Source organism: Ceratotherium simum, chromosome 29, assembly GCF_057802395.1.
Source record: "Ceratotherium simum simum isolate JZ-2026a chromosome 29, ASM5780239v1, whole genome shotgun sequence".
Taxonomy (NCBI): domain Eukaryota; kingdom Metazoa; phylum Chordata; class Mammalia; order Perissodactyla; family Rhinocerotidae; genus Ceratotherium; species Ceratotherium simum.
Window position 1 is genome coordinate 27,798,451 of NC_141928.1, and position 288,358 is coordinate 28,086,808.

The 288,358-nt window shown below is 42.0% G+C and overlaps 1 protein-coding gene and 1 long non-coding RNA gene across 13 annotated transcripts; one reads left to right on the plus strand and one right to left on the minus strand.

Moving 5' to 3' along the window:
• Positions 1 to 7,239: 7,239 nt before the first annotated feature.
• LOC147913240 (uncharacterized) lies at positions 7,240 to 19,799 on the plus strand. Its single transcript, XR_015549028.1, has 4 exons — positions 7,240 to 7,495; positions 7,850 to 8,059; positions 10,300 to 10,355; positions 19,601 to 19,799. It is a non-coding gene; the product is annotated as an uncharacterized LOC147913240 (long non-coding RNA).
• Positions 19,800 to 101,987: 82,188 nt separating this feature from the next.
• On the minus strand, positions 101,988 to 239,590 carry ZNF462 (zinc finger protein 462). 12 transcript variants are annotated; one of them, XR_015548965.1, is made up of 14 exons: positions 233,643 to 235,588; positions 184,396 to 184,645; positions 178,246 to 183,845; positions 177,319 to 177,483; positions 175,479 to 175,765; positions 172,066 to 172,184; positions 167,771 to 167,962; positions 137,576 to 137,843; positions 134,843 to 134,979; positions 125,341 to 125,564; positions 111,129 to 111,261; positions 106,121 to 106,244; positions 103,773 to 104,790; positions 101,988 to 102,686 (listed from the first exon to the last, which is right to left on the minus strand). XR_015548965.1 is itself a non-coding variant. In XM_087419345.1 (14 exons), the coding sequence occupies exons 3-14, from the start codon at positions 184,613 to 184,615 to the stop codon at positions 104,583 to 104,585; spliced, it is 7,677 nt and encodes a 2,558-aa protein (XP_087275471.1). In that variant the 5' UTR covers positions 184,616 to 184,645; positions 215,593 to 215,678; positions 236,457 to 236,681; the 3' UTR covers positions 103,962 to 104,582. The 12 variants fall into 12 exon arrangements, 10 of the variants coding, with proteins under 10 accessions (XP_087275471.1, XP_087275469.1, XP_087275473.1 ...); XM_087419345.1 differs by lacking the exons at positions 101,988 to 102,686; positions 233,643 to 235,588 and adding exons at positions 215,593 to 215,678; positions 236,457 to 236,681 and having other exon boundaries at positions 103,962 to 104,790; XM_087419343.1 differs by lacking the exon at positions 101,988 to 102,686 and adding an exon at positions 215,593 to 215,678 and having other exon boundaries at positions 103,962 to 104,790.
• Positions 239,591 to 288,358: the final 48,768 nt, after the last annotated feature.

Consider the following 288,358-nt stretch of genomic DNA (forward strand, 5'->3'; position numbering starts at 1 on the left):
GGAAGTAATGATAAAAACAATGGTGTGCTGGTAAACTGGATCTCCAGATAAAAGAAGCAGCCCTGATGTGTGGCAATTGCCAATTTTTATGGTGTAAAGGATAACACCATGGATGACTTCAGGTTACTAATGGTTTAACCACCAGCTGGCAAGATTTTTGAATATTTAACAATTGGCTTCGTGAGCCTACTGGCTCCAGCATACATGTGTACTGTTCAGTAAGGGCCTTGTATGTATCAGTCTTCACGTATATTTCATTTCATCTTCACAGCTGGCCCTTTAGGTAGTTATAATTAACCCCAGTTTACAGATGAAGAAATTGAGGTTCTGAGATATGAAGTGGTTTGTACAGGGTCTCATGTTAAGTGACAGAAGTAGGATTTGAACCCATAATTTTAGAATCTATGCTCATTCCTCTATGCCACGTTAGCTAAGTGTGGCAATACATGGGCACGTGCAGCAGAATCTGAAACATCTTACAAACCTGAAGTAAATTACTCCCTTATCTAAGATGTGATAGGATAGAGTCTCACCTCTTGAGTCTTCTAGGGTTTACCCTGGGCCTTTCAGTCTCATAAGGAAGGTGGACCTACCTAGTTTCTCTCCCCTGGCCAACAAACCTTCAGATGGAAGAAGGGCATCTGCTTCTACTTCTCTGCTGGGAACCCTCACACATTTTTGTCAAAGAAGCATAGTATGAAAATCTTTCTGGGAGACCATTAAAATTAATCCTAGGAGATGAGGCAAGCCAGGATTTGGCCAAATTCCAGTGTAATGTGCTATCCTCCAAAGAGGAAAAAGAACATTCCTTCTGAGGTGGTGCTCATCTTTGAACATTTGGGCCTCGTCCAACTAATGTAGAGCAGAACTCCACAGAGAACTCTGTGTTCACTCTCCCTTACAGCTTTTTTCTTTTGCTAGCCAGCCCTTCATGCCCTACTTACGGATCCAGCCAGCTACCTGCATGCCTCAATCCTATGGTACTCACTGACTGGATTATAATTGTTTGTTTGCCTGCTAGATGCTCTGCTCTCAGAGCTTGAGAAACCAACTGTGATCACTGCCAGCCCCACATTTCTCCCAGCTGGAAGCCATCCTCCAATACAGGAGCCATGCTTCTTCACAAGGACTTTGCCCACAAGAAGGGCGTGCTCATGTTGACCGCCAAGGTCAGTTTTACTCTCTGTCCCAGTGACATCCACATCCTGGTGCACTCTTCTCTTCTCCTAGAGAGCCCAGCCTTCTTGACTTGGGCAGCTGACCACGGCGGAGTGACTCGCCAAGTCACCAACTCCTGGACTGAGATTCTACAGCTCCGTGCTCAGCAGTTACCAAAAGCAGAGTTTCCAATGTGTAGGTGGCAACCAGCATGGATCCTGGGCAGTGGCGAGGTGTGGCCACCAGCCAGGGAGGCAGGTGCTGGAAGCAGAGGGGTACACAGGGCAGAGGGGGATGCCCAGCTTGGTCTCTGCAGCTCACAGTGCTAGCCTGTGAGCTCACAGTAGGCTCTACAAAATAGGCGGTGGGCTGGATCTGGCCTATGGACTGTAGTTGCTGGCCTCTGCTCTAGACAATCAACAAAACAATAAATCAAGCCCTGATTTGCAGTGTTTGCCAATTTATGTGGTACAAATACCCCCACCATGGAGGATTTCAAGCTACCAATGTGACATCACTGAATGTTGGGTTGGGAAGAGGTGTGCTATAGCACACCATTAGATAGTATTTCCACCGTAAAGATACAATAGACATAAATAACTCAAGAACATAGGTAAGAGTAAAATGCTATAAAATAATTAGGAAGTGATGATTTTTTGAGTATTTATTCCCTTTGTTTTTAATATGACTTATTTACTTGTACATTTATATAATTTAATATTTATTAATGGCTGTTTGACAACCAGCTTGCAGAATTCCTGAAAATTTAGCAGTTGGCTTGGCTCTAGCACGCTGCTGCCCTTGGTCCATCTGACTACACCAGCCATATGGAGGGAAGAGAGAAAAGCCACTAACAACGAGAGATCTGAGAATCAGCTCTTGACATAGAAGCATTAACCTCTTCCATTCCTTCCCCTGAAGACTTCATCCCCTAGTGTGATATCCTACTATGTTCTTAGTCTAATAAATATTAGAGTTTCTTCTCCTTGAGGGTGGAGTGAAGGAGGCTCTTGAGTGGAATGGTTAGAGTGTGGCCAATGTGAAATTCACATCCTGTGTTCCTTTGTGCTCCGCTCCTACTAAATGCTGTTGGTTGTGTGCCTGCTGTATGCCAGGTATGCTATGGGGAACATTCTATACATTATCTTGCCTAATCTTTATAACAACCTTGCAAGTAAGCATTATTGTCCAAATTTTACAGATGAAGAAATTGAGGCTCAGAAAGGTTAAGCAACTAGCCCGAGGTCACACAGCTAGGACACATCAGAGTTAGCATTCAAATCTCAAATTTGGCTGTCTCCCAACCTTTATGTTGGCTTTTGTTCCTTTTCCTTTGACACCTTTAATTTCAGGCCCACAGCCATCTCAGAAACAGGGCGGAGACTGAGTGACAGGCACCCTGGATGCTATGGCCTTTGCTTTCCTCTTCTGTTTCTTAGTTAAATAGACAGTGGCTCTGTAGAACTCAGGCATGGGAAATAAAAGCCAGAAAAGATCATTTAGAAGAACAAATGAAACTTTCACATTTCAGAGATTCAGGAATAAACTAGGTAAGGAGAGAGATTCAGTATGACCAAGGCAGGCCTTCCAGCCTCTGGAGGCTGTGCTCTGATCACCGTGCTGTAGTGCACAACCCTGCTCTCATAATTTCCCCATCAGGGTAGGCTTTGACTTACAACATCGTTCTGCCATTCTGTCCCACCTCATGGGCAAGTTGGGGAATGTCCCTGAGACCGTGGCCCTGTCAGATAGGAAAGCTTTCTGGAGCAGACTAAAGGGGGTGGTGGTGTATTAGCTTCCTACTGCTGCTATAACAAATTACCGCAAACTTTGTGAATTAAAACAACACGGATTATTCCTCCATTTGAGAGGAAGTAATAAGTGAGCTGGATGTTGAAGGACAAGGTCCATCACACCTTGGGGAGAATTCATGCAAAGGCTAAAGGAGGCTAGTGTGTTTGAGGGAGGCAGGAAATGCTGGTGGCTGGACAGAGGGTTCAGTGGTGGAACCAGAAAGAGATGCGTGTGAAGGACAGCAGGGGCCAGGTGGTGCCTGATTTCTGTGCCACCCTAAGGAATTTGGACTTGACCCTGTAGGCAATGGGAAGGAATGCTTAAGGGTTTTAAGCATGGGTAAGACATGATCAGCCAGCCCTGGTGGTCTGGTGGTTAAGCTTCAGTGTTCTCACCACCGCCCAGGGCCCAGGTTCATTTCCTGGTCAGGAAACCACACCACTTGCCTATCAGTTGTCATACTGTGGCAGCTGTGTGTTGCTGTGATGCTGAAAGCTATGCCACTGGGATTTCAAATACCAGCAGCGTCACCCATGGTGGACAGGTTTCAGTGGAGCTTCCAGACTAAGACAGACTAGGAAGAAGGACATGGCCACCCACTTCTGAAAAAATTGGCCATGAAAACCCTGTGAATAGCAGCAGAGCATTGTCTGATATAGCTCAGGAAGGTGAGAGGATGGCACAAAAAGACCAGGGAGGGTTCTGCTCTGCTGTACACAAGTCGCTAGGAGTTGGAATCGACTCTACAGCGCTAACAGCAAGACATGAGCAACTCTGTATTGTAGAAAGATAGCTCTGACTGAAGGGTTGGGAGTTGATTGGAGGGGCCAATCCTGAAAGCAGAGAGACCAGTTAAAGTAGACAGGTGATGAGAGCCTGACGGAGGAATGTGACAGGAGAATGATGACACGAGACACTTCCTGAGAAGGATCAGGTCGTGCAGAGTATTGCAAAAACAATAGGGCAAACTGGGTGCCTACCGCTCTCAAGTGTCCTTTCTCTCTTCCCCTCTGGTCATCCCATGTTCCTTGATCCTAATTGTTGTAGACTCTTCTTATTTTGACCCCAACCCCAAAGAGATGTCCTCTCTGACCCAGGATCTAGTGACTGGGTGCTCTTGCTGGGCTCCTTGGCAGCTTCTGAAATATCTTTTACTGCTTCTAGGGGGATGGCTTTTGAGCACCTGTCCAAGCGCTCTTAATCTCTTTTTTCCCAGCCCTGGGACTGACCTTCTGGCTCAGTTTCAGCTTCCTGTCTATTTCCTGCCTTCAGAGGGTTGGAGTTGAGCCACCCACACCTGGATTTCTCCATGGTCATCACCTGTCCCTCACTCCAGAACAGTAGTTCTTGAAGGGTGGTCTGCGAACCTCTGGGGGTCATTGAGACCCTTTCAGGGAATCCTCTAGGTCAAAACTATTTTCATAGTAATGCTCAGATATTATTTGTCTTTTTCCTTTCTCATTCTCTCTTGAGTATACAGTGAGGTTTTCCAGAGGCGATTATAATGAAATGTGTCAACATCTGGAAGATCTGTATAACTCAGTGAACCAATATTTTCCAAATGACCAATGCACAATATTATAAAACATGCACGTGTGAAAGAACCATTCAAAACACAAGATAGACCAATGGATTTTAATGTAACTGAATATGAAAAGTGCACTGATATGCTTTCAGATTCCACATTGCAACTCCTCTTTAAGAAGCTCCCATGTACTGAGTTTTGGTGTAGTAGCAATGAAGAATAATCACAATTATCTGAAAAAACTCTTAAACTATTTCTCCCTTTCCCAGCTACATATCTGTGTGAGGCTGTATTTTCTCTATATACTTCAACTGAAACAACGTATCGCAACAGATTGAATGCAGAAGCAGAAGTGGGAATCCAGCTCTTGTCTAAGCCAGATATTAAAGTGATTTGCAAAAATGTGAAACAAGGCTATTCTTCTCACTAAATTCTTTTGTTTTAGAAAATATAGTTATTTTTATAAACATATGTTATTTGTTAACTGGTCATGGATTTTTGTTTTTAAATAAACTAACAAACATTTAAAAGACTTCTTAGTTTTAATTTCTAATGCAGTAAGTATCAATAGATATAATCTATGTAAACAGGAGTCCTTAATTTTTTTTGACTTTATTGAGGAATAATTAGACAAATAGAACTGTATATGTTTAAAGTGTACAACACGATAATTTGATGTACGTATATATTGTAGAATGATTACCAAGATCCAGATAATTAACACATCTATCATCTCACATAGTTAACATAGCTAACGTGTGTGTGTTTGCGTGTGTGTGTGTGTGTGTGGGTGTGGTGACTCAGTCATTTTTGAGTGTTAAAGGGGTCCTGAAACCAAAAAATTTGAGAACCAGACTCCAGAGTGTCAGCTGCTGACTGGATTCTAACTTTCCAGATCCCTCCGGTGGAGACTCCTCCGTTCTAGGACAGTGACTGGGTCATCCGTGCCTCTGAGATGCTCAGGAAAATCCTGAGCCCCCCGCCTTTCAAAGCCGGCCGGGCTATACAGACCTGACTTCGACTCCCAGGTCAAGATGACTTTGGGAAAATTACTTTTTATTCTATGAGCCTCAGTTTCCCTGTTTAGAAAATGGGAGGTTAATACTTAGGAGGCCCGTCTCCTGCCCCAGCTGGGAGAGCAGGCCTGGCTCCATGTTCTGCTCAAGGGATTGGTTGTGTTTTGCCGTCAGATTGCTGTCTTGCAGTCACAGGACTGGCATATTTGAGGCCCTTGAGAGCATCCAGAATAAATTTTTGTCTCTGTGGACACTGAGAGCAGGACAGGGAAAAATCTGGCACTTGAATCACTTGCTGGCATGTGGGCCATTAGCACAGAGGTGCTGAGCACGCAGATGTTGGGTCAGAACCACATGAGTGTTCCCATAACCCTACCTGATGCGTTCTTCACACTCTGATCATAACCCTGTGGCACTTTACATGAGGGCAGTGCTGTTGGAGGATGCCTGTGCCACAGGCAGATGATCAGGGTCTCTGAAATCTGCAGGAAGGTGCTCCTGGGATGTCACCCTGAGGACAGGGACCCTCTGGTCCTATTCACCTTTGGAACCCCAGTACCCAGAATGATGCGTGGCACACGGGAGAAGCTCAATAAATGCATATGGAATGATACATGTAAAACATAAGTGCATAGAGAAAAAAGCCAGGATGTGAATATAGCACTCATGTTTGGATGTTGGGACCTTTATTTTCTTTTTCTATGTCTTTGGATTTTCCCAGTTTCTATAATAAACAGTTATTACAGTTTTAATGGGGACATGTGAAATAAGCTTCTAAACAGCTTGAGTTCAAATTGTGGCCTGGCCACTTGCTGGCTGTGTGACATTGAGTAAGTTGCTTCGCCTCTCCATGCCTCAGTTTCCCCATTAATAATAGTAATGAGACCTCATTTGATTGTTAAGAGGATTCAATGAGATAATGCCCGTACATAGGCGAAGTCCAGTGCTAGGGACATAGGAAGCAGTTGATCAACGTGAGACTGTTATTTTGTCGTCGTCTTTGTGTACTGATCATGCTTTGACATTTCAGTGGATACCATGAAACTTGAAGGCTTCAAGGGAAGAGTTGGTTGGGGGTGGGAAAAGACCTGGGTTGGCATGAGCTCACCTGCCATTCATTGGCCAAGTGACCTCATGCAGGGGCACTGACTTCTCTGAGCCACTGTCCTTTCTGCCTCACAGAGACTTTTGTGTGAATCAAAATGACGTGATGATGCAAGGTGCCATCCAGGTGTGACTCATTATTTTTATTACCTGGGAAGTCAAAAAAAAAGGGGGACTCTCCATGCCTTTCTCGTCTCCTTTATAGGGTTACTGCTCTCCTTCGTCTGGAACAGAGAGTTCCTTGTCCCTGAAAGCCACCAGGGTCTGGTCACAGGGCAGATCCTGCAGCCAAGGGTGGCTTTTCTGCCAGGACCAGCGAGGCTCCTGCCTCCAGATAACCCTGGTCCTCCCCTTCTCCTGCCCCAGCGCTTCCCACACAGCTGTGGCCTCATTATCCAGGGTGACTGTGAGCAGCTGAAAGGAGCTTAACCAGGGGTAGGCTTTCAAGTGCTCATAATAAAGCTTCAAAGTTCACACCTTCATTAAGATGTGAAGAGTCAGGTCCTCCCCCCACTTCTCCCGGGGCTATTGTTCCCTTCCCATCCGGCTGCAGATTCAGAAGACAAGAGGGATTGGTTTTCTTTGTCCAGACAGCTCTCCTAACCAGAAAGGCTAGACCTGTTTGTTAAGAAGAGAAAGCTTCTATCCCGCAGCCTCCTTCAGACCTGCTGTGAAGGTTTCACAGACGCTGGGGCATTTGGGCATTTCTCAGGGCTGGAAGGGCTGTCTCTCTGGGAAGCAGGACTGGACTTGTTCTGTGGGGTCTCGAGGGAGTGGACCCAGAACCAGTGGGTGGAAGAAAAGCGGACAGATTTCAGAACACTAGAAGGAAGGGCTCTCTAACAGGCAGAGATGTGCAAAGGTGGACCTCCGTGTTTGGGGCAGCGATGCGCTCCACGTAAGTGAGGGATCCAAGGGCAGGAGGGCCCGACTCTTGGCTGGGAAGCTGCAGAAGATGCGCGAGCTTTGGCTGTGAAGTTAGACTGGCAGACCTTTCAGGCCCCTTCCAGCCACGTCCTGCTGGGGCCTCGTGACTCCAAGACCTCTGCTTCTGCATATTTGGCCACTTCCTAGCTCTTTCCTTTATACTACCCTTGTTCCTAGACCCCCAACTGTGGGTGTCTTCATGGATGCAGGTTTGGCCCCTTGCCTTTCCTGTTTTTCTTTTAGCCATTTGAGCAAAGCTATCAAGACATCTTGGAGCCTCCTTTGTTACTGAGAAAGTGTTTGCTTCCTTTGGCTACACCCACAGGTTCTGTGGATCAGCACCCTCTCCAGGACCAGGCAGAGCTCCGAGAACCCCAGGCACCAGGTGAAGCTGGGACAGTTGTGAATGGCTTCTCCTGGGTAGGAGACAGCCTCACAAAAGAACCTTTCTCCTTCCTCCTGGGAAAGGACACACGCCCTCTGGATGGTCCTCTTGGTTTCATGATGAGCAATAAAGCAGGAGGCTGCTTTTTAGGTGAGAAAACCAATGACTCGGAGTGAATGATTGTAGGTCAGCGAGTTTCAGAAACAAATTTTTCTTCTTTTGAGCAGAGAAAGGAGAGAGAGAAGAAAAACCCGTGGTTTGTTGGCAAGGTGATGGGCCTTGTAAATGGGCTTGGTGTGGGTCACAGCTCTGCCACTCAATAGTTGGGGGACTTTGGGCGTGCCACGTCAACTCTCTGAGCCTCCGTATCCTCAAGTTTCATGGGGCAGGCATAATACCCATCCTGCAGAGTGGTTGTAACGTTACCACACCAGGTCCGTTTTTGCCTGCTGCCCAGAAAGCCAATCACCGAGACGACAAGATTGCAGAGAGAGAGAGGGTTTAATCACAAGGCAGCCAAGTGAGGAAAACGGGAGAACAAGTCTCAAATCCGCCTCCCTGAAAATAGGGACTCAGGGGTATTTATGGGGAAGGGGGCAAGGTGGTCTGAAATGATTGGAGGTGAGGAGAGATGAGGTAATTGATGATCTGCGCAAGCATAGTCAGGCTTCATGTTTCTCCATGGGACGCATGTTCACAGAATGGCGGCATTACCATGCCGTGAGGATGGAGTTCCAACCTCTTGCAGTCAAAAGGGCCCAGTTGATGGGTTGGTGGTCTCAATCCAGCCTGAAGTGGACAAGGGGTTCAGTTCCCGAAAAAAAAAATAGCTCAAACACCCAGTACCATGGTAACCCAGGCTCCAGGGAGATGTCATCTATAGGAACCTAGTGGGAGTCAGATAGCATATTGCCCAAACAGCACAGTTAACAATGAGTAAGTTTATCACGCAGATTTAAGTCCTCACCTCCCATTCTGATAAGTTTCTAGGTGAGACCATCCCCGCCTTCTTCCTGGTGCAGGGAAGAAGGTGCCTTTACAAATGGAGGTTTTCTTTGCAAATGTAAATGTCTCTCATAGGGTAACTAGAACTAAGAATGGGCTTAGCACAACCCACCCAGGTACCCGGAGATATCTATAGTAATGGCCGTTTCTGGGGGCAGGCCTCCCATCCCAAACTCCTTTGGTCAGTTAGTGGGGGTGGGTGTCAAAATGTCATTCAAGCAGAATTGGCAAATGAATGTCATTCAATTTGAGTTCGCAAATTCCAATCCCCCATAGTTACTAGCTGTTTAATCATCAATGGCTGTTTGCCGGTTTCAGTAAGATTTAATGGGAGATATCCAGGGAGAGTTCCAGAGGCCGTTATTAAGTGTTAATTCCCTCTCCCCATCATTATATTTTATATTCAGTCTTTGGGAAATTGTGTTATTGGTCTCTTAATAAAAGATTATTCTATAGTATAATTATTTCCATTTTTAAATGTTTATGCGTGTTGTTGACTGAGACCGTCTTTTTGTCTGTTATGCATCTCTTCTATAGAAATATATGAGTGTTCTATGTTGTATGTACAGGGATGTTTGTTGTACTGATGTTTGTAATAGCCAAAAGTGGGAGCTGGCCTGTATGTTCCACAGAGCATCAAATAAAGTACGATTATATCTGTACTAGGGAATACTAGGCAGCCACTAAAAAGGATGCAGATGGTCTTGATGAGCTGACATGGAAAGATCCATAAGATGTATTGCTAAGTAAAAGAGGAAATTGCAACATAACGCACAGTATGATGCCATTTTTAAAAAGGGAGATTTAGGTATGTGTAGTTATGTGTGTGTGTAATGCATAGAAAAGGTCCTGAAGGAAACACATCAGACCGTGGACAATAGTTTCTGGTGGGGGATGTGGAGAGGGATTGGAAGAGTGTGGGTAAAAGGAAGACGCTTTTATTACTTACCATCTCTATAACTGTGTTGTTGGAATGTTTTACGACGAGAATGTATCCACTTCTCAGTGGGAGGGAGGGATGAATAGGTGGATCACAGGGTTTTTAGGGCAGTGAAACTACTCTATATGATACCATATGGTGGATACATGTCATTATACATTTGTCCAAACTCATAGAATGTACAACACCGAGAGTGAACCCTAATGTAAACTATGGACTTTGGGTGATAATGATGTGTCAATGTAGGTTCATCAACTATAACAAATGTACCACTCCTTTCAATTTTGCTGTGAACCTAAAACGGCTCTAAAAAATAAAGTCCTAAAAAAAAGATAATAAGTAAAATATTGCACCTTTTGCTGCCACTCAAAAGATTAAACCGATACTGGTGAAAACAGTTCCATGGATCAAATTAAGCAACTTGCGCTTTCTCTTCCCTTTCAAGGAGTCAAGATTGCCAGGATCAGGGGCTTAGCGGAAGCCATCTACTTGGATGTGGAGGTGGGTTGTGTGAAGTGGGCTGGACAGAATTCAGGACACTGCTGACCTAGACACATGTGGGAAGAACATTCATTCATTCTTTCATTCAACAGATATTTATTAAGGACCTATCACCTGTCAGGCAATATTCTAGGTGTTGAGGATAACAAGACAGAGAAAAGCCCTTGTTGCAACAAAATTTACAATCGACTGGGAGGAATAGTTAATAAACAAACGAACACGAGTTCAGTGCTCTGCAAAGACAGATCCACCAGGATAAAGGGATAAAGAATGAAAGAGCTGGGGGCGGGGCTGGGTGCTGGGCCTCGGGAGCTCTTTGAAACAGAATAGTTAGGAAGACCTCTCTGGGGAGGTGCTGTTTGAGCAAAGACTCGAATCAGATAAGGGAGTGAGTCACACATGAGAACAGAAGCCTCGGAGTGGGAACAAGTGTGGTGTGGTCAGGGAGCACAAGAAGCCTCTGGACAATGGGGGGCAGGTCATGGGCAGCCTCACAGGGCGTGGCAGGGACTCTGGATTTTTTTCTACACACAATGAGAAGCCATTGGAGTGTTTTGAGGGAAGGATGACATGATCTGGCTACATTTTGAAAAAGGCCATTCTGGCTGCTTTGAGAGAAGGGAGACAGTGGGAATGTAGGCGTGTAAGGCCTAAGACCAACGGCACAGCTCTTGCAATTTTCCAAGAGATCAGTGATGCCAGTCTGGGCTACAAAGACAGCAGCAGAGGTGGGGAGAAACGGTTGGATTTGTGGTACAGCCGATGGGACTTTTGATGCTTTGGATGTGGACTGTGAGAGAAAGTGAGGAGCTGAGGATGAAATGCTTGACAAACTCTAGGCAAATGTGCATTTCCAGGATCAGAAAATTGTTAATAATGAACCCTCATGGAAAGCTTTGCAATTTTCCCTGAGGTTTAACATCCAGTTTCTGATTTGATCCTCACATCTGCCCTCTAGAGTAAGAACTGTTGTCATTTGATGGATGAAGAAACTGAGACTCAGATGTTTCTGGCTGAAGGTCACAAAGTTGCTACTTAGAGGAACCATGTTTTTTTTCTTTTTTGGGGGGTTTTTTGGTGAGGAAGATTGGCCCCGAGCTAACATCTGTTGCCAATCTTCCTCTTTTTGCTTGAGGAAGATTGTTGCTGAGCTAACATCCATGCCAATCTTCGTCCATTTTGCATATGGGACGCTGCCACAGCATGGCTTTGTTGAGTGGTGTGTAGGTCCATGCCCGTGGTTCCGAACCTGCGAACCCCGGGCCGCTGAAGCAGAGCATGTGAACCTAACAACTATGCCACTGGGCCGGCCCCAAGGAACCATGTTTTGATGCCCTTAAATCTTGTGCTCATCTGCATCCTGTCGATGGTCATCACTGGGTAGGGCTTCTGTTTAGCACGCTGTGGGCGTGGTCTCCAGGAGCTCATGGTGGAAGGGATTTGTGTGCCAGGTGAGTGAAGGAGGAAGCTTTGAAGTAGATGGGATTTCAGCACCTGTTGTTCGGTTCCTTTCAAATGCTGGAGAAACCGGCTCATGCTACAGCAGCCTGGCTGGGCCATCAGAAACAGGTGGTGGCTGCTGAACTCTCCACAGGTCAGGCAGAGAGCCTCTCCCCACCACAGGGGCCAGGCACAATGGGTTAGTTTTTAGGGAGTTGGCTCAGGTAACCTCAAGCCATTCTTCTCAAAAGGGTCACTCCTCCCACTGCCTCCTTTTCCTCACCTCCTCCTCATCCCTGAACCCCCCGCAGGCTGGTCCCCACCCCAGCTGTTCCACTGAAAAGACACTCTCTGACTCTGTGCTGTCCAGTTCCAGGGACATATTTCTACTCTATCCTTGCCCCTCTGACCTCCCTGCAGTGTTTAATGCTGGTGACCCTTCCTCCTTCTTGTCACTTTCTCTTTCCCTCTGCTCTGTGTTGCTTCCCTTTTCTGCTTCCTCCTTCACACCAAAGTCTTTTTATTCATCTTCTGTCTTGGAGCTTCCTCCTTTAGCTCACAGTCCCACCCCAACATAAGTCTTCCTGAAATTCCCCTCCCTCCCTTCCTCTCACTTCTCTTTCCCTCTTCTCCTCTTCCCTTCTCTTCTCCACCTACACTATCTACTCCCAGCTCCAGGTTTTCAGTTCTTACTTCTATAGAGATATTCCCAGGATATATCTCCAGCTGGGATCTCCTGAGCTCCCTCATCTCCATTGGCTGCCTGGACCTCTGTGCTGTCAGGCACAGATAACAGTCTTGAAAGCAGCTGGAACATCCAGGGAATGGAGAGAAGGTCAGCTCGACCTGAACTGGAGATAATAAGACTAAAAAGGGTAGGTTGAGACCAGATTGTGAGGGGTCCCAAAAACCATGCCAAAAGGGCTTCTTGCGTCTTGGATTCAGGATTAAAAACAGAGGTTTCTGGGCCCAGAGTAATGACATAATTGTGTTTTTGGAAAGATCACTAAGAAGCTTTGTAGAAGGTGGACTGGACTGGATTTTACTAGTCTAAGAGAGAGGGGAAGAGGCCCGGGAGTGGCCAGCTTTGGAAAACATAAACAAACAATCTTCTGAGTAGTGGATTGGGTTTGAGGGAGTGGAAAGCGAGTACAGGAGGAAGGAGGGAGCCTTCAAGCTTGTCTTAGAGCAGACTCGGCCACTACTGTGTTGTTCTCTCTCCCTAGGGCAGGATGTATATTTTGCTTAATTTTTTTCTTCCTGATTTTAATTTTTATGGTTCTGAATGGGAAAAAATATTTTTCTGAGAGGCTGAATCAGCATGTTTTCCAGTTTGTTTCCAGGCCAGCCCATTGCTTTATAGTCTACATCATACTTTAACTAGCGTAATTGTATTTGATTCTCACAGTCAGGCAGTCAAGCAGGTATTGTGACTGCCATCTGGCAGATGAAGAAACTGGGGGTCAGAGAGAAGTGACATATCCAGGGTCAGACAGCTATCAGTGGCAGAGTCGGGCCTTGAACCCATGTCTTCTGAATCCTTGGCCAGTGTGTCTATCAGGCCATGGTTACTGACTGATTAAACCCATCAGGATGTCTGAAATTTCCAGCACCGATCACAAAGAAGCTTTGTAGTAGACATGAGCTATTTTTGCCTGCTCAGTTTACAAATCCCCCTTTTTTGATGTTTGCATCTCTTTTAGTTAAGATTATGTGAGCAGCTATAACAAACAAATCCCCCAATGCATAATGTTTCAAACATGATAGGATATCCGTAATGGGTGTTCCCCTTTGGTGGGCAGCTTTCCTCCAAGCAGTAAAGATTTAGGAACCCAGCCTCCTTCCGTTTTGTGTGTTCACCATCTTCTATTCATAGCTTCCAAAGTGCACTGGGAGGTTTTGATGGGTCTAGAAGCAATATGTATTACTTCTTCTCCTCTTCCGTTAGCTAGAACTCAGCCACATGGTGACATCCAACTGTTAACAAGGCTGAAAACTATGATTAGAAGGTGTATCTAGGGCCGGCCCCGTGGCTTAGTGGTTAAGTGTGCGTGCTCTGCTGCCGGCGGCCCGGGTTCGGATCCTGGGCGCGCACCGACGCACCGCTCCTCTGGCCATGCTGAGGCCGCATCCCACATACAGCAACTAGAAGGATGTGCAGCTATGACAGACAACTATCCACTGGGGCTTTGGGGGAAAAATAAATAAATAAAATCTTTAAAAAAAAAAAAAAAAGAAGGTGTATCTAGAAGAAGAGAAAGCAGATTTGGGAAAGAGTGAGCCAGACACTGCCATAGCACTGTGAACCATTGCTCCCTATCTCTCAGCCTACCAGGCCCAAATGGAGTCACCTGCGTCCTACCCTCCATCTCCCTCATCTGAGATCCAGGATGATTCAACCTGGGTAATAATAATAAGTGAAATCAGCTTATTTCACTCCCTGCACATGATGATTGGTTGAGGTATTGACACATGACCCATGTTGGTGTAATGAGACTCAATCCTAGGACTTCACTGGAACTTTTGGCAGAGAGCCTTTCTTTCCATTAAGGTTGCTGAGCTGTAAAGATATGAACCAGGACAACCCTTTTGTCAGCATGATGGGAGAGCCTCCTTGAGAATGAAGCCAACAAATAAGAAAGCAGAGCTGAGAGATAGAAAGAGACACCTTTCAATGATGTTCTTTGAGTATCTATATTCAGGCATGTCTGATCCGTCCTACCCCTGACTTTTTCAACTAAGATATCTGATAAATCCTTTAAAAGTTATTTTTCTTGAACCCAGTTTGAATTGATTTTCTGTCACTTATAAGCAAGAGGCGTAATAGAGGCCCATTGCAAGACTCTGGGACAGCCTGTTGCCCCTCGCCTCCATCCGCAATCCACTGACCTGGACACACCGCTCTGCTCTCCATTACAGCACTCCCTCTGGTGGTGAGTAAGGGGGCCCTCCTAGATGAGGCTGCCTTTGAGTCATCTCATCTCCATATGGCTAGACTGCTCATTTTCTCACTTTTTTTTTTTTTTTAAACACAGGAATTGTTTTGAATCAAATGCAACATTTGTTGCCTTCTAAAGAGGTCAGAATTATCTAGAATCACTCTGTTTTTTTTTTGTACCCTACAGAAGTGATACCAGAAAAACACTTTTAAAAGAATGCAAACTCAGTGTAGGCACGATGTCTTGCTCTCACATTGGTTCCCCATATGAATAGACCAGTTTTGAATTCTATAAGGAAAAATTCTTCCAAAAATCACTTATAGGTGTTTTAAAAGTCAGAATATGGTATCTCTTCACAAAGTTTTAATTGGTACAAAATCATGGCAAAAATTTGGTAGAGTTTAGTGGGCGTGTGGCATCTACACATGTACACACAAACATTTTAAGAAATTGAGAAAGATAGTAGCGTTACTGCTCAAGAAGTTCAAAGCAAATGTGTTGGAGTTTTCTGAGAAGTTCCAAGGCCGTTGAGTGTTTTGTTAGAGAGGTGGTAGGAGCTAGAAGACTGCTCAGTTTAGATTTCCACTGCTGAAGAGCATTGTAGAGAGCCCAGAGGGAATTTGGAGGCCAACTTGTCTCCCTGTTTCACAGCAGGCTCCAGCCACTGTATCGTCAGCAATTCTCACACATTCCACTCTCTCAAAGCTCCTTCAATTTGCTCGTAGAAGGTACTTTCTGTACTTCTTCACTCAAAAAATATTATTTAAGATGCCTTAAACAGTACCATTTCTGTGAAGCCTTCTGGGGAAGAGTTAATCACCCTCTTCTCTGTGCCCCATAGAGCTTTGCACATATCTCCATGTTGGAATTTTTCACACAGTACATTTTCATGGACAGCTTCCCTCTTTGTCTCCCTGGCTTAACTGTGAGTTTCTTGACAGCAGAGAATATGGCTCAGCCATCTTTGTAGTTCCTGTAATTTTAGGCATATAATGGATGTGTAAAAAAAATGTCAAATAAATGGAAAACTATACCACGAATTTTATGAAATTGAACAACAAGATTTATGGGGGAGAGAAAAAAGTTTGCTTACCTCTGAGAAGAAGACTGATAACAGAACTGACAATTGAAAGAGATGATGCCAAACGGTCCTTCTGGACAAGCCAAATAAACCTTGTGCATACTTCAGTCTGTGACTGAATTATTTTTTCTTGATCATGTGGAGGACAACTGAGACAACGTAGATGAAGACTTTGAAATTAAATGACCTGATTTTTCCACTTGCTCCATGTAGGCTGGTCATTATCTGGTTGATACTAGGGTGCCCATTCTATCTGGGAGAGCTCAAGTTTGCACCTGTTGTCCCTGCTGACTATTTATAGTGCCCCAGTTAAGTCTTGAAAGTGTCCCCATGTGGATGTACATTCTCTGGCCACCTTATTAATGGAGATCTCTGCTGGCCTGAGATATCAAAGCTGGAATTGGACTAAGAGACAGTTTCTCCTAAGTTGGAGAGGGCTTTGATTGTAGCTGTTCTCCATGTCTTAACAGTTAAAGAGGGGAAATTTCATTCCTGGTGCCCTTCTGTTGCTTTCTGCATGGGAAGAGGGGAATTTACTCTCTTTCTCTATCAATTTGTGGCCAAAAAACTGAAAGCTGGTGTTATCTATGATCATTTTAGTCTTTACAACAACCCGGCAGTAGATATTAATAAAGTATTGTACAAATAAAGAGGCTGGGGCTCAGAGAAGTAAATTGCTCAAGAGCACACAACAAATAAGGGTCAACGCCAACATTCACCTCATTTTGTCTGCCTCCATCTCATGCCTTGTTCACTTTGCAACATTGTTTATGATTTAGAAACTGCTTTTGCAGGCAAATTCCCTTATTTTGGAACTCATTTTCCCCTATCTGAATTATTAAGTAATGATGTAATCTCATCTTACCTAAGAAGACCCTGCATGACATCTGTTTGTTGTAAAAGATCATTCTGGTCTGTGAAGATCAGTCTGTAGATTAATGTGTTGTTTCTCTTTTTTTTTGTGAGGAAGATCAGCCCTGAGCTAACATCCATGCTAATCCTCCTCTTTTTGCTGAGGAAGACCAGCCCTGAGCTAACATCTATTGCCAATCCTCCTCCTTTTTTTCCCCCAAAGCCCCAGTAGATAGTTGTATGTCATAGTTGCACATCCTTCTAGTTGCTGCATGTGGGACGCAGCCTCAGCATGGCCGGAGAAGCAGTGTGTCGGTGCGCGCCCGGGATCCGAACCCAGGCCGCCAGTAGCGGACCGCACGCGCTTAACTGCTAAGCCACGGGGCAGGCCCATAATGTGTTGTTTCTGATATGAAATAAGGATTGGGTTTTTGTGAACAACTGTCTCTGTTGTAATTAATCTCAGCAAAAGATCTCTATCTTTTGACTTAGGAATCATTAATATATAATTAGGTGGGTTTACCTGGGAAAGATTTTAATTATTTATAATAGGGACAAGCAAGGAATTCAGGAGTGGGGACAGGAATTAGACAACAGAGCTAATAAAGCTTTGCCTTGTGATTATTTCAGCATTGAGGATCACAGTGTGCTTATAATAGCAAGGAACTGGAAACCACCTATAGTCCAACCTATATCCATACAGTGGAATATTATGCAGTTATTGTAGTAACTGGTTATAGATACTTACTGATGTGGGAAGATAGATTCAAAACATAGGTAAGGGCAAAAAGCAGATTATAAAGCAGTATACGTTATGATATTTAAAAAAAAAATAATGCAGGCCGGCCCGGTGACATAGCAGTTAAGTTTGTGTGCTCCACTTTTGCGGCCCTGGGTTCACAGGTTTGGATCCCGGGCACAGACCAACGCACCGCTTGTCAAGCCATGCTGTGGTGGCATCCCATATAAAGTAGAAGAAGATGGGCACGAATGTTAGCCCAGGGCCAATCTTCCTCAGCAAAAAGAGGAGGATTGGCAATAGATGTTATCTCAGGGCTAATCTTTCTCACACACAAAAAAAGCACACCTAGAAAAATGTCTGGAAAGTTATCTAAGTGTCTCTGCTGTCAAAATTATGGATGGTTTTCTTTTTTCCCCTTTTTGGGTTTATTTAAATTTTCTACATTTTCTAGTAAACATAAATTATATGTACAATTTTAAGTTAAAATTATTAAATATGTGAGAAAAGAAAATGCTAATTTCTCTCTCATGACTATCAAAAGGCTGTATGTTATTCAGCATCAAAAAAAGAAGGAAATGCTACCATATTCGAAACATGGATGAAATAAGCCAGTCACAGAAAGATGAATACTGCATGATACCACTTATATGAGGTACATAAAATAGTCGAACATACAGAAACAGAAAGTAGGATGGTGGTTGCCAGGTGCTGGGGGGAGGAGGAAATGACGAGTTGTTATTCAGTGAGCACAAAGTTTCAGTTATGCAAGATGATCAAATTCTAGAGGTCTGCTGTATAACACTGTGCCTATAGTTCACATGACTGTAACTGTGCACCTAAAAAACTGTTGAGGGTAGATCTCATATAAATGTTCTTGCCACAATTAAAAAATAATAACGGTAAAAAAAAAAAAAAGCCCATGTGTGTCCCACAGAACAATTTCCCACAGCTGAGCCCTTCACCATTATCTACAGGGTACTTGCCCCAGCCTCTCTTCGGAGGCAGTGAGACTCGAATTGCTCAGTTGTGAAATGCCTGTTACATGCCAGGAACTGTGTGACAGGTTTTCTTCTATGGGATTTTCTTTAATCCTCCTATAAACCCTGTAAAGTGGAAATTAGCATTCCCATTTTGCAGGTGAGGAACTGATTTTGAGAATCCTGAGATTCATGTGGAACCTCTATTCTAAAAGAAGTTCTGCTCTTTTAGAAGAACAGGTCAACATCAAGTCCAGAGCTCTTTAGGAGAATAGCAATGAGTAATGGGAATAAAGTGTAAGCATGAATTTAAGCATGGGAGAGGAAAGCAAGCTGACAAAATGTCCCCTTGCCTCTGAGGTTGGAACTATGGTCTCACTGTGACAAGAGGCCATTTATACAGTTAGGTCTCGGAGAAAGCATTTGTTGGACAAATAATCTATTGCACCTAAAATGAATGGCTGCTTTGGGCTATCACATTTATTAGCTACTATTTACCAAGTACTTCCGATGTGCCAGACCCCACACTGAGTGCTTTGCAGGCATCATCTCATTTAATCCTTATAACCACCCTATGAGGTAGGTACTTCCATCCTCATTTTTGCACATGAGGAAATTGAAGCTTTCGGAGGTGAAGTATGTTGGTCAAGGTCACACAGCTTGTGAGTGGCAGAGCTCCAGAGATCTATGCTCTTAACCACAGTGCTACTTTGCCTTCAGAATTCAAAGAAAAAAGAAATTGAAGGGGAGGTCAGAGGGACAAACAGAAGACCTGGAGACCTGGTGAGGACCGTGGACCAGCTAGAACTTTGTGTCCCTCCCAGTAATTCTTGTCCATGCTTCTTGTCCATCCACAGCCAGAGCCTTTAGATTTGTTAGTGGGAAAGTAATAGGATGTGTTATGGTGTGGTAGGATAGAAAAATCATGTGTTTTGGATCCATACTGATATCAAATTCCATCAGTGCCACCCTCGAACTAGATGAGCTTAGGTAATCTACATGACCTTTCCAAGCCCTCTGTTTACCATGGGCTCATTGCGATGACTCCATGAGGAAAATCCATGTGAAAGTGCCTGACACTGGCTTTGGCAGGGATATTAGTCAAGCTAAGCTATGCTGAGGTAACAAATCCCCAATTAATTTTCATAATAAAAACCCATTTCTCTACTCACATGAAGTCCCATCCTGATCAGACAACCCTCCTCATCTTGTAGCTCTGTTGTTCGTCGTCTCCAAGTCACCTCGGGGGGGAATAGCAACCTGAAGAAGGCACCCCAGCTCCAAGCTGCCTCGGCCCAGATGTGGGACATGTCACATCTGTTCACAGTCCATTGGCCAAAACTAGACACACAAGGCCACCGGGAAGGCTGGGAGAGAGGGGAGCACGTGGATGTTTGGTGCAGAGGATTGTTCCATGAGGTGAGTGTTTCCATCTCTCTTGCTTCCAAATGTATTTTTCAGAACTGAAATTCATACACAAGTCTAGAGCTGTTAGTCAGAAAGCTCTTTTGGTTCTAGGAGAGTGAATGCAAGTGTCTTTCATTGCTTTCTTTCTACCTTGTACATGAGGAGAAAATATAAGTGAATTATTCTGATCATTTGACACATTTATATTGTCAATAGAAAAAATTCAGAATTAAATCAATAACATCACATTTGGGGAAGGTAATTAAGTGGACTGAATGTTTCTTGAAAAAAAGTATCTTAATCTGGTGTGTGTACATATATTTTATTTTTGTATTGTATCACAGATAATTAGAACTGAAATTACCCCAACAATTGTTTGCTTGGGCATTCTTATCTCATCTTGTTCCACAAGGCTTGGGAGCAGTACCTTACAAATTACAGAACACTGCAACAGTCTGTTCTTCCTGCTTCCTGTCTCCCACCACCAATCAGTCTCCATCCTGGCACCTAAGAGATCTTTTTAAATGCAAAGCTGATCAAGCCTCTTCTACTTAAAAATAAAACAAAGATTTTCTAAGACTTGACTCCGTCCCCCCAAATCCTTGGCCTGGCAGCACAGTCTGCTGAGATCTACCTTTCCAGCCTGTGAGGGCTGTGCTTCGTGTCAGTCTAGCTAGGCTGCAACTATGCTTCCGAGAATTCCTTTCCCTGGAATTAACTCTTAACTCTGGGTTAACGTTCGCCACAGATAAATTTGCTGCAAAGGAGACTAAGATGGGACTCATGATATTAGAAGATTTGTAATTAAAAACTATAAGATGGGAGACCAAGAACATGTCAGATGTCCACATGTATAGAGTGTGTACTATGCATCAGGTATTTGTCCCAAACCCTTACATGTACTAACTCATTTATTCCTGGCAGTGATCCATTGAGTTAGGTCCTATTGTTATTCCTATTCTACAGATGCAGAAACTGAGATTAAGCCTCTTGCCTCAAATCACCCAGGATACGAGAGAGTCAGGATTTAGACTCAGACTGTGTGACTCCACCATAGCCCATGTTTTTCATTATTATTATATGTTACAGAAAGCCAGCCCTGGTGGTCTAATAGATTAAGATTCGGCACTCCCACCACTGAGGCCCGGGTTCGTTTCCTGGTTAGGAAACCACACCACCTGTCTGCTGGTTGTCACGCTGTGGCAGCTGCATGTTGCTGTGATGCTGAAAGCTATGCCATTGGTATTTCAAATACCAGCAGGGTCACCCACGGTGGACAGCTTTCAGCGGAGCTTCCAGACTAAGACAGACTGGGAAGAAGGACCTGGCCACCCACTTCTGAAAAAATTGGCCACGAAAACCCTATGAATAGCAGTAGAGCATTGTCTGATACAGTGCTGTAAGATGAGCGGATGGCACAAAAAGACCAGTCAGGGTTCCACTCTGCTGTACACAGGATCTCTAGGAGTCATAATTGACTCGACAGTACTAACAACAAATGCTATAGAAGCTTCAACAGAGCTTCTGGGAAATTTTCATTCTCTATGAAAGAGACATGGAAAGAGATGACTTTTTCTTGTGTGGATATGATAACTGGAATTTTCAGCCATCTCTTTATGAGCTGAATTCCACAGAGGACAGAGCTGATAAAAACTCAAAAAAATTATTTATACTCCATTGGTGCTTGTGTATGTGAGCAACTAGCATTTGTCTGGCACTCTCCAGTTAGCTAGAGGTTTTCCTGAAATCAAAGGATCCCATCTGGTGTGTCATGGCATGATCAGGATGGGAGAAGTTTTGCTACAGTAACAAATAACCCCCAAATCTCTTAAAACAAAAGAAGTTCATTCCTTGCTCATGCTATATGGCCATTGTGAATTGGCTGTGGCTCTGCTCCACAGTCTTCACTCTGGGATCCAGGATGATCTGGAACATTGCTGATCACTGTAGTAGAGGGAAAGAACAATGCAGAGTATACACTGACTCTTAAAGATTCTGCCTGGAAGTGGCATGTCACTTCTGCTCACATCTCATTGGCCAAAGCAAGACTTATGGCCATGTATGGGGCTACAGGGTGAGGAAGTGTAATCTTCTCGCTGGGAAGTCTACTCATTTGGGTGAGCAGTCAGTCAGTTTACCATGAGACATTGATCTCTTAGCCACAGGGTGGATGAACAGAGGCTGGGGTGGTCAAAACCCTCTAGAGGTCATTGGCCACAAGTAACCTTTCATGTTTCCCCCAGTGTGCTGAGCAAACATTATCTTTTTCTGTACCATGAAGTAAAAACAATTGGGAATCTTGACTTTGTCTCACTTAATTCTCACAAGAATTAGAGCACTAGGGCACTGTTAGTTTGAGCCCAAATCCAGTAGTAACACAAAGGCAGGACTGGAATTTGGGATTTTAGTCTCCATATCCAAGGTTCTGTTGGCTCTAATAAGGGACACTCCGAGAAGTCAGCTCTAATAAGGGACACTCCACACCTGAGGAACCAGAGCACCAGCCCTTCCACCACCTTGGCATCTGCACACCTCTCCTCTTGGCTTGAACTGGCCTGTTGACAGGGTTAGCAGTGACCACACAGGCTCAGTGATAACCAGGGAGAGTGTTGAGCACATATATGCTACAGACTGTATTTTTCCTTCTTATTAAGGCTCTGGAGACAAGAACATGACAACATTTTGGCAGCTGGGACTGTAGCCATGTGTGAGGAGAAAGTGATTTGCATGAGCAATGCAAAACCACCTGGTTTATTGCAATTGACTCAGAACAAGTTAAATGAATCAAATTCCCAGTTGGATACCAGAAGAAACTGACTTTCACACACACACACACAAGCCCTGCAAAAAAAAAAGAAAAGAAAAAGAAAACCCAACACTCACCTTCTATACAAATAAACTACTAAGGAACTTGCCCACTTGCGCTCACAGTGATTTTCCTGGTGAGCTTGTATGAATCCTCTTACCCTGGCAGCTTTACTGCTGAGCTTCCTCTTCCCAACCCCACTCCTCCGTGGACATCCTCCGGAAGGATGTGCAAATTTCTAGTCCAGTCTACTCTCATTACTCTTCACCATGTAGACGAAGTAGGCGAGGGTCTCTTTTTCATTCATAGGCCTGTTCCTGAAGCATCAGCTAACAGTTTCTGCTGACTGGCCCCTACTGAAGCCTGGTCTGGTCTGCAACTTGTAGTGTCATTTATAGAAAGGTAAAGAAAGAAACTTCTGCCTTGTCTAAACCATGGTACTGTGGGGGTCTCTTGATTGCCACAGGTTAGCTGGTCCTCTACCTAGTACGGGAGGGCCAGCACCATCATGTGGGGTCTTGGAGGCCATGCCTTGGGGTTGGCCCTTTATTCTAACAGCAGTGGGAGAATCATTGGCGGGTTTTAAGCAGCAAAGCAAAATTATCTCATTTATTCTTTACAAAGTTCACTCTGGTTGTTCTGTGGGTCTGTGCTCTCCAAGTCTCAGGTTTCTAATTTGTAAAACAGGAGTCTGAGATAGAATTTTCCATCCTGCTTATCCCCGCAAAAGGTTCTCCTTTCCAGGCTAAACATTCCAGTTCTTTCAACCGTCCTCCACACAGTTTGGTCTCTTCTCAAGCTTGGTTTTCTCTATGAAATTTACATGTGGTCATGTCTTCTGGAACTGGTGTACTTCAGACCCAGCACAATGCTCTATCCATGGTCTGTCCAACCTGGAGTAGAGCTGGGCTGCCAACCCCTCATGAGATCAGTTTTGACATGTGTTAACAGTCATGGTTTCACTGCAAAATCTCCTTGCTGCTACCCCTGACGGTGATTATATGAAATTATTATTTGCTACTCTGGAGCTGTTCCCTCTCACCCACCATCACACATTCTCTCTGCAGTTGGCAACACCAGGACAGAAAAGACCAGGGGTCCTCTGAGGGTGTCTCCTCTGAGATGGTCTTGGGGCAAGAGATAGCCTAATTGGGATTCCAGGCATCATCTCTGCAAGAGTGGCATGTTCTTTTGAAAAGTAGCTACAGAGACAATCTTTGCATTCAAAACATTGAGGGCTTGAATCTTAGTTCCAAAGAGAATCGTCTGAGAATGACGATGTGGATGGGTCTGAAACCTGATGGGGAGTTCTCATACAAAGGATCGGTTCTGCCTGGAGTTCAGATGAAAGATCACACTAGCTAATTTAGATAGGAATGATAACGTTCCAACTGGGGTAACAGATAAGTGCTTCCAGAAACAGCTTCTTTAGGCAATGAAGCCACAAATGGCTGCCTTCAGAGAGAAGGGGGAAAGGGTGGAAGACAGAGAAGAATTTAGGTCAGCCAGAATGGGGCCCCAAAAAAGTCAAGTTCAGAAATAATTTAACAGATAGAGATCCAAAGAATATGTGGTTTGCCTGACAAATGACATTCACTTTGAAAGTGAAAATGAAATTGGAGAAAGCAAAATGGCTGCATAATGGGTCCCGGAGATTGGAGAGAAATGAAACCAGGGGAGAAAGGAGTTGTAAAGCCTTCCTAGTTAAGCACAAAATTGGAATGAGCGAATTTTGGTCCACAAAGGGTCAGGTGAAGATCGCACAGATAATGGCTTAATCTGAATCAGCTCCAAAACGACGTTCATTAGCAGCAGATCTCAAGCACTTGACAAGCATGCCTGACCAGACTCACGCTGCCTTCTCTCAAAACTGCTCGTTCTGGGTGGAATTCTTTAACAGAACAAGACCACTTAATTCGACAGTTAAGCCAAGGAAAGATGGAAAAAGACTTTTACCCTGAATGTCAAGGGGCCTCGAAAGAGCTGGGTGGTGTGGGAGGGGGAAAAGATGATGCACACTGAAACTGAAGAAGCACTGTGGGGCTGGCAGGATTTCACTCTTGCAAATAATGATCCTTGGCCACCTAGCAAAAGGTACATGGACTTCTGCCTAGGGACGTCTGGGCTTTATTCCTGGTCTAATGGATGGACTGTCTGTGAGATTGTTACATCAAACACCTCATCTCTGTGAGCCTCGTTTAATCCATTCCCAGGACAAGTATAATCATATCTGTTGATCCCTTTCTACTTCACAGAAATAAAGGTTGGCACAGTGCTTTCATCAACACTGACTTCTCATTTAACCCTCACAATAATTCCACCAGGGGCATGATTGGCTCCATTTTATGGATGAGGAAAGTGAGGCCCAGAAATGTTAAATGACTTGCCCAAGGCACAGACCTAAGTAGAAGAACCAAGACTAGAACACAAATAATCCAATGTCAAATACAGGGATCTTTCTATGACCCCTATTGAATGAGAGAGAAAATATGAGTGCTTCATCTAGGATATAGGATATTGTGGTAAAGAGTGTGGGTTTTGGAATAAGCCAACTTAGGTTCAAATTCCAGCTTTGTCACTTTCTAGTGGTATCACTTGGCCACATGAGCCTTAACACCCTTGTTTATAAAATGGGGATCAAAATGGTGCCTCAGCCATGAGATTATTGTGGATCCAATGTCTACAGAGTGTTTGGTGCATCACACAGCAAATGCTCAATGAATGGAAACTTACTGTTAGAGCCAGCCAGGGGAACATGCTGCTGAAAGCTTGATAGGAGAGTAATTAGGAGGGATGCTCTGAAGTCAGATGACATGGGTTTGAACTTTGATTCCACCATTTATTAGATAAGTGACCTTAAGAAAATTTTTTAACTTTTCTAAGCCTCAGTTTCCTCATCTATAAAATGGGATATATAACAATATGTGTCTCATATTGTTGTGAGAATTAAATGAGATACTTGAAGAATGCCTGGCATGTTGTAAGTGCAGCAGAATTATTCTCTACTATAGTGTTGTATTGTGGCAGTTTATTAATGATCAGGAAGAAGAGTGAGGGCCTTGTAAAAGTGCACAGTTCCAGAAAACCAGCACCCATATCTCCATAAAGCGAATCCAGCGTGAAACATGGGGCTATGGGGACCTGAAGAGTGTTTTTCTCAGTTCCCAGACATGGAACTGTCTTTGGAATTCAGCATTATCTTAATCTCAGTGTGTTTCTTCTCTCCATCATAGTTTGCAGTGAATGCTATCTCATCACTGTCTATAATGGCTGCTTGGGATTCTTACCATCATCTATGTGTTTTCATTTTCAACTCAATCCATTAGTTCATTCACTCATTCCTTCCCTTCCTCATACATTCATTCATTTACCCATCTATCTGTTCGTCCTTCTACTCCACAAACATTTCTTGTGTATCTCCTTGGTGTCAGGCTTTGTTTATTGAGAGTGTCAGGCCTTGTTTGTTGGGAGTGTAGCAATGAATCAGACATGGTCATGTCACTCCAGAGCCAATAGTGTACGGGAGGACTTAAGATATGTGTATAAATCCCAGAGTACAAGGGAGGATGAGTTAAGGGTCACTGTAGAGGGATGGTTAAATTGGAGAAACACAGGGAGACACAGCACACCAATGGAAATTCTGCAGTTGTGTTGACCAATGACATGAGTCTCCTGCTGGCTAAATACCAAAGATCACTTCTCAATTTCTGGTTAAATACTAGGGATCACGTCTCAATTTCTATTTCTTTCTCTCTTCAAGACCCCAGAGGTCCCTACCTCTCAGTCAGTTTCTGAGTAACAACCTCTCTTCTATCCTGGCTGAAAGCAAGTACCTCCTTGTTCAGGTTAAAGTTAACTATTTTTTTTGTGTGTGTGAGGAAGATCAGCCCTGAGCTAACATCCATGCCAATCCTCCTCTTTTTGCTGAGGAAGACTGGCCCTGAGCTAACATCCATGCCGATCTTCCTCCACTTTATGTGGGACGCCGCCACAGCATGGCCTGATAAGCGGTGCATCGGTGTGCGCCTGGGATCCGAACCCGGGCCGCCAGCAGCGGAACGTGCGCACTTAACCACTACGCCACGGGGCTGGCCCCTAAAGTTAACTATTGCAGTCAGTCCCATGGTGGGCCCAGAGCTTCCTCACCCCATCTCAGTGAGAGAAGGGAAAACACCAGACCAAACTGTGGCCTAGTCATTCACATGTGTGAGCCTCAGCTAGATGGGCGATGGGGCCACTAAGTAAGATGGAGAATTCAGGAGCAGAGTGGATATGACATGGGAAGAGACTACATGAGGTCTTGAGTGTGTTGAGGTCCTGAGAAACATCGAGGTGGAGGTCTCTGTGTATAGTTGGATATTTGAATCTGAAGCTCAAGGGAGAGGTTTTGACTGGAGATATTGATTTGGGAGTCATGATATGGGCACAGATACAGTAGAAGTCATGTAAATGGGTACCATGACCCAAGAAGAGGGTACAGAGTGAGAAGAGAAGGGGATCCAGGACAAATTTACCAGAAACATCAAAATTTAAAGAATGGACAAAGGAAAAGGATCCAGGGAAAGCTATAAGCATGGATGAATGTATAGAGAAGAAAAAAACCCAAGGTGAATGCTAGTTCCAAAGACAAAGAAGAGGGCTCTAAGAAGAAGGATGTGGTCAACCTTGTCAAATGCTTCAGATGGATCAACTAAGGTTAAGAACTAAAAGTTCACTGGGTTTGATGATTAGAAGGTAACTTTAGAGGTGGAGTGATAGAAGAAAGAGACAGGTTGCTGAAATGTGCACTATTTTAAGATGATGATAGGATGAAGGGGAGAAGGATTAGCTTTAAAAAGAAGCTTCCCTTCCTAAGGGAGCCACAAGAGAGGAAATAATAATAGATGAAAATATAGTTAATTTTAGAAGTGAATGGGAAGAGATCGGGGGGGAGTTTAATGCGGTCAACTTTCCTATGTGAACTAAGAGATGATTGGGGTAGTGGGAGAACAGGTGTAGTTCAGGACTTGTGAGGAGGGGTGATGGTTTGGATCAAGTCTGTGAAGAATGGGAGACGGGAAGGAATAAAGATTGAGGTCAGATGTATGATTTTTTTGAGGTCAAGATTTTAGAGGTGGATGTTGGCAGGCCATAAGTGTGAGTTCCTAGAATGGAAGAAAAGGCTATGGAAATAGGTAAAACAAGACTCTGGAAGATGAGATGCTGAAAGAAAACTTTAACAGATCTTGAGGGCATCTGAGATGGCAGCAGGGTTTGTGGATGGAGAGTTAAGTTGTGAACCAATGCCAACATTCAGCAAATGTTGAGTGAGTATGTACTTCATGCCAGGTACTGGATGCCATGGTCCCCAGTAAATGCAGAGGATGAATTTGAATATAGTCAATGTGTAAGAGGAGGGGGGTAGGAGACAATGGTATAGCCTAATATTTGTGACTCATGGAGACAGGAGGGTCTTTGAATCACATGGGAATGGAAATTCCTATAAATGACAGTGGGGGACTAGGAGAGTACTAACCCCCTGGGACGTGGATTATGTGTTTTAAGGATGTGGTGGTAAGGATTGTGGGCATATGAGCAGCCTCCCCTGGAGAAGGCTGCAGAGAAGCAGAATCATTAGGGACACACCATGTGCCTAGCCATGTGTTAACTGCTTGAATAACGACAGCGTTTGGCCCTGCTTGGAGGGTCCCTGGAACCTTTTTGAGCGCCCATCTGTGCTGCCAGACCTTGATGGGTTTACTGTTTCTCTCTGCTCTGTTGGCTAAGCCCTGCTCACACAGGGATAATGAAGGTCTCATTTGCCTCCAACAATATGGTGCCTTTCTGTGTAATTTACATGTTTTCTTCAAGGCTCAGACACTAAGTAATGAGGTAACAAAGTCTGGTGCAGGGTCCTGCTACTGATACATGGAAACCCAGACTCTGTACCGTTATTATTCTGTGGTATCTTCCAGCACAAGTCTGCAGCCTGGAAAGGTGTCTCTATCTTGGTCTTGGCAGGCACCCACTAAAGGGAGAATTTGGACTTCTCAGGATGACTGGCTGCATCTAAGTGCTAGCTCTATGTCTCTGTCACCTCCTGAAATTCAGCTGCAGTCAGTAGATTTATAAATGCTTCTCTAAGATTGGATTTTGTTTCCAATTTGTAAGAACATTAACGACCACTTATTGAGCACTTATGCGTGTCAGCCACGGTGCTAAGGATTTACACGAACTATTTTTTTTTTAAATATGTATAACAACCAAAGAAATAGATACTGTTTTTCTTTTTCCCTTTTTTTTTCCTTTCAAAGGAGGTAACTGAGGCTTAGGGAAAATCAGTTTTTCCCTAAAAATCCATGGACACAGCTTTTGATGGAGACACCAGAGCCTGCCCTCTTAGCCACTGCCACACCTCTTAGGTCTTCTGTTTCCTCCATCATTTGGCATCAGTGTTTTAGTGGTGTTTCAGGTCTCACACATTTATTCATCTGGCAGTCCTTCACTGAGTACCAAATCTGTGCTAGACCCCATGGGAGGGGACCTCAAGGAGTTGAGGATTGCTGGTGAGCAAAATAAGCCAAAGAGTAGGGGTCTCTGATGCAGAGATGGGAACAGGGGCCAGCTCACAAAGGGCTGTGTTGGTCACATTCAATAGTTTGGACTGTGTCCTGTAGGTGATGGGGAGACATTTGAGGATTTCCAGTAGTGAAGTGAACATGATGCAAACAAATACTCACCACTCATCTCCTGTGTATCAGTTTCAGGAGGGTGACATGTAGGGAATAGGGTGAGGCAAGCCAGGTGCCTAGAATGTAAGGATTCTAAGAGTGAGTGTTTCCTTAAATGTTGTGCCCTAGGTGCCTGGCTTACCCTAGCCTAGTCCAGATGCTGGAGGGTGCTTGGGGGAGTAAAGGATGAATACAACTTGGATCTCCACCCTTCAAGTGTGATGAACTATGGGGAGAGAAGGAGAGAAATAGAGTTACAGTTAACCACTTATACAGAGCACTGACTGAAGGAGTGAATTTAGGAGTATTAGACATTATCAGTATTCCTATTGGAGAAGATGAGAACCTAACTACGCCCATGTCTTTCTACCATCACTCGAAATTGAACTCAACATCAGATATTCCTAACAGCATTTTGCAGGTCTTCTCAAGTGAATGATGAGATTTTACTAATTCCATCTGCTTTTTCCTGTTGACTTGCTGCCAGCCTCTGGTACACCAGGCCGGAAGGCTAGTTCTGGGAATTCCTGCAATATAGGTTCCTCTTTGGTCACCAAGACTCACTGGGCTTCAAAGTCAAGCTAGATAAGAGCTTGACTGCTTTGGATGAGAGTAGGATGGCAGAGCAGCCTCTATGTTTTCCTATGTTTTAGAATCCAAGATTGGGAATCCTTCATATCTTCCCATTCTTTTGGCTGTGACTCTGTGAGTCCAAAATCTAGTTCGTTGCTCTTCAGGAATTACAATCACTTTTGCCCTAAATAAAGAGCAGCTGTCATTCCAGGCCACTTCTGCCTGCACGTTTTCAACCCTAGTAATTCTTCATGGTTTAGCCTTGTGTTATTAATATGTAGTGGGGATTAAATGGCTAAAGAGCAAAACTACATTAAGTTTCTGGAAGTGAGAGGACACTGTTGGCACAACACAGGAAATAATAGTAGAACAAAATGTGAAATACAGTCCATGCAGACCCTACTCTGTAAAGGCTGAGGCGGAGAGATGGAGAATGTTCTGCCATTATCAGCCATAGGAAGAGCCAACGATGGGGCCTCTGGGAGAATGCTCACCAGTACTGGGACATCAAATGCAGGGGGTTGGGATTCTCTTCGGAAGGGAGATGATGTCTGCTTTCAGTTTTGATTGTCCACTAGACGATGGAAAGTAGCACAGTTTGGTGGAATGGGCATTGGTCTGGGAGATGAGAGACTTGGTTGAAGTCTAGCTCTGCTGCCTCACAGGACAAGTAACTTGGCTTCTCTGGATCCTGATTTTTCTCCACTTCAAAATGACTAGATGAATGCGTGTTGCTTCCAGCTCATAGATTTCCCATTCTACAAATGCCCAGGAAAAAAGAAAACATCACCCCATCTGGCTCCTACCTTCTAGAGGATGCAGTGTGGAGCTGTAGCTCTTCAGGGACAGATGGTAGGCAGATATCAGTTTCCATACCTGGTATGATGTAAGAGGAGGAGAGAAAGAAAATAATGATGTCTGAGCCAACCTATTCAGGCAGGCCAGCTCCTCACCCAGCCTCCTTAGCCCACTGTTCAATTTGTGTTATTTGTCAGGGGACCCCTCGACGTCTGGTACCTGACCCATCCTCCTCAATCCAATTGGCTGTTTCCAGGACTATTCCTCAGGGGAGCCTAGCTGTTTGAGGAGTCTCTGTTTTTGATGATGTTTTCAACTGTTACTCTCAGTCCTCAGTCCTAGAGGTCTTTATTGAAGCCAACCAAGTGTGAAACACTTCAAAAGAAATGGTGCCACATGTAAGATATTTAATGCTGAAAATCCCCTCTCTGGGCACAGCTTCTGTCTTTCCACTCTACTCCGAGTCTGTAGCATAGAGAAATAAAAAGACTGGGGGCTTTGGAGCACAGTAGAGATGTGGGGCCCTGGGCAGTGGCTTACTGTCCAGAGCCTCCGTTTTCTTAGTACAGTGAAGGTAACAGCATACGCCTGGAGAATGGATGATAGAATTAAGAAGGGATGTAGAAGAAACACCCAAGGTCTTAGAAGGAACATGTGGGTTCCTTCTAAGTGGCCTAAGTGGCCACTTAGCTGAGTCTCCAACATCTACTCTGCCCCAGATGACATTCAGTCATGAGAATTCCTACTTTCTGCTCTGTTTGGTTTAGGCATGGGCAGGTGACCTAATTCTGGCTGATGAGACATGAGAGGAAGTCTACTGGGGGCTTTTGGGAAAGATTTCCTTTCTCCTCATAAGAGACACAAGAAAGAGACAGTCCCTGTGTTCCTCTGGATAATGTGCTCTCTGAAGGTGACCTCTGTAATTTCTGTAGCCATTTTGCTCCTCGCCAGAGGATGAAGCCAATATATAGAGAAGGGCAGAGCCCATAGGTTGTAAGAGAAGCTGAGTCAGAGCCCTCACAACCCTTGTCTGGTGATGCCCTACCTATGGATTTTTTGTTGTCTGAGTTAACTCACATATTGCCTTGTTATTTAAACTAATTTGATTGAAAGTTTTCTGTTCCTTTCAGCTGAAGGCATCCAAATTGGTAAACCTCTCATTATGGGCTCCTACTCGTAACCATCAATCCTTCATGTTCTCATGGTCCATCCCAACTTCCTCCTGACATTTCCCTTGCTTTATAGCCCATTGGAGCTCCAGAGCCAGCTGTTCCAATAGTAGGACACATCCTGCCAACCCTTATGCATTGATGTTGGGCCATTTCTACCTAAACAAGTCCTGGTGTTGTTCCTTTGCTCCTGATCTCCAGGGCTGCAAAGCACTGCTGGAGAAGTATAAAGTTACGCCCAGTGGCCATGTTGTAAGCCAATGCTTGCTTTCTTGCGGAGGCCTTAGCTGCTGCTCCAGTCCATCTAGATTCCTTGCTATTTCCACCTCCACACAATTACTCACGCTATTCCTGCCGGCTGATAGGCCTTCTCCCTCTCTCTCCCCTACAACAATCTTTCCCATCCTTCCAGGCCAATCCCAGATCCCCACAGTGACATGCAAATGCAACCTCCTTGGAACTTCTATAACATCATATGTCTCTTCAAATCCAGACCAACCTCCTAAATAGATGTTTGCCCATTCCTTTTACATTTCCTAGTAGACCCTGCTCTCCTTAGACATACTTTGTTAAATATGAAGAGCCACACAAATATAAAGTAAGAAAGAAGCAAAGGATAAAGACCAAGGGGGCAGATTTAAAATCAGCCAGACTCCAGTTTGAAGATGGGCTGTGCCACTTCATAGCTAAGGGAAATGAGGAAAATGATTAAATTCTTTGCTTCAATTTTTATCTGATGATGGAACTAATAATACCTACGTAAGGCAATTAGTAGGATTGTATGAGATAATTATATAAAAATTCTAGGCACATGGTAGGCCCTCAATATTACTTTCTTTTCTTCCTTTTCACCCTACATCTGAGAGAGTATGTCCTTGTTTCTTCTAAGCGCCAAATATGTGTGTGAGTATATATGAGTGTGTGTACACAAATCCCTTTTCCATGAATATCAAGTAATCTGTAATTTTATAAAACTAAACTCATTTTGGCAACATTCAAATAAAAATCAAGTGCTTCTATCTCCTTTGTCCATCAGATGGAGGTTGACATAAACTCAACATTCAGTGCACACCTTCTGCTGGCCAGCTCTGTGTTCCATGAAATGATATATAGATCAACTGAATATGGAACTAGACTTTTGCCCTAAGATTCCTCATCACAATTCCTTGAACATGTGGGGCACTCACAGATAGTAAATGCTTCTGTATGGTGGATTGCCTCTCTCAGATATTTACACTCTCTGCTCCCCACAGATAAAAGCAGAGGAGACTATGACACTTTAAGAGTCCTTCCTGTTACTGTACTTGAGTGGTTCTCAGACTTTCATGGGAATAGTAATGAGTTGGGGGCTTTCTATATGGGCAGATTCCTAGCCTCACCCTTAGAGATTCTGCTTAGGTGGGCATAGGTGTGGCCTAGGACTGTGCATCTTTAACAGGCATCCAATGTGATCCTGATTTAGGTGAGGAGCACTGAGTGCTGGGTTATGAACAGTGTCAGGGAAGCTGGTTCTCATGGGAGTGAGCACACTGTGACATCCTACGCAGGCATGGCTAATAACCCAGGCCTTCACTGGATCTCAACAGATGGACCTCAGAGTCCTGCAAGTAATGTGGGAACCAGGATCTTATGCCAGAGGGAGCATTCCTGGGGCATGGAAGATTCCAAAGGGAATGGGTTGAAATTAATAAGGAAGAGCTTTGCATTGATCCAAGGAACAGGATATGCTAAATCTCTGGATTGATTCTGGAAACCAGAGTGACCTGGAGTCTACCTAGAGGTGAGATGGCCAGGTGAGCTTGGTGGGGAAGAAGATGAACTCAACCACCAAGGTCTGGAACCATCGGGAACTTGGAGTATGGAAACTTGACACTTTTCTACTTCAAATAAAATATTTATTTGTTCATTTCCTTTTTGACCTCCCTTATTATTTTGTATAGTTCTTGTTGAAAATTTCAACCCAGTTTGGGAGAAAGGCCCTGGATGATGTCAGTTATCATCGAGGTGGGAACTGAACAATGACCACCATTCATTTCACTGAGTGCATTTATGGGCGGCACTTTGTATGCATCATCTCTAATTTTCACAAGCGCATGATAAGGTAGGTCTTAACAGTTTATGTTTTTTGGATGAGGATCTGAAGTTTCAGAGAGGTTAAGCAGTTTGCCTAGGACCACACAGCAAAGAAGATGAAACTCACACACACAGGGTGAGCATTCTTACTGGAGGTTCTCTTGGGGACCCCTCATGTTCTCACACTGAAGGGCTTTATCTTTCTGTGGCCAGAAAAAGGCTTCCTAGGACCCACCAATCCAGCCTTACCAGGCACCTGGCAGAGAAAGCAATTTTTGAAGCAGGAGAAAACCCAGAAAGATTGCTCAGTTCCTGTGAGCGCTGCTTCCCAGCTGGGGATGACAGTTAATCTTGAAAATCAATTCAGTGCCTGCTCTTGCTGCAGACACTCTCCAGGGCAGGCCACGGCTCCTCTCACTGCTGTTAAACAGCACAAAAAGTGGTTGCCAGCATGAGGGGGTCAGGGGCAACTGTGTGCTGGGCCTGGGGTCGTCTGCAGAGCACTCGCCATGGGGCTTGTAGATGGCACCTTCAGCCTCAGGGTCAGACAGGGGAATGGGTGGACAAGAAGTGATTCTGGCCTCTTCCGCCTGAAAAGGAGCAGAATCAGCTCACATTGGCAACCTTGGTTTCTCTAACAGCCTAGGCTCTTTGTGGCAAAGCTGTCTTTCTCTGGATACTTTCTCGACTGTAGCCTTGGGCCTTGTGAGAACTCTCCAAAAGTGGACAAGGTGACCCATGGGTGATGATCCAGCAGAGACAGCAGGGCCTTCTATGTGTGGCTGAGAGGCTTCTGACATCTCACATTCATGTCTTTTCAAGGCCACAATTACACCACACTGCTCCAAGACTAGTGGCCTATGCCAGATTATGCTAGAGCCTTCTCCCAAATTCTAGAAGGCAGGCAGGAGGTACCACTTTCTGAAAGATCAGTTCTGCTTCATGAAAACGTGAGATGGGAAGCCAGTGGCATTTCCCAATGGGACAAGTTGCAATATTACCTTATAGCACCGTGTGTTCATCTTAAAGCATTTCACCTACAAGATCACAGTTCTGAGAGAAACTATTGTCCCCATTTTACAGAAGAGGGAACTGATGTCCAGAGACTTTAACGAGGATTGCAATGGTAGAAGGCAAATTCAAATATAGGTATAACTATAAATATCTGCTTTTTATGATTACCCCCTGCTACGTGATTATGTATATCTGAAACTAAGTATCTTCTCTTTGGAGAATATTGTCTGCACGAGGTAGGGGTAATTATGGTAATAGTAATGTGTATATCGGAGGGCTGCAAGGAGTCATGGAGACAGTAGATACGAAAGCACATTGTAAAGCAACAGTGTAATGCAAGGGAATGGACTATTAATATTATTCTAATTCCTGCCACATCATCTGCTCTTCCTCTTCAAATTTATCCTCAGCAATGACTTTTCTTCTCGTCTCTTCCCTACCCAGCTTTATCATCTGAGTGGATAGAATGGGAACCAACATATGGGGGCTGGGCGGTGTGGATTACTCTCACTGTTTTACAGATGAGTATGCTGAGGCTCAGGGAAATGACTTTCCTGAGTTAATAAACCCAGCGTTTGGCAGAACCAGGATTTTCTGTGCCTCCTGCTGTGACCACACAGAGTCCCAGGACAGCAGTCGGTGGAGCTTGGACTCTAGAACACAAAGTTCATCTCCCAGGTGAGCCCTCGCTTACCACTCCACTTCACTTCTCTGTACTGGTGACCTCAGGGCCTCTCACACCCTGAATGTTCTACAGAGAAAGCCCTGTGCATACCTGAAGTATAGCCACATCTCATTTATACATATCACCATCTCCCTAGTGGACCTATGGCAGGCCGAGCAGGAATGGGGATGCATGAGGGCTGTTTCCCTGAATGGCACAGTGGGGACTGCCCAAGTGTCTTCACATATGCAGTGGGCAGCAGGGCAAGGTTGATAGAACGCTGGCGCCATGCCTCGCAAAGTCCATGGTGAGAAGGACAGTTTCTCAAAGCCCAATTCCTTGGAGGATCTCAGCCTTCTTACAGGAAAAACCATGCAGGCCTCCCTTCTCAGAATCCGGAATGGCGGAGAGAGTTGGGCACTGGGCTCAAAGCTAAGAAATCTGGATTTTAGGGTTGAGTGAAGTTTCTGGAGAGAGGCTGCATGTGGTCTGAAATTTCATAAATGTGTGATCTTGGGCAACTCACTTGATTTCTCTAACCCTCAGTTTTCTCATCTGAAAAATGGGTGTTTATTCATTAATCCAAAAAATTCATAATAAGCAGTGAGCAAGTGCTGTTCTAGGTATGGGGGATACAGTGCTGAATGAGATCGATGAGGTCTTAGGGGCTGATAATAACTCAGGGGACCACTACGACACTGAAGGAATCAGATGGCTAATAAAGAATTATACAAGAAATATTTTATATAGTGATGAGTATTATAAAGAAAAAAATAACATAATGTGGTGATTCAGGGGGCCACTTTAGATTAGGGTGGGTTAGAGATGACTTCTCTGAATAGGTGATGTGTGAATGAGGTCAGAATGACAAGAATGAGCCAAGATCTGAGGCTGGGCAGTGAGGGAATGGAAGGAGTGCTTTGGGGGATGGGGCAGCCTGGGCAAAGGCCCAGAAGTAGGCCCATGTTTGAGGAACTCGTGGTGATAGAGACCTGAAAGGTGCCCAGTGTGGCTGAGAGAAGCAAGAAATGGGGAATGTGGTAGAGGAGGTCAGAAGGCTAGCAGGGACCAGATCCTCTTGGGTCTCACAGGCCATTGGAAGGAACTTATATTTCATTGCCGTGTGATGGAGATCCAGAGGGTTTTAAGCATAAGAATGGCATGGCCTCTCTGGCAGTGGCAATATCTCTCTGACTGCCAGTGGAGAATAAATTTTGAGAGGCCAAGAGTAGAAGCAGGGAGATCAGTTTGTGGCTGTTGCAGTAGTCCGGGCAATCAATTACAGTGGCTTAGACTAGGGTGGAGATAAAGAGATGTCAGATTCAGAAGTATTTTGTGTGTAGGGCTGGTGGAATTTGATGAGGGATTAGATGAGACGGTGTGGGAAAGAGAGAATCCAGGATGGCACTGGTTTTAGGAACTACCTCATAGTCATCTCATGAGGATTGACTTGGATAATGGATGAATAGCACTTAGCACTGCGCCAGGAACTTAGTAAAGGGTCAGTGCATTTTTATCATCTTCTTTATTTCTAGTCCTGGCTCTCTGACTGATGTTCAGTTGAGCTCTGAGTAAGTGCCTCTCTGTTCCTCAGTTTCTGCATGTATACAATATGGCGGACCAGAAATTCATTCATCTATTCCACGAATATTTATTAGACATCTATGATGCACCAGGCTTTATGCTAGTACCGGAGATACAGGGTGAAGAAGACCAAACAGAATCTGCCCTTGTAGAGCTTATAGTTGAGTGGAGAAGACACTACTGACTAGAGGCTACACGTCCTTGGGAGGGTCAGGAAGGAGCCGATGGTGGGCAGGCCTTGTCCAGGGATGTGTCCAGAGAAGGCTTCCTATGTGGAGTGACATTTAAATGGAGGTCACCAGGATGAGTAGGAGTTGGCAAGGTGAGGGATGGGAATGGGCGAGGTGGGGGGTGGGGTGAGTGGGGAAAGGAGGTATCAGACAGGGGTAGCAGCATGAGTGAAGGGCTTGAGGCATGAACGAGCATGACCCTCCCAATGCCAAAGTTCTGTTTCCAAGGGCAGAACTGCCCAAACCTCTCATCTCATGTTTGAAACACCGTAGAAAGACGGGGTGCCAGGACTCATCAAATGCAGTAGGGGGGCATTTTCAAATTGGGGTGACCAAGAGTTTGTTTACATTTTTTAAAGGGTTAGCTACCAATGGTAAATGCTTCGTGGTCCTTTGGGGAGGATCTGACCTCAGTTGTGCGTTGCTTAACACTTTTGCTAAGAGAGTTTACCAGTGGTTCTTAAATGTGGCTTCACATAGGCATTACAAGGATAAACTTCAGAGAAAATGCTATTTCCAGGCCATATCCCCCAAATTCTGATTCATAGGCTGTTGCTGATGTGCATCCAGGGTTGGATACGGCTAATGATAGGAATACGCTCCTTTGGTTCTGTAACATGTTCTGAGTTCTGTCCTTGTATGCAGCTGGACCACTAAAAAGCTACTGGACCATATTACCCTTGATAATGATATTAGCTTTCTAAATGATCAGAAGATTTGGAATTATGCTTTAGTATCTTGTCCTTGGTCTTTATGGAGGACAGATACAAAGAACAGCCATCTTAAAACATTTCTGCATTTGCTATAGAACTATCTTTGAAGCTACCACAGTACTTACCATAATAAATTTCTTTTAAGAATTGGTATGCCTTCTCCTCCCAAATAGTGAAAATTAAGTAATCCAATATACTTACCTTTTTGCCTTGGGTGCCAGGAAACTCAGAGTCAAATCTGAAGGCCATCTACAGTAACTATACCAAACTGCTCAAACAGCATACCCCTTTCTCATGGTTTTAATTTCACATTTCCAGTTTAATACTATTATCAAGTAGATATGAAGAGTAGATATGAAGAGTTGACTGTTTCTAAGTCTGAATGAAAGTTCTTCAGAAGTACCAACCTGCACATTTTGCTGGAGTCCATGAATGACAGTCAAAGACCATAGACATCACTTTTGCTATCATGTGGGTGGCAGACATTCTGAAACCAAACCACTGAGTGCTTGGGAATGGAAGCCGTTTGTTGGAATCACATGCAGTTAGATCAAAGATGAAAGCATTCTTTCTCACAATCCCATCAAGAAAGGAGACTGGGTGTTCCTCATCTGAGTTAGAATTTGCCTCATGTATGTTCCTTAAAAAAAAAAAGCAAGAAACAGGTGTACACAGTGTGCAAGTCCTTTCCTTCTCTTGTGGTTATTACAGCAACCCCTCCAAAGCAGGTATTACTAGAAGCCTTTTTACAGAGGGGAAACTGAGGCTCAGAATGATCCCGTGCTGCAGGTCCAGGAGATAACAGACCTGGGATATGAGTCGGTCTTTTGGTGGCAAGTCCCCCTTTCCTTCTGGATGTATTTCTTTGTCCCTTGTAAATGAGCCTGACTGCAGCGTGCCCGCCTGTGCCAGGGCCTTGTGAAAGGTGGTCTTCTCCTTCCCCTTGGGGATTCCCCCAGGCCCCCTTCTGTCGGCTCTCTCTGATTCTTCTCACTCTCAGACCAGCAACCGCAACCACGTTTTGGTGATATGCTGTGCTTCTTTCTCTTTGTCCAGTCCTTTGGCTTGACAATCCAATTTACCTCTTGTTATTCCAATTTTTACCTTTATCTCCAGTGTATTCCTCTCAGTCTTTCTCTCCCCTCCCTCCCCATCTTCCTGTCACACCCCAACATTCTAAGTTTCACATCCAATAACGGTAGAGTAGAGGTGCCCACCGGCACAAACCGTGGGGTCCACGCCCAGCGTGGGAAAGTGTATGAGCTGCTTTGCTGCTGCTCTTGGTTGGGGCCCAGATGATTCTAGAATCCCTAATTCACTGGACTCGCAACCTTTAGAAGGGACTGTCTCTCCCTTTCTGTTTATTATTTTAATTTAATTTGTACACTTCCATGTTCCACAAACAATTTAAGGGGGCTCAGGTTCAGAAATATTTCCTCCTAAAATTGAAGCTGACATTTTGCCCCAGGACAGCCCCTATCCAGGGGCAGCTGAGACCCGGTCCACATGAAAGACCCCGAGGACCCCCTCCCACCCAGAATGCTCCTTCTGCCTGGATCCACCACCCACTCTGTTCCAATTATGCTGTCAGCAAATGTATCCATTTTTTAAATTATACCCCCATTATGGGTTATTTTTATGGGGTAGACCAAAGTGTCCATAATGCGTGTCTATAAGGCGAGCATCTTCTTACTTCTGACTACTTTCACGTAAGAGTTACCACCTGTTTCTTGGATTTGAGCCAATTTGCCATCCATTTTTAATAGATGGTGCTACTTTGGTGCTTTTAGACTGTTATCCACTTCCTTGGGTGGCACTGGTCTCTATTAGTTTCCTAGGTGTAGAAGGGTCACAGTCTCTCCTATGAATTCTAACCTACCAGGTGACCAAGACAGGTGGGCCTGTTTTCTCTTACACACATGCAAACACACACATATGAAGTTCTCTCAAAGTTTTGTAGTCTCTGATTTGGGTGGGTTCCCATGGGCTCTTCTTGCCTTAATGAAGAAAGAAGTCAAAATGTTTCATTGCTCTGGAAACATCAGTGTTTGTCTAAGAAGTCCATGGTTTCTTTGGTCCACCAGGACTTATTTCTTGCATCTAAGAAAGTGGAATGGGACTTGAATTACCTGCCTCCCACTATTCAAGTACTGCTCTCTATACTTTTCAGCTATGCAGAAATTGCCTCCAAAGAGTTTCTATTTTCCTCTGTTTTCCTTTGTATTTAGACTTGCCTCTTTGGAGCCATGTTCCTTCTCAACCGTCTTTTGTCTTGATCACTTTATCACTCTGTTTTCCAGAGAGTCTTTTTTAGGACATACCTCATAGTCTCTCATGGTTCTCTGCACCCATCCCCTTCTTTGGGAGCCTTAGTGCAAGGGAAAGCCAGTGTGAGGATGTGGTGACAGGTACTTGGTGGGTGCAGGTCCTTCCATCCCAGGGATCTGCTGACCAAGCTGAAGCATGAGCAAGTGTCTCCCGTTCCTAAGTAAAAATTACCAATGGATAGCCAAAGAATTGAGTTCAGTCAAGACCCCTTCAGAGCCTTGATTTCTTTAACTGTGAAATTAATTGGGTTGTAGTGGAGGAGTTCTTCAGCTTTTTATTTTATCTTATTATTATTTTTTGTGAGGAAGGTCAGCCCTGAGATACCATCTGATGCCAATCCTCCTCTTTTTGCTGAGGAAAGTTGGCCCTGGGCTAACATCCGTGCCCATCTTCCTCTGCTTTACATGGGATGCCGCCACAGCATGGCTTGATAAGCAGTGTGTCAGCGTGCGACCGGGATCCAAACCTGCGAACCCCGGGCCACCGCAGCGGAGCGTGTGCACTTAACTGCTGCGCTTTCGGGCTGGCCCTTCAGCTTTCTTTTTCAATTAAACTTTTCATTTTGATGTAATTGTGGTCACATGCAGTTGCAAGAAATAATACAGAAAAATCTCATGTACCTTTTATCTAGTTTCCTTCAATAGTAAAATCTTGCAAACTATAGTGGAATAGCATAACTAGGATATTGACATTAATACAATCAAGATGTGGAACATTTCCATCACCACACGGATCTCTCATGTTGCCGTTTTATAGACACACACACACCTTCCTGCATCATCCCTAACTCCTAGAAATCACTAATCTATTCTCCATTTCTGTAAGTTTGTCATTTCAAGAGTGATATATAAGTGGAATCATGCAATATGCAACCTTTCAAATTGGCTTTTTTCGCTTAGCATAATTGTCTGGAGATTCATCCAGGTTGTAGCATGTATCAGTAGGTTATTATTATTATTATTTCTGAGCAGTATTCCATGGTGTAAATATACCACAATTTATTTAACCATTCACCCATTGGAGGACATCTAGATTGTTTCCAGTTTGGGGCTATTATGAATAAAGCTGCTCTAAATATTCATGTGCAGTTTTTGTGTCAATATATGTCTTCATTTCTCTGGGATAAATGCCCACAAGCATAATCGTTGAATCATAGAGTAGTTGCAGGTTTTGTTGTTTTAAGAAACTGCCAAACTTACCCACAACGGCTGTACCACTTTACATTCCCACCAGCAATGTATATTTTTCCACATCTTGCCAGCATTTGGCATTGTCACTATTTTTAATTTTAGCCATTCTGATAGATGTGTAGTGATATCTCATTGTAGTTTTTATTTATTTTTCCCTAATGGCTAATGATGTTGAACATCTTTTCATGTGCTTATTTTGCATCTGTCTGTCCTCTTCAGTGAAATGTTTCTTCATGTATCTTGCCAATTTTCTAATTGGATTGTTTGTTCTTTTACTGTCGAGTTTTGAGTATTCTTCTAGGTACTAGTCCTTTGTCAGATATGTGGTTTGCAAATATTTTCTCCCACTCCATAGCTTGTCTTTTCATCTTAACAGGATCTTTCAGAGCACATTTTTAATTTTGATAAAGTTCAACTTATCCGCTTTCCCTTTTATGGATTGTGCTTTTGGTGTCATATCTAAGAACTTTGCCTAGCCCCAGATCATGAAAATTTTCTCTTATTTTCTTCTAAATGTTTTATATTTTTATTTATTTGTACTTTTGGTGTCAAATCCAAGAAATCATTGCCAAGACCAATATCAAGGAACTGTTCCCCTATGTTTTCTTCTAGTAGTTTTATTGTTTTGGGTCTTATGTTTAAGTCATTAATCCATTTCAAGTTAATTTTTGTGAGTGGTATAAGATAGGCATCCAATTTTATTCTTCTGCATGTGATTATCCAGTTTTCCCAACACGATTTATTGAAGAGACTATCCTTTCCCCATTGAGTATTCTTGGCTCCATTGTCAAATATTAATTGATTGTATATACGAAGGTTTATTTCTGGGCTCTTGAATCTGTTCCATTGGTCTATGTGTCTATTTTTATTCTAGTACCATACTGTTTTGATTACTATAGCTTTGTAATGTAGTTTGAAATCAAGAAGTGTGATGCCTCTGGCCTTGTTCTTCTTTCTCAAGATTGCTTTGGCTATTTGGCATCTTTTATGGTTCTATACAAATTTTAGGATTGTTTTTTCTATTTCAATGAAACATGACATTGGAGTTTTGATAGAGATTGCCCTGAATCTATGGATGGCTTTGGGCAGTATGGACGTTTTGACAATAATAATTCTTTCAAACCATGAACACAGGATATCTTTCCATTTATTTGTGTCTTCTTCAGTTTATTTCATCAACGTCTTATGGTTTCCAGTGTACAGATCTTTCACCTCCTTGGTAAAAATTTATTCCTAAGTATTTTATTGTTTTTGATGCTATTGTGAATGGAATTGTTTTCTTTATTTCTTTTTCAGACACTTCATTGTTAGTGTATAAAAATGCAACTGATTTCTGTATGCTGGTTTTTTATCCTGCAACTTTAATGAATTCATTGATTAGTTCTAACAGTTTTGGGGGGGAGTATTTAGGATTTTCTCTATATAAGATCACATCATGTGAAAACAAAAACAATTTTACTTCTTCCTTTCCTATGTGGATGCCTTTTATTTCTTTTTCTTGCCTAATTGCTCTGGCTAGGACTTCCAGTACTATGTTGAATAGGAGTGGTGCAAGTGGATACTCTTGTCTTGTTCCTGATCTTAGAGGAAAAGTTTTAATCCTTTCACCGTTAAGTATGATGTTAGCTGTGGGCTTGTCATATATAGCCTTTATTATGTTGAGGTATGTTTCTTCTTGGTAACAAGTTTCTTGAGAGTTTTATATGGAACAATGTTGTATTTTGTCAAATGCTTTTTCTGCATCTATTGAGAAGATAATGTGTTTTTTGTCTTTCATTATATTAATGTGGTGTACCACATTTATTGATTTGCATATGTTGAACCATTCTTGCATCCCAGGAATAAATCCCACTTGATCATGGTGTATGATCCTTTTAATTACTGTTAAATTAAGTTTGCTCATATTTGTTGACAATTTTTGCATCTATATTCATCAGGGATATTGGTCTACAGTTTTCTTTTCTTGTAGTGTTCTTATCTGGCTTTGGTATCAGGGTAATGCTGGCCTCCTAAAGTGTTTACAAAAGAGTGTTTCTTCTTCAATTTTTTAGAAGAATTTGAGAAATATTGGCATTGATTCTTCTTTAAATGTTTGGTAGAATTTGCCAGGGAAACCATCTGGTCCTGGGTTTTTCTTTGTTGAAAGATTTTTGATTACTGATTCAATCTCCTTATTCATTATTGGTCTATTCAGATTTTCTGTGTCTTTATGATTCAGTCTTTTTTTTTTTTTTTTTTGCAGTTTGAAATTAAGAACTTTATTGTTTTAAATAATAAAAAACATATTCAGGTATAAAAGTTCAAGTTTTAGAGGACAACTCGTGGGAAAAGAACTGCCTTGTACCTGAGAATGACAAGAATATCATACTATGTCCTATACTTTCAAAGCTATTTCAATGACAAGAAGCATCTAGAGGCTACAGACTCATTTGTCACAGCTGACGAAGGAAATGAAGAGGGAGATTCCCAGTCCACTAGACTGTGAGCTACCTGAAGGCAGACACTCTTGCATGTCTGAATCCTCAGCACCTAGGCATATCCTGTTAATATGCAAGGACATATAGAAGGTGTAAATGATTGGATTAACTCCAATTAATCCTATCTTGTTTGTTTTTCTCAACACAGAGCAGGGGTATATTAGCACATCTGATTAATGAAGCTCCCTTGTTTTTCTAGATCCTAATTATAGAATTTAGAAATCATCGAGGTACACTTGCACTGTATGATTCTGTAACCCATTGGTGACTAGGCATCTCCTGAACATGTGTGTGTGTGTGTGTGTGTGTGTATATGTTAAGTGGTAAGATCCCATTCCTACATTTACATGCTGCTCTCTGCTCTGAGATTTTTTTTTTAATTTTTTGTTTATTGCAGTAACATTGGTTTATAACATTATATAAATTTCAGGTGTACATCATTATACTTCTATTTCTGCATAGATTATATCATGTTCACCACCCAAATACTAATTACAACCCATCACCACACACATGTGCCAAATTATCCCTTTCGCCCTTCTCCCCTTCCCCCTTCCCCTCTGGTAACCACCAATCCAATCTCTGTCTCTATGTGTTTGTTTATTGTTGTTGTTATCTACTACTTAATGAAGGAAATCATATGGTATTTGACCTTCTCCCTCTGACTTATTTCACTTTGCATAATATCCTCAGTGTCCATCCATGTTGTCACAAATGGCTGGATTTCATCGTTTCTTATGGCTGAGTAGTATTCCATTGTGTATATATACCATATCTTCTTTATCCATTCGTCCCTTGATTGGCACTTAGGTTGCTTTCAAGTCTTGGCTATTGTGAATAACGCTGCAATGAACACAGGGGTGCATGTATCTTTACAAATTGGTGTTTTCAAGTTCTTTGGATAAATACCCAGCAGTGGAATAGCTGGATCATATGGTAGTTCTATCCTTGATTTTTTGAGGAATCTCCATACTGTTTTCCATAGTGGCTGCACCAGTTTGCACTCCCACCAGCAGCGTATGAGAGTTCCCTTCTCTCCACATTCTTTCCAACACATGTTGTTTCCTGTCTTGTTAATTATAGCCATTCTGACAGGCGTGAGGTGATATCTCATTGTAGTTTTGATTTGCATTTCCCTGATAGTTAATGATTTTGAAAATCTTTTCATGTGTCTGTTGGCCATCTGTATATCTTCTTTGGAGAAATGTCTGTTCAGGTCTTTTGCCCATTTTTTAATTGGGTTGTTAGTTTTTTTGTTGTTGAGATGCATGAGTTCTTTATATATTTTGGAGATTAAGCCCTTATCAGATGTATGGTTTGCAAATATCTTCTCTCAGTTGTTAGGTTGTCTTTTCATTTTGTTGATGGTTTCCTTTGCTGTGCAGAAGCTTTTTAGTTTGAAGTAGTCCCATTTGTTTATTTTTTCTATTGTTTCTCTTGCCCGGTCAGACATGGTGCTTGAAAATGTGTTGCTAAGATCGATGTCGAAGAGCGTACTGCCTATGTTTTCTTCTAGAATTTTCATAGTTTCAAGTCTTACATTCAAGTCTTTAATCCATTTGGAGTTAATTTTTCTGTATGGTGTAAGATAAGGGTAATAAAACTGTAGTTCAGTGTAATATTAAGGACGAGGACTTCAGAGTCAGACAGATTTGGGTCTTGTTCTGGTGTATCTCAAGCTAATTGAGTGACTTCAAACAAGTTACTTAGGTTCTTTGAGCCTTGGTGTCTTCATCTGAAAATGGACTAATAATATTGACCTTTGGAGTTGTTAGAGGATTAAATGCAATAAGGCGTATAACATACCTAATACAGAGCTTAGAACATAGATGTTCAGTAAATATTGGCTGTTATTATATTAATTATTAATTATGCATAGTAATTAATTATGCATTCATGGCCTCAAAAGGATCCTTGGTTTATAATGCTTGATGAGTCTAGAAAAGATCAGTGTGATGGGCTAAGAGAGAAAGTCAGTCCGAATTGGTGTCCACTGATGATCTGTGTTTGGGTACAGAAAGCTAAAGAAGTGTTAGAAACTGTAGGCTTTCAAGTAACATCAGGATTTTCCCCCAGATACCCCAAGCCATAGATACGCACAACAGCAGGAGCTCCATGAGTGATTACTGAATCAGTAAGTCACAGAGATCTGAAACTTTAATGAAAAAGAGGTGTGCCGTAGCTCCTCTCAGTCAAACGAGGTGACCCCTTTGAGATGTGACATCTTGTGATTGTGTTTTCAGGAAAGGCTCTTCTGACAGATTGGAGTGGTGAAAGGTTAAGAGAGGAGAAGGTACTGGCATGAGATACACCTTTTTCTCTTTAAAGTCTCCTACAGAAGAAGGTATTGAATTTGGAATCCCTTGAGACCCTAGATTGAATTTCAGGGGAGAAGTCATTTCCTGCACTTATTGCTGGACCCTTCTGAGTTTCTTACTGGTAGATTTCTTTACGTTTCCTTGTCTTGTCAGTGGTAATTTACATTTCAGTGTAAACCACAGAATATTGTCCCATGTCATGAACATTATCAGTAAATCCCCAAGTTCCCATGGAGCCTGGCATGTAGTAGGCACTAAGGATGTATTTGTCAAATGGATAAATAAATGAAGTGCCTTAGAGATCTAGTTCAACTAGCCTTTTTTACAGATTGGGAAACTAAGGCTTGGAGAAGAAAAATGAGTCACATAAGTTCATCAGTGACAGAGAGAGTCTACAAGCCTGAGATTTCTCCAAGCCTAGAAATTATTAGAAAGCGTCAGATTTTAATGACTAGGTAGATATAACTGTGAACACAAGGAATTCTCATTTTGAGTTGAAAATAGCCCCTGGAAGGTGTTGGCAAACTTTTACATAAAAGACCATATTTTTGGCATTCTGGGCCATGCAATATTGGTCACAACTACTCAAATCTACCATCGTAGCACAAAAACAGCCATAGGCAACACGTCAATAAATGAGCATGGCTGTGTTCTAATAAAACTTTGGTAACTATATGAGGTGAAAATAAATTTATTTATAGACATTTAAGTTTGAATTTCACATAGTTTACATGTGTCACAAAATACTATTCTTCTTTTGATTTCTTTTTCAACCATTTAAAAATATAAGAAACATTCTTAGCTCCCAGGCCATATAAAAACAGGTGGTGGGCTGGATTTGGCTGACCCTTGGTCTATGGCATTGAAAAGGAGAAAATTTTTGCAGAATTTTTGGCAGTTGTAGGAATTCCCTTAGCCCTTCTCTCACTTACACTGCAATTGGGAAGAGTTCCACAAGCTTGGAAGAATGGAGTTCCAAAGCTTACTTCAGTTGTAATCTGTTCTTTCCACTTGTTTAAGGTCTGTCTTTTTAGGATGAGGCTAATTCCTTCCAAAGTGGTTCTGTGGATTTACACAATAATGAAAACACCAAAATGACCAAAAATGAGGATTGGTTAAATAATTATTTCTGCACCCATACAATATAATAATAGGAGCCCCAGAAAAAATGATGACAGTGTTGATATCTAATGATATAGAAAAGCCATTGTTCATAATTGAGGAAAGGCAAGTTATTAAGCATGATGTCTAGTTTAATCCCATTGATATAAATGTCATGCTATATAAACGCATAGTAAAAATTATAAGCAGTATAACATTGTAAGCAAATATAACATGTTTTATTTGTGCTTTTTCTTCTCTCTATTCTTATTTTTCTATAATCTATAATAGTGAATTGTGTAATAATTTTAAAATTACATGCAACAGAACCTTAAAAAGAAAAAAAGACTCTGGTTCTAGATGAAGTCTGTAGCTGCTAATCTTGAAGCCAATCGCACAAGTGACCAGATTCCACTCAAGTAATGGCATCGGCTTAGATCCTTCCTGCTGTGCACATTTTCCCACACATCAACCCACGTTCAGAGGGCAGATGCAGCCATGCCCAAACATCTCTCCACTTGTCTTCTCTTCCTCCCTCCTCTCCTCCTCCTCCTTCTTTTAAATCTATGAACCTTTCCATTTTACAGACGAGCCTCGCTAGGTGGAAGAAGCACTAATAAAGTTGCTAATGGATAAATCAATTTCAGTGTGCAAGAGAAGAACATGGTTTGTCATTAGAGCAAGCTTCCATGCCATATTGGGGGGAGTTTCTGTAATCTTTTATCTTATGCAAATCCAACCCAGATGTTAGATGTAATTACTAAAAATTATTTCAGTGATATTATCTCTTTTGCTTACATATATTCTTAAATTGGAGGTGGAGGAAAAAAGGAAAGCAGCAAAGAAATGAATATTTGTGGACTGCCTACTAGGCGCTAGGCACTTCACCTGTCTTTCCTCCTTCGCACAACTCCATAAAGAGGTTAATAGTCTCTCTTTACAAATGAGGGATGCAAAGCTCAGAGACGTGACATAACTTCCTCAATGTTATACAGCTAGTATGGAGAGGAGCGGGATTAAAAGTACAGTTCCACCTGGCTTCAAAGATCCTGTGCTTCCTTTTTTTTTTTTTTTTAATAATTTTATTTTTTCCCCCAAAGCCCCAGTAGATAGTTGTATGCCATAGCTGCACATCCTTCTAGCTGCTGTACGTGGGACATGGCCTCAGCATGGCCAGAGAAGCGGTGCGTCGGTGCGTGCCCGGGATCCGAACCCAGGCTGCCAGCAGCGGAGCATGAGCACTCAACCGCTAAGCCACGGGGATGGCCCAAAGATCCTGTGCTTTCAATTATACAGTGGTTATTAACTCAGTTTTACAAATGTAAACAGAGCTGCATTCTGAAGTAGCTCACTAATTTTACTTTTAGGAAAAAAGTTAAGAAAAAAATTTTGTCGATGACTTTAAGTTTCAAAAACCAAACAAAAATAATATTGATTAAATATTTAACAACCATGTCTAAAAAAGACCAAAGTTTATATAGAATTAGAGCATGCATCCCAAGGAATGTAATAAAGCAATCTGAAAACTGTTCTAAGAGAGTTTGAGAGACAGGAGAGAACACGGTGATTCTGTAGTCCGACCGCCCCATGTTACAGATGAGAACACTGAGGCTCTAAGAGAGGAAATAATTTGTCTAAGTCTCCAGTGATCAGTGAGATAGCTGGGGCTACAACCCAGGTCTTCCATCTCCTGTTTCCTTCTGCTTGGTCACAGGGTTCCATATTTCTCAGTTCAGCAAATCAACCAACCAGGCTCTGTGCAAGACGTCTGCGAGGTTTTGAGAGTTCAAACTGGGGAAAGAAACAAAAATGAGTAAGGAAAGTTTCCTGCTCTCAAAGAGCCAAGTCTATTGCAGGACTATCCCTGGGAAACCAACACAGCACCTTCAGTGTTAGGACGGAAGGAGGCATAGCTTGATAAGGAGCTCAGTTGCTGGCGGGTGAATTTTGTTTTTCTTTCCCTGTGTGTGTGTATATGCATTTTCCCTAGGTGTTCTTTTAAATTCTGAATTAAATTCTGTTTTGAATAACAAAAACCAAAGCTTAAGAATGTCCCTAAATTTTACTCCTTGAGATATAAAAGTTGGATTTATAGCCAGTCAGCTCCTTAGCCCTTTTGTTGAGGTCCATGTGGCCTGAAGAAGCAACTTGAGTTCAGGCAGAAAAAAGCCAACAGTTTATAGCAGAGCATTCCCCAAGCAAAATGCAAGTGTTGAAATTCCCGCTGGCTAGCCAAACTTCTGGCAAGCAAGGAGTTTGTCAACCTGCTTGGGTCCTTGCCAGAAGCTATTGCTACACAGCCTCACAGCTCTTAATAAACCCTCTCAAGGCAGAAACTTGTGGTGTGCCTCTTGGTGCTTCTCTTCTGACAGCATCTGAGAGTCTTTACAAAGGAAAACAGCCTTTAAACAAGGAACTGGCCTCTGCTGCATCCTGGCTGTGTAATCTTGATCCAGTTTTTTTTCTTCTCTGGATTTCAGGTTCTATCTCTGTAAAAAGCAAGTATAGGACTACCTCAGGGACGGCAAATACACATCATTTATCCCAGTGATGTGCTGGAATTGGCTCAGACTGGCTCTTCAGAGCTGATTATTAAATTTTCAGGAATTTTGTGAGCCAATTCACAACTTATTGATTGCTTGAAATCAGCCATGGTGGGAATGTTCACACCACGTAAACTGGTAAATGCTACAAATCAGGACATCACCTCCCACTCCAGCCCCAACTTCAAGAATTAGTTACAAAACATTTACCAGCATGCCACTGCCTTTATGATACTTCTCTGCTGGTCTACACTTGTGGCAGACATTGCTAATCAATCACAGACTGATCCAACCCAGCCTAGACATGACTTAACAGTCTTCCTTCCTTTACTCCATTGTTCATTCCTCCCTCTCTCCCTTCCTCTGTCCCTCCTTCCCTTCTTTCCCCCTTCTCTCCCTACTTCCATCCTCCCTCCTTCCCTCCCTCCCTCCCTCTCTTCCTTCCTTCCTTCCCCACTTCCTTCTTTCCTTCCTTCCAATTCTTTATGCAGTAAATGGTCTTTGATGCCTTCATGTGCCAAGCAGTGGGGATGGAGTAATGAACAAAATCTACAAAATTCCTCTTCTCATGAAATTTACTTTCTAGTGGAGAGAAACAGATATTAAACAAGTGAAAAATGAATTAAAAATAATTTCATATGGTATAAGTGCTCTGAAGGAAGCAAACCCAAGAGGTGTGATAGTGCCTGAGGAGAGACTGGTTTAGATACCATCATCAGGGAAGACTTCTCTGAGGAAGTGGCTTTGAGCTGAGACCTGAGTGCTAAGACAGTGATGGTCCTGCCCAAAGCTAAGAGAAAGGCATTCTGAGAAGAAGGAACAGCAAGTGCCAAGGCCCCGAGGTGAAAACAAACTTGGTGTGTCTAAGAAACAAAATGGCACGGGGGCTAGTGTAGAGTAAGCAACAGTGAGGATAAAATGAGAGATGAGAGAAGTAAGCAGGTCCAGATTTGTAGAGTCTTATAACACATGGTAATGACTTTGGAATTTATTGCAAAAGAAATAGGAAGTTGTTGGAGGAGGAGAGTTCAACTACTATCAGCTGACAAGATTTTCTAAAAATGTAATTGAGGTGAAATTTTCATACAACGTAAAATTAACCATTCTAAAGTAAGCAATTCAGTGACACTTGGTACACTCACGGTGTTGTACAACCAGCACACGTATCTAGTTCTAAAACATTTTGATCACCCCAAAAGGAAACCCTGTACCCAGTAAGCTCAAATGATCCATCAGGTCATGAAGGTCAGAGCTCTGGACCTCATTGCTTCTGGATTCTTGATCTGATAGCTCTGAATAAACTCATTTACGGTTTTGTAATTCTGGAATAATTCCTCAAAATCTCCACTACCATTGAACTCTAGGAACATCTTTAAATTTCTGTAATTGGAGTGGTAGGGTCAATTGGCTAGTATATTTCTTGTGATACTTAATCCTCAGCATCATTTACTGAGATCAAACAGAACTAATAATTATCAAACAGCAATATTAGATATACTTTCCTTCAAAAGTCCAGTACGTCCAGTAACACCTTCCACCAACATGTTACCAGAAACAAGTGCATCATTCAACTAAATCAGCCCATCCAGGTAATGCATGTCGTGCTTGCTTTCTTCATCCAACATTGAAAAGTATGACAAGAAATAACAAGTGTTGGAGAGGACGTGGAGAAAAGGGACCCCTTGTACACTGCTGGTGGGAATGTAAATTGGTGCAGCCACTATGGAAAACAGTATGGAGATTCCTCAAAAAATTAAAAACAGAACTACCATGTGATCCAGCTATTCCACTTCTGGATATTTATCCAAAGAACACAAAAACACTAATTCAAAAAGATATATGCACCCCTGTGTTCATTGCAACATTATTCACAATAGCAAAGACTTGTAAATAACCTAAGTGCCCATCAATGGATGAATGGATAAAGAACATGTGGTATATACACACAATGGAATACTACTGAGCCATAAAAAGGATGAAATCTTGCCATTTGCAACGACATGGATGGATCTTGAGGGCATTATGCTAAGCAAAATAAGTCCAACAGAGAAAGCCAAATACCATATGACTTCACTCGTATGTGGAAGATAAAAAACACACACACACACAACAACAACAAACAAACACATAGATACAGAGATTAGATTCGTGGTTACCACAGGGGAAGGGAGGAGGAGGGAGGGCGAAAGGGGTAAAAGGGCATATGTGTATGGTGATGGATGGTAATTAGACTTTGGATAGTGAACACGATGTAGTCTTCACAGAAATCAAAATATAATGATGTACACCTGAAATTTATATAATGTTATAAACCAATGTTACCACAATAAAAAAACTGTAAGTAATAAGGAGTCAGATTGATAAAATCCCACAGGCTATATAAATACATTTTTTCTCTCTGTCTTCTCATTAGCCATAGATAGTTGCTAAAACCCATTAGTCAAAGTAAGAACTAAAAATCACTGGATCAGTAGGAAATAGCTCTGATAATCCTGGCTTTGGAGTATGGAATATTGATGTGTTTTATTTTTTCATAATGTGCCTATTCTTGGAATGGTAGTCTGTACACATCTCCATCTTGCCTAATTTCTGATGCACTACTGCAACGAAGAACACAACATAAAGGTCATGGGAATCAGAGATCGTGCCATTAATCTTTAATGTGTTTTTACATATCCCTGAATTTCAGACAATCTAATTCCAAAAGCATTGAGAATCTTGCCTCTCTGATTTATGTTGCTCTCCCTGCCATATCTCATTGATGGAGAGGAAAAAAATGGATGGATGTTAGTGCAGTTCACCACCAACACACACACACACACACACACACACACACACACACTCCGCACAGCATGGGATGAAGAGAAGATTTGGCAGTGGGAAATAAGTACATTTAGACGTGCTCCAGGAACATGCCAGTAAAACTTCTAAGCGAAAATGTCTTAGGCAATTGGATCTGTGATGCTAAGGTTGAGGAATGAAGTCTGTGTTGGTAACTTAAATTTTGGTGTCATCAGATTATACATGGTAATAAAGCCACAAGCTTATATAAGCTGGTCCAGAGAGACAGTGTAAAGTGACCATAAAAAAAGACCTAGGACAAAATACCAACATTTAAGAACAGACAGAGAAAGAGAAGATTTGGGATGTCTAAGAGCTTCCTGGAAAAGGGTGTACTACATTCTTCTGGGCCATATACTTTTATGAAGGAACACAATTACTCCTTCAGGCCAGGGAAAGCTGCAGAAGCACCAGATGTGACACTCTTGGGAAACAATAGCCACCAGATGTTCTCTGACCACTTCCAGCTAATTGCTCTCAAACCTTTCTTTCCAACCCAGAACTCTCCTGAACTTTAGATCTGTGTTTTCTAGTGTCTTTTTGACGACCATAAGCACCTCATCCTTGCTTGCAAAGCCAATCCCCATTGAAAAATATTTAAAAGGTAGAATACCAGGGATCAGGGACCAACTACATGAAGGAGTGAAGAAGAGGAAGGAGTTGACCAATGGAAGATTGTAGCATCCTTTTAAAAAATATATTTAAGGATACAAAAGCTGTATTTAAAAAAAGAAAAGAAAAGAAAAATGCCAGATATTTCCTGATATTGAATATCTCTATCTACTATGGACTTGAGCTCTTGCGAGCTGGGGATGTGTTATTTATTTCTGTGTCCCAGTCCTTAGAGTAGTGTCTGGCACAGATAAGAGCTATGAACAAATGTTTGCAGCGTTGATCTGAATGCACTTTCAAATGGGGCCAACAATACCTTCCCAGGAGGATTTATCACAAACATCCCCACGGGGCCCTAGTCACTTCTGCTTAGGCAATAATTTCGTCAGTCAAATGAGGGAATTGGGTCACATTCTGGGACAAGCAGTGGAAAACTCTTCTCAATTGCACCAGACTAGCTTCTTACACCTATCTATAATGGAGACTTTATCAGGACCATTGTTTTCACTTCTAATTAACGTGTGTGTGTGTGTGTGTGTGTGTGTGTGTGTGTAAAATCAAAACCTTGGGTTAGGGCAACTCAATTATCAGTCATTCATGATAAATTCCATATTTTAAAGCGCCATCATTGGGGAGGGGGATGGAGAGTTAGTGTTTAATGGGAACCGAGTTTTAGTTTTGCAAGATGAAGAGTTCTGAAGGTAGATGGTGGTGATGGTTGCACAACAACGTGAATGTACTTAATACCACTAAATTTTGTACTTAAAATTGGTTAAGATGGAAAATCTTATGTTACATATATTTTACCACAATTAAAAATAATAATTAAAAAATTAAAGCTCAATTAAAAAAAAAAAGGAATCCTTGATTCTTCTTCAAGGGTTTTGGTATCACTCTTGTCTCTGCCGGAGGGTGGAGGGTCAGAGGACTCAGCTCACCTGCAGTGCCATGAACAATGACATCATGTAACTCTCTGTGAGCAGCAACCTGTGCAGGGAGGGTTCTTGATGCTGTTCTGTGTTGAGTTGTGTCCCCCCAAAAGATAGGTTCAAGTCCTAACCCCCAGTACCTGTGAATGTGAGCTTATTTGGAAATAGGGTCTTTGCAGATGTAATCAAGTTAAGATGATTGGTTTTAATCCAATATGACCGACGTCCTTATAAAAGAGAAGAGACACAGAGGCAGGAGATACATGGGGAGAATGCCGTATGAAGGAGGGTGTTGCAGTGATGCAGCTACAAGCCAAGGAACACTAGGGTTGCTGGCACCCACCAGAAGCTAGGAAGAGGCAAGGAAGGGTTCCCCTACAGCCTTCCCCTCCTCAGAGAGAGTGTGGAGACACTTGGATTTAGGACTTTTGGCCTCCTGAACTGTGAGAGAATAAATTTCTGTTTTTTTAAGCCACTCAGTTGGTGGTAATTTGTGACAGCAGCCACAGGAAACTAACACAGGTGCCAAGGAGAAGCGGGTTCCCTCCAGCCCTTTCTGGATTGCGAAGGCATTTGCTTGGCTAAGGAGGCTGGTGTAGCTGATCTTTAGCATCCTTACGATGCACTGGTCTCATTGAGGGGTGACAGGAGAAGGAGGGGTCTCACTATTGTAACTCACAGTCCTTCTTTAATAGGTGGCAGGAGACAGAATTAAGGGCTACCTATATGTTAAAAATCAGTGACAACACCAATCCAATGCCTCCCATTTCAAGGAGACACACTACCATCAAGTGGTTTAACTGCTCTTCCCAAGGAAAGAAACAGTTTGGAGCACTGGGAAGAATGTAGTTTTGGAGTCAGAGGAGACTTGGTTCCATGCTTTGGGAAGCTTATCATTTTGAAAGGGTAATGAGATACAAATAATTAAATCTATTAAAAGACAATGATTCAACGTCAATCTGAGAGAGAGAAAATACCCCAAGAGCATGTATGATTATAGGTCTATAGGAAGCTTTCCAGAAAAGGAGGACACCGCAATGAATTTCTGGGGTATGGGGGTGGGTGCAGAGGGACATGCAGTCAGCAGGAAGACAGGAAACACAAGGAAGAGGCAAAATCTAGGATCCATTGCAGACATTGTGAAGTTTGAGGAGAGCATTCATTGTATGATGATAGGAGGCATTAAAGGCCATGCTAAAAACCTCAGGTTAGATTTTCCAGGATTGAGGAGACTTCATAGGTTTCTGAGCAGGCGAGCAATATAACCAGAACTTAGGCTTTGGGTAGACTATCATGGTAACTGTGTTTAGCATGACTTGGCAGAGGAAGAATGTGGAAGCAAGGAGAGCAATTGGAAATGTATTGTTAAATCAATTATATTTTCTAGAGTGGCAATTTGCCAATCGTCATTCAATTCTTTGCGTATTTCATTACACATGAAGTTCAGAATCTGTAAAGAAAGTTCACAGAGCAAGAGACGGTCTTCATAGATGGAGTTAGAACAAAGAAGCAAGCCCTTGCTAATTACCTCCATTACCCCTCTTCCTGTCACCCTAGATAATAATCAATAAATGTCAGAGAGGCTGGTGATTCATTTGTTTTACTATTACCTTACAGTCAACAAAATGTAGGAAGCACAATTGTTCCAAGGAATTTAGCTATGAGCCCCTGGTTCTGGCTATAACACAGAATTACTGTAGACTAATTGAGATTTATTGGCTACCTACGACCTACAAGTCCGCTCTGATAAACCTCAGTCATTTATCTCCAAAAGAGTTAAAGATAGTCTATCCCATATGAGCAACCTTTTTATTTTGCACCAGGGCCAATGGAGTGGAAAAAAGTCTATACAAAATTTCTATCAGTCAAAATGAAAAAAAATTAGCTTTATTGATTCCTGTGAAGAAATGTATATTCTAAAACCTCAAGTTACCTGCTTATAAGTAGAAAAATGCCAATGAAAAAGTGTGGCACTGCCTTTTAGTCACTAAAATGTTAATTTCTTTGCGTATTAGAGAAATTGCAACCAGGAAGCAGCTTTCTAGTTTCTAATTTCATGCTTAAATTAGATCAAAGATGATACTAGTTATCATAAACTAACACACAAATTAGATTCTCTGTGTAACTAGGTGGGCCGAGTGCATTCTTCAGGCCAGGGGTTGCTCATTGCTGATTTAGGCAAAACCTGTATTGGACACATGGGAAAATGAGTTCCGGAGAGGTGACGTGAGTTGGTTGTTGGTCATATGCCTACAAATTATTGAATTCTACCAAAGATCATTCATTTGTGATCCTGCCTATTTATTGTCTTACTGTTGTTTGTCTGTTTAACAAATATTCATTGAGCACCTACTAAGTACCAAACACCTTCAAAGTACTGGAAATACAATGGTAAAGAAGACAACGTCCCTCCCCTAAATCCTAACCAGGGAGAGAGATAGATAAATCAAACAGATAATGGTAAGTGTTAAGAAAAAAATTAGCTATTCACTTAGTGATAAATGGTATGAAACAAAATCAAGCGGGGTAAAGATAGAGGTTGCTTGTTTTTAAAACAGACATTAGGGTTGGCCCGGTGGCGTAGTGGTTAAGTTTGCGTGCTTTGCTTCCGTGGCCCAAGGTTCACAGGTTTGGATCCTGGGTGTGGACCTATGCACCACTCATCAAACCACGCTGAGGCAGTGTCCCACATAGAGCAACTAGAAGGATGTACAGCTATGACATACAACTATCTACTGGGGCTTTGGGGAGAAAAAAGGAAAAAAAGAGGAAGGTTGGCAAAAGATGTTAGGTCAGAGCCAATCTTCCTCAAAAAAAAAAATGTAAAATAGACTTTATTTTTTAGAGCAGTTTTAGATTCACAGCAAAATTGAGCAGAAGGTACAGAGATTTCCCATATACCCCCTGCCCCTAAATATGCACAGCCTCCCCCATTATCAACAGCCCCCACCAGAGAGGCACATTTGATGAACCTACATTGACACATCACTATCACCCAGAGTCTATAGTTTACATTAGGGTTCATTCTTGGTGTTGTACATTCTATGGGTTTAGACAAATTGGTTTTTTCTAACACTTTCACTATAAAATAGATCTTCCTCTTGAGTTACATAAGAAGGAATTCAGGGTCAATACTCAGCCATTCACCTCTAGAAAGCAGAACACCATTCACAACTTTTCAACTCATTTATAAGCCTGTAGATTTTGGGGCTGGTGGTCTAGTGGTTAAGCTTTGGAGCTCTCACCGCTGCGGCCCAGGTTCATTTCCCAGTCAGGGAACCACAGCGTCCATCTGTGGCTTGTTATATGGTGGCGGCTGTGTGTTGCTGTGATGCTAAAAGCTATGCCACAGGTATTTCAAATACCAGCAGGGTTACCCAGGGTGGACAGGTTTCAGCAGAGCTTCCAGGCTAAGACAGACTAGGAAGAAGGACCTGGGCACCCTGGGTAACCTTCCAAAACTTCCAAAAAAATTAGCCATGTAAACCCTATGAATAGCAGCAGAGCATTGTCTGATATAGCTTAGGAAGGTGAGAGGATGGCGCAAAAAGACCGGGCAGGGTTCAGCTTTGCTGTACACAGGGCCACTAGGAGTCAGAATCAACTAGATGGCACTGACAACAAAGATTTTGGGGCTTGGAACTGCTACTTGTACTGAGAATGTAACCAGGACATCAGTTCTTCCCTGCTCTCTTCTACGATCTCCTCTATCGAATTAACTCATACAACAGCATTTGTGAGCAATGTGGACTGAAGGTTGTGTAAGGGACAGAGAAGAGGGTTTGCGCCACACATAAACAGCGTTCACTTGGCATCCCAAGTTCAGACGTCTGCCTTTTCCTCAGTTCCTTTTCTATTGCCCCACCACAAGGGGTCCTTCTTTTCTCTCCTTTTGCACCCATGGAAAGGTCACCATCCTCTCTCTTTCCCTCAGTGCAGCTCTGCCCCAGATGCTGTCTCCAGAATGCATCCTGGTGCTCAGTGAAGGACAAGGCTGGCTAGTTCACAGACCCACCCTTAGAAGGCAAGTTAGGAATCCCCTTTTACACTCCAGCATGCCTTTTGGACTCTTGTTGCCACATATGCAGCTTGCACAACATTTTCCTACAAATTATAGACCTGCTCAATGGAAGAGAACTTCTATTTCCTAGTCATTGTGGAGGTGATGTGTGAGCAAAGAAGATGATGTACCTCATACGTGGTGAGTGAAAACATAATGTTAACATGCACAAAGGGGAGGAGGCATCAGCAGTCACTGCATTTGTGTGTACTCGTCCATGCTCAGGGTTGATTGTTTAATTAAGACCATCTGGCTCATTTAGCAGTAGCTAACACAAGGAAATACTTAAAGGACTGGTTTTCTGATGTTAAATATGACTTTTGAAACCCAAATAGTTCTTCTTATTAAGCCTGAGATCAAAGGAGAACTTAATTAGCTTTAGGAATAGACCTGTAAATAGAAAAGGCATTCGTGAACAAGCACGTTATCTTTCCTTGCAGATCAGCTTACACATCATGTGTCTCTGTATGATGATGGAAAAATAGTATGGAGTTGGGCGAAAAATATTAGCACAACACTATCAAGCGAATTTGCCTGATGTAATTGTAGTATGCATTATATACGTTTATATATGAGAAAACTTTTTTTAATAACACTTACATTACATTTCTCCATCTCTTTATTATTAATCATTTTGAAGCCCATGTCTTCGATATTTTTTTGAAGATTTTTCTCACCACCAGACATTCAAAAAATTTTCCTGAAGGATCCCTTAGTAAATTAATACTGCTATATTAAGACTCTTAAATCCTTTAATAATTCTTTGGATAATTCCTAAATTACTCTAAGAACTGTATCCCTGGAAATAAATCCTAAGAACAAAATGAACATGGTTTTGCTGGAAGGACCAGCTAAAGAAAATAGGCGTCTTAAAATGCGGTAGAAAAGTGGCAAAAGCTTTTTCGACAACCATTAGCTATCCTTGTGGAGGAATAGATTAAAATGTCTAAAAGAAATAGAAATGTTAAATGCTCTAATTTTGCATCAAGTATGTAATTTCTTTTTTGTTTTGTTTTATATCCAACCAGTTGGAACCTACAAAATAATAGAGCACAGATTTCTTTTTGTTGGTCCTATAATACTTCCCCTGGAACAATTATGCATGCGATTTGGGGACTGTCACAGCCAAACTGATGTCTTCCTTTGGGACCACGAGGAACAATTGCCCTTCCCCATGGGGTGGCTCTAAAAGCTGAGTGTAAAAGCCCAGCCCATTTGATGAATGGCGGCGGCTTTCTGGAGTGTGCCACCCTTTGTGGGTGAGGCAGGGAGGCTGCACAGTTGGGCCAAGATACTTTGTCCCAAATGGTCAACTGCAAATTGCATGCGACGGCTGCAGAGCCCTGTAATAACCAATGAGGAGAAACCATGACAATTTTTTCAAATTAGTGGAAAACATGTTTTTGGGTTTTTTTGAATCCCCTAAGGGTCTTAATTTTTGTTTAATTTTTAATTGTCCTAGTGTGTTTCAATCCTTTTCTAGGCTTTCATGTCATTAAATGAACGAGGCATGCACATTTTATTTGCAAACCAAACAACACATAATATATTTTTATGTTCCAAACCCTACACACTATAACTTCAGATAGATCCATACCATGTGTGAAAAATAAATAATTCATTAATTTGATTGTTCTCTAAATATCCATTTTTTTCTCTTTTCTGAATGCTCTCTCACTTCCCCCCTTTCTGTCTATTCCTCATAGGTTTCAAAACTTCTGGAAAATGAACCTATGGAATGTGTCGTGTGGGGGAAATGTGGGCCTTGGAGGCAGGGATTGAAATCTTGGCTTGGCTACTGACTAACTGTGATTTTTGGAAAAATTACTTAACCTCTCTGAAACTCAACTTCTTATCTATACAGTGGGGCTAGTAAAGCTCTAGAGAACCTGGGAGGATTAAGTGATAGAACATGAAATATAGTCCTAGCAGGGGCTATGTGGCATGTTGGCCAGAAGCAAGGGTGTAGGAGCCAGCAGCCTGGGGTTGACTTGCCAATGGACCACTTACTACCTCTGTCAAATTCTTTCACTTCTCTGTGCCTCATTTTTCTCATATATAAATTAGGACAAAACAGTACATACCTTGTCTGATTGTTGGAAGGCTTAAATGACTTCATCATACATGCAAAGGGCTTAGATAGTGCCTGCCACATAGTAAACACGTGACAGATGCGGCCATTATTGTAAATCAGCAGAACCTCCCTACTCTCCACCTGCCTTCTCATGTTCATGATGTGTCAGAGGTGTGTCCACTCCCTCCTCCCCAATCTCGGGGGCACTTGAGCGAACCTGTTCAGCTCCCGAGTTCAGCTTCTTTCCCACACCAAGTGGTTATGCAGTATTCCTCAGAGTTTACGAGTGTCTGGTGGTGTTGCTGGGAGGTGCCCTCAGGCAGTGACTAGATTTTTGTCTTGCAAGGTCTAGAAACACAGGTTGGGTGTTGATGGCACTCATTCAGTGGGAAGGCAAAGTTGCAAAGCTAAGTGATGACCCTACTCACACAATGGGCCGTTCTGCCCTGGCCAGTCTGTAGGGCTGTGGTCAGTGCCTTAGTCCAGCAGAGTTCTTGGTTATGACTCTCATTCCCCTTATGATGCTAAGCTAAGGTACCCAGAGACATCTGAAGGGGAACTAGTGCTGCTGCAGAGCTTGGGGGTTACACAGAAAGCACAAAAGAGCTGACCACTGAAGACGACTCCCTGACTCAGGCCCTTGCATGTGTTCAAAGTGCAGGAAATGAGTGGCCAGAGGAAGTCATGATTCCATGAAATAATTGATTGTCCGGATATCCGGTTAGGAGAAATGCCCCCAGATAGCCCAACCCAGTTGAGTTAGCCAAGCAGAAGCCAAGAGCCACTCAGCAGGAGGAACTTGAGGTATTTGCCACCTACCTCATTTAGGAGACAGGAAGGGTCCATGCACAGTCTCCACTTTGGAGTTTTATGGGACTTCTGCACTCCGGCTAGTCTAGAGCCTTCTCACAGTGAGTTACTTTCAGAATTTCTCCTTCATCTGGTGAATTCTGGCAGAGAACCCACACACTGAAAACAACCTCTCTCCTATAATCTGGGTGACTTTGGATGGTGGGATAGCTTGGCATAGTGGGCGAATCAACTGTCACCACCCTACGCATATTTCCTGCGCGTAGGTTCCTTGCTTCTGTTGGCCAATGGATGTGCAAGCAAGAGGTTGTTGATTCACTTTTTTTTTTTTTTTTTGTGAGGAAGATCAGCCCTGAGCTAACATCTGTGCTAATCCTCCTCTTGCTGAGGAAGACCGGCTCTGAGCTAACATCTATTGCCAATCCTCCTCCTTTTTTTTTCCCCCCAAAGCCCCAGTAGATAGTTGTATTTCATAGTTGCATATCCTTCTAGTTGCTGTATGTGGGACGCAGCCTCAGCATGGCCGGAGAAGCTGCGTTGGTGCGCGCCCGGGATCAGAATCCAGGCCGCCAGTAGCGGAGTACGCGCACTTAACTGCTAAGCCACCGGGCCAGCCCCACCTTTTGATGTGTGAACCAACCAACATGGTTTCCCACTTTGAACTGCCAGGCCAATGACCCTCTACACATATTCCCCAAACTTGCGAATGATTGCTTGCTTTAAGGCTGGGAGTTCTGATTTGTGAGTTGGGTACCTGTTCTCTCATACACATAGGGCTTTAATAGTGAGAGTTGTAGGCTTTCCTCTTCATTTTTGCTCTGATATAATATAACCCTAGACCCTCAAAGCTGACCTCTCTGTATAAAATACTTAGAATTTTGTGAAGGCAAAATTCTAACACCTGGTCACAGGCCTCCCATCACCAATTCTCAAAAGGTCTGAGAGGCCGGCAGTGGTGGTGGTGGGGTATCTGGGTTATTGTTTCTCCTGGAGCTTCCTCTTCCTCTTAGATGGGGCTCTGGTCTTAACCGGATAACCTCAAAATAGGTCACTAAGTGGTTTAGCAATCCAGAAATAATCCTTTACAAATGTCCTATAATACCTCTAACTTCCAGAGCCCTGCGATTCTGAGAAGGACTACCCAACTAAACGTGTCCTGTCAGCCAAGATTCTTTCCTTAACGATGGCCAGAAAGATTCTTGCTGCAGCAGAAAATAAATGAATTCTCTGCAAATCACCAAAGTAGCAAAGGGTTTGGTAGGATAACTTGCTGTAGTCACAGTATTTTACACAGATTCCATTTTATTCAAACTCTCAATCACATTCCCCACCCCAGGATATCCATTTGAAAGTTTGATATTAGAAGTTAAAATATGAGGATCTGGACTATAAGATCCTTGGGGACCTAGCAACTTGTGGTATTTCATCTACAATAAAGACTTAGTAGAATTTTGTGAAGGCAAAATTCTAATACTGTCACCCAGGAAAGTCCCTAAAACATTGGGCCTTCAGAATATTGGACAGGTTATTCTGAGGGAATTGTAGGTACTTATGATGGCTTTCTTCAGATAATTTAAAAACTTTTGAAATTGGCCAATCTCAAGTTATTTGACCCGTATTAGCTCAATTCTAAATAGAACTCATAAAACCAAAAGCTCTCAGGGTAACCTTGTCAAATCTGACCTTTGCCCTTCCTTGGTGACATAAATCTGCAGATGATTTTTACAGAACCCTAAGGAAGCCACTTTACCTGAATAAAATGTAGAGGGATGGGAGGGGCAGAGTTGAAGCAATGAAGACTCAGCATTTGAGTGACTAATTTGGTCTCATTATAGCCTAGAGCTAACAGATTAGATCTCATACCAGCACTAAAACACATTTCCTCTCCAAGGAAGTTGAGTAAGAACGTAGAACCAGAAAGACAATGGTGAAGTATGCTTACCACGACCTCAGCTGGTCAGTAGAGTCAGGTTCAAGTGGAGGGACGGTATAGAGGAAGGTTAATATAGGCAGTAAAAGTGGGTGTGGCTGCTCTAGAGGCCTGTGTTAAGTTAATCATTCTGGAGGTGGCATCCAAAAGCAGATACCTGTTTAACTCATACGCAAAATTTGTAATATCCAGCAATTGTCATCATCTTATTTAGCTACTAAGACCTCCCCATGGAAAACCTTCTGACTCAATTGCCTGACATCCATGGACATTACAACCTTAATTTGGGCCAGTCCCTGAAGAAGATGTCAACATCTTGCTTTCATTGTTTGAGGGTGATTTCATTAGATTTGACCCTGCCTTTGTTTTGATGTCGGTAGAGTGTGCTGGAACACAGACCTGGCCAAAGTTACTTCCTCTTTCAGTCTGGCTTGGCTTGGCTCCTGAGTGATTTAAGTCCTATTTTGGAGTGAATTGTGGGAGTTAGACTGATGTGGAAGTCAATGTCGGATAAATAACCATTGTCTTGAGAAGACAGGCAGAAATGGGTCTGCAGATCCACAGGGAGTGTTCTTCGTGGGTCTTGTCCTATTGGTTCTAAATGACCTGATTCATTCTCTTTGGAAGAGATAAGGAAAGTTGTTCTCTAGAATGTTCTCCCAAACCCAAGGCCCCTAGTTCATGCAGGAAGATATAAGAGACTGTGGTCTTGGAGGCTATCTCTTTCCAGGAATTCCTCATTTGGGAAAAGAGATGGTGTCAGGATCCAACTGAGATGCTTGCGTGTTGGAGTAAGCAAGTGGTACCAGGTGGGTACAGTTTTGCCGTCCCTGATGAATTGAGTCCCTTCTCCACTGCAGCCAACTGAGCCTTTATAAAACACAGATCAGATCATCTTGCTACCCTGCATAGAATCCTTTGATGGCTCGCCATTGATTATAGAATCAAGTCCTAGATCTTCCTCCTGCCATTTTAGCTCTCCATGATCAGGCAACTGCTTACCTCTCCAGCCTCTTCCCTCACCGTAGACCTCATCTATTCGTTCTTTGTGGCAAGGGCTGGCAAACTACCACCCGTGGGCCAAATCTGGTCCTCATGGATCAGACCACAAGCTAAGAGTGGTTTTTATGTTTCTAAATGGTTGCATATTAAGTGATTATACAAGTACCAACACAGTGTCTTCAATTTTGCCTCCTGGCCTGCAAAGCCTAAAATATTTACTATCTGGCCCTTTTTGGACAAGTTTGTTGTCCCCTGCTTTACATTATCATGATACTTTTTGCCATATAGGACCCCCAAATGCACCATTGTCACACGCCTTCATACCTTTGCTCAGGCTGTTCCTGCTACTTGAAATTGCCTCTCTTCCACAATTCCTAAATAGCTTCCCTGTGTCAGGTGCTTGGAATACAAAGCAAATAAACTCCTTCCCTCCAGCCTGCTACCCTCCAGGAGCTCACAGCTTACTGAGAAAGACATTCAACTATACCAATGAGTACAGAACTCGGGGGGAAGGGCTCAGTTGGGTTAAACACAGAGTGCAATGGGGACATCTACATCAGACTGGGACATCAGGGAAGGCTTCCTAGAGGAGGTGGGTGTCTGAGCTGAGTTTTGAAGAAAGAGCAGAAGTTTACAAACTAAAAAAGAGGATTCAGTTAAAGGCTTTCCAGGCAGATGAGCAGTATCCGAAGCCATACAAGTGGCAAGACCTTCGTATCTGGAGAAAGCTGTGTTGAGGCTGAGTTGAGGTCTCCTTTGTACCCTAATGGCATTCTTTAGTTCTATCAAAACATTTACTGAGTAACATTGAACTGATCTGTACTTTTATATTTTTTTCCACTTAAGTGGGGTGAACTCATTGAAAGTTGTTGTAGTGTCTAATTATTCTTTGTATCACCAGGCTCTAGCACAGTGTCCAGATGTTCAATAAATGATCATTGAGCTGAACTGAATAGAGGTGGGGCCCCTTGGGAGAGGCCCTGGTGTGGTGTGGTTGACAGAGCACCGTTTTTGTCCTCTAACAGACTTGCATTGAAATCTTTCCACTTTCTAGCTTTGTGAGCTTTGCCGTCACTTCATCTTTATATATACTTATATATTCATATATATATAAATAATACCTTTCCTGCCTATTCTCCAGGGGCGCTGTAAGAATTAAATGGAGGCAGCACGCATGGATAGTGGAAAGAGCTTGGGTTGGGAGTTTGGAAGTCAGAAGGCTGGGCTTCCAGTCCTAGCTCTGCCACAACTATATGACCTTGAGTAAATTATTCCTACTCTCTTGGCCTCAGTTTCTCCATTTATAAAGCAAGGTTGGATTAGATCATATTCCTTTCACATCTAGCATTCTATTATGTTTTATGAAACCAGACAATAGATATGTGTCATGCAAATGACAAATCCGTATGCAAATGAGAGAGAAGAGTCACTTTGCAGAGTCTGAGAAAGGCTTCAGCAGTAAACTTCACGTACAAAAAGATGGCCCCATAGTGGGTGCTGTGATGTGCCCCTCAGATCCCTGCACTCAGAGGCACTCACTCCCCAGCTGCTGAGAGTGTTGCCTGCTGACTGTCTATGGGAATTGTCCTCAGCTGAAGGGAGCTGCCTCTCCCCAGGTAGCCCCTCCCTGGGGACAGCCTCCATCTGATCACTGGTCAATGTGGGATACAATGTGGGATGCCCAGCCCTGTCTTCTCAATTTTGGGCATCTCTGAAGAGTCACCTCAGCTTCAGAGGTCCCCTGGGGTCCGTTGGAACTGCATCCCAGTTCAACTTCCCCTTCAACTCTGCCCAGCACTACTTCCTTCCCAAGAAAACATCTGCACACAAACCACCTTTTTAGAGGATTTCCTAGGGAACTTAACCTTTGACTTCTTATCCCCTGACTTCTTGTCCTCTAGGGACTTAGATCAGGCACTTCAGTGACCCCATCAAAAGGCTTGGTGGAAAGCCATGGCTCCTTCATGGCTCTTAATAACTACCGAAATGCAAATTGGGACCTTTCTCTCCGAAGATGACATCTGCTGGGTATCCCAGTGTACTTCAAAATGGCAAACAAGATTTCTCCTTGTAGTTGTAGAAAACTGTTCTAATGTCCAAAGTCAGAGATGATAGTAAGTCAGAGAAGGACTGGGTTAGTAAACCCCAAAATGGTAGCATGACAAAAAATAAAAAAGACTCTAGAAAAAGAAATCATATTTAATGAAGCTTAACTCTCTATACATCAACACCCAGAAGGAGGGGGCATAAGCTGTACTTTTCATAGGCCTTGTACCGACTGTCTGAGATCCACAGTTTGGTCATACCTCAGCTAGAAGTTTTGCTTCTGACATCTTAAGGTCTGGAATGAAGAGGCTAGGACTTCCTTCTATTGCTCACGTTCAGTGTACCACAAAGAGGCAGAGAAACATAACGAAAAGGAAAAAAGAGATAAATGATTAGTTATAATTCTTTGAATAGCTAGATAAATATTGACTAAGAGTGCCTATGAAAAAGCAGCCTTCAGATCTGCCTGGAAAAATTAGCTTCCCTCCCTCCCTTCCTCCCTCTCCCTACTGTTGAACAGCTCTGCCACCAGAATCTGGCTCCCTTATTTCTCTCAGTGGGAGCTGCCATTGTAATGACTCAGCACAGCACGTTTTCAGCAGGAGACTCTGCCTCAGGTGGCCGATCAGGCCTGGGAGAATTGAGATCTCATTTAAACTAAGTCAGAAATTTCCCAACTTGTTTTAAAGTGAAATAGATTTGTAAAAATAACAATAATAATTATTTGACAGTGCTGTTGCAGCTCCCAGATCGAAATTTAACCTTTGAAGTAGAATCCTTCCTTTTCCTTTCCCAACGAAACTAACTTTCCACTTCTCTGTCAGGCATTTCCAACCCGAGTTGAAACATTTGCCAGCTCAGATAAGCCTAATGTAAGTGAGTAAAATAGCAGCAGAATAATTTGTTTCTTTGAGTTTTTGGTCTTAAGTATTCATTATTGCTCACAAATTAGCCATTTATATACATTTTTTTAAAAGTAATTTTATCTTCTTCATGCTTTATGCCTTTAAAAAATGGGTATATAACATCAATCTCTTCATTTGGGGGAAATGGTTGATACTTCTATGTAATTTATATCATTTTTAAAATTGCCCTCATGGGCTTTTATTCCATTTTTTATAAATCGGGATATAATTTACATAGAGTGAAAGGCATTGATCCTAAAACAGGGCTCACGGTGTCCCTCAGCCCTCGGTCCACCTGATTAGCTGTCCTCCCCCATTTTCTCAAAGTCCCACCCAGGTCAGCCCTGGCCCAGTCACAAGCCATTCTACCCTTGGACCGCCTCTGCGCTGGGCCTCTGTAAGACTCCTGCCTATTCTCCAGGGTTTCCTGGTGTGTGCCCTCCTCCAGGTCACCTGAACTGAGACCTGGTTCCCCCTGACCCTGCTGCGTCCTTCACAGCCCTCTCAAGCAAAGGCTGCTCACCCTTTCACATCTTCCACCTCAGGACCAGCAGTGGGGTTGGGATCCTCCTCCGTTCCAACTCTCCTGTCCAGAAGTTTGTCTGATTCTTTCCTCTGCGACTCCTTCTTGAAGGCAATCCTGCTGCTCTTCTCCTGGCCCCAGTGATATTACTTACCAACCTCCATGCCACTTCACTTCACTCACAGAGGATTTTTTACCTTATTCACAGACCTCCTATCTTCCCACATGTCTGTCATCTTCCTCAAAGACTTAGAATATGCAAAGATGAGCTCTTCAACTGGTACCTTTATTCATCCCAAAAAGCTTATCCCACTGTCTGTGTGGCTGGTCTTCTCGATGGCCATTTCTACCCAAAACTATTATAATGTGGCCTTGCCCCATTGCTCTGGGCCTCTGAGACCTCAGCCCTGTGTCTGCCTCGCCAGCTCATAAGGTTCCTGCAAGCAGCATTTCCAGAGCTAAAGCATCTTATCTTCCTCACCATGTCTTTGGTGGTTTTCTGCTGATTTAACTGGGATCCACAAGTGCTGCTGCTCTCCTTCCAAAACCTCAGCTCTGTACTCCTAAAGCCAAATGCTCACATAATGTTTCATAATGTGGACCTTGCAGATCCATATCACGGCAACTGGCTAGCTGTTCATCAAACCTATTGACTCTTGCTCCTGCTGCGGTGACAAGACTACATTTCTTGCCTTCCTCACAGTTAGGTGGGGCCACATGACTGCGTTCTAATCCAAGGAATGTGAGTGGGGGTAAGGTATACCCCTTCAAGGCCTGGCCCACAGCAATCTCTCGTGCCTAACCCTTCATGTTCTGCCCCCTTTACAAAGTGAATGTTGATACCCAGAATGACTTTGAAGGTCACCTGATGAAGACGGCAGAGTCTGTCACCTTGAATTTCTGAATAAAACTCAAGCCCCTCTATCTTAGTCGATTTAGGCTGCTATAACAAGCCTGGGTGGCTTAAACAAAAATACCATAGCCTGGGTGGCTTAAACAACAGAAATTTACTTCTCACATTTCTGGTGGCTGGGAAGTCCAAGATCAAGGTGCCAGTGGATTTTGTTCCTGGTGAGAGCTGACTTCCTGGTGTGCAGATGGGTATCTTCTCACTGTGTCCTCACATGATGGAGACAGAGCATCTCTCGCGTGTCTCTTTTATAAGGGCACTAATCCCATTCTTGAGGGCTCCACTCTTATGACCTAATCACCTCCCAAAGGCCCACAACTTACCACCATCACATTGGGGGTTAGAGCTTCCATATATGAATTTGGGGGGGACACAAGGAAGGAGTCCATAGCACTCTCCCTCTCTGCCCCCTTCCTGCTCCCTGTGACTGAAGAAAAATATACACATAGACCGTGAATAAAAAACAAGCTTTTTACAAAGTTAAGCCTCTGAAATTTTGGAGTTCGTTTCTTATAGTGGTTTGTTTCATTCTAACTAATGCAAATATGTAAGGGGAAGGAACTCTAAAATGGATCATGTTCAAATGGAGTCATCAGGGACATAAAACTGGGTCACAGTGAAGAGAGGCAAGCCTGAGATGAGGGGATAAAGAGAATTAAAGTTCTCTCTTCTTTGTGAATGCTTTAGTGTTTCACTCTTCTGGACTTCTCTCCAGAATACTTCATTCATGGGACTGAGGCTTCTCCCGTGTCTATGTTTAATGGTAGGTAGGAATGAGGGAATGATCCAGAGGAAAGGAGGCGCTGAGCGGGGGGAGAGGAGCAAATAATGACCTCACCTCACACATCTAGCCCAGCCCCCGCCATTCTGGTGGTGGACAAAGCGCGGATGTTCTTCCGATGGTATGCCTCCATGAGGGACCTGGGGCACCAGGAAGCAGCTAACCAGGAATTTGGATTTCTGGATCCGAGTCCTCTTTCCCTCTATCACAACTGGCAACCTGAATTAGGTTGGGAAGTGGGATATAAACTGGGTTAGGCAGAAAGGTTCAGGACCAAGGCTGTGAGTAAGGTTCGGAGCCCAGGCAGTCTGTCTGATGTGGGCCTGGTGTTCGGCTCATGGCAGGAAGCGGTGGGTTCTTCCCCAGTGCCACGTGGGCCTGAGTGTCTGGACCTAAGTCCCCTAACTGGCAAGCTGGCATTTCTGCTTGTTTGCTGTAATGGATGGAGCTAGCTGTGATGCTGATGAGGGAAATTACCTAAGGAGCAAGTCTTTCCCCCCTCATTCTGTCTAGCATTTCTGCAGTCTGGCATCTCTACTTAGAAAAACTATCTCCCCAGGTCTCCCAGTCCCCGAGCAGGAGCTGCAGCATATCGCCTCAGGGAGATCAAAGTGCTTTATGGATATTATCTCATTAAATCCCTCAACCTTTCCCCCAGGAGTCAACCACTCCCCTCACCACCCCTTTCCACCAACTCACACTCCTTCTTTATTTGAACCAGATTCTGAATAATAAATATTGTGATTTATTGCAGGTCATTTGGAAGGAACTGTAAATGGACCCTCAATTTCTCCATCCATCTGAAAGGCACCATATTAATGTGTGTACAAGAGAGATGATGGCTGTTCTGACACCCACTTACCTGGGACGCCAATGATTTATGATTATTGGGAAGGGATTTCCAGGTGCCCTCTACTCCCATTGGACAAAGAAGTCCCAGAATCCTTATTCTCTCCCTGAATGTTGGCATTTCATACCTTTCCACTCCCATCACTGTCCCTGTAAATGGATAGTGCTCTGTAAATGTACCAATTTTCTTTGGCCTTTCAAAGCTTTGCATAAACTGTTCCCTCTACCAGAATGCACTCCCCTTAGACCCTCTGCTTTGTGATCTCCTGCTCATCCTTAAGAACCAGCTCACATCTCACCTCTTCTATCAGACCTTCTTTGACTTCTACAGGATGAGTTAGCTGCTCTTTCCTCCGATCTTCTGCAGCCTCAAATAGAAGCACTACCATTTGTACCAGGCTCTAGCTACGTGCTGTACATATATATTATCATTTAATTTACACAACACATCTATGAGGTTGGTGATATTATTATAACTAATTTTAATGATAAGGTAAAAAAAGGTTTGAAGAAGTTAATAACTCTCCTGATGCTATGTGGTAATTAAGTGGTAGAGCCAGATTTCAAACCCAGGTCAGACACCAAAGCGCATAATCTTGTACTCCCTAAGCTGCCTCTATTTTTTTGATCATTTTTGGTCTTTCCACTAGGCTTGAGCTTCTTAAAGCATAAGGCTATGACCTTTTATATCTATATCCTAGTACCTAGCAACGGATGTTAGCTCAGGGTCAATCTTCCTCACCAAAAAAAAAAAAAAAGGGAAAAGAAAAGCGATGCTTTCTTTTTGCTAGTTAAATATAAACCTGGCGTGACTGGTAGATAGTAAAGTCAGTAGAGAGGAAGAGAGAGCTGAGATTTTGAGGGAGCAAGAGAGAGTAGACTGAGGGCGTAATTCATGCCTCAGATACAGCCACATCTAAAGACAGCAGAAACCTGAGACTTCTCAATCAGGTAAGCCAATATATCCTCCCTCTTTTTTTTTTTTTTGCTTAAGCTATCTTAAGATGGGTTTCTTTCATTTGCAACAAAATAAGTCCTAAATAATAACAACATTGGCTTCTGGAAGTGGGGTTTTGTGAGTGACGTCCTAAAATGCAGAACTGGCTGAATCATAGGATCCCTCTATTCTTGGCTGGGAAGTTGGAAATCCCAGTCGTGTCTTACATGGCATCTGGGTTGAACTGTCACATGTACTATTTTGAGACTCAAACTATGTTCTAGAGATAGAAAATGTAATTACATTGGAGAGGACTGGCTGCTTCGTATGGCCCTCAGCCGTGTCCTGTAAGGGTGCAGCAGGCTGAGTGGAGAGGAACCGGAGCCTTCCTCAGAGAAGCCCGCCCCGTCTCGATCAGCTGTCCAGGATGGCTGAGGGAGTGCTGTGAGTCGGAAAGCTAAATTCTCCATCCCAAGTCAACTTAGCGTATGTGAGGTGAAGGGAGGCTGAAAACACAGGTGAGAAAAGACTGGAACCTGGAGGTGGGTGATATCCCCACACTTCCCCATGTCGTCTTTATTCCACAGCGTAGAAAGCCGTCCTCTGGGATGCAGGCGGGAAGAGAAAGGAATTTTAGCCTTGCTCCCCACCCCCCCAGTATATCGTTAGCAAGATGGATGGAACAGGAAGGCCTGCTCTAGGGGACAGAAACCTTCAGACAGTGGTCTAGATTCAAGGACCCCAAATTCTGACTTGGGATTTGACTGGATGCAAACCAACCAAGAGCTTATTAAGGTTTTAGAAAGTTGTAATGCCTGAAACACACAAAGCCTGACAAATGGTAACCGGCCACAAAGGGATCAACTCCCAGGGCAGTCCCCGAACCGTGAACTCATCAGAGAAAGTGAGCAGCCCTGAGAAGGGACAGCCAGCCAGTGTCCCTCTTAGCTGTGGCCCCAGGGTCAATAGACAAGGAAGTTCCTGCCAGCAGGTAGAATCAGGGGAGGCCGGGCTGGTGGGACAAGGAGCACCCTCCATCACAGGGCAGAGGCACCCTGGTTGTCCCCATCCACCATGCTGTATCCCATCCACAGGTGCTGTGAGAGAAGTGTGTGCTATACCCTTGTAATTACCATATGCCGTTCCTCTTCTCTCCTTCTCCAAGAGGGAGCTTTTAATTGTAGTTATCTTTCTCTCTTCACACTGCATGTCCTAAGTGTTGGGGGTGATTAAATATGTCATTTAACCACGACTTTCTAGACAAAGGAGACTTAACTTACGTCTGAATCACCTGCGGGGCTTGTAAAAGCACAAATGGCTGAGCCCCACTCCCAGAGTTTCTGATTCAGTTGGTCTAGGGTGGACCCTAGATTTTGCATTTCTAACGGGTTCTGAGGTGATGTGGATGCTGTCATTGTTTTGTTTTTAATTCCTCATGTAATTCTAATTTGCGCCAGGATTGAGAGCCTGAGTTTTGGACCTGCTAATCTACCAAGCATTTATGGAGCACATACTATGTGCCAGACCCTGAGCCTGGTCCAGGGCATGGATATGAGCATATATGTGAATGCATATGTATATATTTATATGTGCATGCATACATGAATAAGGCAAAGTCTCTGCTCCTGAAACACTCATCGCCTAATAGAGGGGAAATCATGTAAATTCCTAAATTTCATAGGGGGTAATGTCTCCTATAATAGAGGTGGCCTGGAGCCCAAAGGAGGAGGGCGGCAAACCCACCAGGGAGGTCAGAAAGGACTCCAGAGGGAGGAAATAGTTGATCTGAGCCTCAAAGGATGAGTAGGGCTTTCCAGGGACATGCCAGACAAAGGGAACAACACGTGCAAAAGCACTGAGGCATAGAACCAAGACCACATGAAATCACAGTCAAGAAAGTACAAGAAGCTTGATGTGGCTAAAGTATCAGGAGTGAGGTGGCAGGTATGGAATCTGAATCTGGAAAGGCAGCCCGAGATGGTCCCTATCACATGGGAAAAGCCTAAAGAGTTTTAAATAGTTCAAATAGTGTTTAGTCCACCAAGCCTTTGTGCCAAGGTGGGTCAGAATCTACCTCCCATCTCAATACTAGTGGAAGGTGGCCATGTGTGAGGGGAATCAGGCGCAAACAAATGCTCTGGCAGAAGGACAACCAGTGGCTGGAGTTTCCAGAGGGTTCCACGTATGCTCTCAGGTGTCCGTTGTCTTTGAAGGGAAAGTTCTACATCCATGTATGTATACCCACAGACACACCTGGGCTGAGGGAGCTGGCTCGACTCTCCCTAGGAATAAATACCCGCTGTCTGTCCCACCCATGCTAAGAGGCTTCCTCCTCAGCCTGTGGGCCCAACAGATAGAGGAGGCTGGCGGGGGCCGCCCTAGTCTTGCAGCCGGGGAGCCGCCGTGCCAAAACACAGCTGCTGACTTTCTTCCCCCGCTCATGTTAAGCTGGAATATTTTGCATATTTCTTCTCCAACTCTTTCAAAGCAAGTCATTTTCCTCCTCTGGAAGGATGCCCATTGTTCCTTTGACGTTAAAGATAGGTCTTCACTGTTTTCTCTTAAGGCAGCAATTGGTGAAGTTAAGCTGTATTATGCGGACTTGTCAGAAGGATACAACATTATACAAAGGAATGATGTGAAACAAAAATTGCTCTCTTCAACCTTCCCAACCTCTCCCGCATGCAGATTTCAAGCCATTTTCTGCCCTTGTGTGTTCCTGGCATAGCTTGGAATTGGGGTCATTGAAGGGAGCAATGGGGCTTGTGGTTCTCTGTCTACAGCCCTTCCGGCTGCCAGGGAAGCAACGTGGTGCTGGGGACTGTGCTGGGGACAGCGTGAGGAGGATGAACAGAGGGCAGGGCTGGGGACAGGGAGACTTTTGAGGAAAACCTTTCTCACCTTATTTTTCTTAGAAATATGGTTACTTCAGACAGACTCTCAGAGTTTTGGGATGGCTGGTTCATTTTAAACAGCTAATGGTTTTCTCTTTCCCACTGTGAATTCAGAGTTCATTTTCAGTGACTTGTCCTCAGGATCCTGTGGTTAATATTACTACTGGAATGTGGTCCTGCCTAAATTCTGAGCAGAAGCTCTAGACACTCTGCCTCCTGGAGTCACAATTTCCTCATTCACTTATTCATTCATTCACTTGGGCAGTGGGTGCTGGTCTTTAATCTGTCACCGACTAAACATGTGACCTTGGGCAAATTATTTAACATCCTCATGCCTCAGTTTCCCCATCTGTAAAATGGGAATGAGAATTAGTTACCTTCTAGGGTTGTTAAATGATAAAATGCATGTACCTAGCAGGGTGCCTGGCAGTCTAAGTCCTCAATAACTGTTTGGTGCATGTTATTATTTTATCATTATCAGTCCACAGACATTTATTAAGTGCCACTGGTACCGTCCCGGGCCCTGGAGCGAGGAAGCTGAAGGAGACGGGACGTTGCTTGTGGTGCGGTGGGATGGGCAGACCAGGCAGTGATAGTCCAGGATGGGGGGCAAGCGCTGGGAAAGAGGTCAGCACGGGCTGCCATGGCAGGTGAGGGAGGGGCACCTGCCTGGAGCCAGTGGTCAGAGAGGGCTTCTGGAGGAGGCGCGCCTTAGGGAGACTCAAAGGGTGAACGTGGAGAAGGAGACAGTCTTCCTGCCGGAGGGAAGAGCAGTTGAAAAGATATCAAATCACGTGAAGCTTTCCCAGAGCTATGCACAGGCTATCTGGTGGGGAGTTGCAGGAGACATGGCTGAAAAGGAAAGTCGGGCCCCTCCGGAAGTGCTCTTGGTGGGAGATAAAAGCTTGGATTTGATGCTGAAGGGAATGAGGAAATACTTAACGGTTTTCAGTAGGGAAGTGGCGTGGTCTGATTCATTGGCTTCTGCGTGGAGAGTGGGTTGGGTGGGTGAGAGCCTGGCCTGGAAGAGAGCAGAGTAGTGCACCAGGGCACTGAGGGGAGGACGAGCTGGGACAGTGTTCATGTAGATGGAGAGCTGGGGCTGCTTCTGAGAGATTTAGAAGCTATAATCTCTAGAACTTGGTAATAACAGGACACAGGAGGAGTTGGGGATGTAACCCCACACACCACCAGTTTTCTTCAGTCACCTTCAGTGACCCATGAGTGATCCTTTGCAGAGATGAGGCACCAGGAGGAGCAGGGGGAGATGGCGTGTTCCACTATGGACATGCCGCCATGTTTGAGGTGCCTGTGGGACAGCCATGTTGACATGCTCAGGGGGCATCTGGGCCTCCAGGGGCTTGGGGCTCTAGGAGGGCTCTGGGCAGGTGATGTGCACATCGACATAAAGGTGGTAACTGAGGCCGTGGGCTGGATGAGGTCGCCAGGGTGAGGAAGATGGCTAAAGAGGGCGGTTGAGCACAGAGTTCCATGAACAGCAAGATTAAAGGGGCAGAAGGAGTTAAGGAAGTCAATTAGAGGCCAAGAAGAAGAGGCCAGAGTGGTGGGAGGAAACCTGTGAGAAAAGAGATGTTATGGAGAGAGTTTCATGAAGGAGGAGTGGTCACTGGTGCTGGTTGCCACTGAGAGGTCGACTGGGGTGAGCACCTAAAAGTGGCCCCTGGGTTTACAATGAAGGGAGGCTGTCGGTGACAGAGGCAAGGACAGTGCCAGTTGTGGTGAGGACAGAAGTTGGGGATGGAAGATGGAAACTGACCAGTTCTCACCATTGTGACCTTGACAATTAGGGGGGCAGCAATGGGAGCATGGTGCTTCTCGAGCCTGGCCAAATGCTGGAGGCACCTGGGGCGCGTGTTATAAACACAGCCACGCAGGCACTTCCCAGATCTGCTTCTTCACCAGACTCTTCAGGAGTGGAACCTGAGAACCTGGTTTGAAAAACCTCCCTGGGTGATTCTGCAGCGAGAATTCCAACTGGCTAATGGTGTGGCATGAATACCGGGCTCAGCATCAGAAACCATGGGTCTAAATTCAGCGCCAGCCCACGTGAGCGGGAGACCACAGATGAGGTCTGGATTTGACTATATTCTACCCCCACTATCTGTGTGGCTGGGCAATGCATTAACTGCTTCCATTCCCAGCTCTCATCTGTAGGATCAGGAGTAATCACCACCTCAGGGTCATTGTGAGGTCCTGGGGAGAAAATGCACATTAAATGTTTGCCTCATTAGAAGCACTCATTGCTGCTATTATTAATGTTGCTGTTAGCTGCATGACCTTGGGCAAATTTCACAACCTTTCTAGACTCTCCTCTCCTCATTTGTAAAACAGGAGTGGTTCTTGCTCAGCAGGTGTGGAGGACCAACGTGATTGTGCACGGGGCATCCTGACGCATGGCGGGTGCTCAGTGAATATTAATTGTGTGCCTTCGTTAGTGTGGGACATTGCTCTTGGTGGTCGCTGGCTAGGAAGGCTGTCCACAGGGCAGCCCCAGACCCCTCTGCTCCCTCAGGTACTAGCAGGGTTCGTGATCATGTAGCATCCTGAGACTTCTGCAACTCCCTACTCGCCCCCACAAAGTGGGGCTGGTGGTTCTGCTCACTGGCTCTGCGGAAGCAGTAGTCAGGGCTGGGCAAATCTGTGGGCCAGTTGCCGACTATCAGTTTTCCCAATCTGGGGCCCTCCAAGGTGGCTGGGGTGGCTGTTACCCCTTCCAGAATACAGGGTAACCTCTGGTTTCCTGGGAGACAAGTAGCCCAGGGACAGGGTCTTCTCTGTGTCCTAAGCCCTTGGGAAATAAGGGGGAAAAGGCTGAGTTGAGATGTTCACACCAGCAGGAAAGAACTGGTCCAAGAGCTGCCTGCTGGCTTTTGCCCAGCTAGGGCCTCAGAGCTGCTGTAGAAAGTGGACAGCTTTGCAGCTTACTCCACCCAGGGTCTGGGAGAGATGAAGGGGACAGAGGAGGGATGGACAGCAGGACGGTGCAGGGGCCTGCTTTCTGCCTTCTGTTGCTCTGGTGACACACAGTTACCATTCCTATGCTATATCATACTGTTCTGTTTAGGGCTGAAGTCAGAAGGTTGGGCCCCTTTGGGATCTGAGCCATGAATGAGGAAATATGACAATGAGCAGTATTTGCTCAGCGCTTTACAGTTTACAAAGTACTTGCCCTCAAGCACCTTCCTTTACAGACAAGGAAGCATTGGCTTTAAGACACCTACCCAAACCTGTGTGGCAGAGTCTAGATTCGAATCTAAGAACATCTGGCTCCAAAGTCAGTGCTCTTTCCACTAGCCCAGGAGTTGCTTTAAAAATGGTAGCCCTCAACTGAGATGCAGGCCACAGCCTTGCTCTGTGGCCTGAGACAAGTCACTTACCTGCTCTGGGCTTGAGTCAACAACTCTGACAAACACAGAACTGGGAATAGAAAACCTGGAAGATCCCTTCCAACTGGACCAGCTGGCTGTCTTTTTTTTTTTTTTTTTAATTTTTATTTATTTATTTATTTTTGTGAGGAAGATCGGCCCTGAGCTAACATCCGTGCTAATCCTCCTCTTTTTGCTGAGGAGGACCGGCTCTGAGCTAACATCTATTGCCAATCCTCCCCCTTTTGTTTTGTCCCAAAGCCCCAGTAGATAGTTGTATGTCATAGTTGCACATCCTTCTAGTTGCTGTATGTGGCACACGGCCTCAGCATGGCCGGAGAAGCGGTGCGTCGGTGCGCGCCTGGGATCCGAACCCGGGTCGCCAGTAGTGGAGCGCGCGCACTTAACCGCTAAGCCACGGGACTGGCCCCAGCTGGCTGTCTTAATGCTGGAGGTGCTCTGAGCCACCAGGTGTGCCAGTGTTAACTTCTGGAGGGTTAATTATAGCCCTGGATCCTGGACTCCACCCGGAATCCCGGGGAAATATACCTAGCCAGAGAGCCCTTAACTCTTAGCTGAAAGCCGTGATGAACCATCTGTTAAGAAGAGTCTGATTCAGAGAAGAGGAAATCCACAGACACCACTGATGGCCAGCAGGGTGGCGCCATCCTCCACACCAGTTCCCTGCCTGTAGGCTGGACAGCTCTCCCAGTTGGTACTCCCTGCGCCCTCTCTGCTCCTCCTGGACCCTTCTTCTCTAGCATCTACTGAAGGTTTTAGGCTGAATAGATCTCCCTTATCCCCCTGATTTGCTGTGTGTCCCCAGGGACTGTTCCAAAGTGGGAGCTCGGCAGGAGCTCAGCACCGTTTGTGGAACGAATCAGAAACAGAATTATTCATCTCTCCATGCCTTTTACGTCCACCAGGGCTCTGCTAAGCAGGGTCTTCACTTCCCCTGGGCATCATTTCTCCCTTGGGAGACTAACTTTGGTTTCTGCAGTTTACAATCATAGAAAACTCAGAAGAAATTTTTTTAAAAAAAGAAAAGAAAAAACCCTTCTTCTCTTAGAGGTCACCTATGTCAGGCTCTTGGCTGGGTGGAAAAACAGAGGGTCACACAGGCTAACACTCTGCCCTCAGGGAGAGCACATCGGACTTTCTGGGAGCCTGATGGTCTTTCCAGCTCTGCCAAGTGGAAGGCCGGACTGCCCTGGGGGTCCATACCTTGGCCTAGAGACCACTTCCTTTTGTTTCTTTTGGTTCCTTTGACCTTTGGTTCAATATGCAGATTAAGGAGAGAGGCCTCAAGAACAAAGTCCCTCCAGTCTCCACATGGATTATTCTGGAATTAGGCCGCTGCTGTCAATTTTATTTGGTGATCCCAGTTGGATCTCCGAATTATACCTGTAATTTGGTGCACTCCATGTATTACAGTCTGTCAGAGAAATCCTATAATTATTTTTTAAGTGACAAAGTTTTAAGGAATAGCTAAATAAATGTAGCTAAATTTAGAGCACTGTCTTTGTACAATGGAATGTGGCAGGAGCTAGAGATATGAGCAGTGGCTGGTGGAAGGAGAATTTTGTTACTATCCAAAAGGTGGCAGCAAAAATTACCTCAATTAACTTAACAAGAAGCCCGTCCTCCTCTGCCAGTCCCCCAGGAGCCCTGGCACACACCTTTTCTCTTTTCTGCCAGAATTCTGTGCCTTCCTCACCAAGCTGTCCCAGGCTCCATCTGCTGCTCCCGTCTGAGGCTGATGTCCGTGCCCCAGTCACGTCCTGCCATCTCCCTGAGAACCTCCAGCTCAGTGTTCCAGAAGGAGCAGGGTCAGGAGTTCACTCCTCAAAGAAACCTCAGTGCAGATCAACGCTTAACAGGGAGTCCAGAGAGAAAAGGCAAAGGACTGTTTCTACCCTGTGCAAACGCCGTGGAAAATGAGAGAGATCTTCAACAAACCCAAAAACATAAAGTCTGGGGAGAAACTTGAAACATGCCTCCTCTATCTAATCACGCAAGCTTTTTGTTTTTGAGAATTGACTCTGTGCTGGATGATCGTGAATGACTTAGATGAATGAATGGATTCATTAAATATCTGTTTAGCTCTTACAATGTGCTACATACCCTTCTGGTTCTGGGTTTACAGCAGTGAACAAAGCAGGAGACCCTGCCAGCATGTTGCTCACATTCTAGTGGGGTAAGACAATAAATAAGATAAAGAGGGAAAAATAGGGGCCAGCCCCATGGCCTAGTGGTTAAGTTCAGTGCGCTCCACTTCGGCAGCCCAGGTTTGGTTCCCAGGTGCGGACCTACACCACCCAGCGGCGGCCATGCTGTGGTGGCGACCCACATACAAAATAGAGGAAGATTGACACAGATGTTAGCTCAGGGCAAATCTTCCTCAGCAAAAAACAAAAAAAAGAGGGAGAATTATGTGCTTGGGTAAATGGCGATAAGTGCTAAGGAGAAAGATAAAGCAGGATGAAGAGATAAGGAGTGACAGGGCCGGCCCTGTGGCTTAGCGGTTAAGTGTGCGGCTCCGCTGCTGGCGGCCCGGGTTCGGATCCCGGGCGTGCACCGACGCACCGCTTCTCCGGCCATGCTGAGGCCGCGTGCCACATACAGCAACTAGAAGGATCTGCAACTATGACATACAACTATCTACTGGGGCTTTGGGGAAGGAAAAAAGGGAGGAGGATTGGCAGTAGATGTTAGCTCAGAGCCGGTCCTCCTCAGCAAAAAGAGGAGGATTAGCACGGATGTTAGCTCAGGGCTGATCTTCCTCACAAAAAAAAAAAAAAAAAAAAAAAAAAAAGATGGCTCTGCTCCTGTGGCCTAGAGGGAGCTTGAATGGAAGAGGTTGTTGCTGTAGTCCCTGGAAGAAATAGCGGTAGCTTGGACCGAGGAGGCGACCATGGAAATGAGGGAGTGGCCCTAATAAGAAAAAAGGAATAGAAGGAGGGATTCACTGGGCTTGCTGTTTGAGTGTAGAGCATGAGGGAACGTGAGGACACGTGGACGATGAGCAGCGGTCTGCTTGTGCTACACGTGGATGGTGATGCTGTTTACTGAGTTGGGGAATGGGAGAGGATACAGCTTTTGGGGGAATGAGGGTACAGTGGGGATCATAAATTCAGTATTGAGGATGTTGAGTTGGAGATGCCTCTGGGATATTCAAAGCGATGGTGGGGGCTGTCTTGAGGTATTTGGCTGTCTCAGTCTGAAGTTCTGAGAGAGATCGGGGCTGGAGCTAGGAATCAGGGAGTCATTAACAAATGGATGGGAACTGACACCCCACAGTGGCTGAGATCACTGAGGGAGAGATCTGTTTGCTCGTGTCCTGCCCCTCATCTGGCAGGATCTCCCCAGCCTTGGGATTAAATATTGTGTAATATGCTGCCTTTTGCAAACAAACATGCACGCGCACATACACACACACACACACACACACAAACAAACAAACGCTTCAATTCCTGAAGACTCAAGTGGCGTGTGTCTGGCCCTGATTGTGCAGACAGTTTGACAGGAAGTTGCCAACACAATGAACCATCTGAAGCCTCTAATGAAGCAATTATAGTATGTGGAATGAACAATCAATCAACTGTAAACTCCGTGGTGAGAACTGTGCAGAGATCAAGGGTAGAGAACAGCTCACTGCAGTTACGTCAAAGAGTATCTTGATCCCTCACTGGAGATGAAGAATACATAATATGGGAACCACTCTGCCCCCTCCCACAACAAGCACAAAGAAAAAAGTCCCTGTAAAAAGGCTACCACCACCCACCAATCAGTGCTGCTCTCAAAAGTGTTGCCCTGGGGCCGGCCTCGTGACGTAGTGGTTAAGTTTGTGCGCTCCGCTTAGGTGGCTTGGGGTTTGGATCCCAGTTCTGGACCTACCCACCACTTATCAAGCCATGCTGTTGCAGGCGTCCCACATATAAAATAGAGAAAGATGGGTACAGGTGTTAGCTCAGAGCGAATCTTCCTCACCAAAGAAAAAGAAAAGTGTTGTCTTGGAATCATGAAGAAAATTGTTCACAGTTTGGGAAGTTGCTGTTAATAAAAACCTTTTTACCCAGGTGAGACCTCTGTAGGTAATACACTTCCCATTTGATTCTTGCATTTAAAACAGCTGTGCTAAGAGAGATGTCCACTCTATGGCAATGACTATAGTATTATTTCCGTTGCTCTATGGCAGTTCTGAAGATGTATTACCTCCAATTCTCTCAATAAACCTGCAGAATATGGTTTATTAGGCTTAATTTTGAATGAGGAAAGAGAGACTTGAAGTTTAAATAATCTGTCCTATGTCACAGAGCTCGGCTGTGGCAGAGCTGGATCAACCCAGGTCTGGCTGGCTCCGGAGTGCTACCACTTCCCATGGCCTGCCACCTTTTTCTGTGTCTGAACACCTTGAATTACCTCCTCTCCGGTCAGCCCATTCTCTTGATTGCTGGTGTTAGAATATTTTTTTTTTTTTTTGGCAGGGAAGGAGTCAACATCTGTTGCCAAAATCTGTTCCCACTGTTTCCTCTTTTTTTTTTTTTCTTTCTTTCTTTTCCCCAAAGCCTCAAGCATGGTTGTATGCAGCCCCAAGGTTGTATATCCTAGTTGTAAGTCCCTCTGGTTCTTCTATGTGAGCCACTGCCACAGCATGGCTACTGACAGATGGGTGGTGTGGTTCTGTTACTGGGAAACGAACCTGGGCCACGGAAGCAGAGAGCACGGAACTTCAACTACTAGGCCATCAGGGCTGGCTCTAGAAGATTCTTATTGAAATCTCCACCATTGTGCTAGGGTTACCTTCTAAAGCCACTCATATGAGAGACTTAGGACATTTGAAGAGAGCAACATGTCCTCTTCATTATTCTCGCCTCTGGAGAGTTTAATAATGTATATATTCTCACCTCTGGAGAATAATTCTCACCAGTTCCTTCAACCTTGTCCCACGTGACACAGAGGGGCAGCTGCTGCTGGCCACCTTCCTAACAGCCATTCCCTCTCTTCCCCGACTTCCTCGCTGGAAGCTCACTTCTCACTGTAGAAGCCGGAAGGTCCAAAAACTCACTCCCCTGGAAGCAAACACTGAGAGTGGATTTTGGAGCGAGGGTGTGAGGAAGTTGGAGAGGCAGAGAGGTAAGTGTGGTGGAAAGGGAACACCTGGGTTCCTATCCTGACTTCCACTAGCTGCAGGCACATTATTTAAACTCTCTGGGGCCTCACTTTCTTCATCTCTAAACTGCGAATGACAATACTAATCACAGGGATGTTCTGAAAACAGAATTGGGTGAAGCACATAAGCACCCAGCATAGAGCTGGACACAGAGAACGTACATAATAAATGGTTGTTATTATTTTTGTTACTATTACTAAAGATGGGGTTGTTGTTCTTCATCGAGTTTTATTTACTTTATGCAGTATAAGGCATGGGTTCATGCACATATTAGGCACAGGGGCATTAACATCTTACTGTTCATGAAGGTATATAATGTCCCCTCACCAAAAAGAAAAACCCTAAACAGTAATATTTGTGTATGTGTGTTCATTATTTATCGACTCTTCATTTGTCAGTGTCAGGGAAAAACATTATCCCAATCACAGGTGCCAGCGTTTGTCTCAGGAAAGGAATTCTGTTAAATTAGGAAGAATAATTAGATACATTAATTGTTTAGCTTTTCTTTCAAGAAGCTCACAGTCACTAAGAGCCAAAGATATAGGGTTAAATTTTTTTAGAAAGTGCATTTCCATAGGGTCGGTGTGGGGGTAACAGGTATGAGGTTTTGGAATATCTGCTTTAATGAAGGAACAAAGTTGGGAGACTCTTGAGCTGTGAACAGCTAGGTGTTCTTTAAAGCAGATGTTCTCAAATTTGTGCCTGTTGAGAATCATCTGGACTGTGAGATAAAAATGCAATTGTATCAGACATCTCAACATTTCCAAGGCAGGCCTTGTTCTTTCCTGGTGTCACCTGTGCCGTTCTCTGTTGGAGCGTCCAGCCCTCCTTCAGGTGAGAAGGCAAAGCTCACATGTGGCTTTGTCTGAACAACCGTACGTGATTCCTGTAGTATTAGTCGGGCCTCATTGAGTTGTATGTGCCTGAAACCAAAAGCAAACTAGCTTAGGCAAAAGGGGTTTATTGGCCAAAGTAGCTGAAAGTCCCAGGGAGCTTTTAGCTTATAATGCCATCAGGGGTCTCTCTCTGTCTCTCATATTCATACATATATATACGTATCTCTTTCTCACTCTCTCTGTATATATTTAAATATATACACATTTATTTATATAAAGAGATGTATATGTAGATATGCATATGTATATGTAGATATACGTATACATTTATATAAATACACACATACATTCCTGTATATTAGTTCTGCTGTCCTCCAAATATTTCTGATTATCCCCCTTCTGGGAACATGGAAGACTTACATTTCCTGAACCTGTGGTGATGGGGTGGGGTCATATGACTCGTTCTGGCCAGTGAGTTGTAGGCAGAAGAGAGGTGTGTGAACCACATGACTCCCCCCTGGACAATGGAGAGACACTGTGATTGGTCGTCCTGCTGGAATCTCAGTGATGGGGAACAGGCAGTTTTCAAACAGAGTGAGAGAGGAGGCACAGAAAATACCACAGACAGGGACAAGGATACCCGGACATAGCTGAGGGTCTTCTCTTCCTCTTCCTCTTTCCTTTCTTGCTTCCCTTCTTTCTCTCTCTCTCTTTCTGTCTCTGTCCTTTTCCAGAATTCTTTGTAAACACCTCTATTATATTGTTCACTATGTTATGTTGTCTTTGTTTCCATGTCTGACCCCTCCCCCACCCATCCAAGACAGTGAATTTCCTGGGTTCAGAAACAATGTCGGGCCGGCCCCGTGGCTTAGCGGCTAAGTGAGCGAGCTCCGCTGCTGGCGACCCAGGTTCGGATCCCAGGCGCGCACCGACACACTGCTTCTCTGGCCATGCTGAGGCCGCGTCCCACATACAGCAACTAGAAGGACGTGCAACTATGACATACAGCTATCTACTGGGGCTTTGGGGGGAAAAATAAATAAATAAAATTATAAAACAACAACAACAACAACAAAAAAAGAAACAATGTCACATCTTCCTTGGTGTCCCCAGGACCCAACACAGGGCTTGACCCCTTCATGAGAACTCAGTAATTGGGGAGTGAATAGACAAATGAAAGGAGATGTTTAAGACAAGACAGGGCCAGAATGAAGAAGTAAGTTTCATTTCTCCTGCCACTGGGAGATCAAACATCAAACAGTGTGGAGCGTATTGACATAAAACCTTCCAGAGCAGGCCAAAAAATGTTTAATTCCCATTCTCCCCTGAATTCCCCTTAACAAATGCAACCAAACACCTGGGAACAGAGACCTGCCACTGCAGCATCCATTTGACTTCAAAATGGAAACCCTAGACAGATTCCCTCGCCTGCAATTATCCAGGTGGAGCACAGACAAGTTAATATCACCAGCTCATCTCGCTGCCCACACTGTCCCCAGAACCCAGAGAAAGGTATGTTTCCCTTTAATCCTCTGTGGCAGGACAGATGGCACTTACAACCCAGCCTAGCCCCTGGGAAATGTTTTTCACGCTACCAATTAAGACGTGTTTCCTCCACTGTGTCCATCACTCGCACCTGTAGGACAGCCAGTAGTTCGCCAGGAGCATATTCCATCTGATCACTCCCTTGTCCATGGGGGGTTTTGCTGAAGTTCAAAAAGTGTTGCAAAGGAAGAAAGTGCGAGTTGCATCTGAGCTGGAAAGTTCCTGGTCCACTCATGGAGGTCCCAGGAAATTCTTTTATTTTTTCATCCAGCTGGCAGTTACTGTGAACCTACTACGTACCAGAGGGAAAATAAAAGGTAGTCAGACTCTACCCTTGAGGAACTCATAGTCTGGTGGGATAGACAGATTAGTAAACAACTGATTAAAATTCATTGTGAAAATGCTTTAAGTAGAGATATCTTGAGGTACTGACGAGCAGACAGAAAGTCTCACTAATTTTGAGGAATGGCCAAGATAAAGCTTCAGTTATAGAAAGACCATGTGTGTTAGTCCACATTTATGTAAAAATAGTAACTCACATTTTTTTAGGGCAATATGGTTTTCGAAGCATTTTCACATAATTATCTCACTATATTCCCCTACTACTTTGTGTGGAAATTACTCTTCCCTTTTTATAGTTTAAAGAATTAAGGCTCAGATAGGCTAAGAGATTTGCTCACAATGACAAAAAAATGGAGAAGCAGAACTTGAAACTAGGTTTTTTGATTTCAGAGTTTATTTTGAACTTATTCTGAATTGACCAGGGTTCTTAGCTACAAGCAAAAGTTAGTTAATAAAACAACAACAAAACAAGAAAACCAAAACACCCCTCTGGCACCAGGCTTGGAGGTTCTATAGGCAGGAATACTACCACCCACCCAGGCCCAGTGCTGGCCTGGTGAAGGGACCAGTGCAGCCATCCCTGGCCATCAGTTACCAGAGCTTGCACAGCTGAAACCATCAACATGCCTTGTGATGTCTCTTGGACTACTGCCCCAGATGCTTCTAGAAACTCAGTGGAGTTGCCTCACCCATTGGCGGGTGGATTCTCAGGATCCGTGCTTCTTGGGTCCTTAACTTCTGGTGGAGTTTGAAGTTAGTGCACTGATGGGCAGTGTCTCTATCAGGTCCCCTAAATGCAAGGAAGGCTGGAGGAGGCAAGTGCCTGGCATTTTTAGTTTCTTTTGTGGAAGTTGGACTCAACTTCACAAGTTGGTAATTCCCAAGTATGAGAAGGAGGTTCGGAAGCCAGGTGGCAACACTTTATATTCCCTTCATCATTACCTCTCAGTAGTGCTGATTTAAAAATTATATTCAGGAGCCGGCCCCGTGGCGTAGTGGTTATGTTCACACACTCGCTTTGGCAGCCTGGGGTTCACAGGTTCGAATCCTGGGCACGGACCTGAGCACCGCTTATCAAGCCATGCTGTGGCAGCATCCCACATATAAAGTAGAGGAAGATGGGCACGGATGTTAGCCCAGGGCCAATGTTCCTCAGCAAAAAAGAGGAGGATTGGCATCAGATGTTAGCTCAGGGCTAATCTTCCTCACCAAAAAAAAGACAAAAAAAATTGTATTTATTCTGTTTGGCTCAGTTTCTAACTCCCTGAAGCCCTTTTGAACCCAGCGTGAACAAGCAAAATTGCTCCTAACCGCCTCCTACATGGTGCAGCATGACCACAGCTTCATCATCACAACCGTTCCAGAAACAGCTCACTGAATTATTGATCAAACCCATTCATTTAGGTGTGTGGTTAAACCCTCTTCCCTGGACCATTGGCTAAGCCCACTCTAGAGTTTAATCACTAAGAGCCAGTGACTTTCACTTCTGATCACGGGTTGGGAAAGCAAGAACAAGGGTCCTTACTAATCTGTGACATGAAAAGTGTCGTCCTCCGCTGACAGGGAGGAGAGCTGGTCTGCTGTGAAAGAGGCTTCGTGGGGAGCGATGCGCTGGGTCAGGTCTGTAGTTCTTTTAGATCCTGATTCTCAAAGTGTGGTCTTCTGGACAGCAGCAGCAGCAGCAGCACCTGGAAACTTTTTTTTTTTTTTTTAATAATTTATTTATTTATTTCCCCCAAAGCCCCAGTAGATAGTTGTATGTCATAGTTGCACATCCTTCTAGTTGCTGTATGTGGGACGCGGCCTCAGCATGGCTGGAGAAGCAGTGCATCGGTGCGCGCCCAGGATCCGAACCCGGGCCGCCAGCAGCCGAGTGCACGCCCTTAACTGCTAAGCCACGGGGCCAGCCCCAGCACCTGGAAACTTGTTAGACGTGGAAATACTTGGACCCCACCCTGGAACTACTGAATCCGAAATTCTGGGGGTAGAGTGCAGCCATTGCTGCTCTAACAAGCCTTCCAGGTGATTCTGAGGCACGCTAAAGCTTGGGAAGCACTGCTCTGGACTCGGGAGCTGCTTCTGACATGGGTACCAAGCTTTTGTTACTTCATCAGCTCAACTATCTTTCAGTTTTCCTCACTGGATCTGCAAGGGAGCTGAAGGAACTTCATTTAAAGCAGTAAGCCTATCCCACATCATCCTTATAGATAAGTCTACTCTTAAAAAGATCAGCCTCAAAGAAACCTATGATGATTGGGCACTTCAACAAAGCAATTATGCCTAACCTTGCCCTACTTCATATCTATTATCTCATTCTGCTCACATGACAGCCCGGAAGATAAGTTGTTTTCAAGATGAGGAAACAGACCCAGGAAGATTAATTTAGTTGCCCAAGGTCATATATCCAGGAGTGGCAGAGCTAGTGACCTCTAAACTATGCCAGGGACATGGGCATGATTGGGGACAATTCAGGGTGAATTCTCCCACCACTGACCTGTGATTGTTATATCACAAACACCTCAAGTAATCATCTCTCTCTGCTAAAGAAATGTATCTCTTTGACTTGGTAAAATTCTCAACAACTGTTTTTTCTGGAGGAGCCTCTCTTTATAAATACAATTTCATACAAATCTCCCATTAGCTCTGTGGCTTTGTAACAAAAATGATCCAACAGAAGAGTGTGCAAGCTCGGCGGTCCATCCCAGGAGAGAAAGATAGAAAATATGAAAGGCAGATCAAGCAGCTACCCAAGCCAGCTTTGTCAGGTTTAGACACAAATGGAACCATTAACCGTCATGAGTTCTTGTGAAATGAGAGGCTATTTTTCAGGTCCTCCTAAGCCCTCTCTTTAATTTTATCCCAATATTTCTGATCCCATCTAAATTTCTGTTCCTTTCCTAACCTAGCCTGGATCCCATGGACAGTGTTTCAACCAAATTCAACTCCCTCATTCTGCCCCCTCCCCCCCACACACACACACTCCTCTCCCACCCGGATAAATTCATTTCTCTCTTTTCTTTGCTCCTGCTCCTCAACTATTGATCATTTCTGAACTATTGATGGCTCCCAAATTAAAGCACTTAGCCATGCTCTGAACTAACTTCATTTCAAATCCATGCCTTCACCTGCAACAGGGCTCTCTGTCCTCCCTGCCACGACTTCCACTATCCTGCCTCCTCCTTCCCATGTCCCCACTGCTCTCTTCCAAAACTATGTTCCTTTCCTCCAGCCTCCATCGTCTCTAGATCCCACTCATCATCATCATATCTTGCATCCTAGGTCAAAGAAAATAACGGCCACTAAACAGGAACTTCCTCAACTCCCTTCCCCTCTACTTCCTAACTGATCTGTATCTTTACCCATTGTTATGGACTGAATGTTTGTGTCTCCCCAAAATCCCTATGTTGAAGCCCTAATCCCCAACACGGTTGTATTTGGAGATAGGGCCTATAAGGAGGTGATTAAGGATCAATGAGGTCATAAGGGTGGGGTGCTGATCCAATAGGATTGATGTTCTTGTAATAAGAGACACCGGGGAGTTTGCTCTCTCTCTCTGCCTGCACCGACTGAAGAAAGGCCGTGTGAGGACATAGTGAGGTGTCAGCCAAGCTCTCATTGGTCTTTTACTAGTGCCTTCTTCCCCTTAAGTCAGAACTGCACGGCAGGACAGGGGCTGGGGTTCGGAGATGGGTTGGAAGGTTGCTGGGTGAGCCTGGAATTAGCACAGAGGGAGCAAGGTGAATTGAATATTTAATGGCATTAATTAGGATGTCTGATAAATTCACTTCACAGTTCAGAGGGCCTGCCCTAAAGACTTGAAGTCTGTAAGCTGCAACCTCCTTTCAGTTAGCGAAAGCTGGGTAACAAACCACCACAAAACTTAGTGGCTTAAAACAGAAAACATTATATTTGATTCATATAATTTTTTGAAATGGGCTGGACTCAGCTGGGCAATTCTTCTACTAGTCTCATTGGAGGTCACTTGTGTGGCTGTTCTTGTTGGTGAGTCAGTGGGGGCTGGGCTCAGTTGGGATGCTGGGATGGCTGGCCTCCTCTCTTCCCATGTAATCTCAGGACCTCTATCTCCATGTGGCTTACCCATAAGGTCTTTCTAGCAGTGTTGCCAGACTCCTCACATGGGGCTCAGGGCTCCTAAGAGCACAAAGTTGAAGCCAATAGGCCTTCTTAAGGCTTATGCCCAGAACTGGCACAGCATCACGTCCTCTGCAGTCTCTTGGTTAGAGCATGTCACAGGACCAGCCCAGACTCAAAGGAAGGGACTAAACAGAGTGTGGTTCTTTGAGGGCCACCACTGTAACAGAACACTACAAATGTTTGCATCCATCCTCCTACACAATAGGGAATGACTTTCCAATAAGACTGTCCACATCTGCTTCTGAGACTCTTTCTCTTGATATTGCTTAACATTTCTCATTCCATCTTCTGAACCATATATCCAGTGAGATATAATAGAGCCCTACTCTTTTGAGTGCTATGCTGTCTCCTTCAGTTGACTTTGCATATCTTCTTCAGGAGCAAATTTATTTCCAATTTCCTGATAGAACATCTTTTAGCTTTGTGTACTGACGATTATGATTTTAGAGAGCTCTCGCCCTTGCTATGGCTTCGCCTTCCATGTCTAGGTTTCAGAACCACTGCAGACTTGAGCTCCAACTGTTTGCAGTGATGTTTAGAAGGCTACAGGTATTTGGCAGATAGGCTAAGATAAGATTTCGAGTGAACCCAAGTATTTTCCATATTCCACACACACATACCTCCCCATTTCTAATACACCATGGGAACCTTCTATCATTTCAGACAGCAGCTAGGGCAGTCTAAGCTCATTGCCTCGAGGAAGGGAGGCCACAGCCCAACAAAAGAGAACAAAGGCATCAGTTCTCAATCTTGAGTTTCAAAAGAGCCTTTTCAAAGTCCTGGCAAAGAAAACAGGATGATAGAAAAGGTTTTTGAGTTTCAAAAGCTTGGCTTTTTTGTGCCAAAAGCCATATGCTATGCTATTTACAATAGACTTGGGGAGATTGCGTGATGATATATAAAAAATATATAAAATATAAAGAAATATATAAAATTAAAAAATATAAAAATATATTAAAAGTTAATGGTCTAGTTCTGTAGAGTCTGTAGAGATTCCAGGGGCTGAGAGGAGGGAGGGGGGCCCTAAGGAAAGCAAGAGAGTGGCAATGAGTATTCCTGAGAAGGGACCCTGAACATGGCTTTGCTTCACAAATGTTACAGGCTAGGTTCTCTGCAGGTAAACCATGAGATGAAGCTTGGGGTGCAAAATGCTGATTAGGAATTCACACCTATGAAAGGAAGGGAAAGAAAGCAGAATGGGGCAGAGGGAGAAGTTGAACTGGGAAACAAGCCTGACAAACCCTTGGCCAGTAGGGAACTCTGGAGCAAATATTTCTCACCAAAGTTGTTCTGTGTTGGATGGAATGACTGCACCTTTATACCTCCACCTTACTCAGTCATGGATACAAGCTGCTTTGGGAAGGGCATGACCTCGGGCCAGGTGGCTTTCTGTAGCTGGATGGAGCTGACAGCTGGAGACCATCTGTTGATTGCACTCAGTTATTGCAGCGGGCAGCAAGTTTTCCCATGTGAAGGGATCTCGGTAGCAGCGAATCTCCATGTCTAGCACACTAATCCTCTCCTCCCTGAGCTTAATCCCAGGCCAGGAGATGATAGAACACTTGGACAGGTTTGGAAAGCCTGCAGAAAGGACCTGTGCAGAAATTCCCAAGTGCAACCCAAGAAAGACAGCATGATAGACTGGAAATAGAGATGAAGTGGCCTCAGGACACATAGAGAGCTCAAGACAGCTCTTTCTGTCTTGCCTGGCCCCAGACTGCCATGGAGGAGTGTCTGAAAGTTCCCTGTACCCCAAGAGGGTCCAGCCATGGGGACAGAGGGTCAGACATGGACTGTTTGGACCAACTGACACCCGGAGTTGATGGTGGGGCAGGGACATCTCAGCTGATAAAAGTGGGATTAACCAAAGACCACAAAAACAAAGTTCTTTTTAGTAGATTCCAGTGAGGACAGATGACAGCTGTAAGCCAGATCCCTCCTCCTCTTTTTCTGTCTGGCGCTAGGATTCTATAAAGTCCCTTCCCACCCCACTACCTTCATCAGTATGGATATATCGTAGGTCATGAGCAGAAGAAAGTGTGGAGAAAATCCACATTGACTGAGTTTAAACTTGAGGTGACAGAGAAAACCTCTAAGTGATTGAGTTTATCGAGAATTAAGTAGATTGAGTTTTCTTCCACTAGACAACATGGGAGTTCCAGATAGATACTAAGTTTAATTATAAGAAAAAAATTTTTTAAGTTTTTTTTTTGATTCACTTGTGCCATAGATTGAAAATTCATACTGCTATATAGATATGAAATGATCAAAGAAGTAATCATTGCTTCAGTCAGTAGCAGAGATAGAAACGTAAACCAACAAAAAGATCCAAGCTTGCTCTTGGCCAAGAGCGTGGTACAACTGGGGATGCTATCTTACAACCCAGACACTCAGATCCTGTTAGTGCAGTCGATATTAGGAGATGATGTCTGTAAATCTATGTGGGTAGATATACATATATAATCAAGACCTTAAAATATTTATGTTTTTGCAATTCTGCTTTTAGGTATTAGGCTTAAGAAAATAACCAGATAGTATTCTGACTGCTGTACAAAGAATAGAGAAAGCAGAGACATGGGCTAAGGGACTGGTCTTACAATACTCCAAGTGACAAATATTGGCCTCTTGCACTTGGGTGATGGCAGTGGAGATGGAAGATGTGTAGGAAATCGGGAGGTGGAGTTAAGACTTGGTGATGGGCTACATGTGTGTGAATGTTAAGCTATGACTTCTAGTTTTTGGCTTAAGCAACTGGGAGGATAACAGTGGCATTTACTAATATGGGGAAGAATGGAGGAGGAAACAGTTTTGTGGGGAAAGGGTATACAGCAAGAGACTTATTGTGGCCATATTGAGTTTCTGATGCTGCTAAATATCCACGAGGCTCTGTCCCTTTGACATCTAGTCTGGAACTTGGTGGAGAGGACGGGCCTGGAGATATTAATTTGAGAATGATGAGCATAAAGACAGCATTTAAAGCTATGGGACTGGATGAGATCATTTACTGAGTTACTGAATGTAGATAGAATGAATCAAATGGATGATAGGACCAAGTGTATAATAAGATTATTATAGATTTTTATTTTCTTCTTTATTGTTTTCTATATCTTCCAAGGTGTTCACAAAGAAAATATATTACTTTTATAATCAGAAAACACATAAAATCACAATAAATCTGCTGCTGCCACTCAGAAACACAGCAACACAACGTTCCTGCTCCTTTTCTCAGAAAAAGCATTTCACCTAGGTTGGGACTTAAAAATATTAATGTGCTTATTTAATTGGGAATCTTCAAGACAGTGTTTGCATGAAAATCAACATCCCCACCTCTTCTGCAGTGCAAATGAGCCACTCGTCGGTGCGAGCTCCCACCTAGCCTGCCTCTCGCTGCTGATTGAACCTGTGCCTAATTACGTGTTGCTCCTTGAGTTCTGGAGTGTGTAATAGCAATGTTTATTTGCCACGGTTGGCAGTGATGACTAAGTCATTTTCCTCTTCATGTTTTTTTCCCCCTTTTAAAGTGAAGGAGAGAGTAACTCTGCCTGTCACTTCATGAACACGGCGAGTTGATAGGGTGGTCTCTGGTTAGTGAGTGCCGGGGCAGAAGTCCAGACATCTCAGGATATTTTGTCAGAAGTCCTAGTGAGAGTGAGTTTCTGTAAGTCAACTGAAATGACTTTAAGACAGTGGTAAAACCTCTGGATCTCTTGGTCTGAACATTTATTCCTTCAACTAACATACACTATGTCCCTTCAGTCCTCCCCACCCTAATCTGAGCGGACACAGAGATAAATACAACCCTGTGTAGGCTCTCAAGGAATGCAAAATCTAGTGATTCCATGTGAGTTCAGTTTGTTAAGAGTCGTGATGAGGGAAGTGTGGGGCAATATGGGGAGTATGGTTCAGGGGTCAAGGCTACCTAGAAAGGATCATAATTGCTAATGTTTATCAAACTGCCAGACACAGTTCTTCACACTTTTCGTGGATTAACTCATTTATTCCTCCCAAGAACCTATGAGGTAAGTACCATTATGATGCTCATTTTATGGGATAAAAAAACTGAGGCACAGAGTGGTTAAATCTGAGCTGAATATTTAAGGGCAAAGAGGAGTTAGCTAGGTTGGGAGGTGGAGGGAAATGTTTCAAGCAACTGCAGAAGCATGTGGATAGGCACGGAGAATCAATAGAGCATGAGGAATAATTGCAGGACTGCAGGGTGCTCTTTACGACTGGTGTCTGTGGTGGGTGGAGGTTTGGGGCAGGGACCTGGGAGGATGGAGCTGGAGGGTCTGAGAGGTTTTAAGAAAGAGAGGGACAGAATCAGATTTGCCTCCATTTTGGCTGCCTTGTGTAGCCTGGTTAGACTGGAGGAGACCAGTTAGGAGGTGGTCGTAGTGGTCTTAATAACTAATGAAAGTCAAGCTACAGCACCTCGAGTGAGGATGGACAGAAGCAGGTGGTTTCATGGGGTGTTATGAAGTAGATGACTGGACCTGGGGACCTACTGAGGGTGGGGAGCTAGTGGGAGGGAGGAGTCAGAGCCAGTGCCCAGGTTTCTCCTTGAGTGACTGGGTAAGTGCTAGTGTTTCCCTGAGACTGGGAGCCCCAGGGGAGGAGCAGGCCTGGTGTAGACAGATGGTGCTTGGGGTTAGTTCTTTGAGGTGCCTTGAGCCTGGGTCTCTGGGGAACAGGAGAAAACAGTGCCCAAGCAAACCAATAGAAAAACAATGAGTATATGGATGGAGACTTGAACGAGAGAACCAACCAACCAACAAGCCCCTCTTCACCTGCCTCTGACCTACAATCTGAATTATCAGCATTTTCCTGAATACTTAAAGGAGGGAGATCTTGAAAATGTTCTTACAAGCAACAGATGGTAAATAGAAATTAATTGGATAGCACTTGTTATTAGTGTTTTAATATGTGTTAAATGTCACTGACATTTTGAGTCTCTTTTTGACTCTATTTTAGGAAAAATTAAAAACATGTATTCATGAGACCTTTCATAGGTTTGCTGCGGATAGTACCCCTTCCTTCCCCCCAGTTCTCTGCAAGATCTTAATTTCCCCAAACCCAAATTCTACTCAGGCAGTTTTCAGAAGCCCGTTCTTTGAGGTAGGGGAGGCAGTGCCTTACGTATGAATGCCTTATTTCACAGAGAAGGAAAAGAAGACTCAGAGAGGGTGAGTGATTTAACAATGGTCCCATTCCAAGTCAATAGCGGAGCTGGGGTTCTAAGACAGACCCATCAGATCCCAAAGGTCCATATTACCATCTGCCCTCACCATCTCCCTGAGAAGTGGGTTGGATAGGTTATAGGACACAGGCTTGGGGAGAAGGGCTGTAGTTCTTAATTTTCTCCAGAGAGAGACTTCTGGTTCTTGAAAACCAATGAGTGCTGAAACCATAAGGAAGACAAGAGCAGCAGGTCTGCTGAGCACCTCTCTCGAGTCAAGGAAATGGTCTGAGATTGGGAGATATGGATACTACCTGCAAAACTCTGGAAAAAGTTTTCATGTGGCTGGAGAAGTTTACCATAATCTTTTCTGAACAAGAGGACGGCTGAGAAGTAGAAGCATCAGATTGGAAAGGACCCAGTTATGCCTAGATTAGTGAAAATTTCCTGAAGCCAAGGACATTCCAGTGCTGGTAGAGCCACCACAAGAGCCTCGGTCCCTCCTACTTTGTCAGTGGACTTCCCCATTGGAACAACTCCTAGGAACATCAGGCCATGCTCTCATTTTTATTATATCATTCACTCAATAATTATTCAGCATCTATGTAAGGAGTACTTGCTGGTTGCCTAGCCAGCATCTAGCCCCCCTTCCCTCCTTCCTAATTGAACCCAGATTTTTTTCCCCATCCCATTCCTATTCCAGATGGAAATCATGATTAGTCTGAGACAATCAGATGATGGTGACCACCTGGCAAAGATCCAGGGCTATATGGGTGGGCCAACTGAAGTTGACCCAATCAGATTATGAGGAAGGTTTTATAGACTATACTTGGGGGAGAGGTCCCTCTCTCTCCTGTTCTAGATGTGAAGAATAAAGTATGTAGCATTGAGGGCCATGCTGTGACCACAAGGGGAACCAGCTTTAGGGTGGAGCAGACATTGATGGTGGCAGAGCAAAGGGTCAGCACTGAACCCCTGATGACATCACTGACCCACTGATCCTACTGCTTTTGTTTCCACTGAATAGCTGGACTTCTGATTTTGTGAAATTATGCATTTCCTCCTTATTTAAACCCGTTGGAGTTTGAGTGGGATTTTCTATTACTCATAGCACAAAGCATCCTACCCGATTGACTTCCTTGGTTCCAGGCACAGTGCCAGGCACTGGGGGCACAACCAGTCAGTGAGACACAGTCCTTGCTCACCTTGGGGGGAGAGAGGCTCACAAGTGAGCAGAACGTTCCAATTCTGAGTACTCAGTGCAGTGACCTCTGCGAGCCCTGGAGGCTCTAGAGACGCCTGGGAAGGAAGCCTCGTCTAATCTTGGGGTCTAGAAGAGCACTTCCCAGAGGAGGTGACATGTCAGCCCAGACCCGAAGGATGAGTGGGAATTTGCTAGAGAGAGGTGATGTGCTTTAAGCCTGAGAGAGGCTCAGATTTAAATTTCTAGAAAGTTCCCTCTGGCCGGCTATGGAGGAGAAAATGTTTTGCCCTCAAATGCTCGTGCCTATTGGTTCCCTGAAGACTTAGGGCCAGACAGCTGAGTGTGTACTTGGTCAATAAATCCCGGGGAGAGAGAAGCCCTCTCTCTAGTCGTATACACGTTATGAGGATTAAATAAAATAATATGTGTAAAGCATTTAGCCCAGTGCATCTCCCATAGTCTGTGCTCAATTGATATTAACTGTCATCATCATTGTTGTAGTTGTTTTTTAATTAATGACTTGGAATCTTTGTTTCCAAGGGCTCTGAAAGTGTAATATAGAAGCCAATTAGGATCTTCTAGCATCTTTGCCAGGTTCCTAAGCAAGAGTCCTGCAGTACTTACGTTTAAACCAGGACAACGACTATATTTCTGTCTCTAGCCTGACTGAGTAACTGATTTAGGATAATTAATAGAAACCAGACGTCTCCTCACGCTGCTTCCACCAAAGTGTGACCATCCATCATGTGAGTTCTGGGGAAGCCTCTTTCCTGGCTGTGGCAAGTAGGAGGGTGTGGGTTCCAGAGTGACTGGCTGAGACTATAAAAGTGCCCTCTGAACACCTGTAGAGAAGCACTTAGAGTAATACTTTGGTTTCTAGAAGACTCAAAGAGAATTGCAATAAAAAAATAAAAAGACTCATCTACAAGAGTGGCACCTGCTCATCTGATACCAAAGGCTTTGAGAATGTGAGCACCAACTTGACCTAGTTGAGCTACTGGTGAAACCATGAGGTCCCCTTGGGCCACGCTTCCTTTCTGAACTGGCACTGATGTGCTCCTGCCTCATCCCTCCGTCCATGGGGCCACAAATACTTTTGAGCACCATTACAATGGGCCAGGTGTGCTGATAGGTGTAGGAATAAAACAGGAAGCCAAAGAGAGCCCCTCACTCAAGGAGCTTGCATTTCACACTCTGTGGCCCTCCTCTGGTCCAGATTATCTCATCACATTTTCACAGTGGATGCTATTATTCTCCATTTTATGAAGACACCAAGGCAGAGAAAGGCTCAATAACCTCTCCAAGGTTTCAAAGTGAATAAGAAGAGGGCCTGGCCCTCAAACCCAGCTGTGTTTGACCCCAGAGCCCATATTGTGAACTAAATATCTTCTATTGCTACACATTTTGTTTGAAGAAGCCAAGCCCTTTACATTTTGGCAGGGCCCAGCAAGAGAAAAATCCATAGATGTAGATTCAGTGGCCACGTATCAAGTGCCTACCATAGGCCAAACACATCACATTCTCCCTAATCTATTTTCTTCTTAAGCCACCTTAAGAGAGAGACTTCATTGTCCCTTTTCTACAGATGGGGAAACAAAGGTCCCAAGTCATTAAAACATTACCCCCAATGGCGAGGATGATGATAGATTATGTCAACGGGGCACATACAATGGGAGAGATAATGTGCTAAGTACTTTCCGTGTTTACATATGTAATCCTCATAACATGTGTATGACTAGGTACCTTTATCCCCAATTACACAGTTGGGGAAACTGAGGTGTAGCCAGTCATTGCCCAAGGCCACACAATAAGTGAAGGGGTCAGGATTTGAACTGAGGCAGCCTGGCTGCAGACTCCACTCTTCACCAGTGGTGCTATATTTATCCCTACAGCTACAGAATGGAATGAAAATGCAGTCATGTCCATCACATTCCAACTTCCATGCCCTACCTCCTGCCCCGCAATGCCTTAAACATTTTGGCATCTGGGTTAGCATCAGAAAGCCCATCTGGGTAGAGTATCTTCCCTGACCCGAAACAGAAAGGCCACTTGGGTGCCCATAGACCCAGCCCCACACAGTTTAGATAAAATTTTTCTCGATTTGCCCTTTGATGACCCCCCTCCTCTTCTGGCCTCGATGACCATTCCTTAAGCAGCCTCTCCCCTTCCAGAATGCCCAGCAGCCTTCAGGCTGATGCCACGGCAGGGACAGAAGGACACACAGAGGCAGGGCTTTGCAACTTGGCGGGTCTCTGGGAGCCAGAGTCCTGGGGAGTCCTGGATGGGCCCAGGCCTGTAGCTGCAGTCTTCCAAACAGCCCCCTGGAGTAGGTCCTTTCAGCTTCAGGGAAAGGTCAGAATTTCAATCTCGTGTTTTCACACATCTTAAATGGATTTCCGAGGCACTGGGCCGCCCCTGCTCTTCTCTTTAAACAATGCGGTTAAGCTGCTGTAGCGTTGCTAGAGGCTGCATTCCTCCTGCATTGTGATGTGGTTTTTGGAAGTCATGCATGCAGTTAGCTAAACCAAACTAAGCTGTTTCATTAATGGGAGCAAACTCAAGAGAGAAATTGTGAATAGAAACAAGGCAAGTTTGCTTTCCACCCCTCATTCAAAAAGCCAGATAATTAAGTAGGCGGAGAAAGGAAATGTCCCTTCTGATTCCAAGAGCTGCCTCTCTCTCTCTCTCCATTTCCTTTCTTTATGTGGTGGTGGTGGTGGTGTGGTGTGTGTGTGTGTGTGGTACTGGGGGTGGGGTGGGTGGCGGGTTGTGAGAGAAGTCCTAGCAAAAGATCGATTACCCCAACCCTCTGAGAAGGCTTTTTCTGTGATATGGAGAACATAATAATAACGAATTGCTTTTGGTTCTGTTCGGCCTTCCCTGTCCCCTCCACGCAGTTCTCTTCTACGTGGCCCTCAGCAGTGGCTCCCAATCTCAACCTCTCTGCTGACTCATCCTCTACCTCTCGCTTTGATCCCACCTCAAAGATGAGGTCCACGGGCATGAACTCAATCACTCCTGCATCTCACCCCTCCACATGCACACGTAGAGCACGTTCCCGTTCCTCTTACTTCCCATCTCATGGGAAGAAGGGTCCCTCTTCATCTGCAAAGCCAATTGCTCCACTGTACCCTGGGTCCCACTGTGAGTTTGCTCGTCAGTTACCCTGCAGCTGCCATGGCTCCTTCCTCCACTGTAACAAACATGTCCAAACCACGCGTGTTCCAAAAGACTTTTCTCATCCTGTCTCTCGAGCTGCTATCCCCACCCCTGCCTGCTTGCTTCCTCCAGCACGCATCTTCTACCCCACTTGTCACAGCCACACGTCTCCACCGCTATACCCCCCATTCTGGCTTCTGCTCCCCCCTCTCTGTGGCCGGTCACCACTGATGTCCAGTCTTCAGACCCAGTGGACCTCTGTCTCCATTTCCTAGTCACCTCTGGACGAGAGAGGAAGAGGAAGGCCAAAGTGACCTCTTGAGGGGGAGTGCTGGTGGTCGGTTCTGGTGTTTTCTCATCGCCTAGAGTTTCAGACAAAGACATTTTCCATCTACCAAGCTGCATATTTTTACTTAGATATTTAAAAAAGCAATCTCAAGCTCCGAAAGAAAATGTAACATTGATGCCAAATCAGATGAGAACGAACACTTGGTATCAACAGGAATATATTTGAATTTAAAAAGGCTAGCTGCTTCTGACAGCAATGTGTCTCAGCTACTTCAAGTCTGAGTCGGAGTGGGGGCGGGGAAGAGAAGAGGAGAGTCTTCAACAAATGTTTATTAAGACAGGGGACAGGTGATAAGTAGGGTGACCGTCTATATCAGTGACACGTAGGAAGTCAGAGAAGGCTTCACGTCAGGAGTTACATTTAAAGCTGAATCTTAAAGGGCAGGTAGTTTCCAGAAGAGAAAAGGAATTCAACACTGAAGGCAGAGGGAACAGCATGTGCAGGGTGGGGCGTTTGGAGAAGAGCTGACATTTTCAGGAAATGATAAGCACAATACTTCAAAACGTCTTATGGTCTCTATGATGGAGCGCTGTCCCCTATCTCACCCTTGGCCCTGCGATATGGATGGCTGCAAGGAAAGAACACATCCTATAGTAATTTTTCTTAAGCTTAGAGCTCAAGACCCACCAAATGTGTTTGAGTAACCAGTTTCTCATACGCCTTTCTAAATCAAACGTGTGATTTAAATGGACAGAGGAAACACCATCACAATCAAGGCCATCTTTCCCCAGGTTGCCAGCATCAACCTAGTGGGGGTAAAAGCCTTCACAACAGATATCTAATGGTCCAGCAAGCCCCAGCATCTTCAGTGGTAGTCATTTCTCCCACGTGGCATCTCTATCCATACTCTTCATGCGCTATCAGAAGACAGGTGCTGTGTCTTTGTTGTTTCACAGTGACTAGCATCAAATATTTGCTCAAAAATATTGGTTAAGTACATGGGTGATGGGACCAGCATCCTGTGCTTTCCAAAGAAGAGGGTTTCTATCTCCCACTGTTTCCAAAGGAACACTTCTATAAGTTCCTGATGTGGTGAAGGTTGCCAGCTCATGTGTCCTTCCTGGGCACGTTGGTAGACAAGACCACACTTCCCAGCCTCCTTGTGAGTAGGTGGGGCTGTGTGACCAGGTCTAGCCCATGAAGTGATACTGGGTGCTACTTCCTGGATTAGGCATTTGAGTGGGGAGACCACCTCCAAGCTCTCAGCCATGACCCTGGGATTCATGTGTTGAGATGGTAGCATCCTCAGATGGAGGAGCTTGGATTCCTGAGTCACCAGATGAAAGGGCACTCCCACGGGTTGGGAATTTGTGTAAGAATTAAACCTTTATTGTACTAAGGAGTTGCCATGTGGCGGCCCATACCATGACTAATCTATCAGTAAATTCCACTTCCTCTGCAGGAAACAAAGTGGGAGTATGGATTAGACGTGACTTCAGTAAAAACATTGTTCGTTAAATATTTGATGGAGGCCATGAGAGAACAGCTTTGTTTTGCAGTGGACAAGTCCATTACATCACTTGCTCTTCTTCAGGAAAACACACAGAAGAAACTTCTCAACCTGCAGTTCTAGAAAAGGTTGAGTATTTCTTGAGCATTATTCAAGGTTGAATAAAAAGTTACTAACAATATGACTCTTGATTGATCCTTTTTTGCCTTGCTTACCAGAAAGCTCGGAACCAAATATGTGGCTTATGTATGGCCTCGTGGAATGCATTTTTGCCAATTCTCTATTATCATCACTTTGCTACTAGGTCCTTTTTCCCTTTGGGTCTTCATTCATCTAGCTTGCTGTTTACTCTAATTGTGTTTTACACACTCTTGTAAGTCTAAAAACCTTCCTTTGTGAAGGGGATAAAGATGAGCAGGGGTGAGAATCATTTTTAGAATGAGCTCTGGACAAACGATCCATGAGCGGTTCTCCTAACACTGCGAAGGCAGACAGTATAAACCAGCTCTGAGTGTAACAATCAGGGCTGTTGATTTGAATTTACTCTTCCTCTATGTTTCATGACTATTCATTTTTCCTTTGATTTCTAACAGGGTCGCTCAAAGAATAAGGTAATGAAGATAATTACTGGCGCAGGATGCACAGCAAGATAGTTTGTGGCAGTGGTTGTGACTTGCAGTTACTTGAAGTAACTGTGCTCATAGATTCAGAGTCCCCAGATGACATTTCATCACTGGCACTTCCTCCACCTGAAGCTTCATACCCCACTGTGATTCACATTTTTGATGGAAAATATTCCCTCTATAAATTTCCCCCAGTTGGTGATAAATATTGGATGCAGAAATATTAACATTTTTAAATCCCAGCTCACACCTCATCTTAATTGCACCTTTGTTTTCCGTACCTGTGTGGATTCAATGGCTTGAAATCTCTCTCATGTACATGCATTGAAAACAATGCTATTTATTTCTACATTTCATATCTGTAGTCATATCCATAAATGATTTACAACAGATGCACATAGACACATGTGAAAAAAATTCTTTATTAATTTCTCACATTTCATTACAAAATGTATGTTGCAAACAACTTGAATAACCTACTTGTGTGTTTTTTGTCGTTTTTTAAACCCTTGGCTTCAAGAACTCAGAATCTCCCTATCTTTTATCAAGTATTGGAAAACACTGATTATTGGAGTCAATGGGTTATTTTGCTATTTATTTTCTTCTCTCAAGCTCTGAAAAAAATGTCCTCTGTATAAATTAAACAAAAAAAAAATGTTGTAAATTCTATGTCATTACAGTCAACAGAATTATAATAATGCATTCAAAATGTGCGGCCACAAAATATCAGGTATATGTTTGAAAAAAGAAAAAAATGACATTCTAGCCTTGTTAAAAGGATAATGGTCCCATATTTTTATTAACAGGTTAGCAAAACAAAATCCAATGGATTACAATATTTACATGTTATTGAAAAATAAAGTAGTGATAAAAGCATGTCACAATTATTTTCTTTTTTTTTTTTCCTTTATCTTTCTTTCTTTTTTTTCTCTTTTTTTGTTTGTTTTTTGGTAACCATTACAAACACCCAATCCAGGTATGGAACTGTTTAATACATTTGAAATGAGGCCAATTAAAAACAAATATGGACACAAAATGAATCTCTGTTTAGATAGTTCACACTTTCCCCATTTTCTGGTTTCCACATGATGGCCCCCATCCCTAAAAAAAAAAAATTAAATTAAAACAAACTCCCTACAAATAAAAAGTCTTAACAACAAGAAAATAAAAGAAGAACATGCTTTTCAAGTAAGCACTTATTCCACAAATGCAATATCTTTCCATGGATTTTATTTGAAGCTGTGTGGGACACTGTCATCATCTCAGCAATTCCCCTGCCCTTTCTTCCCTCCCCCTCCCCCAACCCTTCCAAGTAAAAAAAACAAAACATGAAAACCAAAGGACTCACACACGCACGTATCCACAGACACACACACACACACACACACACACACACACACACCCACGCACACGCGCACACAGGCTTCTAAAACCTAGGCTTCAAGGAAAGTTCTTTCTACTTTTTGGAACGAAACCCTTTGTTCACAATCAGAACATATTATAAATGTAGGCTTAGATTTAGTCTAAGCTGCTCCCTCCTGAAAAAGCTAATATGGGGAAAAAGAGCAGCTGGCAGCTAGATTAAAAAAAAAAAAAAGTAGTTCTCCAGGCTCCTTGTAGGATATAAGTATTTTTTGTCCACTCTCACCAAAGGGATGGGATTCTAGCACATCCCCTTGTCCCCCAAAATAAATGAGAACCCCCCCCAAAAAACACAATGCAAACAAAAACAGAACACAAATTTTAAAACCACACACAGAAGCCAGCCCATCCTAACAGAAATTATTTGTGTGAGACGGAGAATGTGTTAATTTGACAAGCATCAAAGGGTGGAGAGGACTTCCTCGTCTGGCCCACAAGCTGCATAGCTGTGCCGAAAAGTTTGGTTCTTTAGTTAAATAAAAAAAAAAAAAAAAAAAGTTAATTTCTTGTTATTTCCGTGTTTAAAATAAAAACATTCCTATTCACAAAAAAACGAAATATCTCCCTTGCCCCCAAATTAAAACAACAATAACAACACACACACAAAAAACAATTTATATGAAAAACTGAATTGTGCTGTGTTTGTAACACTCAAATTGATAGAAAATAAACATGTGGCAAACAAAACTCCACAGTCACCTTAAAATTAGCTCACATGAATCCACCAAATTCTAAATTATAGTTGAACACTAATAAACAGCTTACCTGGAATAAAGGATGACAATTCACAAACAGTTATCTAATAATTAAAGTCTGTTTCTTTTTTTTGTTTTGTTTTTTACTAAAATAATTAAAAAAATCACAGTATTTTAAGAAATAAAACCCACGTGGGGATTTTAAGCACAATTTGTGTTCCTTTCTTTAAAACTCTTTTTTTTTTCTCCATTCACCATCTTGCCCAGCAGTTCTCTACATTTAACCACAAGGACGGCAGGTAGTACTGACAAATGCAGAGAATTTCCCTTGGTTAAGTTTGAGGTACTAGGAAACAGGTGACTGTTTTATGCAAAGCAGTTTTTTGTTTTCTGTTTTTGTTTTTTGTTTTTTTTTTGTTTGTTTTTTCCCAAAGCGGCTGCAGTTAGGTCTTGAAAAAAGCTTAAGGTATTAAAACTAGAAAAACGCACTGAAAGTTGTGCGTCAAAAAGTTGTTCCCCTAAGAGAAGTCTTTACCGTCACGGAGCTTCCGTTTCCACACACTGTCCGAGACTGCCACAGAGCACACAGTGTGCATGGCGGGTACTTCCATATTCCGCGACAAATGACAACTTCCACGATGAAGATCCGGAAGAAAAGATGTAGTGATGGAAAAGGAGCCACATATTCCAACCATTTAAATAACTTTAATTTACATACTCACTCACACAGGTACCAGTGCTTTGAAAATAGATTGTTCAGTCCTAGAAAGCAGCTTTGTTCTGTCTTCTCTTCTCTGTCCCCCCCTTCTCAGCCCCAGCTGGCCCTCCCACTTTTACATCACGGTTCAAGTAAGGTTTGATTAAGAATTTCACCAAACGCTTATTCGTTTTTGGCCTCTGCATTCTCCAGGAGAGATTTGTCAGCAGCTACTACACAGATGGCTACTGTTTCATTCTTTAGTGAAAAGTCTATCCCGACTGCCTCGTCATCTTCCTTCTCCTCTAGAGAGGGCATCTTAATACTGTCCTCCATGCTCTCTTTCAGGTGGATTTCATCTCTGCTCACCTGCTTGGTGTCATTCAACGCCCTGCAAAAAGATTGATGGTAGAGACAGATGAGTATATATTTTTTTCTAATTAAACAAAAGAGATACACATCCTTATTTCCCTGATCCTAAAAAGGCCTTGGGGTTTTCTTTGAACAAATGCCACAGATATACGATGAAATTATGGGCAATTTATCCTTGCAATGTGTAATGTTTAGGTAGTGTATTTCTGGTATCTTTTTTTCCTCCTCCCCAAAGCCCCAGTACATGGTTGTTTATCCTAGTTGTAAGTTGTTCCAGTTCTATGTGAGCCACTGCCACAGCATGGCAACTGACAGATGGGTGGTGTGGTTCTGTGACTGGGAACTGAACCCGGGCCGCCAAAGTGGTGAGCACCGGAATTTAACCACGAGGCCATCAGGGCTGGCTCTGGTATCTTATTAAAGAACTGAATCTACAAAAATATCCATTATTATACTATGTTTTGATTATACCATGCATTGTTGCCAGATTAACATAATTGTTTTATGTTCCCTCCTCTACTGGGTCATAAGTCATAAGTGGTAATAGCAAGAATTATCTTATGCTCAAACTCACCAGCGGGAGCTGGAAGCTTGGAGATTGGCTATATTTATTAAGACTAAAAGAGCAACTCAAGTATTAATGATTTAATGAACAGGTCCAGAAACAAATCATGGGAACAAACAAAAAGCAGAAACCAGAAGACAGAACCCATGTCTTGGGAAGCTTAGTTATATTCTCTGAAGTCTAGATGCTTCAGGTTTCAGGGGCATTTTTTGCTGAAAACACCAGCTCCTAGGTTCTCTCTGTCTGATGGACTAGGAGTGCCTTGTGTAGGGGACAATCTTGTAAGTGTTCAAGGATCTTGTAAGTGTTCTACAGGTATGCTCCCACCTACCTGGGAGGCAGGCAGAGCTGGCTCTGTCCCGAGGCAGAGCATTGAAGGCACCAAGAGGTGCGTGGGCATGTTCAAGGCCACTCAGGGAATGAGTCATCACAGAGGCAGGAACAGAAGCCCGATCTTTTGACCCCGGTCCACGCTCTATCAGAGAACGTCATGCTAATGAAAGCTGAAGGGACACTGGCTGGAGAAAGCTCTAAACTACTCAAGGGCTTGAGGGGGATTTGTCATTCATAAAGATGATTTTTCCTCATTTGACTTGTGTCTGGGTGACCATTTTAAAAACCAACAGAAAAGGAGAAACCTAATTCCTGACAACTGCCTCTCCTCCCATGCCCAGAAATGTGATACAGAGGGGCCTATGTATTGTCAGGGGAACCACAAAAAGAACCCAGTCTCCCTGCCACCTCTCACTCTGGGCAAAGGCATTCTTGGGATGGCGCAACTTACATGCCGTGTCTCAGCACGTGCCTTTCCCACTCAGAGCCCTGTGAAAATGCCCGTCCGCAAAATTCACATGGAAAACGCTTCTCAGTGTTAAGAGCAGCCCCGCGGTCAGAAAATCTCATCAGATCTGTGAGGAGAGAGCAGACATGTTACCTGTGTGCTGTGGGAGTAGGCAGAAGAGATAAGTCAACAGTCATTGGAAACCTCCTCTCCCACCTTCACTTACAAAGCCATTCGTGAAAGCAATTTCCAGATTCCTCACTCTTTTCCCTACCTGGTTTTCCACCTAAGAGTATTTCTTTTTTTTTTTTCCATTTTATTTTTATTTTATTTTTGTGTGTGTGTGAGGAAAATCAGCCCTGAGCTAACATCTGCCAATCCTCCTCTTTTGCTGAGGAAGACTGGCCCTGGGCTAACATCTGGCTGATCTTCCTCCACTTTATGTGGGACACCGCCACAGCATGGCCTGACACGTGGTGGATCGGTGCGCGCCTGGGATCTGAACCCTGGGCCGCCAGCAGCGGAGCGCACGCACTTAACCGCTACGCCACGGGGCTGGACCCTCTACCTGAAGGTATTTCTTTTTTTTTTTTTTTTAATTTTATTTATTTGTTTTTTTCCCCCAAAGCCCCAGTAGATAGTTGTATGTCATAGCTGCACATCCTTCTAGTTGCTGTATGTGGGACACGGCCTCAGCATGGCCGGAGAAGCGGTGCGTCAGTGCATGCCCGGGATCCAAACCCAGGCCACCAGCAGCGGAGCGCGCGCACTTAACCGCTAAGCCACGCGGCCGGCCCTGAAGGTATTTCTTGAATAGCTCTAAAGAATTTTTCCTGGTTCCCTGGGCCCATTCCTCGTCACCTCCCCAGTTGCTTCCATCACAAATAATCTGAGTCTTTCTTGCCCAAAGAACCCCTTCTGTCCATTCCCACGGCATCTCAGCATTTTTTTTCTATCGAATCTCTCCTTTCTGTGATGCTCTATCAGTGTAGCACCTATTCATTTTCTATTTGACATGGATTTATCTTTGCTCACTGAAAAAAGAATATAGGCTACTGAAAACACTGGTCCAGGTTATGGGTAGTGGGGTCTCAGAGTTTTGACTCGCTCCAAGTAAGGCCAGGGGCTCACGACTTGTCATCTGTCACAGATATCATAATCGACACCTCACAGGGTGGCTGTGGGCACTCAATGAGATCTACAAGCAAGGAACCTAGCATGAACGTGAACCTAGACAATGGGGAGGCCAGTATGTGAGAGCGTGTCCTCAGCTAGTGAGGGATCCTGGCCAGCTGCTCGGCATCTACTCCTCAGTTGGTGACATTCATGAATGTGGGGCTGTACAGACATTTCTGGACAAGTCTGCTGTAAACATCAAATATTGACCACCGTTTTGTTTCCTCCGCGGCACTGGGCACATGTTAGGAGTCTGATCAACGTGGATTGGCTGGTTAATTGTTTACAGGCCACTCCTCCTGGCAAACTCAAAGATGAGAGCTTATATGGCCTTTGTATTATTCCAAGACCCAAGCCCATATGTCTTTCATTACACCACAGAGGGCCAAATCTTCATGTGGGTAATAAACAGCAGGACCTAGACGGTTCTACAGCCACACTGCAAAGTGAGGGCTGCGCCCAGGGAAGTGTCGATCATCTCTACATTTCTGATCACTCTGTGCCTGTACATACAAGATGTTACAGGAAGATGTCTCCTGGTTGAAATACCCCATCTAATAAAATCCTCAAGACGATGTTAACAGGATAGGTGTCTCTGTGCTGCCTTAATCTTCAGCACAAAAAGCTATGTGAATGGGGCCAGTTTTAACAAAAGATGAAACATTTTCTCACAAATTAAGAAGATCACCACACAAGCCATTAAAAATAATTGCACAGACTATCTTCCTTGATTCTTTTCATTGGAAATGAGACAGCACCATCTGCTCCGCGCATTAATTCCTTAGCAGGGATTATCTTGGGCAAGAAATCAACAGAATGCCTTCCTGACTCCTCCCAACTGCATAATGAGAGGGGGTGGGGAGGATTCTGCTTGGGTTCATTTTGATTTCTTCATGCCTGATTTCTTCTCTTTCAAATTCCCTCCGAGCTTCCTAGGCAGGACCTGCAGTGTGGCCAGCCAGTCCTCTGTCCAGTCCTGGCGCTGGGAAAGGATGTTGAGAATGGGGTGGCTACAAGGCTGTGAGCCCCCTGACCTGAGAGTCCCTGATGACAGCTATACTGCCAACGAGGGGCACGCTCCTGGCACATTTGTTCTTTTACCCTTACGAAACATGAAACCAGCCATCTATTCTTTCCAGTGGCTCATGCTGTTTCATCCTCAGAGGAAGAGGCCAATCATTACCTGTCACACATCAAATAGCTCTCCATCAGCCCTCAGAGCCACACTAAAGCCACCTCCCTTGTTACTCCTAGAAGACAGAACGTCTGGCAAAAACACCCCGAGGCTACTGTGTGCCGTTTCTTCTTGTTGGCAAGAATATACCTAGATGGTGGAAAATTGATTCAAAGGAGATGAGACAAAGGAGGCTGTTCTTTCAAGGATCGGCGAGGGGGACGGGAAGGGTTAGCCTTGTAATTCTCATTAACAATACTAGAAGTTACTCGGGTAAATCACCCACCCTCTGAGGGAGGAATGCACACTTCTCCACCCCAAGACTTTTTTCTCATGTGGTTAAGCCTCATGAATGTGGATGCGACACCTTCCAGGGAGAAGCGATCGGACACCACGAAGTTCTTTCCAGTCACACTGAGCTGGTCTGATGCCACCGTGCCCATGCGGAGGTGGCGGCCAAGCTGGGCCAGCAAGAAAATTTGCCTGGTGTGCCCCACACATCTAACTGCCATCTTTCTCCTTCTAATTTTCTACGCTTTTATTTTGGACGAGTCATAGGGGAGGGAAGGACAAAAAAGGGTTCTGGCCTCTGCAATGCTTATAAACCTCTAAAATCATGTGTGCTCAGCTTTCGAGATTAAAAAGTCATAGTATCCAATGAGGAATAGTTAGTATCCTGAGAGAAACATCAGGCCACAGAGCATCATGCCCCAAAAGGAGCCTCTGTCCCCTGTCAGAAGCGTCCTCTTCCAGAGAACTCTGGGAACAGTGCACAGACATTAAAGAATTCATCACTAAGAACATACTTGTGAAGTGTTAAAAAAAAAGAAAATTAAAACACCATACTTCTCAGATCACAGCCATTTTCCTTGTAAGAAATCATTACAGCCCCTCCTAAGAAAAGCTACAACTTTACAAGGGCAATCAACCTACATGGTGAGGATGTTTTATTTGTCCATTTATTTTTCAGGGGACCATGGGCAAGGGGTTTTGAAGAGCTGGCACATCGTAGCTGGCAGTCCCTGCTGTCATCTTGGGTGGGAGTTCAGGGACTAAACTTGACCCCCACTGTGCAAACCCGTGGTCTGCTATGGCGTCAGGGTGGGGGCAGGGGTGGAAGTGGGAGCAGGTCAGGAAAAAGAACAGGGAGAACCTCAGAGGGAAATGGCCACCACACAGGCTTGCAAACTGAGCAAGCAGGAAAAAGCAAGACATCCTGCAAAAGTGCACCTTACATGCCAGGTTCCCTTCAGTGAAGGACATCCCACTGTGGAGAGGGTTGGGGAAATAGTATGCAGCGTAAAAGAGATCTTGCCTTTGGAGCCAGAAGACCTAAATTCAACCTCTAGTGTTTTGTTATGCTTTTTATTTTTTTTTACTTTGAACAAGCTTTTAAATTTCTTGGACCTTTATTTCCCCATTTGTAAAATGACAATAATACCACCTACATTGCAGGGTTATCATTTATTAGGTGATTACTATGTTCTAGGAACTGGGCTAATGTCTTGTACATTATCTCATTTAAGCATTACACAACCCTAGACAGTAGGTGATATTATTATATTATTATTATGGATGATACACAAAGAGATAAAAGAATTTACCCAAAGTCACATAGCTAGTAAGTAGCGTACTGGGAGCCAAATCTAGGCAGGCCAACTGCAGAACTCTCTACACTGTATAAGATTAAAGAAAAAGTTATATAAAAACCACCAACACTGGGCCTGGCCCATACTGTTGCTCACTAATGGCAACCAATCCCATTCTTCTCATCACTGGGATGATATCTATAATGTTTATTTCTCATGTTTATGTTATCCATGTGCTTTTGATAAATCTGAAGTAACTAAAGTGACATATCCCAACCCATATTCTTATATGCACCGTCTTGGGATTTCCACAATATTCTATGTTGAACAACACAGAAAACCACAATATTCTATGTTGAGCAACATAGAAAACCAACTCCAGATCACGTAAATGTATGTCTACAACTAAATATACTTTTGAAAAACTTTATTTTGAAAATAATTATATAGATTGAGGGGAAGTTGGGAAAATAGTACAAAAATCCCAAGAAACCTTCCCCAGGGTCCCTGCACACACACAGTTGAATGAAAGCTGTTGGTCTCTCTCTCCCCCTTTACAAAGCAAGAACACAGCAGCAAGGGGGTTAAGAAGAGCGCCAAGCAGAGGGACTTATGGAGAGGGACTAGGGCTCAAGTCCTTTGTAGCCTCCCCCACAAGCGCAGCATGGTATGCCCCAGCAGCAGCAATTTTAAGTAAGCAGCCAATAGGAAGTTCATTTACATTCCTTGATAGCTTTACAGTGTTATCCGTCTTATTGGCTGTCTGTCCTTATTCTGAAGATTCCCTAGACACCAGTTTTCCTTAATTAAAACAAATCACCACCAGCTATTTTTAAACAAACACATATATAGCTATACTTAGAAAATGTCTGTTTTCCTTCGAGTTTCTATAGCTGGTAATAGTTTACAAAGACATGGCCCCTGACATGTTTCTTAAGCCAGTCTGTTCTGCTACTTAACTAAGAAGGATTGTTCCTTCTGTTCCTCCTACAATAACCTTCTGCCTCCCTTCTGTCTCACCACGGATGTGCTGGATGCCATCTGGGACTCAGGGGGCAGGGATGCGACTAACCTCTGTCATCAGACTTGCTGTTCATTTCTTCTTCCTTGTCCTCGTCATCACTGCTGGAGCTCTCCATCTTCTCCTTCATCTGTTCCAGCTGATCCAAGTTCACCCGTCCAACCAGCTCAAAGTTACGGCTTACCTGGAAAAAGCCCAAACAAATGATGGAATAATGAACCACAGACTGAATGGGGGTCTCCCTGGAGGAGAGACCTTTCCAACATGATTTTCCTCTGACTGTGTTTTTGGAACCAAGATGAAACAGCACAGGTACCAAGAGGTCTTTTTCTTCACTATGCCTCTTTCAAGGTGGATCCATCCTTTGCACCCACATTCCACCATTTTCAATGGAACTGTCAACATTGGACCTTCCTTACCAAACTTAGGAAAATATATGAGCGACAGTCAACAGGAAATCAAAAGTATCACGAAGCCTGAGGTATACAGTAGGTGTCCAATAGACACTTATTGAGTTGAATTGAAAGCAGGAAATTTTGTAAACTACCCAAGTTTCAAATACTTCTGGAGGTGAAGAGCTCTGTCAGTAACCTGAAAACTAGCAGTGAGAGTCACAATATTTTCCACCAGGATCCTGTCAACCTGGAGGGCTGTGGGCTATCCCAGCTTGGGCCAGATGACAACTGTTTGATTCCTAACTCCAGTTTAAATGGAAGACAATGTGGTTACTATTAGTGTTACTACTGTTTTTGAAGCTGACCACAGCCTATTTATTTACCAACGCTGGGATTATCTGAGAAAAATCTAGATGACTAACCCCTAAAAAACCCTGTAAGAGTGTCAACTACGGCTGATTTTGTATTTATATAAAATGTGGTTAGAATAATGTGGGAATCCAAACTCTCTTCAAAATATCATCCAAGGGAAATAAAAATCCACACTAAGAAAACTCTGTAATGATGTTCTGTTTGGTGTTCTCATATCAATGGTAGCACAAAATTTTTACTTTCTTCATGAATCTATTTTCAGAACCTCTTCAGTTGCACGCACAGAATTATCAGGAATAACAGGTTAGCAAGGGACTCAAGCCAACAAAATGACACAAGCCAGTCGGCAGCCAGGGGCTGCTCTTCTATGGAGGGTGCCATGCTCCCCCTGTTGGGGGCAAGGGGAGGGACCCCCAAATATGAATGAAACCCGGCTGTGGCCTCCAGAGGCTCACAGTTTAGTTGAGGAGGGAAGACAGACATCATTAATTAGATTTCAAGGCAGATTTCCATAGCTGCTACAGTAGAGATAGAGGGTCATGAAGGCACAGGAGAGGAAAGGGAGAATCTACAAGACAATTCTGAAATATTCTCTGGGACCAGCCTGGAATAAAGATTTGCTGAGCACCACCAACTCCATATGCCTGGCAGATGGGACATCATCATCAAGTGCGACAAATGCGAGAGAAAGAGACTCAGTGCAGGGCCAACGGACGGTCCTGTGACAAGGCTTAATATTGTCCCAACAATGTCCCGGAGGAGGTAGGTGGCATTTACGAGGAGGAAGAAAACTCAGGATAAAAGCTCTTTCAAAATGAGAGAAATGATACATTGATCTAACCATAATAACAAAATCCACAAAATCAGTTGACCTTAAAAAGTCAACGTGAGGCTGGAAGAGATGTCTTCATCAATCTCAATGCTAAACACTCAGGGAAGGCAAGTTCTTGCTTTGCTCGTTAAAAAAAAATTTTAAAAATTAATAGACTAAGGTGAGAAGGAGGAGGAGGAAGTCGTGTTCAGAATCTTTAGTTCTCTTTCCTCCCCTCTAAGAGTTCACGGTCACAGTCTCTGAAGGATTGTTGCTTGTAGCACCTTCCTAAGTAGGGATTGATTTACTATACCTCACGCCTACAGACCCAAGTGAATTTTTACTTATATTTTTATAACATAAAAGCAAAAAGGGAGCGCGCCAGGAGCATGAGCTTTGAAGTCAGACAGACCTGAGTTCAAGTTCAGGGTTTGCGTTAACCACGAGGCTCTGGGCAAGTTACTCAACATAAATGTCCTCAACGTCCTCACTCGTAAAACGGGGTCAGACAGGACCTGAAACACACAGTTTCCCAAAATGTAGTTTCCTTCCCCTTTCTGGGAATGTGGCCTTTTCCAATTTTGGCTTTTGGAAATCCGTATAACAAGCATTGTAAAATGCATATTTATGAAGTTATGTTTAGCCACCAAGTCTACATTTTAACCATATAGCATTTATGACAAATATTTGAATAAAAGTTTTCTAGGTTGCCAGTTTTTTCGGAAAAGGAGGCAAAATTCCAATTTGCCTCATTTTGAAATATGTGTGAAGAAACATATTTTTAAATGACCAGTGCTTGAGAGGCAGCTTTTGCTGACCATCTTCTCCCACTTCCCACCTTTAGCCAGGACAACTGTAGGTTCGTAGAAGGGGCATGATGGGTGGGCACCTGCCCAGAACCAAAAGCAATGAAACCAAGACAGACCGAAAAAGAATCCTCAAATACCTTCTTTAATCCAGTAGTTTGCCTTTGTTCATTCATTCAGCAAGGACTTCATTCATTCATTCATTCATTCATTCAACAAGGACTCCCTGAGGGCCTGCTGTGTCCAGGCCCCGTGCTAGGTATGGGGGCCCCTGCTTCTCAAGGAACTCACGGTGACAGAAGGAGATCTGTCACCAAACCAAATGTTCTTTTTCCTTTTCCTCCTGGGGTTTTTTGGGGAGGGAGGGCAGATTGTATTTGTCCATTTTCCCATCACCTTCATCCCTTCACTAGAAAACTTTGGATTCTGCACAATTTTAAAGAGTACATGACATTTTCATGGCATGACGTTCATTTGGGGCTGACGCAGGATTTACTTGTTCCGAAGATTTCTAAAATCTTTGCTGTGCAATTAAAAGATAAAAGTAAAAACTAAAATTTTTGCTATGTAATTAGAAGATTTAAAATAAAAACTCTTTATCGTGTTGGGTTCTAACTATACTTGAAATCCTCAAATCAGTAATCTGATATTAATCTTAATATAAAAGGAAGACTCTGCACTGCATTTTTGAGCCACCGTCTCTTACCTGGATTATTGCAAGCCCTCTCCCTCCCTCCTTGCTGGTTTCCCAGCGTCCATTTGTGCCCCTTCTTGCATCTGTTCTCCAGTGCAGTCTGAGCGATTTTTTAAAAAACTTAAATCTGTTCATGTCATCTCTGCATGCCCTCAGGATAAAATCCCAATTTCTTACTGTGGCTTCCGTGTCCGACTATCATCTTATCCCGGCCTACCTTCTCCAGACTGACTCCCCTTTGCTCCCACCACCCTGAACTTACTGAGGTTCCTGGGATGTGCCATGCTCTTGACTTTGTGCCTCTGCCCGCACATGCCATTTCCTCTGTCTGAAATCCCCCCAAGACTGCCTCCTGCATCATGTCTTCTAGCCTCACTTCAATGTCACAGGGGGACCTTCGCTAAACTCCTCCTCAGTTAAATGCCCCGGCTCTACGCTTCCACAGCACCCTACATTCCCCTTTAGAACTCATCACACTCAGTAATTCATTGTTCATGGCCTGCCTCCCTGCACTGAACTGCAAACTCCATGAGGAGAGACACTCTGCATCTTATTCACAGCTGGATCTCCACTGGCCAGTGCCATGTCTAGATCAGAGGGGACGCTGTTCTCACCTCCTGGCTACTGGATGTCTTCATTTTAATTTATTTTTCTTTCCTATAAACATTCACAAAGAAAAATGGGAAAATAGAAACAACTCATTTAAAGTCCAACTACCTATACATAATAATTGTTAACAAGTTATTGTATTTATGTATTCCTGTTTTCTATGCATAGATTATTTACATTGGTATAATCATATTAAAACATGAGTGTGTATCCTGTTTTTTTATGCCTGGCTCAGCATAAATATTTTTAATCACTATATGATATGTCATCAAGTGGATATATTATAGTTTACTTGACTCTTCCCATATGAGTTTACCTTCCATTATTTCTGTCTTTTCACTATTAAAAATGCAGTAATAGGGGCTGGCCCGGTGGCGTAGTGGTTAAGTTTGCACGCTCTGCTTCAGTGGCCCAGGGTTCGCAGATTCAGATCCTGGGTGCGGACCTACTGTGGCAGCATCCCATATAAAGTAGAGGAAGATGGGCATGGATGTTAGCCCAGGGCCAATCTTCCTCAGCAAAAAGAGGAGGATTGGCAACAGATGTTAACTCAGAGCTAATCTTCCTCACGCACACACACAAGATACAGTAATAAACCTTATTGCAGATAAATCTTTCTTTCATGTTTAGTTTTAATTTTATAGGCTGAATTTCCAGACATGAAATTACAGGGTCAAAGTCAAAGGGTATGGGCTTTATAAAAGTTACAATATATTTCTAAGCTGGCTTCTGAAATGATCATACCAGTAAGTTACTTTCTGGACCTAGAGACTGGTGGGTATCTGACCAATTTCTTCATGGGGCAGAGGACATATTGAGAGAAATTCACTTTTTTTCCTGGAGATGAGAAGCAGTTTATGACCTTGCTTCCCAAAAGGCCCACAACAGAGGGAGAAAGAGCAAAGCTAAGAGTTTGAGATGTGAACCTGGCTCCTTGCAGCCTTTTGAAGGCGAAAGAAGCCATTCATGGTTTTGAAGAGTGGATTGTTCAAATACATAATCACTCAGACCACAAAACTATATATGCAGATCCTTCTATCCCGTGAAAGTTATTTCTGAATGCCCACAAATCCAAAGTCCCCTGTGAAGGCCACTAACCCCGAGTCCTGGTGAAGTCAGCTGCCCAATAAGAACGTGAGATGAGTGCCAACAACCAGAAAAAGCTTTGCCCCTTAACACGGAAGTTCTGATGCTGCAAACCCTTCCATGCTCATGCTTAATGATCAAGCTTCACAACTACATTTGCCTTCTCTTGGTTGGTTTTAACCATTCAGCAAAATGGTTTAGATCTGTTTCTAGCATGGAAAAGAACTGCTGTACTTGAGGCTTATTCTAAGGGGAGAAGTATTATATCATTTACACATATTACCAGGTTGAACATGCATTTTCATACTGTCCTAGCGTGGCAAACCCAGTCCTAGGGGAAAGACTGATATAAACTTGCTTGTTCATGAAAAAATGAAATGGATACCCTGGTCTTCAGTAATAAAGCTTATTGTATATAAACCTTTCTTTCTTGCTTAGCAGACACTAAGTGGGGGAGATTGTGATGAAAAAAATCCACTTAACATTTCCAGAGTTCCCCCTCTTACTTCCTTAACATTTGTACCTTCAAAAAGGGACACCCGATCAGGATGTTCCCATCACCTAATATGGCAGGTCCATGTAAGAAGAAAGGCCAAAGTGAACTTCTTATTTCTAGAAAAAGTGACACTGGAGAACATGGAAAAACTGCCTCTTAACATCAGAAATGCCCATCTCCATTACAAACTGAGAATGTATCGTGTTGTGAAGATTTTAAAGGACTGAGAGGCACAGGCTGGTAGTTTTTTTCTGTAAAGAGCCAGAAAAGCAAGTTTTTTTTTTTTTTTTAGGCTTTCTGGACCACATAGTCTCTGTCACAACGACTCTACAGCTGGCTTGAAAGCAGCTACAGACAATATGGAAATGGATGACCGTGGCTGTGTTCCAATAAAACTGTATTTGTGGACACTGAAATTTGAATTTCATACCAGAAAATATTACTCTTCGATTTTTTTCAACCATTAAAAAATGTCAAAGCCATTCTTAGCTGGTGGGCCATATAAAAACAGGCAGTGGGCCAGATTTGGTCCATGGGTCAGTTTGCCAACCCCTGACTTAGGCTATCAGGTGGTTTACCCAGCAGATCTTCTTTGCTTGTCTTTGAAAGTCAGAATGGGAATGAGGGAAAGAAATCAGTGGGAGAAAGGTTCAGCAATGCATCATTCCTATGATTTCTTGCAGGAAGATGGTCAAAGGTGCAGGTACAAATCTTGAATTCTCTGAGAAAGCATATCAGTCAGAGCTGTAAAAGCTTCTAGAAAGGATATTCAGCTAAGTGTATTAAAGGTCTATGGAAGATGAGCTGTTACACCCTATTTGCCCTGCAGTCTGCAGCCCTCCTATTTTATGGATACCTTTACCAAGCACCTAACATGCTGGGTTGTGATTCTTTGTCTAACCTTGTCTCAACTATTTGCTTATAAACCCTTCCAGGGTAGCAACCACTCCTTATTTAGCTTTATATGCTCAGTGCAGAGTGTAAGGTCAGTCATCTAGCTGACACACAATAGATGTTATTTGAATTTAGTGGTAACATAAAAACCCACGGGAGATTATAACATATAAAGAACTTCATAATATTGCATCCGATGATATAAATTTGCTTGCTAATGAGAGAATAAAATTGGACATTTTATAAAAGATTTTGCTTCAATTCTTACCAAATATCTATTATGTGCTAAAAATTAATCCAACAGTTTTTACATGTATCCTTTAACCCTTATGACCATTCTGCAAGATATGGGTTATCTTCCATATCCGTAGATGAGGAAAACAGAACACAAAACAAGTAAGTGATAAAGCCAGGGTTAGAATTCACATCTTCAGATGACATAGCTCCAGCTTCCCCCATTATAATGCAAATCATCTGTAGAAATGCAAAATTACTTGAAAAAATATGTAAAAATTACCCACGGTATATCGGCTGAGCACAAAAAGAAGGAAGACAGAAGTATTTTGACAATAATGCTGTGTTGCAAAATTTGATGGGATGGAGCAGGAGAATCTTTTGAGAATTTTTCTTCAAAATGAAAATGCTTCTAAGAGTAAGAATAAAGGATGGTCAAGTACCCAGAAGGGTATGGAGCACAGAAGTCACGGACAATGTCTACTTTCTTTTGCAATCACTGAGTCAGAAGCAGAAAATATGCTTCTGCCAGACCTAACTTAGCAAAAGCCCAGACAAAATCAACTCATTTTGAGAATCTCTGCCTAACTCCAGTCACAGGTACTCAAGAAAGCCCAGTGAAGGCACCATTAAGAAAGTCAACGAACTACGTTGTTGGCCAACTGAGCTGTTGCCAACCTCCTGACCTCGAAATCCAGAGGCAAAGATGCTAATGACGCTGCCACATTTTGCTTATTTGAACAAACAGGATACTTAAAATTTCCTATTTGAAAAGTGATTTCATTTATTGATTTATTTAGCAAACAGCTAGTGGAGGCTTTATTATATGCAGGGCACTGTGGTTCGATTTTGGAAGAAAAGAGAGATAAATAACATGGTTTCCATTTTAAGAACTTTGCATCCAATGGCAAGACAGAGACTTGTTAAGATTGTTAAGTGCAAGTTGAGGCAACATGAAATACGTGCCTAAGAGAGGAAGATGGAAAGTCCTATGGAAGCTTGGGAGCAGGAGCAATTGATTTTGACCGGAGAGTTGGGTGGATAGTTTCAAAGGTTGCAAGCAAAGAACATCTTCAAATATCTACTTGAGAAATACTGTCAAATGTTCTGTCAGGCACGTTCTTCTGAAAAATGGTCACCCCTCTTGCTCATCTGCTTCTGATTTCTCTGTCTTCCAAAATACAGAAAAGAAATGGGTCTATGGTTGACAAATCAGGAAGCAGGACTAACATGAAGGAAAGCAGAGATGAAATGATAATCTAGAGAAACCTTCCACTTGCAGAAATCCTCATAGTCGATAAAGCTGAAGCTGCTAGGACTTAGTTCAGAAACTAAACGCGACCCAAAAACACGGCCAAAGGTATGTTTCATGACGCGAAGTGGGGGGAAGGTTCATCTTTTGTTTTATTTCTTCTCATTTCCTTTGCTGGAAGCAAATGTTCTATGTGACTTTTTTTGCCACCGTGGATGTCACTAGTCCAGAAAGCTGAACAATTTTATCAGCGTAACTAAAATGTTTATGATTCCTTCCGAGCTTAATGTTCTGCTGTTTCCCCCAAACTGGCAAAAAGTAAGAGACACGAGGTTCCTTAGAGTTCAGCTGCCTGAGGCGCCATTTGTATAAAAAATTAAAACCATTTCAAAGTAAATTCAATTAGTGAGTGTGTATTGCCTGAATAGTCTATCCTTCTAAATTTAATATACCGAACATGACAATTTTACGAGCAAACCAAGTTAGAGATAATATATTTTTATGTTCGTTAAACTAGCAGAGAGACTTCATGAACCATAAAGAACACTAACAAGGTATTGCATATACTTAAACTTTCTTCAAAAAAAAACATTTTTTTTTTAAATGTGAGAAGTGCAATGTTTGTTTTTTTTTCATGACTTCAAGGTTCCTAGAAATGTTAAGTCTTCATCTTTCACCAGCATTGCTAATAAATGGCACTACTGATAACATGATTTCATTGTGTGTGTGTGTGTGTGTGTGTATGTGTGTGAGAGAGAGAGAGCGAGAGAAAGAGAGAGGACTGGAAGGAAGGAAAGGAGAGAGGGATTGAAAGAACAATTTGCCTTCTAGAAAATCTAGTGAGATCAAAAAAAGGGAGTTGAGGGACAAAAAATAAAATTTCAAACACCCTACACTGTTTACTTTAGATTCCAAGAGATTACAAGTGATTCCTTGTTCACTGGCACAAAGATAAAGGTCTAGGTAGACAAGTGTCACCTAAAAAATGATGATGCTGATTGTCATTCCTTTGCTACTTCACCTTGGCTCCTGAGAATAAACATGGCAGCTTAAATCCAGTGCACTTGAGAATTTGGTTCTTAAATGGAATGGCATAGTTGACTTCAAGGACTCTTCCTGTGTACCAGTGTTCTGTCCAGTCCATGAACGATACAGTCTGACATCTTTAGAGACATTTCTGAAGTTTACAAGTTTTGCAGGCAGAATTCAGAAGTCTAGTTTTGAACGTCCAGCTCTGTTTAATGAAATCCTTTGACTGAAAATACATCTTACAGTATCTTATAGTTTCTTCTGTGGATTCTCTCCACCACACAAAATCACCTAAAGCTATATGTGGAAGAATGCAATGAGCAATGCACTCAACACATAGTCTTACAGGGAAAAAAAATAGTGAACCCTTGCTTAGAACCGATTGCTAAGTCTACTGCACATCTTATTTTTGGCAGTTTACGCATTAATCTGGATCTCGAGCAGCTTGCAGATCTATTTGTTCCCAGGATCAACTTTATAAGAAAAGACTGCAGAAAACTAACATTTATCGAGGACCTACTATGTGTCGGGTTGCATCTTTTAGGTATTGAGGTATACTTTCCTTACCATAAAATTTATCTATTTTAAATGAACAGTTCAATGCGTTTCAGCAAATTTATGCATTTGTGCAACACTTGCTACAATCTAGTTTGAGAATCCTTCTATTACTCTAAGAAGTTCCTTCATATGGTCTGTAATCAATTCCTGCTCCCAACTTCCAGCCCCAAGCAACCTCTGATCTGCTTTGTTTCCACAGTTTTGCTTTTTCTAGAAATTTCATATAAATGGAGTCATACCATATGCAGTCTTTTGTGTCTGGCTTCTGTCCACTTAACATGATGTTTTTAGATTTATCCATGTTGTTACATGTATTAGTAGCTCATTTATTTTTACTGATGAGTAGTATTCCAACCTGGATATAGGACATTTTGTTTATCCATTCACTATACGTGAGAGTAGACTTGCTGGATCAGATGATAAGTGTATGTTTAACTTTTAAACAAATTGCCAAAATGCTGCGAGGTGGCTATGCCATTTTATGTTCCAACCAGCACTGTATGAGATTTCCAGTCTCCACATCCTTGCCAACACTTTGGAACTATCAGTCTTCTTCATTTTAGCCACTCTAGTGGGTAGGCAGTGATATCTTAGTGTTGTTTTAATTTGCATTTCCCTAATGATGAGTCTTACTGAGCATCTTTTCATGTGATCACTTGCCATTTGTATATTCTCAGGAATAAAGCGTCTATTCAAATCTTTTTCTCATTTTTAATTGAATTATCTTATTATTGAGTTGTAAACGTTCTTTACATATTTTGGTTAAAGTCCTTTGTTAGATAATTACTTTGCCAATGTTTGTTTCCAATCTGTTGTTTGCCTTTTCATTTTCTTAACAGTGTCTTCTGAAGAGCAAAAATTTAATTTTGATGACATCTAATTTATCAGTTTTTTTTTCTTTTGATATCCATAGCTTTTGTATCATATCTAAGAAAATTCTCCCTAACCCAAGGGAAATTTTCTGCTATTTTTCTAAAAGTTTTATAGTTTTAGCTCATATGTTTAGGTTTATGATCCATTTTGATTTAATATTTGTGTTGGGAGTGATGTAAGGTCAAGGATCATTATTTTGCATATGGAAATCCAATTGTTCTAGTATTATTTATTTAAAAAATCATCCTTTCCCTATTACCTTGGCACCGTTGATAAAAATCAACTGATCACATATATGAGGGTTTATTTCTAGACTCCTCTGCACCACCAATCTATGCATCTATCCTTACGCCAATACCACACCCACTTGATTACTATAGCTTTTTTTTTTTGGCTGGGAAAGATTTGCCCTGACCTAACATTTGTTGCCAATCTTCCTCTCTTTTTTCCCCCTCCCCAAAGCCCCAGTACATAGTTGTATATTCTAGCTGTAAGTGCATCTAGTTCTTCTATGTGATCCGCTGCCACAGCATGGCAACTGACAGACGAGTGGTGTGGTTCCGGGCCCAGGAACCGAACCCAGCCCTCTGAAATGGAGTGCGTTGAACTTTAACCACTAGGCCTTCAGGGCTGGCTCAATTACTATAACTTTATAATAAGTTTTGAAATCAGGAAGGGTAAGTCCTACAATTTTGTTCTTTTTTCCATACTATTTAAGCTGTTCTGGGTTCTTTGCATTGCCATATAAATTTTAGTATGAGCATATTGATTTCTGCCAAAGAAAAAAGCCTACTGAGATTTTGATGGAGATTTTGTTAAATCTATAGATCAACTTGGGAAGAAGTACCAATAGTGAGTCTTCTAATCCATGAATATTGCACCTATTACATTAATTAGTTCTCTTATTTCTCTCAACAACATTTTGTAGTTTTCAGTGTACAGCTCTCACAGTTCTTACGTTAAATTTATGAAGTATTTTATTATTTTTGATGTTATTGTAAATAGAATTGATCTTTTTAAAATTTCATTTTCAGATTGTCCATTACTACTACATAGAAATATAAGTGATTTTTGTATATTGATCTTATATCCTGCAACCTTGCTAAACTCACTAATATTCTAGCAGCATTTTTTTTTTATAGATTCCTTAGGATTTTCTACCCACAAAGATCACACTGTCTCTGAACAAAAACAGTTTCATTTCTTCCTCTCCAATTCTTATGCCTTCAATTTCTTGTTCTTCTCTCATGGTCCCTGATTTTTGTATTTGAATTATCAGCAAACTTCTCTTTAGTACATTGTACATTGACACTCCTATGCCTCTTTCACGGATGCTGAAATCAGACTTTTGTATATCCTTCACCCCGATAAATGAACATATTTAACTAGTGCATAATGTCATCTCCTATCAGTCAAAAATTCAGTTTCAGCAGCACTGCTATCTTTGTTTATAAAATAGCGCTTGGATAATTATTTTAAAAATTCTAACTGCATTTCATACTCATCATTTCAAAAAGAAGAAATAGAAAATGGGAAAAGGAAAGTGCTGCTGTCAGAATACGCACGAGACTCAGAAACTTAACAACAATTGAGACAAAGAGGAAAATCATTAGGCATGCTGAGGGTGGCAATTCTTTAGCCCCAATTAGGCGCTCATTGGACTTCATAAGCTGGTCAACCATGACCAAGACTAAAATTAAAAAGAACAGACATGGCCCAGTGAATATATAACATCAAAGACTGTGTATAAAATGCAAGGTGTAATTAGTGATTTTATAATGTACTTTAGGTCTTCAGGAACATAATTGCCTTCATGATAGGTACAGCTGTTGTCATATTTGAGCACAGTTCAACTCACAAATAGACTGAGGAACACAGTGGGTCTCAAAGAGGGGAAACACGAGGACCTCATTCAATCTTACGAAACTTCTGAGAAAGCTATAATGGTTCCCATTTACAGATCAGAAAATAGAGAAATTTAAGGAACTTGCTCAAGTTGTACAGTAAATGGTGAAGACAAGATTCAAACTCCCGTCTGTGTGGCTCCAAGAGCTCTAAATTGGGCCCCTATTTTCCTAAGCAACCCATTTCCCTGATGCAGATCCTGAAGCCCCAGCCTTCCACCCCTGCTCCGGAAGCCTCCAGTTCCACATTTCATGGTTTCTAACCTCCCTGGACTTCCCCAGTGACTCACAAGCTACTGTGCAACAACTGGAGAAGAATCTTCTTCCTAGTTTGCTCTGTCCCCAAATTCCAACCTGCAGGCTTGAACACTATAATAAAAAGATCTGAGGTGGTTACATAAATAAGACACGTGCACAAATGTAGAAAGCTTGGTTTGAGATGGATGAGTGATTTTCCTTTGAGTTTGGGGGCAGAAATGCCCAGGAAGTTTGAATAAGAAAGGATATCAAAGTTTTTATGTGAGATAATTTAGGCTTTTCTTCTCCACTTTCATGTTTTGGGCACATTAGAAAATGAATGTCTTCCAAAGCAGAATATTTGCCATAAAACCATTAACTTGTGGCTGAGTGATAAAGCCCAGCCTTCTCTCTCAACACTCCTTAGGAAAATTCTAAGCCTTGGCTGCAGATGATTCAGATTAAAATCTTTATAACTGGGGTTTGTATGGCCAGAAAACAGGAGCTGTGTTTCCACTGAGTGGGACACAGAGCAAGGAAGAAGGAAATATTATCAGAAGTGTTTCTCATTGCGCCTTAAGTAAACACTCACTGGATGTTTGGATTTGTTGGTTAATTAGAAAGCATTTGAATAGTCTCTTTTCATGAAACAAACACAAATCCTGGCCCTACCCCCCCGCCTTCTGGGCAATACACAAACCAGAAACAATCCTCTCAATTGCTGATGTGCCAAATAATCCGATGAGAAGTGAGGAAGCCATCCTGTATGATTTCACCCTCCAATCAGTAGACCTCTAGGAGACATTTTTTTCCACAAACTCCTTATTTTATGTCCTATACTAATCTGTTCTTTATCAATCCCCCTCCCAAGTAAAACACATCTTTTACAGTTCTTATAGCGTTTAGACATGAATAGCAATGCCTTGGAAAATCTTTGTAGCTAGCAAAATGTTGGAAACAACCTACACGACTGAGGGACACAGGGGCAGAGCCATCAGACAGAATAGAGGCCAGCAACTATGGGGCCACAGCCTGTAGCCTATTTCTGTAAATAAAGTTTTATTGGAACACAATCACGCCCACTCATTTATGTCTTGTCTATCGCTGCTTTCTTTTTGGAAGGGCAGAATTGAGCAGTTGCCACAGAGACCGTCTGGTCCCCAAAGCCTGAAATATTTACTATCTGGCCCTTTACAGAAAAAATTTGTCAACCCTTATGACAATACATGTAAAATAATATGGAGAAATACTCCTGTTAGGATGTTAAGTTAAAAAAAAAGGGTAGGGGGAAGATACCCTATTTCATGTATAGTATAATCACAATTAGCTAGCTCTGGTGGTCTAGTGGTTAAGATTCAGTGCTTTTACCATCGTGGCCCGGGTTTGTTTCCTGGTCAGGGAACCACACCACCCACAGCATCCGTCTATCGGTTGTCCTACTGTGGCGGCTGCGTGTTGCTGTGATGCTGAAAGCTATGCCACCAGGATTTCAAACACCAGCAGGGTCACCCATGGTTGGCAGGTTTCAGCGGAGCTTCCAGACTAAGACAGACTAGGAAGAAGGACCTGGCCACCACTTCCAAAACAATTGGCCGTGAAAACCCTAGGAATAGCAGTGGAGCACTGTCTGATATAGCTCCGGAAGGTGAGAGGATGGTGCAAAAAGACTGGGCAGGGCTTGGCTCCACTGTCCACAGAGTTGCTAGGAGTCGGAATTGACTCGACTCTACAGCACCAACAATAAAAACAATCACAATTATGTAAAACAAAGGAAACTGGGCATAGAAGAGGCCAAAAATGTTAAGCAGTTGGATTTGGGTGATTTTCCTTATCCCCATCTCTCTGTTCCAATTTCCTAAAATGACCTTATATGTCTTTTATAACAGGAAAAAACTGGTTCTCATTTTAAACATTATTTTAGTTCATGTCTGTGTCTCGCACCCAGTGGGTGTGACTGGATTCACCTCTGCCCCGCTGCGGGCCCCCCACGGGCAGGAAGTCCCAGGCCAGTACCTTATGCTCGTCCCGAAGGTGGCTGTCCAGTTCCTCCGTGTGCTTGGTCTCGTAGTAGCAGAGCTGGCACTTGTAGGGTTTCAGTTCATTGTGCTTTTCGATGTGTTGCTGGAGGCTCTCATCACTGGAGCAGGTGAAGGTACACTTATCGCAGCGGAAAACTACTCCCTGCAAGTATTTGGACAGTTTGGACCGGCACACCTCGATGGGGACAACGCGCTCCTCTGCGGAAACAAATCGGATGGAAAGATGGGAAGTTTTACTGACGGTAAGCAGACATTCCTTCTTTGGACTAGAAGACGACACTCACGCATTCCATTTTGCTGCGTCTTATGAGTTTGAGTCTGTGAACTGCATGCATGTACAGTACTGCCCCTCCTCCAACCCCAAAACATATTCCTCGGGTACAAGGAGGTGTTTTTAAGACCAAAAGCTCCTTGTGTACTTAATACCCAGAATGATCTATAACTGGGGGTGAGCAGGTTGCAAGGTGCTGGCTCATTCCTAAAGGGAGGTGATTAAAGGAGGGAAGAATTGAAATGCCTGCCATTTTTACCAACATGAATGATCATTGACAGCAACCATTAGCACTTCCTCCGTCATGAGCAGCAAGTGTCATTCAGGCTGGACTTACAGGTGTCGGTAAGGAGGAAGGAAACTGACATTCCCCGAGCACCCGTGTGCACCACTGTGCCCCTTCCTGGCAACTCTCTTAGGCTGGAATTATTCCCATTTAGTAAAGTGAGGAACCGACTTTTAAATTACTCTCCAAAGGTCACAGACATTGTAAGTGGCAAGCTGAGATCCGCATCCCTGTCTGTCGAACTGCAACTCTATTATTCCTCATCACTTCCAATTTCATTCCTGTTCCCCCTTCCAAGATGTTCTCAGCAAGACAGTTTTCCTTTTCCTGAAACCAAAGGAATCTCTAACTTCAAATCTGAAAAGGAAACCTGTACACTTTTCTTCACTAAAACTCCAACTCTGAAGAGCTCACAAATGAAATGGCCACAGGCAACCTTCAGGGGGAGATGGGGGTGGCATGGGAGATATGGAGGATTTGTGCCTTTCCACACAATCTGTAATCTGATTGTCACCAGGGAAAAATAACAGAGAGAGAGGATTCGGGTGCTTTTCCTGTTAACACACCAAATGCTGTAGGGCTGGAAATGCGTGTGCTTGTTTATTTTGCACTCTCTCACCCTTGTGTTTAACTGCTCAAATTAAATTTCACACCAGTCTGCCCAGAGTATCGGCACACGCGCCAGATATCCATAACTGGGATAAAATTAAAATCTGTGCTATTTATGCAAGGATCAAATATAGCGTGTGTGTTCATGCTGTGTCTGGATTTCATAAGACTCCGAAAGTTTACAAATGGACGCACACAACATATACTTATATTATTTATAAACAGCAATGTGTTATTAAGTCAAGAAAGGGTGATTTATTCTCAGAGTCACGGAGTAGCGATGTTTCCAGAGCGTCAGTCTTTTGTGCGCTGATGCGACTCACTGGGTGCATCCTCCCTCTGTTGTTGGCCTGTGTTGGGCCCCTGGGGACTTTTCCCCACCCACCGTCATGCCTTAGTCTCAGCCACCACATTCTCACTGCAGGACAGTACTGCCTTGGGAGTCCCTGAATGCGGCGATTAATTGGCCAGCGAAAAGCTGGGCAGAGGGAGCGTGGAAGGTGATGTCTGCAACATACTCCCTGGAGCTCTAATGCATATGTTATTTTCCCCATACAAAGAGTCAGTGGCTTATTTAGAAATATAAATATTTTTAAACCAAAGTATAGCAGACAGCTAAGAAACACATGATTATAATGTAATCCACACATTTTCTTAGAATAGCAAATGTTTAACAGTCTTCTAACCATTCAGTATAATGGTTTGGTGTAAACGGAAGAAAAAATGCTTTGGTGTAAACTGGTGAGCCTTAAGCAGCCCATACTGGGGCCGGCCCGGTGGCGCAGCGGTTAAGTGCGCACACTCCGCGTCAGCAGCCCGGGGTTCGCAGGTTCGGATCCTGGACGCGCACCGACGCACTGCTTGTCAAGCCATGCAGTGGTGGCGTCCCATATAAAGTAGAGGAAGATGGGCACAGATGTTAGCACAGGGCCGATCTTCCTCAGGAAAAAAAAAAAAAAAAAAAAAAGGAGGATTGGCAACAGATGTTAGCTCAGGGCTAATCTTCCTCACAAAAACAAAACAAAACAAAAAAAGAAGCCCATGCTACCTTGTCCTATTCCTCTAAACCAGAGTTTCTCAGTTGTAACACTACTGACATTTGGGGGCCAGGCAATTCTTTGTAGTGGGGGCTGTTCTATGCACAGTAGGATGTTTATCAGCATCCCTGGCCTCTACCCACTAGATGCCAGTAGCACCCCGTGCCCCCCGGGTTGTGACAACCAGAAATGTCTCCAACAAATGCACCCTGAGGAGGCAACATGGACCAGGTTGATCCAGCTGCTCTGGGTAAGACCCATGGACACGAACCATGCACAAGCTGGTGCCCAGGGCAAGAGATGGGGGTGCAGGCTGAACCAGGGGGACCAACCCCCACACTTTTTACACCACAGGAGCTCATGGGAAGTGCTGACTGAACTTTTCTGGCACCTTCCTTGAGACTGCGTCCCCCCTTGCTCTCTCTGTGTTTGTTCCTGATTTATAGTCTGTCATTTCTCCTGCTTCCACTTTCATTCTTTGGCTCTGGCCTGTCCCGTCTGCCCTGGTTCTGTCGACCTCAGTGGAGATGGAGAACAGCTGGGTATGATTTTCCACACAACGACGCCTCCCACACCCTGAAGACAGTCATTCAGTCACCTCCTGTCTTCACTTCTCCCCCGTAAATAATCGCTTCTTTCAAACTGGTTTTTTATAGGTCTCCTTTTCAATTCCTCTACCACTTTGGTTAGTTTTCTTTGCAGTTTCCAATTTCACTATGTGTGTCTAAGTGAATTTTACACAGTCATAGCGCTCCAAATAATACCTTGGAGTTTCAATAATAATAATGAATGTGAACCACAGCTACAATTGATTAAGTGCTCACTATGTTTTAAGCACTGTGAGGTGCTCTACCCTCACTGCCATTTTTATTCTCATAACACCCTGCAAAGTCACTTTATTATCTTCAGTTTATTGATGTGGAAACTGAGAGCCAATCTGTTAAGCTGCTTCCTCAAAGTCACTCCTCTAGTTCAGCACAAAGTTGTGACCTGGGAGCACAGGCCTCCTGCCCTTAGCCAGCATCCTGCTCCTTCACCCTTGAAAACAACTCTCAGGCAACATCCAATCGGTATGTAGTGAACTCATAAGCTTAACTAATAATTCCTAATATTTTAAAAATGCAAAAGCTCTAGATATCTAAGGCAACCATTTCTATCTGAATGTCTTCCAAATATGTTCTGGGTCTGATCATTTCCCTGCTTACTTACTCTGAAATGTAAGATTTCCCATTTCCAAACTAAGACGTTACCAACGTCCCAAGTCTCTTAGTTACGTGGATTTTTACTAAGATATTAATTGTAGAAAAAAGTTAACTTTTTCTCCTTTCGAAAAACATGGCTAACATGACCAAGATAAAAAAACAAGACAGACTTTGAAAGGCGGGCCAATGACTGACAGCATTTTCTGAATGAGGTTATTCATGGTTGAGGCAAGCGAGGGACATAAAGTTAGAGACGGGAATGTTTCCAGGTATGGCCGGAGCCCTGTCTTGGCTACAGAAGCTCAGCGCTCAGGGCTTTTTTCTATGGGGGCAGCGACAACTGTGGGTCTTTCTTGACTTCACACCTCTCAAAATTACCTTGGGTAAGAAAGCAAGGCCTGAATCACACTCATTGTGACTCACCTTCCAGCACTGGCTGCAAAAATATTATGACTTCACCAGTTCGACTGCAAGATAGATTGTCTCTCTCATCTCCTCCTACTCAAAAGATGCTTGGTTCTGCAGCCGGGCCCCAGGGTAATGCCACACTGAAGCACCTGGGCACGACGGGGCAACAAGAGCCCAGAAGCGCACGCTGTCAACTCCCGTGGTGCTCGGTGGAAAATTCTGCAGAATTACAACTCCAAAGGGGGGGTCACTTTTGCTCCAAACAGTGAAAAACCACATCACTGTGGAGTCCAGAATCTCCAAGCAAAGATCCTTCCTGAAAGGCAGACCACATGGGAAACACACATGGGTTTCCTCCTCACAATGTGCCAAGTCTAAAGGAAGCAGGGAGAGATCTGGAAGTCATTCACTCCAACAAACTTGGTAGGCAGATTATCATGCTAGAGGACTGAGACTCTCTTTGGGCCAAACCAAAGACCCACCCATTACTCTCTCTCAGCCAAACAAGTGACAAAGGCTGAGTACTAGAAAGTCATTAAGAAAACAACAATAGTTTCTAAAAAAACAATCATCCCCAAACACGACCATAAATAGACACATGTAAACACAAGCACAACAGCTCCTGGTACGAAGTTGTTAAGTTTTGATGTCAGCCAGGCCACCATCCTCAAGCCAGAGAGAGCTGGGAACCAGACCTCTAATTCCAACAGGCCAAGTGTTTGATGGGGATGAAAGGGAACCTGTAATTTCACTGAATAAAATGAAAGACTGGCCATTTCACTGTAGATTTTTTTCTCAAGACAAACGATATTGATCAGATAAATTAGGAGAGATTAGTTCCATTCTAACAAGATGCCTACCTGTGGGGTTCAGTTAAACTCAGCATTTGTCTAAGTATTGGGGTTACAGGCTGTGAAGCAGAAACTTTAAGCTGATTTGAATCACAGTATCAGTGATTACACAGCTCCATAATTATCATGTAAATATTTGGCAGAACTGTGTTTCACCCCTATAATTCCATCTGTGCCCAATTTTCCAGGTTCAGTCTAGATGCACAAGGTATATACAGGCAAAGCTATGCATGGCGCATCCGGCCTCCAAGGGCAATAAACTGAATGGAAATGTATGAAACTCATGAAACTATTTATTTCCTTGTTCATTGTCTCTCTTCCCTTTGAAGTTCAAGTTCCCAAGTTCCCTCGGGGCACAAACCTCACCTGATTCTCCACGGCTGTATCCCCAGAGCTTAAAACAATGCCGACATATAGCAGGTGTGTTCAATAAATATTTGTTGTATGAATGAAAATCCACCAAAAGTCCTACCACCAACTTTCTCCTTGAAACAAAAGTCTCAGGGCTTAATTTTTCCCTCTGTTAAACCGGTCCAATCATGGCCAACCTCTAAACATTAATCTGACCTAAGTTCACGGTTCCTCAAAGAGATGGGTCTACCAATCCTTTGCTTCAGTCTTTGAGAAATTAGTCTTCACAGGTGTCTCCTCAGTGCCCTGGCTTCCCTTCCGTCCACTGAGTAAAGTTCAAACTCCTCTGTTGCTATCCAAGCCCTCTGTAATTTGGCTGGAACGTACTTTTCCAGCCTTGCCTCCTATTTCCTTCAGGCCCTCCTCAGTCCAGTCTAACACCACTCTGTAAATACATCTTGCTTCTATTCACCTGCATCATTTGTTAAATCCCCCCACCCCATGTAGTGGGTCAAACAGTGTCCCCCAGAAATTTATGTCCACCTGGAACCTCACAATGTGACCTTGTTGGGTTCTAAGGTCTTTGCAGATGTAATTGGTCAAGGTGAGGTCATATAGGATTAGCGTGGGCCCTAAATCCAATGACCCATAAGAAGAGGAGAGGGCACACCGAGACACACACAGGGAAGAAGGCTGTGGGCCAGACGGAGGCAGAGGTTGAAATGGTGCAGCTACAAGGCAAGGAATGCCAAGGAACGTGGGGAGCCAGAAGCTAGGAAGAGCCAAGGAAGTATTCTTCTCTAGAGCCTTCAGAGGGAGCACAGCTGCTGACTCCTTGATTTCAGACTTCTGGGCTCCAAAACGGTGAGAGAATACATTTTTGCTGTTTTAAGCTACCCAGGAAACTAATATACCCCACCTTCAGTCTTCTCTGCCTGTTGAAATGTTATCAGGGCTCAGTTTGAAAGCCACTCCCCCTCCACTACCTTTCTCTACCCCAAACAGAAATATATCTGCCACTGTGACTCTCCTAGATACTTATCACTCGCTATCTTATATATACTCATGTATACCCTTCATGTCCTGGAGGAGGGCAGGTACTGGGTATTATACACCCCCTCTTACCCAAGGAACCCAGCATAGTGTGGCATGTAACAAGCAAATAATGAATGTCTGCTGCATGCACCACCAAACAGTATGCTCTCTTTTGCCACAGCAACACAAATCCATGATTATTTCCCACTCAGATTTGCCATGAGTGAAGTGGATTCTCTTTCCTTCCCTCCCTATTTAGATATATCAATTTGTCTAAACAAAAAGCGAAGGAAAACTATTCTTGCAAAGCAGTAGCTCAGTCTCAGGGCCAGTGCAGATGTTGTTTTTCTTGCCTTTCATCCCAAGTATTTTAATTAACTAAGGCCTCCGAAAGATCTCTTACTGCAGACTCTAGAGACCAAAGATGTTTATTCATCCACAGAGCAAGGAGAGCACAGGTGCAGAAAGAGCCACCTCTTGTTACTTTGAGATCAGCCCCAACTCGAAATTGCAAGGCAGACACCCAACCTTGTCTCCTGACTTGTCAAGACCAGCTTCCCACTGAGCTGCCATTTTGAGTTGAGATGGACACCAAGCCAGGTCAGGACACAGATGGCAGACATGGCTGTCCTGAAGCACCCTGCCATCTGTGGCTTGGTGGTCCTCGTCTCTGACCTCCAGCCCCACAGATAATTCTATCCTCAGACCCAGCTGCCACAGCCACTGGAATGCTCAACAGGGTGACACCAACCACATTCCTATGGGTGAGACAGTGATGCCTGATGGTTAAAGGCATGGACGGTGGGTCAGATTCCAGCTGAGTAACTTATTAGTCATTTGACCTTAGATAAGATGCTCAGTCTTTCCGAATCTGTTTTTCTCCTTGTTATCAAGGATAATGGTAATATCCCCCACTTAGGGTTCTGTGAGAATTCCATAAAATGACATATTGGAAACACTTAGTACAGCACCTGCCACCAAATAAGCACTCAGCAATAGTAACTAATGTTGTTGTGAATGCTGTCGTTATTACTACCAATCCTGAATGCTCATGTTCATTCTAGATTGTGCACTTTTGGATCCCTATAAGGACAATATTTACATACCCAGAAGCTTCTTTTAATATAAATGATTTCTATCAATAAACAGAAGAGATTGTAAGTAACCAGTGACAGGCAACATGATGGATGGGTTGGGATCAGAGGACTGGGGGTTGACCCGTAGCTTCACTGCTCACACTTGGGTGCCTTTGGTTAAACCACTTCAGCCCCCATGGGCCCTGTGGGACTTACCACTGTATTTATGGCAGGGACAATATGCACTCTATCCTACACAGTCCCCTTCAGGAGAACTCACTGGAGAAATTCCTTTTAGGTTTTTGTGTTTAGGATTCCTGAAAATTTCCTGAACAAAATCTCAAGTCTCACAAACACTCTAAATCCAACTGATTCTGTTTTCTTCTCTGCCACGGTCAGCAGGCATCTCAGAGCCACGCCTGCAGCCCACTGCTCACGAAATGCTCGGCACCTCACGGTGCACACTGAGCAGCCAGACCCTCGGTGAGCTCTTCCATACTTTCGGGTGGACATTCAACTGGCTTCTCCTTATTTTTGCATTTGCCCCTATTTCCTCATTTATTTTTAATCCTATAGTTCTGCACAAGTCTCTTTAAGATACCTTAAATCCTCTGTGAAATGACCACAAATAATTATACTAAATTAAAGAAAAAGTAGTTTTTCTCAGCTTCAAGTTTCACATACGTAAAACAGGACTATAAGTCATGGTATTATCCCCCACAGTGCTGCTGGAAGATGAGTGACTGTGTGTGTAAGGAGCGCTTCGTCAACGGTAGCGCTCCGAGGGCATCTCTCTTTGCCTCCCCCTTTCTTGAATTCTCAGCTCAGGGAAGAAAAGTCATTGAGCTCATTAGGCATCAAAGCTCCAATCCCGCCAAGCAGCAATATGGGAAGAGAGGGGGAGTCGACCGCAGAAGTGAGGTCTCACCAGTTCTGTTTGCTCGGCAGCAACACGACTCGTGGCCTCTCCCCAAGCTGTGAGGGGGCACAGAGCCACCGCGACACATGGGCCGGGGGACCAGAAGCCAGGTGACTGAGGCGGAACACCAGGTGGGACCACTCGGGCCAAGAATTCCTGCCTAAATGTTGCTACACTGCTTCTCCTAGCTTGCAGGTGGATGTCCTAGCCAGCAACAGTGTCATGTCTCATTAGAGTGCCACGGGGAGGAGGGAGATCTGAGACTGAGAAATGTTGAGCCTTCTATGGAACGTGCAGCAGATATGGGGGAAATGTCTCAAAATGCATTAGCCAAAGGCAGTGGCTCTGGGGAAATGTTGGAAACTTTAAAAATGCCCCCAAAATATCCAGCATTTCAGAGTGAGTGACATCTCAGCAGGACAGCAGAAGACACTCATTGCTTTTGAGGCACATGTGGCAAATATCGAAATGCTTTCCAAGGTTACAGGCGAAGGAAAAAAGACAGGAAGAAAGAAGAAGAAAAGGAGGGAGGGGAGGAATGAAGGAGAGATGGAAAGATCAGTAGATGGGAACAGCAGGAGACAGTGGCAGTGGGTAGTCTAGTAATCTTTTTCCATCCACCTCCAGCTTGAATCTTTTGAGGGCAAAGTCGTTTTTACATAAACATAATTCTCCTTCCATTGAAGAGAAAGCCTGTTGTTTAACAGTGTTTTAATTGGCTAACAGTAAACTCAACTCAAAGAAAAACCCAAGAGGACTTAAAAACAGTGTCCCTGTTTATCAACAGGAACCAACATTTATGGAACACCCAGCATTTATCCATTATGGAACACACTAGACACTTTACATGTTATTTCATAGGCATAATCATCATTTCTGTTTTACAGATGAGAGGTAAGACACAGGAGGCCTTAAAAACAGAATGTAAATCCAGGGTTTTCTAATATCTATCAGGCCAGTTTTATTTTTAAGAATTTTCTCTCCATACATTTCAAGGGAAATTCTACATCCTGCGTTGGAAATTATCATGTTGGTCTTCCTCCAAAGAACAGCTTACAACCATACAGCTCTTCACCTTTTACAATGAGGCTTTACCCACCCCTTCTGCTTCTCATTCACTCCTTCCTTAGCCAGATGTGAGAGCAGAGGATTCGGAATAGAAAACCCCCTCACGCTGGGAAGCCCTGAAGAGGCGCTGGCCGCAGAATCCACCACCTTTGCCTCCCTCCAGGTGGAGGAGGTCCTCTGAGCAGGAGGGTGTTTTTATCCTGTTGACCGTCCCTGGGGCTGTCACTGTGATTTCCTGCCTGGAGATAAGGTGAGGAACAAGAGACCAGGGCAAAGGTACCACTGCCACCTTGAGAGGACGTCCCTGTGATGCCACCTGTGCCACCCCCCTGCTCTCCCAGAAAGCCGAGCGAGGAAGGTTACCTCGGTGCAGCACGATGTGGTCAATCATGTTGCGTTTGTATTTGGTGTGGTAGAGGCAGAGAGGGCAGCGGAGGTCCTTGGGGCCCTCCTCGGGAACCGCTGAATGCCCCGCTTCCACGTGCATCGTGAACGCAGATCTGGGGGAGGTGGGGGAGAGAGGCGGTGAGGGGGACAAGGGATGACTCCACTCACACATCCCCCGCCGGCAGCCCCACTGCAGAGCTTCCGGGGGCGACACCCTGCCCGCGGGGCCCAAACCATAGTCCTTAATCATGTTTGCTGACCACAGGTTGCTAGGTCACTCGTCCAATAACTGAACACTGCCCTGCGGTCGTAACTTCTTCTTTTTATTTTTTTTATTTTTATTTATTTATTTTTTTTCCCCCAAAGCCCCAGTAGATAGTTGTATGTCATAGCTGCACATCCTTCTAGTTGCTGTATGTGGGACGCGGCCTCAGCATGGCCGGAGAAGCGGTGTGTCGGTGTGCGCCCGGGATGGAACCCGGGCCGCCAGCAGTGGAGCGCGCGCACTTAACTGCTAAGCCACGGGGCCGGCCCAACGGTGGTAACTTCTTTTCGGAAATTTTGCCACTTGGCTGGGTTCCGGGCTTAGTTTGAAAAGAAATGGGATTCCCCAAACACTTCATTCTTAAAAATTAGAAATTGCCTATTAAAAATATGAAAATAAGGGGCCCACCCCATGGCCGAGTGGTTAGAGTTCCAGGTGCTCCGCTTTGGTGGCCCAGGTTCACGGGTTCGGATCCCAGGCGCGGACCTACTCCACTCATCAGCCACACTGTGGTGGCATCCCACATACAAAATAGAGGAAGATGGGCAAGGATGTTCAGGGCCAATCTTCCTCAACAACAACAAAAAAATTTTTTAAAAATTTTAAAAACAAAATAAAAACATGAAAATAAAATCCCCATGAGAAGATATTTCTCATCATGCTTGGAAGGAGAGAGACGATCTTCAAGCTAGGTTGACTTACCAACTGCCTACAGCTAGTTAGGGAGTCAGGATGGTTGACAACCAGGTAAACTAAACTCAGAGCTGCTGCACCAGCCCAAAGGTAGAAGGTACTATTACTGCCCCTGCATCCTTTTCAAAACCTCACGCTTGACAAAGCCTTCGATGTCTCATAAAAATGGGTGAAACCAAGAGTTTAATGCACAAGTTCAGTGGGTTTATTAACCCAAGTGCTTCTCTCTGGGGAACACGCACACCTGCTAGTGGGCCTTGTGATCTGGGCCCTTCTACTGTCTCTCAGTTCTGTGGCCACATATATACTTATCTAAAGAACAACTGAACCGAATTAACAGTCAGAGACATAACACATTTTCCATCAAATCCCAGCAACTCAGATGTTGGTGGAAAAGAGATTTGTTCTTCTTCCAATGCATGTTTTGCCTTGGGCACGAAGCCCACCTTCGCCAGACCCTCTGTGGGGCGTGCACTGAAGTAGTGGCATGGCCTAAGGCCCAGGTCCTGACTGCAGGAGGAGCTGCCAATCACAGCCCTAGATGTGTAACACAGCATCTAGTATTGTATTATTATAACAGCTTTCCGTCTGTGATATTATAACACTCAGTAGTATCTCCTTGGTGCCAGGCACTGTACTAAGTGCGTTAGATACATTGGTTCGTTTACTCCTCACCAGAGCCCTAGGGGGGAGGTACTATTAGTGTCTTTATTTTATAAAGAACTGGAGACACAGAGAGGCTTAGGGACTTGTCCAAAGTCACTCAGCCAGTAAGTGGCAAAACTGAGGTTCACACCCACATAGCCAGGCTCCACATTCTACACTTGTAACCACTAACCTAAACGGTCTCTCACAGGATGAGATTAAATCACAGGAGTTTAGATTAAACGACAGGAAGCACTCCACTTTTTGAGTTCTCCGATGCTCTCATACACAGGAGCAAAGGGGACTTTGGATTATCCTTTTCTAGATTGGAACAAGCTCTCTGGGATTGCTCAAGTCTAGTCATCGCAGTGCTGGAGTCTTGATTCTCCATGTGTCTTTCAATAACATGATCATTTTTTTTTTCTGTGAGGAAGATCGGCCCTGAGCTAACATCTGCCAATCCTCCTCTTTTTGCTGAGGAAGACTGGCCCTGGGCTAACATCCATGCCCATCTTCCTCCACTTTATATGGGACGCCGCCACAGCACGGCTTGCCAAGTGGTGCGTCGGTGCGCGCCCAGGATCCGAACTGGCGAACCCCGGGCCGCCGCAGCGGAGTGCGCGCACTTAACCGCTTGCGTCACTGGGCCGGCCCCTCAATAACATGATCTTAAGCGATAAGAATTTTCTACAAGGGGAGCAGGGAAGTCACAACTGCTAGATGTTCTCTCTTGACTTTGCTTTTAAGAATATATTTTTTTTCAAAGACAAAAAAAGGGGAGATAGTTCTCTGAAGGGAAAACACTCATTACTTCACGCACTGGGTCAGGGGAATCCTTTGCCATGATCTCACACTGCTTGGGCTCCCATTCACTCTGATTTTTAAACTCATTTAAACTCTGATATAGCTCCTCATCCCTTCCATAAACCCCAAAGCAGTCTTCTGGAACTAGCCTCCTTTTGTGAAGACTGAACCCAACCCCTGCATCATCCCATGGGCAAGGCCTCCCCTGAACTCCAGGTCGGAGAGTGTAAGGGAAGACTGTGGTGAGGGGCGGAGCAGGCGCAGCCACCTTGTTTTTCAAGGCTGTTCTTCATGCCACTTACTTAAAGCCTGTGTAAAAGGAGCAGTCTTTACACTTGAAGAGCTTCTTCCCACCATGCTTGTCCCTGTAATGGCGCCTGATGCTCTGGATGTAGCCAGAGGAGAATTCACAGAATTCGCAGTGAAGAACAGCTTCGGTTTTCTGCTCGGCGCTCCCGGCAGCCCCAGAAAGAGGCACAGGGCTCACACGGCTGTTGTTCCTCGCCAGGGCAGCGGACTGATAGTGGTTCAACTGCTGCTGGACATCTGGAGGCTCCGAGTAGGAAGAGTCTGTGGACAAAGGGGTGAAAATGACACCGACACAGAGAACACAGTGGGGGTCTGACACTTGAAAACCCCCGACGTTGGTTTTAAGTATTTTTTTTTTTAAGGAAATAACTATGATCCCATCTTCCATCTTCATTTACATTTACAACACATATCTGGGGAAAGGCAGGTAGGGAGGAAGCGTCATTTCTTTTAATCTGACTTTGAGGGCTCAAAGCATTTAAAAATAAAATTCTGAGGTTAAAGGCTTCAAAGTGAAGGAAGAAAGTAAACTGTTTTTTAAAGGAAATTGCAGTGTGGCAACAGGCTGCCACAGAACACCCGTCCTTGTAGGTGAGATAAATAAACCCACAAAATGTACACAGGAGTCTATACAAGAAGGCAAAGGAGATAATGCAATATTTCCTCCTCTGCAGCCCAGAAGTATTCAAGCCAACCAAATAAGAAAAAAAAAAAAGGTCTTGAACAGAAACGCTCAAGCACATGGCACTCACAAATATAAAAATGGTTTATGCCTTCACAGTCAAGTGATTTAAATTTTAAAATATAAAAATCCAAGAGTGTTCTCCAGGAATGGATGTTTAAAGCTTAGTCAGCATTAAGATGGAGATTTATTCATAAATCCCATTAAAATGAAATTCCAAATAAGTTTCCCTGAAAGGTATTTTAAAGTTTGCAATTTGGAGGAAAATGTCGGAAATGGGCACGAATCTCAACTCTGAGAAGCTCTGATGGCATGTGGTAGAGAAATCTGATCTAGATGGGAGGTGGGAGAATCTCAGAGTTTCTTCTTTAAATAAATAAAAAAAAGTTGCAAAGAAAAAAAAGGGAGAGAAAGTAAAAGAAAGGTCTTGAACCTTTTCCCAACACGCTGCTTTGAATGGTGAGGTTAGGAATTCAACAACATTGTCCTGTGTAACCTACAGCTGCCTAGGAATGACACAATGAAGCCGTGAATACCACACAGATGAATTTCAGTGTAACTTTCCTTGAAAAGAAAACAAAGGGCTCTTTTCTGAAGCCTTTCAAAAAGCAGGGGAAAACGGGAGAGAAACTGTACCAGCCTCCTCCTGATTTGATGGACACTTCATTTTCCAAAGCATGACTCCCCCAGGCGGGACATGGAGGAATTCTGTAAAACCCATATTTGATGAAACTTGTACCATCCATCCCGTTGGCCTCTTCGAAAAGAACAACAAAAACAGAGCAGCTTCCCTTATTGTGGGGCTACCTCCTGTGTTCAAAATACTAAAATACCTTCCCTTCTTGCTCTCCTCCTCCCTCTCCTCAATTCGTATTCCTCAAGATTGAGAAAAACCCCGTTGGAAATTGTAAACCAACCTGCCACACACAAGAATAAAACAAAAGGAAACTTGAACAATATCTCGGAGCCTCCATGGGTTCATTACCAGGTGTAAACCAAAGACAAACAGAGAAAGCAATGACACAACTGAATTCATTCCACCCGATTCTTTTTATCTCCTTTTTCTTTATTCCTCGACCCTTGCTGATGAACTCACTCAGGATCACAATAATGCAATTGTCAACTTCTCATTCTTTCTTTCAATAGCAGGTTTGTTTACCATTTCATGGATTGTTCAAGATGTGTTCTATTTAAGCTCTCAAGGCGGGTTTCTGCTTAAAACACACGCACCAAGAAGCACAAAACACACTCCGCCTCTCTTGTTAACACAGACTTGGGCTGTGGGTTAAGCACCGCCAAGCCAGTGTCCCTGACAAGCCCCTGTCCCCTAGGCAGTGTTGGTCCTGGTGTGCACTTAGCTCTGCAGAATAGAAATTCTGTGACCCTCAGGGTCAAAGCCAGATCCTACTGCCCCTGAACTGTCCCCCATCCACAAATCTACCCGGAGGCCAAAACAAATGTCTCCAGGAACAGTGCGTTTCTCAACAATAGCCACAGCTCCCTCCCAGACACAGCAACCATCTCAGTGCGTCCCACAGGTTAGCATGGACACTGGTAGTCATCTCTGACACAAGGCACCTGACAGCTTCAATCCATTTATAGCAAAATTATAACATGGCTCCTAATCAGATGATAAGCCAGGTAAATTCGTCTCCCCATACTTCCCCCGACCCCCAACCGAACGTGCACGGATCTCTTAGGCAGACCCCCTCCAAGGGAAGGGCGTCTCCTTTAACTTACATTTTTCTTGTGTCTAGGGTCTACTGCATATTCCTCCACCCTTCTCAGAGAAGGACTTCTAAATTTTAACTCCAGTATTTATGTGTTATACGAAACTTGGAGAAATAAAAATGCAAGAAGTCGTGGGGGAAAGCATTCCAAGAAACGAGGCTCATCACCCTCTTAAATGGCAACTTAAGAGGAACAGCTGTATGGAGCCATGTCATACATTCCTTTTCTCCTGGTTAAAATCAGATGGATGGGTTTATTTACAAAAATAAGCAAATCCCACCACTTAATGATACATTTGTAATAATGCCCAGGTTACAACTTTTTGGGTCTTCTTAGAGCTTTACTTTCCTCTCTGGTGCCAAGACACTTTTTCTCTCACTTGGGAGTTTGTGAATAATGTACAAATTTAGCTCTTCGGGCATTAAAGTGACAAAGACGTGAGCGTGTATGATTCCGCCGATCTTAAAAAAGCCCACTTGCTAAGCTACATCAAATTCCAGTTAGTTCATGAGGCACAGCCTGAACAGGAGGAAGAGGGCCATTTTGTGCCCAGGTTAGAAAGGCAAAGAGATTGTTAGTAGTGAAGGGCATGTCACATAAGTTAAAAATCATCATTAGGACGATTCTCTTTCATTTCGAGCTTAAGGAAAGTAAAAAAGTGTGGTCACAGGGAAATACAGCAGTGGAAGGCACAAGAGTGTGAATCCAGTGGTGACTCTGTACCCAACCATGGGCCACACGAGTCACATCTTTATCACCTGCATGGCCAGGAATATCTACAGTGGAATCAACAGCAGAGATGAGGTTGGTCCACACTTTCTAACCCGACCCTGAGACATGCAGTCTGAGAAAGGAGTTTAATTCTCGGACTTGTGACTTTATTTATGTGCAGTTTTAGAAATTAAATGATAATTTACAATTGTAGTTATAAAATAAATTTAATTACATGTAGCTATCCATTCCATAAGTTGTCTATATCAAGAAAATAATTTTGTAACATCAGGATAAAACTGGCATTTTACCATGGATGGTCACAGCGCCTATAGGCGTGGGTTTGGAATTTAGTGAGCAGCCAGCGATTAACTCTCACAACTGTGGTGTGCAGTGTACGTTCTCACCCCAGTTTTACTGATGAGGTGGCTGACGCTGAGAATGGTTGGTCACATGGCTACTAAGAGGCAGAGGTAGGATTTGAACAGAAATCTGAGTCTTGCCTATTAGGCATCTGTACCCAGTGGTGACCTCTGGAGGCCTGTGAAGCAAGTCAGAAGACAGAGAAAGAACATCTGAGTGTTCATCAGCCATAAACACATAGCAGAGAGGAGAGAGAGAAGGTGGTAGAAAGGCTGAAATAGTTGAGAAGATAACATTAGAACAGATAGAAAGGGTAACAGATAGAACAGATGGTAAATAACATCAAACTGAATAGAAAAGAAAACACTAAAATAAGCATTTCAGAGCACGTGGGAAAAAAATAATAAAGTAAGATTCATGGGAAAGAAAAAGAATAACCAAAATTCAAAATGCTTTATAAAAAACAACAAAAAAGGGACCACACAGCAGACATTTCTACAAGTAAGCCACACAGGTTAGCATGGCGAATACCCAGAGCTGGAAATCTGCCTGCCCAAATGGCAGGCTTTACTGAGATGCTGGAGAAATTGCCCTCAAGTAATAATGCTCTAAAATTCCTCAGGCAGGATCTGGCTGGGAAAAGAAAGGCACACGATGCAAATGGGTGATGGGTGCTGTTAGGTGACGCTTGGACAGCTCAGGATTTCAAACCAGGGAAAGGGCTGAGTTCCGGACGAGACCGCCTACTCCTCTAACTAGTCATGTTTCCGGAGACATGGGACACTTCTGGCTCTAATTCTGGCTCCCCGGAATACCAGCCAAGCCCAGGTAAGTAAGTCTGAGAGTTCTGTTGTTTTTTTTTTTTCTAATTTCTCCAGAAATTAGCCGGCGCAGAAACAATCACAGGAAATTGGATTTTATAGAGACAAATGAAAAGCCAGCAAACTCTGAAAGAATAAACATGACAGAATGAAGCTTTCTTGAATATTCTGATTCTATGAACATTTAGTCAACACTCTCTTAGTGTTCAGACCATGTGCTGGCTCTAAGGATTCAAAGTCAAGGCATGAGCGGTGCCTTCTAGAAACTCAGATCTATGAGGGGAGAGAGCAGAGCTGTTATGAAAATAGAGGTCTTCTCCATGCCTAGCAAATCTACTCATCGATTGAAGGAATAAAAGAGGCAAAGAGAACAAATGAACAGGAACAGGAGAGTTGAACTATTGCAAGATTAAGGAAGACACAAGGAAGAGTAAGAATCAATTGGGCAGTAAATTGTGGGAGCCAAAGAGGACACCCCCTTATGCACTGAGTGATCCAGAAAGGAAGCTACACAGGAGGATCAATTCTCAATTTTCTGCAGCTCCGCAGAGAGGGTGTGAGCGAAGGTGAAATAGTAGCAGAAGCACCTTGGTGCTAGCAACCACATTTAATTATATCTGAGCTAGATTTTCATGCAGACTTGGGAGACAACCTCTTTGGTCAGTGTGAATCAAGTACCAGGAGAAAATAAAAGACAAAGAATTTGAGGCAAGCAAATTTTAGAGGTGGCCAGGGGACAATGATTCAATTACACCCATTCATTCAGCAAATATTTAGTGAGCATCTAAGTCAATGGGAGACCCTGCTCTGGGACAGTAGGACATGGTCCCTGCCCCCAAGCAACTCACTGTCTCAGACAAACAAGTAAATAACTGATTGTGATACCATGCAAAAAAAAGTCTTAATAGAGGCATCCATAAAGAGCTAGTGGAGAAAAGGCAAAATCAGCAGCACCTGGTGACCCACGGAATGTGAGAGTGAGGGAGACGGAGGGAGGATGTAAAGAGAAGCTTGAGTGTCCACTAATAAATGTTAACTAGTATTAGTTAGTGTGTTAATTAATGAAATCAACACTAGACATGAAGATACCTAATGTTCAATTCACCACACCTCCCCTTCAGTCATAAATAGAAATTAAACAACTACATTCTCATCACGATGAAAAAAAGGTGACTTCAGTCTTATAGGGAAAAGAAATGAAGATCAGAAGATGAGTCTCAACAGAAGAATCTGTACATCAGAGGGTGGGGTAGATTGCATAAGTGAGAATTTAAAATCTTTAAGTTCTAAAATAAGAAAGTTCAAAAGAATGCATGGATTGTAATTTTCTTCAGAAAAGCAGGCAAATTTAGCAACTAAAAGCTGGTACTATAAAGAACCAGAAGTAGATTAGAATAGAATTACCTATGGATAATTTAACCACAAATATTGTAAATATCCCAAGTGCGAGTGGGGGGAGTGGGACCCAAAGGTGCGGGAAATACAGTCCACTATTTCTAGTCGAGAAATTATAGAAAAGTTGAGAAAGCCACACTAAGAATGACAAGAAAGCAGCTAAAGACATTCTTCAGTTAACAGCCAGGGAACTTTTGGGATGGCATGCAACTCGTATTATATAACTGCTCATAAATGTAGACAAAGGATACAAATCGTGTAAGTATTCTCGTGTGTGTGACAGTGACCCAGGTGTCTGCAGGGATGAGACAGAGAATTCTGCTGTAATAGGAAACCTAGCCAGCTCTGAGATGATCTGAGTCTTCATCTTCAGCTGAACAACTCTCTTGACTCCTCAAACTCAACATGCTGAAAACCGACATTGTCTTTGCCCACCCATCTCCTTTTCCATTTTGAATGTTAGTGTTGTTCAAGCTCAGACTGTGAGCTTCCTCCTTCAGACTGTCAGACGTTTCCCGTAGCAGCACACTTAACCAGGTGCCATGTCCAGAGACACATGTCATGACTCACCTTCAATCATTTTCCTCTCCAGTCCCCTCCCTTCCCTTCCCATTGTTCACTCAGGTCCTCATATCCCATACACGCAACTAGAACAGCCTCTTATCTGGTCTCCCTTCTTCTAAGATCTATTCTAGTTGGGCCAGCATGCACATCATAGACATATCACATATGATTATAGACACAGACATAGCACTTCTATGATTATGATATGATTATGCCTCAGGGCTCAAGGATAAAGTCTCTCTTCCTTAGCTCAGTACATACAGCTCTTCACTCTGGTCCCAGCGATGTTTCCAGCCTCCCTTCCAGCTAGTTCCTGATTCCATACACATTCTACATATTTCATCACTGAGAGTCCTTGATGAGGGCTACCTGGAGCTCCTCCTCTTTTTTTTTTTTTATGGTGAGGAAGACTGGCCCTGAGCTAACATCTGTGCCAATCCTCGTCTATTTTGTATGTGGTTCATCATCACAGCACGGCTTCACAAGTGGTGTAGGTCCATGCTCGGGATCCCAACGCACCAACCCCAGGCCTCTGAAGTGGAGTGTGCCAAACTTAACGACTATGCCACCGGGCCGGCCCCATCTTCCTCTTCTTTTTGCCTGGAAAATTCCTACCCATCCTTCAAAACTCAGCTGAAATGTCACCTACTCTGTGAAGATTTTTCCCAACAACCCAGACAGAACTCCGCTTGTCTCTGTGCTTTGCCAACACACACACATTGTGATTCTCGCCCCGATCTTGTTATACCTCACATTACACTCACACATTCTCAAGCAACCTCCAGCAACAAACTTGACCAGATCAATACCTCTGACTTTAAAACATCTTGACCAAAGAAGACCTATGGCAACTGTGTCTGAGCTGGTGTTGTGGGTTGCTCTCTAACAGGCCCATCCACTTGTGCTTCCAGTGAATGCGTTAATGCTAACAAGAATCGGTTTTATTTGCTCCCAAACTTCTTTGTAACAGTTATATTTGTTACTAAGCCTATTCAATTTAATTAATATTATCTAAAATGATGAAATATGGGTATAAAGGTGCCATTTCTATGAAAGCTATGTTGAATGCTTTGAAAAGACTTGATAAAGTCAAGTTGCTAAAAAAAAATTACTGTCAAACTACGTTTTGGCAAGACCAACCATAAAAGACTGAGGAGAACATAAAAATCTAGAAGGACTCTGCTCTAAGACTGTTGCACAAATGTCTAAATTATCATTCCAGTTAAAAGAAATGGAAGTAGCACACGATGCAATGTGGGTGAGTGTGGTTTATGCGAGAGAGAAAATGGAGAACTCCAATCAAAGCACCCAAACTCAAATACATAAGCTTGACCCTGCACCACCATACTGGTGAATGAACGTATTGACATTTTAAGTGAAAATAAAATGCTTAAAGGCATAGGCATTTTATAAAGGATTCCCTGAATTAAGAAACTTTCAAATATAACTGAGAAACTCTAGGTCTTGATTGCATCAAATAAGAGAGTTTCTACTCTATCTATATGTTCACCACCCCCCCAATTTTATATTAAGTCAGAAAATACTTATTGAGAGCCTTCTATGTGCCCGGCACTGCTAAGCACTTGGGATACATCCGTAAAAAACACCAGCAAGGTTCTTGGCCCTTGTGTAGTTTATATTTCTAGATTGACAGGAACCGTACATATGTGCTTTATAGCCACGGCACTCATGGTCCTTTCATAAAGAAAAGTACTTAAGAAAATGTTTGCTGGATTGAATTTGTGGACAACTTTCTTAACTCCAGTCCTGTCTGTCTGTCTATGTATCTATTTACGTATGTATGTATGTATCAACTTTCTTAATCCCAGTCCTGTCTATCTATCAATCGTTTCAGATTATGAAAACAGTATGTAGCATAGAGCTGTCAAGATGATTCGGCCTACTTATTTGAAAAGATTTCTTAGGTTCTATCTGAATTCCTTTGAAACTTGATTTAACGCTCTTTCTCAAGATACCTGTTGTTCACTTAATGTTATTAACATGGAGCAGAATTTGGCATCCAGAAGAACATCACCAACTACAAATCACCAATGCAACTTTCCAAGTATTTCCTTTGAAGAGTCACGAAAATGTTTTCTCTCTATGGGCCATTCCAAAAGATAACTGTAAGAGAAACTAAGCTTTGGAACACAAGACATTTCAACTCCTTCTGGATAGTGTCTAAAGGGGAGCATAAATCTCTAGAGGCAGCCACGTTATTTTATTTCCTTCTTTTGATTATGCCTTGAAAATCTCCAGGCCAAGAACTCCAGCACGTCCTTGTCTCCTATGATCAGTAGAGTTCTCTGGCCTGGATGCACAAGATTATGACACAATGGCCAGGGGGACAATGGACGCTGGATGACTATATATAGGAATTCAGGGCTTGGTTGTCATGGAGGCAAATGGAAAAACAAACGCCTAATCCTGAAAATAAGGTTGAGGCCAAACTTGAAGGAAACACACACTGAAAACTTCCTGTCATTCTGATGAGTAAAAACAAAACCTTGAAATATGATCAGGGAATAGTTGAGAAAAAACAAAACAAAACAAAACAGAAAAATTAGTCTTCAAAATGACAAAAACACAGCAAAAAAAATGGGCAAGCTTCTCTTTTTGACATTAGTGTCCCATCACACTTGAGTTCACTGAAAGAGTCTCTCAAAGGCCTATTTTGCATGACGCTCCATGTTCTCGTTCTTTCTATATTATTGGGGAATCCAGGCAAGTCTGACCCAAGAAAAAGAGAATTCCTGGACTTTCCATTCGCTAGATCCTGTATTTGGGGACAAGCCCATTTGTTTCCCTGTATTTTTTTTTCCAATGGCATCACCATCCACCCAGTCAACAAAATCAGAACAAATCCGTGATCCATTTCTCTCTGTCATTCAACATGTTCAGTGAGTGAACAGCCCTGTTGCTTCAACCTCCTGAAAAGCTCTTATCTGTGGTCCGTTCACTATCCACGGTCACTGTTCTGTTCAGGCCCTGGTGGTGGTCTGCACGGACCTCCACTGCAAAATCTTCCTACCCAGCTTTCTATTCTCAAGTTTCTTCTCCCCCTAAGATTCCTTTCTTTTCTAAAAGCAAATATGATCATGTTACTCACCCCTTCTTACAGAAACAAGTCCAAACTCTGAGCCACAGTGCTCCGGCTCTCCTCATCTTCCCAGACCTATGCCCACTCCACACCCACGCTGTTCCCACACTGCGCTTATAGCCAGTACATGAAAGGTTCCTGACGTTCACTCTGTGCACTTCCTTTCACTGCATCTTTACACATTCTTGCAATGCCTTTCTTCTACTTTTCAGCCTGGCAAACTCTTACCATCTTTCACAACTGAGCTCAGTTCTAATTTACAATCACTATGAAGATCTTCTTTTATCTTTCTAGATATACTTATTCACTTCCCTCTCTGGGCTCTCCCATTAGTACTCATCACGTTGCACTGAGGTTAATTTATTTTACCTCCACCAGACTATGATCTCTTTGAAAGTAGGATATTCATCTGTCCACCCACTCATCCATCCATCCATCCATCCATCTATCCATCTGTGACTTTTTTAAAGTTCATATCTCCCAGAACTTAGCTCAGGGCTTGGACCAAAACAGGTGCTCAATAAAAGTGTTACAAGGATCCAAAGAGCTCAAAAGGAAAAAAGTGCTGTGGAAAACCCAAATTTAAAAGAAAAATCCAATTAACCAAATGTCTCTCTCTTTGGACACTGAGGTTAATAGGACCTTCCCACTGAAACACTGACCCACTTTTACTGAAACAAGCCTGGGTCTTTTTTAATTACCTGGAGAATGCCTTCTGGAACATTTGAGAATTTGAACAGCATGAAATTCATAATCCATGACCATCCCAAGAAGCCGCAGGCCTAATTTCTGGTTTTCATCCTAAATCAGCTGTAAGTCTGAACTCTCAAACAGATGATATCAGGACATCTGGGAACCACTTTAGATGATTCTATAAGCAACCCTCTCTCTCTCCTCTTTTGCACCCTTCGGTAGGCACAGATGTTTGTGAAATGCACAGGTGTAACAGGGACCACGTATTTAAATGCATCATGACTTTTCTATGGTCAACTAACTCAAGTTATGGAACTAGAGCCCTCTGCAATCCTTGAGAAGGTATTTATGGATTAATTTCAGATATTTAGCACTACATTCTCCCTGTATAAAATGTTTTACCAATTTTCCTCCATCAGGAATACAGTCTCATCCCAGATATGTAGTGTACAGACTAGTCATTTTGCAGAAAGACTTGTGGCAACTCTGAAGTGCAGAGATGGCTTTATGTCACCCAGCCAGTCAATGGAGAAATAGGAACATAACCTGGGACTCCTGTATGTCCCAGCTGAAAAAACATCTTCTTTTTCTGCCACAGTCATTAGCAAACATTGTAGGTACTCCTTTTGCACCCAATGTATTTGGAACTCAAAGTGTGTATTCTTAAAAATCCTCCTTGAGGGCCGGCCCCATGGCGAAGCGGTTAAGTGCGCGCGCTCCGCTGCTGGCGGCCTGGGTTCGGATCCCGGGCACGCACAGATGCACTGCTTGTCAGGCCACGCTGTGGCAGCGTCCCATATAAAGTGGAGGAAGATGGGCATGGATGTTAGCCCAGGGCCAGTCTTCCTCAGCAAAAAGAGGAGGATTGGCATGGATGTTAGCTCAGGGCTGATCTTCCTCACAGGAAAAAAAAAAAAATCCTCCTTGAAACAGGCTGGGAATTTATAGGGAAACAAGTGAATGTGTGGTGAAGGACCTTTCTTCTGATGTTTTTTGGAGGAAACTCCGGGTGGCATCTGCCATTGTTACTTGAGAAGCTCGTACAATACCAAATGCATAATTCACCTGTGACTCTTTTGAATTGTGTGATGAGGAAGTCATATTTCCTGCTGTTCCTTTAGATCATATAGCTGTCTTTACCACACTGAAAATCCAATGACAAACGTTGAGCACAAAAGCCTCTTTATATCAATGCCTTGGCCTCCACCGTAGAGAGCTTGCTAGCAATTTCAGATGGTATTTAGAGCTCACAGGCCATGGGTAAGGCCACGGTGCTTCCTCCTCAAGACCTGACTGGAGGGAAGATACCTACTGACTTCAAGGAGCGGGTCACGATGTACGGCCTGCTATGAACACCGTGGTGAGAGCCCTGATGGGGAACAATTGGAGAGATTTCTCAAAAGCTTAGAGAATCAGGAGGAAAGAACACATCTGAGTGTAAGCATATATATTTAGATCCTTGTGGAGCTCTGTGATGATATGGAAATCAGGTGAGAAAGGCGACGGTTGACCAAGAACAGGAACGAGCAGCCACACTTCAAAGCACAGAGTTATTCTAAAATTGTCTCCCAGCCCTGGGAGTCTCTGAACCAACAGGACCCAGTGGGTTTCTTACTCTTTTTTCTTTTCTTTTCACCTATTCCCATGCAGTGTAAGAAAATCCCGGGTCTGGGTTAAGCTCTATTTTTAATCACCAGTAAAGCAATAGGTTCTTTCCTCAGAAGAGCTAGCTCTCCCACTCACTCCAAACTCACCCACAGGGTACCACTCAGCGATGCCAGGCTCAGGTGTAGGGTGTGTGCCTCCAAGAAGCCAGAGGAATCGGGGAGTGAGACCCAGGTTCACGTTTCACTGTCTTAGCTGGCTCCACATCTAGCAACTGAGTCACGTGCTTTTCACGAGATCTCTCTCTGATCTTCACCGTGACCTCACGAAATGGGAAGTACTACTTCTCATTTTACAGATGGGGAAACCAAGGGAGCAACTGGAAAACAGGCAACTTCTAAGCTCTCCAGAGCATGCATCTGAGCCTCCTTACAACCCTGTGGAGACCCTCAATTAAGCAGACCTCTGGTTCCTAGTTTGTAAAATGAAGACGATGACCGTGGAGAGTGCAGGAGGCCAGCGTGTGAAGGACAGTGCCTGGCACAGAGGGAGTGCTTTCAGGGCCTCAGTTCCACAGCAATTAACATCTACATGGTATAATTTTGCACTGAATTATAAATTGCCGTTTAGTGTTTATGGAGTGTTCTTTATAGATGACAGAATTTGGTCTCCTTAACTGGACTACAGGATGGAGTAGAATGGGCACCTCTTACTTACTCCGCTCTAAGCAGATGTCACTAATGTTCATGCAGCTCCAGGCACATGGTAGGTGCTCGGCAGCTAGCTTTGGACTGATTCATTCCTGGCAAAGCCAACTGTACCACTACTTCCGGCATCAGCCCGCCAGCTCATTTTGTAGGTGGAGATGGCCGCAAATGGGGCGGGGACTGACAGTGGGGCCCGACGTGAACTATACCAGACTCAACGATTCACCTCCATTTTGTTGGATAACAATGCACACAGAAAGGTTTGTCAGAGCAAATTTAATTCTCAAACTTTAGAGGCTTTCCTGGCAACCATTCTGGGGTCTATTTCCTTTTAATTTTTTTTTTCAAGATCACGTCCAGCTTTGAGCAAGGTCCTTGGGTATGCAAAATTTACAGGTGTGGCAATCACCCCCATCATCAGCGATCCTCTCCAAGCCACCCCACCTGACCCTGCCGCCTTGCCCTTTTCTTTCCTTTACCTTGTTGTCTGTCTCTTGATGGCACTTCTTGCCACCTGACCTATAGCAGTTATCTACTGGTCGATTATCTGGTTCTCCCCACTACCTATCAGGGATTTTGTCTCAAACTTCTCAGCTTGCATGGATTTGGGGATTTTATTTCATGAGTGATGAGGGCATCTAAGCTTTTAGGAACTTCTGGCTCAGCTGAGCACGGGTTACCCAGTAGGTGCATCTGCCCTCACTCAATATGAGAAACCGAAGGGTCTGTGCCGAGAGGTAGCCCTGCCATCGTACGTCTATGTGTCTCGGCCTTTTAAGTGTCATGGCCAGTGTGTGGCACCACGAATATTAACACAAGGCTATATGCGTCCACTCAAATAACTCGTGTGAGTGCCTATGGCATGCAGGCTAATCTGCCATGCGCTGGGCACCCCCAAATAAAATGATGGCTCCTGCTTTCAAGAAGTTGATGGCTTTAGGGGAGATGGAAAGACAGACCATTACAACAGAGTATGATCACTGCTAGGATACTAAAGAGAGATCCAAGATCTGTAGGAGCAGAAAGGAGGTCCCTCAGCCAGCCAGGAAGAGTCAAGAAGGCATCAGGAGGAGACAAGATTCAAGTTTTCAAGGATGAGTAGGAATTAGCAAGTGAATGGAATAATGAGAATGGAGGGCAAAAATAAGTGGAGAAGGCCGTTCCAGGAGGAAGGAATAGCAAGGCCTAGATGTGAGATAGCAGGAGTCTGTAAAAACAGGACACTCAGGGGCTGGCCCAGTGGTGTAGTGGTTAAGTTGGTGTGCTCTGCTTCAGAGACCCGGGGTTCGCTGGTTCGGATCCCAGGCTCGGACCTACACACTGCTCATCAAGCCATGCTGTGGCAGCGTGCCACATACAAAATAGAGGAAGACGGGCACAGACGTTAGCTCAGGGCCAATATTCCTCACCAAAAAAACAGACAGAGCACTCAGCATGGCAGCAGCACGGTGTGCAGGAGGGAAGAAAGGGTGAGGAATGACCCCAGAGAAAAAGGTGGAGCCCAAATAACAGTTTTCCATGCCAAGCTTGGAATTTATTCTGAAGGCAAGTAGACAGCCACTGGAGGGTTTTAAGCAGGAAGGAGGTGAGACAGAGGCTTCACATTTTTACCTTATCTGTGTCTATAAATTGCACCGATAGCCCTGACCAACTATCCCTCCAATGGGAAAGACAGCTTGGTATAAATGCATCCCCACTGAGAGAAAAACCAACTCGCGGTACATTCCCCGTCGATGATGGAATATCAGCAGCAGCCTATGATTCCATACTTCATTTTGCTAAGTAGAAAACACCAATGTAATATCTCTCTTGCTCTGGATTTTACTAGCAGCTTCAAGTTGTTCACTTGAAATTCAGTTCCTACTGTTTCTATTGAATGCACTCCACTCACATCTGGAATAGATTATGGCCCTACCTATGGGAAGAAAAGATGGAAACTCAGTAGGCTACCTTTTCTGCTCCCTACCAACCCTTCATGTGCAAGAAAAAAATAATGGGGAAGCACAGGAAACCAAGTGGTATGTCCACACGCTGGCAACACCAAAAATGTGTAGGCGTCAGCCAAGATCTTGTGGTCTGTTTTTCAAACATAGGGTCTCAGCAATACTCAAAATGTTTCCAGATCTGTATTTTATTCCTTTGTTTTAACACCTATGTGTCAACCCAAAGACATAATACATATGTCTTGGATTCATTTAGACTCAACTCAATGGTCAAAATATTATTTTGTAACGTGATTCGATATTCTTCTAGATTCATTAGCTTTTTATAAATGGTTTGTTTAATCATAACAAATATTAGATCTACTGTAAGATAGGTATTTGACAGATACAAATATCATCAGAGCATGTATTTCAAGAGCTCTCGGGTTGTTAGGGGAGATTACTACAGCACACACTAAAATGAATGAGCGCTCAAAGACAGGAGCAAATGCCCACGGGCATGCCTATCTGTGTTAGCAGAGTGGCCGGAAGACAATGGGGCTCTGGAGTCAGAAAAAGATTCACATCTTGATTTACTGCTTTAAACAACTGTAATGACTATTTACAGGACACAACTAACTTTTATTTTATATTAATAGGGAAACTCCTCTAGGAAGGAAGTAGCCCTATGCCAGATGTTTAGAATATAAAAAGGGGCAGGACAAAAACCCTTTCCCTAACGAGCTTCCTTTCTGATACTATTATGGAGTTGGCAGAATGGACCACATGTCCCCAAGAGAGAGCCCCACAGCTCTGTGGGATTTCAGAGACGGGAGAGCAGACTCACATCGGGGGCATCATGAGAAACATCATGGCAGTGAAGGAAGCTGCACACGGCTTGAAGGACAAGTAGGGTCTAGACAAGTAGAGACAGAGAAGAGGAGCGGCAGCTGGGGGATGGGCACGGAGAATGCTGAGAGCGGGAATTTTTTTTTAACAGGCCATAGTAGATTTCTTAAAGATTTTTGAATAGAAGAATGATATGACTCTTAACCTTTCTTAGAGTAGACTGAAGGGGGGAGTTTGCAGGTGGGGTGGACGTGGCAATGGCTTAGGTAAGAGATGGGAATGGGAAAGAGACGGATGGACGTGAGAGGAAGTAAGGAGATAGAAACAACAGGACTGAGTTGGCAACCGAGTGGCTGATGGGACGTAGGTCCAAGACAAGCTGAAGATGCAGAGGATTCTAGCTGGGTACCATGAGCCCGGGCAGAGGGGCAAGTTTGGAAGGAAGTTAATGGGTTCCATTAGAACCTGTGAGGTCAAGGTTGAGCAAGTGAGGAGCAGACGGAAAAGAGGGTCTGGGCTTAACCTGAGAGGTCGGGACTGGAGGTGGAAATTTGGGTGGCATCGTTAGAAAAGTGAGAGTCATTCCATGTGTTTGTGAAGGGGGAGAGTGCACAGGAGAGGACCGAGGGCCAGACGGAGGTCTATGTGATGGCAGCTGGAGGAGAAGCTGTGAAAACAGGGTCAAGTTCTAGAAGGGATTATCAGAGAGGCCAGAGGAGAGCCTGAAACATACAGCAGGACCAAAACCACAGGAGGAGAATCTCCCTGGGAGGAGGGTCAGCAGTTTTAAATGCCACAGACAAAAAAAGAAGGATGAGGCAGGAGCAGAGGCCATGGACTTGTTTGTCCGGAACCACTGTCAACCCTGGTGAAAGCCATTTCGTTGAGGTGGTGGGGGCCCAAGTTACACGACAAGGGATCCCAGAGAGGGAGAGGGAGGAAGAGGAGGCGGCAGAGGGTGTAAACAAGGGAGGGATGACTCCTTCCCAGAGAAAATACCACTGGGGTTAGCCAATAGGAGGTCACTTCATGAGAGTGGGCTCACATAGCTCCCTGTTTTTAGACTTTCCAAGGGAAAAATAACACATCTGAGGACTGAGGTTTAGGGAAACAGCATGATATAGCAGACAGAGCTTTGGAGCCAGGCTGCCGGGCACCCTAACCCCAACTCTGCCAGGTGGTGACCGTGACCTTTCTTAAGACTATTTTCCTCCTTCCGAAAATAGCAGGGAGCTGGTTATGGAAGTTCCTGTTTCATGGGATTGTTGTGTGGATCAAATGCAATGAGATGATGTTTGTAAAGTACTCACTCAGCAGACATGCAATACATGATAGTTATCATTAATTAAAAATATATATTGATTAATGTCAATAATAATAATTTGAATGATGTCTAACCCTGGGACTTATCAATGCATTACATCAGCCCATTAGGACACCAAGTGCTAAGGAGTTTCTTGCATGGGTGGTTTCAATTAAGTCCCAAAGTTCAAATAAATTTAGATCAACAGGACTCCAGATTAAGCACTTCCCAAACACTGAATTATTTTAGACTCGCAAGGAACAGTTCCTGATGTAAAGAGACTTCCTTCAGCTTCCAAGGCAAGACATGAATTTTTTTTTTCCTTTTTCATTAAAAAAACAACCTCATCAATCTCCGGTTGATGACAAATTATCATAATTTGACAAGAAATTTGATTCTACTACACTACTTTAATAATATCTAATAATTCTACGGTAATTTAGAATACGAAAGCATTTCCATATGTTATCTCATTTGATCCGAACCCCATAAAGTAGGCACCATTATTAATTTACATATTAGAAATTGAGGCTCAGAGAAGGTAAATGATTTATCTTAGTGCACTCATGTGCCAAAAGTAGATCAAGATCCAAAATTCCACTGGAAAAAAATGGTTACAAGCTGGGGAAGAGGTTCCATGGACACTTGGATGCTTCCCCCGAGAGGAAGTGCCTGAGGGGAGCCTCAGCCACCAGAATCCCTGGTGCAGAACTCAGACAGGCTTGTTGTGTAATCAATGTTGCCAACCTGTTGCTGTCAACAACCTTCACTTCTCTTCCGATACCAGATGCCCAGGGGCAGGAGGAGAGCTGCTCCGCCTGGTCTGCAAGGAGAGTCTGGCCCTGTGGGGCCGGGCTGCTCTCAGCACTTCTTAAGTTTATATGGCTTCATATGGCCAGCTCAAGTAGAGTCATTTCCTTTTATTGGGATTATGATAATTAACATAAAAACAACCACCAATTTGCTCCGTACAGTCATATGTCACCTAACAACGGGGATGCATTTTGAGAAATGCATCTGTTAGGCAATTTCGTCGTTGTGCGAACATCATAGAGTGTACTTATACAAACCTAGATGGTACAGCCTACTACACACCTGGGCTATATGGTACTAATCTTATGGGACCACTGTCGTATATGTGGTCCATCATTAACAGAAACGTCATCATGCAGCACATGACTCTATGTTGTAGTTTACAAAGCTTCTTTCTCATACATTGTTTTTGCTTTCTCTCAATTTAGAAAATGGTAAATAAGTAAATTAATTAATTAATTAAAAAATCTTAAACCTGCACTTGACTTGCACAGAATCACCAGCCCTCCATCAGTAGTTCTCAAACTCTTTACTTCACTGGCAACACATAACGGGTGGACGTCTATGTACTCACCATTCCTCCCTAGGCATACTGTGATTTAGATAATATCTCAGAAAATGAGAGGAGGGAGAAATATAGTGAAACGTACCATAAACCTTTTCAAGCCTTTTGTAGAGGCACATAATAATAAAGCCGTTAAAAAAATTAATCTTTCTAATCTTTTATTTACACGTTGAACTTAATTTTTTAAAGTTATTTTTTTCAGTCTTCCATTATGTAGGTAACATAACCAAGATGCAAAAGTATATTATAGATATATTACCAAAAATGATCTTATTTTATTGTTGACATAACAATATATAGAATTTCTCGATTTTAATGTGTTAGCTGGGAATTTTACTTACACTTTACTGCCTGCCTTTGATTTAGTTATCACAATTGCTGTTTCTTCTAACAGACATGTTGGTGGCATTATTCTTGCTTGCATGCAAAGCAGACGTGGATTCTTCATCTTTCCTTCTCTGTCTTACTAATTAAAAACTTACCCATGGGCAAAATTTTAAAATACTGTAAAATCAGAGCAACAGTAAAATCACAACTCAAAGTACAATAATTCGTGATTGCCACGGCTATTAACTATATAGCTGCTCACTCCATTTATTCACTATTAGCTTTGGGGCAGGCAAGATAGACTGTAGCTGTTTGCAACTTCTAGCACATCGGTTGTAACTCCAGTCCTGTCTCTTTCACTCAAGAAAGTACCTTGGAATACTTAGAAGGAAATTGGCATTATAAAGGGATAAATCTGAATAAGCTCAAATTTATTTTTAAAAGTAAATCACATTTGTGGTTAACGAAGATAACCTTGAAAACAGATTGGAAAAACTTGAGATTAGAGCCCAGAAGACTGGCTAAAATCAGAGAAAGTGCAGAGTGAGGGTTATTCAGGGTTGGAGTCTGGGAAGTTGGAAACCAGAAGACAAGGGAGATAGAGACACAAAATGCTGGAGAAAGGCCCTCTGAAATGGGTAACCCAGGGTCTTGGGTAGAGAAGGGTTGGGTAGTAGTCAGAGAATTTTAAGAGTTTGAGATGCTGGAGGTGGAGTGGTTATGGTGAATCCAGCCACAGACGGGTGGATGGAGAACAGTCAGGAAGGAGGTAAATCTTAGCTGAAGAGATCAAGTATTTGTCAGATCATTATCATTGGGTCTAGTGTGTTAGAATTCCAGAGCATGATGGTTATGGTTGGAGTAAAAAGGAAGGCTGTGAGCCTGGCACTGAGTTTACTGAGGAAGGTGAAAGAACATTCTAGAAGGCAATAAGAAGAGAGCAGGCATTTGAAAAGGGACTGTTAAATGAAGGAAGCAGAAATATTCTCAACAAGTGGCAGAAAGGAAGGAATGCGCTCACTCCTCCTGTTAGCTACTGGGAGGAAAGGGATCAGTCACTTTGGTTGCAGAAAGTTGAAAGGGATATGGTGTTGCCATTGTGGGAAAGCCACAGTTGGTTAACTGGAGGAGGGAAGTGTGACCAAGGGAAGGGGCAGCAGTGTGGGACAGAACATCATGGTATACACACAGCCCAATTCCACTGGCTTCCTAACATCGTGGGGCACAACTCAGCTCACAGTCACTAAAATGCCAGGCTTTGTCACGTGTCAACTACTGTTTTGTCGGTTCTCCTTGTGTGGTTGATTTTGCTGCCCTCAATCAAATCGAGAAATATTTATTGAATGGCCTGCCAAGTGCCAGGGCTCTGAACAATCCTTGACCTCAGGCAGCACGCAGTTTAGCTGGGGAGACAGAGATGATAACTGGCAATTATAAGACTATTTGGCAAGTCTAGTAAAGGAAGCAAATACAAGGGTCAGAAGCTACCCAACATATTTTATATTTATCCTCTTGCAAAATCTCATTTTCAACTCATTACTCTAAATAGTCTAGACAGTCTGTAATCTCGAATTTGTCATTTAACTTATAGACCATTTGCCAATATTTCAAATCTATTAAGTCTTAAGCAGTAGGAAGAGACTTTACTTAAGTAATTTAGGAGTGAGCCTTAAAATGAAATAAACTAGTGAATTTCTGATTGGCAAAACTTCAAGGTCTTATATAATTCTGAGAAGCCATCTTAAACACATACACCACGTACACACAAAAATACATGAAGCCTCTAACACTTGATATTTATTACTTGAAGGGGAATCGTTCTTGTTTGTTTGTTTTGAGAGATGGACCCTCATGTTTGAAAACTATAGTGAGGCAAATAGTGATAGAATCTTTCAAGTGAGAGCAAAAACATGAAAAAAGTAGTTTGTATATTATGGTCCCAGTTTTGAAAAAAATTAAAATAACAGAACAGAACCTGTTTTGCATAGGACAAACATCTAGATGATTCTACAGGAAACTGTTAATAGAGATTATTTTGGGTGCAGAGAGGCTGGCATTATGGGTGACCCTCACATTTTATGTTACATATTGCCACAATGCTGTTCTTTAATCATGAGTAGGTATTACTTTTTAAATCAGAAGGAAAAATCTATGCAGGCATCTTAAAAGGGGATAATTACCACCCATGAGTATCTTGAATGCACATTCATTCCTGAAGACCTAGAGACACTAGCTTGACGCCCCTCTGGTTCAAAAGTACCCTCCGACTTCCAAAGGGGATAGGGACCTTGCTGCTGGTCTTGCTTGTTCAGCCTGTTTCTTAACAAATCTAGAGACCTCTTCCTGGAATTAAGTACCCCTGCACTCTGGTGCTCCCTCTCCCCACCTTGCCAACTGTCCTCCCACTAACCTCCCCACACACCCTCCACTCTCGCCAGACTGGTCCCCTTGGGGTCCCACGATCCCTTCTTCTGAATGTTTGCTCACTTCCGATACTCTTCCCACCTGGAATGGACTTCCTTCTGCTTGTATAAATCCTACTCACTCTTCAAGGCCCAGTCTGAGTCCCACCTCTTCCAAGAAGCCCTCTGGGACTCATCAATTCCTTCTCTTTTCCATGGCTACAGCCATCAAAATCCAAAAGCACAATTTCTCACTTGATTATATTCTGCTCGTTTAACTTAACATTATCTGTATATCTATTCACTTAAGCTTTAAATATCCATCAGTAATAAACTTGTCTTTTGTTTCCTTGGAAGATTCCAGGGCCGCCATACATAGAAGAGGTTGTGCCTTAGCTCCTGGACCACTTACGGATGTGTATTTCTGCTCTGAGTCGTCAATGACATGCCACAACGGTGAAGGTCACAGGCTTTGGATGTGGACAAGCTCCACCACATACACATTCTGTGACTTTTGGACTCATCCATTCACTCCTCATGGTCTCAGTTTCCTTCTCTATAAAACGAGGCTAACAATTTGTACCTCTGATTCCGCAGACATATTAATTCAGATGACAAATTTAAGGCAATCCGCAGAATTTAAAAAATAAAAATAATGGGGCCGGCCCGGTGGTACAGCAGTTAAGTGTGCCCACTCTGCTGCGGCGGCACGGGGTTCGAGGGTTCAGATCCCAGACGCGCACCAATGCGCCACTTGTCAAGCCATGCTGTGGTGGCGTCCGATATAAAGTAGAGGAAGATGGGCACGGATGTTAGCCCAGGGCCAGTCTTCCTCAGCAAAAAAGAGGAGGATTGGCATGGATGTTAGCTCAGGGCTGATCTTCCTCACACACACACACACACACACACAAAATAAATAAATAAAAATAATAAAAAAATAATTTAAAAGATTAATTTGATCACTTAGGAATTAAAAAAAGAGACATGCAGAACTCCTATAATAAACCAGAATGGATGATGTTCCAACTAGTCAAGGGGGAAAAACATAACCAGCAATGCTAAAACTCAAGGACAAGATTTAGGGTTGAGAAGGTTCCGAGTTGCTCAATGTGGCTATCACGGCAGCCTTGGTGGAGGGCTCACAGTGCACGAAAATAAAAGAAGACCTAAGGAGGGTGGTTTGCAAGAGTCATCTTAGAATATTTTGTGTCCCTAAAGGAGCTGAAGAACCCAGCTCTGGAATGACTTCTCGAAGAGCAGCGGACCGGTCCATAAAGCCTCAGCCGGCCCTGCACTCCCAGCCAAACACCTCCTTTGGGTTGAGCTGGATGACTCTGAAACTTCTCAAAAAGTAAAAGAGCCCGATGGCAGGAACATCTCCCTCCCTGGGCATCAACAGCAAGGGACTGAACCAGCAAAAAGCAAGCAGATCCTCCTGCATGACCCTCTCACGTCCCCACTCTGGCCATTCTTTATTTCCACTCTGGCCATTCTTTATTTATCTCGCCACTTTTATTTAACCACCACCCCTGGGATTTTCCCATAGCATATTATTTAGGATTACGAATGAGTTAACAAGAAAATTGCACATTATTTGGACATGTCTTCCTGGGCCATACCATCAAAACTCATATAATTTATTTTAAAAAATGAGTTGTTTCTAAAAGGTTATTTCTGGCATCTTCTCCTCATCTCTGCACTTTAAAAAAATTTTTATTCACATACCCTTCTTGCCCGGGACATACCCTCTGCTTCAAAGGCTGTCCCAGGATCTCTACCGCTGAGTCATGGCTCACTCAGCTAGTCCGCTCAAGTTCAATACCCTTCCTTCTGCTTGTGTGAAACCCTCTAATGCAGAACAGTATTTGAAAGAGGAGCGAGGACCAATGAATCATAAGAAGTCTCAAGAGAGTCTGAAGGATTTTATATCAAATATAATTGGGCTAAAATATCTAGCTCCACTTCCACGGGAAAGCAGATTTGAGATGGGCAATGAGAAGACAAGGAAAAATTGTGTCTTTCAAAAGAGAACCAAGATTCATCATTTTAGATGATTTGAGTAACCATGGAATATATTTTCTGCCAAAGAATAAAGTAGATTTCTTCTTTCTTTTAGATACTTCCCATGACAGAGGTTCTAGAGGACGTAAGATGAGATCTTAGCAGTTCACCAAGAGATGCAAAAGTCAGATGTGGAATTGCGAAGCAAACTCTGGTGTTGCTAGGAATGAGCTCTTAGTGAGTTTGCTAGTATATGCTCATATTTCTGATGAACAAATGTTTTTCTTGGCATGGGAAGAGGGAGATGGGTTAGTTTGACTAAGTTCCCAGGACATGGAAAGCTTACACTTAGCAGAAATGTTTTTTAAACCTTGGCACATGAAACTGTGGCTAATTCAAAAACTCACAGAAATCTCAGGTAGGTGGGTTACTTGGGAAGGGTCTATCACATGATATTCGACTTCAGAGTGGTGATAATTTTTGAGGCTTCCTATTGGCCATGGAGGCCAAGTTCTAACATTTGAACCTCTGAAGACTTCCGGGCATATAACAGAGGATGCAGAATCATCTGTACCATGTTGAACCACTGGAGTCGCAGACCTCTAAATCTTTATCATAGAAATGCCATTCTTCACAATAAGCATTAAAATAAACTCTAGATCATATTTTAATGTAGAAATTCTGAGGTCAAAAACGGAAGGTTAGTATTCTCTGGTCAGATAATTTTGAGACCAGCAGAACCTATTATAAATTATGGTCAAGCTATTAAAATTATGCCTTGTAGCCCATGTGCTATAAACGATGTAAATCTTTGTACTTCACAACTATTCACTCAAGAGCCTCTATACCATTATTGTCATTTTTAAAGAAACCACCTCTTCTTTCTTTCACCCCAGGAGAAATTTGATTGCAGTTGGAACCTGTGTGGAAGTTCTGATGCCCAGCAACTAACTGGATCCTCTTAAAGGTTGAATTTTATGTCTGACCTATTTAGAAATCTGAAAAGCTTCTCTTCGAAAAGCAGACATCTCAGATCTTAATTTTTAAGTGTCAAGTACTGCTACAGTCAATGTTAAATGAGCCAATAGTTTGATGCTGGACTCAATACTATTCTTAGAGAAGATATTCTCTTAAGCTTAAATGTAATTCACACACTAATATTTTTAAAACTTTATCTAATAACTTACATTTCATATATGAAACAAAGAATATATTTAGGTCAAGTTACATTTTAAGTGACATCTAGGAACATTCTATTAAATATAAATGTCTATAATGACATTTATTAAAGACTGGACTAATTTCATGGGTATTGCTGTAATTTTTTCCCCCCAATCATCCATGGGGGGCAGGGGTCAGTGACGTACTGCCCGTGGGCTAAACCCAGCCTCCCCTGTTTTTGTACATAAAGTTTTATTGGAACACAGCCATGTCCATTTATTGACATATTATTTATGGCTGCTTTCACTTTACAATGGCACAGTTGAGTAGTTGTAACAGACTATATGGCCCACGAAGCTGAAAATATTTTCCATCTGGCCCTTTCCAGAAAAAGTTTGCCAATCCACGATTTATAGTTTGTAGGAACTGACCAGTACAAGTCTCATAAAACGAGTCTCTTCAACCCAATACATTACGTTAAAATCCTGGTGAGTACAATTTTCAGGTAGAATAGAAAATTTTTATTAATCTACAAGTTTTATTGGTCAGTTTTACTCTATAGCTTCTCTGAATTTGGATTTAACTGTAACCACACACTGTATATTTTTTGACAACAACACAGAGAACAAGCTAGACCACTCCAGGGGCAATGATGATGTGCACCTGCTCCAAGAAGGGGCTCTGCTACCAGGTGACCACACCAGAAATGCCACCTCTCCAGCTCCACTGCACTTTCTAGCTCCTTCTGAGGGTTGAAATGACCTACACCCTGTCTCAACCTTCAGTTTCCCACCTCTACAGAAAGTCTCAATTTGCAGGGAACAATGTCCATGTCTAGAATGCTCTTTGCCAAGGAAGAGCTTCTCCTCTTGGCAGAATGAGGTGTCAGAAAATTTCTCTTAGAGCAGTCTCTAAGGTTTCATCTTCGGATTGTCTATCTTTTGAACTTGCCTCTTAAATGGAAATGAAATAAACTTACCCTCATACAATTTGGTTCTGTGGCGTTAGACCTATTAGGACACTCAGTACAATTAACTGAATTGAAAATTGTGGTGCCTCCAAGAAATCATTGGTCAGTCACAAGAAGTCAGTATTTATTAAGTACCTACCTAACTGCCCCCACTGGAAAATTAGGAGACAGAACCAACAGCGTATCCACAAGTACAAACAGAGCACTGAGAAGATCAGCGATCAAAGATTCATCAGTAGGGTTGGGGCCAGTCAAATCGGTCTTTAGAGGAAGTGACAGTCGGGGACACGTAGAGAGAAGCAGACAGGGAGGAGATCCTTGCAAGCTCCCAGCAGAGCTTATTCAAAGGCACAGGAGTGGAAATAAAGAAGTTAGATGCTGGGGGCAGCAAGCACAGAGATGGCTAGAAACATCAGTATTTGTTAGTGAGGCCACCCTGGAAGGGGGAAAATGTGACTAAATGGCAAACTTTGAATGCAATGCAGAGCACTATGATTTTGGTATGACAATAACATGTGCCTGTGGTTCTTCAGGGAGAGGTGTCTTGATAAAAATAGTGCTTATCGGTGATGCAGTGGTTAAGTTCGGCATGCTCCACTTCAGCAGCCCCGAGTTCACAGGTTCGGATCCCAGCGGGTACCTACACCGCTCATCAAGCCATGCTGTGGTGGCATCCCACATACAAAATAGAGCATGATGGGCACAGATGTTAGCTCAGGGCTGATCTTCCTCAAGCAGAAAAAAAAAAAAGAAGAAGATTGGCAACAGGTGTTAGCTCAAGGCTAACCTTCCTCACCAAAAGAAAGGGGGCTGGCCCAGTGGCGTAGTGGTTAAGTTCACGTGCTCTGCTTCAGTGGCCCGGGGTTCGCAAGTTCGATCCTGGGCGAGGACCTACACACCGCTCATCAAGCCATGCTGTGGCGGCGTCCTACATTCAAAATAGAGGAAGATGGGCACAGATGTTAGCTCAGGGCTAATCTTCCTCAGCAAAAAGAGGAAGATTGGCAATGGATGTTAGCTCAGGACCGATCTTCCTCACCGAAAAAAAAAAAAAATAGTGCTTATCAAGTATTATTCTAGAGTTTAGAACAGAAACCCCAACTGGAAAATTGTAACAGAAAATCCTTCCCTTAAAAAAAAAAAAAAAATCACAAAGCGCCTTACAAAATTACAACATTTTCCTACTAATTCATAATAGCAAAGACTTCTCCGCTGGGTGGACACTATCAAAATCTATATTATAAAGGGAAGGGTATCATTCTTGGTGTTTTCCTTCAGTTTATATTAGGGCATGGACTAAGAAACTATGTTATCCTCATTCTCCTTATTTATTGTGCACCTGGTCTTAGTGTCTGATTTTTGTTGTAAACGCATCAATAGCTACTTCCTGAAGCAGGCAATTCCATACAGCATAGCTAGATAGATAGAAGAAATAAAACAATCTATTCTTTGGGGGAAATTCAAGGGAGGAAAAAGATGGAACGTCACCATTGGTCTGACTTCTTATAAAACATATAGCCGAATTTCAAATTACATATCCACTGCCCATGCATTGTGTAGCTTCTCAGATCTAAACAAATCTGATAACTAAAGTACGCTGTTCTAGTTTCTTGTCATTTTATAAGATGTGTATTTTTCTGTACTGAACGCAGAGACTTGGAAAAAGCTTGATAAAACCCAGTCCTATATTTTTATGGCAGGAGAAGGAACCCAGTAAACAGAAACACAGCAGACCACTTCCTTTTGTTGACAACCTTATGATTTCCCCTTAATGCATTGTTTAGAATAGCAATTACGTGTCATTTCCCATTATCCTATACACAGAACCAATACCACACAGTTGCTGTTTTTCCTGCCAACAACCGATCATGAAGAATATATAAAGGATTCACGTGCTGGTGAAACATGTCAAGACTGACAGCCCGGAGCCCTAGCTCTGTTTATGTACAGAACAGGTGTGTGGCCAGGCAGCTGGGCTGAAATCTCCCCTCCACCTTCTCATTCCCGCTTTCCCGGCTTCCGTCCCTTGCAGGGCTTCCCTCTGGGCGGGGAGGGCGAGCAGCTTTGGAAGAACCTTCTTTTTCAGGCTGTTTTCCCTATGCCAGAGAAGACTGGCTCGCTCTCAAGACTGCAAGCATTTGACCACTGCAAACAGCAGTGAGTATGTCAACTCGTTTTACTCACATCCCTCACTAGGAGACCAGAAAGCCAAGGACTCGCTGGTGATTTCCCTGGTTTTATGGATCTCCACTCCCCCCAGGCCTGCAACACATTTTTGGTTCTTGTGTTCAGTGTTCTGGCATCTGCAGTGTGGGAAACCTCGACTGAGAGCCAGTAGCCCCACAGCTTCTCCCTATTAAAACGTACAACTGGATTTCACATGCGTGTTTCAAACACCATTCGAGGCGTGATTTACAGGCTACTGTCTAGCCTCACAGCTGTTTCTTCATCCCCTAGACTTAGCCGTTCCTAGGAATCCACCACTCAGCTCCCTAGCAAATAGTCTTCCCATTTTCAACCTCCTCAGTCATTCTTGGGCATCCAAAACTATGCAAGATCTGTAGTAAGGATTCAAGAAAATATTTATTGCACAAGTAAACTATAAATTATTCTTTCCAAAGCCAGGCCTGATGGGCTAGTGGTTAAAGTTTGGCTCACTCCGCTTCGGCAGCCCGGGTTCGGTTCCCAGGAGTGGAACCATACCACCCGTCTGTAAGTAGCCATGCTGTGGTGGCGGCTCACATAGAAGAACTAGAAGGACTTACAGCTAGAATATACAATCATGTACCGGGGCTTTGGGGAGGAAAAAAAAAATTCTTTCCACAGAATTATTCATTCACAAGAATAGCCCATTAATGCCTTCTTTCTGTTTACCCTACCTTCTAATTAAGTTTTTGTCATCAAATTAAATGAATCACTGCTGGCCTATTGATATGGGTTATTCATATACATTACAACAGCACAGGTCCAATGACTTTTGTATAAGCCTCACTACACAGTTGCCACCCAGGACTTTCACAGTCACTATGTTCTTTCTTTAGAAGGAAAAAAAAAAAACACTTTTCTATATTGCAAATTATTTTCCTGTGGCTGAATAAAGACACACTGTGTTATGCAGAGTTACTCAATTACCATATCATCATGTTTTTGCAACCACCAAGGTCCTAACCTAGTCCAGCTTCCAAGAATCTGAAATCACCCCCAAAACGTTAGGCCTCAGCCTGAGGGTTGTGGTTAGTTCAATACCATGCTGACAGTTTCTTCTAAACATTTGATTTTAAGCTGTTGGAGGGCCAGAATGGTACTGAAATCATTTCTGGTCCTTCTGTGCATATAGTATAGCTCTTGGCAGAGAGCACTGACTCAGTAAGCTGACTGAACTTAACTCTTCTTAGTCTATACAGAGAAAGATGATCGTGTAGTGAGTGGTCTCAGGATTCCCTTGTCCTGTCACTGAGACCCACCTTTCAAAGAAAGAACACAAAGGAAAAAGAAGGTATGACACCGAGAGAAATGTCCCAGGAAAAGCCTTTGCTGGAAATGGTGTCTGGATGAATCAATCTCACCCAAATGGCTCCACAGGTGTAGCTTCCATTTCAGATGAAAGCAATTAATTAAAAATCATGTTAACAAAGATCTTACAATTTACATCAAATTATACTTTGCCCTTTGTTGCAATATTCCAATCTTCACCAAAAAACAGACTCTCAAGGTGCCAAGGGGACATTTTTGGTATCCTTTTACACGTACTCTCCACCCCTGCCCCAGCTTTGAGACTCTAAGTTTTCCCGGAAATCACCACCACCTCCAGGCTTCCTCTTGCCTTCTCAACTACTATGCACCTGCTGGGGAGATAGTGCGCTCACTCCATTACAAGCCATAGTCACAGGAACACGCCTTCTGTGTTAAACAGAAGTCCTTGAAGACAGGAATACCAGTAAGCAGCTACTGTGTTTAACAGAGTGTTTACCGATTTGCTAAGAAAGACCACCAAATTCCCCAACTCAACAAAGGTGGCTTTTAGTTTCAGGACTTACCTTTCCTTTTCCTCCCACAGCTGTCTTCTTACAGACTTCATGTTTAATAAAGATTACTGGTTTACTCTCTTGATAATCTGATAATTAGACCATGTTGACAGGTTTGGCTGTCAGATCTTCAGATTACCTGAAGAGTCTCTCTTTTTAAACCCTTACATTAAAAATAAGTCAGAATTCATACTTGTCATCAACGGTCCCAAAAGCCAAAACTGCAGTCAAAGGATGAAAATGGCAGGAATAAAATGACCATTTATTAAATACCTACTGTGTGTCAGATGCTGTATCAGGCATTTTGTATGTGTGCCTTTTCTCACCAATCTCTCAAGGGAATCAGTTGAGGTAGTTATCATTATCCAATTTTACATGTGAGTCTGGGAAGCTAAGATTGCCCAGGAAAACACAACTGGCATTGAGAGAAGTAAGATGCAAAGCCAAGCTTTTGTTCCAAAGTTCCACGAACTTTCTTTCCAATCCACTAAGCTCCTCCCAAGAACGTAATAGGAGACCTTGGGAACAGTCTGTTCCCTGACCTGGGAAGTATTCAAGCTGGTGGTAGATAACTGGTGACTGGAGATGCTGCAGAAGGGATTCGAGCATTACAGGGGGATAGAGGAGAGCAGCTCTAAGGTCTTCTACAACTCTAAGAATCTATAGACTTCCTCTTCTCTGAAGCACCTGATTCTGCAGTCACCTGAGATGAGATGAGTAATCAAAACACTTCTGTTTCTTAGTCTGATCAAAATAATAAACCATCCCTCTGCTCACTATGCCACACTTGCGATCTCTTTCTTTCTTCCATTTCTCTTTCTTTCTTCTACAGCTTTGGTTACATTGCCAGTGAGGAGATCCCTCCAAATACAGGGTTCCTGTATTTCTTCTGAAGCTCCAAAACTGGGCAGTTAGACCCTCCCCCCAACTGTTGCTTCCTCAACATCCTTCAGCTATAAGAAATCACTACATTACCCCTAAATTATCTTGTGACCCAATCAGAAATACCTGCCCCACCCATTCACCCTTTCCATCCCTACTCTAAATTCGGTGTGGTTAACTTACATATCTGGCACCCCAAACACTCTGGCAATTTTTTTTTTTTTTTAGAACAGGACAGGATATAAATAAGTAAATAAGTAAACAAAGAAATCTGCCTGGTATTCCATCTGCTTTCTTGCTCGCAAGCACAGAGGAAGACTCCAACACTGATCCATCTCACACAACGTGCTCTTTCCAGAAGCAATGCTCACATGGTATAGACTGACATTTTTGCCATGGCACCAGACAGACGCTCAACCAAGTTCACTTCACTTTCCCACTCCAATTTCTATACTGTTTCAACCTTTCCATGTTTCTTCCTTCACTTGAACCGTCATGTTTTCTTGTAAGATTTTCCTTCGAAAGAATGATTGGCAAGGAATCCCAGCCCACCTCAACCTTAAGAGGTTAATTCTGGCTCGGAAGCCCATTTTTACCATTGGAGTCTTCCACTTCTTCGGCCGGGGTAGCTTTCTGGGAGGAGTGGTGGGCGTGTGAGGAGAGGAGACTGACAATTCGTGGCCTGGGGAGGGTCAGGGCTTTTCCGTGGACCTTGAGGGAGTGTTCCTTCAACTGGCTGATTGTCATGGTGGAAAATGAGCACCAGGAACACTTGTAGGCATGTTCACCTGGAAGGGGACGGTGGTAAGGGACAGAACAGGAAAAGGAGGGAAGAGGGTATAAGTGGGGGTGGGAAACAAAATAACACAGTCAGTTCACTCTAGAGAAGCGCTTCTCCAGCTTCATGGGCTGAAAGCCCTCACAGGCCAACTGCCTGCCCATTCCCACAGCCACAGCTCCTCTGGGATTGAAACTCTTTGATGAGCTCCATAATCCAGTGACCTCGTCACTTTTCATTTCACGCTCTACTTACAGGGATGAGGCTATGGGTTGACTCTCCAACAGGGAATGAAACCAAATGTCTATGATACCTCCTTTAGAAAGGCTTCCCAATCTCTCTTTCTCCCTCTCGATACTAGAAATGACCATGTCGGTTTTCATTCAAGGTTGCCTTTTATCATCCGCAGAAAATAATATGCTTAATTCTTATTCCAAGCGTGTATTAGTGGCTTTCCAAGCAAAAGTCACTTGGTGCACTCTATTGTGCTATTCTCATTCTCTGCTTCCTTGCTGACTACACACCTCCTCCATTCCACACATCCTGTATGTTTTGGGTTTTTTTGGACCAGTTCACAAACCTCAGCACAAAACTTCATTTCCCCAACTAATCAATAGTGCAGAAATGGGTAAAAATAATTCATTTCTTTAACTGAGAGAGTTGTATATGTATAAACATGTGTGTGTGTGTGTGAGTGTGCGTATCTCCAATATTCTTCAATAAACAGGACATTTAAGTAAAAGAGAGTATTTTTCTTTCAATTATTTTTATCCACTGAAGTACAGCACAGATCACTATGACCAAATTAAGTTAGAGTATGATTTACCTTTGTCCTAAGTCAAATTAATTGCATTTTAAGAAGCAAGGGTGTAAAATGGGCATGCTTATGTTGAGGGACAGACATACACTGCGGTGATCGACTCAGAGAGCAGTTTTGCTTTTTAGGCTTAGAATGCTCATGTCTGCAACTCAACAATTCCACTTCTGAGAGTTTATATTAAGGAACTATCCTTTAATACATAGAAAGCTTTATTTAGAAATATACAATATTTATGCCTGAAAAAGGTATGAAAGAATATAAATTTCTAACCACAAGGAGATGGGTAAGTAAATGTGGCATATCTTCTTGATGAACTATCATTCATTAAAATAAATTCTTGAAATGTTTGCAATAATACAGAAAACTATGAAAAATAAAATACTGATACCCAGAAAAATAAATAGAAAGATACAATATAGTTTAGATAAAATTATAATCACAACTATTAAAAGCAATCATAGAGGAAATGGTTGAAAGGAAATATTATCAAATGTTAACAACAGTGGTCTTTAAATAATAAGATTATGGATGACTATGTTTCTTCTTTCCTTTCCAAATTTTTCTCTAATGAACATGTAATTCTTAAAATTTATTTTTAAGGTGAATTTTAAAAACCAAAAGAGAGGAAAGAGAAGGAAATAGAGGAATAAGAGGAGAAAGGATCTTTAGTAATGAAAGTCTTGGGGACCAGTGAGAAGGAACTGCGGACAGAGCTGCATCTATGGATTAACACTAATGAAGCAGGAATGAGGAGGGGACCTCTGCCTTTGCTTTAACCCAGCTGAGATGGTTACTTTCCTGACACCCTGAAAATTACCAAACGGTTTCACATGAGCAGTGAACTCAGCATCCCAAGTTCTGCATTAAGCCTCTTTTTCAGCACTGATGATTTCCAGAGCTTGCATTTCCAAGAAAGCCTTGAACAGAACTACCGAAAACCTTGAGTGACACAACTTGCTACAGCCCAAGACAGAAGAGAAGTTCAAAGTCAGAGGACCCAAATAAGAACACCGGTCAGTTTGTCCCCCCAACCATTACCTAGGAGTTACAGGATAATGCTGGGCTGTGAACAATGGTATTTACTAATACAATAAATATATAAATATATGTTATATACAATATATTAGGGTATATTATTATATATTGTAAATATATATTACTATTATTATATGTAATACTACTGCTCTCCTTATTTCATTTTTCAATTTTTTTTTTGGGTGAGGGAGATTAACCCTGAGTTAACATCTGTGCCAATCTTCCTCTATTTTGTATGTGGGTCACTGCCTCAGCATGGCTCATGAGTGGTAGATCCATGCCTGGGGTTTGAACCCAGGAACCCAGGCCGCCAAAGCAGAGTGCCCCAAACTTAAGCACTACACCACGGGGCCCCCAATTTTTCAATTTTTTAATGCACGCCTGGCTGCATAAACCTTGCTGGGTGGTTGTGAGTAACATAACCTGAGAGAGAATCCTAATCCACATTATTTGGTTAGTCCACACTATGTTTTATCCTTTAAAATAAAATAAAATAATCCATCTAGAACAGACACGATGCCATGTCATGGACACCAAAGTTCCAAGGTGTGTAGTGAACTGAATTACACTGCTCCCACTCTCTCTTTCTGAATGCTTCCTTTTCGCCAACCAGTGAGCACAGAAGGCCAGTCTGCTTGGTCAGCTCCAAGGACAAACACTTCAGCTCAGTGCCCTGAAGTCAGTGTACAGCCTCTGGCTCTCTTTTGAAGTCCTTTCTACAGGCCAAATTGTTTACCCAACTCCCACTGGTAAAGTGCTTTTGACAAGGCTGAGGCCTATGGGAAAAGCTCACCGGGATGGTGATGGTATCCCTGCTGAATAATTTACAATATAAAGTTAGAAAAGAGTGGTTTGGATCCTGAAGGCTCTTACTCCATGGACTTTAGTAGAATTTTCTGGGAGATATAAAAATACTAACAGATAGAGAAAAGCCCATATAGCTAATCTCCAGTAGGCTTAGGGTATCTGGAAGACTTTGGTAATTCTACTCCATTAACCCAGTTCAACAGACCCAACACTGAGGAAATAGCAAAGAGACGTGGTTCTATTTCCACAGATGATGAAGAGATGGTAAAGTGAAGGACTCAAGTCCTGGGCAGTTTTTATAACCACAGAGGGGAAGCTAATAAATGAGACAGAATTCTAGTTGACTGAAAATTTTAAAACTAAAACTCAACTAGAATGCGAAATACCTTAGCTGAGGAAACTCGGAGGGGATTTGATTTCTAGAGGAATCTCTGAGGATATAGCTAGGTATTCTGAGGGCTTCATTTCCCCAGTTTCCCTTTGTGTTGATGTAAGTTCCTCAAAGGTTGTCAAAACCTCTGAGAGGGCCACAGGCTGCTTCTGAGAGTGACTGAGAACATCACAGTGAGAGCCCTGGGCCCCTCCCCACTGCCTTTCCTACATTATGCCTCTTTTCTGTCTTAGCTGAGTTCTAATGAGTTATTATTGGGCATCCTCTATCATATGCAAAGTAGAGAAGAGCAGAAAAGAGAGCAAGGCAGTATCTTGTCGGTCACAAGGATGTAGGTGTTTGTTCTAGAACCAAATCCTCAGTGAATGGGATATATGGCCTTGAGCGAGTCCCTTTATTCTGAGTCTCTGTATCTTCATCTGACACTGAGGGTGACAACAATATCTACCCTTGAGGATTGCCATGAGGATTAAATGAGATGACGAATATAACACGCTCAGTACAGAGTCTGATAGGTAAGGGATGTCCGTGAGCTGAGCACAACGAGATGGAACAAGAGAGATAGAGACCAACATAGCTCCTGGACACACACGACCCAAATCATTTCTTATCTGGTGTATGGAAATGTATCTAAGGGCATCTCATGAGAAATCTCACACCTCTTGAGCTCTCTTTCTCCCTTTGAACTTCCTCAAGATTATAATGTTATTTTAGTTGAGAATTATCTTTAGTGCATGTAACAATTCTCTGCATTCCATTGGAAAGCTAGGTAATTTAGAAATTTTTCTAAAAAACAAAACCTGTTAGTAGCATGAATCTGTTAGTAGCTACTTGTTAGTAGCATGAATCAACTGTAACATGGGTGACACTGGCTTTGTATTATTTTGGCTTTGGACAATTCTTCAAGTTTTCTTTATTAGATTAAAATAAAACTGAACACGTAACCATCTGAAGAAAAACTTATTCTCATGTGTGGGGCAAGGGACTTAGAAAATTTCACTCAATAAAGACCATTAGATTTTAAATTCGGAGAACTTGTGCATTATGAATCCCAACTCACCAGCATGAGCTTTGAGGATATGTGTTTTGAGCCGGCTGTTATAGGAGGACTTGAAGGAGCAGAGTTTGCATCGGAATGGTTTATGGTGTCCGTGGTGGGTTTGCATATGGCGATCCAAACTTGATGCAGAAGAAAAAAAAAAAAGGAAAATGACAAGATTAAAAGTTGCACACAACATTTTCTCATTGCCCTTTTCCAGGATTCCCATCTCTAAGCTGTTCAAAGTCATTCTGTTACTTTCCAATGATGGCGCTTACCAAAAAAATTTTAAATTAGCAAAAGTTGTTATACCTACTCTAAAAGAAGGGGAAGGTAAAGGAAGGAAGAGATCAAGAGCCCTCTTGGATTGGCAGATATAGCAGTGGTAACAGGTCATGGCAGACTTATTTTCCCTTCTCTAGAAGCACTGAGAATTGGAAGAAGGCATCCAAAAAGAAAAGGTAAAATATGGGTGAATTCAAGTTTTCTGCCAACTCAGTGAGAAATGCCTATCCCCAAACAGTCTTTTAACTTAAAAAAAAAAACGAGAATTAGAGAAATTTTACATGTAAAAGGGGCTGACTTTCTTTTTAAATCTTAATTCCACTTTCATTGTGAACACTTGAGTGGGCACAGGAGGTTTCAAAGTGGCTGAACTCCTTGCAAGGGACTGTTTCCAGTGTCTTTGTAAATGTGGAAGCCAAGTGCAGGTGTGTTTAAAGGAAGTCACGTGATCCAAAGGCTAGCCATCCCTTCTGATAAATAAAGCCATGTTTGCTGTATATCAGTCTTCTAGAAGCAATTTATAAGGAAGTTATTTAATTATAATGAACTCCCAGTATTTCATAATAATTACTAGTCTAAAAAAATAATAAATCTACTAAACAAGGTGTGGGAAGAAGTTCTAATTTGTTTCAGTACCCCAGAGAACTAGATTCCATTCTAAATGACTCATCTGGGAATGGTACCACTTACCATTCAGACATATAATGTTCTCCTGAGCTCCAAAGCAGCACTTCCAATCGCCTCCGGACACCTCCCTCTGGTTGTCCTTTAGCTATCTTAAACTCAACCAGCCCTAAACAAACCCATCGGGTTTTTTTCCCCAAAACAAATTATCTTCTTCATTTCCTTGTTTCTATAAAGGGCACTACCATTCTTTCAGTCAACTAGACTGAAAACCTAGGTGCCCTTTGTACTCGACTTTGTCACTCATCCCCTCCATTAAGTCGACTTTGTCACTCATCCCCTCCATTAAGTCAATTTTTCCAAGTCATGAAGATCCTACTTTCCTCAACCATTCCCAAAGTTCCATCCTAACTTCTTGGATCAGCTACTATCACTGCCTCCTAATTGGTCTCCCCCATTTTTTTTTTCCAACTCAAGCTAAGAAGTCAGACTGCCTGGGATCAAATCCCAGTTATTACCAAAAGCTCTGTGGCCTTGGGCAAGTGACATAACCCTCTAGGCCTCAATTTTCTTATCTATATAATGGAGATGAGAATGGGACCATACCTCAGAGGGCTGTTTTGAGAATAAAATGAGATGATACTTGACGGCGCTTAGCGCGGTGCCTGGCACCTGGTGAAGCAAATAAATGTTGGCGATTACGATGACTTGACTCACTTCAGAGTCTTCCTTTCACCAGTAATGTAACTTACAAAGTGCTAATTCCATGTTCAAAGACTCTAAATATGGTCTCTACTCAAGTATTCAGACTTTATCTTCCACTATTTCTCTACATATCACTTAAAGATTAGTCAAACTGGACCACCACCTGGGCCCCCATGAGCCTCACAATCTCTTCCTCAGGCTCCTGTTCTCTCATCTTTTCCTCCACACTGTATGTCCTTCCTAAAATATTCAAGTCCTATCTTTCAACTTTAAGACTTGACTCAAATGCTCCCTACTCCAGAAAACCTTCCTGACTCTTCCAGAGTGGATGTAACGTTTCCCTTCTTTGAAACTTCATACATTTTGTTGAGATATATATATATATATATATATATATATATATATATAGATATATATATATATTTTTTGGTGAGGAAGATTAGCCCTGTGCTAACATCCATTGCCAATCCTCCTCTTTCTGCTGAGGAAGACTGGCCCTGGGCTAACATCCATGCCCATCTTCCTCTACTTTATATGCGATGCAGCCACAGCATGGCTTGATAAGCGGTGCATATGTCCACGCCCAGGCTCCGAACCTGAGAACCCCGGGCCGCCATAGCGGAGTGCGCGAACTTAACCACTAGGCCACCAGGCTGGCCCCACGTTGATATATTTTTTAAAGACATGTGCTGAGTCATTTGTGTGCTTGCTCTGTTTGTAACCCAACCAGCCCCTAAGTTCCCTTAGATGACTGACCACACCCTATCCATCTTTATATTCCCCCAAAGCCTCCAGCACAGTGCCTAGCATGGGGCATATTCATTTACTCACAATGATTTACTGAGGTTCTACTGTGTGTCAGAAAGCATGACAGATGCTGTTCAATAAACACTTACTGCATTGACAAGAACTATATAAGTTTTATGCCAGTGCATGGATCTGATGACAAAGATTAGACATTAGACCCTGCATAATAATAAAGAGTTTATAACCCATCTTAACCTCTGGAGAAGCATTGCCTCCTCCTGCCTTTCAACAACCACTAACTAGCACTTTATCTTTTTTAAGAAGCAAACAGCCCCTCATTTATCTTCAATTATCATAAAAATAAACAGCATGTCAGTCTTATAATCAGTCACCTTCATCCAAGACGGTAGAACACATTATTGAACATTTATCTCTTACACAGTTGAAGAGAAAGGCAACAAAAGGTTGTTTCTTCTCAGAACCATCTCTCTTCCTATCACCCCAAAAAGCCTTACACAATACCCCAAATTTACAATTTAAGGGCTGTGATGGGCAACGGGAAGCTCCCTCTCCTCAACTGCTCTGTACTTCAAGCACCTCTTTGGCATCCATAAACTTCTTTACCTTTCAAGGTCTTTTAAAAATATCAAGAAAAGATCCCTTGGTTGCATGGGTTAACAGTCCTAATTTTACCTCTTTAGCCACTCAGTTTCCCAAATGGAACTGGACTTCCTCAAATGATGATTAGGTTCTAGATGAATGTTTGACAGATGCACCAGTAAACTCTACTCTCTGGTCTCTCCTTGTGTAAATCATAGCAATACCTCCAAAACTGTCATTTAAAAAATGCCTGGATTTGCCACATTTAATGTCAACCAAACAATCTCCTATTCTTAGCCCCATTTGACAGATGAGGTGACTGAGGCTCAAGGTAACACAGTCAACTAAACAGCAGGTTATGAACCATGAGCAGGGCCTTCTGACTCCTCCAAGCTTCTCCTGCTCTAGCTTAGCTGCCTTCTACTATTACACCTCCTCCCAGTTACCACTTGTGACCACACAATAGCACTTACTTGTGCCTGAAAGCAGAAACAAAGGAGCAATACTGGCAGCTGTACTTGTCCTCGCGGGTAAACATGGCCAGGGCCAGATGGCTCCTCTCATGAGAACGCAGCCCCTGCATGGACATCAGGACTCTGTCACATTGACTACAATGGTATCCCCCCGGCCGGGTTTCATCCTCCAACATTCCATCAAGCAAGCAGTGTTCACCATCCACCCGGTCCACCAGGGCGCCACTGGCATCTTTGGCTGCTTCCAATCCATCCAGGAACAAGTGGGAAGGGTCTTCAGCCTCCTGCTAAGAGAACCACACACACACACATGCCCCACCAACAAAATAAATATCCATCATCATTGCCACAGCTTTCCTCCTCTCCCTTCACTCTCCCAAACTCATCAGCATTTCCTGTTAAAGCGTCCTCCCCTGCCTCTCTGGCTCCCCCTAGAGGGAGGGCAAACCTGACAGCCTTTCTTCATGCAGTGGTGGTGATCTGAGGGCAACAGATGCCGACACAGGTTGCTACTGCCTGGGAAATGCGAGAGAGGAGCTCTACCACTTTGAAAACAGTTCACTCACTTATCTCCCATCTTAAATAGAAAACGCACATTGTGAGCCTAAACTGACATAAAGCAGGGTTAGGGTTATGGCTCAGGGAAAAGAAAGGAAGGAAACAAGAGAAAAAAATCATAGTAGTTTGGGCATTTAGGAGCCTTGGGCCATCCTTGGGAAATGAAGGAAAGTGAAAGATCTTGCCCTTTGCCACCCACGCTCATCCTCACCCCGCAGTGACTTCACTCCTTGACTCGAGGTTGCTCTATGATCAGTTCCAAAAATTAACGAGCAGCCTAGTTTTAAGTCACTCATGTTTTGAGGTAGCTCCTTGGATTACTGATTAAACACGAAGGGTCGCTCTGTCTCCCTCGAGGAATTCCAGGAAGCAAGCCTGGGACACACTGCAGTGGCGTGGAGGAAGCTGACACCACCACCGCCCCTGGGTGCCACTGCTCTGCCAACAGCAGGAAGCCTTCGGTCTTCATTGAGGAAAAGCAGAAGCTTTACCTCCATGCCACCCTGGCATGATCAAGATCAAGAAGAGCAGATGACAAAAATACATTCACGTATCCAGAAAGAGCAGAGCCCTGAACTAACTTCTCTGTTCAAAAATAAGCGCTTGGCAATATCCCGGAAGGCAGGATGGCAGCTTGGTTATTGAAACAGCGGCTGCTATTAGGATTACGATGTTCAAAATAGGTGGTCTAACGAAGGTGGGGGGAAGAGGGAAGGCACGTGTCAGCAACATATGGGGAGAGGGGATGGAGGAGACAAATCAGGTCAATGGGCTCTCAGGGCCACCCGGGACTTGTAGACTTTTAGTTTTAATGTTTCTTATGCTCCTCAAAGGACCCAGGATAAGAAGTAAGAGATTCTCCTGGGCTCTGTGCACCGACAGCCAAGTGAGAATAGGAAGAGGTCAGGCAAGGGAGCAGCAGCAGCAGAACACATGGGAACAGAACCTGCTTGATCCCTCTCAAGAGCTCGGGCAACACCTAATGGCACTAAACGCAGCAGTCGGGCGACCCAAGCCTCCTGTACCGAGGCCCGGATCTTCCGTTTCCACCAAACTATCCGCGTGGAAGGGAACCAGATCGAAACGCGACCAGGTCGAAACACGAAAGATGAGGGAGGTCCAACCTGCAAAGAAATCAAAACACGCCAGACCAATCCAAGCACACCCAGGAATGCCCACCTTCTGGGATGCCCTTACCTGAGCTGCTTCGAGCAACGGGGTTAACAAGGAACGCGCATCGCTCACACACGAGAACGCTCATCCAGACCTTCCCGGTTCTCACCTTCACGGCGGCTGACACGGCCGGGACACTGCCGTACTGGACGTGTTTCCGGAGGTGATTACAGATGGCTCGGAGCGTCGGGTGCACTTCCACACAGAACTTACACTTGTAGCCCACCACCTTCCTCTCCTTGATCTTTGGCACCTCTTCTAAGTGACCAAAAGGCTGGTAAAATACAGTGGTAGCCATCAGTACTCCGAGCCCTCCCTCAATTGCCGGCATTTATTCTTGTAGCTTACTAGCAGATTTTATTTTAAAGCAGATTAGCAGGTTAAAAACCAAAGGAGAGCTATGTGAGTGTTTTTACATAATGAATTCGTCAGAGTCGTGGCACACTGCCTACGAGGCAAAGTCTCTGGAACCCAAACACGTTACAACTTGTGAGTAGAGAAGATCTCTGTGTAGAAGCCTCATCGTCACTGCCACCAAGGTATCTGGTTTGCAAACCCATTTCAACTACGAAGGCGAAACGTTGCACAGCTATGCCATTAGCGAACTTCTTGACCAAAACAACATCTACTCCTTGAGATGTTAGGTTCCTGTAGCAGACACTGCAGACCAAGGCATGGCTGAGGAGCTCTAATGATACCAAGAGGCCGCCCACAGCTGCCTTAGGAAAGAGCGAGCGTTGTCGTGTAACTAGGTCTCAGACAAGGCTACTTGGCAGAAGGAAATACAGAGAAACCACCCAACCCTCCCCTGGGGAGCCTTGGGAGGAGTGAGCGGGAGGGGAACAGGACCGTGGAGAAGGGTGAGCACGGAATGGGGGATAATCAAGCTCGAAATGTGTAATTGACTTATTGAGCTCTCTGGCAAGCTAAGTCACTAGGAAGCCTGTAGCAGAGTTTGGCTGGCAACGAAGAAGTGCATGTGGGCATCAGTGATGAGAGGCCTCCTGGGGGAAGGGAAATCAAAACATATCCTTACCCTCTCTTGTTTGAAATCTGCAAAAGCACCATCTGCATATTTCTGCTTGCTCAAAAGCTGTTTCCTCCTCTCCTGACGTTTGGCACGCTTCTGGAATTCCTCATTGTGAATGTTCAAGTGTGAGGTCAGCTCGGCGGTGCTCTGCAGCCTGCTATCACAGTGCTTACACTGGTAGGCGGAGTTGTGCAAGCGAGGGCCGTTGCTCAGGATGATGAAGTCCCTCTTCAGGTCCCGACTGTGGTGGTCGGTATAATGCATGCACAGCAGCTCCGCCGTGCTGAACGAGAGCCTGAAGCATTTGATGCAGCGGAATGGGAGCCACTCGATTTCGTGAGCTTCGCCTCCCTCCACCTCGGCTTTCTCAAAGCCGCCTCTCTCCTCCTCCTCCACCAGCATCGGCTTCTCATGCTCGTCGGCGTAGACGGCGGTGAAGTAGCCCCCCAGCTTGCTGGCGTGTTGCTTCTTTGGGAACACCCCCGGGTGGCGCTTCATGTAATGGGACACGATGCCCTTCTTGCTGAAGGACTGGAAGGAGCACAGCGAGCACTTCTTCTTCTCCACTGCCCGCCGGAGTTCCTCGCTGAGCTGCGGAGAGTCGTCCTTGGGCGGCGACGGGATGATCACCTTGTTGGGTTTGTCGCTGATGGTCCTGGAGGCTGCCAGGCAGTGGGTGTAATATGCGTCGATGTCGTGGCGCTTCTGGTAGTGGGCCGCCAGCCCTTTGCGGATGGGGTTGGTGTAGGCACACAGGGCACACTTGAAGAGGTTGTTCTTGCCCTCCGGCTGGGCTCGGACGTTGTTGTGCTTGATGCGGTAGTGCCTGGCGATCCCCTTCCGCGTGGAGCAGAAGTACTTACAGAGCTGACACCGGAACACAGTGTGGGAGACCAGGTGCGAGGTAGAGAAGTGAGAAGTGGACAAGGGCTCCTCTCCCACCTCCTCCTCGGTGATGGAGACTTGGGAGGGGCTCACTTCAGTGGTTATCTCGGGCTCGAGGGAGATGGGCAGCTTCGGGGGTGACTGGGAAAAGACATCAAATTCAGGCTGATTGTGATACTTCTCATAGTGGATCTTGAGCTTCTCCAAAGTGCCATGCGTGTACGGACACAGTTTGCAGCGGTAGGCGCCGTAGCCTTGCTTGAAGATCCGGCTCGTCTCCTCCACGTCATTCTGGGCGATGTCGGCAGATTGCTCCACGTCATGCACAAAGTCCTCTGCGGTCACCTTGATGGACGGGTGTCGCTTCTGGTAGTGGGTCAGGACGCCGTGGATGCGGGTGTTGATGTACGGGCAATGCCTGCATTTGTAGACGGCACCCGGGTTGATGTCGATGTCCTGGGCAAAGTCAGCAGCCTTCACTTTCATGCCCGGGTGCTTCTTCCCATAATGGGTAAGAAGGCCATGCAAGTTGTTATACTCAGACTGGCACACCGTGCACTGGTACGGGGTGGAGGATATGGCGGGGTTGGCGGCAGCTAGCTGGATGCTTTTCTCTGGGGAAAGTCTTGCATCCTCTGGGCATTCAGCTTCCTGCTCGGGGAGGGGCGTGGGCATACTGTTCTCACAATTCAAAGGGCCCACCAACTCTTCAGCTAAAGGGAGGGGATTCTCAATAGCATCTTTCTCCTTGATGATATCCAGCAGCACCGACTCATCACCATTCATGGCCCAGGGGTGGAATGCTTGGTAGTGATTGGTGATGTCCCAGATGGAGATGGCTTCAAAAACACAGTCTCTGCATCTGTACGTTTTGGCTTCAGCTGGCATGGTGAGAGAGGGAGGGGAGGGGTCTGGCCCAGCCCAGAGCTTGGTGGCCATGTAAGTATAGTCAACGTAATGTTCTGGATGCCTCCTTTGGTAATGTAGGAGCAAACCACTGGGCTCCGTGTGGGAATAGATGCACCACTCGCAGTGGTAGCCAGCTTCTATCAAGCCATCTAGAAAGGCCCATCGCATGATGGACGTGACTGTGGCCTTCAGGGCAGGGTGGTCTTTCTTGATATGCTTCCTCAGTGCATAAAAGTAGGGGGAGGTATAGGAACACTGCCTACATTTGAGGGCTCGGAGTTTAGTCTTGTCCCGCTCCACATTAGAGGGGGGGACAAGCAAGCAACTGGCAGGCTTCTTCTGGTTACGGTCACAGAGGCTTCGGATGGTGGCCGTGTGCTGCCGGATCACGTCTGCGTTGGCCTTGAAGTCCCGGTGCTTCTTCTGATAATGAATGAGTACACCTTTGACCGTTCGGTTCCCGTAATCACAGTGCTGGCAAAAAAACATCTCATTCTCCACAGGAGGGCCATCTCTCTCAGAGCTGCTTCGGTTCAGCTGTTGCATGGGGCCGGGTGGCCGGGGGGAGCCTTGGAGCCCCTCGACCCCTCTCATCATTGCAGCTGTGGGAGGAGCCTGTCTGATATATTTGGCAGTAACCTTTATTTCTGGGTGTCTTTTCTGGTAGTGGACAAGCACTCCCACAACTGACCGATTGCTGTAGGAACAGTGCTTGCAGTAGTAGAGCTCAGTACTGAGGTCTGGTGGCGGGGGTGGTGGGGGGGGTGGGGAACCCATGTTGGACATTTTGGGAGACATTGGAGCACCCACCTCAAATGATAATTGAGAAAGGGCAGAGCCCCTGTCCACAGACACCATTCGCATGGTTTTCTGGATCCTAAAGTAGGAAGCCTTTTCTTCCGGGTGTTTCTTCTGATAATGAACCAGGACAGAATGCATATTGGGGCTCGCGAACGAGCAAACGTCACAATCGTAAACGACAACGGTGTTAACCGAGGGGTCCTTCTGGTTTTCACATTCTGGAGTAAAGGTCTTGGAAGGAGTGTTTTTATTAAACGTCGCTGGCATACCGCCACCACGAGCCACGGGAGTGGAAGTCGCCATGTTCTTGGGAGCCGAATTCAGAATCTCTCTCAGTGTCTGGGATTCTGTACTCAGTCCTTCCTGCTGCTCCACGACATAGCTTGAAAATATCATTGCGTTGTTAATCTTAACCGTGGGATGCATTCTTTGGTAATGGGGCATCAGGCTTCTAACATTCGGGCTCGTGTAGGAACAAAACCGACACCGGTAGATCAGGTCCGAATGGTCAAAGTTGAGTACATTCATGGCTTCTGGGTGGTGTTCACCATAATGCTGCTGCAGATCCTCAAAGTTAGTGTAATCGATGTAGCATTCCAGGCACCTGTACACCGCACTGTGATCGTTGGGGTCCAAGATGTACCTAAAGCTGAATTTAATGTACGGGTGCATTCGTTGGTAGTGGGTGCTGACACTCCGGGCAGATTTGTTGTTAAAGTCACAGTGTTTGCAATAGTAAAGCCTTCCAGAGTCACTAAAGTCTGTATTTTCATTATTGTGCTCAGTTCCGTAGATAGGAGCCTGGGTGTTCAGCAGAGCGGTACTGGAAACTTGGTGATCTTTCATGTTGGTTGAGGAGCCGTAATAATCCTCTTCATCTTCAGAAAGGGTGAGTTCAATCTCAGCCCCATTGGTGGCGTTGTAATCATGGGTGACGTTTCTGAAGTTGGGCTCCTTCTGGGACTCACTGGCGTCTCTGGCCCAAATCTGTTGGGCTGAAAAGGAAGTGGGCACCTCCATGACTGGCTCTGCTGGCTCTTCTTCCCTGTCCAGCTCCACCTCTATCTCCACTTCATTGTCTTCCTCTTCCTCCTCGTCATCCTCGACATTGATCACCGCATCTTCCTGCTGTTTGGTTCGGTTAATCTTGCTCTGCAGGTTACTTGCTATCTCGTCTATCCTAGTTCTCTTCTTCACGGGCGATAAATCGAGAGGAAAGTCATTAGCGAGCTTCCTAGAGGCCTTAGCTACAAAATTGTTCTTGGAGGACAACCCAAGAATTGAGGTCTGACTTTTCTTCACAGTGTTGCTGGAAGAGGGGTGGCTGTCTGTCTCACTTTCCAATGATAGGCTTGAGGGCTGCCCCTCGAATTTTGGCAAGTTGTCGCAGAACGAGTGTTTGTGCTGCTGATGGACTCTTAGCCCTTTCAGAGTCGTGGTGGAGTAATTACACATGGTGCATTTGTACGGGTGCAGGGGTGGGGCTTGCATGGGCGGCTGCGGCTGCTGCGTCGCTGGTGGCTGGGGCTGGGGTGGCACCTGATGTGGTGGCTGTAGCTGCGGCTGGGATGGAGGTGGTGGTGGTGGCGGTGGTGGCGGCGGCGGCTGTTGCTGCTGCAAGGGATCCAGCATGACACCTGCCTTCCTACCGTTGATGCTTGAGCTCTCGTAAGACACTACACCTTCATTCAGTGAGGAAGAAAGGCTTTCACTCTGGGAATTCACAGCATCCCAATCTGACGCGTTACCCGTGTGACACTGTTTGTGAGCCCCGAGTTTTAATGAGCTCTTGCAAGTAAACGGACATTCGTCACATTTGTAGACAGCTGTCTTTCCAGATAAGTGGATGTTTTCTATGTGACGGGAGATGCTACGCCGATGCATGGTGAGGAAAGGACAAAAGGGGCACTGGAACCGATTCATGAATCTTCTAAACGGAATCCCCTTGGTCTCCAATAATTTGTTGCCATCTGAGCCCATCAGCTGCTCTGCAGACAGGCCTGCTGTCTGGTGATCCATAGCATTTAAACCATTCTCACTGTCTATTTCATTTAACTCTTCATCAGAACTAGAGTCATTCAGCATGCTGTTTGTTTCCAGGTCGGCAGAAGAATTGGTCATGTCAGCTATTCCATAACGGGATCTCTCTGCCAAGTTAACAAGGCCAGAATTGTGAGGTGACTTCGGCTTCATCGGAGGGTAAGACATGGGCGAAAACTTGGAAGCTGAAGAAGAATTGGGTCTCATGATGGAGTTACTGATGGAGCCCCTGAAGTTGGAGACGTTTGCGTTGGGTATCTCCCGGCTTGCAGCATTCATGGACAGATAAGTGGAGTTGGAAGTGGGGCTGGGGGAACTCTTGTTCTGCACGTCAGGTAGATTAGTCCCTTCTTGTTGCTGTCTGAGACTGGAAAGGATCTTGACCATACTGCGGTGTTTCTTCATCATGTGGTCACACCAGCGTTCTCGGCGAGGGGTCTGGTAGCTGCACCACTCACAGCAGAAGTTGCCTCGAGACTTGGTCAAAGGCTTGACCATAGATTCTAAGATGCTGCGCTCCACGACCTCTGCTGGCAGTTCCTTGCAGGGGTCCTGTAGGGACACGGGTGGGACCACTGGGTCGGGCAGCGGAGCAGGGGCAGGCGGGGGAGCAGTGGTCTCCTTCAAATTGTTCTTGTGATACATCTTCTGATGCTTAATTATTCTTGCTCTCCTTGGTGACTTGTATGTGCAAAACTGGCAAGAGAAGACCTTTCCAAACCCCTCGTGCATCATGATATTATAATTTAAGGATCCTGGAACAGGGGGTCCTGCCGAACTCCCTTCAGCTTGAGCTCCGTGGACCTTCCTAGTGTGTTCTATGAGGAGGTTTTTTGACCTGAAGTAGCGTACACAGAACTTGCATTGAAAAAACTTGCTTGTTGGTTTGGGATTAGGGGCAATATGCTGACTGTAATATCCTGGACTGTGGCCATAGTAACTGCCAGTCCCCAATGCAGTTGCATTTTGACCTAAAGAGAAAGCATAAGGTAAGTGGGAAGAAAAAAGCAAAGCAAAAGAGAATTGAGAGATTCAATCATGCAAATCAATTTTTCTTTTCAATTATTCTTCATTAATAAACATCACATTCAAAAGGCCTAGCAGCTCAAGATGAGGCCCTGAAGAGTATTAACTAAGCATTAATGAACATACACATATTGCTTCTCACGGATGAAGATGCAGTGTACAGCTTTAGGTACAATACTCTCCTCATCTCCACAAATGTGCCATGTAGCTATAAAAACTCAAGTTTCACAAACTGCAATATTCATTCTAGAACTTTCCGAGACACTACCCTGTTCTCCAAATTAAAACAAAACTAGGAGACATAAGGAAGCTGAGAGGACAATTACCTGGGATACTCAAGAAGAGAAGAAACACAATGCCCAAACCACAAAAATGGCTCACAAAGAACAAGAAATTCTGTAGAAGCTATGTATATCAAGAACCATGACTACAGGCTAAGAATAGATTTGACAGCAATGAAATATATCAGATATGCTGAGTTTAGTATACATTTACCTGATAAATCCTCTGCAATCGCAAATTCATCTTTTATAGAAGAAAACTCCACCTCTGTCTGATTACTGGCATTCATGGACCCCGATCGTGGCTCGTTAGCGTTGTCTTCAGCAACATCAGTTGGCTGCAGAAATGCCGTGTGGACATCCTGAATGTGCGCCTTGAGATCTTCATAAGATGGGGCTCTGAAATCACAGCCATCACATTGAAGCACCTCCATGATCTGGGTCTACCCTCTCACATTAGGAACCTGTGGCAGAAGTCAGAACAAAACATCTTAAGGAACGCACTCATTGCACACCCCAAGCTGACGGGGATACAAGTCCATTAATGGAAAAAATTCCAAGATCGGCAGATTTTTCTTACTGAACACTGCCAGTTGGAACACTGGTCAAAGAAAGGCAATCAGACATAATAGGGATGATGTCCTTGACTTCATAACTTCAAAGAAGGAAAAAAACCCAGATAAACTTTTTCTGGCTTGATAGAAATATATCTTCAAATGCCATTTGTGGAGGAAATCCTTAATATTTCAAAAGTTTTAGTAGTTTCTGAATTTGACTGAATTTAAATTTCTTGGTAAGTTAATATTGACTTTGATTCTGGTTTGGACCCATTTTCTTTTCGAATTAGAACTTTCTTAGAAGTAAAGAAGATACCTCTACAGAAGAAAGGACAAATTTCAATCTTCATTACCTGTTTAATATTATAACATTAATGTTTTATCACCAAATGGTAAAATAGTATTAAATTTTAGAGTGGCAGTAGGGAGAGCTTTTATTGTACCTTTTTTAATTCCAATATCTTAAGTGATTGGGGTACATCTCTTTCCTCCTTCCCCAAAACAGTTTAGTTAGGTTTTTTTTTCATGAGCTAAATGGTGATTTGCTTTTTACTACCTACCAATTATAACCTAACAGCTTCTCCAATTTAATTAGGTCATAAAATATTTCTCACGAGATTCTCAAACAACCAACTTCAGATGACAATCCAGTTTCTAGTTTAAAGTTACACCTTGGTGCCTCAATTTACATTAAGGCAACAGAAATGTGCCGTTTTGAAGAAGGGATTCTAAGCCATGATTTAATTTTTTCCCACTTCTCTCCTTTACAAACGTCAAGTGTATACTTGGACACAACAACTGTGAACCTGTATAGCACAAAGCAAAACTTGCCCAGCTACCTTCATTCTGCTATTTACTATGTGGCTGAAATATAAAGCTAGCTTCACATTAACTCAATGGAGAGTCCCACCATTAAGAAGGTAAAAATGTATTCGAAAGTGCAGTCCTTCCTATCTTAATATCTATGCTGAGTTGAGATACCCAGTTATTATCTTAATGAGTGAGTTACTTCATTGAGCTCACCGCAAACTCTACCAAGTCATTGGAATCTAGAACCAGATGTCTAAGAACTAAAGCTGTGGCCAAATCTTTCTCTACTTTTATTGTAGAGCAACTTTCTATACTTTTATTGTAAAAGATAAATTATTTCTGCAGGAGGAACAAAGTCTAGTGATAAGTCAATGTAGTGAAAGGGACCATTGCAGGAGGATTTTCCATGAAAGAACGCTCCTGCTGATAGCCTGCTAAAATAACTTCTGGCAAGTTCAGCTCTGGACAGGCTGAGCTGGCAGAGCGAGACGCAGATATTTACCTCCTCTGCTTTCACCCAGCAATTTATCCTTTTTCAATAAACATTGAACTGTGCACCAGAGTCTTTTCAGCTAACTAAGTCTCAATATTCCAGATACACAAGCTTTTATGTCTAAGCACCAACCCAAATTGTGTGGCAGAGCTTGCTATCAGCTCTGGATCAAATTACAGCAGTCACTGAGGCCCCACCCCACTTCTCCTTTCGCACAGTCCATTAGACCTGAAAACAAATTTTTCCATGGTGCAGACGACTCCTGCATTTAGAACACTTCACAGAAAAAAGCAGATCATCCAGTGTGCACTCCCATCCCCCTAGCTTAGTCCTTTCATCTCAGCCAAACAAGCCACAGCTCTGCTGAATGTGTTTATCACACTTTCAAGAGATATGAGCTTCTGCGTCACCGAAGCTTTAAGACTCACTAAGCTGCCCTAGTCCTCTGAGCTTTAGGAGCAGCCATTTTAGCTCAGAGCTTCTCCTCCGTGCACAACATGGCTTCTCTGGGATTCTGCTAGGCTGACAATCAGAAATGAACAGTAGAAGAGCAGACTGGGCTCCTCTTATGCTCTTCTCCTCCCAACAAAGAACGAACTGTTTTCATTTCTTTCCGAAAAGCTGCACCTTTCTGCTCCTCAAATGTCATTCACCAAGATCTCCGAAGGTTCTTTTATCCCATGATTGATATGCTTGTTCCTTAGTCCCAGCACAGCACTGGTTATTGCAGGACGATCCTGGACCAGACCCTGTTCTACAGCAGGATTTGGGGGTGCGGTGGGGGGACCTCCAGAATGCCTTGGCTTCTTGGGAGTTGTCCTTCCACACACAGAAGACATACCATCCGACTCTGCTTGCCAGATTCCAAAGTCTAATGACCTTTGTTAATCACCAGCCAGTCTGTCTGCATCAGCAGACCCTGCCAACAGACACACCCTTCAACACAAAGGCTGTAGCTATTCCTTTTAAAAGAGGTTCTCTGAAAGCTCCATTGTGTAGCCGAGAGGAAAACAAAATCTCTTCCCTTCAAAACTTCAAGCCTTTAGAAATAATGCAACAAAAGCCTTTCTGCTGTGTGTCTTTTGGAAAGTTTGAGCCTGGTTTGCACAACATCAACAAAAATGATGGTTCTGCACCAGGAAAGCAGGGCACCTTCAGCATGAAGTCATCCACCCAGAGACGAAATTCACCTCTCTATGCAGTTCTCTAATATCTTGATGACTTCCGAAGCTGTTATGAAAGATTCTAACTTCTCTGGATGCAAACACAAACCAACAGTCCCCTTGTTCTGCTCCAAAGGAGATTAAAGGGTGATGAGATCAGAAAAAAAAAGCCACTGATTTGGAAAAAGAAGAGATGATGAAAGTGATTACCTAATGGGTTCTAGCTTTAATGTTGTTGCTGTCTCTACCTCAAAAATAGCTCAGAGCCTTAGAAGAGGTTAATCTCCAGGCTGCTGAGAGAACCAGCGCCAGGTACAGCTGAATGGCCTTCAATTTCACATCTGCACCAAGTACTGAAATGAGGATGTAGCCTCCTTTGAAAGCCATTTTGCCTTTGTGTACACATTTCTCCTGAAGACGCTGACAGAAGAAAACAGAAATTGCCAGCATGGCCTAAACAATCAAAGAAACAGAAACTTGATGTGTTTATGAGACTGAGGATGTACACATGTGCAAGAAGCGAAAGGAGGAGGAGAAGGGAATAGAAGAGAGACAATGAAAACTGGTCCTGAGGATGACCCGTCCATCAACCAGAGTATGTTTTCACAGCAGATGGTAATCCTCTGAGAAACCAACGACGACGAGAAAAAAGATGAGAAGTGAGCTCTGCCTGTCTGACTGCTTCATGAACCCAGAAAGAGCAGCGACCCCGAAAAGCTAACTAGACACCGATCTGCTACAAAATTATGATTTCAACTTAAAAGCCTTGATCACATATCTACTTACTCCATTTGAAAATATGGTGATAATGAGATTAGCAATATTTTTATTCTCACTGACCAAATTAGCAAAATCAAAAGCAGAAGAGGAAGCTTCTGAATTAACTAAAAAGAAATGCTATTTCGAAAGGTCATGAGATGAATCTACAAATCAAGCAAGCACCCCCTCCCACCCCCAGTGCAATATTGCCAGGCCCCTCAAGGTCAAGCAGCCGTTGGATGACTAGACTCTAAACACCAGCCATGGTGATGATGCCTGCTAGGTGAATATGGATTTGTTCTCAAATAACCTAGCTCTTAATGTGACTAGTCCTCCTCACATGAAACCCCTAGACCATTCTAACCATTCATTACTCTTCTGTACTGCTTACTGTCGGTTGTTGGTTTGCTGACTTTACATTTATAGTTTGAGGATTTCAAAATGTGGGGTTTTGATGGGAAACCCCAAACCCAATTTTCCATATCTGACAAACTCTTGAAGACATATTTAAAGAAAATCCAGAGATCTTGTTAAAGATTTGAAATATACACATGAGAATGGAGAAAGGGAAAATGGACTCAGGCTGCTCTTTCTCAATCTGAAGAATACCAATTGTAATTTATACCGTCTGCCCACCCACTTCCTGTGCTCAGAATTCCAGGGATCTTTCAGCCTCAGCTTTCCTCCTGGGAAGATACATCGTGTGTGCTTCCAACTCACTGCCCAGCCATAACAGGAGATGGGGAGGTGCCGCTGATGTTTCACAGCCTTCTCATAATCCTGCCACCATCAACCCTCACCCAGGTCAGCTTGGCAAGCAGCGTTCTTTAAGCTGGCATGGCCCAGGAGCATAAACGTGGTCTTCAGAATCCCAACTGTCTCCAGAAAGTGTCCAAATTAAAACGTGCAGGCCTTGCCTGGATCTAACCTGTTCTCTGCCTGAAGGACTGCAAACCAGCGATGAAGCTGTGAAGCAACATAGCCACGGGGATTCAACAGCAACTAATTATAACCTTCAAAGCCTGGGAGAAATAGAACCAGAAACACCATAAGGTGCTTTTCCTCTGTCCACTCCAGAAACCTACTTTCACTTCTAAGACACTGAACTCCCCAGTTCTCCTGAATCACAATACTAATAAGAAGTTTTAGTTAGCAGCTGTTGTTTATGCTTTTCTTATTGTCCTTTTCTATGGATGGAAAAACCAATGATTCGAGGACAGCTATTGGAATGCATACACTTTGGAATCGTCCAGCTAGAAAAACAGAAAAATCAGGAACCTAAAGATCATTCTGCAAATGTATTTGCAGATGGGAAACTGTTGATACGACGGGGTCAAAGAGCTATGGGGTGTGTTGGGAGGTTAACATTTCTAATTGCAAGCCCCAGAACCATGGTTTGGGAGGAAGGAAGAATTTTCATGCTTATAATGAAAAACGAGGGGAAAAAAATCATTAATCCACTTGCGAATGGGGGTTGCTCCTCTTGGCAACAAGGGGTGTTTTATGTTGCTACTTATCCTTTACTCTTTTCATGGTTGAAGTGGGAGTTCTAATAATTTAAAAATCATTTAAAGCATCTTTCCAAATAGGACTGGACTGAGAAACTGAGGTGAAATCTCCATTCAGGAACAGAGATAGTAGTTATGGAATCAAACTTACAAATGCATATATATATGAAATAATTAATTTTCTTGATTTAATTTGCATTCAGATATGAGCACGTGCCCTCCAAATTTAACAAGCTCTCTGTTAGAGTAGAATCAGTCCCCTTCTCAATAAGTACAAATGACATATGTACTATTCCCATGTAATAATTTTAAAAAAATAAACCAGCAAAATTAACCAACAAAGAACTTCCAACAACAAGCTACCTCCATCAATCCCACAACATTTGGTACTACTATAGATGCTAGCTCACCATGTGGTGTCTTCAAATGTCCTATCAAATGTTTATACTGTTTGCTACATGATCTAAGCAGTTCTGTGTACTCTTGGCAATTCACCACACTAATGAAAGGTTTAACATATCAGGGAGGATAAATAATTAAGGAATTCAGAAGGGAGACACAGCTGTTCTTCAAAACCAAATTTTCAGAAGAGAAAGGATTAATTTGCAATCACATATGTAACCCCCAATATGAGACTGAATTTAAATAGTAGCAGAGAAATACCACGAGACCTTGAGTCTTGCCAATGCATGTGGCCTCTGTTCTATGTGGTCGGCCTGGTCTATCTGTGGGACCTTGTATGTAAGCACAAAGTCTGAAGCAGGCAATCTTCAGATTAATAAACCAGGCACCTTCTGGCCAAGGATGTTAGTCTTCAGGTGATCTCTTATTTTAGTTTTGTTTTCCTCCATAAAGTTTCCAAGTTTTACAGAGCATGCTGGAGTAATATTTCATAACAGATACCTTTGGGATCATCACTAAAATGAGATGGGCATCTAGGGATATAATCCAAGGGACTAAAAGAATGTCAGATATGTAAATAAGAAGCAATTCCGGCTGAGTGACCTGTTATGAAAGCAGGTAGTGAGTGTCTAATACAGACAGAGATAGTACATACCTTCTGGAGAATTCATGCATTCCTTTGCAATGATATAAGGCTAATTGAGGCCAACAGGCCAATAGGCAGTCTGCCAGCTCCCCTGTCCTTAGAAAAGGAAGCGTGTGATTTGAACAAGGAGATAAAAGAGGAGAGAAGGGACTAGAAAAGAAAGGGAGGAAGCAGGATGGTATCTCAGCAGCTTTAGACTTCATTGTCTGCGGGGGGAACCTGAAGTTCACTAGATAATTCTAATTCTGAGAAGTGTCCTGACAACATTCTCCTTGAGAAAGAAAACAAAACAAAACGAAGACGCCTCCTCACACTAAAATTCTCAAAACGCAACCATGACAAATGAGATCGCAGCTCATCTTGTTCTTTCCGATGACGGAAAGCCATTCTTGGTGTCGAATGAATTCTTTGAAATGTCATGGGCCATCAGGAAGTTCCCTGGAAACATTGAAGCCATTCTTGCCTTAGCATTTAGAACGAGGGGTAACTGAGGTCTCTCCTCTCCAGCCAAACCTCACCCAAACGGCAGAGACGGAAAATCACGGTGTTCCTTTACAGACTCTTCAGAATGCCGGCTGGGTTTCTACAGACACTTTCACACTACAAGAACTCTCATTATAAAAATTGTAAAATTAAAGGGAAGTTGTAGATATGCTGCTGGGTCTTCATTACAGAACTGATTAAGACGCAGAGTAAGCAGAAGCTACTGGAAAAGTCATCTTCCACATCCTGAAAGACCAACCATGCCTCAAGTACCTCCGCTGTGGGTTTGAGAGCTTGACTGACCTCAGGCCTTGGGCATCTCTTCATGGCCATAACTGTTCCTGGCACAGAAGGTCTGGCCAAGCACACAAAGGCTAAATTCCACACTTTCAGTGAATGAATCCAGAAACCATTGTAACAACTTACTTTGTTCTCTATTACCATTCCAAAAAAAAAACCCAACAATGTATGGTTGTCGATTTGTGGAGAAAGAAAGTTTTGCTAGAAGAACTCCTTGTATCTGGGAAAAGCCCACAAAAATCCCAATCTAATCCCTCTGAGACCTGCTCATTGCCTTGTGCTCATGCTTTGCTCAGAAAATTCACAGACAAGTCACTTCCTTTAGACGAGAATTGTCCCGAGTCTGCCTACGGCACAGAAGGCCCTGAGCCAAGCAATGCAATGACCTTTCCAGACTAATTCTTCTATCTGATGAAACTGATTACACAAGCCTGGCACCTGGGTCTGTCTGTCTGTCCGGCTGTCTCTCTCCAAACCATGGTTTCATCTAACTCTGCTGTCAGGGTGAAAACCCTAAGCAGACTGCGTTCAGGAAAGGTAAACAATAGCTGGGTTTGTGTAGATCATGAACATCTTCAAGTCCTCCTACTCGAGGAGATTGTGATTTTTTTTTCTCCTCTTGGCCTCCACCTATAGCAGAAGCAATAGAAGGCTGTCCTTCCTCCTGATTAAACCAACCAACTGACCCATTCAGATCCATTGGTTTTCTCACCCCTGTTTCAGTAAATTACCAGAATCTTATAATAGGAAAAACACAGTATGTTTCTATGTATGGAATTGACAGATACTCAAGAATCAGGAATTTTTAAAAAAATGATAGCTAAGGAATTTCTTTTCTCTAGCAATCTCCAATCTACTTTCACCAAGTATATTTGTCCTAAAACTTGCTGCACCCCAAGAACTTCTAAGCAGAAAGTTGAGACATTTGTCTGTCGACACAACGGTAGAATCTATCACCATGTGAAAACACCAGAATGCTCAGGTATTTGGCCAAGCCCCACATTCCATAAATCCTTAATAATAAATCTCACTTTTGCCCAACAAACTTAGATTTTTCAGTTTATTCACTATTGGGCTGCTCTAAAAAAATGACAAGGATACAGAAATGCATATCCAGCAAGTAAAAGAATGTGTTCCCAGCAAGTGTGATGACTCTGCCTGCCATCTTCACCTTGAGCAAGTCTTTTGAGGCCTTTACTTGGATCATTTTGTTAAATGAAGAGATTAGATTATGATGTTCAATCTTTTTGTACAAAGGGCATGTTTTACAAGATTTCCTTCTCATATTTTGAAAGATTTTTTTCCAACTTAATTCTTTCCCTTACTTTTTATTATTATTCAGAGACAAATAAATGGCCAGTTTTGTATGGCTGACTCGTCATCATGGAAGCCTGAGCTCAGAGGTTCTCTCCTCCAAGGGGCTTTCCCTGCCAACTCCATCTAACATTTGCCCACCCTCTCCACCGCCATGAAATTGAGCCCCCATCCACAACCCTGACCACACTCAAGTTTCTCTCTACCATGTTATGCTGCTTTAATTCCTTCACTATTGACATGATACCTGTCTGCTTATGGTCTGTCTCCCTCTGCGAGAACATAAGCACCTGAGAGCAGGTCATGCATGTCAACTCACATTGGTATCTTCAGCACTGGGGACAGTTCACACACTGGGTACTCAGCAAATGTGTTGAATGAATGAAGGAATGCATGAACCAGAGCTTCTGAACGATAGGATTCCAATCAAACATAAAAAGATTGGTCATGAGAGTTAGATTCTTCTACTGACCCTATGTTATCACAGAGCAGGGGTTCCAACCAGGGGCGATTCTGACCCTCACCCTGATCCCAGCCTAGGGATATCTGACAGTATCTGGAGACATTTTTGGTTATCAAAGCTGGAGGGGGGTGCAACTGGGTGGAGGCCATGGATGCTGCTAAACAGTCTACAAGGCACAAGACCGCTCTCACAACAAAGAATGATCAGGTCCAAAATGTCAATAGTGTGGAGACTGGAAACCCTGTCACAGTGGTCTCTAGGTATTTTCAGTCTCTGCATACAAGCTACCTGCCTTTAAACGCCTTTCATGGGGTCCTGGCTGCAGAATCTCTGGACTAGATGATCAGCAAGTTGTCTCCCAGCTCAAAAATTTTACGATTCTATGGTTCTAAATGATCTCAGTAGCCTTCATGTCATACGATTTCATGAGTTTTTAGTTTTACTTTTCTGATTTGGGTATTTTACTAAAAATTCTTCAAGAAAAATCCAAGATTAAGGCATGTGACCGGTCCATCTTTCTTTAGTGAGAAGGCCCTTGCACTTTTGATGATCCTGTGGGCTTGGTGGGGCATTAAAATGGTCAAGTTCTACACTTAGCATGTGGCCTCCAACTAAAATTTCTGTGAAAAATATGATGCACATTTTTTCCTCTCCAATACATAAAATCATCTTCTCTCCAAATGATGGGGCCCCAGGCTACTCAAAATCACTCTTCAGTGCACCAGTTATGTGTTCCTTGTGATTCCTACATCCCCAGGGCCCAGCACAGGTCTGGCCCTGATGCAATTTGTGGTATGAATGAGTGTACGCATGCCTGCTTTCCAGGAGAAAATTACCCAGTGGTACCAACTCAAACTAAACGTTTAGGAACCTAAGCAATTCCAGAGAACCTCCGAGACCAGAAAAATAAACCAAAACTTAGCACTATATGACACTCCCCTCACTACCACTCGTGAAGCTCATGAAGCCACAATCTCAGTGATGAGCTGACTACTGGGATACTAGGAATTCTAAGTGCCACTTGTCCTTGATATTTGAGTAAGTGGCCATCTTCCTTTTCCTTATCATCCTTGGGGAAGGTGCCCCGGCCGCATCTTTCCACTCACATACTTATAACACTTCTAAGCTACCCTAAACTGATGTGGCATGTGGAATCATCACCTGAGGCTACCCTTGAGACTATTTGATTGCCTTCCCTCCATAAAAATCTTTTAATTCTTGTTTGCAAAGATTCTGGAAAGTCTGAGGAACAATTCTTCCCTATAGCTCAAAACCGTATAAACATTTTCAGTGGAGGGAAGTATAACAAAATTAGGTAGGAGCAGAGTTTTTTCTCTTTCCCTTCTTTGAAAAATACTGAAACAATATATTACTCGTGCCTTCTTTAAATCAAAGAGAAGAATTCAGTCTAAGAGTTAATTATCTATAGGCTCATAAATGTCCACTAGAGAGGAGATCTTAAATACAACATAGTGCAACCTGGTCCTATATCTTCATTTTTCAGACAGTGAAACTAAAGTCTTGAGGAAAAAAACCAGCCCAAGGCTTCCAGAACACAAACTCTCTGAAGCCAGAAAAATAAAATATTTTGAATTCCATAATTTGAGAAAGGAAATAAGCAGTAAAGACACTCTATAAACGTCATTCAGTTCATTAACAGCTTTTCACACTTAAAGTCCATGTCCCATATATTCTCACTAACAAGAGTCTTTCTTCACTGGGGAGGCAGATTCCAGAATAACCCCCAGTGTCTCCTCTGCTCTGAATTCTACACTCAGGAGAGTAACTGCAAAGCTACAAAATCCACTGTCTGCAGTTTGCCTGCTCAAAGATCTTCTTAGGCATGCAAGCAGTGTGTTCATACTTTGGAAACACATTTGGAAGACTGAAAGTTGCTGACAAAGGTATACACAGAAGAACAAGAGCTATAACACTGAATTATCTTTCTTCAGAATCCAACCTCATGGAATCAGAACAAGGTTATGGAGTAGCTTTATGCCTGCCAAATCTACCCCAGGAGAAACATCGTCTTGTTTCTTATGGAAAATGTGCACTGCCAACAAAGTCACTGAAGAGGCTGGCTGAATGAGCCTTAGGGGTATCTGGAAAGATCAGGGTCAGTTCATTTAAACAGAAAAGAGAAGAGCAGTCAATCCTACAAACACCTGGCAACAAGCCGGTCTTCTTGTGGCCCAGCTAGTGAATGGCTCAGAACAGTAATTCCAGAATATTGTTGATACTGAATTTCACTTCAAATTATATATTGTGTTCTGAAACCAACCACAACTTGGAATATTTTACCACAATTACTAATATATTTATTTATTTATATATTTATTTATCCTTTCTTTATCTATATTCCCAGTAGATATCTATATCCATTTGTTGGATATAAAAAAAGCTATATGTATCAGAAAGGCTGGGAATTATCTTTAACTTTTTAAATATTCTCCACCAGGATCTCTCATGAAAGGGTCCCTTATCATAATGAAGAGGATGGCTTAGAAATCAAGATGCTAGGCTCTCCATGGTGGTTCATGTTTTTCCTCTCTGTAGAAGCCTTTTACCTACATTTTGAAGGTCCAAGTAATCTCCATCCTTTAAGACATTGGTTCTTAAAGAGGGATCCCTAGACCAGCAGCATCAGCATCACCCAAGAACTCACTAGAAATGCAAATTCTCACGTTCCACTCCAGACTCCAGGAATCAGAAACTCTGGGGGTGGGGCCCAGCAATCTATATTTTAACAAGCCCTCATGGTGATTCTGATGCCGGCTCAAGTTTTAAGATCAAGCTCAAATCTTTCTTCCTATATTTAACAGTCCCCGAGACCACCAGCCGGAATGGTGAGTCCCCTTCTCCGTCACACTGGGAACCCTACTTGTAAGCGCTGTTGATTGAATGAATATGATAATAGCTATGCAGTCTTTAAAGAGCCTAGGAGAGGATTAATGTTTGCAAATATTTCACTTCTTATTTAGCAATTAATGGGAAAATACTAAGATGCAGAAGCCAGCATCAGAAGCTAATAAGAGCACACTCGTAAAAGACAGAGTTACTATCTTTGAGAGAGTGAATATTGCAGCCAATGCAATGCTAAAACTGATATTCATCTCCCTTGAAAATTTCAGAACGGTTCGTGACATGGTGTCCTTGATATTTCTAAAGCAGGAAGTGGCAATCCACAAAGGAAGGAATTGGAGTATTTTATCCAGAAAGTACCAAGAGTTGGGTAAATCCTCAGGATCCTAGACTCTTCCATGACAGGAGGCTTTTGTGATAAACAAAATCTTATTAGAAAACACCTCCAAACTCGAAGTGGTTATTTGATTATCACACTAAAGCTATAGTACAGAGCTAAATCCACAGTAAGAATCAACATATGAAAACACAGATGTGCTTGGAAACCCCTCAAAAGAAGGATATGTGCTTTAAGGTAACCGAGGGACTTCCAGAAAAAAATGGTGGCTAATTGTCTCAAACTGCAAACAAAGGCTTGGCTGAAGAAAAAGAAAGAGGAAAATATAAACAAAGCAAAAAAAAGTTTGGCCACACCAAACCAGTAGACCTATGAGGCCTTCAAATCAAAAGCAGGACTTAAAACTTAGAATCATGGGGCCAACATGGTGGTTAAGTTTGGTGCGCTCCACTTCGGTAGCCCAAGGTTCACAGGCACTGATGCCAGGCATGGACCTACACCACTCATCAAGCCATGCTGTGGCGGCAACCCACATACAAAATAGAGGAAGGTTGCCACAAATGTTAACTCAGGGCTGGTCTTCCTCAAGCGAAAAAAAAACACCTTAGAATCACAGAGTTTAGAGATAAAATTCATCAGCTGTGTCTTGCCCAGGAAAGTAACCAGGACCGTTGTAGACCGCTGAAGGGCTAGAGAAGACAAATAAGCAATCAAGACTCAAACTCAGGTTAATTAATTCTGAAAGCAGAATTAAGCAGGATTTAAGGAGGAGATTTAAAGAGACGGTACCAGCTGAAGACTACCATAAACAATTGGATAAAAGACATTTGGAGGCCAAGAGAATGTTCTGATAGTTATGTCCTAATCAAAGATAAGCTAGAAAAAAATGAACTGGGGGGAAAAAAAAGGTGAAAGAAAGAAACAAGGCATGGAAAAGACCAATGAACAATCTATTTTGAAAGAACAGGGCACAGAAGAAAATTATATACAACAATTAGCAGAAATACTATAAAAGAAGAGATCAAAGATAAGATGATAAGACATCCAAATGAGATGAAAGAGGAGCTGGCAGTTGCAGAAAGAAACCGAGGACAAAAATAATATCATTGCAGAACCAATGAATAAATTAAAGTAATAAGAGGTAAAATCCACAAACCAAAAACAAAGCTGATGATGTGGAAAACAGTCTTCAAAAAACCACACAAAATGCAGAGGAAAAGGACAAGTAGATGAAAGCGAGTGGAGAAGATGACAGATAAGAAGGTCTGAAAACAGAGATCCAACATACAGATAAAAGGTATTCTAGACGCAGACAGCAAAACAAAACAGAGCAAAACAAATAGGCTCAAATCCAGGACAGAAATAATTTCGTTGAAATAAAGGAGTATTGATGTTCCAGGAAAAAGTAACAGAGAACCATCAAAATTGAGACATCTCGGTAAAGTTATAGAATTTCAAGGATAAATACTGAATTCTACAAAATCAAGATATTTAAAAATTAATCAATTACAGGGGAAAAAGGCAGGCAGCTTCTGACTTTTTCTCAGTAACAATGACAGAAAGCAGTGAAGGGATGTGTACAGAGGCCTGAGAAAGAGAGATCAAGATCCGAGTATTTAGTTCCCAACCAAGTTACCAAACATGTATTAAAGTATTAAAAACGTATTTTCTAATGAGCATAGTCAGAGAATGCAGCACCTACTAACTCTTTTTCAGAATCTACTCATCCAACCAAGAGAAGATTCAAATTCAAGATCTCAAGAATAGGCAATTTAGTGGTAAACAGAGGATGTGAGCACTGAATCCATTCACATTTAGAACCAAGATTGAATATTTATAATAACTGCAAAACAAAATTATAATCCCTTTATGCAATAATTATAATAATAATAAATTATTTCATATAATAATAGCAATAAAATAATACAGAATTAGGAAAAAATCCTTAAACATAATAACAAAAATAAAGAGATATTGGTGAAGAGGCATTGGAGAATAAATATAAATGGGAGAATAGACTCATCTTTCAGAGCAGGACATAAATAAATTCTCAATATTGCTTCTTTCTGAAGTTAATAAATCCCCAAATGGAGGTATAAAGCACATTAAAAAATTTTAATTAGTGGTAAAAGTAAAAACAGACTATATAGCTTTTAATTTTTTTAATCAAAAGAAACACAAACTATGTAGTAAAAGAGGACAAAGAAAATTGCACAGAAATATATAAGCAAGTGCAAAAAATTAATTAGAATCAAGTATATATGTTATATCAATAATGTGAACTGGACAACTCCTCCTGTGGGAAATATCCCCGGAGGAAATTCAAAAAACAAACTCTAATTGCATTTTGTCTACAAGAGACACATAGAGCATAACGACACAGAAAGTTTGAAAGTAACAATGTGGTTGAAGATATATCAAGAAAAGGAAAGTAAGGATCATGATTAATATTATTCATGGTTCAAATCAAGATAAAAAAGCTGTAAGAAGCAGAAAATATCCACACACGTAAAGGAAAATAAATTATAATTTGAATAGTTTAAAGATGAACACTTAATAATGTAAAAAAGTACAATCCACAATGAAGATTAATCATGAACACTTATGCCTCCCCTAACATCACCAAATAGATAAAGAAAAAAAGATACCAACAGATACAAAAAAAATAGACATAAGCATTTAACAGATTAAATGGAGAAAGACGACTAAGGATAGAACTAATAGAATTAAGAGACACGTTTCAAAATCTATATCCTGGAAACAGAAAACACATTTTCATTTCAGGCAACTGTGAGACATTTACAAAGGTTTTCAAATGGCCGTGGATGTGTACAAGAGTCTATAATAATGCTGGAATTAAGAGGTAATAAATTACAAATAGCAGCCCATCATTCCCACTTACAATGCAACAAAACTAGGGGGAAAAGGAAACAAAAAATTCCAAACACTTGGAAATTTTTTTTTTAACAGTCTCCTAAACAATTTCTGGGATAACTGAAAATAAAAACTCAACTATAGAATCTGACTTTAAAAATGTTATGTATATAAAATGTGTAATTTGGTAAAAGCTGTACTTGGAGGAAATTTCATATCTCTATGAAAGTTACAAATCAAGAAATAATACTACTAAGTGAATTAAACATCTAACTCAAGTAAGAAGAAAAAGGAAAAGAAAAAGGAAGAAAAGTGGAAGAAAGGATTTAATTAAGATAAAGATAGAAAATCAGGAATGGAAAAAACAATAAAACTGACCAAGTAACCACTTATTTTTAAAAAATATAATACTGTATAAAATTAAATAAAAACCACTATCTAACCTAATAAGAAAAAAGGAGGGGGGCCGGCCCTGTGGCTTGGTGGTTAAGTGCGCGCGCTGCGATGCTGGTGGCCCGGGTTCGGATCCCGGGTGCGCATTGAGGCACCACTTCTCCGTTCATCCTGAGGCCGAGTCCCGCATACAGCAACTAGAAGGATGTGCAGCTACGACATACAACTATCCACTGGGGCTTTGGGGGGAAAAAAATAAAATAAATAAAATCTTTAAAAAAAAAAAAAAAAAAAAAAAAAAAAAAAAGGAGGGGAGGAACACAAATATAGAAAATTAAGGATAAGAAGCAGAAAATATCCACAAATGTAAAGGAAAATTAATCATAAGTTAAAAATTACTACATACAACTCATTGTAATATTCGTAAACCTAAATGGATTAGGTGATTGTTTAGAAACACAGACATTACCAAAATTAATCCAAGAAGAAACCATTCCAAAGGAAGACTGGGAAATAGTCAAAGAGCCAACCCAACTACAAAAGAGTCTTCAAAGAAGCAGTAAATCAGATGCTTTTTAAATTGGTCCAAAGCATACAAGTTTCACCAATGTATCAGCAAATACATTGCAGCGTAACGTATATACCAAAGCTTACTCCAAAACAATAAATGATGATAATAATAATAATAATAAAAGCAGACCAATGCACTTATAAATATTGAAGCAAAAATTCAAAATAAAATCCAAGTGCACATTAAAGGAATATCACTCCACGATCAAGTGGGATTAACTGAAGGAAGGTGGTATTTCAATACGAGAAACTCTATACTCCATTATATTAAGAACTCAGAGGAGAAAAAAACAATTTGATCAGTACAGAAGAGGTTGGACAGCATTTGGTGAAATTCAAGATCCATGTCTAACAAAAATGTTTTAGCAAGATAATGTATGTATAACTGTATATAATTCAGCATCATGCTTGATGATAAAACATAGAAAAATCCAAAAACCAGACAAGGATTATCATGATTACTTAGCATTGTTGTGGAAATCCCAGCCAATGCATTTATACAAGAAAATAAAGTAAGAGAAATAACAATTGGAAAAGAGATAGTTTCCAAAATTTACAAATAAGGTAAATTACCTGGGAGTGGGCCTCTGTGAACAACACTTTCACTTTCTACTTAATGATTTAAAATTTTTTCAACAAGAGTTTATTTTTAACATTTAAAACAATCATCAAATGTAACGCACTGGAGTGATCTGGCAAGGTATTGGTTATCAATGGCTTTATTACTTCACGTTACTAAGAATGTTGACTCTTCTGCTAACCCTGCCGTTCCTTTTTCTACCCTGTTTGGGACTCTTTAATGACTCCTTAAATCAATAATCTCAGATGATCCATATCCAGTGGTTTTAGGAACTCCAGACTTAAGGTCATAAAAGATAATTTTTAATTGATTATATCCAAATATAATCAATTCTCAAGCAACAAGTTGCTCTACGCATGCATTTAAAAGTCTTGTAGTTTTGTGAAAAGGAAAGCTATACTCTATCTTGTCCTTAAAGGAATTTAAGCAGGTGGAGGAAAAATTGTGAGAATGAGCCCCTGAAATCACATTATGAAGCCCACTGTCTTTCCCTCAGAACCATCTAGAAAAATCTCAACCTTGGGTCTGTCTAAATCAGTGTTTTCCTCCAACTTGTCCTTCCCCACCCTCAGACTGGTGTCCCTGCAAATTCACGGTTTCAATTCTACCCCATAGCCTGTCTTCCTTTCTTCACTGTGTCTAACTGAGAAGAGGAAGGGGTTTCCTTGTTCCGTCTGTCTTTCCCTTCCTCGTCCCCACAGGTACCCATCCTTTCCCTCTTCTCCGGCCACAATGGAAGACCTGCTCCACTCCCCGTCATCCAAGGCTGATGCCTCAACTTGGGCTCTTGATCCAATCCTTTCCTGCCTCATCTGGGAGCCCACCTGGTGTGCATTTTCAATTTCTCCCTGACTACTAGCTAAATCATTCCCATCTTAAACTCTCTCTCATCCAGGAGGAACCCCTCCCCCCAACACACACACAAGCACACCCACTCAACCCCACGTCCCTCTGGCCTATCTTCTTTCCTAGGGAAATGATATAGGTCAAGTCAAAGCCACCTGGGGTTGAGGCCCACCTCCATGATTTATGAGCTATATAAATCCTTGACAAACTATTTCAATTCTCCAAACCTCTATTTCCTCATCCTTAGAAAGAAATCCACATTTCATATGGTTGTTGTGTGGAATAATCTGGATAACATAAAATATTTGGCATAGTTTCTGGCATGTAGGAAGACAATTATAATTGCCATCATTACCATTAATTCCCCCTTTTCACAGACAAACTGCTTTCATGCTCTTTACTTCTTCAATCCCCTACATCTGGCATTTGTAACTACCATTTTGATAAAGTAAATTCAGCATGGTCAGGAACAACTTTCTTAGAACCAACGAAAGGACACTTTTACTCCCTAACTTAACCATTACTTCTGCACCATTCTCCATGATAGTCCACATTCTCCTTTAAATAACTCTTTTCCCTGGATACCTATGACTTTCTCCACCCTGACCCCCTCCCCCAGCACCACCAATTTGCATTCATTCATCCTTCAGTCTCAGTTTAGACCAGGGTCTCTCAACCTTGGCACCATTGACATTTGGGGCCAGCAGATTGTTGTTGAGGGGGCTGTCCTGGGCACTGAAGGATATTTGGCAGCATCTCTGGTCTCCACCCACTGGATGTCAGCAACATTTTCCTCCCTTGTCCCCATGGCCCCCAGCAGCAACAACCAACAGTGTTTCCCACTGGTCTCACTAGAGACATTGGAGGGAAAATTATCTCCAGTTGAGAACCACTTTCTCTAGAAAGCCCTGCCTGGCACCCCAGGGCTGGGTTGAGACCCTTCCTAGGTGTTCCTGAATCTCCCAAGCATCTTTCCCACAGCACCGTCTGCCTAATTGCCTGTCTCCCCACACCATAGTGTGAGGACTGTGTACAGCTCAACCCCAGCCCTGGCCAGTGTCTGGAACTTACCTACTCGTCTTCCTCCACTTGGAAACACATTTATTATAAGACACATTTTAATGCAGATTTTCAAGGGAAAAAAACCAATTCACACCAAATATAAACTTTGATTGTAACATGCATCCCTTTTGAGAAATGTGTAAATGTGCTAACAAGTGTGTCTTAGTACCCAGGAAATAAGGAATCAGCCTGAATGGATGGGCTATATGTGCTTGTGTGTATGCGTGCATGTGGGGGCGGGGGCGTGTTGGTGGAGGAGCTGAGGATCAGAATTAGAGAAAGGCTTTAGCTTCAGCCCCATATGGCCATGAGTTAGGGGCCTGGCTTGGTGGCTGGAGACTATTCTAAGGTAGACCAGCAGGACCCTTCTGTTGGCCTCTTTCCCACTGCATTCTCACGCACAAGTCATCTCCTTCCTAATCTCAATGCTGCCCCTATCTTAAGACTCCCTAGTTGATCTGGAATTTTTGAACCTAACAATATGCTTCTACCTTCACCCTCCTTTCCTCATATCCTTGTGCACATTACTACTCTCCTTATACTGCTCCTGCCTCTGGCAATGAAATTTCAGACAAAGAAGAGTGTCCTTACAACATACCATTTTCACTCATAAAACATTGCTGCATTCCAGAAGGCTGGTGTATTTAGGGGGATGAGAAACATCAGGATTGAAAAGAACTAACTGGCCTCCAGTTTATTTCTATGGAATTACTCAAAAAAAAAAAAAATAATAAGTCTTTAAAGACCCACATATTAAAGCAGAATGAGGTCACTGATGGCCAAGGTTCAGCATAGCAGAGGCAAAGCTCTCTTGTCACCAAAGCTAAGAACCCCAGCACGCAGCCCCTTTGCCTGCATTACAAAACCTGTGCTTCTCCTCCAGGAATTCTTAGGGGGAGCGTTCCTTGACATTTATGGATAAGTGAAAAAATAAATTGCAAAATAGAACACATAGTCTGTTGCTATTTAAATAATAATGGTAAAAATAACATACGTTAGTATATAAATATAGGAAAATAATCAGAAGATATAGTCCCTAAACCCTTAACAATGACGTTCTCTTGGGGGGTAGGGTTAAAAAGGACTTTCGCTTTCTCTGAATTCCAACTACTATGTTTGTATATTTTTTATTAGTATGTCAGTTTTACAAGCTGGAAATTATTTTTAAAGTTTAAGTGTTTTCAGAGAAATAAGTAAACAAGCTCTCTTTAAAAATCCCCAGGTCCAACAAGTCAGCCCACATTTTAGGGAACGTGTGGGTGTGTGATCACTTTGGTGTTTAAATGCTTAATATGTGCCCACACAATGACGTGGGCACGTGAACAATAGCCACACGGCCAAGACTGACCACAGAACACGAACTGCCTATTAGCAAAGGGACCAAATGTCAATGCGTTGCCAGCTCTCTTCATAAACTTCAGACAGGAGCAGGTGTGTCCCCTACGATTTGAGAAAGCAAGGTTTAGCAGGAACACACATTTGAACACAAACTTGAATGGACTGGTTGACCCCATTGACTGACCATTCCATCTGATGTTCAGTTTTATTCCAGGAGGCTCTATGGAGGACAAAGACTCTGTCCTCTAGGGATTGCACACTTGACCTTATACCCCAAAACAGAGAGATACATCTTAAATGTCCCTCCAGGAAATATTAGAAGCAGTGTAAGCCATTACCCCCTGGAGATAATGGGACATCAATCATGACCACCTCCTCCCACAACTGAGATAAGGTGGGAAATCTGAGACTCAATGAGGTAAAGTCTGGCTTAGAAGTGTCTTATCATTGCCAAGGTCCATTTCATCATACATCTAGACTGGTGAAGAGGGAGTCATTACCTGGAGCTCTCTGCCCTCATTTAAGAGAAAAATCATTTTCAATCGAGCCCAAAACACATATTTATTGATCAGCTACCATGTGCCAACACCAACCATTTATTGAACATTTGAGTGCCTACTAGGCAACTGGTATGGGTTCTAGACATGAGAGAAAAAAAAGAAATATGGGACAACAAAAGGCAGATATGAAGCATGCTCTTTCTCATGTAAGTTAAAATATGGGACAAGACTAATATAAAACAAATTAGAGAATGAAGAATTCTAAACACTCTCTAATGAAGTGTGGATTGTTATGGTACAGTTTCCAAGCACAGAGATGATGAGAACAGCTGGGAAAGGACATGGTGGGTCTGTGGGTTTGATAATGAATGTTCTTGAAAGCTAGGCAGCCAGCGTGGGTCAGCAGAACTAGCATAGGTTTTTAGCAAAGAAAGATAATAGGATCTCACCCTAGCAGTAAGGATCTAGCTTTATCGCCTACCACTCGACCTCAGGCAAGACACAGAACCACTTCCTCACCTGTATAATGGGACTAAAAATATCCATCTCATAGGGATTAAATAAGATGACATCTATGGAGTCTCAAATGTCAGATCCTTCCCTTCCTCCCTTCATTGGGAGAGCAACAGGGAACTCTTATCATCCCTAATCAGAAGAATGGGATATAATGAAAGCTGTGTCCTCTCAAGATTATTCTGGCAGCCCTACGAAGGATTTCTGAGGCGGTGGCGGGGGGGGGGGGTGAGACATAAGCTGCTAAAGCAGCTGCTGAGATGGTCCAGGGATGAGATAAAGTAGGTCTGGGCCAGGAAGATGCACTGGGGGTGAAGAGGAGGCGGTCAGACCTAAACAATATTTACAAAGGAGAAAGGACAGAAGCTAACTCTCTTGCTGTCAATTCCATCTAATCACCAGGTCACCACTTTCTGCCCATCTAGGGTAACTAATGAGAGGTGGTCTGAGCTCAATTTTTTTTAACATATGCCAAGAACAGTTAGTTCTTCAGTGATAGATGGAAAATTATACTTTTAACTGCATTTAAAAACGAACAGTTCCAATGAAGGTGTAGAATATCGCCCGAGAACTTTAAGAAGCAACAGTCCTTAGGTTGGACTACTTTAACCAGGTGGTACTCAGAGAGAGTGCATCAGCTTATGGTAATGGCACTCTTATACATTTTCTATTTAACTAGAGAGCAAGGAAATCACCTACACCAGCACTGTCAGAAAGAAATATAATGCAAGCCATGGATGCAATTTTAAATTTTCTAGCAGTCAAAAACAGATGTAATTAATTTCAATAATATAGTCGATTTAGCCTAATATATCCAAAAATATTATTTCAACATGTAATCAATATAAAAACACATCAGTGAGATATTTTACATTTTTTTCCTACTAAGTCTCAACATTCAGTATATTTTAGACTTACAGCAACACTACATTTGGATCAGGCACATTTCAAATGCTCAATAGCCCCCAGTGGCTCAGGGCTACTGTACTGGACAGTATAGACTTAGACAACCTTCAAGGACCTTTTGAACAAAGTACTTATTCAGTAGAGTTTTCAGTGGAACTCACCTTGAGGTAGTCACCTACTGCAGCTGAACATCTGGAGTGAGAGATTTAAAATGCTAATCTAATCCCATCTGTTCCCTGGTTTACAGCCCTGCAATATCTTTACGTTTTCCTTAAGATAAAGACTAACCAGTTAGGGATCTCTCCCATTCACAAAGGAGAGTCTGTCACTTAAGTTTTATGGATTATGGAAATCATATCTTGATATCTTATCTCAGTAATAATAGAGATACGAAGGTCATCCTCAAAGCACAATCTCTCTACCTACATTATCAAGCTGGTCGTTTTCATAATGCACCAATCCCAGAGTTGATCCAGCTGAAAAACATCTTCAGCCAACAAGGGCTATTTTGAACCTGGCACTTGGCCTGCCTAGCAGCACCCAGCATGGGAGTTAAGAGCATGGGCTCAGAGCCCACTTGCCTGAGTTTGAATCCAGGTTTTACCACATACTAATTATCTGATCTTGGGAAATTGTATAACCTCTCTATACCTCTGTTTTCTCACCTGAAAAAGCATTAAAAAAATGGTAGTACTGTTTCTTAGGATTATAGTAAGGATTAAATGAGGTAATACGTAAAAATTATTTGGGCACACAGTCTGTCACCAATAACTCTTGGCCATTATTTTCATGGACCTCTCTAGTCCTCCAGAAACACCAGTATCATGTGTCTCAACAATCTGGAGAGGTCCGTAGGCATTGCACAATGGAAAGAGCACAGCTGACCTGCATTCACATCCCCACATTGACACCTAACACTGAGGGGACCACGTGCTAACCTGTCTGAGCCTTCACTTTCTAATATGCTAAATAGGAATAACACTAAAATTGGATCCACTGAACACTAACACAGTGAAGATTAAATTAGACAAAAACAGAGGAGGTAATGTGGCCCTTAGAAAATACAGTGCCTGCCCTCTCTTGAGTACCATTACCATTTCTCCTTTCCCTTCTCCATCAGAGCCTGTGGCTCTCAACACATTACTTTGGGGATGAGTTGGGGTACATACCTTCCGAGTGAAGTAAAGGCAAAGGGAAACCATTATGACAGGACTGTTTACTATTTCCATGGGCATCTGTTATCTTACCAAATCCTTACCATGTCCTTCATCATCACTAAAATCCATCCTACATAAGCCATAGCAAGGCATCTTGGCCACTGGCTCCGAGAAGGACTATTCTATGAAGAGCATGGTGATTTCCTTCCATGATGATACATCCTCACAAGGCTACAGGATGTCTCCTGAATATCCCAACTTCCTTTAAAAGCCTACAAAACATTTGTCATTCATGGGTGAGTCATCCACGGTGTACTGGAAAGGGCTGGTCAGAAGACAAGGTTTGGGACTTTGTTCTGGCTTTCAACCAGCTGTGACTTTGGGGAAGTCACTTGACCTTTGTGGGTTGCAGAGAGCACATCTGCTTCATGGCGTTGTAGAGAACAAATTTACATCAATGTATACTGAAAGCTCTTGGTCTAATTTACAAAGAGCTTTGCAAATCAATGTCAAGCAGGGATTTATCTAAACCTGACTTCCACACTTTTGTGCCTTGGTAGGATATTTTGAGAATTTGCTCTGAGATACAGAATGGGACTCTTGCTTTATGTTAGCTGTGTCATCTCCTACCTTCTTCCCCAGATCCAAAGTCAGGAATTGGAGACCCAGACCTCTGACTTTGAGAGCAGGAATAGGATGAGGCAGACAAGAAGCCTGGGGCCAGGGTGACTCATGGCTGTGGAATTCATTAACGGGTGGAATGCTCTCTGCATTTCTCTTCCATGTCAAGTCTCTGAGTTAGCAAGGTACAGATGACAGATGGAGGAAACAGGCATATTTCTTTGCAGAGCAAATATTATGTATATATACATACATACACGTTTGTGTGTGTGTGTGTATGCCTCCAGATACAAATGCAAAGATGTAAGCAAATTATTCCTCTATTAGGTTGTACAAAACCAGAAACCAACGTTGTTTTGAAAAAAGGTGTGTGTTAGAAAGTATGGCTTCTCTTCTGGCTGTCTTTTTTTCTCCACTGCCTTGGAGTTTGGCAAATTAAACCCCATAAATCCTTTGATACGATTAAAATTTTTAATAAAAAATGTAAGTGAAAAGAAAAAGAACTCCTTAGAAAGGCCATTAAAATTCTTAAACATCGTGCGACTCTGAAATTGTCATGTTCTTGGGTGGGACACGGGGATGTGCAGGTCAGATGAGAAGCTTAACGATGCCCGAATTAAAAAAATAAATAAAAATAAAAAGATGGTCCAAAACCTAAAGCAAATAAAGCCTGTATCACATCCTCATGTAAAGAGCTACCTAATCTTTCGTCCAAGTTGCACTTTGGTTAAATGAACGCCAGTATTATTCTAGAACAATAGGAAAGGACCTTAAAGGGGACATTCCAAATACCTTGTGCTTGGATTTTCTCACACAGCTGTAGTTATTACAACTCTATTAAACCAGCTGCTAATAATTTTCAAATGGTCCATTAGTTCTACCAACGACCTTGGGCCACGACCAATTCCAGATCTCATCTTCATGTCTTAATCAACAGGCTGAAATGGAATCCCCTCCTCTTTCAATAGAAAAATGCATTTTGAAGAAAGATTGTTGATGGCATAGCTTCTTTGTCACTAGGGAATTTGTATAATGTGCAATTTAACCTACAAACCCCAATCTTCCTGAAAGGAAAATGATTCCTCTGAGATTTCCTTCTCTAAAGCAAGGTGAAAACGAAACTTTTTTTTTTAAATTTTTTCCTTGTTTAACAGAACAGAATGCATGGATGGGTCTCTCAGGGCTCTGGAAAACTGTCTTGAATGTGCTTGAACAACAATGGGAACTCATCCAGAGCAAAAAATGCCAGGAAAATACATCCTAAGCTTCTTCAGATAAATCTAAGAAAACGTCACCTTCTCTATAATCAAGGGTGTGGAGAGGAAAAGAAGCTTACAAAAGTGATTTCATTTTCAGATGTGACTTATTAATGGGACTGAAGATGATTCTGTAAGAAATCAACACCATGAAAACAAGAGTGCCAAGACAAAAAGGAATGTCCTTTTCTTAGGCTTGGAACCGAAAATATTTTTCTCTCTCGTGACCATCTTAACTTTAAAAGCAGAAGCAAGGAATGTCAATCCGTATGGAGCTCCGCTGGCTGCTTACTATGTTTCCATTCTTTCCACAGAGAAGGGGAAAGGCAGCCCATTGTGTGTCTCCGCCAACAGAGATGAGAAAAAAAAAATCCCTTGTTTTTAAACTTTCAGAGAACACAGATAACTCAGGGAGAATGAAAACACACAGATGAATAAAGATTATTTTGGAATTAAATGTTAGATTTTAAAAATCAAGAAAGTTGAAGAATTCAAGACATAGCAGAACTTCCAGTAACAAAAAGGCTGGGCTTCATAGTTTGTGTGCTAGGGGAATGCGTCTTTTTTTTTTTTTTGCCTCTTTTTGTTATTTCTTCAGTACTTCTGTTCCAGGAAGAACTTTTCTTCATTACTACAAATATATCAATCTCCCATTTCCTAGAAATTGATCATGTCCTTTTCCAGCCGGTGTATTCTCTGTTCCACCTTTGACTTTTTACTAATTCTCATCAAATTAGCTAAAAATCTTGATTTCCCGTACTAGCTACAATCTTTGTCCAAGAACAACAACAAAACAGCCTGCCTTACTCTTTACTCAACCAGAAAGGTACAGAGGAAACCATCAGATATTAAGAATGCCATTTAGTCCTCCAGAATAAACGTGAGAAAGTGGCTTGGGGCATCTCTTTGTTCACGATGGCTGGCAAGTTTCCAGGCAAAAGTATTCAGTAATCTCATGATAATTGGACAACACAGTCCATTATGCACTCCCTACGATGCAATATTGTTTCATGTCACAGCATGATGCAAGAGACATGAGCTTTGGCGTAGGGGACAAAGGCAGGGAATGACCTCTGGAATTCCATATCAAAGCGTATGCCCTCTGACCTAGACACATTTGGCTAACCTGAGACAGTCACTAGTACATGGAGGTAAGCCAAAGTGTGTCAGTGTGGACAAGCCTCAAATATTTCTCAGCACAAATGGTGTTTAGCCTAACTGTATAATAAAACAAATGTATAACCACGGTTATGGACATAAGGAAAGAACTAGAGAAGGTAGATATTTGACTGAGTGGTTTCACGTGCTATGTAGTATGCTAGCTTTTTATATGCCCAAAAAGGGATGCTAAAAGTGGATGAAAGAATTTTCCTAAAGACGTTTGGGAAACTCTTCCAAACCAAGAGACTAGAAGATCACTCATGCTCCTGGAAGAGGTTCTTCAGGTGTTGCTGGGTTGATGACTGGAATTTCTGAGGCACTGACATGTAAATGGCGGTGGAACATAGGCTGACAACGTATTTGAAGAATAAGGTCATCCATAGCCTCATCAAAGCCAGGAAAGCCTTATACGTAGTTTTTACTGCCTAAAGAGCTAAACATTATCACCAGATCTTACCACCTTTTAGCAGAACGTCATCCAATGACGCATAGATCAACCAGCACAGAAAAAGCCTAACCTAAGAATCCTGTAGGCACACTGGAAGGATGGCAGATGGAATATGAGATCAATGTGGAATCTAGTCTAGCACATAAAGCATTCAAAGAAATGGTTATGCCCATTAGTTGGTCTGGATATACATACACATCGATGCCACCTGCAGATTCTTAAGGACGTGATCCTGCATCCTGATCACCTGGGTACCACAATATGTCTGAAAGAATGGATGACAAGAAAGACGTCCAAATAGCTTTATTTGGGAGAGCTGATCTTCGGCAATTAGAGAGCGCACAGAAGCCAAAGAAAATGCATCATTTGAGATGCAGCAATGTGGAGATGTAAACACCAGATTATGAGCTTCTAGAAGGCAGGGTCTGGGTCTTTCATTTCTCTAATCTCCAACATTTAGCACAAGTAGCACAACATTTAGGCAAGTAGTCAAATGCTCAATAAATGTCTGAATGAATGATCAATGAATGAATAAGAGAATAAGACAAGTGAGCCTGGTGTCCAGCATCAGAAACAGGGAAACAGGTTGTCTTTTTTCAACTAACCAGGAAGAGTCTGAGCAGAGAAAGGCTGTGCTAACACCAACGGCAGCCGCAAATGAAAGAAAAGGGCAGGGGATGCACAGTCTGATAGAGTCTGCCAGCTCTGTTCCCTTTTAACCAGACTCCCCTGTACATGTACCACGTCCCATCATTGGCATCACTTGCAAATCCAAAAGACAGCAGCAGCCACAGCAACAACCTGAGCTCCTGAACGATCCCTACAGGGGAGCAAAGAGACAGGAAAGTTTTACAAGATAAATGGAAAGGCAGCAATTTCTGAGGCCTCTCTTTTAAAAGGGGTGGGCAGGAAGGGTGTGTACACAGGGAGTGGAAGTACCGACTTCCACCTAGGTGCCCCATTAGGCCAATGCTTTGCAAAACCAGGTGTGTGCAATTTGCTTATTAAAGTTCTCACCCTGGGGCAACTGACAAGACTCATCAGTCCTGGAAGACATGTGCTATGACCCCAAGGCAAGTTAAAGCATATCTGGAATATTTTAAGCTAGAAAGAGAATCTTTCTGTTAAAGTGAAAGGGGATCATTTTGCTGAAACAACTGACTGGGAGGAAAAGGAATTAAGAGTGGTCTGTTCCCAGCGTTGTGTAGAAATTATCCCTTATCTTACAAAACAAAGGCTCAAAGTTAGATGGAGGTTCCAGAAGGAGCAAGGGAAATGTTTTTATTGATGATTCTATAAGTGGCAGCACTTCAAAAGGAAATGTTCCAGCAGAGGGCAAAAGCGCCAAGGTGGGCTAGTTCGCCTACTTGCTAAGAGGTCCAGGAGTCCACACTCTTTTGAACACCAAGGTCTCTTAGAAATCTAGATAACTTTCCCTCCTCATTAGCTAATTTGGTGAAATATGTGAAGTGACCAATGGGAACAGATGACAGTGGCATTCCTTAAGAGGAGCTGCCTATAGCTGAAGATGCTAAAAAATAGGAGAGCCTCAATTCTGTTTTCCAGAGGAGCCAAGAGGAGCAAATGGATGCAACTGCATGGGAATGACAGTAGCCTTTTCTACGTTGTTATTAATGGCATTCATCTCAAATTAGACATTAACAGATTGCTCTGCCTGTGAAACATAGCTCCCTCCCCACCAAACACTGACCCTATTCAAGGCAAAGTATTATCCTATGTACTTCATTCATACATATGATAAGCATGGCAGAGCTCTGCTGGTGGGTTCTCCATATCCTGGAGGTAAACAAAGTCCCAGCTACCGAACAACTCTGATGTGCCCATACTGTTGGAGACCCTCACAAATTCACAGCACTCTTTAGATCGCCAGGCACATTTATATCCTACACGTGTCCTCCCAACAGCTTATCTTTGGAAGCAGAAAAGTTTCCAAAATTATACTTAAAACCTTGTGAGGGTCATATTACAAGCAAATTTATGACCAAAGTTTTTTCTTCTAAATTTACTACATAAACTATGAAAGGATAATCCAAAAAGTCCTCTTGAATCAGTTTCATCATTCTGACTATATGAAACCTATAGACTCTAATATGTTGCAAGGCAATCACGCCCTCTGTGAATTGTGATAAACAGTTCATTTTTTTTCATTAAAATATAGAAAAGAGAGAAAGCAAAGAAAAAAATATTCACTGTGGGTTTGGCTTTGTTCCTGAAGATCTGGGGAGTTTTTGTGTTACTTAACAACTTCGTTACCTTGGGCAAGTCCCTTAAATGTTCTTGGATTCAATTTCTCCAGCCATAAAATGAGATTAAATAAATAACCTGCAACGTTCTCTCTAGTTTCAAAACCACATGTGTTATATAACAGGTAGGAAACCTCCAAGAAAAAATCTTGGAGCAGTGATGGTCAGGATACCAGGGTTCCAGCTTGGCTCTCTTCCACAACTTCGCTGTGTAACCCTGGGTAAGTTTATGACCGCTCTGAACCATCTACAGAGGAAAGGATTTAGTAGATGGTCTAGAAGGTCCCATAGAGCAGGTAGGCAATGAAAGGCAAACTGTGGACAACATGTAAGAACACGTAAGAAGGTGGTAGTGAAACAGGGAGATGAGTGATCCCCCACCAATGTCAGGGTTAGACTGTATGAACAAGGCAGAAAGAGAGGTCTTCAGGCTAGTTGATAAAAACCATGGTGAAAACCCCATCATTGATTCAAATCGCTACTTAACAACCTAGTTACCTTGGATAAGTTACTTGGATACGCTGTTCTGAATGAGAGTCTCCTAGTGACTAAATATTCTCTTCTTTGGTTTAAAACATTTGGAAATAGGAAGTCTTCAAGAACACCAAGTGGAGAAGTGTTTGGGTAGAGAGTAAGTGTGTGATTTCCCAACACGTAACTGTAAGGGACAGCAACTGTGGGTGAGGGCCAGCGCCTGTCATTTACCCTCTCCCGCCTACTGCAGCCTTCTCCGCCTGATCTCTCCGCTCTTCTGCAACAAGCTGAGACAAGACACAGAATCCTCAAAGCAGAGCTCCAGGCAGTCTCCACCAATCAATCAAAATTGGCACAAGAAATAGAAGCTATTTGCCAACACTGCTATAGTGGAATAAGCATAGATGGCCAAGGCAGGCAACTGAAATTCCATTTCAAGCTTCCCTAACTAACTTCTTACCTTGTGGACTTTGGACAAGTCACTTTAGCCTCTCCAGAACTGCAAAATGAAGCGGTTGGGCAGGATGATTTCATAGATCCACTCTAGTCTGGGATTTCATTTCTGTGAATATATCTAATGACTTTATATTCATTGCAGATGACAGTAATTCTCTTTTTCTTTTGGACCCTACCTCCTTCTGCGTTTTGTAGTTGACACTGCTGTGGACCCATGGATCAAGACTTAGAATGTGCTCACAGACTATGTCTGGATCCTTAAGGCGGCACCCCGGCATTTTATTTATAAAACTGGGATTCAGTATCATTGCCAACATGCAGTAGCTTGAATCCTGAGAGCTGGATACCCTTGAGTCATTATCAACTTTCGAAAGAGGCGGCACATTCACTCAGTTGAACAGAAAGACATTTCAAACTTTAAAATGATTTTGAATTTACACAAACATACTGGAGTCATGGAAAGACAGAGAAAGTTTAAAGAGTGGTCTGGTGAGGTAACCATTTCAATCACCTTCCTACCACTCATCTCTCATTTTTCTTTTGTACTAAATCAGTAACGTTCAATGAGTCATCAGGCAGCTAACTCCTTTCATGCTAAGGCCAACAGACCAGGTTCTTGGGTATGAGTTACCTCTTGATTATTATTTAGTAAAATACAAACTACTCAAGTCTGTTATTTTATTCAAAATAGGCATCACACATACTTTAGGCTACCTGGAGCATATTTTACCTTTCCCTGGGGAAAATAAAGCTTCCGTCTATCTAGAAGAGGAAACGCCCAAAGAGCAAATCATTATGAGAACTCATGACTCTCTCTGGCATCCTCCCCTTCTCTCCAAGTGGTTTATGTGAGGGCAGAGGGTAGGGGTGGAGGTAGGAACTGGAAGAGCTTATGAATCAGATGGCTCCAAAACACCAAGCAGTCCTCACATCAGTCCCATGGGCAGGAGAGCCTATTCAAGTTGTCCTTGTTCTAATAAAGTCTTTGGGAGCATGAGCTCTGCACCATCTGCCTTAAGGGTGACCTAATGCTGATTTCTGCTGGGGCAGCTGGAACAGGACAGGATCATTTGCCACAGTGATCTGAGTCACTTCTCAGCAACATCTCAGGGTTAACAAGATCACATGTTCAGCTGCTACTTAAGGCCTTGGAGGCACTTCAACCTCTTAACTTGGGTAAGCATTAGAAGCCTAGTAGGTAGTGTCCAACTCCTCAAAATAACTTTGAAGAGACTCTCTTCCATTCTTGGAGCTTCTAAGCATGCCAAGGACATGACCATGAGTTCTTAGGCCATGACCACTGTTTTCTGTTACAAATAACTGTCAATGAGAGAAATTTCCTCAACCTTCTTCTTTCTACTCAATTGTTTCTTCTTTTCTACTTCTAAAGCCACATTCTTCTCACTCACTCCCTATGAGACTTTTAAAGTTTCAAGGAAGAATAGAGAAAGAACATCAAATATCCTTAACAATATTTGTCCTGTAGCCACTCTCTTTAATGTGTGCAGGGTTTTTTTGTGGTAGCAGTAGTGATAGCTGTTTGGAGGACAGACAACATGTAAAGAAAAGAAATAATTTCCCTGCATTTTCTCAGGAAGCCAAAGTGTCTGATTTGTCAAATTTTGCAACAGGGTCATTCTCCTTTTTGTTGAGATTAATGCAGAAGACATCCTAAAAAGGTTACACTGACCACACACATTGCTTTGAGGCAGAATCTTCTTTCCAAGTTACTTCTTATCTCTTGGGGGCAATATTTACTTAGCTGGTTCAGTCATTCATTCATCCACTAACCACACATTGAAGATCAACTACTTATCTATCAGGCACACTATTAGACCCCAGATGGGGGTGATCCTGTAGTTAAGGTCATTCTGATTCACAAATGGGTCAGTTACCTGTGGCCCAATATCAGAGAGAATAGCTTTAAAGCAGGCCAGGCAAGCAGTCAGATGGAGCAAGTCCTTGGTCAACAAGTGCATCTCTTCATTGTTAACATAAAAAAAGAAGAAAAAAAAAAAAAAGAAACCAGAAGCTAATTGGGTGGATCAGTAGCAATTTCCTTGTATATAGAAATCAACATAATGAAACTTCCCTTTGTTTCTGCCAAAGGTATTAATATGAAAAAACTGGATCCAATTTAACTGATGAATGACAGATATTCTGCTAACATTACCTCCATGGTGGGAGGGAGGGGCCGGGGCAGCGGGGGATGGTGGTGGTGCACAATAAGTAGCCTGCCACTAAGATGACATTTCCCAAACCTAAATCACTCGGTATACAGTGCTCTTAAGGTGCCCTGGAGGTACTGAATTTCTGGGGAAGAAAAGACGAAAGCCTATTCCACAGCTCAAATTATTAGCAGCTACAAATATCAAGTTCTGACAGCATCTCTTTTCCTCTTCCTACTTCCTGCATGTGAGACATTAAAGCACAGTGACTGTTTCTTCCTCCCTTGCCAGCCTAATGATACTGAATTCCCAAGACCAGTGGTTCCTAAATCTCACCTCTAAGAACACACATTCTAGGGTCCCACCCTAGACCTAGTGACTCCTCCTCCCATGGTAGAACCTAAAAATCTATTTTTAATAACCTTCTTCTTGTTTCCAAGTTCTCACAATGATTCTGAAGATCACCTGGTTTAGGAATCACAGCCCCATACCACAATTATGGTGATTTTAAAAAGCAAATTGAAAAGGAACTGTCCACCTCATCTCACCCCACCCCACACACTTGTGGTTCCTCAAACATTTTCTTTATGAGCAATGAAAAGAACAGAACAGCTTCCTCCCCTACCACCGAAATATCCAGCAATTAGCAGACTAGACCCACGGATGCTTCGCATTCTGAAGCTGTAAAAACAAACCCTGTGTGTCTGGTGCAAAGTTTGCTCAGCAGCCCCCATGGTTGTGTGGGCTCTCCTAGCCATCTAAACGAACAAGCCAAGGCTGCTGATTCCAGGTAAAACGATAAAGAAGTCAAAGAGCCTCAATCTCAGACTCTGGACTCCATCCAAACTTCAGACAAAAAGATTACTAATCCCTTGTTGGCAATACAAAAATAATAACACAAAAACAAAATCACCTGCCATTAGCCAAATCTAATCTAATCTTTCCTTGCGTTAATAATTTTACTCAGGGTACTTCAACATCACACTTGGCCTAGCATGCACAAGAGATGAACCAACAACGCAGGCCTTACATAGAAGGTACTTTGGGAAAATGCAACTCTTGAGAATGGGCTGGGACGAAATGTGAGGATTAAAATCAGAATCAGTAAACAGGACCATGAAGAGAAAAGTCTTCATTCTCCCTCCATACACTGTCCCGCCCTCACTGGGCCAGCATTAATATGGTCTCTGCTGCAGAAAGGCTTTGACTTTCCTGCTATTATCCTAGTCTTGCTTTAACACATACTTTATATTAGAACGCGTTCCAGGAAGCATATGGCAATAGAACTAGGTCAACCATTAACCAAATAACAGGAAACTGCTCTGCAGCGCACACCCTTCAAAAGCTTGCTTAATGAGCTGGCTCTTCAGAATATGTCCTTCAGTGAGGTTGGAACTAACAGGATCCATGGGTTTCTTTAATGCTGCAAGGTCACCTCATACCTAGAAGGCTTCTGCACATACTAGACTTTCAATGGTCTAAATCATTCCATTCAAATGTTCAAGAACTAAAGTCAAAGGTGAAGAGGCAGGTTTTCTGAACCTGTTTGACCATCTTCAGAGAACATGACTATTGTGCTGGTGCTACCGCCTTATTCTTCCAATTCTGAACTTGGTAGGAAACACTACATACTCATCTTTTCTTTTCCTAACATTTTTTTCTATATTCCTTTAAGTTTCCATACCACCAATCTACCCCATGAAATACATGCCACAATCCATTTAGATTTAATAGGTCAAATAAAGTCTTGGAAAAAGATCTGTCTTCCTTTTTCATATAAAACTACAAACAAGTTGCCTCCAGAACTGCCGGCCTTGAATCGTTGAGTATTCCTGAGTTTGAATTTTTCCTCTCCAATGTTTCAGACTCAATTCTATGAAATCTAACTTTACAATGCCCTAAAGAGTCATTCAGGATCATACTAGTAAACTGTCATCCTCAAATTAGTATCCTTCAGAAACTTCCAGTAACGAAACTCACTTTGGCTTCTTCAACCTAGATTGCAATCTAGACATTCTGACTTTCAAAATATATTTATTATGGATTGTAGAATTGGGCAGTTTCCTTTGATTTAAGAACTTACATTAACTCTCATTTTTAAATTAAACTGTCAGGGTCAAATCTCTACATACTAAAGTTGAATGCTGTATGCTAGTGATATCTAGAATAGCAATCACTGCTTAGAAGAATAGCAATCATTGCTTGGAAGAAACTAAAAGATAATGTTCAGTTTCAGAAATTTAGGTGTATTTAGGAGCTACATGACCTTTTTAAAAGAGCTAGATTTTGGTTCAAATACTTATTGACTATGGACATCTGTCCCAGGCCCTGTGCAAGGCACTGATGATAGATGAACAAGGGAGACCCTGGGCCTGCCTTTCTGCATCTTCTAGTCTAGTCCCATTTAGTAATTGATCATGAGACAGACCAGTGGTTCGCCCTCAAAGTTGATTTGGCTAAATTTTAACTAACTAAGGTCTTTTTCCCTGAAAACAGTCAACAAGGCCTCATTGAGCACCAACATAAGGAACTGGACACTGGGTTAAAGGTCAAAGAAAAGAAGCTTGTAAGAGTCATTAACATCATGCAGTCTTTGGGATTCTGGACATCTAAACATCTCCCAGTCGTGCTATTCTTCGGAAATATCAGGCTTTTCTTTGAAAGGAGTTAGTTGTGTAACCATAGTCAAGACACAAAAAACAGAACCTCATCTAAGGAATTTAATAAATAATCTATTACAGAATGTCCAAGATAGTGCAAACAGAGGTTAAGGTACTTTTCCTCCCCTTTACTAGATTTTGGAGTCACGTTTCATAGAGGAGCACATCGGCTTTTAAAAGTCACCATATAATAAAAGATATTGCTCAGCCCCTAAAGCCAAGATGGTCACTGTTTAGCAATCCCACCAGTACAAGCTTCAAAGAGCTCCCTAACAGGGATTTCATGTGGACTCAAGTGTATTCTGACTCCTAATCAGATAGTCATTGTTTAACGGTGCTCTGCCTATATTTAGTGTTTTTATGAAAACTTAAGGATGTGAGAAAAGGGAATTAGTATTTTTTAAGTGCCCACTATATGTCAGGCTCTGCACCAGTAGATTTCTGCACCATTTATTCCCCACAAGAAGCTTACAAAGTAGATTTTTTTTTCACCAGCTAATGAAATTAAGGATCAAAGATTAAACCATTCACTCAAGGTCACACAGCTACTCACTGGCTCTGAGAGGTCTATGTTCTTTCTACTACATACCATGGCCCTCACTGCCAAGGTCTTCACGGACCTCCCAACACTGTCTCGGCGCTGGAGTCAACTGTTCCTTCCCAGTATGAGAGCACGCTGCTTCTCACACAATCTCCAGGACCCTTCCTTGAAAGATGGTCTAGTGTTTCTCAGAGTGCCCAAACACTGATGATGGAACAAGGTCAGGCCAGTTTCTAAGATACGAAGCAAGATGAACTCAGTGAGTCCTCCTGCCAACTGCCCTCGTCCTTACTCATCTGCTGGAGCATGCCAAGGCCTGCCTGGAATGACGCAGGCAAGGGTCACCATGGGTGATCCTATACCCCTCTAGATTGCTACAAAATAAAAGCTCAGTGCTGACCAGGGCTGGCTCCTTGAAAACCCGTCAACATTGTTTCATAGGAATCAAACTTCTTAAAGATAACCATTTGCATCTGTCAACCTCAGCGCTCAGCCCAGGAGGTCCAGAGTAAAGCAGAGGTCTAAAGGTAAAAGGTCTAGGAACCTGTGGACCTAATCCATCTTGGAAGTCCAGGCCTTATACTGCCCGCTGCCATTCCTTTTTAATTCACAAAGGAATCAAATGGTTTATTTCCCCTATACTCAAGTTCTGGCTACAAACACATTGAAATAGAGAAATATAGACGAATATCATAGTTATGAAAGGATCAACCGACACCATTAATAAAAATGCACCCGACAACCACTCTTTCTCCTCTGGCAGCTCCACAAAACCGACCCCAGAAAGGCAGGATTGCTGAAATTTAGAGCTACTTAACATAAACAAACATCAAATCCACACACGGGTTAGGAGATGTGGCTAATTTTAGAGGACTGTTCCCTATCTGATGAAATGGAGCCTGGACTCCTTGCCGGTTTAATGCAACCCTCACACCTACTTCTAACCAACTCCACCTCCAAATTTTCTCAGCTATGGAAAACAAGTGGTCAGGTGGTTGAAAGAAGGAATTCATTCCTGTGCTGTGAGGTCTTCACAGATAAACTGTCCAGGCTGCTCCAGCCCCCAGGCCGCTGAGGCACTGCACCATGGGTCGACACAGAGAGGATTTCAGCATTTAGGAACATCTGATGACAGTCAGGCCTTGCAGGGCTTCCGCTGATCAGCATCTGAGAGTATTCATTTAAGAGAGGCTGGGAAAATCCTCCTGAGCAGGCAGCAGAAATCAAGAGGGCTCTTGGTGATCAAGCACAACTCCGTTGGTCTCATTCCGAGGAAAGCTTTGGAATACACCAGGCCTTGAATGCATACAGGATGTAATCTCAGATTTTAGAAACAAGTCAGGTATCACGTTTAACTGATAGAAGAATCCACTTTACAAAGAGTCAGTGAGTTGCTCGCGCTTTCTCTCTCTCTCTCTCTGTTTAACACAGCTGTGAAGTCCACTGAATGTCCAGCCAAGTGTACTTGTGAATTTCCTCCCCTCTCATGCCAGTGAGAGGACCTGGTTCCCACCGGTGGCTGGATGTACTTGCTCATCAGCTTTCAAGTTTAACAAGGAAAAACAATCTACCCCTCAAATTGTAGAAGCTCTCTTTCCAGGAGAACTAGACCATCCTGATGGTTCTCTCCAGTTACATAGCAATTATGTAATTGCTAAGCCTCTGCAGAATCACTGGAACCTTCTGCAAGCCTTCTACTGACTACAGCTGCAGCACAATGTTCCAAGATGATTGCAGCCTTTGAATGGATGGCTGGTCTCAAATCTGAGCACAAAGGGACGTACAATGGGATTCCATCTCAAGCACAAAGATGCTCCTGCCTAACGAAGCCCTTTCTCCTCCTCCCAGTCTGTGCAGCTCGCTCTTGCCTCTGCCCGCCCTCCATGTGTGTGGAATGTGGTTCACTGTTTACGCTGACAGGTTCCAAAAGAGGCAGAAAATCAGCTGAAGTTTTGCCATGGACCATACACAAGGTAATCATTTAACACATAATGTGAAAGCTCCAGAAGAGGACAAGACGCAAGGGGGGCGGGAAGCATCTCTCTAGGCTTCCTGCACTGGCATGAAATGAGTGCTTCCCTTCCTTCTGCCAGCTCCAATCCTTCATGTTGACATTACACATCCTGTACTGTAGATCCACCCCCATGCTGCCGCTTGCCCAGCTGAATTATCTCCTGCGTCACAGCGGTGGTAACAGAACTGCTGGCTCTGCAGACCTGAAAGCACCATTTCAATGCTTAACGCATTCAGCAAGTGGACACATTACCAGTGCGTCGGGGCTGGTTTGTGGCCCTCTCAGCAGCCATGCGATACTCGACCTAACCTTCTGCTAACCAGATGGTCTGTTTGCCTCTTGGGACCAAACCATTAAACTTGACTTTATTAAATTCTATCAAAATGTGGGGACAGTTTACAGCAGCGTGTCTGGTGCATCTCCAACAGGGTTGCTAAGATGAAAATGACCTAAAAATAACTGGAAACTCTACTTCACACCAACAGAGAACAAGATATTTTGGAGTAAATATTTAAATGATCTGCCAGATTACGTACCCCAGCAGCATTGGCTACATGGTTAGCAAATTATATTGTAAATATATACACACAAAGACGCAGAAATGCATGCCTCTAAACAGCTATCCATTTCCCATTGCCTCAAGCCACAATTCACCATCCCCTGGCTCCAGGCTATTTAAATGTGGATAAGGACATCCATCTCCATCATAATCACTCCAATTACCAAAACAAAGAGCCTAACACAACTGATTGAGAGATCCCACATCCCCTGAGTTCGACCACCTAGGCACACGGCAGGTGTGCCAGGTACTCAAAAGGCGCTCAATAAATGCTTGATGAATGAATAGATGAATGGGCACAGATTTCTTAAATATAACAGCATCTATAAAACACGTTTTGTGATAGTGAAGACACCAAATTCTTTCCAACTCTATCAGCAACCCACAACGGCTAACTAGACGTGCAAAGCCAGGCAGCAGATGAATGACAAGGAGCAAGCCGTGGGCACCAGAGGTACTGGAGGGCCACTCACTGATCATTGCAAATGAACCGCAGAGGGGGCCATTTACCAGGTACCTGGCCTGGTGCTGGGTGCTTTACATACATTATGCCTCTTAGCCTTCACCAGAGAGAGAATTCCATTATAAAGATAAACTGGAGACTAGGAGCAAATTAGGAACTTGACCCAAGTGAAGTCAATCACTTTTCTACTACTTTGTGGTCACAGATAAGTAGGGATCCTACAACTTGAAAAGAAATGAACATATGTAAAGGTGGCATTTCAAAATATATCCTTTACCTAAGTCTCAAGAAAATTGGAAAAATCTTTCCACTCCCAGAGCTTTTCAGGGATCCTAGGAAGTCCTGGTTTCAGATCCCGTCTCTCCTCGTATTTCCTATTACATTGAGAGCATTCCATATTATAATAACCACGACCATACACAGCTACACCTCCATTCCTTTACTTTTGGGGTCCACCTTTGAGACCAAAAATCTTTCATTTGAGATCATCCTAGAGATCTAAACATCAGTAAATAAATGCATGGTCTCTTTCTCTCCTCAAATATCTCCGGACACAATTTTAAAGTGGCGACGAAAGTTTTTTATAATTAAAAAATAAATTCCATTGACACCTCTGTCTCTCTGGAAATTTTCAAAGTGTAAAAATAAATAAATCTTCATGGGTACTTTGCTTTTAAAGGTGAAAAATCACTACACTGTTTTACCAAGGAATCACTCACATGTTCTTCATCTCTGCCACCAACTTCACCACCACCACGCGGCCACCAAGGACGCCACCAATGAATATTCTTCTGACTTGGAGCAAACGAGGTTAGGTAAGTTCTGTTAGGCCCTACCACATTTTGAAATATCATCTACCCTGAAGGCACTCTAAAATTAGCCTCCTTACCTCTGAGATCTCAAAGCATCTGATATTACAGTACATTAGTAAGACCAAGTAGACATGGACTATTAAAATAAACATTTGCACGGAGAAGACCAAAGCAATTCTAAGCAAGACCACAGGACAGTCCTCAGAGCTATCTACTATATGAGTGAAGCCACAGAGAGGGATCCAACCTTTACAGAAAACAGCGTAGCCGGTATTTTCATTGCAATAAGTACCAATTTCTTACACAAATCATTTTTGCCAGAATGATGCCAAACAATAGGAACAGTAATGACATCTTTTTTCCAAAAGGCTCATAGAAGTTCACATTGATTAAAAACTATTCCCCCACAACACGCCAGGGAATAGCTCTGCAAGGCTGGGATAGGCTCTGTTACCACGTAAATGTACCTTTCCAAGAGGACATGGCCTCATCCTCAGCTAGTTCACAAATCCCTACTGAACGCACACACACCAATACGGAGCCCTGCGGGGTCCACACTCAGGCAGACCAGCGGCTCACGATCTGGAAAATTCTACCTGTCAATGGGCAATAGCAATGAGGACTGCTCATCAGTTAAGGCGGAAACGGCACAAAATTAATCAGGCAGGATTCAAAAAACCGAGTTTAAAACCAAGGACAAAATAATTCCCATCTGGCAAAGTGCTGGGAGATCTTTACCTCAGTTTCTCTATCAGTGAGGAAGGAAGAAACTATCATTTTTCGAGTGCCCATTATGAATCAGGACTCATAAATATAACAGTTTTTAGTCCTTATGTCAGTTCCTCAGATTCACATTATTATCCCCATTTTATTGGGTAGGAAATCACGGGAACAGAGAGGTTAAGTGACTTATTCAAGATCACACAGCTAGGAAGGGACGGAGACAAATTTCATCCTGTGTTTCTGCAGTCCCAAGGAGTATGCCCCACCCACTACATACCACTTTCTCAAGAAGACACCTGTTCAAAGAACTGCATGTTCACACAGAAGTTCTGAGAAATTTGCACTCCTGATGTTTCAGCAAAAATAAGCAGCTTATCCCAGAGAGAATATACATATCATATATATTTACATATTTATATATACATCAGTACACATATATTTACATATTCATATATATATACACACACACACATATACACACACACATACATCCATTTATACAGTAGCCGAGTTCCTAGTTATTCTTCAGACGGTTCAACTGCGTTGAAGTTTAGCTATGGTGTGCAAATTTTAAGTGCATTATTTTCCCAGATAACTGCATGTCACAAAGGGAAGGCTGCCAAGTGACAATCTGGCCCAGTGATTCACGGTGTCACACTGACATACCCACTTCTGATACAGGTTGTTGTTTGTATTTCCTAGAAATCACTGCCTTCACTTGGGAGATAAACAGTAAACAATGTCCCCAGCAACGACATGTCCTTTTTCTACCAGAACACATTGGCGCCAAATGTCATGAATTTGGGGGAAAGGAGGAGGTAATGTAAAGCTAAAAGCTCTCGCTCTCTAGTCCTCAGAACTTAATGATCATGTTGATAATGTCGTATCTCAAACACAGATGACTCTCTTTTTCATTTTAAGACTATGCCTTATAAAGTAAAAGATATATTCAAATCAATCACGTGAAATCTACTGAACAGGTTTCATGTGCTAAAAAAAAAACAATCTAGCCAACATTGGATTTTTATGCTTCAAGATTCCCATTTGCTGATTTATTAATGCTTTTCAGTCATATTTGGCTCTCAAAAACTTAAGAATTTATTTTTCTGTAGACACCAACATAAGCTACACAATATGTGCATGGTCAAATTCAAAATAATGCCACCGTGCTTTCTACTAAAATGGGGAAAAGAGGATGCGAAGGTGGCAAGAAGAGAAGAAGGAACAGGCAAGAACACACTGGAAACATAGGGAAGTCACTGTTCGAAAGCTGCTTCCAATAAGATCGCTACCATGTACCTGTGCTGGGGTCAATTTTGATAATTGTAGTTGACGTCTAGAAATGGGGTTATGAATATAATTATCATGAAGCAGCAACTGGGCAATCAGAACCTAATTAAGCCCACTGACTAGATTATCTTGTTTTTCCCCTAATAATCACATAACATTTAACACTTGCTAATTTCAGGACCTGTGGGTGATATTAGTTTGTTATTAACAAGCTATAGCCACTGGCCAGAAAAAGGGGTGAGGTCCTCAAAGACTTGAGTCAACCAAGGGATAGCAATGAATTTCAGGGACAGCTGGACTCTATTCTTCAACGCCACTTCCCTTCTCAGCCCAAAAAATTACTAAGTAGACGCAAAACCATGGGATAAGATGAAATGAATGATGAGAACTTCCACACAAGTGGAAGGATACAATTCTGCTTTCTTAAACGCCTGCTATTTTATGTGATCTATACAATGTGCTTTTTCAAGTTACAATGGAATCTGTCTCCAAGGAGGTGATTTGCATTCTTTTTTTTTTTTTCAGTATAATAGAGGATTCCTCCACCAGGCCTAAATACATAAACTTTGTACATTTCCCTCCTTGGACATGCTCTAAGGCTCCCTCTCCTTTCTCTCCTCTCATGTTGAGTGTGTTCTCAAATTCACTGTCTTATCCCCAACTGGATGTCACTGCACCCACAAAGACACATTGACCCAATTCACCTTCACTTTCTGCAAAGCTCCCGAGGGTAGCCTGGGTAGATTTCTCTTCAAAGAATTAAGAGGAAGACTGAAGAAACACATTCAGGACCGGTCTCTGAGACAGGCTGGTCTGAAGGAGTATCTTAGATGGCTGCGTGCTATTGACTGGGGTCACAGTTTATGCCACCTAAGGCTGAGGAGAGTCCCTATTGCTCTTAAATTAGAAAATCCCCCTGGAAAACTGAATGCTGAGGTATAGTTCAACTTTACTCTCTTCAACTGTGTAGTTTCTTCTGAGCCTTTTTCCCATGAAAGGCCTTGACCTAAGAAAACAATGGTTTTGATAAGTTTGGTAGATAATGATATGGATGACAGGTAAAAATGGGTGACTCTGTGGTCTTTTCTAGTACATTTTGCCAACAGGACACATGCCGACCCTCCTACAAAGGTTTTGGGTATGAGTCTGTCTGGGGACGGGAGATCACCTGAACAGATCCACAGCAAAGTTAAAATTTTATAAAACCACCACTGGTTGCTCCAAGGTTCGAGTCTGCTCAGCAATTAATGCCCAACCGCCTGTCTTACAGAAAAGCTACGGTCCTGGATATCTTAGGGATATTTGGACCTGCTCCATCTCCCTTAGTACAGCTTATTACCCTATTAAGGACTTTTGTGGCCATCCATGAACAGCAGCCTCCTTACTGTACTATGATGTTTCAGGGAGAGGCAAATAAAACCAAAACGTTCATCATGTCTTCACGACCTAAACAGAGCACGTGGTGATCACTAAAGGACGTGGGCACACCAGTACCCATGCTTTGAAGAGCATCTGCACTATTTTCCAAAAATGGCCATTAGAGAGTGGAACTAATTTTCAAATATGTCTGTGTGGCTTTTGAAAACATTTCTTGTGCTTACAGTAACCAGAGCCAATATAGGACACTGAGACTTTCAAAAGTGACCCTAAGACGGAAAAAAGTAAGACACCTTCTCTACTTAAAACAAAAGTCAGACAGCTTATCTTTCTGCCATAACAGGTAGCTGCTCTTTTTAAATACCCATGTGTATAACTACTCTACATTACTGAGCTTGATACAGTACAGTTTTAAAATATTTATTCTCTAAATTTCCCCCTCCATGGTCTCTTGCTTTTTTTTTTCACCATCCCTCTATAACTCAGAAGAACAAAAAGAGGCTATTCTTTAGTTAAACACACTAGTCAAGCTATTACAATAAGTTATCTCTCTCATATCAACAAATATATTACAATTAATTTTCCATTATGCTCAGATTTCTTTCCAGAACACCAGGATATACTCCTGGCATAAGCAACTGAAAGAGATAAACCATCAGGAACATAAGCTATTAGCATATTAAGTAATAATCAAGGCTGGTTCCCACCAGCCCAGAGCCAGGAGGTAGTCCCCCTGCGTGTGAATCCTGGCTCCCCCACTTCGTAACTCCATGACCTTGGGTAAATTACTCTAGCTCCCCAAACCTCAGTTTTCTCTACCATATGAACAGTCCTTGGTTCATATTAAATGTTAAACAAACGTTACCTAGCATTAATATTAACTATGAGTCACTCCAGGAGGGGAAAGAGCATTCTGTTGAAGGTCTATGTGATATTCCCACTTTGTAGAGGAGTTGGCAGAATTTTTTGATAAAGCCATCATATTTATTCTCCTTATAGACAGTATTCTTACACAATATCAGAAAGGACAGTATGCAGGTGGCAGCAGAAGGGGGAGAAGTTCCTGCAGCTGAACTCTGACAATCAAATGAAAACAGTCTCTTCCATGCAGATCCCCTCCCCAGTTATCATTATTAAATACTAATTAACAGTCTTCAGAGAAGACTATTGAAGACAGAAACCATTGAAGAGAAAAGTTCCTGAGTGATAAGTACTTATTATTCACATCTTTATATATTCTTTAGCTGGTATCTATTTTTGGCATCTTCAGACAGTGTTCAGATTTTACCCCACGTGAAGGACCCCTAGATCAGGTCCAATCTGGGTTAAGTGACTGATGCTCAATTGCTGACTAATTGAGGGATGATGTAATTAAAGATTAGAATGGCTAAACTTTCTGGACCACAATGGCTTCATTTTGGATTTTAAAATGCCAGGATTGGACTGAAAGACCAGACTGTGATGCCTGGCTCAAGCAAATGGCTTAATCCCAAACTGGACACCAGGTAGTTGTCACGGTCCATTCCTTTCCTCTCTGAAATCAGCATGACTTTGTTCTTCATTTCTTCTAACACCCAGAGCGTAGGTAGAGGAGCTCTATGGAAAGCTTTAGAGAGGACTATCACATTTTCTGCCCATTAATAATGCAGCTGTTTTCTACTGTGCTCTATTCCCTACTTCTGCATTTTCCAAGAAAATCTCCACCTGGGCCTACTTAACCAGTTCCTTCAAGTTTCCAACTGCCCTTTATGGAAGGGCCGTATCTGTACGGCCCACATAAATTGTCTTCCAAGCCCAATTCTATTTTTCACAACAAGAGCTGACCAAAGAATGTGGGTCTGAGCACTGGTCTTCATATTTCACATGCAATAGGTACCAAATTACAAGGTCTTTTTCCACTTGCTTTATTGTTTTCTTAAAAGCCATGCCTTTCTTCTTCCTGAAGGTTCTTCCCAACGAACAGACCTCTTCTATTTTGACTTGTCAATCATCCCCCTGCCTCTCTTCTCCTTCCTTTCCTTCTCCCATCCAAGCAGTCTCTCCTCCCCAGCAAATTTCCACTACATAATTATGGCAATGGTTTAGCCTACTTTTCTGTTAGCTTAACAACCCTGTCTATTTTCTACTTGTGCTGATGCTACTGTTTGCTTTTCTGGCGGGCTAATCCGTGTATCCTTTCAAGGCCTAACTTCCCCTACCATGATAGCAGCTGGAGCTCTAATTCACAGGTGCCTTCCAAAGCTTTTCATTAGCAATAGAAATGAGATGGTTTAGAAACCCATTTCTTAATCTGCAGGTGAGTATTGGAACCTTAGTGCAGCAAACATCTTTCAAGTATCCCACATTGTGCCACTGCACAATTATTTTCTGAGTAATAAGTACAACGTTATAGGCACATTTGTAGTGTCAAAAGGGAGACTGTTCCCTCAGAGGAAATCAAGCTCCCACCCCCCGTCTCTGGCATTTCCCAGCTCAAGAAAGAAACACTCAGCTGACATGAGCAAAACTGAAGAATAATGACTTGACCTTCTTAAATCTGAACAGGGAGAGAAGAATTCCAAAATTTGAAGGCCTTAGCTCGTGTTCTGGTTCAACTGGCCAGACAAGGGCTTAGGGAGCGAGTTTGGCCTTCCCCAGCTGGGCTCTGTGGCAGATAAGCCTCTCCACAAATCCTGGGCTTAATTACTTCTGACACAGTTGTCTTGCCTGGGCCGCCAGCTCCTTTTGTGCTCAACCCAATCTGAATCCAAAGGTAAGTCTTTGCTTACTCATCTTGGACAAATGCTTAATTTCCTACTAAGCGATCCTACAACGTTTAATCAGGATCCATTGGTTCCTAGTAGAATCTTCCCCATCCTTCCTTGCATGGTCTTTGTTAAAAGTCTACTCGAAAGCCTGGCAAGTAACTTTCAGACTTAAGCAGTCTTCATCTTCAAGTATTTATTTTTTGAACAAATATGTACCTACCAACCTTCCCTTCACCCCCAAGAGCAGGCTGTGCTCTCTGAATGAAGTTTGGGGCAAGATGTGGCCAGGCACAGCACAAGTACTTTATTAATATCCAGAAGCCACATGCAGTGAACTGAACAAGCAAACACATGAAAGCAAGGAAATCAATACCAAAATACTCATGACCTGGCACACAAAGAAACCTTCTCTCCAAGAATAACTCAAGAAAAAATGTCTCCAGCTAGGAATTAGGCAAGAATGCTTTGAAGACACCAAGTAATCTGCTCACCAGAATTAAAAGATAATGCATCTGCAGGTGACCATACTGGTACCCTCTCAAATACCACTCTATCGCATGTCTTTCCAAGTCCTGGAAGAAACCAACTTTGTGTTGTAGCCACCCATCCAAACACTAAAAATCTGATGTATGCTTCCACTGATAAGCACATGAGCCCTTAGAAAGTAGATAAATTTTATGACAGTTATTTCCAAGCAGAAAATGTAAATCTGAAGTGCTTCCAATTGACTTTCTATTTATCAGTGAGTGCAGCTCTCCAGATACAAAGTTCAAGGGGACAAAAGATTCAAAAGAGCTTCCTTGTAAACTGCAAATACAATCTAAACTCATAAAAATCCATTTTCTCTCACTTGGAAACTTCTCCTACTGGATCTTAGAAATCCAGGAGACAGTTCAATTTAGGATTCTCTTCCCTCCAATGCCCCCCCAACCCAAACTTTTTTTCCTTCCTTCAGTACTGGCATGCAAACCATGCTGTTTTAACTTCTTTCCTGTTCTCCCAGTTCTTCTGGAACATTTTATTTTCGACAGTCAACTCATTTGGAGGAGTGCCACACTGAGGTTCAACTGTTTATAGCGTTAACTGTGTTTCTGCCAGAAGTCCACATCCAGCACTACCTTCTCCAGACTGCCTCCTGGATTAAGAATTTATGCTTTCGTTTGGAAGAAGCTTAGAAAATGTGGAAACTTCCAAACATCACTCTTCTTCTTTACAAAATTACTTTCACTTGTCCAAGAGGAATCAGACATGGAAACCCATTTCACCCTTCCTAAAGCACTGTCCCATCTCTCTCTCATGGTTAAATGTGGCTTGTGTTGTTAAAAAGTCATTTTAAGGACAACTCATGTATATTGGGGAATGGGAAATAGCCAGCCATTGGTCTGCAAGAGAGAACTGGGCTCCAAGAAGATATATGGAGGGCACATTTCTGGATGAATCCAGAACACTGGAAAATCACCAGTGATTGTTTTAGACTGGATTTCACTGTCCTGGTCATTCATCAGTATTACAAAATGGCATCTCTGAAAGAAGCCAATTTAAATCTGCACCACATTGCAAAAGAGATCCTCAGAGTCCAATTGTGGGTACTTTTGTAAGTTGCAATAGACCCAGACACACTGCCAAAGAAGGGCATTAGAAAAGGACTCCCAAGCCCTGGATGACAGAACTAGAGAGGAGAGCAGGACAATTAAAAGAAAAGCCCAGCTACAAACCCAATAGCTAAAACTTGACTGAGTCACACAAACAAAATTGGCCTCTGGAGCGTAACACTTTCTATGAAAGAAATCATGCTCAGCCGTGGGCTCCCCAACATGTTAAATTCAACTAACAAAAAATCAATACTCCTGCCCCACTAGTGTATGATTACAGAGTTTCTCAGAGAGCCTCACACCCTGGAGAGGAGAGCTGGTGTTTCACAAACCGCTACAATCCTAGGCAGTGGGGTAGTTGAAAGGGCACTGGGTTGGGAGTCAGGCGACCTGAGTTCTAGGCCAGGCTTTGTTACAACTGAACTTTCTGACCTTGTTCAAGTCACTTCACATCTCTGTGGCAGTTTTCTCTTCAGTAAAATTCAGGGGGAGGGGAGGATGTGAAATAGACAATCTCTCCAAAGCACAAAACAACTAGCTTCTCAATTAGAAGTTCTGACTGGTGAATATTAAACACTTAATATTCATCATTTATGGTGTACCTATTAGTCAACTTTTAAATGATTGTGTTTATTTCTACTTGGGAAATAATATTTTGGTCCATCACCCCAAAACCTCAGCTTAGTCTTGGTGCTCCCTGGAGTTCTTTCCTATTACAATAAATGCCTCTTTTCTTTTCCTTTCTTATTTTTTTAAGCAACCTTCCCCAAACTAAGACTTGTGCTATTAAAAGAGCTTAGAACTTCCCATTTCCTTGCTAGGGCTAAAATTAAACTGTCCATTCCTTAGGGCCCAACATAACATCTGCCAGATGTCTTGGCATATCACACAAGAAGAGGAATTTTCTTCTAGCATTATCTACTCTCCTGTTTTCTCATAATCAATTAATAGGTCACCAACACCCAGCTAATGTTTCTCTCAAAGCCACCAACTTCATAAGTATGTGAACTTCACAAGATACCTGCTTTTACACACACACACACTCACACACTCACAGAGGCTGATTTTTTTTCGGTTCACTGCATCAGCCATAGACCCTGGAAATATTTTCCCCCACTTCTTTTGAATTTCCTTAGTTTCCATATACCAATCATGCCATCATACTTTCATGTCGGATCCTTTGCAATCTGAGTTCATTATTTCTATATTGCCTAACTTGTGTGTGGCATTATGAAATAGCATCTCTGTCCTCCAGTCTTCAACTTGAAACATTCAATACAGCTTTGTCAATGCTCTGTCTCATGAGACATGAACTATAAGTCTGATAAAGGCACATACCACAAAGAAGATAAGTCAGTCAAGTTACCTTAACCAAGAAATCTCAACATCAGCAAAGAATTCAAGATAGACTAGACCCTACTAAACTCCATCACACAGAAAACGGAAATCTTTCCCAAGGCAACTTTACCATTCTTTTCTTTTAGGAAGACAGACCACAAGTACTCTAAAGTCCATTAGTAGAGTTAGATTTCTTTTCCCCTACTGTCTTCCGGAAGAGACTTATTAGGAAAGATATATATATATATATATAATATATATATATATATATTTCTGTCTAAAAGTTGTCTCCAACTCCAAAGAGTGAGGGAAAAAAACAAGTCCTCAGGAAATGTGTTCAATGAATTACATGGACATAAATCTAATATGAGATATTATGGAATGCGAAGATCCAACAAGAATCTTTTTATGGCAGTGTAAGCATCATAGCTCACATATATTTCTCCAGAATGATTTCTCTTTGTGATATATTATAGCTATGGCAAAAATTTGTATAAGAAGCTTCATCAACTTGATGTCTCAAAAACAAAAAGGATCTCTGAGCTTTGATATCAAATGAGAACGTTCAGCTTGACACTTTATTTCTCTCACAGTGGTTTATCCAAAATACTTGTCCCATTTTGAATGCCTGTGTCTAGAAAATGCAGAAACCATGGTTTTAATATTATGGTGCTTCCCATTCTGAAGGGCATCAGAGATGGATGTGTCTCGTAGGTAACCAGTTAAAACATATTCTCAAACTCTAAAACGCCTCTTAAATACCTAATTTTTTCCCTTCAGAAAAGCTCAACTTTAAGACTGTCTATAAAGACACCAAAACACTCGGTTGCAAAGTAAAAAATGTGGTGAGTCAAACTGCTGGATTGTTTGTCAGACTTTTTTCCCCCACTGAAATAAGTAATTAACCACTTGTCCTGGTATCAGTAACAACAAAAAGCTATCATGGAAGTTTGCTTCAAGATCAACATTTTATGATGTATTTATGTTTACATAAACATATATGGTTAATTAGATGCAAAATTATCTGGTAATTACTTTCCCAAACAACCCTTTTTATTCCATTGCATTTGAACTTCGAGTTTGAACATGTATCATGCATATATGCATTAGCAAATTTAAATATAACATTGACAACATTCCACTTAAGAGCAAAAGTAATGGTATCAAGATAATATTTAAAAATAAATAATAAAAGGTATGATTCCAAGTAAGATTTTTTAAAGAGCTCTTGAAGAGGCTCATGTTTTTAATAAAGCAGCAGAGATCTGAAGAGAAGTATTTTTAAATGAGCATACACATCAACTGAAAATCTTGAAAACCATACATCTTCGTCTGCAAAAACAGGGTTTTACTTCATTGACCAGGGACAATTATCAGCTAAAGAACCATGTATTTCTCCTGTCCTTTCACACTCCTCAGAAGAACAATAACCCTCAATTAATGACACAACAGTTTGGTTTGAAAAATGTGATGTTGTCATATACAGCATTGTGCATTTACTGAATGACACTGCTACCAGCTACTCAATAGAATATAATTACATGTGGAATCTAAAACCACTTCAATATGCACAAAAATACTGTAGACATAAGGAACTTTACACACAAAAAATCTGACAATGAGAAAGCAAAGCAAGAAAAAAGCTGATATAAGTCGCTCACCAATGTGTTCATTTCTCTTGAAGCTGGTACCTTTCTACATTTCTCCTTAGTTGAAAACAAGGTCCAGTCAGCCTTCTTACAATATATTAATTGGTTCTGAATCTCCTCCAAGTTTTCATTCCACCGTGGAGCCTTCCTTACCTATCCTCAATAGTCCACCTACAATTCTCCCAACATCTTCCCTCATCCTCAAGATGGCTACCTTACCTAATGGAAAAGCAACATCTTCATGGTTGGCTTTTATAAATTCTTCAAGCATTTTGGGACTTAGTTCTTTACCTGGATCAATTACACACATTCTCTAGAACTAATCTGCGAAGAACTCCAATCAATGTGTGGACTGGGTTAGGATTGGGTCCTTTCTTCACATCATCCTCACAAAATGTCCTCCTCTAAGACTAATAAATTCCTCCCAATTAAAAAGGTGAAGATACCTGGACATAAGGTTGTCTCAAATGACATAATATTTTAAAAATTTGTTTCCACAGTGACATTGTTAAGAAGACATCTGATATTTCTGAAGACTCACAGTACTTGAGAACACAGAAAAAAATAGCAGAAGGGAAGGGAAAGGGGAAAACAAAGGAACCAACAGAAGGCCTAATACACAAATAGAACCACCTGAAGAGAAATGTAGAGAAACTGGTGAAAAATGGAGAAATGCCTGGAGAAACTGGTGTTAGCCAGTCTTAGAGTTCCTCTGAGATCTTGCAGGATTTGTTGTTATTGGGTTTTGTTGGGTTTTTTTTTTTTTCTTTGCAGAAACCAACCCAAACCAGACAATAAAGTCTTGCAATGCATCAAAACATGATGACAACCAAGCTCCAGAACTCCAAAATCTCAGCTTAGGGCCACCACCATCTTCACAATGAGGAAATAACATTTCCTGGTGACTTGCAGGAGACCTGGAGCAGCTTAAAGTTGTGTGAAGACCTCAGTAGAAAATGTTTTAAGGTTTTGCTTTGCCTCTCCTGAAGGAGGTCAAAGCCCTTCAGGTCCACTCAAAACGAGAAAAAAAATTCCAAAAGTTTACTTTAAAATGGAAACAAATGCCTCCATAACTTGTGAAAGCACTCCTTTGATGGGAGAAAAATCTGAGCAGCCCTTAAAAGCCCCTCATTTCCTTGCCTAATGAATAGATAGTGAGGAACCACCAAGATTTCCCCCTGGAAAGGGAGGAGTAGGCAGGCAAGCCTCCTCCAGCCATCACCAACAGAGCTTCAAAATGGAGACATCCATAATTTTATAAACACTTCTCATCTCAGCTTTGTCTCCTGGAAACCCCGCTCTCCTCCATTTTCTGGTGGAGTTACAACATGACACGGCTTACCTGACTCAGTTCCCAGCTCTCAACCAAACTAGGTAGTCACTTCCTCCAAAAACCTGCAAACCATCTCCAGAAACAAAACCAAAGCAAACCAAACAGCCAACACAGACACTCAGACACAGCCCCGGGAGCCCTGGGAGAAAGCCCCAACTGGTTGGTCTTTTCCCATCCCAGACGCGTGCTTAAAAATGAAACTTTTTTTTTTTTTTTTGGTAGGGGAGGAATATAAAAGGAACTCCAGGCAGCCTCCCTCCCTCTCTGTAGGTTAGAAGCTACAATGAAAAGAAAATGAGGGTTCCTTCAGAAATGGTGAAAAGCCTGGAGAATGAACGTGAGAAGGAGCTTTGTGTTTTGGAGTCTGGACTGGAACCAAAGCAGACAGCTTGCAAATGGAGGACAGGGAGATAAAGAAAGGGAAAGACAGGGGCTGCTCCAATGGGGGGCGGCTGCGTCTTCCCCTCGTGCCTGGAAGGAGGGCAGACCCCTGGGAACTGCACCAGGAGTGAGACGACCCCCAGGCCCCTTCCTTCTTTTCTCCCTTCCTCAGAGGAGAGCCAAGCGTGTGTAATGGCTTCTCCTCTCCAGAAACCGTTGTCCTCCTCCACCAGACGCTTCTAAACCCCCCAGCCTGGAGACAGCTCCTCAGCTGCTCCTGAACCTGCGCCCCCCAGCCGGCCCGTGCCCCCCGCTCCTCGCCTCCCTCACCAGCAGCACCAGCAGCAGCAGCAGCCACCCCCCGACACATCCCGACCCCGCATCCCAACTTCGGGGAGAGAGAGAGAGAGAGCCAAATACCTGAGGAAGAGGGGGGTGCCAATCCGCAAGGCTTTGCCATCGGGCGGGGGACGGGCAGACAGAGAGGGGGAAAGGAAGGAGGGACAGAGAAAGAAAGAGGTCAACCCGCTCAGGTCGGGGCGGCTCGGAGCGCTCCCTCCTCTGCCCCTCGCTCGCTCCCTCTGGCTCTCGGCTCAGGTCTCCTCGCCTCCCGCCCTCCGCCCCCCTCTCTGTCCCTACTCCTGTCCCCACACTCGGAGCATCCATCCTAAGCCTCCAGCTCTCTTCTCACTCATCTTTCATTTTCTCTTCTCTCCATAGAACTACACGAAATTAATTAAGCCACAGCGCTCCGCTCCCCCCCGGCAGAAGGAGCAGCCAGCAGGAAAAGCACAGCCACCTCCACTGCCACCAACACCACCTTCTCCTCCTCCTCCTCCTCTTCCTCCTCCTCCTCTTCCTCCCTCGCTTCTCCTCCTCCTCCTCCTCTTCCTCCTCCCCTCCTCTTCTCCCTCCTCCCCCTCCTCCTCCTCTTCTCTCTTGCTTCTTCTCCTCTTCCAACAGCCAGTCCATGCAGCGGACTTCCTCTCCTCCCCGCTCCGCCAACCCTCCTTGGCCGAATGAATGAGCGCGTTTGTGCCTCCACCACCCCGCGCTCTCCTCCCCGGAGCACTCAGACCACCCCGAGGTGGTTGTTAATTGCAGTAACTTACAGAAGAAGCGTCCCGGCGCCGGGAGGTGTTTCGGGTTCTCCAGCCCCACCGCCTCCTTATCCTCTTTCTCTTTCTCCTCTTCCTGCTCGGGTTATTGTTGTGGAAGTTGTTTGGGAGTCTCATGTGCTTCTGCCGGGTCTCAGCAATGGAGGATCGCCATCTTCCCTGCCTTCCTCGGCTCCTCAGACTCGCTGCAGCTGCAGATGACCTGAGATATCCGTCTCTCTCTCCCTCTCCCTCTCCCTCTCTCTCCCTCCCTCCCTCTCCCTCTCACTCTCTCTCTCCCCTCTCTCTCTCCTCTTCTCTCTCCTCTCCTCCCTCTCCCTCGCGCGCTCTCTCTCTCCCTCCCTCTGTGTCTCTCTCTGAATAATGAGCAACCAGAGGGAGAGAGAAAGCAAGACAGAAAGAGAGAAGGAAGACAATCTTCTCCTGCCACACAAAACGCCGGAGCACCAGGGGGTGCGCGAAGCCTTTCTAATAACAACAACAACGTGCAGGAGAGAGGAAGAAAAAAGAAAGAAAGAAATGAGGAGAGGGCTGGGGGGTTTTTCCAAGGGAAGAATTATCCAAGAGCTGGAGAAGAGCAGAAGGAGAAGCTGGAGGAGATGCTGAGGCTGCGGCTGCTGTCCCCCCTCCCCCGCGCTGAACCCCAGAAGGAGGCAAGGTGGTTGCAAAGTTAAAGCTGGGACATTGTCTTTGTCACTCAGAGCAACACAGAGCCAGGCCAGTGAGATGCAAGAGGAGGAGGTGGCAGCGGCGGAGGAGGAGGTGGTGGTGGTGGTGGAGGAGGAGGAGGAAGAGGAGGAGAAGGAGGCGAAGGAGGAGGAGAAGGGGAAGAGGGAGATGAGATGAATAAAGACCTGCGGAGAAGGCGGTACGAGGAGCGCGGCGGCCGGGCTGAGGCGTGCGCGCTCGCGTCCCGGAGGCGCCCGGCCGCCCTGGCCGGTAGAGGAAGCCCCCAGTGAGGACCCTGCCCCGCCGCTCATAGCGCTCCCACCATCAGACCTGCCCGAGGCGCCAAGCCCGGGCCCCAGAGAGTCCCTCACACGCATCCATCTAGAGGCCAATCTTTGCAAAGAACGTACATGGGGAACTAGAGGTTGCAAGTCTAAACCCAGATCAACCACGTGGGGCTTTTTAATCCCTTTCCAGCTTGCGGTGTGAGTATCTCCAGTGAAAAGCTCAAATTGTCCATTACTGGCACGTATTTTGAAGTCTTCTCCCCCGAAAGAACGGCTCATTGTGCATTTTATTTCTTTTCTGATATGGAAAGGGGGGATGGGGGAGGTTAAGAGCCCGTCATTCCGAGCCTCGGAACCACCACTTTCTTTTCCCAACTTGTGAAATGTTTTGACGGCGCACCAAAAGAAAAAAAAAAAAAAAGCCTACTTAAATAACTTTACACCTTCCAGCCCCGCGTTGTTTGCACTTTCTGGCTGATCATCTAAAGGCTCGGAAAGTAACAATCAGCGCTCCTAATGATAAGGTGTCATGGTGTTGAAGACAAGAGAGCCAAGATGAAGCTTTCACACCTTGAATTTTTATTTAGTGTAATTTTTCCCCAAATCGTTCTGAACTATTTCTTTTACAAAGGAGTAGGTTTTACAACCCTCTCTCTCACCAGGTCTAATGTCTCTTAAGGCTTTAATTTGATGGAGAGGGGGGTAGCCTACAGTATAAAAAAATCAATACAGCAAGTCAGGAGCAATTGAAGTTCAAGGGCATGGGCAGGTTGTACCATTTCTATTTCTCGCATCCTCGAGCTGGACATCAACAGCCTCAGGAGAGAGAAACACGCAGCGCGCGGGGCAGAGACCTTAATTAAAGTTTCTTTTGTCCGCGTCTGAATTGGGGGATGTTGCTGGATTCCTTTGCATGGGGAGCGCGCATCCGGTGAGAAGGCGCGGTGTTGAGGATCCAGGGCAAGAGTGTCCTCTTTAATACTCATTCCCCACCCCCCAAACAACAGTCCGGGAAGATATACCCATAATCCCGTACAATAAGGGGGGAGGAGGAGACGCGCGCGCGGAGTTGGTTCCCATCGGATAGCGGGGTTTCATAAACAGATCTGAATCCTCATTTTCCAAGATTTCTCCCAATCGTTTATTCTGGGGCAGAATCTCTCACCCAGAGGCACGATTTCACCCCCTTGTAGTCAACACTTCCTGCCCTTTTCTCCTCCCACTCACACTGAAAAGCTTGGGAGCCCTAAAAGGGTGTTGATGGCGGGGGTGATAAATAAATAAATAAATGACACTCTACGCGTGCGGTGGAGAAGAAAGGAGGGAGAGGGAGAGGCAAGGCTAGGAGAGAGAAGAGAAAAAGTGGGGAGAGGAGAACCAGGAGGAGAAAGCTCAGAGGCGAAAGGGAAACGAGAGTCAGAGAAAGAAAAGAAGAAAGGAGAGAGGAGCACGGTAAGGCTGTTCAGGACTGAAATGACCCTGGCTTTGTGCAGGACGGGGAGGACTCCCCCTTCCAGGTGCCTGGAGGGACCTGGGGATGTCCTTCTGCCCCGAGCTCCTCCCCCCGGGACCCCAGGGGTGTCTGAAGCGCTGGCCGCCGCTCCCCCATAAATTCCTCGTGGCAACAAGAGGAAGCGCGCCAGGTCTCCGCCGTCCCTTCAGTGCCCCGGCTGATAATTTACCTCTTTGTCTTTAATAAAAAGCTGACTTTTTCTGTCAAGCTCTGCACCGGGAAAATAACAATCGTATTTCAGATTGAAAGCTCCTATTACTGCTGGGTTTTGGAGGCTGTGATAAAATCTTCATCGACGTGAAGGTACCTTCTGGGTTGGCTGGGGTCGGAAGTCCTAAGATGGGGGCCGCCCTTCCCCGGGGGCAGGGGCGCAGGGAACCAGGCGGTGGGGAGGGAGGAAGAAGCGACGAGGTCAGAGGAAACCCAAGGCTCCTGGGGCACCAAAGGGCTTCCCGCAGTGGCGAAATGAGCCCTGGGGAGGAGCCTTTCGCGAGAACGTGAGCGCGCCCCAACACGCCTCAGACCTCATAAACCCACTTGGCAAAGACCGGGGAAGCGGCTGGCAGACCGACTGCGGTGAACTCAAGAAATTAACCTGCGCTGCAATTAAACGGGCTGCCGCCCTTTCAGACTCACCTCGAGCGACCGAAATAGAGAGCTCCCGAACCCGCCGCGGGGGGACCTGGCTCCTCCCTCCCGTCCCAGGAGAAGAGGACAAAAAGGGGAGATGGACTTGGAGATGGCCCCGCCCTTTAAACGCTCCAATCCTTGGAAACTAAACCTCCTCTCCAAGCCTCCACGTCTAGAAGGGACAAAGGCAGCGAGGAGATCCAGAGACCGATGGGGAGATAGGTGGCTTTCGGGCTTCTCACGTGGGTGCATTGGGGGAAAGGTACAATGGCTAAGTTTCCATCCCAAATATGGGATAGTCTTTAGAAGACCATCTTCTGGTTTAGAAGCTAATTGACTTCCCAAAGCCGTGAAGTGAATTGTTACAAAACTCCCGCATAGCTCTGCTTTTTGAATGTGGGAAGGCTGACATTTCAATTAATGATGCCATACCCATTTTTTTTCGACTTTTTGGTGTCACAAGTGCCTTAACTATCCAACTAAAAGAATTGAAAGAACTTAAACATGGTGGGAAAGTGGGCTTTTTGTTTGTTTGCTTGTTTTTATTGGGGCCAGTTTTCTTTCAAATGATAGTATAAATAACAGCTGGGTCAGTCAAGGAAAGCGCTGTGGCTGAATGTTTTAGTGAAAATCTTGATAAACTTGGCACTTAAGTAACTGTAATTATGCTTTGCCATTAGCGGACCATTAAGATAAGCAGGAGAAAGTTCACACCTCCTGCTAGTTCATTCCCTAAGAATATTCACACAGATAATACAAGCCTAGTTAGTGGGTTATCTTCTCCACCAGGAGGGTTAATTTCTAAATTTTTTCATTAAAATGGAAAAGCTTAGATTTTGTACACAGCCAACAATGTGAGGGAAGTCTCATGGGGACGTGTTGACTCCGTGAAATTTGCTTTTTGTCACTGTACCCTATGCCATTTTCTCCCCGGAGTCATATGGGATTTCAAGACTTTATTAATGTTCCAGGAAATATGAATATGTTGGAAGTCTGGACTTTCTTCTCCCTTATCATGGGTGACTGGCATACAGACTCCTCATAAAGGGAAATGATGGCTCATCAAAAGAGTGCCTTTATGAGCATTAATAGAACAATAAATCTTGCAATTTTAGTTCAAGAAACAGTGGAGTCCTATAATCAGAGTGACCCATGCAAATATGATCCAGTACTTGCCCAACTCCAGCAGGACAGGGATAGTCTATAAATCATTTTGGTCTTTAAATGTTTAGGAAAGGAAGACACCCAAATCTCTCAAAGAAAAGTGTTTATGGGAGGGAAAAGGGCTACTATCACCTGCAGGAATGAATCATGGAAAGAATGAAGAGTTAGTCCAGAGGCTACATTAAAAAGATAGAATTTCAACTGAAACAAGAGCGTTCTAATGTTCTAATGTCATTGTTTCAATATTTATGTTTTATCATAGAAAAAAGGAAAAGTCCTCCTGCTTCCTGAAAACTATACGAAAAAAGAATCCAGTTTATAACCTCACTTTCTAAATTCCAGCTGGAAAACTGTTCAAGCTGATGATTTTAGCAAAACAGAGTAGATGAATAGAGAGTATGGCTTTTTCAGAAGTCTTAATTATTCCATCCTTAAACATTTGACCATATTGTGACACACTCCTTGAACTTGGTATATTCCTACCTATGTAAAACTCCTTTTCCGTGCAACTCAATAGTGTTTTTACTATTTGAGATTGTTGGTGATTTTCAATGGGTTATTTATTTTAAATTCTTGAGATCTTTTACTCTTGTTTGAATGTACTCAGTCTTTAAAATTTTTTTCTGAAAACTCTAAATTGGATAATTATATTAAATAATATAATCCCTCCAAATATCAAGAAAAGTTACTAGCACACATTCTTTTTGATCCCTTACAGAAAAATCAATATATTCTCATAAACCGATATTTAAACATATGTAACTGGTTGACTGGTGTCCACACCTGAGAGGTGACGAAAAGAAGACAAAGGTGGATGATTCATGATTCTGAACAGCTCTCAAAGGAAGAGAATTGCCATAACTTATATTAAACTTACTCTGTATAAATCTTCATATATATACCTTTGGATACCAAAGATGTTTCAATAGCAATGTTCTAAAATTCAAAAAAGTCTTTCATAGGTAGAAGTTAAATTTACAGTTCGATCAAACTACTTACTGTAATATGGAACATTCATGTGTAATATTATTCACCCATTGAATATTTATCTAGCATCTACAATAGGCCATACTCAGAACTCAATACTAGAGATACAAAGAGGAATGAGGAGATGAGTTAAAATCTTAATGCATGGTCTACTTCATGAACCATTAGCATTAAAATCACATCACTTGGTTATAGAACTTTCTATTTTTGACTTACTCAAAAGCAATACAGGAATTTGGCCAATAAGGAGACTGTGATTAATTTGAACATTTCTGTTCCTATACGGAGTTATTGAGAGGTAATATTTTGTTAAAATAAAATTTTTGGATTTCATTTTAAAGTAAATGGCTTGCCTTAACTCATAATTTACCATGAAATTCTTACTAGAGAGGATCTTTTTAGGAAAGAGAGCAACTATAGATCAACTCTGATTAGCTTAACCAAACTTCGGAAGAAAAAGACTCACCTGAAAGGTTGCCCATTTGTTGAGGCATCCCTTCTAGCAGAAAGACCAATATTTCCAGATTCCTACCACTACTTGAACTTAAATTGAAGCCCAGAGAGGGGATGTGGCTTGATCAGGAACACAGAGCTGGTCAGGGGCAGTCAGCTTTAAAAGGTAGGCCTCCATTGCAGTTTCCTAAAGTTATTATTCTCATATCGCCTTCAAGATTTCTTTTTTTCTTTACATTTTTCCATACGACTTGTACTGTTCTTTACTTATTATATATTATTTTTAATCAACTTCATCAGAAGCAATAATACCCATGAAATCACAAATCTGATGGGCTATTTATATATAGACTTTCAATACACATCAAAATAAATATATTATTATTAAAACTAAAATAATAAAAACATTTGGATTAAAAAACAGTCTGGAGGCCGGCCTGGTGGTGTAGTGGTTAAGTTTGTGCACTCCACTTCGGTGGCCTGGGGTTCATGGGTTTGGATCCTGGGTGCGGACCTATGCACTACTTATCAAGCCATGCTGTGACAGGTGTCCTACATATAAAGTAGAGGAAGATGGGCACGGATGTTAGCCTAGGGCCAATCTTCCTCAGCAAAAAGAGGAGGATTAGCAACAGATATTAGCTCAGGGCTAATCTTCCTCACCAAAACAAAAAAAGAAAACATTCTGATAGTATACATACATGCCAAACTGTTCATGGTAAGGAGTGAGAGAGATGGAAAAGAAAGTGTTTTTGCATTATTTTTGTGTGTACAAACATGAATCACTTTTATAACTAAAAAAATAAGAAAAAAACTACCTGGTCCAGTGGTGGCTAGTATACCCCCATATTAAGCCCTCTCGTTATATGTTCTTAGTAGGAATTAAAAATTAGCATGTCTTTTTAGCGTAATTTAACAATATATATTTAAAATGCTCACACTTTTTGTCCCCTTAATTCCTCCTCTTAGAATCTACCCTAAGGAAACAGTCAGAAATGTAGAAAAGATTTATACAAACAAAAGATACAGGTAAAGTAAGTAATTGAAAATAACGTGATTAAGAAGAATGGTTAAGTAAATAATATATCCCCACTATGACATATTAGGCAGTTCAGAATTGTTTATGAAGATTTTGTAATTAAATAGAAAAATGGCCTCATGCTGAATAAAAGACCTAGATACAAAAATTATGATCACTGATTATTTTTTCATAATGCACACACACACACACACACACACACACACAAATCGCCTTGAAAGGAAATATACCAGCATGTCAAGAGTAACTTGACTTCTCATTATAAAAAATTTAGAAAATGCAGAGCTTATAATCGGTTATATAATTATATATACTATATATACATATATGTATGTACGTACATACACATATGTACACACACATATACTATGGCGTCAACTGCTTTGTCTGAACTGAATTGTCAATTATCTGTTTAAGTATTTAAAAGTATTTTAAAGTTAAATGATAGAAACTACTTTAATGTGTCTGGTAGTTATAAATAGTTTCAAAGAGCTTATTAATACCACTAATAAAATAGTGGTACAGTCACTGTTTTTCACAATGATATTTTTTTTTAAACAGTTATTTTAATTTTATTTATTTATTTTTCCCCCAAAGCCCCAGTAGATAGTTGTATGTCATAGCTGCACATCCTTCTAGTTGCTATATGTGGGACGCAGCCTCAGCATAGCCAGAGAAGTGGTGCGTCTGTGCGCGCCGGGGATCCGAACCCAGGCCACCAGCAGCAGAGTGCACGCACTTAACCGCTGTAACCGCTAAGCCACAGGGCAGGCCCTCACAATGATAATTTAATTTGCTTTTCAAAGGGACAATAGGAAGATTTGAGTGGGCGTTTTGAGTACATTTTGTATACAAAAGGAAATTTAGGACCAAAGAGATTGAATGATTTAACCTAAAGCCTCCGAACACTTACAGTGTAGAGAAGACTAAAATCCAGGTCTCCTAAATTCTCTTATATCTTGAAATCTAGAATTCTACTACAAGCTCAAAAATATACCAAATATTATCAAAAGAGAATTACTAATGGCCAATATGAAAAAAGTTCAGTTTCATCAGTTATGCAAATGAAAGTTATGATACTCTTTTATACCTAAAAGTTGGCAGAAATATATATTGTATGTATGTATTTACATATATGTATATGTTTATATTTCCCAATTGTTAAAACTATATATAATTCCCAGTTGTTGAGGATATGAAAAAATACACTGTCTAGTTCTCTGTTGATGGGACTATGAAAAATTTCAGTCTTTCTGGATGTATTAAATGTCTTTAACCCAGGAATTTAACTCTTAGAAATTGACTTAAGGAAATATTCATGACTGTCATCAAAACTTAATGTACCAAGAGGTTCATTGTGGCATTAATACCCAACAACAAGTGATTGGTTAAAGAAATTATGTTCATCTGTGTAATAGAAAGCTACTTAGCTATCAAATTCTGTAGGAAATATTAAATGATATTGAAATATTTACATGATTTTTTGGTAAGAGAAAAACAGATTTCAAAACAATACATATAGCATTAGCCTATATTTGTAAATATGTGTGTGTGTGTATGTATCTAGGCATTGAAAAATTATTAGAAAAGTATAATCAAAGTGTTAATAGTATTTTTTTCCAGGTGATGTAATTTTTTCCAGGTGATGTAATTATGCGTATATTATATAATTTTTCCACTGTGTTTCTCAGATTTTTAAACATTTCTACAATGAATATATCTCTTCTGCAATTAGAATGAAAAAGTTTTAGAACTTGCAAATAAATTTTGCCAGCACAAAATTTCTCTTATGTCATAAAGACTGAGCAAACCAAATGTTTGTCTAATTTATAAAAGAAATTTTAACTGTAAGGTTTTATCAATCATTATTTTAAGACACACACACCTTGAAATCCTTGCATGTATTCATTTGATTTCCCAAACAGCCTTTAGTCAGAGTTCAGTCCAGATTTTGAGCGGTAACTGCCAGCAGCAAGTTCACTCAACTCTATATCCGCTAATCACCAGCCCTTGACTGACCCCTTGTAGAGTTCATGTTAGTTGCCTCTTCACCGCAACGTGGAATCTACACATACTCTCTCTTGTCTACTAGGTTGAGGTTTGATTTCTGGCAAGTTGCTACAGTGTTTTGTGAGAGTTACTAATTGATTATATATTTTTTTAAGTGTCTAGAATGCAGAACAAGTTTATTTTTTAGTGTGTTTCTGATGTTTATCCTGAAAATCTGCTCATTCCAAGGAGCAGGTTTTAAGTGAGTCTTAACTGATTTAATGTTTAGAATAAAGACAAAACCAAATTTAACCATGTCGACTCACTAGTTTCCAGCTCCTGCTCTAACTAGTGATGACTTTGGGCTCCATGTGTCAGTTTCCACATCTATAAAAGAAGAATTAAATACTTATAGGATTGTTATGAAGGTTTAAAAAAATGCGTATAAAGAACTCGGGAATCTATAACTGTAAGCTTTACTGTGAGGTGGCATAGATGAAGGAAGAGCTGTAAATTTGGAGTTAAGAGACAGGTATCTAGTTCGTAAAATTAAACCCAAAATATGTACCCATGACAAAAAACAATCCATTTCTATTTAAACAAATTTTAAAAATCAACAACAATTAAAAATAAAAAACGTAAGCATGATTAATTGTATCTAAGTTCTCCCATTACTATTTATTTACTGCTTGTTAGTTCACTTTGTCATTTGCTAGAACTCAGCTATCAGATGTGGCAGTAGGGCCAAAGGTTTTTTAAAAGTGAAAGAGAAAAGCTTAAAATAAAAACAATGTTGTTTATTGATATTTCCAATTGAAGAAACAGTTGTATATGCTCAGAAAAATCCATCTAGTGCTGGAAATGTTATAATAAATATAAATAACTAAACTACAGCAAAGGGTGGGCATTCTATTTCACTTTCTTTTTCTGTGACTTGCATAGAGACCACCATTGTTCCTTGGTCTAGCTTCTGGATCAGCAGTGTTCTGCTAGAGCAGAATTTGAAAACCACTGATGTATTCCAGATGAGAGAATGGTCTCAAGGAAAAGTGATTTGCCCAGGATTACATACCAAGTTATTGAAGATCCAGACCTACTCAATTCCTCTCCATGCAATTTCCACTACCTCCAATTTGCCTATCCTAGCAAAAGAGATTTCCTTTAGCTGTTGTTGAACCAAACTCAGTTTGCCTTCTTTTCTCCCTCCCTCCTTCTCTCTCTCTCCTTCCCTTCCTTCCTAAGGTTTCCCAAAAATGAGATCCTGTACTTTACATGACCAGCAATAGTTAACAGCTTAGTGAACCAATAAATAATTTTTATGCTTTCTCTAAATTATTTTGATGACTTTCAGTTCATTTCATCTTTTTTTCTAACCTCAGAGAATTAGCAGAACAGCTAATTGTGTTCTCCAAATATCAACATCCTTGGGAATGTTTAGGGTTTTTCTCCACCTTTTTCTTCTCATCTTTCAATCTAAAAGGGTTTTTATAGGCTTAGCACCAGGAAAAAAATAAGGGGCGGCATAAGGTTTTTCACCTGGAAGATTATAATTCTGTTTTATTTCACATAGAGATATAAATGGAGAAACATAGCACTATTCTGCATATCAGGGATCATATGAAAGAGAAGTTGATTGTTCTGGTCCTTTTGTGTTCCCTCTATATCATACAGCATTCGCAAACAAATTATTCCTATTATTGAAAAAAGAGGTTGGCTACTGCTCTCATTTGACTTACACAGAACACTGAATTTGAAATTAGTAGGGACCTTTTAAATTTCATGAACATGGAGTTACAGTATCAATTGGGCAATCAAATTCAAATTACTAGAACTGAATGATAAAGCATATATCACAGAAAAAGAAAAACCATTAGTGATTGTTATTACAGTTTCCTTTGATTATAGATTATACCCAGTATCCAGTGCATGCTTCTGTCCCATTCACCGAGGAGATTGCAAAATCCAAGATATCTCCACCTGTCACCTGAACGCCAACTCAGGAACAAACCGTCATCAGGTAAAGGGATATGGTGTCTGTAAGAGGAGATGCACAGACTTTGTCTGGAGGCTGGGAGAAGCCCTAATGCCCTGGATCAGGAATACAAATCTCTGACGTCTATAATTGATCTCACAAAGCATTTCCCACATGCGTTTTTAAAATCTCTTCTTCACAACAATTTATGACATGAAGATTAGTTCTTCTGTTTTATATTCGGAGAAACCAAGGCTCAAAGTAGTTCTGTGACTTGCCCAAGATCATTCAACGAGCACTAGGACCTGAACTCAGGACATCTGATTCCAGATAGCACCATCTTTCGTCGTCGTCAACTGTTAAACTCCCACTATAACATGTTTTTTTTCCATGTCTCTCTGGATGTACCTATCCATCTCTAGATATATTTCCCGGTTATAAAGGTAATATATTGTAGCCAATTTAGCAAATATAGAAAAGTTTAAAAAAAGAAAAAGAATATCTAGTTCCAGAACACAGAAATAACTATTATTATTCTCTGTATTTCTCCCTCTGTGATTTTTATGTTTTATTTTTATTTTTATATTTGTGTCCTTTGCTTGTTTTTCATTGGTATGAATGTGTATCTTTACATTGATTTGTGATGTCACTTTATAGATTAAGGCTATCAACCCTTTACAATATGTAGTAAAATATTTTTCTTAGCTTCTTATTTGCTTTTACTTTTAGTAATAATGCTTTTGGATATACAGAAATTAAAATTTTTTGTGTTTAAATTTATCAATCATTTTCTTTTTCCTTTGTAGCATCAGCAAGGCCTTCAAAACCCCTAGTAGGACAGCTATTCATCTACACGTTTTGTTTTGTTTTTACTAGTTCCAAGATTTTTATTTTCACATTTAACTCTACAATCTATGTAGAATTTATTTCAATATGTGATATGAGGTAGGGATCAACATAATCGTTTTCCAAATCATTAACTAATTGTCACAGTATTGTTAAAAAAGCATCCTTCCTTTACCCACTTAATTGAAATGCCACCTTTATTATACACTATAATTTCGTAGGTAGTAAGATAAGTTTCTAGACTATCCATTTGTTACCATTTATCTGTCTACTTTAGCAAACGTGTGTCGGTTTTATACTTGGCTCTTATTTACTCTTATTATCAGATTTATCCCTTTAAACTGAAAGAGGTCATAATATTTTTTAGATTTTATTAACTATTTGAGCAAAATTTATATATCTCAGTCCTGATTCCCTCAACAAGTACACAAGTCATTGTTTAGCACATGCCCCCAGATAATGGCTTTATCATTCCACAAAATTGCAGACACATTAGTCGGTTATAAATCCATTCAAAACTTTACATCAACTCTTTTCTTAGCATAGTTGATTCAGGATTCTGAGTCTAATATCTTACACTACCATTCACTGTTAGACTGTTTTGTCTCGCTAAGAAAGTAGTTAAGGTAATAGAGCAGTGACTTCAAAATTCATGAAGAAAATTCAATAATGCAGTAAAAGAAAAGAAAAAAGATATAAACAAACAAGAGGATATAATAAAAACAAACACAATGTCAGAAATAAATCTGTTTAGTTAATATGTTCATGTCAGTTTTGAGAATAAATTTTAATGGATGAAATTTCTCAACTGAGACATAGAAACTCTCCTACTATTAAACCAAATAAATAAACATAAACTTTAATCAAGTTTATTAAATGGGTTGTACAGTTCCTTTATATCCTTTTTTTATCTGAGGGTCACGGAATCTGTCAGTTTCTAGAAGGAGTTGTGTTAAACAACACAATAGTCTAAGAAACAGAAAATGCAAACAGCTATTTAAATAGGTCATAAATAAAAGTAAATGACCAGAAGATTTGGAAATAAAAGGGAGTAATCAGATATCAGGTAAGTACTATCAAAAAGAAAGCAGAAGAAAATATAGTAATATCAGACAAAATAAAATTAAAGATTAAAGACATTAAAATGAAAAAGAAAAAATTTTAATTGATAAAAGGAATAATTCACCATTTTTGTACCTATTAATATAGCTTCTAAATATATGAACTATAATCTGTTATATCTACAAGGAGAAGTTTACAAAACTATAATGATAATTGTAGATTTTTGACATGCCTCACCAGAAAATGATGCATTAAGTGACCCTCAGATACAAAAGGATACAGAGGAATTGGATAACACCTTCACTAAACTTGATTATAAATGTATGTAGAGAACTCTGTGCCTGACATTCTTTTCCAATACCCATGGAACATTTACAAAAATTGGCCAGCCATTCAGTCATAAAAATGAAAGCTCTATAAACTCAATAAATAACGAAGGCAGAATACAGATCAGAGTTCAATAAAACTATAAATTAACTGCCAAAGGACAGAAACACACACACGCACAAACTATATACTAAAAAACTTCAAAATACCTTTCATCATAACTTTTGGCTCAAAAGAAAACCACGCTGAAATTACAGACTATTTAAATATAAACAACAGAGAGAATACTACACATCAAAACTTAGGTGATGTGGCCCAGTTGCAGTCAAATAAAAATTAATATCCTCAAATATATTAGTTAGAAAACAGAAAATATTTGAAAACCACAAATACTTTCAATTAAAGGAGCTAAAAATCCAAAAAAAAAAATTTTAAGTAGAAAGTATTGAGCGTTAAAAGCAGAATTCTATGAAAATTAACAAATAAAGTTTATCAATTAAACTATCAACAGAAAAACTAGATGTCTGTTGAAAACCCCCACAAATATATAACATTAAGATAAGGAAAGAGATATAACTACAGGCACAGAGATTTAAAAGTTACAATATTATATCAATAAAATTGAAAATTTTAGGTGAAAAGGATACTTTTCTAAAAATCTATATAATAATGAAAATTGACTCAAGAGGAAGAAGAAAAGAAAAATAAACCAATTACCACAGGAAAAGAGAAAACATAGGTAAATCCCCAACCCCTACACCAGAAGTTCTACATAAATTCTAGTACACCTTATAGAAACTGATGATTTCTGTTTGTAAAATATATGTATTTATCTTTAAACACTTATTATAAAGCAATAGATGTTCATGGACAAATGTAAAGAATACAGAAAGTTCCAGACATAAAAGTAAAAGTTCTATGCTATTTAAAGATTTTATAGTCATTCTTTGTGTCTAGTATAACTCTGTCATCACACAATCCAACAAAGAAAACCAAATACATAAAACTTTATATTAATATAACTTGTAAATATAAATGCAAAACTCCTGTATAAAATATTTTATATAAAAATCCCGCAGTGTATGAAAGAAATGATTCACCATGAGAAAATAGAGTTATCCCAGAAAAGCAGAGATGCTCAAAACCAGGAACTCTATTGACGTAGCTCATTGCATTAACTGAACACAGTAGAATTACCATATGATCATCTTGATAGATGCCAAACAAGTTATTGATATAATTCATTACTCATTTATGATTAAAATCAAAACAAAATAAAACAAAATTGAATTTTTTAGTAATCCACAACTAGAAGGATCCTTTTTTTTCATTATCAGAATATCCACCAGAAAATTCTAACAAAATTTTACTACTGAATTATTAGCAGCATTCCCATGAAGCTCAGGAATTAAAAAAGAAAATACCTGCTATCCACTGATACAATTCAACATTTCACTGAGGTCCCAGCCTTTAAAATAATTCAAGAAATAGTAAGAATAAATATTAGGAAGATTGAGACCAAACTGTTATTATTTGCAAATGCAAATTGGAAACTCTCAAACAATCTTCCTAAAAATTAATAGAACTCAGAGTTCAACAAGGGAACTGAGGACAAGGAAAACATACAAAAATCAATAATTTTTCCACATGCCAGTAATATCTAAGTAGGTTTGGATGTATTCAGCTTCAGTTAGAGAATGTTGAAATTGATCAAAGTCAAGGACCTACGCACTTTCCATCTTTCCGCCCCATCATCTCAACTAGTTGCCTTTTTGTCTTCATATTTGTGGCCTCATGGCCCCGTTATGGCTGTCCCAACCGGGTGTCCTGCCTGCTCATCACCACTGCAAGTTGGAAGAAAGAATGGGGGCAGGAGTGAAGGGGTGTTACTCGTATCAAGGAGTAAAAATTATCAGCATTTCCCTTATCACACGTTGTGTAATACTAGGTAATATGGCCAGCATCAGTGGCAAGGGTGCCAGGCAAAGGGAGCATGCAGCAGAAGGCACAATCATTTGGATTGCCATGGCTGGTTTGACTAATCATGATTCACCCTCTGGGAAGGGGCGCATTGCTGCTCCCAAATAAAGTTAGAGTTCTGTTAGCAAAGGAGAAGTGGTCAGAGGGCCACTTGGTAGATGACTCACAGTGAGTTAGAAAATATGATTGGGATAGAAGACCCCAATCATTCAGATGACAATTAAAAAAAAAAATCCATGACATATCTAGAATAAACAAACAATGAAATGGGCAAAAAGGACATGATGATATTTAGAAATTTTACTGAAATACTTTATAAGACATAAAAAAATAAATGGAGAAACGTCACCTTCTTATATGAAAAGCCTCAATATGGTAATATGTTGATTCTCTGTAAAATAATCTACAAATTCATAACAATTCCCATCAAAATGGCCTTTTTTTTTTACCTTGATAACTGATTCTAAAGCTTATCTATAAGAGGAAATTATCATTTACAAAAATAAGACTGATATGCAGCCTGACTCATCATATATCATAACATTTATTATACAGATTCAGTGACAATACAACGTGATATTGGCACAAGAGTAGAGTACAAATAGCAGAATACAGAATGGAATACAATACGGAATACAAAGCCCCAAACCAGCATATGTACACATAAAGATTAGTATATAATAAATGTAGTATTTTGAATCGGTTGGAAATAGTTGATTATTTTAGATTTCATTTGGAAAAATGACTCCACTTGGGAAGAAATAGTTATATTCCTTTCTCACACTGTATACAAAAAATAAATTCCAGATGGATTAAAATTATAAACATAAAAAACAAAACTGCAAAATACTGGGAGTCATGGGGGAATATTTTTATAATCTTAGGTGTGAAAAGATTTTCTAAAATGATGTAGGTTGACTGGTTAATCTGCATAATAAATTCTACAGGTGAAGAAAGACAAATAACAGACCTGGAGAAGATATTTGCAACATATATAACAAAGGATAAATATTATTTGCAAAGAGTTCCAATGTTCCAATAAGAAAAAGACAACCTATATTTTTTAAATAGATGTGGGATATCATCAAGCAATTCACAGAAGACATACAAAATGGGAAAAACATGTATTAAAAAGACATCATATCTCTAATAGTCATGCAAGTGAAAATTATAATAATGATAAAATAATTTCATTCATCAGATTGTCAAATATTTTTTAGAAATTGATACTCTGCAGTGTTGATGTGGATATACAAGTACTGAGTTTGTGAAAATGTAAATCTGTACAGTGGTTTTGTGGACAATGGGGTGATATCTATCAAAATCTAAAATACTCAGCTTTCTGATGCAAAAATATTTCTAAGAATCCATCTTATAGAAATATTTGCATATGTGCACAAAGGTGTTTATTATAGTATTGTTTCTAATAGGAGAGAATTTGAAGCTACTCGAATGCCCAAGAATAGTGGGATTATTTTATAAACTATAGTGTATAAATTTACTCTATTACTAATTTTTGTTTGTATTACAATTGAGATAGATCTATTTGTATTGACATGGTAAGATCTTTAAGATATATCATTAAATAAAAAAAGTCATATTTATTTTTTTAAATGCTATATCTTCATATTATTATATATTATATTTATATTATAAATGTTATGTTTATATATTATATCATATAAGTATGCAAACACAGAACCATATCTAAAAGGATGCTTTTACAGATGATTTCTTATAGATTGGAGGATATTAATGCAGGGGAAGGGGGGAGAAAAAATAGTTATAAGAGGGTTTTAATATTTTAGTCTGTATATTTCTAACCAAATTTTTCAAAATAAGCATGTATCATGTTGCTTTTGCAATTAAAAACATTGAAAAAGGGACAGCTTAGTATTTGGATCACAGACTGAGGTTCAAATCCTGGATATATCACCTAATAGCTGTGTGACTTGAGTATTTTTGAGTACTCAGAGACTCAATTTCTTTTTTTTTTTAAACATCTGTTGCCAATCTTCCTCTCTTTTTTTTTTTTTCTCCCCAAAGCCCCAATACATGGTTGTATATCTTAGTTGTAAGTCCTTCTGGTTCTTCTATGTGAGCCATGGCCACAGCATGGCTACTGACAGACAAGTGGTGTGGTTCCACAACCACAGACTGAACCCAGGCCGCCGAAGCAGTTGAAAGCGCCAAACTTGAACCACTAGGCCATCAGGGCTGGCTCAAGACTCAATTTCTTTATCTACAAATTAGGTAAAAAAATATTTACTTCCTAGATGTGTTAATAGATCAAATGAGATTATGTATGAAAAACACCTGGCCTATAGTAGGCACTCATTAAATGTTGGTTTCTTAAATGCCTGAGGTTAGAGATAAGTAAATTGTAATCTTTATCATTTGATTTTCTCATTTGAGCTTAAATGAAGCATGGTTTGATCAAGTAAGATTGATCAAGCATTCGTACACGAAATTTTCATTGAAAGATGGCAGATATGGGTTATGTTTTGAGATGAATTTAATATTTAGTTGTTTGATCATTCATTCATTTATGCAGTGAATATGGTATTATTTACTATATGTCAGTCAGTGTGCTAGGCACTGGGAGGTATAAAATGAACAGGAGCTTTCTATTGAGGAGTTTGAGGGTTGGTTTAATTTAATGCTTTCAGTTAAGTGAGATAAATGCAATTCTAGAGACATTTATAAAATGCTAAGGATGTAGAAAAGAATAGTGCTGAGAAATCACAGAATCAAAGAATCTTTGAATTGAGCAAGACCAAGAGATCATTTATTCAACTTCCCATCCAAAGCAAGAATCTCTTCCACAACGTTCTTGGAAGACTGTAAATAGTTTTTGCCAAAATAATAATTATGATATATTGAATGTTTACTATTGTCCCAGACACTGTTCTAACTCTTCACAAACATTGTCTCAATGTGAACATCACAACAAAACTGCAAGCTAATTACCATCATACATAATTTACAGACAGAAACTGAGACCCAGAGAGGATAAGTAATTTGTCTGAGATTACACAGCTAATTCACAGAACTGAGATTTGAACCCAGGTCAGCTTTATCCCAGAGCCCGTATTCTTAATCTGAACCACTACATCCTACTGTTTTCACAGCTGGAACATTTCCAATGATAAGAAACTCAATATATTGAAAGGCTGTTGTTTCACTTCTCATACAGTTTTTCTCTATGTCGCGCTGGAATCTCTCTTTTTGTAACATCAGTTCCGTACCTCAGTGAGCATCAAATTACAGCCCCAGTGTAATTGGACTTGCCCAGGAATATAAAAGTGCTTCAGACATGGTTTCTACCCTCAAATAGCTTACAATCTTGTTTTTTCTGTTTGGAGGAACACAGAATGCCTCCTCTCTTCTACAGAGAGCTCTCCAGAAGTCTGAAAACAAATCCATCTCCCACCCTTTCCCATAAGAAACACTCTACCTCTGACTGAATTTTTTGTTGTTCCACACTGAATATTCTCAGTTCCTTCAGCTGTTGCTAGAGTTTCAAAGCCTCTCCATCTCAATTTTCTTTCTCCGGATGTTTACCAGATACTGTCCCTGAAAGTCAGGGTTTTGAACCAAAACAACGTAATGCTATGGTAGTACAGAGGAAGTTTAACTGACTTTCATTTGAATATCAACTTCAATTAACATTTGCAGTAGTGGTTCTAGCTTTTGATGGCAATAATGTTATTTACTTATATTAAATATGCTTAATACCACTCAGCTCCCCCCTTGTTCTTTCTTTTCACAAGGGTTGGTCTATCCAGTCTTGTTTTTCTTGTTTTATCTCTCCCAGCTTTATGAAATCCCCAATTCTCACAGCCCAGTGTCTTTGTGATCTCTTTGAAGGCTCAAGACAAAGGATAGAGTTCTGAATTGTGTTACTAATGACCTCTTCCAAGTTGGAAAAGCTACATTAATCAATCCTCCTTTGTTATCACTGTTCAATCAGGGATGAAGTCACCTAGCTAAGTTAGCATCTGATCTACTATATTATGAGAAACAGAAAACATGTTCTTGAAATTAGAATATACTACATGCATGGTATTTTCCTGTACTTGTTAATTTGGCCTGGTTTATTTTTATTGAACCCATAGTGGATCCAATAATCATTGCATTCTTTTCTAAATGCTCACAAACCATTTATCCCATCTACTTACCTACCTACCTACCTACCTACCTACTGTCTTTCTTTTTATTTGTCTTCTAGTTCTACACAGGATTTAGGTTGAATTATAAAAGTAAATTCAATACAAAAGGCAAAAAAAAAGTCAAATCTGAGCAAGGGTAAAAATTAGTAGAAAAATAATAAAAGCAGGTATAAGATTAGCATATAGAAATGCATAGCACAGACTCCTACATGGGTGTTTGGGGTGGGTCAAAACAGGTAAGACACATCATTGGTGACGATACTCAGAAGATAAAGGCAAAACAAGTTTTTGTTTTTTAAACACTTAAGAGAGCCATTGCATCTGTGGATTCATCTACAGTCCTTCAATCGGCTGGTGGGATAACACCAAGTCCTGATTGGCTGAGACTAGTTCTAGAAGGGCCAAAGCAATGCCACATGGGCAGGTTTCTCGTGGTCTGACCTCATCCAGGACAACTCAGAGAACCTAGAGGAAAGGATATACTACTTGTGCTTCAAGCAATTCTCTAGAATGTCATTGCTTGCAAGCATGTTGCTTATTTTTTTGAAGTAGCTGAGCTCTCTAGTGAGTTCAGATGGTCTGTGTTGCTAATTAAAGGCATATCTGTATGGATAAGTTCCCTTTAGAAAGTTAAGAAACTTTACTAAGTAGAATGTCTATTATGATTTAATACAGACCCAATGGCTATGAGGAGGAGAAGTATAGCTTCTTGAGAAAATGGCAGTAGTTCACTGGATGAACTTATGAATAATTACATTTTAATGAGATATTCACATAGACATATGCACTATTAAAACACATAAAAAGGTATAAATATTCCTTTTTTTTTATAATTTTATTTATTTTCCCCCCAAAGCCCCAGTAGATAGTTGTATGTCATAGCTGCATATCCTTCTAGTTGCTGTATGTGGGACGCGGCCTCAGCATGGCCGGAGAAGCGGTGCGTCGCTGCGTGCCAGGGATCCGAACCCGGGCCGCCAGCAGCGGAGCGCACTCACTTAACCACTAAGCCACGGGGCGGCCCTGTAAATATTTATTCTAGCCAAATGAAATCCTTCTTGGTACTAGGTAGATCTAAATAATAAATTTTAAAATAAAAAGAAAATAATGCTCTTATAATATTAATATTTTAATAATTTTCTTCCTGTTTTATCTACATAGCAGAAACTTGAAGATTTTCCAGAAATTTCTAGATACAAAAATGTGAGCAGAGTGTTATGCTTTCTAATATTAATCAAGCCATATTTTATTACTCTCAAGACATGATAAATATTGTTTAAAAATACTCTCTCTCCCACTATATATTTTGCCCTAATTTGGCAAGCGCTTAAAAAAAGATACCACTTGATTGTTTGCCTAAATAGCTTAGTTCATAGTCTAAAAAGAAACAATGTTCAGACAATCCGCTACCAAGTGGTGTGAACCAGTGCTATGACAATCAGATTTGCATTGTCCTAAATAGCAGATGCCTATATTCACTAAGCCTACCTCTGGGTTCACTTGCAGCTGTGATGGACAATTCTTGGACATGCAGACAGCTTCCCACCTCAAGTACCCATGCTTCTCTCTCTCTCAGCCTAGGGATTTTTGCTAGCACTCCAAGACAACCTAGGCAATGCTAGGTGCACAGGGCAATCCAGGAAATGGCTAAGTATTGAATCTGCCCAGCAGGCAACTCTCAACCAATAAGTCTGTGAATAACTACCCCAGCTTGACCCTCCTGACAATGCTCCAGCATATTCTGCATGCTTCTCCAGAGGATCCCCATGAAACTGAGCTAGTTGCCAACAGCGTAACATGCTCATTAATATGTCTCCTATTTGTTTCTCTCAAATCCTTGTCTCAGGGTCTACTTTTGGGAAAACACAGACTAAGACATCCTTCTTCATCGTTTCTTTGGAAATTTCAGTGAACTTGATTATAAATTAGCAGCTCCCCAGAGTGAGAAGGGGAGTCCTATCTATAGCTCAGGCAAGGTAGCAATGGAGTAGAGGGAAGATGATGTTATGGAAAGCATGGAAGTTAGAACTGGAAAACCCAACCTATGACCTTTAGTCAAATCTCAGTCCGTTGGATTCGATCTTTGTCTCGGCAGATTGCTTTCTCCTTGAACATGCTCTTCAGTTGACTTCTGAGACTACTTTCTTGATTCTCTTCCAACATCACAAGCCATATGCTCTCAGTATCCTTTGCTGGACCCTCCTCATTTTCCTATGTCTATTTGTTGGAGAGATCTCAGTCCCCCGACTCTCTCCCTCAGCTATCTAAACCCACTCGCAATGTGATTTCATCCACTTAAGCGTTTTAAGTACCGTAAATATACAATGACTCCAAAATTTACATCTTTAGTCTGAACCTCTCCCCTGCACTCCAGAACCATTATGTCCAAGTGCATATTCAACATCTCTGCTTGGATGGCTAATAGGTATCAAACTTAACATATCCAGAACGGGATTCTTCATTTCCACTTCCCCCAGTCTTCTCTGGCAGTAAATGGTAGTTCCATTTTTCCAAAAACCTCAGAGTCATCTTATACTCATTACTGTCTCGCACTCAATATTCAATCCATCATGAAATCCTATCCTTCCACTTCAAAATGTATCCTTAATCTAGCTACTCCTTACATCCTCTATTGCTAAACTGGGCCAAGGCACCATGACCTCCTGATTAGATGATTTCAATAGCCTTCTGACTGACCTCTCTGCTTCTATCCTTGACCCCTTAAAGTTTATTTTGAGTGGCCCTTTTAAAACATGAAGTCAGATCAAATGACTGATATACTATGGTATCACGACTTATAAAAAAAAGAATCCAAAATATTGGATTATGTCAGACTAGAGAGCCTGATAGAAACTTGTCTCCATTACCCTTTTGGCTGTAATTCCCACTGTTCTCGATCTTGCTTGGGCTGCTTAGCCACACAGGCCTCCTTTCTCTTACTTGGTTCTTTGCGCTAGCTGTTCCCTCTCCCTGGAATTCTCTGCAATCATATGTCTTCAAGGAAATGCTCTCTTCACCAAGATCTCTACTCAATTGTTACCTTATTGAGATGCTTTTCCTCACTACTCTAACACACCCACCTCACAGGCAAATGCGTACATGCATTTGTAAGCACACAAGCACACACTGTCCCCCTGTGTCAGCACCATCTGACATATCACACATTTCTTTATTTGTATATTATCCTTCTCCCCCAACTAGAACCTGAGTTCTTTCAGATCAGGGCCTTTGATTTGTTTCCTGCTGTATCCCCGGCACCTACCATAGTTTCGGGCACAAATCAGGCACCCAACATATATATTGTGAATGATGTAGTAAGCCAGTTTCCTATAAATTGGAGGAGGTTGGCCTATGAGATCTCTAATCTCCCTTTCACTCAAATACTACATGATCTTAGTTGACTATGAAAGTATCAAAGATTGGCCGGCTCCGTGGCTTAGCGGTTAAGTGCGCGCGCTCTGATGCTGGCGGCCCGGGGTTCAGATCCCGGGCGCGCCCCAAGGCACCACTTCTCCGTCCAGCGCGAGGCCGAGTCCCACTTACAGCAACTAGAAGGATGTGAACCTGTGACGTACAACTATCTGCTGGGGCTTTGGGGGGAAAAAAATGAATAAATAAAATCTTTAAAAAAAAAAAAAAAGAAAGTATCAAAGATGTACTATAACTTGTTTAATCAGACAACAGCCCTGTTTTTCACTATCATTATTAATCTCAGAAGTTGCCTGTTAACTCACATTTCTCCATTCGTTGGGGAACATCTATTAGAATATTTAAGTGAAATTGATTTTATAAGTTTAGATACATATCAAAAAGCACTTTAGGCCAAGGTAGTGTTTTGGGGTTTTTTTTTCATCTTTTTCTTTCTACTTTGATTATGTTTTCCATAAGCATTCCAGTTTTCCCCAGGTATATTGCATTCCCAATAGGATTTGGATTTAGGAGCAAAAGGAGTCAGAATTCCCCCTCCGATCATGAACAGGCCCTTTTTCCCAAACATTTCTATCTGCCCACATGCTACTTCTAGAAAATCAAGAGAGAAAGAGTAAGGGGCAGTAATTCCAGTTCTGCATCTGCTCAGTTAGCCCAAGACATGGAGTCTCATCTTCTCTTCTCTACAAAAACCAATATGTGTGCATTGCATCATATTTTCTCCATGTATCTTAATTGTTTATTGTTTCATTTCTAACCTGGGAGACTATTTAGAAAGTTACAAAATATCTTTCTAAAGTCTATATTCATGTCATCGTTCTCTTCTTTTTAATTCTTTACTTAAAGGTGAAATCCAGCATTTTTTCATATTTATCAAAACAATGAAGACTGATAATTTCTTTGAAATCTGCCAGGATGAAGATCAGATTCCATCCTTTTACAAATCCCTCTTCAATCTCAAGTACCATCGGTGATTGACTGCTAAACATTTTTTTCTTCAGACTTTCCTTTGCTTAGCCTGATTTTGATCTAGTCATTTTTCAGGTAAATCCTCCTCCATCCTTTTTCTGGTAGTTCAGAAGTGCTTTCTAATTCTTTTCCAAGCTGAACTGAGATCTTATTGATCCTTATCAGTTTCTGATCCTGCTATTGTTTTCACATTTAATATATAGAAAATAACACAAATTAAATATATGTTAAAAACGAAGAAACTCTGAATAATGATAACGCTTGTGTTGGACCGCTTGTGAAAATGGTGGTTCATTTTTTGAGGACCTCAGTGCATCTCCATTCCTGGTGTAATTTTGGTGTAAGCGTCACCTGTGGTGCCTTCCTGGAACATTTCAGTGATCTTTTTTTTTTTTTTTTACTCCCTCCAAATTTTTTAATTAATTAATTAATTATTTTATTTTATTTTATTTTATTTTAATTTTTTGTTTATTGCAGTAACATTGGTTTATAACATTGTAAAAATTTCAGGTGTACATCATTATACCTTTATTTCTGCATAGATTACATCATGTTCACCACCAAAATACTAATTACAACCCATCACCACACACCGTTTCAGTGATCTTTGTGCGTGGATTATGGAAAGAATGGAAGTAGAAAGGGTAAGTGGAGGAAAGATCAATAACAGTGGCAAAAAGGAAAATTAAATTTGTTCATTGATTTGTAAATACCTATTAAGTGCTTGTTCTGCGCCAGGCACTGTGCTAGACAATGGGAATGCAATGGTGAGAAATCCAGGCAATATCACTGACCTTTTGGAGGTTATATTCCACTAGGGTAGAGTAGGAGAGGCTGGGGGAGCAGAAAGAAAAATGGCTCCACGTGAACATTGTTAAATTGCAGCTGTGATACATATTAAGGTGGACAGGACCGTGTGATTGTTCAGGTCAGGCCTCACCTGAAAGCACCAGGCCAAGGGGTGAGTGATGCCTGACCGCCAGCCAGAGCACTGTGTGCTGAGTTTCCTGCAGGCATCTGGAAGGGCGACAAATTTCTGTAATTCCCACAAAGGCAGGCTAGCAGGGGTCCTGGAGGAAAGGTTCAGGAGAGCTTATAATAGTTGGAGAGGTCAAGGGAGGTATCTTGGAGGGGGAAAAAACAATGAAGTGAGATCTGAAGAAAAGATTAAAAAAAAACAGAATTAAGGGGAATGGAAGTGATGGTGGGGAGGGCAGTGAGAAGCCCATTCGCTGCACAGGGAGCAGCTTATGCAAAGAGCATGTGCCTCTTGCCCTGGAGAAGCTGAAGGAAAGATGCTGGACTGGAGCAGGAGAGATGGAGCAAGTCAGAGAGGCATTCAGGGTCAAACCACGTAAACTTGAAAATGTAGGCTGTATTAAAGACAAAGTATTGAGATTGGTAAGTGTCTGGTGCTATACTGTGGAGGGGCAAAGGGCAATACAGACAAATTAGGAGGCTATTGAAGTGATGAGCAAGCGATGGTGCTAGCACCATCTGGGGTCATAGCGATATCTATCAAAACTTTTAATAAAAACATGTTAAAAGGGTGACGAACATACAGTTTATTGGAAACCTTGTAGAAGGAAAGACTGTATATAGTGTGAAGAATAGAATTCAGAACGCTTAAAATCCAAGGCATAGTTTCTTGCCTTAGTAAACAGAGCAACACAATTACAATTTGTTTTTTGATAATGAAGGCTCTTAGTTAAGATGAATTAGATACATATATTTTTCTGTGTGTGTGAGGAAGATTAGCCCTGAGCTAACATCCATTGCCAATCATCCTCTTTTTGCCGAGGAAGATTGGCCCTGGGCTAACATCTGTGCCCATCTTCCTCTACTTTTTGTGTGGGACGCCTGCCACAGCTTGGCTTGATAAGCAGTGCGTAGATCCGCACCCGGGATCTGAATCTGCCAACCCTGGGCCGCCAAAGCAGAGCCTGCGACCTTAACCACTACACCACCGGGCCAGCCCCAAGAATTATATTAATTTTTATGTAAAGAATCTGGGGTGATGAATTGGCTCTATGCTGGTCTCAGATGAGCCTTGAACTTAGTTCCTTAAAATTGTTGACCTCAGACTTATTCCTGTTCCTTTATTTTGTTTGCATAAATATGAAATGCTGTATGAGCTACTCAATGTAACATAGCTGCTTTAATGAGAAATTCATAATCTAATTTACTTTAGCAATCTAATATTGTTGAATATTTAGTTGTTTCCAAACTCTGGCTGTGTTCTTAGGATAAATTCCTTGAGAGATAACTTCTGAGTTACAGAGTATACGTATTTCTAAGGCTTTTGACACTCATTGCTAACTTATCCGGAAATTTTTGATATTTTATGTTCTCACTAGCAGTATAGGAATGCTTGTTTCTCCATAGTTGCACCAACATTGGATGCTTTTATTAAGAAATTAAGCTTTGCTAATCTTGTAGATAAAATAGAATCTTATTATTGTTTTGATTTTCATTTATCTATTATAATATGTAAAATTTTTTTCAAAATTAGTAGCCATTTGTATTTCTTTGCCAAAATTTCCATTGACATACATATCTTTTACTTATGCTTTTCAAGGATTCTTTATATAGTAAAGCTCCCTTAATCTTTTTGCTAGGATTTAAAACATTCTGTCATTTCAGCATGTACTACTGTTTTGCTCACTTTTAACTTAATGATGAAATTGTTTTTTGTTCTAAAAATATAGAAAATGATTACTAAAGAGAATTAAAATCAGGTTGCATTTTTGCAACTTTAAGCATTAGTGGAAAAAAAAAAAGCATGAGTGAAACTTGCAGACCGGTTATTCACTTTTTCTTTGTTTATTCTACTATGCTGTGGCATATTTGAGGGCATAGACTTTAGAATTAGAATTTTATAGGGAATTGATAATTATATTTGTAATAATGACCTAGAAGCCAGTGGTGTGCTGGTAAATGTTTAACAACTGGCTCTCCTTGTAGAATTTACTGCTTTCTGTGGTATAAATACTCCCATCAGGCTGATTTCAAGGTGCCAATATGAAGTTGCATAATGGACTCTTGAAAACTGGTATTAAAGCAACACAGGATTCTAAAATGTCTTCTGAATGATCAGAGTGGTTAAATTCTGTAGCACATAGTTTTATTGTTAGATATGTTCCATATTTCTTGAATATTAATATATGGAGAATGTTTGACTAATCAGAAAACTCCATTCACCAAATTAGTCAGCCAAATGAAATTTACTTGTAATTTTTCCATCTAAATCAACACATCATGAGAAATTCTAGGAGTCTTTGAATTAACTAGGAAATAATGAAATACTTTAATTCAAAGTTATTTTCTAACATACAAAATAAGACCCATCGAGGTGGATGGGGGTGGAAATCATAAGAATTTGGATTAATCCATCTAGAAAAGAAGAGGTTAAGGATTGTATTAATAATTATCTTCAAATGCCCGAATGGTGAGGGTTAAATTAGAATAAAACCACCACCACCACCATACAGACGCACACACACACGCACGTGCACGCACACACACACACACACACACACACACACACTCTTCCCTATTTCCATAGAGTGAAAAACAAGAGAAAATAAACACTAAAGAGGAGGGATTTAGCTTGGAGAAAGATTTACCTGTTACAAAGATGATCAAAAATGGCTTAGTTTTGTATTCTCCTTTTCTATATATCTATTGAAATAATATAATTCTGTCTGAGATCACTTTGGTGTGGTTTTATAGCAGATCTAGTGAACTTCATACATTGAACACATGACTTCTGTTTTTCAGTAGACAGAAGGAGAATGTATTAAGCAAAAGCAACTTAAGATGTTGAGCAACATGGAGTTCTTGAAATCCAAAAGTTGAGAGAGACACTGAGCATGTGAATGATTGCCCCCATAAGGGAGAGAACTCAGTGATTCAGGGAGGAAAACCTCAAGATAGGGGGATAGTGACTGGAAAATTCATTCGGTTGCTTTAAAAGATCAGCTTAACTCTGGCTCCAGATTCACATTTCCCACTTATGTCTTGTCTTCAAAAATAAAAAAGAGGAAACCACCAATGAGAACATGTGGTGTTATAAATCATCCTGACTTGTTAGAAAAATGAGTAAGGGTTCTAAACAGTTTCAAAAGGTCCCGACTAGCTCTTTTCACTCACCTTGAGAAGAACCATAAAAGTAAGAAAACAAAAGGAATTCTTTTTCTTTCCATACACCAGTCATCAGCAATGTTCTCTTTGGGCTCCTGGCATCTGGGCCCAGTTGCTGGGTTACAGGCAAATATAATCAAAACAAACACTAAAAGGTACTCTTTTGGCTCTTAACACGTTGGAAAGGTCTTCTGCCTTCCATCCTCTAGGCTAGCCAATTCTCAATGCAAAAGTGACTTTCTCATTTGTTGTGTCCTTTCATTTTCTTCCTGCAGGACAACTCCTGATTATAAACTTGTGGAGAAGAAGCCCTTAATTATGAGGCCATTAGACCTTTAGACCTTTTCTCCAACTTCCTGTTGAACAGCACCAGGAATTTAATCTGTTTCCAGTCACTGCCACCCTTCCCTGTCCTCTGAGAACCGGTAGGGTGTCAAGGCTCTTCCACAGTAGCATTAACCCTTGGCTCCCCACTTTGTCCAGTTACCAAGGATAGATTGTCAAGGAAACAAATGGTATTTTCCACTCAGGACTGCGGTGCCAGATTCAGTGATGGACTTCCTGCTTCTCAGCACTTGTGATGTGTTATACTATATTTGAACTTGGACAGGAAAGCTACAGGCATGTTTAGAAGTTTGGGAAATAAGATCTATGGCAAAAGTCAACCCGTTAACCAGTATATCCAGAGTATTTTACTAAGGTCCATGGGGTGCCAAGCACTTTAATAGAATCAGGGCATTCCAGCACGCTCTGCAGAGGTTAAAGGCGCTAGGATGATTTGTCCCGAAGAAGAGAAGAGTGAGAGGAAGCTGTTATAAATCCTCCAATATCTGAAGAAGCATTATTCAGAGGGTGGCAACCAGTTGTACTTCAACTCTGCTAAGACTAGAAGATGAGGAAATACACTTGAAGCATAGATATTCAGTTTATTTTAAAGAAAGAATTTCCCAACAGTATAAATTGCTAAATATCTTGATGGGTTCTCTAGAAAGATGGCCATATTTCTTTTCTGAAAACTTAAATCTAAAGGGTTACCTTTCATCTGCCTGAAATGATTTGGTTTTCTATGCTTGTGCATATGTTTATCTGAAGACAGGAGCTGGACTGATTTCTGATCTAGGGAACTTCTAACCATGACTGATCTTTGAAAAGCAAATGTTCACTATATTTCTGGTCAGAGGTAAGTGTTTTTATCCTGGTGTTTTGCAAAATCTGAGGGAAAGAAGACAAACAGTGTCATCCAAAATATGAGTGTTAGAACCAAACATATATTTTGCAAGTATATATTGTGTTTTATTAAAAGTTTGAAACCTCCAGAAAGAATTTTACCCCAGGGGCCTAAAAAATTACTACATCTTTCCAAAGCTGGAGTATAGAGTTATTTTTTCTTCATTCTTTTTCATCATCATAGCTACGATTCACTGAGATTTTGCAATGTCAGGCGTTGGACTCAGAGCTTTATGTTCATTTTTAGCTCTTTTAATCCTTACATCCATTATGTAAGGTCAGTATTGTTATTTTTATTTACCAGGTAATGAAACTGAGGCTCAGATAAATTCTGCTACAACTTATCCAATTGCAGCCACCAGACTAGTAGGTGGTGGAACCAGAATTAAAATCCAAGCCTCTCTGAATCCAAAGTTCTTTTTTCTCTGCTGTGCTGGTCTACCAGGGAAAATCTGACTTGGTTGCTTTATATCAAAAGGATTAAATTATTGTTAATAAAAATATAATTCATACATACTAACCTTACTGAAATTGCTAAAACATATATGATTTATGTCAATTCACACACTTCAAAATGGTTGAAAATCTTTTTTTGCCTAAGGTAACATAACAGCGTTCAAACCAGAAAACATTTTAATTTTCTTACTATCCTCCTTTTTCCGAAACAATTTTTCTGAGTGATTATAAAGCTGTAAGATTGATTTCACTGGGGCTGTATTTCATAACATAACTAGCATCAAATTATGGAAATGTGTTCTAATGGCCTGGATTTTGCGTTCAACAATTTTATTCTATTTTACAATCTGAGTGAGGTATGTCTTTTACTCCCAGCTCCTGGAATATTCCAAATTCCTTTTAGAGATGACTCTGCCACTTGGGCCTCGTCAGCTGCTGCTTTCCGCAAATTTATGATCTCATGATCAAATTTACATGCTCACTGTTTAACAAGAGGGGGCTGCTGTGTAGAACAGACCGTGATAAAAAGTGCCAGAATTAAATGTGATTTCAGGGGCCGGCCCCGTGGCGTAGCGGTTGAGTGCGCGCGCTCTGCTGCTGGCGGCCTGGGTTCGGATCCCTGGCACACAGGGATACACTGTTTGTCAGGCCATGCTGTGGCGGCGTCCCACATAAAGTGGAGGAAGATGGGCATGGATGTTAGCCCTGGGCCAGGCTTCCTCAGCAAAAAGAGGAGGATTGGCATGGATGTTAGCTCAGGGCTGATCTCCTCACACACACACACAAAATGTGATTTCAGGTAAGCCTCTTAAAATCTTTGTGTCTAGGCTTTTTACGTACAAACTGGACGTAATGACCCCTGTATCTCCCAGTTGTTGTGAGGTTTGTTATGAGAAGATAAGTGACAAAGTAAACAAGAAAACTTGGTTAAATGTGTAAGTGTTGATGTTTGCATTTAACATGTGAAGTGGGGTATACCTTTAGCTCACTCGAAATCCAGAAATGTGTAATAATGAATTGATTTATTATTTGGCTCAACCGCCCTTCATATTCCGCCTTCTTCCATAACAAATAAGAAGACTTCAAGGGAGGAGAATATAATATCTTTGTGCCTTTGCTTTGAATTTTCTCTGATAACGGACTTCTATCAAAACACAACTCATCGTTTTCCCCATAAAACCTGTTCCTCTTCTCATATTTCTATCTTTCTTAATGATGTCAGAATACACCCAGTTTCAATCCCAATCTTCCAAGTTGGAAACCTTGGAGCTATTCTCTGACCCACCCCCCCCACCACCAACTCTCTTTCTCTCTCTCTTTCTGTCATTCTTCCCCTCCCCTATCCAACTGGGCTTCAAATCCAGCTGATTCTATCACTGATATGTTTATTGGATTTGTCTTCCACTTGCCATCCCCACAACCACTGTTCCTGAGTGAGGCCTGGATCACCTCTTACTAGGACTAGTGAATCCTTTTCTAGTAGGATAGTTGGAAGCACAACTTCCATCCACAGTCACTGCCCATGAATTTGTGTCCAAAGGAAAGTTATGCCAACAGCAGCCTACCAATTTACAATATTTTTCTGTTGGCTTGGGCTTTTGTTCCAAATGCCTTTGTTAGGAATTGGGTTGGATGACACACTGGCTGAAAGGATTGCTTTTGTCTGGGCCAGAGGCTCATCCGCTTCAGGCTCCTTTCTTCTGGGCTAACTTTTGTTTTCTGTTGGCCCTCTGTGGGTGGGGTAGGTTGGCGGAGGTGAGGACAAGGCCAAGCCTTCTTATCTCACTGGCTATATGGGAAGTGATTTACAAGAGGAGAAGTGTTCCAACGAAGGAAGGGAGGTCAAGGGAGAAAGATCTCCCCAAATATTTCTCAACATGGGATCAACAGCTGTTTCCCTCTTTGCTCTTTCCCCTGAAAGTTCCACCTCCTAGTATCATGGCCCAGTTCTGGGTTCTTGATCTTAACCCATTATTGGAACTTGACCTGCTCCTCAGGAGCTGAGCTGGGAGAGCACAGGGAGTGTTGGATTTTTCCCAGAGTAGTATTGTCACATTATGAGTCATGAAATCATTTTTGTGGGTTGTGACCAGCAGTAAAAAAAAAAAAAGAAAAAAACTAATGTTATAGAGTGGAAGGGAATGGGACACAACAGGACAGAAAGTATTAGAGTAGATTTCATAAGGTAAGGGTATGTCTTTTACATGAAACTTTTGTTTCAGTCATATGTAGGGATAAGTGTGTGTGTGAGTATATTGGGTCACAGTATAAAACATATTTCTTACTGTGTGGGTCATGGTCTAAAAAGTTTGGAAGTCACTGCTAGGTTAGAGTGTATAGACAACAACCTCTCTGCTTCTAGTTTTCCCCCTTTGATCCATCCTCCACCCCCCAAATTGTCATTTAACTAGTCTTCCTACAAACCAATGTGATCATACAATCATCTTGTTTAAGGATCTCCACTACTCATAGGACTAACTCATAAGCATGATAGTTAAGGTCTTCAGTAATCTGATGCCAACTACTTCTCCAGTCTCATTTGCTGCTATATTCCTTCTTATTGATCTACTCTATCTTTTTAAAAAGTGCCTTTCATATTTGTCTTTTTGTCTTTACTCATATTATTCTTTGGCCTAAAATGTATATTTCACTTTTCTACTTGTCTAAATCCAAGTTATTAAAAATTATTTTTAAATAACACTGTTTTTCTGATTAAAAATTTGGAATATTACAGAGGTTACTAAGTATAAAATAAAATCACATAATCTCATAATCCAGAAATAGTATTATACTTTTATATGTTTTCCAGTTTTTACTTCATAGCACATACACATATATATTTAAAACTCTTCTTTTTCACTTAATGTGTAAGGAAAAGTTTCCAATGTCATTAAATATTATTCTAAAATATATGTAATAGATGCATCATATTTTATTACATAGATATTGTTGAACATTTAAATAGTTTATAATGTTTTATTTTTATAAGTAATGCATTGGTAATGTCTTTATGTGTCTCTGATTTTTTTCCCCTTTGAATAAAATATTAGATTTGGATTTATTGGGTAAAATTATATTAACTTTTTTTTTATTGTGGTAACATTGGTTTATAATTTATTTAAATTTCAGGTGTACATCATTATATTTCAATTTCTTATTTTTTTATTTTTTAATTTTTTGTTTATTGCAGTAACATTGGTTTATAACATTGTATAAATTTCAGGTGTACATCATTGTACTTCTATTTCTGCATAGATTACATCATGTTCACCACCAAAATACTAATTACAACCCATCACCACACACATGTACCGGATTATCCCTTTCATCCTCCTCCCTCCCCTCTTCCCCTCTGGTAACCACCAATCCAATCTCTGTCTCTATGTGTTTGTTTATTGTTGTTATTATCTACTACTTAATGAAGGAAATCATACGGTATTTGACCTTCTCCCTCTGACTTATTTCACTTTGCATAATACCCTCAATGTCCATCCATGTTGTCACAAATGGCTGGATTTCATTGTTTCTTATGGCTCAGTAGTATTCCATTGTGTATATATACCACAGCTTCTTTATCCATTCGTCCCTTGATGGGCACTTAGGTTGCTTCCAAGTCTTGGCTATTGTGAATAACGCTGCAGTGAACACAGGGGTGCATGTACCTTTACAAATTGGTGTTTTCAAGTTCTTTGGATAAATACCCAGCAGTGGAATAGCTGGATCATATGGGAGTTCTATCCTTGATTTTTTGAGGAATCTCCATACTGTTTTCCATAGTGGCTGCACCAGTTTGCACTCCCACCAGCAGTGTATGAGAGTTCCCTTCTCTCTACATCCTCTCCAACACATGTTGTTTCCTGTCTTGTTAATTATAGCCATTCTGACGGGCGTGAGGTGATATCTCATTGTAGTTTTGATTTGCATTTCCCTGATAGTTAGTGATTTTGAACATCTTTTCATGTGCCTCTTGGCCATCTGTATATCTTCTTTGGAGAAATGTCTGTTCAGGTCTTTTGCCCATTTTTTAATTGGGTTGTTAGTTTTTTTGTTGTTGAGATGCATGAATTCTTTATATATTTTGGAGATTAAGCCCTTATCAGATGTATGGTTTGCAAATATCTTCTCCCAATTGTTATGTTGTCTTTTCGTTTTGTTGATGGTTTCCTTTGCTGTACAGAAGCTTTTTAGTTTGATGTAGTCCCATTTGTTTATTTTTTCTATTGTTTCTCTTGCCCGGTCAGACATGGTGCTTGAAAATATGTCGCTAAGACTGTTGTTGAAGAGCGTACTGCCTATGTTTTCTTCTAGAAGTTTCATAGTTTCAGGTCTTACATTCAAGTCTTTAATCCATTTGGAGTTAATTTTTGTGTATGGTGTAAGGTAAGGGTCTACTTTCATTTTTTTGCACGTGGCTATCCAGTTTTCCCAACACCATTTGTTGAAGAGACATTCTTTTCCCCATTGTATCTTCTTGGTTCCTTTGTCAAAGATTAGCTGTCCATAGATGTGTGGGTTTATTTCTGGGCTCTTGATTCTGTTCCATGGATCTGTGTCTGTTTTTGTGCCAGTACCATGCTGTTTTGGCTACTATAGCTTTGTAGTATATTTTGAAATCATGGAATGTGATACCTCCAGCTTTGTTCTTTTTTCTCAGTATTCCTTTGGCTATTTGGGGTCTTTTGTTGTTCCATATAAATTTCAGGATTCTTTGTTCTATTTCTGTGAAAAATGTTGTTGGAACTTTGATAGGGATTGCACTGGATCTGTAAATTGCTTTAGGAAGTTTGGACATTTTAACTATGTTAGTTCTTCTAATCTAAGAGCATGGAACATCTGTCCATTTCTTTGTGTCTTCTTCTATTTCTTTCAACAATGGTTTATTGTTTTCAGTGTATAGATCTTTCACCTCTTTGGTTAAGTTTATTCTTAGGTATTTTATCCTTTTTGTTGCAATTATAAATGGGATTGTATTCTTTTATTTTTTGTGAGGAAGATCAGCCCTGAGCTAACATCCATGCTAATCCTTCTCTTTTTGCTGAGGAGGACCAGCTCTGAGCTAACATCTATTGCCAATCCTCCTCCTTTTTTTTCCCCAAAGCCCCAGTAGATAGTTGCATGTTATAGTTGCACATCCTTCTAGTTGTTGTATGTGGGACGCGGCCTCAGCATGGCCGGAGAAGCGGTGCATCAGTGCGCGCCTGGGATCCGAACCCGGGCTGTCAGTAGCGGAGCATGCGCACTTAACCGCTAAGCCACAGGGCCGGCCCTGGGATTGTATTCTTAATTTCTCTTTCTGGTACTTCGTCTTTAGTGTATAAAAATGCAACAGATTTTTGTATGTTGACTTTGTATCCTACAACTTTACTGTATTCATTTATTATTTCTAAAAATTTTTTGGTGGATTCTGTAGGGTTTTCTGTATATAAAATCCTGTCATCTGCAAATAGGACAGTTTCACTTCTTCCTTTCCAATTTGGATCCCTTTTATTTTTTTTTCTTGCCTGATTGCTCTGGCTAGGACTTCCAATACTACGTTAAATAAGAAGGGTGAAAGTGGGCATCATTGTCTGGTTCCTGTCTTAGAAGGATAGCTGTCAGTTTTTCTCAATTGAGAATGATATTAGCTGTGGGTTTGTCATATATGGCCTTTATTATGTTGAGGTACTTTCCTCCTATACCCATTTTATTCAGAGTTTTTATCAAATGGATGCTGTATCTTGTCAAATGCTTTCTCTGCATCTACTGAGATGATCATGTGATTTTTATTCTTCATTTTGTCAATGTGGTTTATCCTGTTGATTGATTTGTAGATGTTGAACCATCCCTGCATCACTGGAATAAATCCCATTTGATCATAGTATATGGTCTTTTTAATGTATTGTTGTGTTTGATTTGCTAGTATTTTGTTGAGGATTTTTACATCGATCTACATCAGTGATATTGGCCTGTAATTTTCTTTTTTTGTGTTGTCCTTTTCTAGTTTTGGTATCAGGGTAATGTTGGCTTTGTAGAATGAGTTAGGAAGCTTCCCCTCCTCTTCAGTTTTCTGGAAGAGTTTGAGAAGGGTAGGTGTTAAGTCTTCTTTGAATGTTTCGTAGAATTCACCAGGGAAGCCGTCTGGTCCTGGGCTTTTATTTTTTGGGAGATTTTTGATTACTGTTTCAATCTCCTTACTGATGATTGGTCTATTCAAATTCTCTATTTCTTCTTGATTCAGTTTTGGAAGGTTGTATGATTCTGAGAATTTATCCATTTCTTCTAGATTATCCAATTTGTTGGCATATAGCTTTTTGTAGTATTCTTTTATATATGTTAACATTTTTAAGGGCCTTGATACATGTTGCTTGATCTCTCATAAAAACTACAGACAGTATCTCTATATGTGCCAATACTGGATATTATATTTTACCAAATGTTTGCCAATACGATAGATGAAAAATAGTTCTGCATTATTTTCATGTGCGTTTTTGAGTATTAGTAAGATTAATCTCTCTTTTTCATGTTTATTGGTCCTTTATTTGCATTTTGGAGGAAAATGCTTGTCCATGGCTTTTGTCCATTTTTTCATTAGGGAGTTTGGGTGTTTTTCCTTATAATAAATCCTGCTTATTCTTCAAAGCTGAATTTAAAACACACTTTCTCAATGGGGAACTTTCTTCTAGTTTCTAAGTTTGAACCTTTGTTTCTCCATAGCACATTATTTATACCTGTATTTAGCGATCAGTTTACTCTGCCATGTTGGTTGCTGTCTTCTTCCACTTAATTACGAGATATTTGGAGGTAGAAACCTTTTCTTATTTGTTTTTGTATCTCTCTGGTAAAAGACACAGATCAGGTATTCAGAATATTGTTGATATTCTTTGCCAAGCTAGAGAGCAGAGCCTCTCTTTTCAATGTCAAATTTGATAGGTTATTTTTCCTATATGCTTTTAGAATATTCTAACTGAGGCTGCACTAACATATATTTAGGAAGATTCAATGTGCACAGAATGCATTCTTCCTGGGGTGCTGGGGAGAGGGAGAGAGCAGTGCCCTTTCTAATGTCTGCTTGGCTATGCTTCTCCGTTCCATTTAGAATAATTTCACCACGTTAGAGGTTTTGCACTCTGGGTGATGTGGAGTTTCTCTTTTTTCCCCTCTTTCCATGAACACTGTGGTGTTCTGCCTTGATGCACTTACAGGCCATTTGAGATCATTTAAATTACTTTTGCAAAGTGCTCAGAAGTTAGAATCATAATATTCCATTGCTGGATTGAACATCAGAGATCATCTAGTCTCATACCTTAGACCCTCCACCAGCTTCTGCTCCAGAGACTTCCCTACCTGAGATGACATTGATCTCTCAAAGAGTAAAACTCAGGTCCAGCATCAGGGGCAATTCTCCCTTTCCACACTTCATCCTGAGGGACCATTCCTCTGAACACCTTTCCTTAAGAAGCATGCATTTGACCTATGAGTCAACCAGGGCCAGCAGCAGGGGCCACTCCACGCCTGCCCAGGTCAATTCCCCTGCCTGCCTCCTTAGTGTTGTTCTCCAGGAGTGGCATAACCACCACCCACCAGTGTTTTCTGTCTGCTTCTGGTTGTTCCAATGGTTTGCATCCTTTTAACATGTTCTCTGAAGGATTCTGATATATATTAAGCCTCCTTTTTTTTTTTTAAAGATTTTATTTATTTTATTTTTTCCCCCCAAAGCCCCAGTGGATAGTTGTATGTCGTAGCTGCACATCCTTCTAGTTGCTGTATGTGGCGCTCGGCCTCAGGATGAACAGAGAAGTGGTGCCTCGATGCGCACCCGGGATCCGAACCCGGGCCACCAGCATCGCAGTGCGCGCACTTAACCACCAAGCCACAGGGCTGGCCCAATATTAAGCCTCCTATATGCCACACGTGCTAGGAACTTTGCAGATATTCCATCATTATTTCTTCCAGTGGTGCCCATTTTGCATTTGAAGAATTGAGGCTCACCGTAGTTAAACCATTAAGGTCACACAGCTGGTAAAGTAGTGGAGTGAGGACTTGCGTCCAGGTTTCCTTACCCAGCGCTCGTGTTACTTTCCCTACACCGGGTTTCAATACAAACAAGAGTGATTTGGATTACTGAAACCATCTGTGCATCCCTGAGAGGTTTTCTTCCTTTTGGTAATACAAACATTGAATTTGGGGGGTGAGAGGGAGATGTTTTGTTTTAAGATGCATTTATTTTGAAAGTAAATTGTAGGTGTTCTGAATAAAGTCTGAATTAGTGTTTATAGAGGGATGACACAAAAAATGAGAAACATAGTAGGTGATCGAAAGTATTTATCAAATGAAAAAGAATATCTGCTTATTTTAATCACGAATATGTTTGATGAGGAAGTGAGACTCAGGACCACAATACCAGGAGACGTTCTGCAGAGTCATTATAACCACAGTCCTTGGAGTCAATCAGAACTGGACTTAAATCGTAATTTTGCCACGTATACTTCATCTCTCTCATGAGTACCTAAGTTTACTCATCTGTAGAGGTAGGTAATAATGCCTATCTCTTAGGCATTTAATGAGATAATATATTCATTCATTCATCTATTCACTCGTTTGACAAAAGTACTTTTGGAACATTTACAGTTTGCATGACACTGGAGACGTAGCCATGAACAAGACACAGGCATGTTTCCTGCCCTAAGATAATTGACAGTCTGGTGGTGAAATGTAAAGTGTTTGTCATAGTGTCAAGGACATCCTAAGCACTAATAAGTGGTAGATGTTACTATTATTATTATATTATTATTATCATTATTATTATGAGTGTGCATTTCTACTTGTAATTTTGACGTATCTTACATTTGATAATAGATGCAAGACCTAGTTAACATTTTCCTGTATTGCCATTTCTAATTAAAGGATAGTGTAGTAAGGTAACAAGCAATTATCGTTAACAAAGGAAGTACTGTATAATCAGAGCCTTGCTTCAAGAATGTAGGATTCCTTCTCTGCTCCTTACTTGACTGTTATTCTGTCTTTAGCCACATGAAACACTCAGAACAGTGTCTGGCACAATGAACAACTATTAGTGGAAAAAAGAATGTACGAATGAATGAGGGTTGCACAAACTCTAAACACAGCATCTGGCTGGTGCCTGCAGAAGAGGATGCTCCCTGGTTATCAATTGTGCAATGATAGTCTCCATGTAATAAGTGCCTTAGGACTTTTTTTTGCAAACTCAAGCACCTTGGGGGAAAATCCAAGGTGGGAGACTCTAAACAAGAAAGTTATTTTTAATGTCACTAGACTACAATGAAAGAAGGAAAAGTGAAAAGGCTGATTATGCAATAACCATCTCCTGCAAATGAAGGATTCTAATCTGAGGGAATGAAATGCTGAAATAGTTATTCAGGTATTTTTCCACGCACCCACGTATTTTACAATGAGTGTCTTTAAATGTAACAGTTTGAGTTACTATTTTATAATAATTTACTACACGTTGCGATTCATATAGAATTTAATGCCTTGCTCAATGGAAATAACTTTTACATGCACTTAGAACATATCCTTGAAAGTGTTCAGTAATGGAAAGAACATGTGGCGTACAACTTTGAAAGGGTTTCTGCCATATCAGATTCACATCTATAAAGATAGATTTGTTTATGTGGGTCAGATTCCATTTCAACAAATACCTGTTTGCAAAAGATAAAAAAGTCCCAGGTAATAATCTATTTATTTTATATCATAAGATCTGTTCATCGAATGTTATATTTACCTACGCATGTAATATCATAAAAAGCAGTATAACAAAAAATATACTTTTATGAATTTAAGATCATGGAATTTGACCCATACATTATTTAACTATGATTTAACTGGCATAATTTCTAGACCATCTGGAGAAATTTTCTGTTCTTAATAACCTTTGCAAGAGCATTAGTGGTTATGTAGTTTCAATATTTTTACATTGTAATTCTAACTCATTACCACCATAAGGAAATTAATGTGATCAGTATGGGCATATTTTTACCTTTAAAGACATAATCATAATAACTTTAATAGGTAGGCCACGGGATGTTGATAATGAGGTCTGAAGGAAGTTATAGCTTTCTCTTCCTGCCAGCCTCTTTCTCCCAACACACACTATCATTTTTGATAAACATTGCAAGTTACAAGTATAATACTCATTTACTGAAATATTCAGGGAATTAATATTTGACCCATAAATTTCAAACTCTATCAGCTACTGGTTTTTTTCCTTTCCCTTCTAAAAGAAATATGCTTTCATTCTGTACATATTGAACGTAAATCAGGGAATGAATGCATCAGGGATGAATATTACCTTTCAAAATTTGTCTCTACAAAAATGCTCATGTATCTCGAGCCATAATTGTATGCACGTGTGCATGATGATTGCACGTAGTGTGTAAAAACGTCGTTATGGTGGGTGAGCACTTATGAAACGAGAAATCCATCAGCAGTGGTTTAAGCCAGACATGGTGTGGGTAGGCAATATAAAATCTTTCTGCAGACCTCCTAAGTTGGCTGTAGCATCCCAATTCTGAGCTAAAACCTTCATTGCTATTCTAGTCATAGAATTCCAAGATGGAAAACACCTATTAGGTTACTTAGTTTATCCCCCTAGGGCCAGCGCTGAAGATTACTCTGATAGCACATTTTATTCCTTCTTTTCCTTCTTCAGTATTTGGTCCACCCTCATTCTCAAATGTCTGTGCTGACAGGCTTTTAGCTTGTTTCTCTGGGTAAGTATATTCTACTGGATTTCCTTACATTTCTTCAACATTTAGACACATTTTCTAATTTGTGAATACTATCGTGTGCTTGTAATCAGATCTAGGCAAATGGTTTTTCCCCCCTTCATAGTACTAATCATCTGCTCATGGATCATATCCTCCAAAGCAATGTGGGGGTAATAATAACAATAGCTTTGATGCATTTTTTGCTTCTATGCATATATGTATGTATGTATGTACCTCATTGGCCACCAATTTCTTTCTCAGAGTGCTCATCAACAGAGGCTGAAGAAAAGACAAGCAGACCATCTGAGTTATGTAAAACTCTGCATGCTGAATGAGCCACAAAATAGGATTGCTCCAAATCTCATTATTGGAGCAAATAGGGTATGCAAGGAGAACTTGATTCAGTTCAATTGAAGATATCTGGACCTTGAGAGCATATCTAAGTTGCTGGTACTTCTCAAGCCCAGGAATCCCAACGGGATATACCAAAGTGAATAGTGAGGAGCTTAAGATGTATCAGAAATTTTTCTAAGCACTTCACATATTTAAACTCACTTAATCCTAACTGCTTTTTGGAATAGGTTCTAAAGAACTCTCATCTTACTGAGAAACCTGAGGCACAGGTTCACTTGCCCTCGTCATAGGACTGGTCAGGGATGGAGCTGGGTAGGAATCCAGTAGTCTGGTTTCAGAGTCCATGTCCATAACCACGATGCTGATTAAAGTGAGTGAGACAAATGAATAAGCATGTACTTTGGAGTGGATGGACCCCATTCTGAGTATTGGCTCTGTCACAACTTTTATAACTTTGTACAAATCAGTTGTCCTCATTGAGTCTTAGTTCCTTTGTCTGGATAGTGGGGTTAATAATTGGATCCTCTTAGGATTTTATGAAGATTAAATAAGAAAATGCATGTCTAGCCCTTGGTACAGTTTCTGACGTTGATTGACATCAAACAAAGGCTAGTTTTCCTTCTTTTGAAGCTCTGTCTAATGTCGTGGAGGTAGGCTGGCCACCTTACCTTCTTCTCAGCCACTCATCTACCATTTTAAAAGTAAATTCTTTCCTAAGTGATTGGCCTTTGTTCTCCACACGAAGGCATAGTTTTGTGCTCAAGAGTGTTAGAGATTTTGTGGTATGAAGGAATGTCCTTACGGAATCAAGTTGAGACACAGTCTAATCATTGCCTTCATTTCATAAGTCATATTTAGTTGGTAGACATTGTATGGAGATAGCCCCCAACTTAAAAACAGATTTTGTCCCAAGTTTGTTGCAATTTGGAACTTTTGAAGCATGTTTTCTTCTAAAAATTATGTTATATGTTATAAATGATAGTTAGGTCATTAGGTTATTTAACACAATCTTTTTTAACCTATAACATGTCTAAGCTATAATAGTAGTTGGTAGCAATGGCAGTAGTTGATTTGCTTGCCATAGCTACATTCTCCTTCTAGCTTAACCTATTTCACTCAAAGTCCTAGAAGAGCTGGAATCGGGTACTACAAGTTCTACTGGCCTCTGATAATTGAATAATTTTAGAGAACTTATAAATCCATAAGCTGGCTGGTGGTCAATCAGATACTCTCCCTAGAATTTGAAATGAGTCATGAAAGCTGTAGCCTAACTATGTTGGACGCTGAGACACTACACTCATAAAGAGTTAGAGACAGAATCCATGCTTTGGCCACATTATGGATGGGGCAAGAATGACTAAACTGGTATGAAGGAAGAGGAGAATGAAGTAGATACACAACAGAGAAAGAAACCATATGGGTCAGAGAGTGAGATGGAGTGAGTAGGTGCCTGATGACCTTCTAGATCGTGTGAGGCCAGACTGTTATATTCTGCAATTGGCTCTCATAGGATCCACCTATATTATTTCAATAAATCCTTCTCTACTTAAACTAGTTTGAATGGGTTTCTGTTATAAGCAACAAAATTATTCCTGATAAAGCTAAAGTTCTCAGATCAGAGCCATTCTGAACTCTGCTGTTTGCCTGTCTGGATGGCTGTTTAGGTATGTCTGGGTAAAGGTTCTGATATCTGGATCTGACAGTATTAAGGGAGGGCCCTGGGTTGGGAGAAAAGAGCAAATGGGAGCCCTGGCCTTGACAATAGTCTGTTTTTGTTAACTCTAAATCCAGAAGGCATTACTGTCATAGCCTTAGGGTCTTCCCAGCAATAATCGGTTGCTCTCCTGGTTCACATTGTTCCTATCTCAAATGCCCTTTTGTTCCTCTTTACTTACACAAAGTTTATTCCACCTTCATTGTAACTCAAGATGAGTCATGGAGAGTTATAGAGTTTTATGGCAGGAAGAGGACAAAGCCATCTAGTTCAAAGGCACAAAGAGGTTGCCCAAGATCACTTAAGTAGAAAGTAGTGCTGCCAGGACTTGAACTTAGGTTCTGGCTTCAGTATGTTTTCCACTAGACAGTTCTGCCTATGGCCCACAGGCTCTTATCCTCTTCTAGTACACCTGAGTGGCCTCCTCACCATATGGTATTTAATTGTATAGTCCCCTGACTTATATGCTTGGCTCTTGTGTTATTCATGTTTATCTTAACAGGCTGCAAGCTTGTTGAGAGCAGAAAGGGTAAACTTTCTTTAAACTTCTAGTTCATCCTAACATTTCACAAAAAGCTTGTCGTATAAGTGATCAATACATTTTTGCATATTCCTCAAGTGATTGAAAATATCATGTAGGGATGAATGAAGAACCTCAGAGATTTCCAAAGCTGACATCTGCAGAAGATAAAGAACATTCCCAACACAGACAATCTCCATGAAAATAGTTTGATTTTATAACTGCTCGTGAGAGGGAATTTTAGCTGTGAAGTATAGGGATTGGACCCTTTACTCATTACGGGTGGGGGCCAGATCCTGAGGCTGGAAGCTTTGTTAACTGCAGAAGTTAGGTGATGCTTGGTGGTGGCACAAGCACAGAGATGGGGCATATGTAGCCGTCATTCCCATCTAGGCATGATGGCGGGTATGGTATTTAAGGTTGAGGTAGAAGAGATGATTCAAGGATTAACTTGTTTATTTCAAGTGGTGATCATGTGCTTTTCAGGACATCATCTTGGATGGTCCTTTTCTAAGATTTTATCCTTCATAGGAAGCATGGATAAGAGGGACGGTTAGCCTTCTTTCTTTTCTGATCCAAAGAATGTCCTCCTGGTTTCTGACTTCCCTACTGACCACTATCTTAGTGCTGATAGTGGATCAAATATTGGCCTCATTTCATGGTCCCAGATTTCATTGTTCACACATGTTATCTTAACCCATTCTGACTGTATGTTTCTGGCAATGTATACATAACCTTCAGATTAGGGTATAACTACATGGGGTAGTTATGCCTTTTGGGTCCATCCTCACTGGGACATTAGATCATGTCTTAAGGTGACATCCTTTCCATTCACTTTGGTATATCCAATTGGGATTCCCATGTTTGAGAAGGACCAGCAACTTAAATACGCCCTCAATGTTCAGATATCTTCAGTTGAACAGGGTCAAGGTCTCCTTGCTGTACTCCATTTGCTCCAATAGTGAGACTTAGAGAAAGCCTAGCAATCCTATTTCGTGGCTTGTTCAGCATGAAGTGTTTTACATAATTCAAATAGTCTGCTTATCTTTTCTTCCACCTCTGTGGGTGAGCAATCTGAGAAATTGGTGGCCCGTGAGGTACATACATACATACATACATACATAGAAAGAAAAGAATGTGTCAAAATATTAACAGGTGATTGGATTAAAGTGAACTTTCTCCTTCAAATTTTATAAAATGAGTATAAATTACTTTATAATCAAGAAAGCAATACTCAAATATAAAATAAAGAACAATTTTGAAACTTAGAGAAATATCACCATTAACATTTTAGATACACTCACAGTGTTCCCAATTTTTGTTTTTAAATTAGAAAAGTACAGTTTTGGAGAACATAGCCAGAAAGAAAAAAAATGTACTGTCTTTCCCAATTTCTTGATTTACTCAGTAGTTGTCCCATGTTCATTGGCATCAATGTAAATATGCACGTTAATTTCCTCATGACCTTTAGTTTATGAGATGCTCAGGGGGAGATGCTGTTGCTCTGATGGAAAGAGCATTTCACTTAAAGTTTAAGTTGAATATTTGCTGTGTCATTATCAGCAAGACATCCAACCTTCCTTAAATTCTGTTTCCTCTTCAATATAGTGTAAATAATGAGTCGTTGTAAATGCCAACTTAGATAATATATGTAAAATTTTTTTAAAGTGTAGGGTGTTTTATATGTCTAGGAATAATAATAATTATTATTTCTATCTTAAAGTTCATAGATATACTTACTAATCTTTCTTCTCCTCATTGTTGGGCATGGACTGACTGAAACGCTCTCTTAGTACAAGCAATGCCCAACTTCACTGGTCAACCCTCTCTTCTGTGACTACAACGGGAAGTGTCATGCCACCATGACTTTGCCCATGTTATTCCCTCCACCTGGAATCCTCTCCCCAACAATCCTCCCAACTTGCCTTCTCAGATAGGCATAACTCTTCTCATCTTTCAAGGTCCAGCTCAAAAGTCCACACCTCTGTGAAGCCTTCTTTGGTAACCCCTCAGAAAGAATTAATTGTTCCATCTTCTGTGTTGTCCTCCCTTTCTAGAATTCCCTTCAACTATATTGTAATTAGTTGTTTACAAATCTGTCTCTTTAACCAGATTGGTGTTTTCTGACTATTGTGTCAAGGTTGACAGATATATCATGAACCTTTCCCCGGTGTACTACCAACATTTGATCCAAGTGTAAGGTTTATTTTTGTTACAATTGAGTACACACATTTATTGCAGTGACTTCTGTGGGAAGGTACGATGAGCTGAGCAAGTTGTGCAATGTGGTTATAAAGCAGGGTGTTATTTGCTGCAGGGAAAGGTAAGAATGGTCAACAGAAGGCCAGGAATGAATAAAGATCAGAAATTTATGTCAAGCCAGTCCACAGCTCTACCTGAACAGTGAGACAGTGCTTTGTGATGGATGGAGGATACCTAAACCCTTCAAATGCACACCTAAATTTCCTGTATTTAAAAGTGTATCACGAAGGCAGAAAGCATTGAGAGCCACTGTACTCAATGTTGACTTCCTTAAGAGTTTGCATCTGTATTTGAATGAAAAAAAAAAGGGTAAAGCATAAGAATCAGGGCTGGTAGATCTAAAAAGGTAATTGGTTAAGTAATTTTTTGGTAACTGTTAATTCTGACACTTTTCTAATGCAAAGGAAAGAGATTTTTGGTAAAGTGATGGTCATGGCCAAAAATATTTGGAAACTTAAGAAAATGAGTCCAATTTGTTTTAAGATCTTGGGCTTTTAAATCAGATGGATATGTGCTCACGTCCCAACTTTGCTATTACTACCTCTGTGATTCGGTTGCTTAATGTCTTCAAGTCTCAGTTTTCTTGTCTTTAAATGAGGCTAATAGACTTTATCAGTTGGGATAATTTTGTCTACAAGTAACAGACATTGTGACAATAAGATAATTGGTTATTTCACATTGCAAGAAGTTCAAAGGCACAGCGAATTCCAAGGTTGTGAGATTTAGTGACTCAGTAATGTTCTTTCCATCTTTCAGGATTATCATCTGCAGAGTTCACTACTTTCTGAGGGGAAAGAGTGGCCACATATTCCAGTGTCTCTCACTTAGGAGTGAGGGAAATTTTATCTGACAACCATTGGATTAACAGTTCATTCCCAAAGTTATGACGGGTAACGAGGATGGAATTATCATGACTGGCACAGATCAATTATCTCAGGACAAATAAGTGCTGGAGAGTCAACCTCAGCCATTACAGAATCAACATTTTTTTTAAAGGAAATTATTTGTAAAACTCTTAGGTCATTGTTTGGAACATGGTAATAGGGTAGCTCTTCTTATCAACCAGCCGCTAATTCAGACCTAAAATGTCCACCTCAAATATCTGATTTGTAACAACTGTTCTTGTACCTTTCTTCTTTCTTTTGCTTAAAGATCGTTTTTTGCTTAAATCCCTCCTCTCATGTGTGGTCAAGATTTGCCAGGTCTTTGTCTCACATGCAATGGTCATAACAGTGAGTATCTTAATGCGTTGATGCCTCTTTGCTTACCTGCCAGTGGTTTTTAGGAATTATAGTCTGGAAATTCTCCTTTGGCCTGAGGAGTACGGATTTTGTTGTGCGCATGTTCTTGAGGATGAAAGGAAGCGGGCTCTAGCTTAGGTGCTTTCATACAGGATTTGGCTGAGGGAAACCTGGGCTACCCTGTCTCTCCCACTCACCAGCTGGGTAACCTTGTGCGGACTACACTCTTTTGTGAATCTCAGTTGTCTCTTTTGCAAAATAATGATGATCTGGTGATCAAGGAGATAAGGGTTTAGAAAACCTTTAGCTCTATGAAGATACTAGTTATTTTTCCTCCACTGAGTAGCTTTTGTGTGTAACGTATAAACATGACAGTTGGTTGGGCATAGTCTACTCAAGGGGAAGGTGCAAAACAAACAATGCAAATGACTTGATCTGGGAGGAGCTTCCTATGTTTAAAGAAAAAAGAAAGCATGTTTCTTCTTCTTATCCTTCTGCAGGAACTTCCCCACCCTTGAAATTTTTAGTGACATCAATGGAGTCTCCCAGTGTTCAGAAAATGTCTCTGATGGAACAGGAACAAGGTGGATTGGTTTGTTCGGTCAATGTTTGGTTGTATGGTCTAGTGGAGAGTTCCTCATTTCACTGAGAGGCAAGGTCATCTGTGTTGCTGTGGCTTGATGGACAAAGTGCTACAAAGATCTACACATTTGGTAAATCAATATAATGCACTCAAAGATGAGTGTCATTTTCTACAGTGTTCTTTTCTGGGGTTCAAGACTGAACCAGTCAGAGTTGTCTTTCAAATGATGAGAACTACCATTCTTTGGGAAGTAGCATCAAATAAAGTGACTTTTAGGGATCTTCCTTGGCCTAATCTAAAACTAAAACAGACACTGCACATGGCTTTATTTAGGAGCCTGGAAGTTGAACATGGAAGGAGTTCTTAGCTCAACATTCTTCCAGATTGTAGAAACTGGTTGATATTTCCTGACAAGGCCTCTTGCCAATCTAACCTCTCCTAGCTAAGCTATTTTAACTCTGGTCTTAGGCTGATATATCTCCTAGCAACACATCCATTCCTAAATAAAAACAGATCTTCCAGATGGTCTTGTTCACTCTTTCCTTCAATTGACCAACTTTGTTACCCATTCTCATCACTTTCTCAACCTTAGTCATTATTTTTCTTTTTTATTCTCTTCCTTCAACTTCATTATTTTATTGTTTTCTCTTCATCCATCTAAGATGATGACCTAGGTTAGCACTGACCGGTGTGGGAGCCATTAGCCACATGTGCCCATTTTAACCTAAATTAATTAGAGTTAAAGAAAATTTAAAGAACAAGTTCCTCTTTGGTTGCATTATCCACATTTCAAGTGCTTAATAACCACGGGTGGCTGGTGGTCATCATATTGATTGGACAGTACAGATATAGATTTCCATCATCACAGAAATTTCTGTAGATAGCACTGATTGAGGTGTTCAATTTTTCTACTTCCTTAAGTGCTTCTTTTCCCCCGACTTTCAGCTAATTTCTACCAGTTTTGACTGTTGTTCCTGTAAAAAAGTCAAAGATACTCATTTGTAACCAAAAAAATGTCTTGATAAATTGTTCACATACCTGGTGCACATGTTCTTTTCCTTGGGCATAGCCATTTCATAGTTTCTGTAATCTTTTCAGCAGATTAAATTGAAGAACAGAGAGTTGTTGTATTCTTTAAGATTTTTATTCTCAAAAATGGAATTTTGGATAAGCTCTGAAGACATGTAACTCCTCATCCTTTGAGGCGATCATCAACGCAATTCAGTAGCGATCACTGACCGGAGACTTTGTCATCAAAGGAGGATGATTGCTTACTTCACACCTGTTAGCATGACTCTTATCAAAAAAAAACCCCAAAATGTAGCAAATGTTGGCAAGAATGTAAAGAAAAGGGAGCACTTGTATACTGCTGGTGGGAATTTAAATTGGTGCAGCTACTTTAGAAAACAGTAGGGAAGTGCCTCAAAAAACTAAAAATAGAACTACCATATAATCCAGCAATCCCACTTCTGAGTATATATCCAAGGGTATTGGAATCAGGATCTCAATGAGCTATCTACATCACAATAGTCAAGACATGGAAGCAACCTAAATGGCCATTGATGGATGAATGAGTAAAGAAAATGTGGTATATATATGGTATGTATATTATATACAGATGAGTGTATACGTATATAGTGGAATGTGGAATATATATATACAATGGAATATTATTCAGCCTTAAAGAAGAAGAAAAATCCTGCCATTTGCAATAACATGGATGAGCTTGTAGGATACTATGCTAAGTGAAATAAGCCAGACACAGAGAGACAAATACTATACAATACTACTTATACAATAAATCTAAAATAGTCAAACTCATAGAAGCAGAGATTGGAATATGGTTACCAGGGGCTGGGAGGTGGGGGAAAGGGGAGGTGTTAGTCAAAGGGTATGAAGTTTTTTTTTTTTTTTTTTTTTTTTAATTTTTTGTTTATTGCAGTAACATTGGTTTATAACATTGTATAAATTTCAGGTGTACATCACTATACTTTTATTTCTGCATAGATTACATCATGTTCACCAACCAAATACTAATTACAACCCATCACCACACACATGTGCCGAATTATCCCTTTCACCCTCCTCCCTCCGCCCTTCCCCTCTGGTAACTACCAATCCAATCTCTGTCTCTATGTGTTTGTTTATTGTTGTTATTATCTACTACTTAATGAAGGAAATCATACGGTATTTGACCTTCTCCCTCTGACTTATTTCACTTTGCATAATAAGGGGTATGAAGTTTTGATTACACAAGATGAGTAAGTCCTGGAGATCTACTGTACAGCATAACATTAACAATACTGTATTGAACATTTAAAAATTTACTAAGAGGGTAGATCTTATGTTCAGTGTTCTTATCACAAAATAATTATAATCATAATCCTAAATAAGAGGGCAGGAGGACACTTGGAGGTGATGGATGGGTTTATGGCAGCCATTGTCGTGACAGTTTCACCAAACCAAACTTATCTCTAAATTCATCATTGTATACATTAATTATGTACAGCTTTTTGTATGTCAAAAAAAGAATTTTTTTAAAAAGAAGCCAATCTCAGCAGAGAGTCATCTGTACAATGTGACCCAAACTTTTCAAATTTTATTTCCCTAATTTCTTGCCTTTCAGCTCTGATCTTGACTCATTCCTCAAATTGATTCTTGCCCTTTGCTTTTGTCAACCCTTTGATTAAGGTTGTCATCTTTTTCACTGGAGTCAGATCCTGATCTCAGCCTGTTCTCTGTTTCGTTTCCATGCTAATCTTGCTAACTTTGATGACTCATCTGCATTATTGCTAATATATAATCTCTCCCTGCCACCACATTTTGCTTTGTCCTTCAGAATCTGAGGGCACACTTGGAGCCTGAGGACACTCTGCCTATTCCTCCATTAGCAAGCATGAGTTTTGACTTCTTCCATTTGCCTTGCACTCAGCTTGGCGAGATTGAAAAGAAGTATAAGAATTTTTTATCTTCAAGGAGTTTACGTACTTGTTGGGGATATAAGAGACAGTTAAGAAATAAGCCCAGATGATTTGCAAAGACCTCAATGAACGGTGTGGACACGAGAACTGTTAGAACTAAGGGAAAGGTTTAGATTATTTCATTAAAGGGGTAGAACCTGGCTGTCTGGGGAAATTTGGGCAAGGTTTCGACAGGCCAGGGGAGAGGACTGAGCCAGACCACATGGGGAAGAATCACTCAGGAGCTGCTTTTCCATCACATTATTTGCGTTCCTGCTTCATTTTCAGTTGACAGTCACGTCCACAGCTGGGCCCTGAGTGTCACCATCCTTCATTCTGATGCTCTCTTGTACGTGGTTTTGCTTGGCTGCCTGTGGTAGTGGCTATCACAGGGAGTTTAAGATTCGCTTACTTTTTATTTTTATTTTTTGGCCATATATTAAGACATTTTAGATATTTCGCTGTGGATAATAGTAACTCATTCTAAGAGTTGGGGTAAGTCTGTGGCTAACATCTTTCACAAAGATGAGAAAAAGAAAAATTGCTTGTTGGTTTTTTCTGGGGGCCCCTGAGATCTTAATTATTTGAAACTCTTCCATGGAGCTCATATTTTTCATGTATCATTCTTGGGTGTAGACAGGTATCAAGGGTTTATAAACCATATTTTTTCAGATGGAAAATCTGAATTTCCGTGATGGGCAGTGATGAGCTCAGGATGTGAGCTCCTCTAGGGGTTGGAACTGTTCTTTTTCTTTGTCTCCCCAGTGCCCATTTTTGTTCCTGGAACATATCAGGTTCTCAGTAAATGTTTTCTGGGTGAATATTTAATGAATGCCTCAGAAAAAACAACAATAGTGCAGGATGTGAGTAGGACTCAGCTAAGCTGAGTGTGCAGAACTTCATCCTTCTGCAATGATTTTGAATTCTTCTACCTGTTCAAAAGTGTCTGATGTTGAAGACTATATTGTCTTTGAAATTTTGCATGACATTCACCCCTGGCTGTTCTGTACTTATGGGATGTGATTTCATAGCACTTGTATTCTTGAAAGCACCAAACACATTATCTTTTAGTTAGCTCTTTATATGTCTGTCCTGTCCTCTGGCTGTCGAGCTTTTTCAGGAAACCATTTCTTGTTAATTTTCATAGGTTCAGCACTTGGCCCGGTCCCTGGCGCATAGTAGGCACTAAATGATTAATTAGTGAATAAATGATCACGTGATCATACGTCATAGTGGACACTCTTGGCCCTCCACACAGATCCCCTTGGATACCATCCCTAGTTCTTGGATGTTTGCTATCAACAGCTCATACCCTCAACCTTTTTGAAAAGACTACTCTTGAGCCATTGGACACTCTTTGCCCGGACCTTCCAAGAGCCAAAAGTGCTTGGTAGTTTACATTCCTCAGGGGCATCCTGAAGCTAGCAGTTTACTGGTACAAGAGTTTGAAATTCCAGCTCCCTTGCCTCAAAATGGAACAAACTCTGCAGCATTATTTATCTTCCAGAGCTCTCCATAGGTTCAGACTGAGGCTGGAACTTGACCTGAGCTTACACCAGGCTTAGCTTCTTCCCCTTTCCTGTCCCGATTTCCCCACCCTTACCAATTTCTCCTGAGAACACTTCTTCAATAAATCTCCCCAGCAAGAATCCTCATTTCAGGTTTTGCTTTTGTGAAACTCAAACTAAAGACCTATGTTGATCCTGAACGCTGGAGTTATACACACAAGTTTCTTTGCAATTTATGCTGAAATAATAAAGATATTTTTCAAACACCCAGGTAACTTCAAGAAGTATTAAAGATAGAGCTCTTGTAATGATTTTTCAATCCCATTTTTATGATGTAAAATACCTTTTATGGGGAAGTATATCCATTGATAAATATATTGATAGAGAGGACTGGCTTTCTTCCTAACAAAAAGAAGTGTGTGTTTCTAGGGAAAAAAACCAGGAAGCCAGTACTGATGTGAAATCGGACCACTCACGTATTAGAGCTGAAGAGATGAGACCCTAATGCATGAGTCACAGAGAAAACACAGCTGGAATGAAGCAAGACATTCCAGCACATTCAGGAATGTCACTAATTCATTTCTGAATACTTGGGAAAATGTAGTCAACTGTGTAACCACAGACCTCTCTGTTTGCTGTTTTCCATTTCACCTCATCCTTTCTCCATTTCTGTAGCTCTCCAGATCTGTTTCTCTCACTGTCCCAAAATAGCCGAT

Coding starts and splice junctions, on each gene's coding strand:
- ZNF462 (XM_087419347.1), bottom strand. CDS start 184,615: ATGGAGGTGCTTCAATGTGATGGCTGTGATTTCAGAGCCCCATCTTAT. Junction 183,846..184,395: donor GATTGCAGAGGATTTATCAG/GTAAATGTATAC, acceptor CTTTCTCTTTAG/GTCAAAATGCAACTGCATTG. Junction 137,844..167,770: donor AGAAGTGGAAGACTCCAATG/GTAAAAATGGGC, acceptor CTTTGTCCACAG/ACTCTTCCTACTCGGAGCCT.